Source organism: Notolepis coatsorum (assembly GCF_963971535.1).
Source record: "Notolepis coatsorum genome assembly, chromosome: 10".
NCBI lineage: Eukaryota > Metazoa > Chordata > Actinopteri > Aulopiformes > Paralepididae > Notolepis > Notolepis coatsorum.
This window is the reverse complement of record NC_140174.1, coordinates 58,823,262-59,056,823: the sequence shown is the minus strand read 5'-3', so window position 1 is coordinate 59,056,823 and position 233,562 is coordinate 58,823,262. Positions and strand designations below refer to the sequence as shown.

The 233,562-nt window shown below is 43.9% G+C and overlaps 3 protein-coding genes across 3 annotated transcripts; 2 read left to right on the top strand and 1 right to left on the bottom strand.

Annotated features, from left to right (window-relative positions):
• The first annotated feature begins 33,503 nt into the window (after nt 1–33,503).
• LOC311236143 (leucine zipper putative tumor suppressor 2 homolog) lies at nt 33,504–178,734 on the top strand. The gene is made up of 7 exons (XM_084323765.1): nt 33,504–33,757; nt 115,653–115,776; nt 155,513–156,067; nt 161,439–162,032; nt 162,747–162,869; nt 166,745–166,891; nt 175,021–178,734. Exons 3-7 carry the CDS (start codon nt 155,540–155,542, stop codon nt 175,726–175,728), a joined length of 2,100 nt encoding a protein of 699 aa, XP_084179891.1. The 5' UTR covers nt 33,504–33,757; nt 115,653–115,776; nt 155,513–155,539; the 3' UTR covers nt 175,729–178,734.
• Nucleotides 126,708–130,097, top strand: LOC311235237 (uncharacterized protein). The gene is made up of 6 exons (XM_084322648.1): nt 126,708–126,828; nt 127,282–127,308; nt 128,138–128,608; nt 128,732–128,791; nt 128,993–129,064; nt 129,773–130,097. The coding sequence occupies exons 3-6, from the start codon at nt 128,248–128,250 to the stop codon at nt 129,973–129,975; spliced, it is 696 nt and encodes a 231-aa protein (XP_084178774.1). The 5' UTR covers nt 126,708–126,828; nt 127,282–127,308; nt 128,138–128,247; the 3' UTR covers nt 129,976–130,097.
• A 696-nt stretch (nt 178,735–179,430) lies between the features above and the next one.
• Nucleotides 179,431–223,719, bottom strand: LOC311235155 (PDZ domain-containing protein 7-like). The gene is made up of 18 exons (XM_084322513.1): nt 223,643–223,719; nt 222,610–222,835; nt 219,733–219,870; nt 216,722–216,896; nt 210,526–210,702; nt 209,317–209,464; nt 207,810–207,870; nt 206,617–206,803; nt 196,051–196,274; nt 188,092–188,241; nt 187,230–187,342; nt 186,730–186,821; nt 185,206–185,297; nt 184,951–185,022; nt 184,066–184,551; nt 183,829–183,957; nt 182,623–182,723; nt 179,431–182,272 (listed from the first exon to the last, which is right to left on the bottom strand). The coding sequence occupies exons 2-18, from the start codon at nt 222,770–222,772 to the stop codon at nt 182,129–182,131; spliced, it is 2,652 nt and encodes an 883-aa protein (XP_084178639.1). The 5' UTR covers nt 222,773–222,835; nt 223,643–223,719; the 3' UTR covers nt 179,431–182,128.
• Between the last annotated feature and the right edge of the window lie 9,843 nt (nt 223,720–233,562).

Sequence of the window (233,562 nt, the reverse complement as noted above, 5' to 3'; positions counted from 1 at the left end):
GTTGATCACTGTGGAAGAGCAGAGACCCTGAAACGAATCACGAAAATGGGATTTTGGTCCCCAAAGCTTCAGGCACAAATTGACGTTACACTAGCCAGGTGTTTAACATGCTTACAGGGCAATGTGCGCAAAGGAGTACCGACAGTGGCGGCTTACACACCCCTCCCTGAGGGACCATTCAGACATCTGATTATGGACTATACAGACATGATAACGCCAGTGCAGGGCAAACGATACCTCCTGGTAGTAGAGGACTGTTTTAGTCGCTGGATTGAGGCCATTCCATCTAAACACAAGAACGCGGACACAGTGATCAAGTTCCTGTGTCGCGAGGTCATTCCGAGATTTGGAATTCCCACGATATTACAAAGCGATAATGGCCGCGAGTTCATCGACAAGGTGGTTAAAGGGCTGATGCAGAAATTAGGTATAAGACAGCGCCTTTCCTGTGTCTATAGTCCCGGGTCGCAGGGGAAGGTGGAAAGGGCCAATCTGGTCATTAAAAACAAACTGTTGAAAATCTGTATGCAAACTAAGCTTAACTGGATTGATGCTTTGCCACTTGCTCTGATGGCTATTAGAAGCAGCGTAAACCGCCAAACACAGCTAACACCGCATGAAATGCTTACAGGCCGCAGCATGCCAGCACCGCCATTTAGACACCTGGCTAGGGGCCCGGCATTAGATATTTTTGAGCAAGATCTGAAAAATATCTTCAGCAAGTGACTAAAATACATGAAGCTGTGTTTCGACAGGAGCAGAGAAAGTGGAAAGGGGGAGAAGGAGGCGGAGAAGGAAGCCACCAAACCGAGACTGATCCCTGGGGACTTGGTCTTCGTAAAGGTCCACAAGAGAAAGTGGTCATCACCCCGGAGAGAGGGCCCGTACGAGGTGATCCGATCGACTGGAACGGCAGTCCAAGTCAAAGGATCAGCGACCTGGTTCCACTTCAATCACTGCATAAAGGCCAGCGGCGATCTCTTGGGGGATACAATCGATCGCAGTTATGCAGAACCCGACATGGAGGGTTCGAGACGGCAACTGGAAGGTGCAGTGCCTGCTGATGCTCCCGCAGATGTTGGCAGCAGTGTGCGGACGGTCGGCCGGGCACAACGACGTCATTAAGAACCGTCACGGTCGACCCGTCCTTGAGGATGACGGGTTTGAGTGGGTAGGAGTCCCACGGGGTCCCGCTCAGGCTCAAGTACCAGCAGACTTTCATGACCAGGCTCAGAATCAGGCGCCCCCTTTTCCCTCCATCGAGGAAGGGGGGGAGAAGATAAGACTACAACCAAACGGGGTGTTTCCCGTAGGACCGCAAGGGCATGTTTTTGATTTTGACCATTCCCCCGTTACAGGCGGGGATACTTACCATTATACTAACGAGCATCGGGTTGTGGGGGTAGATAGGAGAGTTGAGCCTGTCCCGAACCAATCACAGGGGACAGGGGTGAGGGGAAAAAGGGAGGTCAAGGACACTGAGTCGGAAGAGGTGGGGGGACAGGATATGTTCCAGAGGACAGCCGGAACGTTGAGGGACTCAGTGGGCTCACTCTGGGCCAGGTTGAGGGGTTTGCTTCCTTCCGGGGAACAAGATGGGGGCGACTATGACTATGACGAGGAAGACCCGGAGGCTGACCCGATGTATAGGGCGGCTTTAGGGAATGAGTGGTTTAAGTGGGTCCAGTACACGAGCGCGCAGAATCAGATAGAGGATTGTTATGTCTGCTCCAAGGCACGTCCGGATAGGCTGCTGGTGAAGGGCACGAAGTTCAGTTGGGCTCAGTGTGACAGGGACGCAGAGGCATGGGAGGGGCCCCATAATAGTCGCCCTTGGTGCGAGGCAGAGTGTTTGGGGTTTCTCGGCTCTAGTCGTTTTAAGGCGGCAGGAAACGTCACGGATTTCAGGGATGTCACTATGCGGGAACGGTGTAGGAAATTGGATGTACGTGTGCAGGGGGTTAGGGAGGGGATTAGGCACCCCGAACCTCTAGCCTCTAACAGGCGGCAGTGGGCTCGCAAGAGTCTGGGCGCACGTTAAACACACACTATAGTGCTGGGGAGAAACTGAAGGCCCTCGTGCGTAACGAGGTATGAAATAACATACCACTGTGGTACCGTCTAGTCGGCCCAGGAAACGTCGCACGTAAGTTGGTGTGGGCACTGGGTGGTACGTGGGCGACAGTCCACACCTAGGAGCAGGGCGGTGCACCGGAAGGGGCACAGCTCCTGCCGTGAACAGGCAAGGCTGGCGAAAACGGTCAATATTTCCATGCCCAGAGCAAGCGGGGTGGGGACAAGACCGTCGGTTTCTAAACTGAGTGGCTGATAGGTACTACGGACAGTCAGCTGCTTGGGGTCCTGACTTGATGACGGACTATGAGGTCGCTATCGACTGGGTCGCCAGCCGGTCAGGAGAGCGTTATGACCCCTGCTTATAGTCACAGATAGCGGGACGGGGACCGTGAGTGACTGGACAGTATGGGCATAAATGCACTTGGCTCAATGTACAGTCAGGCCACGGTAACCTTACTAGCCGATACAGGGTTAGTAGGCGAGCTGTGCTTCTGTGATCAGTGTTTTTGAAAAGAAAATGCTGGGAAGCAGAGGGATGAGGGGTGTCAATTCAGAGGAATCTGAATTGTCTCTCCTAAGGTTGGAAAGGGACCCAGCCTTAAACTGCACCTGAAGGTAAGATAAGGGGACTTCTTCTGTTCATGTGAGGAGACCTTAGCCTGGAAGTGGAGGCCTGTATCCTTGGTTGGGTGAGAGGGGGTCCAGTGTAGGCGGCAATGCGGCCCTGAAAAAGCCGGTTTCCCCACACGTGGTATCTCCTGATCCTGGAGGGGAGAGGTGCATCTAAGTAGGGCAAGGAGTGCATCCGAACGGGAGGAGGGTACTCTTAACTGGAAGGAGGTTAGAAGGGTCAAAGCGAGCGACGGGGTTGCCAATACCCAGAGGTGTCAAACTATGGCTGACCAAGGATTTCGAGTGCTTGCAAAAGGAGGGGACCCGGGATGTAGGGGAGGTGGCAGAGGGGCGGTGCACTACTATTTGGAGCATCACGACTAACTGTACGAAAGAAGGAAAGTGTGGACACGGGGTCGTGTTAAAGGGAGTGGATACCAACCCACGGCCTGTAGCTTGCCCTTTTCATGTCCAGGATATGGCACTGGCGGACCAATACTGGCTCTGCGGCGGTAGGAGGTTGAGGAATACACTTCCTTTAGATTGGTCAGGTAGATGTGCCCGGGTTCAGGCGATCATGCCAATGGTGGTCCTACCATTATCAGTGACGGAAGGACCTTCTGAGTCTCCTATCTCTCGAACGAAGCGTAGCTACAAGGCAGACCCAAGGGTGTATCTGGACAGCATAGGACAGCCAAGGGGCATTCCAGCCGAGTTCATGGCTAAGAATGAGATTGCGGCAGGGTTTGAGTCTATTCTGCCATGGATATCGGTCAATAAGAACACCGGGTGGATCAACTATTTGTTTTACAATCAGCAGCGGTATCTCAATTACACCGAGGAGGCGTTGGATGCAATGGGGGACCAGATGCACGCGACCAGTACGGTGGCATGGCAGAATAGACAGGCTCTGAACTGGTTAATGGCGGAGAAGGGTGGAGTCTGTTCCATGTTTGGACAGTACTGCTGCACATTCATTCCGACGAATGTGGGGCCAGGGGGAAAGTTCTCCGAGGCCATGGCTAAGCTGAAGGATTTGAGGGAGGAGTTGAGGGGGAATTCTGGCCGGAATGAAGAATGGTGGGGGAGTGGGGTGTTGGAAAGATTGGGACAGTGGGGAAGCATAGTGATGCAGACGGGGATATCCATCGGGGTGGCAGGGTTGATATTGGTTCTCCTTTTCTGTTGTGGTATGCCTCTCTTGGGTAGGCTGGTAACTTCACACGTAACGAGCCAAATGCTGATGGTGGGACAGAAAGAGATTGAGCCACAAATCGGGCCATATCCTCAGCTTTATGCTGCCTTAGAGGGAGACGAGGGGATAGAGGATTAGGGGTATGGTGAGGTAGGGACATTTTCTTTTTGTTGGTTCTTTCCTTTAAGAGTGACGGGGGATGGTCTGAGTGCAGTTTTGTTGGTTTATTCCTTTAACTAGGAATTTTAGTCTGATTTTCTAATGATCCTTCGGCATAGAGATTGCAACCATTGAAAATCATTGCATTGTTTTTTATTTTTTTTATTATTTTTTGTTTATTTTACTTGTGGTCCTGGTCAAACCGGAATGGGAAGGGGCATCGGCAGAGTGTCGGTTCTGAGCCTGAGGAAGCATTGAGAAGAAGTGGTCGGGGGATCGGTTCTGGGGACTGGAGGGACAAAGGGGGGGGGCTAACGCAGTGGGCAAGATGGGCACCTCCCGTCGAAGATGGGGGGACACGTGGTGAGGTCGGTACCAGCGCCTCCCGTCCAGGCATGGGGACATGCTTCTACGAGGACTGGAGGTGTGGCGTGGTGGTTGCTGTATTGGCAAAATGTGACTTTTGGCAATACGGTGAGGAGACTATGGCGTGGGCATGGAAGGGGGGCTGAGCGATGGACACTGGGACTCAATGTTATGGAAGAGACAATGTCATTTTTTTTGGGAGGGATGTTCTATGTTTAGTTCTGACGGTCAACTTCTCCTTTCCCTGATGAGAGTCGCGGTTTCCGGCCGGAACTGTGGCTCATTTGGTAAGCGGTGGAGGTTGGGGGGATTTGTCTGTCAGGTTAGGATTATAAATTGGGGTATTTTTTTTTTTGATGTTTTATTATTACTCTTGTTTTGAGCGGTTTTGTGTTTATTGTGAGAACGGTAGTCAGCCTTTGTTGGTCCGTTAGGGGTCCAGTGAATGAAGTAAGGTTTCTTGTTTAGTTAGACGTTCACATTTTCTTGGTTATATGATTTGGGTGGGACTAGGGATAGCCCCAAATGGGGGAATGTTGGGGAAAATGTGTATACGAGGGTGGAGGTAGGAAAGGGGTTAGTCTTGACTAGTTTAATATAGGTCAACTAGCAGGGCTCAAAGACACTAGGGCGACAGTCTGGCTGATGTTCTTAAAACAGCCTCAAGATAGCAGATGGACATTTCAGTACATCATATCGTGTGTTCTAATCTTGTGTCTTTTCTCTCTTACACACATACACAGCACACACACAGACACAGCACACACACACAGACACACACAGTTACACAGCACACACACACAGACACACACAGTTACACAGCACACACACAGACACAGACACACACAGTCGCACAGACATACACACCGACACACACACACATTCCCTGTGTCACAATACACACATACAATACACACACGTCTGTACACAGACGCACACACACAGACACACACACACAATACACACATACAATACACACGTCTGTACACAGACGCACACACACACAGACACACACACACATACACACACACACACACAAACACACACATCTCACTCTCTCTTCGATGTTCTTAATGTTTTACATCATATCGTGTGTGGATATCATATCTTGCTTATCTCTCCTCATGTTCTCTCTCTCTCCGATGTTAAATCTACGTATCATCTTAATGTACGTCATGTCAGATCTGACATGATGTGATACGTCATCATATCTGTCATGGGGGCAGGACTGAGAGGGGATTTAGGGACAGGCAAAGGGTTCCAGGACAGAGTGTTTTTGTTCAAGCTGTGGCGATCATCTTTGACCCATAGCTCTTGCTGTTAAAGAACTTCTTTTCTTAAATAAATTACCTATTTGTTACAATTGGAAATATCGTCTCCTGCTGTGTCAAACAACCTTTCCACAACACAAGCCTCAGCAAATTGTGTGTGTGTGTGTGTGTGTGTGTCTGAGTGAGAGAGAGAGAGAGAGAGAGAGAGAGAGAGAGAGAGAGAGAGAGAGAGAGAGAGAGAGGGGGGGGGAGAGAGAGAGTGAGAGAGAGGGGGGAGAGAGAGAGGGAGAGAGAGAGAGAGAGAGAGAGAGAGAGAGAGAGAGAGAGAGAGAGAGATTTGTTGTTCTTATTGTTATTTCGCTCATTCCTGTTTCAGAAATAAATACGCCCTAGTCTTTGGCTAACTCTGAACTACCTGTCTGTGCCGTGCTGTTGGGGTCGGTTTCAAACCATAACAAACACTAACAGCCTGAGACCTAAACTGGCTGAAATCAGACAATTGTTTATGAATGGTAAGGCAAACATATTGTGTTTCACAGAAACTAAACTAGATTCATCTGTACAGGATCCAGAGATTGAAATCGAACACTATTCAATAGTCAGGAGGGATAGGAATCAGTATGGAGGTGGTGTCTGTGTGTATATTCATAAAGATACCAAATTCATCAACCGTACTGACCTTAACCATGATGAAATTGAAACTGTTTGGATTGAAATCTTATTTGAAAGGCGAAATCAGTACTAGTAGGCACAATCTATAGACCGCCAGAACAGAGTGGCTTCTATGACACACTTGATGGGTGTTTAGCTGGGGTGGAGGGTGTAGAAAAGATTCTTATTGGGGACTGGAACACGGATATGCTACGTAAAGCAGCACCCGTCTTCAAGGCTTTCAGTAGGTTTTGTGATCTGCACGGCTTCAGCCAGCTAACAAACACAAACCACCATTGACCTCATTCTGACCTCTGACAAGTCCATGATCTCCAACAAAGGGGTGATAGCATGCAGGTTAAGTGATCATTATATGATTTTCTGTACCCGCAAAAAGCTAAAACAAAAGGCCGGCTGTCACAAAACAGTCACATCTAGGGACCTCAAAACCTACTCTAGAGAGGCCTTTAACCAAGAACTGGAGAGCATGGACTGGTCAGATGAGCTCAGTGGTACACTGGTTGAAGAAACATGGCTTGGATTCAAAACCAAATTCACAACAATACAACATGGCACCCCTAAGAACCACCAGGGTTAAAAATCGCGCTGAGCCATGGATGCACACTGAAATACTGACCGCTATGAAAACCAGAGACAAAAAATGCTCTGAACTTCATAAAAGTCAGACAAAGCTTACCAAAAGCTCAAACAGTGAACTCCAAGCCCACATGGTTGAACAAAAAATTCAAAGAAACAGACTAAGAAATTATGTAAACACCATGATCAAAATCACAAAAAAAGATTTCATCAATGACAAAACTGAGGAAAACAAAAACGACAGGTTATGTATATAACCTAGTTATATGAGTACTGGCTAAGCGTCCCGCTCTTAAGCCATACCGATATATACCTCATCTCATGTACCTATTGTACTCCATCAACGAATAAAAACCAAAATACACCCACCACCTGCCAGGCCCCGCCCCTTTAGGGCGTACTATAAAGTACTAGGCGTGGTCACCACTCACTCTTCCTCGGAAAAAAACGTTTCCAAGAAAAGATTCCCCAAGGGAACTCAGGGCACGCTAAGAGCGGGTCGCTTAGCCAGTACTCATATAACTAGGTTATATACATAACCTGTCGTTATATTTCGTATTGGCATCGCGTCCCGCTCTTAAGCCATACCGAGATATGGGGTAGAGCGGACGCGAGGCCCGACAGATGCACCCCCTGAGGACCCGTAAGCCCACATCAAGGGGGAAGGGGAGTCCCGTCACCCCATCCTTCTTAATGAAGAGGGGGCGCAGTCAACTCCACCCGAGTGCGAACAAGAGGGAACTAGAACCCCTTGAACACACAGCACAGGCGGAACCACATGTGACACAACACACTGTGGCCCATACCCACACACCCCTGCTACCCCACCAAAGGACGGGAAGCAGGAGAGGCCACAGACCTCAGAACCGCCTGGGAGACAGAACCCCCGGTCATGTCCATGAGGTAAAACCTTACGAAGGGACCCGGGGAGGACCATGAAGCTGCAGCACAGATGTCCTCCACCGAGGCCCCACCCAGCAGAGCGGCAGAGGCTGCCACCCCACAAGTGGAGTGCGCCCTGACGCCCCCAGGGGGAGCCAGCCCGGCCAACGTGTAGCAAAGGGCAATGCCCTCGCACAGCCAATGGGACAGGCGCTGTTTCGATAGTGCCTTACCAGCACGAGAACCACCGTAACAGACAAAAAGCTGATCGGTAGCCCTGAGGCCCTGAGTACGGCTGAGGTAAATCCCCAAAGCCTGGACCGGACATGACAGGTGAAGGCCCGCCTCCAACTCACTAGCGTGAGGAGGTGGATGAAACGCCTGAACCACAATATCCCTGGAGCAGAAAGAACTCCGGATATTTTTAGGCACTCTTGGAACATACGCCATCTGCCCGCGTAAAGCGCGACAGTGGAGGGAGCATGCGCATTCCGGATGGTATCAACCACAGAAGGGTCCATCCTCTCCAGATTTACCCTCTCACCAGCCACACCATCAGATGTTGGCCCAACACCGGGCACTGAAACAGCGACCCGTGTGCTTGAGAGAGGGCCGTCGCCGACCAAGGAATAAGCCATGGCGGAGATACCAGTAGCTGGATCAGGACCGGGAACCACACTGCCGTGCCCCGGTCCAGCGCGACCAGGATCACCGTCCTGCGCTCCCTCCGTATCCGCTCCAACAGCTGACCAAACAGATGTAGAGGAGGAAAGGCGTACAGAAGGCCGGGCGGCCATGGAAACATCGAGAAGGCATCCACCCCCAAGGGGGGATGATCTGCCCGACTGACCGAGAACCACAAGGGACACTTGTGAGAGCGTCGGCTCGCAAACAGATCCACTGAAGCCTCCCCGAAGCGATCCCAGATCTGCCTGACTATATCGTGGCGCAGTTCCCACTCGTCGCAACGAGGACCGCCCCGAGACATCATATCCGCGCCCACATTCTCCATACCAGGGATGTGGAGCGCCCTCAGACTGTGCAGCCTGCGAGATGCCCATAGCCAGAGTTCGACCGCCGCCCGGTGCAGGCGGATGGATCGAGTCCCACCCTGCCTGTTGATATACGCCGCTGCCGTCATACTGTCCGTTCTGACCAGAACGTGCTCGCCCACCACCAGGTGGACAAACCGTTTGAGGACCAGGAGGACCGCCCTCAATTCCAACACATTGATGTGCAGGGTAGACCGGGCAGCATGGACCGTCCAGCTGCCCCCCACTGCGTTGGTCCGACACGTCCCTCCCCAACCCGTGAGAGAAGCGTCGGTGAAGACCGTGACGTGTGAGCGCCTGCTGCCCATGGGGACCCCAATGGTGAGGATACCAGGCCTCCTCCAATGGGCGAGATCTCCCCATATCGACAAAGGAACCGTCAACCGTTTCCATTTGTCCCTCACCGAGTCTATTCCCATACTGAAGAACCACCTCTGTATCCTCCTCATGAAGAGGAGGCCAAGAGGAACCACCGTGTGAGCAGATGCCATCATACCGAGCAGGCGCATCACTTGCAGCGCCGTGACCGTCTTTCCAAGACGGAAACCCCCGAGCGCGTGTAGGATAGACACCCTCCGCTGCTCCGAGAGGGTTACAATCATGGGCCTCGACCTCAACGTCAAGCCCAAGTACTCTACATGTTGACTGGGAAGAGGCGTACTCTTCTTCCAGTTCACAGCAAAACCCAGCCTGGTGAGGAATTCCACCACCAGCCTGGTATGAGACCTGGCAACCTCCTCTGACCGGCTGAGGAGTAGAATGTCGTCGAGATAGAATAGAATCCGTATTCCCGGAGGCTCCAGCGCAGTCGCTATGCACTTGGTGAATGTGCAGGGAGCCAGAGAATAGCCGAACGGCAACCTCTGGTACTCGTACGCTACGCCCTGAAACAGGAACCGTAGGAACTTCTTCTGAGGAGGGAAAATCGGGATGTGAAAATACGCATCCTTCAGGTCTATGGAGGTGAACCAGTCTCCCCTTCTGACAGCAAGCAGCAGGAGTTTGACGGTCAACATCCTGAATGGTCTCGCCACAATCAGACGATTGAACGCGGACAGATCCAGTATAGGTCTGACCCCTCCCGTTTTTTTGGGCACCAGAAAATAACGGGAGTAGACGCCTGACATCGCGTCCTCTCTCGGGACCACGACTATAGCCTGCTTCGCCAACAGAGATTGAATCTCGTCGGCCAGGGCTGTCACTGCTTCTGACCCTGACAATAGGGTCTGCACCAAACCTGAAAACGGAGGGTGGGGTTGTGCGAACTGCAAAACAAGCCCCTCCCTCAACGTTCTCTCTATCCACCCCTCCAAACGGCATTCTTGTCGCCATATGTGATGAAAATCCCACAGCGCACCCGCCGTCAACTGACGCTGGGCCGCAAGGAACAGTAGATAGGTGGCCCGATCCCTCCCGCTGTGCGTCGCACCCAAGGGGGGACCCCGACAGAAAGGGCCGGTTTGATACGGGAGAAGCTGCCGTCAAACTGGTTGACACACACTCCCCCCCTGAACACCCCTCTAGCGCATGCTGAGGAGTTGTTCTACAGCTAGACATGCAAGGCGTGAGGACCCCATGGGCTCCTACACGCCGTAGCCCTGCAGTGATATTGCTATCACCCAAATCACGCTCGCCTCTTCTTTGCAGACCACTGCCGCTCTCACGGGAGTGGGAGGCATCAGCGTGATACCCCGCCTGGCGAAGGCGAGGCCGGGGTAACCCTTGCTGAGCATTCAACCGAAGAGGCCTTGAGTCCCCCTGCTGACCACTGTAAATAGTGGCAGCCGTAACACCAGGCTCACCCATCACACAACGTGTGGTGCAGGAGCCACGCGACAGCACAACATTCTCACGGACAGACCCAGGCTCAGCCATCAACTGGGTGTCAGCCCCTGTCCCCATGAGAAGCGAAAAGTGGGGCCGCATGCGCTTCAAAGAAGGTTCGCGGCCCGCAGCCAAAGGAAAACGATCAGAGCCCCGCTTCCGTGGGTAACGGAGAGAGGAGTGAACGGGGAGCGGGCTGTTCGCGGCAGAATGACGACGGCTTGTATTTCCCAAGCCGAGTACACCCAAAATGGCCGATCCCTCGGCCGCCAAGGCTGTCGGCCTTGTGGGCCCCTGTTGACTCTCCGCCCAGGGTACCACTGGCGGGGGAAACATGGCCGCCTGTCGAGGGCCTCGCTACAGTCGCTGACGAGGCCGTGCTCCAACCTCTGGCTGCATAGCATGAGGCGGTGTGGGACCCAGATCAACAACTGCCTGCGCCTCCGCAGAACGACCAAAAAGTCCTTCTGTGGAAAAAGGAGCCGTGAGGAGATTGCTCCAACCAGATATGCCTATTAACAAACGTTGATAGCATCCTAATCCTCCCCGCAGTTATAGCTTGCGACTGAGTCAAGATCTCTATAACACCACAAACATGCAAAATGTTTTCAGCGTCGGCTGGTCCCGTAGCCCCACTACCCGACGCTAATGTGGACAGGAAAATAGTCAGCTGAGCCATAACACTGGCCGCCGCTAAATACCATCCTGCAGCAGTATAGCTCTCATCCGTCCATACTACCACCCGCCGAGCCGATTCGCTCTCAAGCATCGGCCGGGTGGGACACCGTTCAACCCCGCCGGGGCACAGGATCAAAGCTACCTGGCTACTTAGCCACGGTACACCCGGCCTGCACCCTGTTGTCAACCCATTTACCTGTAAAAAGGATAAATAGGACTCAGCAAAACCCCCCACATTAGCTACCGACTGACCTTCATTAATGAACCGGTTGAGAGGAGGGAAAAGCGGCAACATCCCACGGCAGGGAACATTAGAACAGTGACCCATTTCAGCATTAGCATTAGCAGTAGCATTAGTGTTAGCAGCATGCTCCAGGATCGCCCGGAACCCGTCCACTTCAGGGGAACGTTCACCAAGCCATCCCGCCCCCGGCGCCGACACACACTTCACAGCATTATTTTTTTTATTTTATAAACAAATTTTTTTATTCAAAGATTACATTTACATTCATATCTTGCATACAGATGTCATGTCCTTTGTTTTTTCCTTACTGAATATCCCTCTCTCCCGCCCCACCCAGAAAAATAAAAAGACAGTACAAAAGTAAATAAATACATACAAAATAAAATAAGACAAATACAAAATGTGAAATTAGGATCCACTTTAACAGCATATGGTACTCTTAAAGGATAAGTCTATTTGCTATGGATATAATGAAACATAAGTGCAACTCCAGGTCCGATACACAAGCCAGGTCGTATGACCCTAAATACGTGAGGTGGGAGATTAAATAAATACACACCCACTGTCCCCAACAACCCCAATCAACAGGTAAGCCTACTCAGTGAAAAGTGTCCCTCCCCTACATGGCACTCGACATAACTTCAGTCAGGAGGTAAACGGATCTATTCTATCTATTATGAAATTAGCGGTTGCCAATGTGTGTAGAATTTATCAGCTGATCCTCGAATTGTAAATCAAATTTTTTCCAGTTTTAGGAATGACATCACATCATTCAGCCATAATCTGGATGATGGGGGAGGTTCTGCTTTCCAATGCAAGAGTATCCTCCTGCGGGCAATCAGTGAGGCAAAGGACACTACATTGTATTGTTTTTTGGTAAAGATCACATCCTCCTCTGGGATCACAAAGATAGAAATTTGGGGGCAGGGCACTATAGTAATCTCCAGTACCTCCGAGATGGTATCAAAAAAGAACTTCCAGAATGTTATCAGTTTCGAGCAGGACCAGAACATGTGGGTTAGATCCCCTGGTGACTGTGCACATCTGTTACAGTTGTCTGTCACATTGGGATATATTTTTGCCAATCTGGCTTTACTATAATGGACTCTGTGAAGGACCTTAAACTGAATAAGGCCAAGTCTGGCACAGGAGGAAGAGGTATTAACTCCCTCTAGTGCGTCCCCCCACCATTCATCCGAGAAGGCTACCCCCAGTTCAGTCTCCCACCCCGCCCTAATCCTGTTTATGGCCGTGTCTTTTCTAGGTATGGTATCATAGAGATATGAAACATGGCCCCTATCCATACTAGCCGAGTGTCAAAAACGCTCCACACCTGATGGAGGGGGCAACTGTGGAAACGTAGGGGAATGGGTCCTCACAAAATGCAGAATCTGGAAATATCTAAACCGGTCAGAGTGAGGTAAGTTATATGTGTCACATAGGTCCCCAAATTCTGCAAATACACCATCTATGTATAAGTCACTCAAAGTGATTAGTCCCTCTTTCTTCCATCTAGCGAACCCAGAATCCAGTGTAGCAGGTAAGAAAAGGTGGTTATTACAGATGGGTGCTGACATAGAGAGCTTAGTCCACCCGCATATCTTTCTCATCTGGGCCCATATCTTTAATGTGGAAACAACAATTGGGTTCTATTTTGTTGGTGACAGTGGCATTTCACCACAAGCTAAAGCTTGAAGGGAAGATGTTGGGCAAGAACTGGCCTCAAGTTGACCCCAGCTGCTGTCCGGTTCACTCGTCCAATTTTGTGAAGATTGGCGGCCCAGTAATAAAACATGAAATTTGGTAGGCCCATTCCTCCCTGATTCCTATCCCTTTGCAGCAAGGATCATTTTATTCTTGGTGTTTTGCCCTCCCAGATAAATGAAGAGATCATCTTATTCAGATCAAGAAAAAATGCTTTGGGGAGAAATAAGGTATAAGTATAAATATCTGGGTAATACATTCATTTTAATGGAATGTACTCTGCCAGCTAAGGACAGGGGTAAGCCTGTTAATGTGGTAAAGTTTTGTTTTCGAAGAGAGCAAAGAGATTGGGAGCAGTAGCGGCGCCAGAGAATTGGCCTCGCGGGAGCTTTGGAGGGGCTGGATTGTTTATAGCAGGGGCTAATGAATTTTAATGCAACAAACAAAATACCGGCTAATATAGGCTAGGGGTCGGCTATTAGGTTTGGCCACGGGCCATATTTTCCACAAGCCGTTTCTTGGCGGGCCAGGATCAAAAACAATGGCTAATTTAATATACTGATATTGAAAAAAAAATAAAAACGTTTTTCTCTGGTCTGCATCCCCTTAACAATTGTGTGTATTGCGCCGTACTGTATTGTACCCGTTCTGCAATCTGTTTTTCATTCATTCATTCATTCATTCATGAACAGCAGATCAGCTGTTGCAGTCAGATCACCGCGGCGGGTGACGAACAGATCAGAATGCATGCAAACACGACTCACCCTACCTTGTTTGTTGTTAAGTCCTCCAAAATCCCTGCTAATGTTTGAAACATGTCACATATCCACTCGCCGCCCTCCAATTCCAGATTGGCGTTGAATGCAGCAGCTACTTTATCTGCCAACTTGCCTCGTTGTTGTTGTTGTTGTTGTCGCCACATATTATGCAGAGAGGACGTCGGCTCGGCACGCAAGAATCACCGACCTGTTGCGATAAACCCGTATTTTATGTATGGCTCCTGTTTATTAAAAGAAGCGTTATATTTCCCCGAATCGTTCTTATTTATATCCAAAGATGTTTGTTTTGTTTTTTGAACTCGCACGCATCTCGAACGCGGAAGTGAAAGTGCGTTAGGGACTATTGGTGTAGTCCCGGTGGGACTATTCCATTGGTTCTCCCAGTCCACGTGACCATTTCTAGCATTTCAATTGGCTATAGTGACAGACATGCTTTTGATGACGTCCGGTAGATAGATACAGCTTCACAATAAAAGAGGTGGAGATACTCATCACGCAAACCCACGATAATGTTGCCGTCTCTCTGCCAAATTTCTCAGTTCTTTGCTAAAATACATTCGTAATGTATTTTATATATAAATAAAATAAAAAACATAACTGGGAGGGGGGGCTTAGAGGGGGCTAAGCCTTTTTCAGAGGGGGCTTAAGACCCTGCTAGCTCCTCCCCCCCGCCGCCCCTGATTGGGAGATGTTAATGCCCAGGTACTTAATACCAGTATCCGCTATCTGGAAAGATGGAAGGCGATGGGAAATATTCCGGGCGAGATCATTAATTGGGAAGCATTCACTTTTCTGTACGTTTAATTTGTAGCCAGAAAAGCTTCCAAAAACCTTTAGAAGAGACAAAATATTTGGGATACCGGCCATTGGGTCTGATATGTAGAGCAATAGATCGTCTGCATAAAGAGATACTTTATGCTCGCTACCTCCCCTCCTAATGCCAGAGAACAAGGATTCAGCTCTAAGAGCTATGGACAGGGGTTCAATGGCCGCCGCAAAAATCAATGGCGACAGTGGGCACCCTTGGCGTGTCCCACGTGTGAGTGGGAAGGGCTTAGAACTGAAGCCATTAGTTGTGACACATGCCTGGGGGGCGGTGTACAGTAAGCGTATCCACGCCAACACTTCTTCCCCACATCCAAACTGTTTTAATGTAAAGAACAAATAGTCCCACTCCACTCTATCGAAGGCTTTTTCCGCGTCCAGAGAAACCACTACCTCCGGGACTATTTGAGAGCTTGGTAGTCCAATAATGCTCAACAATCTACGAATATTTGTAAAGGAATGGCGGTTCTTTATTTTTATTTTTTTTAAGATAATTGCTTTACTGTTTTAATGCATGGCCTCCATGTAATCACAATATTTTTATTTATTTTTTGTATTTTTTTTGTATTTTTCTTTTAAACAAACACATAAACAAACATGACAACACACGATAAGATATACAAGCATTAGTTGACAGTGCACATCCAATGAAATCACATTTTAGTTAATTGTCTTATATAGGATATACCCTTAATACCTGTTATCTAAAAACCTACACACATATGCTCTAGCTCGTACCCCCCCTCCCGGACCCCCCATTGGATAATCCATCTATTTTCCCTCGCTCCTAACCAGACATTACGATTATATGCTAGCTTTTATTTTCTCCACCACTTCTAACCACAATGTCATTTTGGATTCATTGAGACCCAAAATTCTTGCTGTAGATATTTCTTGATAGATCACATCGAGATATGTAATAATCCAGACCTTTCGGCAAATTTTTTCCGGTTGGAACCATCGTGATGCTATCAGCTTTTTAGCGACTGTGATACCCGATTAAACCAATCTCTTTAGCTGTGGATGTACTGCACACTCAAAAACATCATTCAGCAGTAATACAGAGGGGTGTACAGGTATATTCCAAGTTAAGAGATTTGATAATTGCTGGGTCACCTCTTTCCAGAATATCTTAACTGGTGGGCAGTCCCAGTACATGTGCATAAATGTCCCCTCGTCCCCATTTGTACATAAGGAGCATTTGGAGTCTTGTATAAGACCAATTTTTTTCAGTCTTATAGGAGTCAAGTATGTCCTGTGAATATAGTTAAGATTGATTTGTTGATGGTCCGGGTTCCTTGATGTGAGTTGAACATTTGCCCAGGCTTCTTGCCAATCAAAATCACTTTCCAGGTCTGGTATATCCCTCCTCCAGACGGAGTCTAGGTGGAGGGTTTCATATGAGGACGTTAGTAATTGATGATAAAAATCTGAAACAAAACCTCTTGATGTCTCTCTTTCATAGAAGAATTTGTGGTATCTGTGGTGTTCAATTGGTTTCTTTAATGGAACACCTTGAGTCTTCAAACATAACAATAACTGTATGTAAAAAAAGATGTGTGGACTTGGTGAGATTAAATTTTTTCCGTATTTCTTCATAACTACAAAAACCCTGTTTGTTAAAAACATCCCCTAATGAGTGTATGCCTTGCTTTTCCCATATAGGGAATCTTATAGGTCGTTTTCCAATCAAGAGTGCATTGTTATTGAATAAGGGAGTATGATTGTGCCATTTATGTGGGTTAGGATATTTATTTTGTGTTTCACGCCATATCCGGATCGCATGAGTAATTATGGGGCCAAATTTCCGTTCGCAATGCTTAATTGATAGTTTAGTGTATGCTATGTCCTTCAGTCTATGTGGGGCTACTATGTTTTCTTCTAATTTTCTCCAGGATACTAATGCTTGGGGATCAAACCATGTTGTCAATGGTCTAAATGTGTACGCCTTAAAATAGTGGAAAAAATCTGGAAATGCCATGCCACCGTCTGCTTTATTTCTCTGTGCGGTGGATCTTTTTATACGTGGTGGTTTGTTATTCCAAATAAATTTGTATGTGGAGGAGTGTAATTTTTTCCAGTAACCCTCTGGAGGGGGTAACGGTAGCATTGAGCTGAAGAAGTTGATTCTAGGTAGTACGTCCATCTTAACTATTGATATCCGTGCCTGTACTGAGTTTTTAAGTTTTGCCCACCTATCAAGGTCGTCTTTGATTTTGTTTTGGATTTTTGTGTAATTGTGCTTCACCGTTTGTCTTATGGTGGGGAATATTTCCACTCCCAAACATCTAAAATGTTTTACCATAGGTATCTCTCCTGGGAGGGTTATATCTTTTTTTGCAGGGGCGTTAAGTGGAAGGAAAGCCGACTTCTGCCAATTTATCTTGAATCCCGATAAATCTCCAAAGTTCTCAATCAACTTGAGCAGATGAGGCAGTGTGGTGTTGGGGTTTTGCATGAACAGTATTACGTCGTCCGCATATAAACTAATTTTATGTTGTGTGCCCTTGATTACGATTGGTTCTATGGATTGGGATTGTCTTATATATTGTGCTAAAGGTTCTAATGATAGATCGAATAGTCCGGGACTAAGAGGGCAACCCTGTCTAGTTGAGCGTGATACCGGAAAGATTCCGGAGGTGATTATACCTGTTGTAATCATGGCCGATGGGTCTTTGTATACTACTTTAATCATATCAATGAAACCTTTACCTAATCCCATCTTCTCTAATACTGCCCATAGATACGACCATTCCAGCCTGTCAAAAGCTTTCATTGCATCCAGGGACAGCATCGCCTTAGGTATGGTGTCGTTCTTGTCGGCATCTAGTACGTGCAGTAATCGTCTTATGTTATCAGTGATCAGGCGGCCTCTTATGAAGCCAGTTTGGTCCGGATGAACTAAAGACGTCATATGCTTTTGTAATCTGATGGCTAATACCTTAGAGTACAGTTTGATATCGGTTCCGAGGAGGCTTAAGGGTCTGTAACTACCGCACTCGGTGGGGTCTTTGTCTTTTTTGAGAAGGACTGTTATGAGTGCAATATTGTCGTTCTTATGGCGGTTCTTTATAAAGCCTGGAGATTTTCCGCTCTGCATCTTTTTAATAGCTGCAGCAACCTCACTTAGTTGTAGCGATCGGTCTAAGTCCTGACAATCTTCTGGAGAAATTTTGGGAATAATTTGGCCTGAAAAGAAATCTAGCATTACAGAGGTGTCTTTGGGTGCTTCAGATGTGTAGAGCTGTGAATAGAATGACACAAATGCGTCATTAATTTGTTTAGGATCCGTTGTTAGTGAATCTGAACTATCGCGAATCTGTGGTATTAGTTGTGAGGCTGATCTGCTCTTCAGCTGTTGGGCCAGAAGTCGACCCGCCTTGTCCCCACTCTCATATAGGGCACCCCTTGTTCTAAGCAAAAGTCGTTCTGCCTCTTTGGTGGATAAAAGATTATGTTCCGTCTGAAAGCCAAGCCGGTCCTTATAAAGTTCCGGAGTCGGAGCCACGGCATAGCGACGATCAAGATCTGTAATCAGAGTCTCTAATTGTTGTTGCCTTTCGAGACGCTGTTTGTTAGCATGTGCGGTGTATGAAATAATTGTGCCCCTAACATTTGCCTTTAGTGTCTCCCATAATAATGAGGGTGAGGTTTCGTCATTTTTATTTGTCTCGAGAAATAGGTCAATCGCTTGAGATACCACGTTACAGAATTCATCAGATGCTAGTAGGGTAGAGTCCAGTCTCCAGAAACGGGCCTCTTTGGGTTTAGATTTGAAAATAAGTTCAAAGGTTACGGGGGCGTGGTCTGAAATAGTTATAGCAGAATAGCTAGCTGAGGACAAAGACGGTAATAAGGCCTTATCAAAGAAAAAATAGTCTATGCGTGTGTAGGAGTGATGTACATGAGAAAAAAAAATTGCTTATCTGTAGGATACAGAAATCGCCACGGGTCAATGTAGCCATTGTTATTCATAAAAGTGGACAATGTTTGAGACATCTTTGAGGGCACAGCAGTCCTGGTACTCGGTCTATCAAGGTGGGGGTCCATTACACAGTTGATATCTCCTCCCAGTATTAAGTGATGTGTGTCCAAGTCGGGAAGTGAGGACAGCAGTTTCTTTATAAAGTTAACATCATCCCAGTTAGGTGCATACACACTCACAAGGACCACTGGGGTCTGATATAGTGAGCCAGTTACTATTATATAGCGACCATTGGAGTCTGAAATAGTCTTAACGGGAGTGAACTGTACTTTCTTGCCTATCAGTATGGCTGTCCCTCGTGTTTTAATTTCAAATTTAGAGTGGAAAATTTGACCGATCCATGGTCTAGCGAGTCTCCCTTGGTCAGTGGTACGTAAATGTGTTTCTTGAAGAAATATAATATCGCCTTTAAAAAAAATTATGTGGGAGAAGACCCTAGCCCTTTTAACCGGCCCATTTATTCCCCCCACATTCCATGAGAAGAATCTGACTGTGTTCCCCAGTCCCATCGAAACCTTTGTGTTAGTCATTGTCAGTTGTTAGTGGGTCAGACATCATACATAATAATAGTTGCAGAGTGTATAATAGTATCCCAACTAGGGAAGGGTACCAACCTAAACTGCCGTGCATCGGACCTAGAAGAGCACACGCTAAAATGTCAATCACAGCAAACAGACAGAGGGTATAAGAATAACAGAGTACCATAAAACAAAAACAAAAGCAAACACAAACCCTCCCACCCCCTCCCCCCGCACATCAAGTGTTCCATCCCCGAATGATGGGAACAACCGTGCTGACTCCAACAGGAGCCTTTCCCTTCAGTGATACTTACGGCTATAACCATGGCTAACAAAAACAAAAACAAAAGCTCAGCAGGGTTATATATAAATATTAGGCACCTAGAATACAGTGCAACCTGAGTCAAAATAAAGGATAATTTTATCTAATGTTTAATCTATGACTTTATGGTCCTTGGATGTAAATGCAAATTAAACATGGTCAACTTTCAAAAATAGAAAACAACTGGTTATTGACCGACACCAGACCTTATATGTAGTGGGTACACCCATTACAAAGAATATTCAGGCTCTGGAATATCCCCCCTCCCAATGTCAACCTCATTAAACATAGAATACAGTGCAACTTAGATCTAGTGCTTAACCTACAACATGTATGGTCATAGGGTATAAATGCAGATTGAACCTGCCAATTTTCAAAAATAGGAGAAAATTGGTAGATATTTAAATCAGGCGTGATTAGGTATAAAACAAATTATATATATTATATATATATGGTATATTGACCAACCTCAAACCATACGATTAGGGGCACAACTGTTACTAAGAGCAATGATAAGAGCACAGTGCAACTTAAATCCAGTATTTAACCTATGACTTTATGGCCATATGATATAAATGTAAATCAAACATGGTCAATTTTCAGGTATAGTGAGTAAATGGTGTATTGACCAACCTCTCGCCTATGTGTAGTGGGAACAACAGCTACAAAGAGTATAGACAGGGTCAATTTTCAGAAAATCATAACCCTGAAGGCATTTCGTGTTTATTTTTGGTACACAACATTTCTAGGGGTATTAAGGGGTGCTGAATCCAAATCTGCTGTATACCAAGCTCAAAAATGTCAAATAAGGCCTCAAAATTGAGAAATCCAACATGAATGAATGAATGAAAACTTTATTTAACAGATTGCAGAATGGGTACAATACAGTACGGCTCAATACATACAATTGTTAAGGGGATGCAGACCTGAGAAAGACGTTTGTCTTGTTTCCATCAGGGTCCCCCATTTTCAATTCATATAGACATATATGACATACATGACATACAGATAGTCAGTACTGCTACATCTATACATTTATGACATACCAGATTTGCAAATACAGTACTGTTTGTGATACAGAAGGAGTCAAGAAAAGGGAGTATATACATTTGACGTAGAAACTGTACATTGGAGGAGGTTGGGTGGGGGGGGTTGGGTACATTGGGATATTGACAACCATACTGGGTAATTTACATTGGAGGTGGTTGGGGGGGGGGGGGGGCACACTGTATAAACAAGTAACACTGTACATTGAGGGGGGGGGGAGGAGACACTGTACAAACAAACACAATTGTACATTGAACTATTGACAAAACCATACTAGGTAAATGACTGTACATTGGAGGGGGTTGGGTTAGGATATTTACAGGGGCCAGTGTTGAATTGCAGTCTCCCGTAGGTGTCCCTTGAGAGAGGTTTTGAAAGTGGGTAGTGATCCACATTCCTTTACAGCTTTGGGTAGGGCGTTCCACATTGATGTGGCATAATTGCGAAACGTGTTTAGTCCCTTATTTGAGCCGAATCTGGGTTTAACATGATTTGTGGAGCTCCCTCTGGTGTTGTGATCGTGGTATTCACTGACCTTTGGGAAGTATTTTGACATGTACATGGGTACCTTGGTCGTGTAGTGTATCTTGTAGACCAGGCCCATTGCAAGTTGTTGTACTCTGTCGTCTACTCTAAGCCATCCTAGGTTGTCAAAGTGGGCAGGGGTGAGGTGGGTTCTAGGAGTAAGGTCAAGCAGTAGTCTGACCAGTTTGTTTTGAGATGTTTGTAATTTTGTTTTTAGCGCCTTTGAGGTGCTTTGGTACCATGAGGTGCAAGCATAGTCGTAGTACCCCTGAATGAGTGCTCCTGCCAGAGTCTTCAGGGTGTTCTTGTTTACCAGAGAGGAGATCCGGTACAAGAATCGAGTTCGTTGGTTGACTTTTTTTATTACATTGGATGCCATTTTGTCACAGGAGAGATTAGCCTCTAGGATGGAACCCAGGTAGGTAATTTCATCTTTCCTTGTGACAATATTGTCACCCACTGTAACTGAGAAGCCGTCGGTCTTGCTGAGTTTGTTATTTGAACCGAAGAGAATGGACTCTGTTTTGCCCATGTGTAATGATAGTTTGTTATCAGCGAGCCATATGCATATGGCCGCCAGCGCCAGGCTGAAATCTATTTAAGTGCATATCTTTTTTACTAAACAAGGTAGAAACATGAATGAAATATGTTTTTATATGTTTGCATACATGAGGAATTTAAAATCATATCCTGATTTTAGATCAGTTGTGAAAATGTTGCTTGAAACTCATATTTATAGCAGAAACGGTGGTCGTTATTGATGCATAACTCATCAACCAAATAAGAAAGAAAAGCAGGATGATCCCAGGCCATGGATTTATTCATCAAACTCTTTTCTCTTGAATTTCTTTAATCAACATGCCATTTATGCAAATTAGATAGTCCTTAATATGCGTACAGTAGCTTAGGTACAGTAATTTATTGTCAGTCATCAATCGTATTCAGGCAGGTGTTGCAGGTGTCTTGCAGTTGCATGATTCATCCAATGCCACTTTTCCTGAATAGAATAGAATAGATTATAATATAATATAATAAAATAAAAATATTATTTTACCATATCAATATAAGTGAATGTTCAAGTTTCTTTATTAGTTGTCATACAGAATACAGAATACTTTGCATGAAATGTTTCTTTCTGTGTTGCTCCTGAGAGTGTGCTAGATAATAACAAGATAGTATAGAATAAGTATAATAAGTATAAAATAGAAAGTCAAGTACGTAAACAAGTGTAAACAACAAAATTGTTCAGTGTATCTATATATACAGTACAGCTGGTACAAGAATGGTGAAGTATATCTTAGCTTGTGGTGCCACCTTGTAGTGGTGAGGTGCAATAAGGAATGAGAATGATGTGCAATTTCCTTACCAATAATATAAATATAAAGTGTAAAGTGTGTCTAAAGTGGTAAAGTGGGTGCTACAGTGTGTTGTTTATTTAAGTGAGTGTATGTGCGCTGTGGGTGTGTTGATGGTTTGCTTATTGTTCATTGTTCATTCATTGAGCATCCTGATGGTCTGGGGATAGAAGCTCCTTCTGAGTCTCTCTGTGCTTGCCATGAGACTCCGGTATCGCTTGCCTGACCGCAGCAGATCAAAGAGGCAGTTGTTTGAGTTGCTGGAGTCTTTGATTATTCTCTTAGCCTTGCCCATGCACCGCTTGTTGTAAATGTCTTGGAGAGTGGGAAGCCCACCTTCAATTGTGCGTTCGGCTGAACGGGCCACTCTCTGTAGTCTGCTGCGGTCTTGTGCAGTGCCCAAGTTCCCAAACCAGGAGGTGATATTGCCAGTCAGGATGCTTTCTATTGTGCATGAGTGGAAGTTCTTGAGGATCTTCTGACTCACGTTGAACTTCCTTAAGCACCTAAGGAAGTAGAGGCGTTGTCGTGCCTTCTTGATAACACTGTCAATGTGTGTGGTCCATGTCAAGTCCTCGGATATGTGGACTCTGAGGTACTTAAAACTGTTCACTCTCTCAACCGGTGCCCCGTCGATGCTGAGGGGGCTGTAGTCCCTGACCCCGACCTCCTAAAGTCCACAATCATTTCCTTTGTTTTGCTGACGTTCAGGGAGAGGCCGTTCTCTTGACACCATCCCGCTAGAACCTTAACCTCTTCCAGGTAGGCCCTCTCGTCGTTTGCAGAGATCAGGCCCACCACTACTGTGTCGTCAGTCAGCAAATTTTATGATTGTGTTGTTGTTCCGCTGTGCCACACAGTCATGTGTGTACAGGGAGTGGAGGAGGGGACTCAGTCAGGACACAGCCCTGGGGGGCCCCTATGTTGAGAGTGATTGATGAGGAGGTGCAGTTGCCTGCTCTCACCACCTGGGGTCTGCCCGTCAGGAAGTCCAAGACCCACTGGCAGAGGTCATAGTTCAAGCCCGGGTCCCTGAGCTTGGCTATGAGTTTGGAGGGGACTATGGTATTGAATGCTGAGCTGTAGTCGATGAATAGCATTCTCACATAGTTCCCCTGCCTTTTGTCCAGGTGTGGATGTCCAGGTGTGGATGCCTCGGGGTCTTGGCCAAGCTTGTAGTGACTGCTCTACATGCACCTCCGAGGCATTGGATCAGTTATTCACCGCCGTCTGTCCGTGGTCCTGTCAACTGATTAACAGACTGTTAACAGATTAACAGTCAACGCGGTTTCATTGCTGGGTTAAGTACTTCTATTCTATTCACATAATACGCTTACTTCATATATCTACTCCATTCACATATATGCCTACCACTTGTATCTATTGCTATGTCCGCCTACTACAATCTCATGAGCTGTCTAACGCCTGTCCCGTCTCCCTGTCTTCCTATGACCTGCTGTCCTGGAGTGTTGACCGGAGTGTTGGACATCCCGTGACGAAGGCCGGGAGATTGCGACCCCCTCTGCGTGCCCCCCTGTCTTCGGAGGTCTCGTAGTGGTGACCGGAGTGCCGGATGTCCCGCGATGATGTCGGGGAGTTCGCGACCCTCTCTGCGCCACCCCCCTTCCCCCTGTCTCCGGCTGTCCCTGAGCAACGACCGGAGTGTTGAATGTCCCGTGACTAAGACGGGGAGGACGTGACCCTCTTGCGCTGCCCCTGTGCTTCAAATAGATCCGCTATCAACTCTATCTTTAATCTTTCAAAATGTTCAATTGCTATCGCTATTAGCTCTATCTTTAATTTTTCAAAATGTACAGTTGCTATTGCATGCACTCATCTGTGTTTCACCACACACATGAGTGCATGCTTACCAACTGTCCGTCTGCAACACTACTATCACCGACATCTAAGAAGGGAGATCCCCCCTTGAACGGCCCTTCTAAGGTTTCTCTCCTCCACATTGCCTGTGGAGCTTTTTTTTCCCCTATTGTTAGGTTTTAGTGAGTTTTTCCTTACCTTCGCGTGGGGTATGTCTGGGAGTGCTTGCATTCTTTCATTTATTTGCATTCATCTAAAAAATGTTTGGACCCTATGGTGTTCTTGTTCTGTTCTTGACTTATTGTTATGTTGTCTTCTTGACTTGTTTAAAGAAGACCTGTACGGCCCATGGGGACATTAACGTGTGTTGTCGGGCCCTATAAATAAATTTGATTTGATTTGATTTGATTTGTGTGATGCTGCTGTGTGCAGCACATGGGCTATGGCGTCCTCCGTGGACCTGTTGGGGCGGTATGCAAATTGCAGGGGGTCCAGGTTGATGGGGAGGGAGGAACAGATCTAGCATCCGAGGTTGGTGGCAGAGTCTCTTGTGGACGGCCTTTGCAGAATAACTCAGGCACACCATAGATCTTGCAGATGAATCTCTCTGTTGATGTCACAAGATCTTCTGTGAAAGGGCCCTTCCCAAGGCCAGCAAGATCAGTGTGATGGTGCTTGAACACCTGCCAGGCTGTTTTCTTTCCATGACCACTGAACTGGGACACACTGTCACATCCGGTGAGGGCATGGAAGGCAAGGATTGTGTCCAGTTTATCATCAGATAGTAGCTTTTTTTTTTTTTTTTTTTTTTATTGATCTTTTTCCCCCTCCATTTTCCTCCGATTTTCTCCCATCCCAATGTTTTAGTCGTATGCCAATTCCCAGTCCCACAGTCAGATCATCTGGGAGAGTGGAGGCTACCACGTGCTTCCTCCGACACACGTCCAGCCAATCACCGCTTCTTTTCACCTGGCAGCGCGGATTCTCATTGAGAGGGCGTAGCGTGTGGGAGGATCACACTATCCCCCTCAAGTCCTATCCGCGCTTAGCAGGCGCCCCGACCGAACTGTAGGAGTCGCTGTTTACAACGACCCGGACCCACCCCGCCAGCTTCTCCCACCCTCTAATACAGCCAATTGTATTAGTGCAGACGGCCAGCCAAGCTGGTGACAACCCCGGAGCTGTGAGCTGGATTCGAACAGGCGAATCCAGCTCACTCGAACAGGCGAATCCAGCTCACAGCTCCGGGGTTGGTGACGAACGCAATCTCCGCTCGGCCACCTAACCGCCTCAGATAGTAGCTTTCTAATGTCATGTACTGGAAAATATTTTGGATCCTTCGATGTCCCAGCTTTCATGTAGAGATGCGTACATCGGATTCTGTCATAGTGAGCCAAGAGTAGAAGCAGCACATCTGTGTCACGCGCTGACACAACGATTGTTTCCACTGGAGCCTGGATGAGAAAATCAGACGTGTATCAGCTTCCTCATGGTCAGCACTCAGAGAGGAGACTTCAAGATCTGGATCTGTTGACTTGACAGTTGTCCCTTCAGCAAACCTCTCTGATACTACAACTACAGGTTCATCATCCGGGCTGTGCTCTATCAGGTGGTTTGAGAGTAGTTGAGCGATATCTGATTTGTTGTCTTCAAGGGCCATGAAGCTCGACCAATCGGCAGGAAGTGGAACAGACTTGTTTTTGATTTGACGACGTACTGGCCTGTGGCGCTGTTTGCGTTTCACCCTTGTGCCTGTTTTGATGGATTGGTCATGGTATCTGTCAAAGACGACATCTACTCTCTGGTATTTTGCTCCCATCTTCAACACGGTGTCAGTGAACTTGTTGGCTTAGTCACCAAATGTTGTAGTGTCAGGTGGCTTTCCGAGTGCCATTACCAGAGCTTGGCCATCAATGACCAGGCAGCTGGGTCCCTGAAGGGTAAGATCTGCAGGGGTTTTAACTTGTTTCGTCAGTATATTTGCGAACACAGACTTGTTGGTGGAATGTAGACTCCCGTTAGTTGTGGCCAGAGATTGCGGGATGGGCATGAGCTCATGCTGGAGGATATTGTCAAGGTCTACCTTACGACCTGCTCTGTAAGCTGTGATGAGCATTTGTAGAATCTGCCTGCCCTGTCCACTTTGTTGGTGTTTTGCTTGTTCTTGGAAAGTTGCACAACTTCATACAAAGAGGCAAATGTCTTTGGCTTTGTTCTTTCGAATGGGTGATTTCAGGTTCAGGTGCTGGTCACTATCTGGAGGTTCACACAAACGTTTGTCCACAAACATGTTCAGTTGTGCCTGTCCAAGGTGTTCTGCGCCAAGTATGACTCCGGTGTGACTACGTCCTTGTTGATGTATGTAAGAAAACTTACAAAAGCACATTTAATTCAGGTTTGTACCTTGTGTAGTCACACTTAACTCATTAAGCGCCACCATTTATTTTTTGAAAATTTGCCTAAAACAGCATGCTTACATTAAAATGCTTATATATCCAGATTTATAAGAGCTACTTGCATAAACTTGGTACCTGAAGAAAGCTAAGACTTGGGGGATTCTAATGTTGGTGTCGAACACTGTACAGTTATTACCAAATTGCTGTAGTATTCCTGCAAACACTGAAGAAATGTCATTTTTTGTATCCTCACCTATACAAAGATTACAGTTAGACAGTCAAAAACACCCTTGTTACTCATGGTTGCACCCCAGCTATATTCCTACTTTCTTCCTCCATAGGTGCAGATGTTCTGTGCAAACTTTCATGTCAGTAGAATAAAAACGGTGGGTTTAGCACCTGTTTTTGTGGAGAGAGGGCCTGGTGCTGGCGGCCATGTTGGATTTCTCAATTTTGAGGCCTTATTTGAAATTTTTGAGCTTGGTATACAGCAGATTTGGATTCAGCACCCCTTAATACCCCTAGAAATGTTGTGTACCAAAAATAAACACGAAATGCCTTCAGCACTTTATACAAGCACATTTTCTGAAATTCTGCCTAGTCTAGTAATGATAAGATCTTATTACAACTTAATTCTATTGCTTAACCTACGGCTTTATGGCTATATGATATAAATGTAAATTAAACATGGTCAATTTTCAGATATAGAACGTGTTCCCTTCACAGTTATAGGGCATCTTAAATCTAGTGTTTACCCCTGACCCCCTTGGCCATGTGCTATAAATGTAAATTAAACGTGGTCAGTTCCCAGATACAGAAAACATCTGGCACTAACCGACATCACACCATGTGTGTCGTGGGGACGGCAGCTACAGAAAGTAATGATGAAAACACCCTACAACTTAAATAAACGGGGTACATTTTCAGATATAAGGGAATAAGTGGTATCTTGATCGCCCTCGAACCACATGTGTGTACACCGCCCCCCGCGCGCACCCCAACCACGGCCCCACACCGCCCGTGACGGACCGCGGCCAGAGCGCACACGGAGGACAGCGCACCCACACGGCCCGAGCAGCCATAGAATAATAATAAAAATAAAAAAATAAAAATACACACTGTACCACCCAACTCTAATGTTTAGAAAATGACTGTTGTATTGACCTACACCATACCTGGTCGCGGTGGCAGCAGCTACACAGTAATGATGAAAACACTGTACCACTCAAATCTAAAAATGTAACGTGGGGCATTTTCAAATCTAAAAAATAAATAGCAGTTGACTGACATCCTATTATGTGTAGCGGGCACAAGTTGAGGCTTTCATTTTTTTTATACAACTTAACTAATAGTTGGCCCGAATATGTCGTTGACTCACCAATCAGTCTGTGGAAACTAATCGAAAGCAGTCCCATCTTTAATTCAGTCTAGTCCCCGTTTCTGTACAACTATTTGACAAAAGTTGCAGCCTCTTCAGGTGTGTCGAACTGACTCTCTTTGCCGCGATAGGTAACGATGAGGCGGGCTGGATGGCGAATTCCAAAACGGAGCCCCTCCACCTCTCGGAGCTGGCTTCTCACCTCGTTAAACGCTGCACGCGCCCGTGCTATCTTGGCTGTGTGGTCTGGAAAAACGGAGATGGACACCCCCTCGTACATGATCCTCTTCGTCTCTCTTGCTTTCTTTAGGATGTCGACACAGTTTGAAAAGTAGTGTAGTCTGGCCACAATTGTGCGAGGTCGCTCCCCCGGTCAGAGTCGCTCCCTCGGTCGGGGTTTGGCCTGGAGTGTACGGTGCGCCCTGTCCAACACAGGTTCCTTCTCCATGTTGAAAGCCTCCTTAAGCAGCCTGGAGACGGCTGCAGTCGTGAGGGGGGAGCCTGTATCTTCAGGAACGCCAACAATCCGTATGTTGTTGCGACGAGACCTAGATTCGAGATCTTCACATTTATTTTCTGTTTTAATCAGTTCTTTGACAAGATGTTCAACTTTCTCCTTCAAAATGGCGACGTCGTCGGTGCATGTGGTTAGCGCGTCTTCCACTCCTGCCACTGTGCCTTTTATCAACGTTACCTCAGATTGTAAAGTTGTTATCTTGGCTGACCATTCAGTTTTCATGGCTTGTAGTTCGGATTTGATGGTTACTAGGTCATTTCCCAGAGCCGAGTGCAACTCAGCTTTAAAGATTTCAGCAATATCCTTGCGCACAGTTGCGAGAATGTCCAACCTGAGGGCCGCGGCTTCTGACTCCCTGGTATCCACTGGGAGAGAGTGGATCGAAGGCTCACGTGAGAGCGGGGCCGCACCACATTGCGTTATTTTCTGCTGCGACTGAGATGTACACGGTATTTTAGTAACTTTTGAAGGAATTTTGAAGCCCAAACAAAAACTGTCTAGTTCACGGGTGTATTATATTCAATACTAGTAAAAACATTTTCTTGAAAGGGTGCCTTTAGATTATATAATTAGGCAATTCTGCCGGAGCTCTTAAATCTGCGTGTCACTCCATAGTACGTTAAACCGGAAGTCCTTCACAGCATTATTAACACTAGCATCAATGCCTGATGACACAGGGCCTACCTGTGTGCAAGCCGGCTCGATAGCCAAACCTTGCACGCTGCCCCTCAATCTGCTGCCACAAGATGAGGAAACATCAGAATAGGCCCGACGTGTTGTTGAAACATGCCCCGAAGATTCCAGGGGTAAGCAACCCTCCGGTAAGCATTCAATATTACGCAATTTCTCTAATCTTTTCATAACAACTAGTTGCATAGGGCGTCTTGCATCCGCTATGATGGAAACGAAAATAGAGGAAGAGTGAGTGGTGATCACGCCTAGTACTTTATAGTACGCCCTAAAAGGGCAGGGCCTGGCAGGTGGTGGGTGTATTTTGGTTTTTATTCGTTGATGGAGTACAATAGGTACATGAGATGAGGTATATCTCGGTATGGCTTAAGAGCGGGACGCGATGCCAATACGAAATATAACAAACCCTGCGAACTTTGGAAATTACTCAACAACCAACTAGGCTGCAGCAAAAAACTAAAAACCAGATTTACAAACATAAACATAAAGACAGAAAACACTCTCATCACAGACAAACTGGATGTGGCCAAATACCTAAACATATTCTTTACAAACATAGCCACAACACTGGTTAATAAACTACCCTCCCACTCAGGGCTTTATGGGGTAGAACACATAGTAGCATACGATAAAAACCTAGGGGTCCGCAAAGACGACTTCAAACTGGAAATGGTAACAACAGATGAGGTACTCAAAAAACTGAGCGCCCTCCAACCTAACAAGGCCACTGGCCATGACAACATCCCCTCCAAATTCCTCAGAGACTCAGCAGCCGCCATCACCCCAGTCATCACACACATAATAAACCTCTCCATAAAACATGTCCCCAAGGACTTAAAAATTGCGAGAGTGACCCCCCTGCACAAAAAGGGCAGCAAATTAGGCCCTGTTTCTATTCTTACCTCCATCTCGAAAGTCATGAAAAAAATTGTCTACGAACAGGTCGAAAAGTCGAAAATCGAATCTACGAATTCCAATCTGGCTTCAGAACATCCCACTCCACTGACACATGCCTTCTCTATTTGAGCGACCACATCAAACAAGAGGTGGACGCGGGCAAATACTGCGGCATGGTCATGCTGGACCTAGAAAAGGCCTTCGACACTGTCAATCACTCCATTCTGATTGACAAGATAAAAGCAATTGGTTTTGATAGTCTATCAGTGAGCTGGATGCAATCCTACCTTGAGGGGAGAGAACAGATGGTGGAGGTAAACGGTACCCTACCCCCCCCCCCCTCACAGTGAGCTGTGTGTTCCACAAGGAAGCATACTAGGGCCGCTACTGTTCCTAATTTATGCAAATGACATGTCGTCAGCTTGTGACTGCAACTTGTTCTTGTTCGCGGACGACTCAGCCCTGCTGGTCTCTGACAAGAACAAGTTACAGGTTGAAAAAACCCTCAGCTCTGATTCATCAACATTTTGTTCATAGGACTTATTTGACCCCCAGGCGATTGAACCTAATGGGTCTCAGACCTGACTCTCGATGTACCTTGTGTCCAAACGGTGCCATTCGATATATATATATGCATATGTACTGGGAGTGCCCTCCTGTTGAGATCTTCTGGGAAAATGTTACCTCTCAGTTATCAGAGATTTTCTCTTTGACCATACCGACCTTGCCTTCTGTATTATTGTTAAATGATGTTTCTCAATTGCCGACCTCTGTACATGTAAAGAGACTCATTTTGGCTGGCCTGACGGCTGCCAAAAAGTTGATTGCCTCACGCTGGATACAACCAGATAAGTTATGTCCGAAGGTATGGATTCTCACCTATCTTGATGTTATTTATTTGGAGATTTCCACTGCACGTGTCATAGGTGTTAATGAAGCCAATATCGCGGTCTGGTTGGCTGTGGTGGAAAAGCTAAAAGAAAGCATATGACTTTGGAAATTGAGTACTGAATAAGGTATTATGTGAATGTCTCACGTTGGGGTCCTGGGGCGAGAGGGGGTGGGGGTGGGTGGGGGCTAGAACGAGCGAATATTCATGTATGTTGGTGTTTTTTTTGTTTTTGTTTTATTTATTATTTTTCATTCTTTGGTGTCCTATGTATATTTTCTGACCCCCTTCTGGTCTGGGTCTGGTGGTCGTGGGCTCGGACTGGGGGGGGGGGCGTGGTTCGGGGTCTCTGCGGGTCGAGGCACTAAAGAGGCGTGGTGCTTTGGCTCGCGGGGGGACCGGGCTGTGGGTCCTCCGGGGTTGTGGCTTGCGGCTGCCGGGCCTGGGGGTGGAGGGGGCTCGGGAAGCCTGTTTTATAGTAAATGTTTTATTTTCCTTATACTTTGTGACAACTTATTTTGACTGGTTATGTAGGTAAATGTATAATCTGTCTAATTTATTGTCTAATCATTGTTGTGTTAGTTTATGTTTTTGGATGTCGTTTATGTATTATTGTTATTATTGTGTTATTACTGCTCAGTAATCTCATTTCCCTGCGAATATGAAATAACATTAATGCGAGGAAATTAACTTTAGTATTATATTGGTGGTTGTTATTGTGATTATCAACTAGAGTTTATAGCTTACCCACATTTTATCTTAGGTATCTTTTATCTTATCTACCACAGCATCAGTGTCAAGTTGAATTTATTTGTACAGCCCAAATATCACAATTACATTATGTCAGACAGTGGGCTTCACCATGCCTTTGTACTGAGTGTAGTCTTGTTTTACTCCAGTGGTGCAGAAAGGCTCGTCTGATGAGAGGATTGGGGTTAGCCAGGAGCAACCTGGTGTTACATATTTAGAATACAGAGCAGAGAACCGGTTGTGCTGGAAGAGGCTGGGAATCTGGGTTACATTACAGAATCTATGGGACAGACCTACGTCTCTGTTATTCTCTGGTCAGCTTCAGTAGAGGCCTTGTACATGGAATGTTCTCTTTCTTCCAGCATGGCTGCCTGTGTTAGTAACCACTTTCAAAAGAAAATGCCTCATTTATGTGCAGTGGTAGAGTTCTACTGTGACTTCTTTACAAGATCCGGTAATAAGACACCAAATTATGTTTTTGTTGATATATTTCAACACAGCAACCTTTGTTTTGCACATAGCAACCATTGTCTCTTCCATTGTCATGTACAAAGAATTTGCTATGTTACCGGCAGCCATGCTGGATGGAGAACAACACAAACATTCTGAACAAGGTCTCTATTATTGGTTACTATTGTGTTTAGGCCCAACTTTTTGTGGGTCATTTTATGATGTTTATGGTTAAGTGTGTGCCCCATATGAGAGCTTGGTAGCTATATCCTAGCATACATACTTGCAACTTGCAATGGGCCTGGTCTACAAGATACACTACACGACCAAGGTACCCATGTACACTACACCCCCTCCAATGTACAGTAAATGACCAAGTATGGCTTTGTCAATATTCCAATGTACAGTGTCCCCCACCCACCCCACCCACCCAACCACCTCCAATGTACAGTACCCCCCCCCCCCCACCGAACCCCACCCCACCTACCCAACCTCCTCCAATGTACAGTTTCTACGTCAAATGTATACTCTCTTTTCTGGACTCTTTTTGTATCACAAACAGTACTGTATTTGCAAATCTGGTATGTCATAAATGTATAGATGTAGCAGTACTGTATGTCGTGTGTGTCATATATGTTATGATGAATTGAAAATGGGGGACCCTGATGTAAACAAGACGAAAGTCTTTCTCTGGTCTGCATCCCCTTAACAACTGTATGTATTGAGCTGTACTGTCTGTACTGTACCCATTCTGCAATCTGTTAATAAAGTTTTCAATCAATCAATCAATCAATCAATCAATCAATCAATCAATACATAGTGTATTAATTATTGTTGTATTTTATCAGCTAAACATTAGGATACTAGTTCAATTCGTTTTTTTTTATCAATATTAATTATGGCTATTTAACAACTGAGCATTTCATGGAGGGCCTTCATAGACAGGTCATCTTCTTGAGCATAACATCAGCCTAGGGGGGGGGGGGCAGGGCTGAGAGAGAGAGGAGGCAACGTTCCCTTCTCGGCCATCAGTCCCAAGCAGCAGCAGCAGCAGCAGCAGCAATAACATGCACTAGCGCTCCTTCGAGCTCTGCTCTCACAATAACAAACGCGCCGTTCGAGGCAGGAAGAGAAGAAGAAGCGAGGTGAAAGAACGCGTTGTATGCTCCTGGTCGTGGCATAGAACGCAGTCTTTATGAGAAGGGTCAGCAGAGGAACGTTCATCAACAGATTTCCACTATCCCGCATACGCCGTCCCGTCAACCTTAGTGGAGACGGGTGGTGGGGTCTGGTTAAACGTACATGGTAAGTAGACGCTACGATGTTGCACGTTAATGTGATGATAAGGTAGAAGGACAGGAGTTTTAACAAATGCATTTAATAATAAAAATATACTGTTGCCTGTCTGTCGCTGCTATCCCATTTGTTGATGATGGGCTAGTCAGTGGCTACAAACGTTGGACAAACTTTTTCGCCCTCGCGTCCTTCTACACAGTTGTGTCGATGTAACTTATTAGTTTTTCCTGTGTTTGCTCATATCCACTTCCATTAGGCTACATGCGTTTTCATTAAAAAGCTGGAATGCTGCTTTTCCCCACGTGACCTTTCCTTTCAGGCTAATCAATACACCACCTTCATGATAAAAATAGATCTATCTTACTTTTATCTATGCGTGAACCCAATATTCTTCCATTCAAATGTCCAACGGTTTTGATGAAATTGCTTTTACTTGAGTTTATCTACGGTATTTGAACGCCCATCTAGAGGCCCACTGGAGTCATTTCCATGCCCTCAGATGTGCCCCATTTGAATTTCCCTAAGACCACAATTTCCTTATCATTTGTCTGCAGCAGAGCAGACCTTACAGGTTGGGTGGGTGCAGACATAACAAAGTGTCCCTAGAGTGGCCTATAGGCCTCTATCCAAAGGTCTCACATCCTACAGTAACAAAAACTTCCTGCTGACAACTCCTTTATCACAGGCATCAGCATCCTAATGTTCCTGCTCTGTGTCCCACCAGTCCCACTCTACTTTATCAGAGATCTGAGCGGACTGCGGGCCTATATAATTCATGCGCACCGCTGTTTGCCAACCCTCTTGTTGTCGTGATGCATGTAAAGACCTCTCTCTCTCTCTCTGTAGAAAGCTGCTCTGATGACCCCATTGTCCCTATAGTGTTTGTGCTTGTATGTATGTGCATGCATGCTGGGAGAGAGGGGGGAGAGTCAGGGGGCTTTCACACTCAGCCTTTTGTATCGAATCACCGTCCCGGAGGCGTGTAACTGTTCCGCAACAGTAAGTGACTTCCGGGGTAGGCCTGATTGGCCCCGACAGGCACGTGACGCGGCAAACTCAGGACGCGCAACGAGGCTGCTGAGAGCTGTCGCGCGGAAATAGGCTGTCTATTGCCATTCTCTAACACAAACTCTAACCTTAACCAGCTCCTTAACAGCGCCTAAACTTAACCGTTCTAACCTTAACCAACTCCGAAACAATGCCTAACCTTAACCTTAACCTTAACCATGCCTAACCTTAACTATAGAAAGAATATTGCCATTCTCTAACACAAACTCTAACCTTAACCAGCTCCTTAACAGCGCCTAAACTTAACCGTTCTAACCTTAACCAACTCCGAAACAATGCCTAACCTTAACCTTAACCATGCCTAACCTTAACCGGCGAAAGAATACATGTTAAAAAAAAAATCACGTTAAAAAAAATAAATTTGATGGGATTCGAACTCATCAACAACGGACCGCAGGATCGCAGGACCGCTGCTCTGCGAGGTGAGCTGAAGCGCCGAATGAAAGTCATAGCGGATTTGGACGGTTACATCATTCCGCAAGCTCTGCCGCTCCGCTCCGCGGAGGCCTACCCCGGAAGTCACTTACTGTTGCGGATAAGCTATAAGCGTCCCGGAGCACGGGGGGCAGTGTTCTCACTCACCACTTTTGGGGTGCGAGTCGGCGCTGAATCGTTTCACCCCCCGCTGAACGGGACCAGCTGGCAGAGGTGGTCTCGGGGTCGGTCCCGGGAGAACGGGGGGTGTGGCTTTGCAAGCTTGTACCTTTTCACGGGCGTGGCGCCTGGTGCTGACATAACGTCATAAATGTTGTTTGCCATTGCTATGTCTATACATTTGTTCGAATGCATTTATTTCTATTAGACCAGTGGTGCCCAACAAGTCGGCCGTGGTCGACCAGTAGATCGCTCAAAACGCTCAAAAGCGGACTCTACAACACCATCCATTCGTGATAAAATATAACTTCATATTTATTGGCAATTTGTTCATTTTATATCAACATCCAGAGTCCGCAGTCGTGTTAAGACATTCCCGTTTACATTTTCGGTCGACCAGTAGATCAATGACATTCAATATAATCGATGCGAGCAATGTTACTAGTATGTTGCATGTGTAGTAACGTTAGCGTTAGCCGTTAGCTTAGCGATATTGTTAACCCTGCAAAACGATCAAAAGCGGGCTCTACAACAGAGTTCCATTCGTGAGAAAAGGGGGGTGGGTTATATTGACAAGGCTTGACAACAGAGGTTCAAATATAGCTTCATATTTATTAGTTATTTGTATCTTTATATCAACATCCATTCTCCAGTCTCCGTGTGAACACTTCCTGTGTTTACATTTCGAGCGTGACATCATCGACAATAGCCGGGGGGGTGTCGTGATTTGTAGCAGCAGCAGCAGCGCTCCTCTAGTGCAACAGCAATGAGCGAGTGCGAGAGGGATCTGTTTGGCAGTAGGCTGCTGTGTTATTAGCTGGCTTGCTAGGCTACTTATCCAAGCTACCGATATCCCTCCCTCCCTCCCATCCGTGCTTTTGCTCATCGACTACGGCAAGCTTACAAGCTCAAAACGCAAACCGTAAACAAAACCCAGAGCGCACCCAGAATGAAGTGTGTACACAAACTAGAGGGGGGAGAGGGGGGGGGGGGTTCGGATCAGATCTCGGCACGGGCGGAACGGAACGAAATAGAAACGAATAGAGTGAGTGAGAAAGGGCCCTCAGACACAGAGAGCGAGAGACTGTTATAGATGGACAATAGAGAGACGATATCTTCAGATTACTAGAAAGATGCAACCTTTTTTGTTACAAAGAGGTAACTTGAGGTTATACTGTGCTATAGTGATTTTCTTAGGTTATTGTGGTAGTGGCAGATCCTCGCTGGTGGAGTCAAATGGCAGGATAAAGGACTTGTATATTGTGCACAATGCAATTGTTGTATCAGTGTTTGGAGTCCATTTAGTTGTGGCCTTGTCCTGTATTTTAGTGGGGTTGCCAACACTGCTTTATTGCCCCTTAAGGAGGAGTTGCTGCTCTGACCTTTAGTATTTATCTCAGACCCTCCTCCGCTGTGTCTTTACGACACTTCCTGGTATGTCATAAACAATCTTCAGTGTTATTGGACAGCCGCTTGCCATCCGCGTCGTGAGATGATAACGACGCAGCACTTTGTTTTGTCAACAGACTTGACTCTATACTATAGTTTAGTCGGTGACGTGCTTCGAAAAGTGTGTGCATGTTCTCAAGTGAAATTGCTAGTCAGTGGGATTTGCAGTGATTTGCGTCCGTGTCTGTTGGCCTAAAGGAGAAGGAAGGTCTGGTTTCAGGCCTAACTTGGCAGGAACGGTGGTTTATGTAATTAGAATCATCTAGTCTACTTTTACAGTGTGGCTGCTATAAACAAAGACTGGTAACCCCTTTGGAAAATATGTTAAAGTTGTTGTTCGACCCCCGCCACCGACCCTGTGAACTCTCTAATTTCAAGTCATTAAACAGGGAAGGAAAACGCTTACATAAGCAAACTTGGGGGAGAATGGAGATCCTTGTTGGTGGGAGGCTATTTGCATTGGAGATTTCCTCACATGCGCTCCTCACACCCAAGTCCGTCGGGATCGCTGTGTCATCATCTCGGGCTGTTGGCACCTTCATAATTCATATCAGCACGTTTAGTATGAGTGCTTGGAGATGCTATGAATGTGCAATATCTCAGTGGTCTGAGACGGGCCCTCTCTCTCCATTTTTCATTTCACGTCAGCATGTTCTGACTTTGACACAACATCAATAATGTGTCTCAGAATGTTTTAAAAGTCTGATCAAACTCTCCTCCCTCCCTCCTTCTGCCTCACTTCCTTCTCCCTTATATTCTATACTCCTTCTCTGCCTCACTTCCTTCTATCTATATATTGTTCTATCTATCGTTCTCTGTCTCAGGTGCTGTAGTCATGTTAGTAGCTTGGTAGGGTTCTCTATGTCTCAGATGCTGTAGTCATGTTTTGTAGCTTGGTAGGGTTCTCATTCTCTCTGTCTCAGATGCTGTAGTCATGTTTTGTAGCTTGGTAGGGTTCTCATTCTCTATGTCTCAGATGCTGTAGTCATGTTATGTAGCTTGGTAGGGTTCTCATTCTCTATGTCTCAGATGCTGTAGTCATGTTTTGTAGCTTGGTAGGGTTCTCATTCTCTCTGTCTCAGATGCTGTAGTCATGTTATGTAGCTTGGTAGGGTTCTCATTCTCTCTGTCTCAGATGCTGTAGTTATGTTTTGTAGCTTGGTAGGGTTCTCATTCTCTCTGTCTCAGATGCTGTAGTCATGTTATGTAGCTTGGTAGGGTTCTCATTCTCTCTGTCTCAGATGCTGTAGTCATGTTATGTAGCTTGGTAGGGTTCTCATTCTCTCTGTCTCAGATCCTGTAGTCATGTTATGTAGCTTGGTAGGGTTCTCTCTCTGTCTCAGATGCTGTAGTCATGTTATGTAGCTTGGTAGGGTTCTCTCCATTTCTCAGGTTCTGTTGCATTCTTGTAACATTCTGAAATGTTTCAGCATTTACCGCAACACATTCTGCCGTTGCAAGATTTTCCTGTTGTCTATTATTAGTGAAATAATCATGATGTCCGTTTTGCCGTGCACAATGCAGCATCTCCATCTTCACCCCTGTGCTCTCTCTCTCTCCTCTCTCTCTCTGTATGTCCCCGCCCCCCCTCTCTCTGTATCTCTCTCTCTCTCTCTCTCTCTCTCTCTCTCTCTCTCTCTCTCTCTCTCTCTCTCTCTCTCTCTCGTGTTTATTCATCAGCATTATGAAACACTGCTGTTCCTGCACTTTCCTGCTTGTACATCAGACTGTTTGTTATTGCCCGAGAGGAGCTCATATTCTCAGGACCTCTCTCTCTCTCTCTCTCTCTCTATCCCCCTCTCCTCTCTCTATCCCCCTCTCCTCTCTCTTTCTGTCTCCCACTGCCCATCCATCTGTCTTTTCACTCACTCACTCACGGTCTCTCTCTAACATTGGCTGCGGTTACATGGTGACTTTTAATTCCGAATTATAAGTTTTCGAGTCATCGTAAGGTTTGGGGTTGGGAAGGCTTCTGATTGGGTAAACGTAAACAGGATGTTAACGTCATTACGTTTACCAGAAGTAAACAAACAGCTGCGACCGGTATTCTCAGCTACTGTGCTAGCGTACCAAACAACATTAACCAGACTCTCGGTGTGTCTATTCTGCTAACGTTAAAGGCCTCTAAATGCTACAGCAACTTCAAAGCAACTGCACCACAACATCGACAAAGCAAAGGTGTTGCAGGCCTTTATGCTTCTGCAACATGCAGGCCTTTATGCTTCTGCAACATCGACGCACAGCCTATGTAACATTGTACCCCGTATGTAGCAACCCATTGATAACAAGCAGACAAATAAGCATAATTTTTACTTCCGGGCGGGGGGTTTCAAAATAAAAGCGACGTCTAAAAGCACCGTAAATACGTTTATTCTTTACAATATCTAACGTTACACGAACCTAAACTAATCTAAAGTTAGTTTAGGTTCGTGTTAACGTTAGATAATGTACAAAATAAACCTATTTACGGTGCTTTTAGACGTCGCTCTTTTATTTTGAAATCCCCCGACGGAAGTATTATAGTGTCTGTTGCTAGCAGCTTGACTTTTGCCGGCCGGTTCTGTGCTTTTTCTAGCTAACGTTACGTATCATCATTAGTTTCCAAAGGAGAGGAGAGAAAGACCGCGGCTCACATGCAGCTCAAACTACCTGTTGGAATAAATTAATTGATTGATGTTTAACTTGTCCCTGTGTGTGTCCAGTCATTTCGACTAGCAAACGTTGTATCTAACGTTACCTCAGGATACCATTGTATTTAGTTGGTTAGCTATGTAGCTATTTTGTGGATAGCATTTTGTATAGCATCAATACTAGCTGGCTGGCTACAGCTTTATTTACTAAATTATGGAGGCTTTTTAATCGTCAAGGTAAGAGAGGATTTGTCATGATCAACTGAAGGCGTATGCTATGGAACAATATGTGCCCCTGTTCGCGATCATCTATGTGTACTGTAGCCTATGCGCGATCATGCGCAGAAAGACCGGGGGGAACTAATTCCGAAAAAGCGTTTACATGGACAGAAAAAGCTTTAATTCGGAATGATAAACGGAATAAACCGGCCACTTACATCGGAATGGATTTTATTTCGGAATGGCCATTTTCATTCGGAATTAAGTATTTTCAGATGTTTACATGATAACTTTAAATAGGATTTAACGTTAATTCCGAATGAAAAGGGGAATAAACTGTCCATGTAAACGCAGCCAGTGTCTGTCTCTGTTAACTCATTCTGCGCCATCGCTTAATGCGCCAGAGGGCGCTAGTATGCCATCGCTTTAATCAATGGGGGGACTGCGAGATTTGCTAGTGCTTAAAATATCTTATATTATAGCTATGAGTCTAATACACCTGTCGATTGTCAGTGAGTTGCTTCCAGTCAACATGTACAAAACAGATTGTTTTTTCATCCGTACATTTCCGTTTTGAATATGAATATAGTTTGGGTGATTCTTAGTAGGGCTGCACGATTTTGGGAAATAATCTAACTGCGATTTTTCTGACAGATATTGCGATTGCCATTAAATTTGCGATTATAATAATAATTTTTTTAAGCAGCCCGACAAATTGCGATTTTTTTTTGCGATTTGCTAATTGCATCATTCCAAATCTCGATTTAAAATCGATGAATCGTTCAGCCCTAATTCTTAGTAATCCCAGGAAAAGACGCGATAATAGCCCTTTAGTGGAATACACTAAACACGTAATTTTTTGCCTGATTATCTAATCATCCTGAAATCAACGCTAGACTATCGTTATTATCCTTCCTCATGCAAGAATGAAAAGGGCCCTGGATCGCGGCGCTCCCCCGCCACGTCCACCCACTCAACGGCACACAGCCACACACACACACAGACAGCCGTGATCGGGGTAGAAAGAAATATCAGATCAACGCAAGATTTTATATATAGAGTCCTTACCTGGTATCTGATGTAATGCAAAAGAAATAATCCAATTATCTGATCGCCATTCCAAATACTGTCTGTGGAGGTCCGTCCCACATTACAGAGCGTTACACATGAACGGGCCCGCACGGCTCAGATCGGCCCTGAAAAGAAACTACACCATTTCTAATAAAGTGCAATATCTGCCTTCTATCACCTCCGGAACATTGCTCGTCTTCGTCCCTCCCTATCACTCTCCGCTGCTGAAACACTGGTTCATGCATTCATATCATCAAGACTAGATTACTGCAACAGCATCCTCTACGGCTCACCAAACACTATTCTCAATAAACTCCAATATGTCCAAAACTCTGCTGCCCGCATGCTCACCTCCACCCGTCGCTCTGATCACATCACCCCTGTCCTCCACGACCTCCACTGGCTTCCAATCAAATACAGGATACATTTTAAAATACTACTCATCACATTTAAAGCCCTCAACAACCTTGCCCCTCCCTACCTGTCCGACCTCCTCCACCGTCACACGCCCACCCGTCGCCTTAGGTCTGCAGATGCCAACCTCCTAACACCTCCCACGACCAAGCTCCGGACCTGGGGCGACAGGGCATTTGCTGCTGCTGCCCCCTCCCTCTGGAATGCCCTCCCCAGCCATATCCGTGATGCAAACACCCTGACATCTTTTAAATCAGCCCTCAAAACCCACCTTTTCAATCTTGCTTTTGACCTCTAATTCTGTCGGTTTTATTTTATTTTGTCATGTATTATTTTTGTTCTGTTTTGTTCTGTTTTTTTTTGTTTTGCCATAGTTTGTCTCTCCTGCCCATGTGAAGCGTCTTTGAGCACCTGGAAAAGCGCTATATAAAATAGATGTATTATTATTATTATTATTATTATTATTATTATTATTATTATTATTATTATTATTATTATTATTATTATTACCTGCTGGAAGGCGTAGGTGGCGGTATTTGCCCTTTTGCGAGCTCAGACCCATTCCCAATGATAACATCAGGCTGGATGGATGAAAATGAATGGATATAGCTAATAAAAGAAATAACGATTAAAACCTTACTATACTCGTGATTGGCGCTGAGCGGTTGGGTAGTTAACCCGACTATACTCGTGACTGGCGTTGAATGAGTTAATCTCATTCTCTCCTATATGTCTCCTATATCTCCTCCGTTTCTCTTTCCCCCTATATGTCCAGGGAGCGAAATTAACTTTTTGACTCACCGGCCAGTGGCGGGTAGATGGGAAGAGTCTACCCGCCAAGCATATTTCTTACCTGCCAAAATTTTTTTGATTAAAAAAAAATATATATATTTATATAATTTTTTTTTAAAATAAAATATATATTATATAATCATACTTGTAGTTGTATTATCTGCGAGACATCGCCACCACGCAATAAGTCAAAATGCTTGCTATCTGCAAACAGCTCCACTGTCTGTGTGTATACTTGAGTAGCCTCCAGCTCCAGCAAGGATTCTCCGGCCCTGCAGCTAGACCCTATATTCAGCTAGACCCTACATTCAGCATGCAAGGATTCTCCGGCGATGCAGCTGGACCCTATTTTTTAACGTTACGGTTATTTTGTCAAATCACATTCAACATGCCCTCAGCTAGAATACGCATTCAATCAATGTTATAAGACATTGATATCAGGAGCTATCTGTAGCTACTGCTAGCCCGGTAGATAACGTTAAGACAATTTAGTTTACTGGGACAGATCGATCTAAGTGAGCTAGCTAACGCGAGCTAGCTAACGAGGGAACGGAGGTATTATGCAGCTCATGGAGGTCCGATCTAGACTAGAGCAGACTGCTACCATTCTGAGAGCTTAACGTTAGCACTAGAGCTGCGGGCGAGCTGCTACCATTCTGAGAGCTTAACGTTAGCACTAGATGCTGCGGGCGAGCTGCTACCATTCTGAGAGCTTAACGTTAGCAGTGGCACTAGAGCTGCGGGCCGCTCTGTGTTGATACGAGCAGAAGCCAATAGTATCCCGCTGCAGGGCTGGCCCGGCTGGGCGGATATGACTCGTTGCCACGTTTTTTTTCAAAATAAGAATATCATACGAACCGAATGCTGCTAACTGCCGGAGCCATCGATATTATGACTCTAGCTGCGCTTGGGCCGGAAATGAGACCCGCACAGATTTTCAAAATAAGAGTATCGTTATGAACTACACGTCCACACGCCACACGGCGGGCAGGGCTCTCAGTGGCAAGCGCCAAAGGTAAAAACTGAGCGCCCCTGGCGGGCGGCGGGCTTTAATTTCGCCCCCTGTATATGTCTCTCTGTCTTTGTATCTCTCCATGCATGTCCTGTAATTAATGGGTCCAGTATGTAATAATAATGTTGGCTGCTCTGGCCTGAAGCAACCAAAGGTGACGGGAGCCTTCCGAGGATGTATTGAACCAGAGAGCCGCACCTTTTTTTCATGTGTTAATTAGCTTTGTTTAAGTAAGCCTTGCTGCATGAGCCACAGGTGTTATTGCACGTGAGAATTTGACAGCCCTGTGTTGTGTGCTGGCACTTCAAATAGCAAGAAGAATAGACGCCACTGTTGGTAGTTGAAAAGAGTTGTGTGTAGGGATGCCCCGATCGATTGTTATCGGCCGTTAATCAGTATAAATATGCGATCGGTGATCGGTGATAATGCTTTATTTTCGCCCATTGTCAAAACCGATCGAAAAACATGATCCAATTCTTAGCGGAGATCTCACTCGCTGAGTTCTGTCTCAGACACACAGAACTGCGGCGTCTGCTCCTCCTCCTCCTCCTCCAGCCCCTCCCGCACCCATGTAAACACAGGTCTAGGACCTCCGTGAGCTAACGTTAGCTACCGTTACAAAATGACCCAGTCAACTATTCACTTTTAGTTTAATACATGAGGCATTGTTATAGGGCTGGGCGATATGACGATATTATATAAATATCGGGTACAGTTCATTAACGATACACTTTTTCAACGTATCGTGGATATCGTGATGTTTTGCCCAAGAGGATTGTGTCGCGTCAATCTGTCCACACGTTACTCGTTCATATCTCAGCCCGTGCTGAGATATGCCCATTCCGCGGTCTGTTAATAAAGTTTTCAATCAGACAGATGTATGGAAAGGCTTTTATTATAACATTCGTTGTAGTAAAATCATTATGCCTAATTTAGTCATCCTGTGGAGCACTGGTCTCCTACTCGACGGCCGCGGGGAGCTAACGTTAGTAGCTTTGTTGACGTTGTTCAGCACACAGGACATTCAGGAAGTCAAAAACTAGTAGCGCTTGCCGATTGGTGCTAAGAACAGCAGGGCGGGTGCAAGCGCTGTGACGTAATTGGCAGACTCGACTGTCAATCAAAATTATTATGTTTCCGTCAGAATGAATGAGTGAAGACTTTGTTAAAGGGTTGCAGAATGGGTACAATACAGTACAGGAGGATGAAGACCAGAAAAAGACTTTCGACTTTTTTACATAAGGGTCCTCCATTTTCAATTCATCAAAACATTTAGAGACATACATATATACAGTAGTTTCATAAAAATGCTAAAATGCTATTGATTGATTGATTTAAAACTTTATTAACATATTGCAGAATGGGTACAGTACAGCTCAATACATACAATTGTTAAGGGGATGCAGACCAGAGAAAGACTTTAGTCTTAATTCATCATATTTCATATCTAAATCATATAATATCTCATTGCTAAATATATGCAATATATAATCTAATAATCTAAATCTAATATATAATATAAAAATGCTAAATGCATGGGTATTTTATTTTGTCTTTAATGTTAGCTTGCAAAATCAAATACTGTCTTGGTAAGCCTCATAATGAATTGTTTGGGGTAAAAAAGAAAAACATCGTGATGTGTATCGTGTATCGCCGAAAGGTCAGAAAATACCGTGATATCATATTTAGGCCATATCGCCCAGCCCTACATTGTTAACTGTATCTAGCCGGCTAGCTAATGATAGCTCCTGATGTCAACAAATGCTCCAGCAAGTCTAGTAGTGCATGATAGCTCACGTTAGCTCACGTTAGCTCACGTTAGCTCACTGTTCAAAACGAAACGTCTAGGGATGCACCGATATGAAAATTGGCCACCGATACCGATACCGATTGTTCAATAACACAATCGGCCAATACCGATACCGATACTTGTGGCAAAAAATAAGTATTTGTAATTTTTTTTTAAATATTTTTTTTTTGTAATATATATTTTTTTAATGAAACTACTGTATATTTGTATGTATGTTTGTATTTGTAGGCCTCTTTACTTACTTAAAAAAAGGAAACATCAAGAAATATGTTTATGGTATTAATTCCACCATGCCATGTAGCACTATCCCTCTCCCAGTATTGTCTGGCGGCCTGCAGATGGATACTATTCTCTCAACCAGCGCTCTCAACCAATGCAATAGAACCATTTTGATTGACAGTCGATTTGGCCAATTACGTCACACCGCTAGCACCCACCTCCTGCTGTTCTTACCACCAATCGGCAAGCGTTTATTCATTTTCTACTTCCGGGCATGCCGCCATTGATCTGCTTGCGAGAACCACAACAAGCTAATACGTTAGCTGCCCGCCGACCAGTGCTCCACAAGATGACCAAACGAGACACAATGATTTTACTGCAACAAATGTTATAATAAAACAAAGCCTTTCTATACATTTGTCTGGTTGAAAACTTTATTAACAGATTGCAGAATGGGTAGTTGGGTACGGAATGAGCAACGGAATGGAACTGAGCTATGAACGGAGTAATGCCTTGCTTACTTGCTATCTTCGAGTAAATAATATGCTGATGTTATTGAACGTGTAACACTAACTATATAACGTTAATGCCACAAAACGAATGTTTGTGTCATTTTAACAGCAGATACTTTCTTAAATGCCATCTTCCCGAGAGAGGGGTGTTGACGGGGAGCTGTGATGGGTTCGCTTGGTTGTGTTATTAATAGCATTGAACAGCTAACCGAAAGCTAGCGTTAACTAACGTTAAAGGTTTAGCCATAACGTTACCTTGGCTAAAGTTGGGGCTATTCATAATCCAGCAATAATGGCTGCAGACCTGCAAGCAAAGTACAGCAAGTTGGCAAAGGAGTATTCCAACGTAAATCACATTTTCACCAGTAACGTTAGTCTTCCATCTCCCGGTAGCTCATGCTAGCTAACCTAGCTCATGTTAACGTAGTCACTGAGCGACCACCTCGCGTACACAATTAATGACATGCGGACAGCCATATCGGTGACAATGTTTAGCTTTTAGTGCCAAATGATAAGAGTCTGAAGCGGAGTCTCAAAAGAGAATGTTGAATATTTAGTAGTAACTTTGATGCAGTAGCTTGTGTGTGTGTGTGGGGGACTGGGGGCGGCTCCGTTGTGCAGGACGCGACTGAATTTATCGGCTACTGCCATCGGCACATTCGAGCTTATCGGCCGATAGGCCGATTGCAGTCAACAAGGCACTTATCGGCCGATACCGATACCTGACCGATACATCGGTGCACCCCTAGAAACGTCCCATTAAACTAAATAGTTCACTGAGGCGTTGTCTTAACGTTATCTAGCCGGCTAGCAGTAGCTACAGATAGCTCCTGATATCAATGTCTTATAACACTGATTCGATGCGTATTCGAGCTGAGGGCATGTTGAATGTGATCAATAGGGTCCAGCTGCAGCTCCGGAGAATCCTGGCCGTAGCTGGAGGCTACTTGAGTACACACAGACAGTGGAGCTGTTTGCAGATAGCGAGCATTTTGACTTGTTGCGTGGTGGCGATGTCTCGCAGATAATACAACTACAAGTATGATTATATAATATATATATTTTATAAAAAATTAAAAAAAAATTATATAAAATTATTATTATAAATTTTTTTTAATCAAAAACGATCGATATCGGATCGGTATCGGCCGATATGGCTCAAGACTATCGGTGATCGGTATCGGTGGCAAAAAACGTGATCGGGGCATCCCTAGTTGTGTGTGTGAGCATGTGGTGTGTGTTCATGTCTCATGTGTGTATGTGTATGGATCTACGCTAGGGCTGGGCAATTAATCGAGTTTCAATTGAATCTACGATGTTGGCTTCCCACGATCATGAAAACAAGATAATCGAGATAAAAAAACGATTGTGCCGCATGTCGCGTTGCTCTCATTTTGTCTTGTAATAATAATAATAATAATAACTTGGTTTTATATAGCGCCTTTCAAAAGACCCAAGGTCGCTTTACATAGTAAAAAAAAACTAAAGTAACAAACATAGTGAATAGACACAACATACAAAGTGGTAAATTAGGGGTTAAAGGCAGAGTTGAAGAGGTGGGTTTTGAGGATTTTTTTTTTTTTTTTAATGAGTCCAGATTTGGGGTGTTGCGGAGTTCTGCGGAGAGGGAGTTCCAGTGGGTGGGAGCTGCCACACTGAATGCTCTGTCCCCAAAGGTCCGCAGTCTGGTTTGGGGAATGGAGAGCTGACCAGTGTCTGTGGATCGCAGGGACCGTGACTGAGTGGAGGAGGTCAGTGAGGTTCTGAGGTGCCAGAGCGTGGAGGGATTTGTAAGTGAGCAGGAGGGTTTTGTAGGTGATATGGGATTTGATGGGGAGCCAGTGGAGGTGGATGAGGGTGGGGGTGATGTGCTGCCAGGGTTTGGTGCGGGTGAGAACCCTAGCAGCTGAGTTTTGAACATACTGGAGCCTGTCCAGGGTTTTGCTTGGAACCCCGGACAGGACCCCGTTGCAGTAGTCCAGTGTGTGTAAATGCAGTGCACCCTTCCTTCACAGTGATCTACTCCGCCCTTCTCACCCCTCCCCCAAACCCAAACAGTAGTTTCAGCTCGTGTTGAGAGGGAGGAGGGAGCCACGGCACGATGTTTGTGTGTGTATGTGTGATGTACGTGTGTGATGTTTGTGTGTGCTTGCAGCATGTTGTATTCGTACTGTATGTTCATGCTGCATTATGTGTATGGGTGATGTATGTGCGTGTGTGTGATGTTTGTGTGTGTATGTGATGTACGTGTGTGATGTATGTTTGTGTGCATGCATGTTGTATGTACTGTTATGTGTTCATGCTGCATTACAGTATGTGTATGTGTGATTAGGGCTGGGCGATATGACCAAAAACGTTATCGCGATAAAATTATACAATTATTTTCATATAATTCGATATCGATAATTATCGTCGATATAATGTCTGTCAAGTTTAATTAACTTCTTATGCTGCTGCGAATGTCTCAAGTCGAGTTGATGTCGTCAGCAGTCCGCGCACGTTAGCAGTTAGCCGACAAGCGGAGTATCTCATGACAATAAATATGACACTAAAATACTCTCTTCCGCCACAATATATTGAAACTAACTGTATACCCCACACTACTATAAACGTGGCCTCATAATTCAAAACACACACATACTCGGCACGTAAATATAGACAGATGTATGGAAAGGCTTTTATTATAACATTCGTTGTAGTAAAATCATTATGCCTAATTTAGTCATCCTGTGGAGCACTGGTCTCCTACTCGACGGCCGCGGGGAGCTAACGTTAGTAGCTTTGTTGACGTTGTTCAGCACACAGGACATTCAGGAAGTCAAAAACTAGTAGCGCTTGCCGATTGGTGCTAAGAACAGCAGGGCGGGTGCAAGCGCTGTGACGTAATTGGCAGACTCGACTGTCAATCAAAATTATTATGTTTCCGTCAGAATGAATGAGTGAAGACTTTGTTAAAGGGTTGCAGAATGGGTACAATACAGTACAGGAGGATGAAGACCAGAAAAAGACTTTCGACTTTTTTACATAAGGGTCCTCCATTTTCAATTCATCAAAACATTTAGAGACATACATATATACAGTAGTTTCATAAAAATGCTAAAATGCTATTGATTGATTGATTTAAAACTTTATTAACATATTGCAGAATGGGTACAGTACAGCTCAATACATACAATTGTTAAGGGGATGCAGACCAGAGAAAGACTTTAGTCTTAATTCATCATATTTCATATCTAAATCATATAATATCTCATTGCTAAATATATGCAATATATAATCTAATAATCTAAATCTAATATATAATATAAAAATGCTAAATGCATGGGTATTTTATTTTGTCTTTAATGTTAGCTTGCAAAATCAAATACTGTCTTGGTAAGCCTCATAATGAATTGTTTGGGGTAAAAAAGAAAAACATCGTGATGTGTATCGTGTATCGCCGAAAGGTCAGAAAATACCGTGATATCATATTTAGGCCATATCGCCCAGCCCTACATTGTTAACTGTATCTAGCCGGCTAGCTAATGATAGCTCCTGATGTCAACAAATGCTCCAGCAAGTCTAGTAGTGCATGATAGCTCACGTTAGCTCACGTTAGCTCACGTTAGCTCACTGTTCAAAACGAAACGTCTAGGGATGCACCGATATGAAAATTGGCCACCGATACCGATACCGATTGTTCAATAACACAATCGGCCAATACCGATACCGATACTTGTGGCAAAAAATAAGTATTTGTAATTTTTTTTTAAATATTTTTTTTTTGTAATATATATTTTTTTAATGAAACTACTGTATATTTGTATGTATGTTTGTATTTGTAGGCCTCTTTACTTACTTAAAAAAAGGAAACATCAAGAAATATGTTTATGGTATTAATTCCACCATGCCATGTAGCACTATCCCTCTCCCAGTATTGTCTGGCGGCCTGCAGATGGATACTATTCTCTCAACCAGCGCTCTCAACCAATGCAATAGAACCATTTTGATTGACAGTCGATTCGGCCAATTACGTCACACCGCTAGCACCCACCTCCTGCTGTTCTTACCACCAATCGGCAAGCGTTTATTCATTTTCTACTTCCGGGCATGCCGCCATTGATCTGCTTGCGAGAACCACAACAAGCTAATACGTTAGCTGCCCGCCGACCAGTGCTCCACAAGATGACCAAACGAGACACAATGATTTTACTGCAACAAATGTTATAATAAAACAAAGCCTTTCTATACATTTGTCTGGTTGAAAACTTTATTAACAGATTGCAGAATGGGTAGTTGGGTACGGAATGAGCAACGGAATGGAACTGAGCTATGAACGGAGTAATGCCTTGCTTACTTGCTATCTTCGAGTAAATAATATGCTGATGTTATTGAACGTGTAACACTAACTATATAACGTTAATGCCACAAAACGAATGTTTGTGTCATTTTAACAGCAGATACTTTCTTAAATGCCATCTTCCCGAGAGAGGGGTGTTGACGGGGAGCTGTGATGGGTTCGCTTGGTTGTGTTATTAATAGCATTGAACAGCTAACCGAAAGCTAGCGTTAACTAACGTTAAAGGTTTAGCCATAACGTTACCTTGGCTAAAGTTGGGGCTATTCATAATCCAGCAATAATGGCTGCAGACCTGCAAGCAAAGTACAGCAAGTTGGCAAAGGAGTATTCCAACGTAAATCACATTTTCACCAGTAACGTTAGTCTTCCATCTCCCGGTAGCTCATGCTAGCTAACCTAGCTCATGTTAACGTAGTCACTGAGCGACCACCTCGCGTACACAATTAATGACATGTTGCGGACAGCCATATCGGTGACAATGTTTAGCTTTTAGTGCCAAATGATAAGAGTCTGAAGCGGAGTCTCAAAAGAGAATGTTGAATATTTAGTAGTAACTTTGATGCAGTAGCTTGTGTGTGTGTGTGGGGGACTGGGGGCGGCGCCGTTGTGCAGGACGCGACTGAATTTATCGGCTACTGCCATCGGCACATTCGAGCTTATCGGCCGATAGGCCGATTGCAGTCAACAAGGCACTTATCGGCCGATACCGATACCTGACCGATACATCGGTGCACCCCTAGAAACGTCCCATTAAACTAAATAGTTCACTGAGGCGTTGTCTTAACGTTATCTAGCCGGCTAGCAGTAGCTACAGATAGCTCCTGATATCAATGTCTTATAACACTGATTCGATGCGTATTCGAGCTGAGGGCATGTTGAATGTGATCAATAGGGTCCAGCTGCAGCTCCGGAGAATCCTGGCCGTAGCTGGAGGCTACTTGAGTACACACAGACAGTGGAGCTGTTTGCAGATAGCGAGCATTTTGACTTGTTGCGTGGTGGCGATGTCTCGCAGATAATACAACTACAAGTATGATTATATAATATATATATTTTATAAAAAATTAAAAAAAAAATTATATAAAATTATTATTATAAATTTTTTTTAATCAAAAACGATCGATATCGGATCGGTATCGGCCGATATGGCTCAAGACTATCGGTGATCGGTATCGGTGGCAAAAAACGTGATCGGGGCATCCCTAGTTGTGTGTGTGAGCATGTGGTGTGTGTTCATGTCTCATGTGTGTATGTGTATGGATCTACGCTAGGGCTGGGCAATTAATCGAGTTTCAATTGAATCTACGATGTTGGCTTCCCACGATCATGAAAACAAGATAATCGAGATAAAAAAACGATTGTGCCGCATGTCGCGTTGCTCTCATTTTGTCTTGTAATAATAATAATAATAATAATAACTTGGTTTTATATAGCGCCTTTCAAAAGACCCAAGGTCGCTTTACATAGTAAAAAAAAACTAAAGTAACAAACATAGTGAATAGACACAACATACAAAGTGGTAAATTAGGGGTTAAAGGCAGAGTTGAAGAGGTGGGTTTTGAGGATTTTTTTTTTTTTTTTTTTTTTTTTAATGAGTCCAGATTTGGGGTGTTGCGGAGTTCTGCGGAGAGGGAGTTCCAGTGGGTGGGAGCTGCCACACTGAATGCTCTGTCCCCAAAGGTCCGCAGTCTGGTTTGGGGAATGGAGAGCTGACCAGTGTCTGTGGATCGCAGGGACCGTGACTGAGTGGAGGAGGTCAGTGAGGTTCTGAGGTGCCAGAGCGTGGAGGGATTTGTAAGTGAGCAGGAGGGTTTTGTAGGTGATATGGGATTTGATGGGGAGCCAGTGGAGGTGGATGAGGGTGGGGGTGATGTGCTGCCAGGGTTTGGTGCGGGTGAGAACCCTAGCAGCTGAGTTTTGAACATACTGGAGCCTGTCCAGGGTTTTGCTTGGAACCCCGGACAGGACCCCGTTGCAGTAGTCCAGTGTGTGTAAATGCAGTGCACCCTTCCTTCACAGTGATCTACTCCGCCCTTCTCACCCCTCCCCCAAACCCAAACAGTAGTTTCAGCTCGTGTTGAGAGGGAGGAGGGAGCCACGGCACGATGTTTGTGTGTGTATGTGTGATGTACGTGTGTGATGTTTGTGTGTGCTTGCAGCATGTTGTATTCGTACTGTATGTTCATGCTGCATTATGTGTATGGGTGATGTATGTGCGTGTGTGTGATGTTTGTGTGTGTATGTGATGTACGTGTGTGATGTATGTTTGTGTGCATGCATGTTGTATGTACTGTTATGTGTTCATGCTGCATTACAGTATGTGTATGTGTGATTAGGGCTGGGCGATATGACCAAAAACGTTATCGCGATAAAATTATACAATTATTTTCATATAATTCGATATCGATAATTATCGTCGATATAATGTCTGTCAAGTTTAATTAACTTCTTATGCTGCTGCGAATGTCTCAAGTCGAGTTGATGTCGTCAGCAGTCCGCGCACGTTAGCAGTTAGCCGACAAGCGGAGTATCTCATGACAATAAATATGACACTAAAATACTCTCTTCCGCCACAATATATTGAAACTAACTGTATACCCCACACTACTATAAACGTGGCCTCATAATTCAAAACACACACATACTCGGCACGTAAATATATAAAACTGTGCCGTGCAAGCTAGTTATCCTAGCCAGCCTGTTGTATCTAAGCGGTGTATTCCATGACAATGTGCTAAATATGACACTAAAATACTCTCTTCCGCCACAATATATTGAAACGACGTCCACTGTATACCCCCACTACTATAAACGTGGCCTCAGAATTCACGCCACACACATACTCGGCACGTAAATATATAAAACATCGCCGTGCAAGCTAATTAGCCTAGCAAGCCTTGTTGTTGAGTGAGTCCTACCTCCTTCCGGGTCTACTTCGCTCTCGGCCATCTCCTTCACTGATTGGTTGTTAGCTGTTGTGCGTAAGCACGTCATCACGTAACGTTGGTTGTTGTTAGTGAGTGTGCTGAGCCGAGGCTGAACGGAGCCAAGCTTGGAAAATCGACCACGTTTCATGTTTATTTCGAGGAAATAATTTATCGCGATAGTTATCGTTATCGTTATCGTTTTATCGCCCAGCCCTATGTGTGATGCATGTTCGCACGTTTGTGTGTGTGTGTGTGTGTGTATAGTAGTACAGCCCTGCCTTTGTCTTCGTCGTGTGGAGGAACAGGCTGGCATCCCCCCAGCCAGACTTCCTGGGAGTAGCGAATGTGAGGAGGAGGTTATGAGTGTATTTATTAGTTTAAGGCCAAGTCTCATAATGGATTCGTTGGATTGTGTTGTTCTGTAAGTGATCCTCCTCTGTCGTGCTGCGAGAGAGTATTTCTCTTGAGAGACACTGAAACCGAAGGTCAATTTCCTCAATTTCTTTCTGTACATGAGGGCAGACGAACTCTCCTCACAGAACAATGGAAGGAGGGAAACTTTCAGAGCAGAAGACGACAGCGGGAGAGGAGTGGGAGGTGTCTCGCTGACAGGAAGTCCGGGAAAACGGCGCTATTGTTTGTTATTATTTTTAGAGGGCCCATCTCGTGGAAACGAGAAGCCGATACAAGTTCTGTGTGTTGTCTTGTTTACATTATCGTTCCTTTGTGCTGAATCCCTCGCTCACGTTCCTCTTTAGCTGTAATTAGCGATGTCGCTCGGCTTCCCACGCACTTCTCATCATCGCTGCAGTACATAAAACAGTTTGGAACAACAACAGTACTATAGGGGTTCGTATCTATAACTGAGGGGCGGGAGCCACAGGACCCAAAACGAGACACGCAGACCTGCACAGCCGCGTAACGAAAGTAGCAACGTGATTTATTTTACCGTCTGGTTTACAGACTAAAACCGGGGTGGGAAATCAACACCAGCCACGAGCCAGATGCTGGTACGGTTTTGTCTCTGGTTTATAATTTTATTTTCTCTCCTAGACACTTTAGTAGCTTTTATTCATCCCAGGCAGATTTATTTCCACAGTCCCCCCGACCTCCCTCCCCTGCTGTCTGGGATAGTTTGTGTCCCCAGAAGTTGATAAAAAATCATAGATGGTTTATTGTCAACGGGAAGGAACAAGGAGTTTCAGGAGGCTCTTTCAGGAGGCTCTTCTACACTGAAGGAGACTCACAGCATATGCTGACTTCACAAAACCCGGAGAATTGTGTAGAGAGCTCTTTCTCCTGGGTTACAGTGGTGTTGTGACCCAGGTGGGACTTCCTGAAGCCAAGTAAGCCAAAAGTTCTATGCCCTTGGCTCAGCAGGGGGAAGATGTGTTGCTTCCTGTATCGGAGACCCTTATTACATAATATGTTTTGTCTATGTATGTAAAAATATATGCTGGCCTTCCGAAATGTGTTAATCAAGGAGGGTCCTGGCTGGAGGTATGGAGTGCACATGCGAAAATAGTTTTAGGTTTTTGTTTTCTTATTGTTGTGTGTGAAAAACAATAAAAACATGCATATTACTAATGATGAGCTAAAACATAAATCAATAGGTTACAGGTCTACACACAACTGTTGACCGTGAGTCTCCTATTTGCAGAGATCCTTTATAGCAGTGGTGCCCAACCAGTCGATCGCGATCGACAGGTAGATCGCGGGCTGATTTCAAGTAGATCTTGATTAATAAAATTTGATTATTAAATTATTTTTTTTTCTTTTTTTTTGCTAAATCAACTCTTCCTCTCCTTGTTAACTACAACAAGCAATGCTGTTTGTTATTTAAGATGAGGTCGGACTCGGCACTGACAGATTTGTGTTCATTATGCTGCTTTTATAAAGCCTCAAATGACGGCTTACAATATACAATTTTGGCTGGTAGCTCTCGGGCTAGGTGGTAAATAAAAAAGTAGATCTTGGTTCAAAAAAGGTTGGCCACCCCTGCTTTATAGTTGAAGTAGGCTACTGTACATGTACAGGGTGACATTAGCAATGACAAATACATAGGCTGTCACACTCTTTTCTTACAAAAACATTCATACATATGATATAGCCTACTATATAGTACATCTGTCTAACCTGTCTAAAATCCATGATTATATCCCCTATTCAGAGAATCTGTTTCACTTTGATGACAACCCTGACCTTCAGAACACCAACTCACCCCCAGGCTTTAGCTGATAATCTCAGCTCCATGGAGCTCTGAACAGCTGGGCCACACAGCTGTCTCTAGTTCCTGGGTTGTGGGGGCCGGGGTTACTGACACCCTGGATCCCAGAGCCTCGGTCTGTCCAAATCACTCTTCGCCCACATTCAAACACAGCCCATCCTAGCTTGGCAACGGTTGCCCCCCAACATTGTCCGAATTCTACTCCATAGACCCACAATGCAATTGATCCGATTTCCATTGGGTGAGTGGGAGCAGAACTCCTGGCCGATGACCGAGTTGGGAGGCGGGATTTGGATTGAAAGCACAAGCAGTTCAAACACACGCGCTCGCTCAGGTGCGCTACACTTGATGCACGAAAATGCATGGGAAGTTTTGAGCATACGACTGGATTTAAAGGAGACTTGGAAAACATCCGTTCTTTAGATTCTACGTTCACCATGGAGGCATGGAGGGGGAAATAAATATTTGAATTCAAGGCATCACATATTCACATTGTGAGTGATTGATATACAAATGATCATTTTTGGGCGAAGTGTTCCTTTTTAACACATTAATTGCCAATCACGAGTTTACTCGTTATTGGCTGCCATGCGTTGAGCGAGTAAACTCGTTTTTATGATCGTTATTTCTTTTATTCGCTATTGCTTGGCATTCATAATTCATCCAGGAAGCCTCCGGGAGCCAGCTGGACCCTGTCTGATATTGCAACGCCTCAATACCGCCGCCTGGTGGATTTCGGGCGAGTTACACTCCACTCTAAACCGGAAGTGGCGCTCTGTGCATCGGGGGAAAAGCTCCGCCAGAGATATCTTGTAACGTGGATCAATATACACACCTCGAGTGCATGGGATCGCTTTCGAGACGCAAGAAATAATTGGGAAAAAATTTCTCCAGACGCATCGGCCAGAGGTAAGAGGAATCTAACGTTATTTCCAGCTCGATTGGCCATTTATGTCATTGCAATCCATCTGATCAACGTATGGTGTCTTACTAAAGAAAGCCGTTACTGACAATCAAGGAATCATAAACGACCCTTTCCTTCACGCATGATGGAGCATAATGTATAGCGATCATATGCATTTGAAAATTTTAATATAGCGTGTATAGGGACGAAACGCCAATCGATAATGTATAATACGCGACACGGCCTATAACGCGCATTCTAGCAATTACTGCTATACACTAGGGCTGAACGATTAATTGATTTTAAATCGAAATCGCGATTTGAAATTATGCAATTAGCAAATCGCAAAAAAACAGGAAGTCCCATTGAGATACAAGATCTCCTTTGCAAGTTGTTGTTATTGTTGTAGGAACAGTTTGGGAGAGGGAGGTAAGGGGTTTTAGATTGTGTGTTGTGAAGTTTAGATTTCAGAGAGGGAGAGTAAAGTACAGAAAAAAGGTACCGGTATCGATTCCCAGGTAAAAAGAAAATTTTTCAGGCTCTGTGTCCCGAACAGACCCAGTGCGTAGGCCAGATGCAAGCCGCATTTTTCTCCCCGTCCCAATTAGTTGTTGTGCCAATTCCCCCCCCTCCCCTACCTGGCTGCTGTATGCATGTTCTCCTACGAGTCGGTACAAGGGTGTCCCGATTCGATCGCACGCTTCCTCCGAGACGTGCGCCGACAGCCAGTGACGTCTTTTCACTTGGCAGCGAGGACTCTCATTGGTGAAGTGTAACGCGTGGGAGGGCACGCTATCTCCACCAAGTCCTGCCCCGCTTAGCAAGCACCGAGACCTGACCTGTAGGCGTCGCTGTCCACAACGCCAGATTCCCACCCGCCAGCTTCCCCACCCCCTAATACTGCCAATTGTATTAGTGTGAACGGCCAGCCAAGCTGGTAGCAACGCAGAGAGCTGGGCTCGAACCCAGCGTCTCCTGCATTGGTGACGAGCGCAATCTCCGCTACGCCACCTGACCGCCCTTATAATCGCTAATTTAATCGCAATCGCAATATCTGTCAGAAAAATCGCAATTAGATTATTTCCCAAAAAATCGTGCAGCCCTACTATACACTCAAAAAACATACTTATATTCTCGACGGTACTAACACGACAATGTATGAATGGAAAAATATAACGTTCCCACATCCGGAACGATAGATACCCGATGTTGAATGGGCCATAGTAATGTCGATATAGCTATAATATTTAAAAAGTTATAGCCCTGCAAAGAAGGTGAGCCACTCCATAGGGTTACAGCACTGGCAGAGAGTGGTAAAGATGGGCATACTGCGTGGCACCCAATGTGTTAAGATGGAGCCTATCTGGGATTAGTAGCCTACATATAAACATACAAGGGCAGGAGTAACACTTGTGGCCATTAGAACTGGACTGCAGATCTTTAGAGATATTCCACCTTTTCAATTGACTCCCTGCTTGTGATTTTCTAAACCACAAAGTTAAAACTTCACCTTAACTCTTTGACTGCCACACTTTTTTTCCATCTGTACTCCCTGGCGCCAGCGTTTTTTGACCATTTTCACTAGGGATGCCTAGGGATGGGTACCTTTCACATTTGAACCGATACCGGTACCTGTGAATCGATACCGGTACCCAACGGTACCTTTTTTCGGTACTTTAGTCTCAAGAAATTTAATTTACCTACCTCAGTCGTAAAAAAAAAAATCCAAACTCCAAATAACTTCAATTTCGACAGTTTTCGGCTTGTCATTGCTCCGACTGCTTTGTTGTTGAATCAAGTCAAATCCTAGGTAAGCATATATTGTGCGTGTGAACGTTGACATAAAAAAAAAAATATCGGTTTCTCACTTGATTCGATACTCTGTAGTATCGAGCTAGCGTCAGCTAACGTGAGCTAGCGGAGGTATCATACACATCTCTACTAGACTTGCTGGAGCGTTTGTTGAAGTCAGGAGCTATCAGTAGCTGGCCGGCTAGATACCGTTCGGTTAGACAATGCCTCATCATGTATTGGACTGGAAGTGAATGGTTGACTGGGTCATTTTGTAACGGTAGCTAACGTTAGCTCAGGGAGACGCGTCCCGTCCCACTAGACTAGACTAGACCCGTGTTTACATGCGTGCGGGAGGTGCTGGAGGGAGGAGCAGACGCCGCAGCACTGTGTGCAGCTACCGGTGTCTGAGACAACTCAGCGAGTGAGATCGGTTTTGACGATCGGCGAAAATAAAGCATGATCACCGATCGCATATTTATACTGATTATCGGCCGATAACGATCGTTGGCCGATCGATCGGGGCATCCCTAATTTTCACGATGTTTGCAGGCCCATCGTATATTCTATATTATAGCTATGGAGACAATAGTATGGCTCATTTGAAAGGAAATATGTATAGTCCAACAGGGGAAAAAACATTTAGTTCTACATACCTTCGTTCTTGTGCTATCCCATGCTAAAAATCGTCCAATTCTATACTGCCATCATCCAAAGCATACTCGCCTCATCAATCATAGTCTGGTACGGTTCTGCACAAAAACACTCCATTCAAAAACTTCAGCGCATCATAAACAAGGCCTCCAAAATCATAGGGTGTGACCTTCCCTCCCTGGACTCCATCTTCACCTCCCGCACAACCACCCGCGCCAGAAAAATTGCAAAGGACCCCTCACACCCACCCAGCACACTCCCTGTTTCAGCCCCTGCCCTCAGGTAGGCACTTCAAGTCCATCCTCTCAAACCACCCGCTTCAAGGACGGCTTCTTCCCAACCGCCATTCGGACCCTGAACTCCCTTGGCCCCCCTCCCCCCCCCCCCCCCCCCCCCCTTACACTAACCAAGCTCCTGACCTGATGGACTAGACCAGGGGTGGCCAACCAGTCAGAGACTAAGAGCCACAAAAATTACTGTGGTACCACAAAGAGCCACACCATATACCAGCGTTTCTCAACCTTTTTTTTCAGTCACGGCACCCTTCATGTGTTTATAGGTCTCACCCTCTGGCCTCTGAAGTTGCTAATGTCTTTTTTATTTGGGCCTCACAGGGTTAAAAGTACCCTGTGAGACCCACTGTTGCAAAATTACAAAATCACTTTTAGCCATTTAAAAAAAGAATGTTTATTTAAAAAATGTTAAAGGGGAACTATTTTACTATTTCTTTCACTATTTGGGCACTTTTACACAATTCCTGTGAGTCTATGGAACACATAGGTTTTTTTCAAAAAAATAAAGTGCATTGTTTTGTATTTCTAATCAAGTACTCAAAAACCGCATTTTTCTACCTCAAGATCTTAAGCCGTTTTGAGGCTGGGCTCCAACCACTGTGTGGCCTGGTGCCAACTGCCACATTATTATGCAGCTGAGAAATTTCTGACATCACAGATATGCACATTTTCAGATGACTCAGTTCAGTGAGGGTGAATATTGTGAGAGGAGAATTGGAAGAATGCGCCAATGAGAATTAGAGACATAGATCCTATTAATATAAGTCCACATAGCTAAGAAACAATGGTAAACACTGAAAAAGGCCATTTATAAGATAGTTCCCCTTTAAGCACATGTATAGTCAATTGGTCCTGTTGTTCAGCCTCACAATGCTATTTGATAGTAAATGTGTTTATATGTCCCACCCTCTGGCCTCTGAAGTTGCTAATGTCTTTTTAATTTGGGCCTCACAGGGTTAACCTCTTAAGCCCGAGATATACAGTAAAAGTGTATATTTTCAGCATTACGTTTGTTTACCAATTATTTTAACTGTTATTAGTGAAATATAAGATTATAGAAATCTCAGGGCATTGAGTCGGAAACCGGCGCATATTGACAGGAGGAAGTGGCACATCCAAAAGTGAGTATAGTCTTTTGAAGGAAGAGACTCAGGGCTTTCAAATTTAGAAAAACTACCCTACCCAGCTCACACCAGCCCCTGTCAATCATCTGACTTCTGGATTTACTTTTTTATTTCTCTTATTTTTTGGGATTATCTCCCACAAACCTGAACGTTATTGCCATAAAACAGAACGCAGTTAGTTTCTCTACCTTTCTGTGAACGTCGCAAAAAACGGTGTTGCAATATGATGAAAAACGTTGGAGAAATTTACATTATAAAAAAGATGGCAGAATTCAGTACTGTATCTACAAAACCTTCTGTTTAATCATCTTCCCTTTATTCACTTGCTTAGATTTTTCAGGTCTGGTCAATTTTAGCATGGTGTTATTCACAGTCAAAGATAAATTTTTTTTTTAAATAGAATTGATATTCTCCTTTGGTTCATTACAATTTACTCAAGCCTAGTAACAGACACTATTTCTGACACTGATCCATTATGTCCCTAGATTCAGATACCAAGAACATGCAAATGGACCATTAAAACAAATTTGTATTCTAAGTCCTTATGGAATGAGTGACATAAAAAAAAAAAGAAAAAAAAATATTTTTTATTTATTTTTTTATTATGGATGGAAGAGCCGCACATTGACGGGCAAAGAGCCGCATGCGGCTCGGCCACCCCTGGACTAGACTCTTCTGTGTGTTATGTTGTGCTGTCTCGTGCTGTGCTGTATTTATTGTCATGTTGTGCTGTATTATGTATCCATTGCTGGGAAGGGGGGGTAAATGTATCTATGTTCCAGTTTTATGTACTGTAGAGCTTAATACACTCTGTACCGATTAGGGATGCACCGATATGAAAATTGGCCGCCGATACCGATACCGATTGTTCAACTAACACTATCGGCCGATACCGATACCGATACCGATATTTGTATATAAGTATTTGTAAAAAAAAAAAAAAAAAAAAAAAAAATGTTTAATTTTTTATTTTTTTTAATGAAACTACTGTATATTTGTATGTTTGTATTTGTAGGCCTCTTTACTTACTTAAAAAAAGGAAACGTCAAGAAATATGTTTATGGTATCACTATCTCTCTCCCAGTATCGTCTTGCGGCCTGCAGAGGGATACTATTTTCTCAACCAGAGCTTTCAACCAATGCAATGGAACCATTCTTGCGGCCTGCAGCGGGATACTATTCTCTCAACCAGAGCTTTCAACCAATGCAATGGAACCATTTTGATTGACAGTCGATTCGGCCAATTACGCCACACCGCTAGCACCCACCTCCTGCTGTCCACCAATCGGCAAGCGTTTATAAATTTTTCTACTTCCGGGCATGCCGCCATTGTTCTGTTTGCGAATGCGAGAGCACTGCAGAACACACTTAACGTAGCTCCCGGCCCGCCGACCGGCGCTCCACGCATGACCAAATGAGACATAATGATTTTACTGCAACAAATGTTATAATAAAACAAAGCCTTTCTATACATTTGTCTGGTTGAAAACAGATTGCAGAATGTGTAGTTGGGTACGGAATGAGCAACGGAATGGAACCGAGCTATGAACGGGCTAACGGAGTAATGCCTTGTTTACTGCTATCTTCGGGTAAATAATATGCTTGTTATTGAACGTGTAACACTTCATTTTAACAGCAGATACTTTCTTAAATGCCATCTTCCCGAGAGAGGGTGTTGACGGGGAGTTGTGTTATTAATAGCATTGAACAGCTAACCGAAAGCTAGCGTTAACTATTGTTAAAGGTTTAGCCATAACGTTACCTTGGCTAAAGTTGGGGCTATTCTTAATGCAGCAATAATGACTGCAGACATGCAAGCACAGTACAGCAAGTTGACAAAGGAGTATTCCAACGCAAATCACATTTTCACCAGTAACGTTAGTCTTGCATCTAATAGCTAATAACGTAGCTACGTTAGCTGCCCGGCCCGCCGACCGGCGCTCCACGCATGACCAAATGAGACATAATGATTTTACTGCAACAAATGTTATAATAAAACAAAGCCTTTCTATACATTTGTCTGGTTGAAAACTTTATTAACAGATTGCAGAATGTGTAGTTGGGTACGGAATGAGCAACGGAATGGAACCGAGCTAATGAACGGACTCGGAGTAATGCCTTGCTGCTATGGGTAATAATAATATGCTGATGTTATTGTCCGTGTAACACTAACTATATAACGCTAATGCCACAAAACGAATGCCTTGTTAATCATAAGTAGTTACTTTGATGCAGTAGATTGTGTGTGTGTGTGTGGGGGACGGCAGGCGTTGTGCAGGTAGGTCGCGAGTGAATTATTTTTTTTTGCCTTTTGACGCTACACAAATTGATGGGTATTTATCGGCGACTGCTATCGGCACATTTGAGCTTATCGGCCGATAGGCCGATAGCAGTCAACAAGGCACTTATCGGCCGATACCGATACCCGACCGATATATCGGTGCACCCCTAGTACCGATCACAAATACCACCAACCTGGTTGTGTGGCAAAGGAATCTTGTATCTTGTCCCATTTAAAAAGAATCCAGTTCCGTTTCCTGGAATATGACGTGTTATATGCTAGGGGTGTAACCGAACCGAACCGTTTCAATGTGTACCATACCGAACGGCTGTGTAGTGTACAGAACGAATACAACGGTATGTTAACACATCCACCGCCGGAAACGGCTTACGACGTGTTTCAAGGTCATGCGAATTCCGCCATTCCACGGCGTACAACGTTATTGAGATCATATTTAATTTTTTCGCCATGGTATTCATAATTCCCTCACCGAGCCTGGTCTGATACAGTGGGAGCCTGCACAACAGTGCAACCAGGGCACGAAATTAGAGCCCGCCACCCGCCAATGGCGGGCATATTTTAGGTTTGGCGACTAACAATGAGAGGTCTGCCCGCCACCTGGCGTGTAGTTCATATCGATACTCTTATTTTGAAAATCCTGTGCGGGTCTCATTTCCGCCCCAAGCGCAGCTCCAGTCATAATATCGATGGCTCCGGCAGTTGGCAACGTTCGGTTCATATGATACTCTTATTTTGAAAAAAACCCGTGGCAACGAGTCATAGTATACCCTGGGGCGGATATGACTAGTTTCTGCTCTGCTCTGCTCGCTTCTGCTCGTATAAAACTAAAATAGTCTGACTTGACTTGACTTCTAGTCTTTTGCGGACCTCCGTGAGCTAACGTTACTGTTTAAACAATGACCCAGTCAACTATTCACTTTTAGTTTTAATACATGAGGCATTGTCCAACGGTATCTAGCTGGCTAGCTACTGATAGCTGCTGATATCAACAAATGCTCCAGCAATTATAGTCGAGTGCATAATACCTCCGTTGAAGTCCGTTCGCTCGGTTGGCAACGTTAGCTCACGTTAGCTCTATATGTCCCAGTAAACTAAATAGTTCACTGAGGCGTTGTCTTAACGTTATATAGCCGGCTAGCAGTAGCTACAGATAGCTCCTGATATCAATGTCTTATAACAGGGGTCAGCAACCTTTTTGACATGGAGTGCCTGTTTAAAATATAGTTGTAACTAGTGTGCCTCAACAATATTCCATGCATCGTAATTTTTTTTTCTCATCAGGTCTTTTTAATGATAATTTTTACATTATTACATCATTATTGTTATTGTTGTTATTAACAATATTATTATGATTGTTGCATTAACCCTAAATCTGAGTTGAGGGGGGGGGGATGCAATGCAGACAAACAGCTGCATACAGTGCGACCATTTCACTCACATTTGCCCATTCATTTTTGGACACATCACACACCATCGGTGTGTGTACTGTACGTGTGCTGTCATAGCTCCAACTACAGGCCTAATGGAGAACACCAGGAGAGCACCAGGATGTGAATGGAGGGTGAATGTGAGGTATATCGTGTAAATAAGTTTTGATTGATCGCAAGACTACACTGTAAAAAAATAAATAATAATAAGTTACCAGAACTTAAAAATATTGAGTTCAGTTACTGTGCATTAAGGTTTTCAGTTTTCAATCTATAATAAAAAAAATTACAGAAAAATAAGTACACAACCACATTATTTCAACCTAATAAAACTATGTTTATTGTCATTGTTTTAAGAACACAAGTTGACTTGGTAATACTCACATTTTGAGTAAAAAAAATGGCTTTTAACATGTGCAATGTTCAATGAAATAGAAAAATAAATAATACAATTAGTTGATTAATCCCACTGGTCACAATGGTGACCGTAATAATGTTTTTGTTATAAGGCTCTGCAAATGTTACTGAATGATGTAGGTAGTAAAAAGAACCTGTGGGAGGATTTCAACAAGATAAATGCGACAACAGTGCAAAATATTTCACTAATATTTCAAAATTTATTTAAATTTTTTTTATGCTGCCCCCTGTGCCTATGAAAATGCCTATGCAGGCACGCGTGCCTAGGGTTGCCTACCCCTGTCTTATAACATAGATTTGATGCGTATTCTAGCTGAGGGCAAGGCATGCTGAATGTGATTTGACCAATAGGGTCCAGCTGCAGCGCCGGAGAATCCTGGCTGCATCTGGAGGCTACTAAGTATACACACAGACAGTGGAGCTGTTTGCAGATAGTGAGAAGTCACTTCAGAGAGAGAGAGAGAGTACAAATTAATTTAACTCTGGCCTCTTTAAGTGTCTATTCTTCAACGTAATAGCTTATCTACTTGAAATGTACTGAAAAAAATGTATATGTGACACAAAAATGCGTATTTTTTTTGGCCAGTAAGAAATATGCTTGGCGGGTAGAATTGTCCCATCTACCCGCCACTGGCCGGTGAGTCAAAAAGTTAATTTCCTGAGTGCAACGCTTCAATACCGCCGCCTGGTGGATGATCGGGCGAGTTACCAAACCGTAAATGGATAGTCAATCTCCATGCATCTGGGAAATGCGTCCGGCAGTCACATATTGTTGCGGGACTCTAGACACACATCCGTGTATATGGATCGCTGCCATAACTCAATAATCTATATGATTTGGGCGTTTATTTCGCCATACAAACCGGAAATGGATCGTCGATCCACGTCAAATAAGTGGGATCTTTTTCCTCCAGTCTCATCGGCGAACGGTAAGAGGACAGTAACGTTACTTTCTTTTTTTTTAAACTTAAATTTTTTATTAACAGTTATTTAGACAGACAGCACTTACAAAAAATAAATAATAAAAAATGAAGAGACTAGTATCACAATAAAAACAAAAAGAAAAAACAGTGCACATAAATATTTACATGGGTATCACATGGTTAGTTGTCTGGTTCCCCTACTGTTGTTTTCTAGGTATTTGATACAAAGGCTGATTGTGTATCTCCCTTAAACAGGCATAAACAGGTAATTCCTACTCAAAGACAATAAATGCTGATTAAGGTTTGTATGTGTGATCTGGGTCCAGAGACCCTCCTTGAGTTTCTTTCTTCCCTTCTCCTTCGTCCTTTCTTTTTTTTCTCTTGTTTATTAACTTTCACTTTGCCTTTTGTTTCACCCATACACAAACCACATCATCCCTGAATATTTAATATCACACCGTTAAACAGACATAAATAATAAGGTATAAAAGAGTAACGTTACTTTCAGCGTGATTGTTTATTATTATTAATGCAAACTGCTCTGATCAATATATCACCCATACTACATAACGCATTTACTGACGATCACGGAATTATAAACGACCCCCCCCCTCCCGTTCATCCGCGCATGATGAGTCATAGTGTTTAGGATCGTATTCAGTTGGATTTTTTAATATAGCGTGTATCACGAATAAACTGCAATCGATAATCTATATTATGCGTTTAGGCCTATAACTAGCGTTCTAGGAATTACTGCAGAAAACGATAAAAACATTTATATTCTAGACGGTATTTTCGTATGAATCTATGAATGAAAAAGTATAACGTTCCTACATCCTGAACGATAGATAATTGATGTTGAATGGGCCATAGTAATGTAAATTTAGCAATACAATTTAAAAAGTTATAGCCCTGCAAAGAAGGTGAACATCTCTCCATAGGCTTAGAGTGGTGGCAGAGAGTGGTATGAGAGGGCCAAACTGCGTGGCAGTTAATGTGTTAACCACTAACGAACTGCTTATTATTATTATTTTTTTTTAATGATCTTTTCCCCCCCTTTTCCATTTTCTCCCCTCCCAATGTTAGTCGTTATGCCAATTCCCAATCCCCTTCCTGGTCGTTGCGCACTCTACCCCCTACCGTCTGTCTGGGAGGGCGGAGACTATCCCATGCTTCCTCCGACACATGTGTACCCAGCCCACCACTTCTTTTCACCTGGCAGCGTGGACTCTCTGGTAGAGTGTAACGTGTGGAAGGTCACACTACCTCCCTCCAGATCCTTCCCTCGCTGTGCAGGCGCCCTGACCGAACTGTGCGGCTTCCCTCCTCTGCCAATCGAGCCAGTATGACGGCCGGCCAAGCCGGAGGCGACGCTGACAGCCGGATTCGATACCAGTGTCTCTCGCGTTGGTGACGAGCGCTTAGTCCGCTGCGCCACCCAGCCACCCGCTTATTATTATAAAAAAAAATAAGTACAAGTCGATTATTAATTTCAATATAGAATATTCGTTGACAGCCCTACAAGTACAATTAGTTACTGCACACTACATCACCCCTGAGTGGAACATGGAAAGCCAAACTTTCCCCCACTGTACCGAAAACCCGTACCGAACCTTGACTTCAAAACCGAGGTATGTACCGTACTGTGGTTTTTGTGTACCGTTACACCCCTATTATATGCGCATTTTGTGCGGGTTGCTCGCCTGACACCTATATTATTTCCAGGTCAAAGGTAACATGACCATAGTAGAATGATTCACAAACCATGGGGGGGCATGTTTGATGGGGTTCGGTAAAATACCATTGTGGACTTTACCATTGTCAGCAGGTCCACCAAAACCCGTCCACTCTTGCGCAGAAGTGTCTTGGGTCAGAACAGGAACAATAAATAACGTTAGTTGGCCCTGGCAGCGCCGTTAGCGTTACATCCAAACAGCCTGTTTAGTAGCTTGAAAATACTAGAATCCAACATAGTCTGGTGGAAACGCACCTTATCATCCATAAGTGTGATCGTTTTGTCCTCTTCATAATAATCTCCAATAGTTGCTGTTACCAGTTGCCTCTGGAGTGCTCTCCCGGTGGCGACTGCCGCGGAGCATTGAAAAGAATACGTTACCTCCTCGGCCGGTTTGACTATAGTATTTTTATGATTTACCAGACGTGCTGTGTCAATTGTAGTCTGGTGAAAACGCACCTTATCATCCATAAGTGTGATTGTTTTGTAGTAGTTTGCGATCGCCATTGAAAGTACCTCTATCCACTCCTGCTGCCTCTGGAGTGCTCTCAACTCCGGCGGCGACTAATCCTGCCAGCGTGAGTGAGCAAACCGCCCCCCACAGTAAACTAGCCCAGTTCAAAAGGTAGGCGATACTGCCACCTATCGGGATTCGATCATCATTTCAATTCCAATTCACTCAGAGCTACCAGGATCACACAAGAAGGTCCGGCTGACTGTTTAGTATAATAATAATACAAAAAATTTAAAAAATTATAAAAAAAAAGATTATTTAGGTTTTTGGCGGCCAAAGCATTGCTGGGGAAAACGAGTATACTCGTTTTTGGCACCCAATGAGTTAATTGCGCACGTTCCAAAAGCCTAGAGAAAATCAAATCAAATCAAATCAAATTTATTTATAAGGCCCGACAACACACGTTAATGTCCCCATGGGCCGTACAGGTCTTCTTTAAACAAGTCAAGAAGAAAACATAACAATAAGTCAAGAACAGAACAAGAACACCATAAGGTCCAAAAATGTTTAGATGAATGCAAATAAATGAAAGAATGCAAGCACTCCCAGACATACCCCACGCGAAGGTAAGGAAAAACTCACTAAAACCTAACAATAGGGGGAAAAAAAAGCGTGTCTTAACTCATCATCATGAGCTATTCATGTCAAATTGATTATATCTCTTGTGACTCAGTAGCCTGCCTGCCTGCCAGTCAGCCACATTAATAGTACTCTGAATAGTTCATGTTATCTTCATGCGAGTTGCTTTCCCTCCCGTCATTCCAACAGCAGCTTATCATTTCATGAAGGTAACAGCTATGCATCCTTTCTAGGTGCGTTTCCCCAACGTCACTGTGCCTGTCATTTACTTTGTATTTACTTAAATCTTTAAGCACCACAAGGGAGTTCAAATGAACCTAAAATCTACAAAGGAGTGAAAGCAGTTTCTTGCCACCCAACGAATTGGGGAGAGACGTAGTACAACGTTCTTGACAGCTGACAGCTGAGTAGGATGGCTGCGCCACTGTTTTCGGCTGTTTTCGACAACTACTCCTGGATATCCGTGACTGCTTTATGGACCTCCGTGGTGGGGATTTCATGGAGAGATCACCGGGAGAAAGGATTCTTCCCCACCCCTGGCTGGCCAAACTACCAGCCGAACTAATACGTCCGTGCCTCGCTGTCCCCCCTCGCAAAATACGTTCGAGGAAGCGGAGAAAACGAGGAGGCGCAGCGGGCAAATGGAAAAACACCTGTCGCTCCTACCTGGTGCCCGCTCCCTGCTACAGGTGCAGCCTCCCGGGAGCTCCCCTCCCGCCCCCCCGCGGCTGGCCCTATTCAACGCTTGCTCGCTGACAAACAAGGCCTTCAACTTGAACGCTCTCTTTACGGACCGCAAACTGGATTTTCTCCTGGTGGTTGAAACGTGGATACGGACTGGTGAGCAGCCTACTCCTCTCATTCAACTTTGTCCCCCGGACTGCGATTTTATTAACACCCCTCGTCTCACAGGAGGCGGCGGAGGCGGCATAGCTGCTGTTTTTAAAAAAACATTTTAATTGTCTCGCTCTAAAATCGGATCCTGTCAAGAGTTTTGAAGTGCAGCTAATCAAAGTCGGACTCCTGAATCCACTACTGATTATCCTGGTCTACCGTCCCCCCGGCAACTCACTAAGTGACTTTATCTCTGAACTGTCCGTTCTCCTATCACAGACAATGCCCAGCTATGATAAAGTTTTACTGCTCTGCGATTTTAATGTTCACGTATGCTGCCCAAATAAACCCCATGTGAAGGAATTCCTGCACTTAATTGAGTCTCTTAATTTTAGCCTACATGTTAATTCCCCAACACACAAACTCTGCCACATTTTAGTTTTAACAGCAGGTTTCTCCATCGACAACATGGAAATAGATGACCCAGTCCTCTCAGACCATTCACTGATCTCTTTTGATGCTCTGTGTTTTGTCCCCATTTCCAAAGCTATTGTCCCAGCGCGTTCCTATCGCCACATTAACCCCTCCACTGCCATTAAGTTCCGTGATGCCTATATAGCTGCCCCTAACACCTGCAGTATTGAGGCCTCTCCTGCCCAGCACAGCACTGAGATCCTTATCTCAATGTTCAATTCCTCATGCTCCTCCATACTCGACTCTGTCGCCCCCCTTAAACTCAAAAGGCCCAGACCTAGATCTCAGCCCTGGCTTGATGAGAACACCAGAGCTTTAAGGAGACAGTGCAGACAGGCCGAGCGCAGGTGGAAACACAATAAACTGCAGATCCACTATGAGATCCTTAAACATCACCTCAAACAGTATCAAGAGGCAGTTAAGGTGGCGAGAGAAAGGCACTTCTCAGAAATAATTGCCAAAAATGGTCACAATCCCAGAGTCCTTTTTTCTACCATTAACTCTTTCACCTCCCCTCCTCCCGCTCCCTGCCCTGATGCCTCCCCCTCCAAATGTGAAGAATTCCTAAACTTCTTCATTAGGAAGGTGGAAACCATTAGATTAGCCATCTCATCGTCCTCCTCCACCCCCCCTCCTACCCAGCCCCCCTGCCCGGCCCCCCCTCCTGCCCAGCCCCCCTGTCGGACCCCCCCTCCTGCCCAGCCCTCCTGCCCACTTCCCCCTCCCTCCCACCCCTCCTGCCCAGCTCTTTTGAACAACTTCCAACCCATCTCTCTAACCACTCTCAGAGAGCTGGTGGCAGGCATGCGGACTGTCACATCCCCCCTTGATGCCCTCCCTACCCATCTTCTAAAAGAGTCCATGGACATAGTAGGCCCCAGTATTTTGTCTATCATAAACAGCTCTCTGGAATCTGGCTCTGTTCCCTCCTCCCTTAAGTACGCCATGGTTGAGCCCCTCCTAAAAAAACCTAACCTAGACCCTGCTCTTTTCAATAATTACAGGCCCATATCCAAACTACCCTTCCTATCTAAGATTTTAGAAAAGGCTGTCCTGGCACAGCTCCTCCCCTTCCTACATCACAACAACCTCCTAGACAAATTCCAGTCAGGTTTCAGGGCAGGGCACAGCACTGAGACAGCGCTAGTCAAAATCTACAATGACCTGCTTCTCACCATCGACTCAGGTAGCTGTGCCATGCTCCTCCTCCTGGACCTCTCTGCCGCGTTCGACACGGTCGACCACTCCACCCTGGTCGATCGTCTCGAACACAGGCTAGGTATTGGGGGGTCTGCCCTAAACTGGTTCGCATCCTACTTGAGCAGCCGCTCCTTTTCGGTCAGTTTGGGTGGACACTCCTCCCCCACAGCTAGTCTACCGTATGGGGTCCCCCAAGGTTCCATCCTGGCCCCCATACTCTTCTCCATCTACATGCTCCCTCTGGCCGAAATCATCCAGAAACACAACATTTCATATCACTTTTATGCCGATGACTCCCAAATCTACCTTCCCCTCAACCCCTCTGACACAGCTAACCTAGACTCTTAAAAACTGTCTTAGGGACATAAAAAGCTGGATGGCCCTCAACTTCTTACAGCTAAATGAAAATAAAACGGAGATAATTTTGTTTGGCCCCCCCTCTTCCACCAAAACACTCTCCAACAGCCTAGGACAACTCTCCACCCACCTCAAACCCCACGTCAAGAGCCTGGGTGTAATCTTTGACCCAGAGCTCAAATTCGACCGGCAGGTAAATGCCGTAGTCAAATCATGCTTCTTCCAACTCCGCAACATCAGTAAAATAAAACCAATCCTTTCACCCGTCGACCTGGAAACGGTAGTCAATGCATTCATCACTTCACGCCTTGACTACTGCAATGCCCTCTACACCGGCATCAGTCAGGCAGTCATGTCCCGCCTCAAAATGGTCCAGCACTCTGCAGCTAGGTTCCTTACCAGCACCAGAAAGAGAGAGCACATCACACCAGTCCTAGCCTCCCTACACTGGCTCCCAGTCCCACTTAGAATAGACTTCAAAATCCTCCTCCTCACCTTTAAGGCACTATCGGGTGCAGCACCCCTATATATCACAGAGCTCATCACCCCCTACGCAGCACCCAGGTCACTAAGATCCTCCAACCAGGCTCGGCTGGTCCCCCCCCGCACCAGACTCAAAAAGAGAGGCGATCGCTCCTTCAAGGCCGTGGCCCCCAAGCTATGGAACCAGCTTCCCCTGGATATCCGATCTGCCCCCTTGCTGGAGACATTTAAGGCCCGTCTAAAAACCCACTTCTATTCCCTGGCCTTCAATAAACCCTGATTCTCCCACACCCTAACTCACACACTCATGTAATTTTATCCTGCCCCCTCCCTCTTGTATCTCTTCTTATGCTCCTCTGTCCCCTGTGTGCTACTGTACTTTGTGTTCCCCTATCCGTGTGTTGTCCTACTGTCCTATTCTCTGAATGTACTGTCTTGTCCTGCTGTGCCTTTTTGTATTTTTGTATTTGTGTATTTTATATTAGGACATTGATTTTAAGCTTTGATTGTACAGCACTTTGGTTGGCTCTTGTGCTTTTAAATGTGCTATATAAATAAATGACTTGACTTGACTTGACTTGACTTGGAATGTTTACAATTTGACGTCTTGGAATTATTTTGCACATAGCAAAGAATTAGAAGCTGATTGGCTCTCCTAACGCAGAAGGTAATTCTGTCTGGTTTTCTTGAGCCCTGAGTAATTTTCAGCATCTTAAGATCAATCAGACACACGCACACAATTGAATGAGGATTGGTCACAAATAATGACTGGGATTAAGATGATATACGCACACACACACAGACGGACAGACAGACGCATGCAATTGAATCATTTTTAATGTTTTTATTTATTGACCGTTTTTATTGAATGAGTAGTTTCTACTGGATTTTGTATGTATGTCTGTCATGAGGATCAGTATTTTATTTATTTGGGTCATTGACTGATACGACTTTTCAATAGGCCAATTTTAAAATACAAAAAATAAGGATATATTTGGCAATTTTTCAAACATTTGGAATGTAGTGTATACATGCATTTATGCAAAAAAAACATTAAGAGATTTTAGTGTTTTTAAAGTTAAATTAATAGGACATGACCTTAATAAAAGTAATTTGGGGCGACCGTAATTTATCTCAAAATTTATATATTTCCTTAACATTACTAATATTTTAACAGGTATCAGTAATTAAATATACATCTTAAGAAAGACAGGCTTGTGTGCCCTTGAATTTTTTGTAAACCATGATTTCACAAGTTTATTCTATAATGGCAGTGTCTCCCTCGTAATGCAGTTACAATACCCATATATGCTCTAAAACCCATAAAACTGATTTAAAATGTGTACAGATAGTATCCACTTAAGCATAGTATACCAGTGATTAATATTTGAGCCAAAACTGATGGATATTCTATTTTGAATTTAGTACAGTTATTGACAATCATTGGTTACCCCGCATGACAAATGGTCGCCCCAAATGATGAGAGTAGTTAAAAGTCTATTTAAAATGTTACACAATGCAGTTCAGACAAAAGAAAACGGAACAATGTTTTTATTACAATCTTTTCAAGTGGTCAACAAAAATATTCTTCAATTCATTCAAATATCACAAAAGTAAAACATGTTAACATGCGATTTTCCCACCTGCACTTTGGCGACCTCTACCGGCTCGGGTGTGCATATATCTTAATACATTATATATCGAATTAAAGCCCTATTTGTTGCCTGTCGATAGCCATTTCAGGTGACACAATCCGTTCAGCGGTTCTCGAGTTACATGCCGATATGTGAGGTGTGCGCCGAAGTACACAGTGTTGTACAAATACAACACCGACTCCCGGGGCTCTAGCTCCGTCAATCATTTGGCACGGTAGGTTACAAGCTTCGTCAGGAACATTCAAATATCACAAATGTTAAAAACATTAAACATTCAAAAAGTTAAAGTGCAATACACATTACATGCTTCAGGAACTTGAACATTTCACAAATGTCCATTTTCATGTCCTCATATCATCATTGGTTTTGTCAATGTATGAGAGCGAGAATGTGGGTTAAGTAGCATCACTTTTGTGATGGTAGTCACATTGGACAGGGATTAACAATTTAAGTCAATAATAAAAGGTAAACAGTTGTATGTATGGAATAAAAATTAAACACCAACACAGTTCTATAGTCAATAAACAATAACCACCAACATAGTTGCATGGATGAAATCAACGCTAAACAACTACAACACAGTTGTATCAGTTCCTTTTAGGGATGGCACGATACCACTTATTCATGTCCGATACTGATATCACAGCCTTGAGTATCTGCCAATACCGATACCCATCCGATACTCCCTTAAACAAAACCCTGTGTTTAACCTAGCCATCTATAAAACATCAAAAACTCTCCTAAAGGAAGAAATACATACCACACATGACTCAGTTATGCAATAGTGCTGCTGCTTTTTATTTTGTTAAAATTATTTAGTTAATACGTTAATAAGACTACAGCGATTTCATGACGGCTTCCTGTCCTCATGTCTAAAACGCCTGTTTACCGGTACAATGCGTGGAGAGTTTCCAATCATTGGTAAACAAACATAGTGCTGAAAATATACACTTTGACTGCTGTTTTGATAGGGTTAGGGCCTTTACTCTTGGCTACATTTGAAAAAGAAACACAACATTGTACTTATTTGAGATAGCCGTGTCAGAGATAATGACGGTTTGGCAACATGAAGTGAGGCTAAGCGTCGGAAACCTACATTTTCAACAACAGAAAGGGGCTGGTCGTCCAGCACAATAAATGTGGTTATTTTCTCGGTTTTCTTCAGCTTTGCCTTGTTACTGTCTGCAGGGAGTTTCTCTCGCTTCTGAATGGTCTCCAGCTATGTTAGCTGCTGCGACAAAACTTGGCATTCGTTGCACATATGAACTCGGCATACTCCTTTTTCATGATTAATCTGCAAGTGTTGTGTGGTGTTAAAGTTTCCAGTGTTGCTGCCACCCCTAGAAATACTTGCGTCGCCGATATTAAACTTGGCTGTGTCGTGTTATTCCACAAGTATACATGCGAGTCCTCTGTATTTGTTTGTGCGTGTCTTCATTCTGTTAGCTCCAACATACAGGTCCGTTATTATCCGCTCTTAGTCTACTCTGCCCTGCGTACCTGTCTGTGACCCCAGTACGGTGGCCTGTACTCTGTCGTATTAATGCACACACTGTGTCGTATTAATGCACACACATTAGCATAACACCACAGGCTGTTTTGCCTTTTTCTTCTTTGAGCTTAAAATAACTCCACACAGCTGACATGATCGCGGCGCGCTGCTAACAAATTGACTTACGTTTACCTAATGCTAACGTTGTTGTCACGCTACTACTGTTCACGTGATGGCATGCTTTACGGCCTGTATCGGATCGTTCCGATATCCAATCCTGTGAATTTGGCCAGTATCGGACCAATACCGATACTGAGTATCGGATTGGTGCCATCCCTAGTTCCTTTTATATTATCTCAGGGTAAACTGCAGGCATTTCAAATTGAGGTACATGTGCATGTTTTAACAAATCAGGCAACCTGAACACCTAGAATAAGAAGGCACACCAAAAAACAAAACACTGATATTCTTTACATTTAGTTAAATTATTAATGTTCGGTTATGACATCATACTGTGACATCAGTAAATGTTCTAGAACGTTTTGTCATGACATCATACTGTGACATCACAAATGTTGAACATTCGATCTTGACATCATACTGTGACATCACAAATGTTCTAGAACGTTCGGTCATGACATCATACTGGGACATCACAGATGTTCTAGAATGTTATATTTATGACAAATAAGACGGTTCAATGACTATCTAAATCCAATCAATATTCCTAATGCCGTTTCAATGTAAGGTTATAAAAATAAACATTCATACAATACAATATAGCTTTGGCTCATACAGTCAACATTCCCCAAAGATATATCAAACACGAAACAAACTTTGATCAGATTATAATGGAGATGTTGCACAGTGCAATCCACTGAACATTTATTGTTGAAATATGTCACTGTTGATCATGAGCTGGATATATAACCTATGGTTTCAAGGGATGTTAAACCTGCTGTAGAATCAAAGTAAATGTTACAGCGACAACCAGAACCTGCCGATTCCTCCTGAGCAACGTCAGAAGGATCCGCCCCTTCCTGACAAAAGAAGCCACCCAACTCCTCGTCCAACAGTCATCTCCCGCCTCGACTACTGCAACGCACTGCTCACTGGCCTCCCGGCCACTGCCACTAAGCCTCTTCAACTCATTCAGAACGCAGCGGCCCGCCTGATCTCAAACCTACCGAAGTCGGCCCATGTCACCCCACTTCTTAGGGACCTGCACTGGCTCCCCATTGCTGCACGAATCCGCTTCAAGGCCCTCGACCTAGCATACCGTGCGGCAAAGGGAACCGCTCCCGCCTACCTCCGGTCAATGGTCTCTAACTACACACCCTCAAGACCCCTACGTTCTGCATCTTCTGGCCGCCTCAGACCTACTCCTATCCAAGCTCCGGGAGGGTCATCAAAGAGAAGTCGCCTATTCTCAGTCCTTGCCCCACAATGGTGGAATGAACTACCCACCCCAGTTAGGACAGCCGAAACACGTCCAATCTTTCGCCGTCGACTAAAGACGCACTTCTTCAACCATTATCTGAAAAAAAAAAAAGAAGAAAAAAAAACGTACCTTACTGTCAAGCACTTGTCCTAATAAACTAACCTACACTGTAGCACTCAACACTTTGATGAACATTGTTGCTCAGCTGATAGAGTTGTGCCCTTCCTGATGGCTTGTCGTACAGAACATGTAAGTCGCTTTGGATAAAAGCTTCAGCTAAATGACTAAATGTAAATGTGATTCAAATCCTCATTTAGAGGTAGGGGATCCACCACAGCTTGCCCTGCTGCTCTTCTCTACTTCTACACCAGCCAGAACTGGTGGAGTGTTCTCCATGGATGGTGGTGTCAGGTCCAGCATCGCCTCTTCCATCTTTTTCCTTCTCCCTGTAACCTCTGGATGCAGCCTTCTCCTTCTCCGATAGCTCATCTGACTTCACATGGAATCTTGCCCTGTTGTTTTCTTCTCGCTGAAACAATAGTGTTACATACAAACTTAAGTTCAAGATATTACAGAAAAGGTCATTCCTAATCCTACTAACATGACAGTTTGAAATACACCAGAGAAAGATATACTGCATGTTACCTTAGGGCTGGGCGATATGGCCAAAAACGTTATCGCGATAAAATTATAAAATAATTTTCATATAATTCGATATCGATAATTATCGTCGATATAATTTCTGTCAAGTTTAATTAACTTCTTATGCCCGGCGCCGATGGACGGGCTATTAATAGACTTGTTTTGCTGCTGCGAATGTCTCGAGTTGATGTCGTCATCAGTCAGCGCACGTTAGCAGTTAGCCAGAGCAAGCGGTGTATCCCATGACAATGTACTAACTTTCACCCTAAAATACTCCGTTCCGCCCCAATACATTGCAACGACGTCCACCGCATACCCCACACTACTCTAACCGTGGCCTCAGAATTCACGCCACACTCCCACTCGGCACGTAAACTATAAAATAGCGGCGTGCAAGCTAATTATCCTAGCCAGCCTTGTTTACTACAACTAGAGTCCTACCTCTCTACCCAGAGGCAGAGGTAGCGGGTCTCCTTCGCTGTCGGCCATCTCCTTCACTGATTGGTTGTTAGTGCGTGTGCTCATATCCAAGCTTGGAAAATCAATATATCGAAACTTTGCGACCACGTTTCATGTTTATTTCGAGGAAATAATTTATCGCGATAGTTATCGTTATCGTTTTATCGCCCAGCCCATAGTTTTTTTTACCTCTCTCTTTTCCTGGCAAGATAGTCTGCATTGACCCGCTGTCTGTAGTGAGCAGTCTTCTGTTTGCTTGTTTGTGCCATCTAGAAAATAGGTTAAACTAGTTAAACATGACTAATACATGTACAATTAAATGTACAATTAAATTGAATGTCATGCTATACCGTTTTAAAAATGTTCTCATAAGATGGTGCAATACTCAAAAAGAAACGTTAATTCCTAAATACGAATGAAAAATGACAGAAATGTTGAAAAATATATGTTAAAGTATACAAAGAGTTATGCTAAAACAAAGAACTTTATGTATATAAAACATGAATAAAATATAAATATACAGAAACTACAAATACAGGACATATATCTATCATCTAAAACACTCAGCAGTGGTCGCCCCACATGATACTCGGTCGCCCAGATGATGTTTTTAAGGTCAGTCAAATATTACAGGCTAACCATTAGCTACAGAAACCAAACTAGCTAGCTCTTACCACATGTCACTATCAAATTCATCATCAAAATATAGATTTTCAGATAAAATGTATTATTCACAGTTTTGGGGCGGTCGTCCCACAAGACATCCAAAAGTGGCAAGTACCGTACTTTTCGCACTATAAGCCGCACCTGAATATAAGCCGCAGCAGCTAAATTGAACGATGTGTACATATATAAGCCGCACTGGACTATAAACTGCAGGTGTTTTAATGTTTTATTACCATATGTAATTAGCATTGGGACACAATACTGTCGGACAAATAACAAGAATGAACTCCTTTACAAGTTGTATTAAGTTTAGCAAATAAGGGAACAGATAAATAACATTTCAATGCAGTCAAAAAAGCAATATTTCGATTTTTACATTTTCGGGTTTGGTCACGTCGAGTCATATATAAGCCGCACCGTTATATAAGCCGCAGGGTCGAAAAATGGGGGGAAAAGGTGCGGCTTATAGTCCGAAAATTACGGTACATTACAGCAGTTAAAAAAGAGATTTATTTGCCAATATGAAAGAGACTTACTAACCTGCTAGTTGTTTCTCTGGATCCCTCACATGTGACTGGCTGATGCAACATCCTGTCCTTGAGGTGGTTTCAAAATAAAAGTCCCACAATTGTGTTTTCTGATGATATTTCATAAAATTAACATATGCGGACAACATTCGTTTGTATATTATGATGGAAGTATATGTGCAAATGCTTCATAATTTTGTCAATGACTGCAAAACATGTTTGAAATTATGCCAAATAGGACAAGGGAAATATTTAAATAGATTTAAAGTGATTTTAAGCCGGTTGTCCAAATAGAAGTCAATGCTGGACGGTCGCCCCACATGGACATTTGACACTTCAGATAGCAGAAAAATGACCAATAACTCAAATGTTTGGAGGAGTTAGAGTGGGTCTGTATATGGGGAAGGTATTAGAGATGCATGTAATCTTTTTATGAATTTTAATGTTTTTTTTAAGGTAAGAAATTCAGTGGGACAGAAAAAATAGACGTCACGTCATTGACCCATTTATTTAGTATATATCTAGCATGAAATGGCTGTAACTGAGACCTGAGTGCTGTATCTCGTGCTTCCATCCATGTCAATGGGAAAATGTCTGACAATAAACTTGACTTTGACTTTGACAGTCACACACACACATTCCTGGTCCGGTCCTCTGTGATGAGACTTACCCTACGACCTACGTGATGGTGGATTTTCTCTATAAAGCAGGCGGTCATTAATCTGTCGCAGGGGAAGATCTCTCACCACTCTGTCACCTCCACTCCTGCCTGCTTGACTAATAGCCTCATTTCAATGCAAATGGACAACAGTTACTCACAATATCCTCGATCCATATTTGATGCCATCCTCCACGGTGCCACTCTTATTAATCTGCCTCGTCCCAAACCACGCGATGGACTGGAGGATGAAGAGAAGGGGGAGTACTACTGATTCACATTAGATCAATCGGTGCCACATTTCGGCACCCAGGTAGAAAATAATCAGAATTCCAATGATCTGCAATTTAGGGCTGACCTTCAAAGCTTTTTTTGGCAATCGAAGCTTCGGGGCCGAGCTTCGATTTTAATTCGAAGCTTAAAAAAAATTAAAAAGAATTATTATAATATATATATAATTTTTTTTATCTTATGTTGTGGGACTTGTACAGCACTTTGGTAAACTTTGTTGTTTATAAATGTGCTCTATAAATAAAGTGGATTAATTAATTAAGTAACCCCTTTCGCTTTCGTGACTGACGCAGCCAACAAGGTTTCACTCGGCTGCGCTGCCTGGGTGCAGTGGGGCTGCTCTCACAGCCAACGACATGACATTACATAATTATGTTGCAACCTTCGTCTATCAAGCAAACAATTATATTATATTTAATTTATAATTATTAAGGCTGTCAAATATATCGCGTTAATATCGCGTTAACTCCCGATTCTATTAATGCCACAAATTTTTTTAACTCAAGATTAACTAAAAAAAAAAAAAAAAAAAAAGAAAAAAAATGTTTACTAGACTTCACTCAGGTGTATTATTGATGCTCTCATTGATACTATGTTTGTTTCTGAAGTGTGTGTGTGTGTGTGTGTGTGTGTGAGATATAGAGAGAGAGGGGGGTGAGAGAGATGAGGAAGGGGCAAAAGAGAAAAAGATCTGGGAGAGTGTGTGTGAGGGAGAGAGGGGGGTGTGTGATTAATCAGCCCTTGTGTGTGTGAATGTAACAAGTTCCTAACGTTTTCTTTCCCCTATTATTTCATGCACACTTTATTCATTGTTTTAAATTATTATTTTCTTTTAAGTTATTTTGTGCATCACTCTGTTTTGAATTTGATGCAAATTTGCAATGCATGAGGGTCATCCTTTTGTGTTAAATGGCTGCACAAAGCAAGCATTTGTTGACTCGCATGTTGATAAGAGTATTAAAACTTGGAACTTGAAAAAGATCTGTTTAAGGTAAAAAAGAAATTAAAAATAAAAATGCGATTAATTTGCGATTAATCGCGAGTTAACTATGGACAATCATGCGATTAATCGAGTTAAATATTTTAATCGTTTGACAGCACTAATAATTATATCAGACAATGCACCTACAAAAGCAGATTATTACAATTAAATTAGCCAACTTGGTAACACATTAGTCATAGCAGCATAGGCATAGCCTTATTAATGTTTTGTGTGGCGTTGCCGTCGTGTACAACTCCAAGGGATATTCCAAGGGATGCATTTGAGGCACACAAAAAATATATATTATTATTATTTTTTTAACACTTCGATTTATTTTTTTTATGTTCGAAGCTCATGCCATCGAACGAAGCTTCGAAGTATTTAAGACAGCCCTAGTGCAATTGTCATTTCACAATAGACGCAGACCTTCAATGATGACTAAAATTATTTTTTATTATAAAAACCATGGTACCACTTTTCTACTTAAATAATACCGTGGTGGGCACCCAAGTGGTCGTGAAGTCGTGAAGCGGCCGACCCGGGTTCGATTCCCGGACCCGGCGTCCTTTGCCGAATGTCTTCCCCCCGCTCTGTCTCCCGTTCTTCCTCTCTCTCTACCGGACTGCCCGGTAGTACAAACAAATAAGAAAATCTACCAAAAACATAATAATTTTTTTTCAAATAATACCATGGTATAATCTAATTTAAGCCATGATACCAATGGTAATATGGTATTTTGATAATTATTTCAGTCACTTACCATCATCGTATTGACTAGGGATGCACGATAATTATCGGGCCGATATCAGCACTTATGACGTCATCCCGATAAACCCGATAACATTATTGATGGCTCCGATAATATATAATACATTTTTTTATTAAAAAGAAATCCGGTGTGGGTGGATTGGGATGAAGGGTGTTTGTTTTTACTCTAGGCTCCTCCCGTTTTGCCAGTACTGTTGTACGACTGATGGCGTGTGGTTTAGGAAGAGGGAGTTTTTCACAAATCCAGCGCTCCCTTTGTCATGCCTGGCTGTGACGTAGCCACGTACGTTTCAGAAGCAGCACAGATGGTAAACAAACATGGCGTCGTCGGTAGTGTGGGACGTTTTCAATGTTTCCGAGGAAAACAGTTCGCTTGCTATTTGTAACAAATGCAGAAGTTCCACGAGGAGGGAAAGGGGCAACAAGCTATAACGCATCCAACCTAATAACCTGAAACATCACCACTGCTACGATGGTGTATTAAAATCCGACGACGTGCGAGCAGCTAAAGGCTAAGCTGCTGCGAATCCAAAGCCAGCTCCAAAGCCAGCTGCAAAGGAAGCGGCGCGGCTTGTACCTATTGACGAGCGTTTGCTAAATTAAAGGCGTTTGACAGAGATGATTTGTTTGGTTTATTTAATTCTTTTTGAGGCGTGCTGTCCTATAAATGCCAAGTAATAGTTGTTTCATGGACCAAGACCACAACAGTCTCCTCTCCTAATTCTATAGCGTCAAATGTTTTATCTACTGACAAAGCACAATACCTGTTGGTTTTTAGTTCACTCATTGTTCAGGGAAACACATTGTTAATGACATTGACGGATTGTGAATTTTGTGATTGACTCAAATTATATTTATTTGGACAAATAAATATACCGTAATTCCTCTAATAGTAACCCCGGCTTGTATTTGTTTCAACTGTAGCGGGTACCAGGCTTGTATTAGGAGGAGGCCTGTATAAGAGGGAGGCCTATATTTCAAATTTTCAAACGGATCATAATGAATAAATCAACATTTTGTGTCAGTTTGAACCCAGTCAAATGTACTGGGTTCATTTATTGAAACCAAGTACTGTATGAAATAGTAAACAGTCCAATTACAGGTGGTCACTGGTCATTTCAACGTTTTCAAAGTGAAATCAAGTAACTAGCTCAGTATGCAGCTCAGTATATTAGTAACCCGGCTTGTATTAGGAGGCCGGCTTATAATTGCTTAGCTCAAGAGCGCACCCGGCCATTAATAGAGACCCGGCTTGTATTTGAGACCCGGTTACTATTAGAGGAATTACGGTAGTCACTTTATTTGAAGAGTCAAAACTGTTCTCTTGGCTTTGTTTTGTTCATAGTAGTAACGCTCATGTCATGATAAATCTGGTTAGGTTAAAACTACAGGAATATACATTAAAAAAAATTATAGGTTATCGGTATCGATATCGGGGGGGAAAAAATCAATATCGTGCACCCCTAGTATTGACCAAAGATGATTGGAAATACCATGCTACCTTTTCATACAGGCCATTACATTTACTGTAACGGTATAGATTAATACCATTTGGTTTGGGGTCTTTTAATGAGATTTTGTACTTCTAAATAGGGCTGGGCCCAAAATATATCACAATATTCTTCGGACATTTGATGGTATAATATGTGATTTCTTGATCCTCCAATCACAACTTTTGCTTTACTCTAATAAGATGAAACATTGCACACAGGCTGACAGCAGGCCAGGGAATGACGTCCCTGGCCTGCTGTCAGCCTGTGTGCAATGTTCCATCCACCTCGGCCTTTCGTTGGCACACACATACACCAGGGTTTCCGTTAGAAAAGATTGTTGCCGGTCTCCGTGACCTGCAAGATTTCAATCTACCGGACAAATGAGATTAATTCCGGTCATAGTTTATTGAGCTTTAAAACAATTGATAGGCAGGCAATATAAAGAATGTCATCCTCAAGGCATGTAGATTTATAATATTATTACTTAAAACTAGGCTACTTTTGCGTATACAGTCATTAATTAATATATTCCAAATAAAATAATTCCCTCGATACTCCGTGCTGCTGCTGACTTGAACTAAAATAGACCGCGTATGTGGGCAGTCGGTCCGACACTAAACAGCAGTCTGTTATAATCACATTTTTATGAGATAACGAATTCCGTTATATTGGACATTTGTATTAATTATATCAAGCGAAGAACTGAGAAAGCAGAGAGACGGCAACATTATCGTGGTTTGCGTGACGACTCTCTCCACCTCGCAACGACTTATTTGCAAAGAGTATGGCGCTGCAGAGAAGCTGATTTAGCTGTTATTGGCTCTTTTCTGGGAACCGCACAACAGCGCCCCCCACCCAACATTGGCTGAAAATGGCCGAATTGGAGTACTGCTGGAATACTGCATTGTGCCGTTGCCTCTCTGGCTCTGCAGCTTCACACAAAAGTCCGCACACCAGCACTAAGCTCTCGCCGACAACGTCGTTGTCATTATTAGAAGCAACGAGGAAACAAATGTAATGATCGTTTCGTTCATCGCATAGGCTATTTAATTTTAGCCTATTTTAATACAATTCAAATAATCAAATTGTGCTTAGACTCAGGGAATTATTTTCACCGGACATTAAGACCGGAGATATTAAATAAGTCGGACTTCAACAGATTTTGCCGGTCAAAAACCGGTAATTACCGGCTAACGGAAACGCTGACATACACACACACTCACGCAACCGATCACATAATCCAACTACACAACAACTACACAAACATTCCGAAGGCTCATAATTGAAGTTGACTCTTTTCCCCTTGCGTGCACTTCCTGCCACAGTTCTTTCAAGATCCCTGAAGCATTGTCCTCATGCCTCGCATACAGATGACATTCACTGCCCCGCGGCGAAGAGCCCTCTGCCCTGTAAACCTCTAATATCTAAAGAGATGGGAGCTTTTCCCGATATCTCCTCCTTCCACTTAAATCAGTGTTCCGCCACAGTAATCCCATTACAATCCTTATCTTTGTGCTTAAACGTTTGCCCTCTTTTCTTTGAATTGACTTTGCCTCCTGGATCCTCTCTCGGAGTGGAACTGCAGGAACGGCTGCGGCTGCGATTAGAGTTACAGTTTGGTAAACAGTCCGGTGATAAGATGGCGGGGCGGTGGACCTGTGGAATTCGCTGGCTTTGCACCCGGCCTCCACAGGGCTCTACAGTGCGACCAAATTGCTCGCATATGCCCCTAAAAATATGTGTGTGCGAACCGTAAAACTCAATTACGCGCACGGTGTGCGAGTACAGATTACAGCCTCTCGTCTTTTTTTTCTCCGCGAGAAACGTTAAAAAACTACAAGTCCCACATTGCACTCAAGCCAACGGTCCAATCACAGTAGAGTGACGTGACTGGTTTCAAGAGAAAGAAAGCAAATGACCAATCGGAAGCTCTCATTTGGCTTGTTTACTTCCTGAAACGCCACCATTGCGATATGCGAGAGTTTCCCGAGACATGTAACTTCTAGTCTTACCAATAGCAATATATTTTAGAACACCTAGATTTAGCGATAACAATAGTAATATAACGTTAATGCAACAAAACGAATGCCTTCCTTTGTTAATCATAACGTTGATGCAGTAGCGTATGCCGTTGTGTTGACTGTAACGGACATGATAACAACATAACACTGTGTACACATTCAAATTGCGATAATCGATTCTAACATTTTCAAATCGATGCAGTTGAATTTCCCCCTTAGGATCGATGCATTGTTACACCCCTACACCAAAGTCACTGGCCCACTGTGTATCTGTGTGTACAGCTAACTTGGCTAGCGTTATGAACAGCAGAGGTGGGCAATAGGGTCCAGCTGCAGCGCCGGACGGCCGGAGTGCAAGCGGTGTGACGTAATTGGCAGACTCGACTGTCAATCAATGGTCTACCTGACACGCAAACTCATAAACAATGTTTCTGTACTGGAGGTGTACAGTATTTCAATAGGCAACCCTGAAAGGATTATTTCTCTAGAAGAGCAACACAGCCAAAACATAGGCATTGTATGCATAAAAGGGGCAAAAGCTAAAGTTAAGTGACTGTTACTTTTGTAGCAGTAGTTTGATAGTTTATTTGATAGGGACAGCACATGTTAATGAACATCAAGTACAAAATGTAAACATGCAGGGTTGTAGCAAGAGCTAATTTACACACATGCACGCACAGTACAAATATACATTTATTAAAAAAAAAAAAAACTCTTACTTGAAATATTTTCACTGTGCTCCTAAATATTTTTGGGTGCTCCTAAATTTCTTTGTGTGCTCCTAACTTTTTTCATTTAGGAGCACCTGTGCCCCTAGTGAAAAAGGTTAGCGTAGAGCCCTGCTCCATGTCACAAGGCCCGCCATCATCACTCTGGGAAAAAAGAAAGCTTCTTATCCGGGAAAACTTCAAAGCTGATTATGCGGGGAAAACAGAAGACACAGGACCACCCGTTGTGCATAAATTGGATATTTTTTCGGAGCACAACAGTCAGGCTGATGTTTTCACTAATGTGCCCCTTCAAAGTGAAAGAAAATGTCTATCTCCGGGAATGGCAAACACGGCACAGTTTAGCTGATCTTTGGTAGAGAGCTGGTGGGATTAGAAGAGCTCAGACCTAGGGGCTGGCTGGAGGGTTTGGGTAGACTTTTGTTATCTTTGGACTTGTGCCCCTAACTGCCTTAGAGTCCAGAGCCTTTCTTCTTGTCTCCCTAAACCACTGCAGGCACATGGGGCCTTTTCAGGAGGATGTGCCCCCCCCCCCCCCCCTGCACGGTCTAGTGCACTTCGCTTGTTGCATCACCCATTGTCCGCTCAGGATGATAAAGTACCCTGAATGGAGCACTCTTGTAGATGACAGAAAACAGCCTGTTGTGTTTCCCTCTGAGCCTCTGTGATTGGCACTGGTGGTTAATGTGATTATGATGGTCACAGCTGCTGTGGGACGGCCCAGGTGTGCTGATGGCCTGCACGCGTGAACACTTAAGGTAACCTACTTGCGTTCAGCGTTTCGTTTCGCGTTTCTCTGATTGGCCACGACGCCCACGTGACCACGCCCCCGCGGCAGATACGCTCTTTCAGAGCGCAAGCCGCCATCTTTAATGTGTCACATACTGTAGGTCGCATAGGTAATATTAATAGGTTGCCGCGGCATTATGCATTCGTAATCCCCCCTACATAATAACCATGCAGGTTAATCAAGCAACGCTCGCGCAATACCTAGCTTAATAATAAGTAGGCAATTGGCACAAGTGTAAATTATACATTCGTCACTCACTTTTAATATCGACGGATAGCTCAACTCGTTCGTCAGCTTGCTGTAGAGCCTATGGTCAGTCGGTGACAAGTTCGAATCACAGGAGAGCGCTCTGCCGCGGGGGCGTGCTAGGCGTGGTCACGTGGGCGTCGTGGCCAATCAGAGAAACGCGGAACGAAACGCTGAACGCAAGTAGGTTACCTTAAGTGTTCACGCGGCCTGCACAGGCAAGCAGGAAGCTTCTCCCTCTCTCCCCACTCTCACCCCTCTCTCCAACTCTCATTCCTCTCTCCTCTCTCCCACTCATCCCTCTCTCCCAATCTCATCCCTCTCTCCTCTCTCTCCAACTCTCATTCCTCTCTCCTCCACTCTCATCCCTCTCTCCTCTCTCTGCCACTCTCATCCTTCTCTCCCACTCTCGCTCCTCTCTTTCTCTCCCACTCTCACCCCACTCATTGCTCCTCCTTCTCCCTCTCACTCCAACAGCTCTATCTCCCCCGTCTGCACCCTGCCTCAGTGTTTCATGTTGCACCATCTGATCGTGCTGTAGCCTCCTAGTCATGCTGTCAAAGCTGAACCAGCCCAAACCTGAAACGCTGTTCTATTTTATACCCACATGCTCCGTTAACGCTGGGCTATATGGGAGAAATGAATGGGAGGATTTTTAGATGCAAAGCAATGTCAAACTCACTCAGTAGGGATGGGTACCGAATTCTGTACTTTTGAGGTACCGAACCGAAACACGTCGGTACTACCGAGTATCGAATCAAGTGAGAAACCGAAAAAAAAAAAAAAAAAAAAAAATCCTTTTTTTTTTTATTATTACTTTTTTCTTTTCATGTCAACATTCACACGCACAATATATGCTTACCTAGGATTTGACTTGATTCAACAACAAAGCAGTCGGAGCAATGACAAGCCGAAAACTGTCGAAATTGTAGTTTGGATTTTTTTTTATGACTGAGGTAGGTAAATTAAATTTCTTGAGACTAAAGTACCGAAAAAAGGTACCGTTGGGTACCGGTATCGATTCACAGGTACCGGTATCGGTTCAAATGTGAAAGGTACCCATCCCTATCACTCAGTCACTGTCATTCCCTCATGGTTAGCCACTCTGCCTGTAGTGGCGGCTCAGAGGCAGTGCTGTGTAAGAGCAGGTCGCTTCTGTACATCTGTTTTTCTATATATCATGATATATGTAATGTATTCAGCATCATATGTTTTTTTTTTATCAAATATTTTTTTTTATACACAAAACAAGACGAACACAATACAGTAATAATTAGGGATGCCCCGATCGATCGGCCACCGATCGTTATCGGCCGATAATCAGTATAAATATGCGATCGGTGATCGTGATAATGCTTTATTTTCGCCGATCGTCAAAACCGATCTCACTCGCTCGTCTCGCTGAGTTCTGTCTCAGACACCGGGAGCTGTGCGGCGTCTGCTCCTCCCTCCAGCTCCTCCCGCGCGCATGTAAACACGGGTCTAGTAGTCTAGTCTAGTGGGACGGGAGGACGGCGTCTCCCTGAGTTAACGTTAGCTACCGTTACAAAATGACCCAGTCAACCATTCACTTCCAGTCCAATACATGATGAGGCATTGTCTAACCGAACGGTATCTAACCGGCCAGCTACCGATAGCTCCTGACATCAACAAACACTCCAGCAAGTATAGTAGAGACGTGTATGATACCTCAGCTAGCTCATGTTAGCTGACGCCAGCTCACTGTTCAAAACGAAATGTCCCACTGAACTAAATAGTTCACAGAGGCGCTGTATCAACGTTATATAGCCGGCCAGCAGTAGCCACAGATAGCTCCTGATATCAATGTTTTATAACACTCATTCGATGCGTATTCGAGCTGAGGGCATGTTGTTGAATATGATCGGGTCTAGCTGCAGCTCCGGAGAATCCTGGCCGTAGCTGCAGGCTACTCGAGTATAGGGTCTAGCTGCAGCTCCGGAGAATCCTGGCCGTAGCTGGAGGCTACTAGAGTACACACAGACAGTGGAGCTTGTTGCGTGGTGGCGATGTCTCGCAGATAATACAAGTACAAGTCTAATTATATAATGTATATATTTTATATAAAAAAAAATTATATAAAATAATTAAAAAAAAAATTTAATCAAAAACGATCGGTATCTGATCAGTATCGGCCGATATGGCTCACGACGATCGGTGATCGGTATCGGTGGCAAAAAACGTGATCGGGGCATCCCTAGTAATAATAAGACCTCACAATAATAAGAATAATGACATTAGCAATAATAAATACAAAACATAAAAAATCAACTTATACTATTACAGACACCACAAAAGACATTTCCTCCCCCGGACCCCCCAGGACCAACACCCCGACCCCGCTCCGCTGCTAGATTGTGGCTTTAACATTCTCGGCCGCTGAGACCCAAAGTTCAATGCTGGCCTGTCCAACCCCAATCACACGTGCAGTAGAGATTTCCATATAAATGACATCCAGCAGTGTCGGAGACCAATTAATCATTGTGAGTTCACCATATGTTAAACAATCCAATTGATGCTCATTGCATTGAACTGCGTGATACTCTAAATGGCACTAGTGATATCCAACCACAACATTGCAAATTATGGTATTTTCTAGGGATGCACCGAATGGGAAATTCTTGGCCGAAACCGATACCGAAAATAGGAAACAGTTGGCCGAAAACCGAATGCCGAAAGGCCGAAAATGATTAATATAAATATATATATAATGTATTTCTTTTTTTCCCCCAGCTACCCGATTATGGCAAAAGACATGATTATGGCAAAACTTAACTTAAATAATACTAATAATCACTATTATGGGCCTATAAAACATTTATTCAGCACTTTTGAATGCATACATTAATTCCAGACTGACTGCTGAAAGATTGTACAATTTAAACATTTTCTCTTTGCATACAACAAAATGTGCATTAAAGTCAAGTGCATTTTCTATTCTCTGTAGGATAACTACAACAAAGTGCATTCAGAACAAAGCCAAGGTGCTTTAAAACTGCATAATGATCTGCATAAAGACACACACACAGGACTGTTGTATTTACTACATCTCCCATGACTCTTAGCGGGGGATGACGTAGCTTACGAGAGACGGGTCAATGAGGAATGGAAGCGTTAGCTAGCTTAACGCTAACGTTAGTTCAAAAGGTTTCTCCCACTGCTCCCCTCTCTCCCACTGCTCCCCTCTCTCCCCTCTCCTCTCTCCCACTGCTCCCTTCTCTCCTCTCCCCCTCCTCTCCCACTGCTCCCCTCTCTCCTCTCTCCCACTGCTCCCCTCTCCTCTCTCCCACTGCTCCCCTCTCTCCCTCTCCTCTCCCACTGTTCTCCTCTCTCCTCTCTCCCACTGCTCCCCTCTCCTCTCTCCCTCTCCTCTCCCACTGCTCTCCTCTCTCCCACTGCTCCCCTCTCTCCCTCTCCTCTCCCACTGCTCTCCTCTCTCCCACTGCTCTCCTCTCTCCCACTGCTCCCCTCTCTCCCTCTCCTCTCCTCTCCCACTGCTCTCCTCTCTCCCACTGCTCCCCTCTCCTCTCCCTCTCCTCTCCCACTGCTCTCCTTTCTCCCACTGCTCTCCTCTCTCCCACTGCTCTCCTTTCTCCCACTGTTCCCCTCTCTCCTCGCCTCTCTACCTCTCACCAGTTTCCTCCCCCTCTCACTCTCTTGCCCTCCTCTCGTCGCTACGTTTTCCTGCAGTGTGACGGAGGTCTTTAAGCAGAGCTTACATAAGTGGGGCGACCCTGCCGTTGTTCGTTTGGTTATTTTTAAATAACGTTTCTCGTCACTCTCTGTGTGATTTCTAACCTGATTAGCCTCCTGCTGGGTGCAAGCAAACACACACACCCACACACAACCACAGTCATGCATGTGGCCGTGTGTGCGTGCAACAGGGTGGGGGGTGGTTGCGATTGCAACTTCACCAGGGCCGTTGTGTTGTGGAGAGGGGGTAGGGGTCAAAGACCGAACCCTCCCCAGGTGTAAGGAGTGGCTACACATAAAATATCTACAGCATTAACATTATCAGCTGTCAGTCATAAAGGGGGGGGGGGGCAATACAAATTCCTCTTCCAGGGCCGTTGTGACCTACAGCTACGTCAATGGTACACGCCAATGCACACACATTACGTCCTTAGAATCATGCAGCATCTGCCTGCATGAGTGAGTGTGTGTGGAGGGGTGTGGGTGTGAAGGCTGGGGGGTAACTTGTAAGAGGCTTGAGTGGCAAACTGTAAAATGAGCAGCACTCGGTGCTAAGTGTTGATAAGTTCAATACCAGCCAGAGCTGGGAGTGTTTTGGGCTAAGGAGAGGGTGAGGGTGAGGCGGCACAGAGGAGGGTGGGGGGGAGGGGGCTTGGAAGGGTGGGGAACAGATGCCATGTGGGTGGCTGTCTGCTTGCGGGGGTGGCAGGCGTGTCGAGAGCGTTGCAAAAAGGGCTTTACGCTGGCAGAGGTGCTGGCTCTGAAGACGTGTCGTCTGGAGAGCTGTGGGCTCTGTCTGCACGGCTGCCTGCCTGTCTGTAGTCCCTGCCAGCAGCTGCTTCAGGCTTTGTGAAGGATAGCAGGGGCGAATAAATCAATACAAAATAATCGATTTAAAGGAAACATTTCATTCAGAAGCACTAAGATGCTCTAAAAATACCTTGTTAAAGTGCTTTTGCTCGATTTCAGTGTGTATTCGCGAGGGAAATGAGACTTAAGTCAACTTAAATAAGTGTTCAATTGTCTGGGTTTTTTGGATTAAAATTAATCGTTTAGATGCAACGATTACGTAATTGTTGAATTAATCGATTACATAAATAATTATTAGTAGCAGTAGCAGCAGGAAGCAGGGATTTTATATTTTCCTTCAGGATTTGAGTACAATTGTGCAATTCCCATTGTTCCATTCATCACATCAGTCACGCCTGAATAGAGTAGTTCACGTCTGTATTAGGGCTGACCTTCGAATTTTTTTTGGCAATCGAAGCTTCGGGGCCGAGCTTCGATTTTAATTCGAAGCTTCGAATTAAAAAAAATTATAATTAATTAATAATTTTTTTTTTTTTTTTTTATATCTTATGTTGTGGGACTTGTACAGCACTTTGGTAAACATTGTTGTTTTTAAATGTGCTCTATAAATAAAGTGGATTGGATTAATGAATTAAGTAGCCCCTTTCGTGACTGTGACGCAGCCAACACAGTGTGATTTAATTCAAGGTGGATCGCTGTTGTCGTTTGAACAACTTCAGATTTCATGGGAACTACCAATCCCCCAAATCAAGAATGTTTAAGATGAATGAAGTAAGATTTAGATTATTTGAAATATGGCCTGTGTAGACTAAACTATGCACAGAATTATGTCAGTCTACAAGGTCCGGATTCTACATGGTCCGGCAATGTAGACCTTGTAGACTCCACTACAGACCAATTATCAGTGAATGTTCATGCATTTTTAAGAAGGGCAACTTCCACAAAAAAACAAAGAACACACCAAAACATATCAGTAGCACCTTATCTAAATGTTCTATTTCATATATGGAGATTCATATTTATTTATGTATTGCATGCATTTCTACATTTTATTTCCTATTTTGTTTATTCATCTCAGTATCTTTCTTTCTTATGTGTGGAATTCTACAAGGCATTTACATTCACATTTACATTTAGTCATTTAGCTGAACGCTTTTATCCAAAGCGACTTACAAGTTCTGTACGACAGGTCATCAGGAAGGATACAACTCTATCAGCTGAGTAACAATATTCATCAAAGTGTTGCGTGTTACAGTGTAGGTTAGTTTATTAGGACAAGTGCATGACTGTAAGGTTAGTTAGGGTTAGATTTATTTTATTTTATTTTTTAAATTTTATTTCAGATAATGGTTGAAGAAGTGCGTCTTTAGTCGAAGGCGAAAGATTGGATGGGATTCGGCTATCCTAACTGGGGTGGGTAGTTCATTCTACCATTGTGGGGCAAGGACTGAGAATAGGCGTGTAGGTGGTGTATATGTGTTTGAGGATGATATCCTTCAAACAGGCAATAGTGATGATATAATTTGGGCAGTGCTGAGCTGGGTTACTTTCCTCCAGTGTATTTGTCCCCCGGCCCCACCCAATGGCCCCATGCACACACACACACACACACACACACACACACACACACACACACACACACACACACACACACACACACACACACACACACACACACACACACACACACACACACACACACACACACACACACACACACACACACACACACACACACACACACCAAAGTAAAAAAAAAATTAAAAATTTAGATTTTTTTTTGGACAAATATTTTTTTTTCTTTTTTTTTAAACTTCGATTTTTTTTTTATGTTCGAAGCTTGTGCCATCGAACGAAGCTTCGAAGTATTTAAGACAGCCCTAGTCTGTATAGAGTAGTTCAGTCAGTTTCGATGGATGTCTAAATTTCATAAAACTACACTACCCAGCTCACACCGAAGTAAATCTTCCATGTACTTTTTGGCGAATTTTCTGAAAATATGGCTAGGGCGTAACAGCATAATTCACGTTATATTAAATCGGGTGTGTATTATATATATAGAATTAAATCCCTATTTGTTGCCTGTTGATAGCCCTTTCAGGTAGGGGTGGACGGTATAAACGGTATACGGTATAAACGGTATTAATTTGCTCTACGGTATGGATTTTGACTATACCGTGTAACCGGTAGAGCAGCTCTAAAATAGCAATGACGTCATGTAACCACAGCGCGACTATTTCAATCGCATTTGCCCCTAAAAATAGATAGAATTAGTCATAGATAATAGATATGTGCAAACTGGAAAAAGTTATTTAGGAGGCTTCGCGCAGTGGGCGTGTCAACACGCAATTGTCATTTCATAATAAACACATATCACCGCGGCGCACAGCAAGTTTCAATTTCAGTTCCTGGCATTTTTAACCAGTGGAGAAAGGTAAGAGATGTCCCTATCGTTTTTCTTATATGAATTATTCTACGTTAATAAAACATACCTGGTGATTAACTACAGTTTGCTGTAAACATTACGATATGTGTGTAGTGTTATGATAACGACGGCAGCAGCGGGAGGATGGCTGCAGCAGTGGATTTGCGAATAGCATGCAGCTGCAGAGCCGCAGAGCCAGGGGCTCTTTCAGGTCTGGTCACAGGCCCGTCAAACCGCCCCCCCACCCAACGGCTGAATTGCCAATGGCTGAATTGGAGTATTGCACTGTGCAATACTCCAATTCAGCCATTGGCAATTCAGCCGTTGGGTGGGGGGGCGCTGTTGAGCGGGCCTGTGACCAGACCTGAAAGAGCCCCTGGCTCTGCGGCTATGCAGCTACATATGCTTCTAGCAAAATCCAGCATCCAGCCCCGCTGTTTGCAATGGGAGCAGGAGTCTCGACTCGGGACTTATTTTATTTGGAATATAATGACTTTATACGCAAAAGTAGCCTAGTTTTAAGTTAAAATATTATAAATCTACATGCCTTGAGGATGTCATTCTTTATATAGCCTGCCTATCAGGCAAAAAAAAATATTCTAACAGAAACACAGATACAGTGATATATACCGTTACCGTCTATGCTTCAAATTATACCGTGATATAAATTTTAGACCATACCGTCCACCCCTACTTTCAGGTGACAAAATCCGTTTAGCGGTTCTCGAGTTACATGCCGATATGTGAGGTGTGCGCCAAAGTACACAGCAGAGTCAGATTACCACTCCCGGGGCTCTAGCTCCGTCAATCATTTGACGATCTCGAAAGTTATTGGACATGGTTGTAGCCAATGAGGGTGGCCTTCCAATGATACCCCACCTGGGGATGTACGAATCGGGGATCTAGGTGAAAAGTCACGAGCGAAAATAGGAAGAGAAAGAAACCCGAATGAATTGAAGTCTATGAGGAAAAGGAAACCAGGAACGCTACACAGTTTACCAAAATCACTCATTTCTGAATGAATTTTTATGAAATTTCGACATGTACTACATACGCCTTTAGGCTATGGACCTAGTGTGTCTTTTCAGCCATACCAATTTTTGGGGAAACTTCTGGACTACTAACTACAGAAAAACGTGAGTAACAGGTTTTTTACAACTCAATTTCAGACCTATGTTACTATTAGCACTAAAAGTGCATTTTTTGTATCAGAAACTTCAGAATGTCATCTTTTAAAAGAGACCTGGCTCATGCATGTGCTATAAGTATAAAGTATAGTATTTTGGTTTGCAAAAAAAGTATGCAGTCCTCAAAAACTAAAACTAAAATGACCACTTTTGGGGGCAATTGTTAACTCCGCCATACCAGAGTTTTCTTTTGATCCTTTGATCCCCATTCTAAACACTTGCACGGACCTTCCTGTGTCTCTCTGGCACCGCTGCCTACGTTAAAATTGCAATGCCGATCGAATCCCACCAGGTGGCAGTATCGCTTAACTTTTGAACTGGGTATGGTCTCTGGGTCCTTCTCTCTCAGCTTTTTTTTTGCTGCAGGAACTCCTCCCTCTCAGAGGGAATCAGGACATAGCAATCGGTCAGAGATTTGATCACCTCAAACCTATTGTTTCCCGTATGATAGCCATGCCCAATATACACGAGTAATTGCGATGGGACGACTGGGGTTATTAATTTTGGAGTACCTTCTGACTAACATAAGGTCTATTTTAGGTATATTTGACTGAATCTAAAACATGCTTTTGTATCGATCAGTGTCGTGTTTTACCGAACCTAAAAGATGCTTTTGGTAACGATTGCAGCTTCGAGTTAAAACGACCCCCTTGATTCTTTTGTGAAGAAACATATATATATGGTATATACCTTTTTTATTTGGAGTTTCAGGTGAGCAACCCGAACGATTTGGGCATATGCATATAACACGCCATATCTCGCAATCTAGAAAAAAAGACTGGATTATTTTGGAAAGGGCCGAAGTTTAGCGTGGAATAACGCACAAACTGTAGTATGTAGAAATTAACTAGTTTGTCAGTGTTGGACTATAAACAATGCCTGTCAAATGAGCCATACTATTGTCTCCATAGCTATAATACAGAACTAGGGATGCACCGAATGGGAAATTCTTGGCCGAAACCGATACCGAAAATAGGAAACAGTTGGCCGAATGCCGAAAATGATTCATAGAATAGATTTTTTTTTACCAATGTTGTTCAGCTACCTGATTATGGAAAAATATATGATTATGGCAAAACTTTACTTAAATAATAAATAATCACTATTATGGGTCCATAAAACATTTATTCAGCACTTCTGAATGCAGTACATTAATTCCAAGTCAAGTGGCGGACATCTGTGCTCTACTGAGCGCACCTTTCTAGTCCGCAGATGAATGTGCTCTCTTGACTTTGGCACAGTAGACGCGCGACGTGTATTCTCGAGAATGATAATAATAATAATTAGGGATGTCCGATATTATTGGCCGACCGATATTATCGGCCGATATCGGCAGTAAAATGTGATATCGGAAAATATCGGTATCGGTAAAAAAAAAATAACAATTTTTTTTTTTTTTTTTTACATTTATTTAACTTTTATTTACCCAGGCAAGCAAGTAAGAACCAATTCTTATTTTATTTATTGTCAAAAGTATGCATGTTGGTTTAATTCAACAACAAGAGATATGTAATGTTAATTTTAACTTTTTTAATTATCATATTTTGCACAGATAATGCTTACATTTAGAAAGCCTTTTGAATGCATCCAGTGAAATTATTAGTTACCTGAAATTATTCAGTTTTTTTGGGGGGAAACCCTGCATATATCGGTATCGGTTGATATCGGTATCGGTATCGAAATTAAGAGTTGGACAATATCGGAATATCGGTATCGGTAAAAAAGCCAATATCGAGCATCCCTAATAATAATGCTCTTCAGATTATATTATCAACGACAGACAGCGTCAATGTGAGAAACACAATCCCCCCCCTCTTAAGTTAGCCGCGACGGGCATATAGTAAATAAGGATGTTAAAGACGCATTTATTGGACGCGTTGCGCGCTGAGTTTACATAGAAACAGCGCGACACATAGAAACAGCGCGCATGTAATGACTGAAGCCACGTTTTGATGACATCATCACAACAATATGCGTTAGGTTACAGGTTGTTTCTGTTTCTGTGATATATTTTCGGTGAAAAAACTCTTTCGGCCAAAAGCCGAAAGGCCATTTTTGGTCATTTTCGGCCGAAAACTTTCGGTGGCCGAAATTTCGGTGCATCCCTATACAGAACACACGATGGGTCCGCAAATATCGCGAAAATGGTCAATAATGCTGGTGCCATTGAGTAGAGATGGGAAAACAGCGTGGCGGTCAATGAGTTTAAGAGGTCAAGCGGGCAGAAAAGTGGCCATTTCTTTTACTTGAACTTGAGGACTGCATACCTTTTTTGAAAAGCTTAGTTTTATAGTTATAGCACATGCATAAGCCTGGTCTCTTTTGAAAGATAACATTCTGAAGTTACTAATGCAAAAAAGGAAAATCACTTTTAGTGCTAATGAAATAGAGTAACATAGGGCTGAACTTGAGTTGAACTTGTGTACTCACATTTTTCTGTAGCAGTTGCAAAAAAAGAATTATAATGGGTATAAGAAAACACAGCAGATCCATAGCCTGAAGTTTTATGTAGTACAGGTCCAAATTTGATAAAAATCCGTTCAGAAATGAGTCTTCTAGAGAGATCCGGGTAAACCGTGTGCCAAAAAAAAGCTCCAGTATTCCATTTCCTCAGCCATTCATTCGGAATGTTTTTCACTTCTGGTTTTTGCCCCTGTCTGACCACGTCTTCTCCCACGTCATCCTTCTCCTCCTCCCTACCCTCACTCCTTGATTACTTAAAGTAAAATGGAAATTAATGGAATTTTCTAGACAGCGGGGGGAAATGGCTGAGGTTTGGCCTGACTGATTCTAAATGAGGATGTCTGAGAAAATAAACTAAAGATTTTGCGGAGATTGTTTGTGATGGAAGGCAATGCCCTGGCAGTGCTGTCTAAACGGGGCAGGCGTGTCTGTGTTCTCTGGGTCCACCTCGCTCCCATTATGAATGGTGTTCTGTCAAATAAACAGGTCGCCTCTTGTGAAACTCAACTACTAAACGTTTTCATTGTTCCACACTTGGGACCAACGGCAATTACTACGAGACCTAAACTAAGTCATTATTTTTACTGAACAAAACACATTTGCATCATTACTTTCTGGGCATTGGACAAAAATAATTTAGATATATTCACATTCTCTCTGAGAGAGATCTAACATTCTCCTGTGGAAATATTCAGAAGATGAAGTTGCACACATGTTACACAGTCACCTTTTTATATTTTGGGAATTCTCCAATAGCCTACAGATACCCTGTTTTAGGAGCTGTCTGGCTGGTATCTGTATCAGTGAAACACAGTGAAACCCTGTTCAAACGGCCTTGTGTGTGTGCGCAGCGGAGTCTCGGACACCTACAGTTGGAGTAGTGTCAACATGTCTGTTTGCATGACGTTCGCCCACCACCAACCAACCGCCCGTCCATTACTTCCTCATCTCCTTGCTCAAGGTCTCTGGTGAGGGCGTGGTGTTCCTAGCGTCTCTGGCTGCTTGCTTGTCCGGGGCCCCTCTGGCCAAGCTGTGGAATAATAAACCTCGGAGCACTGCCTGTGGGATGGCAGTGTTTGTTTGGACATGGAGGAAGTGGGCACCCTCCCCAACCATCAGCAGACCTCAGCTGGTAGTTCAGCCTTGTGTTGTGTTTGTTGTGTAAGATGACTGTAAGATGAACACGTTCCAGACTACAAACCAGTTGAGTGGGCATTTTCTTTCTCCAGTTTGGGACAAAATTACTGTCCCCAGTTGGGGAAAGAAGCAGATTTTCTATCTAGGGTTTTAAGGCTGGGGATAGGTTAGGGTTTGGCATGAATTGAGTTTGTAGATCCATGGAAATGGTATTTAGGGCATCGCAAGCTAAAGCGGTTTGACGTATTTCCAAATGCAACAGACCTTTGTGGCAGAGCAGGAGGTCGACTTGATTGATGATGATACACTATCTGTCACTGTATCAATATCACATTGGCACACAAAATCTCACAATATATTGCTGTATAAATGTTTCCCCCCATCTCTAGTGTATGTGCATGAAGAGCCTGGCAAATTAGCATCCATTCATCTTCATGATCTCCCCTCAGTTAGACTGTCACACTGGGCCTTCCCACAGGTGTTTTCAAATGAAAACATAGAATTTATAACTAGGGATGGCAGGGTACCACTTTTTTATTACCACTACTGATACAGATACCACAACCTTGAGTATCTCCCGATACCCCCCCCCCCCCCCCCCCCTCTTAACTCATTCAGCGCCTAGAGGTCGCTGTTTACCGTGTGGTAAGAAGGCCAGCACTCTGTTCATTGGGCATAATGCCTGTGTTTGCGAGTGCTAAAACTATATTAAATATTATAGCTATGGATCTAATAAACACGTTGATTGTCAGTGAGTTTCTTCTGGTCAACATGCAAAAAAACAGATAATTTTTTCATACATACATTTCCGTTTTATACCGTGGTGAATATGAGTAATATAGTTTTTGAGTTATCCTGTCAAATCCCAATAAACTCCAGCAAACGGCGCTTCAATGCATTTCCTTAGAAATCGTGCCATTTGTCGCTTGATTTATCAGTATTATGTTTCATCATGCACACACAAAAGCGGGGGAGGAAAAGTCGCCCCTCCATGCTTTGGTCGGCGCCAACGGCACGCACACACAGACACGTTGTGATCGTTACGAAAAAAAACATCGGATTAACCCAAGATTGGTAACATAGAGTCCTTACCTCACATCTGATGTACTGCAAAAAGAATATTCCAATTCCTGATCGCCATTCCAAATATTGATCGCAGCCGTCTGTCCAACGTTTATCAACCAAAACGCATGAATCCACGGTGCTCCCAGTGTCCCCAATCCGTGTGTTATAACGTTAGTCATGCCCGAGAAGGAAAACCCGGACCGGACTTCTTAGATCGATGCACAGCCCAAACCAGAGGGATTCCAATGATGTGCAATACCGGCCGTGATTGGCGCTCAACCACCGGCGAGATAATGACTTTTTTCGTCATTGGCGCAGAATGAGTTAAAGTTAAACATTACTGAGCTGTTAACTCATTGACTGCCATGCTGTTTTCCCAAGTTTACTCCCTGGCGCCAGCGTTTCAGACCGCTTTGACGATGTTTGTAGACCCATAGTATATTCTATTATTATAGCTATGAAGACATACTCATTTGAAAGGCTCATTTGAAAGGCTTATCTTTATCAAAGTGCCCAGTTTCCAAAAAATCCCTGCTAATTTTCTAGGAAGAGGGATATTGCGTCTATTGTGAAGCATGCACAGTTTGTGCTTGTTGCTCATCTGACACATATACATTTCCAGGTCAAAGGGCTCATGTTGATGTAGGGCTGGGCGATATAACGATAACGATAAATATCGTGATATATTTTAATAATCGATATTGGGAAGAAAGAATAATCGAAAAAAAAATATCGATTTTTTTTTGTGACCTGCAACAGAGCAGTTTTAAAACCAGAGACCGTGGACAGACTTGTCTTTCTTGCCTGCAACTTAAAGTAATGGCTTTGCTTGTCCAAATGACAATACTGACGAAATTGAGATTTCTTTTTCTCTTGTCCATTTATTTTGTTTGCTTTCTAATTTAAAATACAGTTTGAAACCGTCTGTACACAGTAGGCTATGTGTGCTAGCCGAGCTAGACTCCAGTCACGAGTCACGGTGCACATGCACGGTGGTTTGTCCACCAAAAAAGCGCCAAAAGATAGAAAAGAAACTAGCAGAGCTAGAACTGTTCAACTCCCCTGGAGCCACAGCCAGCAGAGAAGCATGTTTACTTTAGCTTTCAAACCAGCTGCAGCCTGAGAACTGGAGTGTGAGGGGATGTAACACTAAAGATGGCGGCAACGACAAAGAATTGCTGCAAAATAAACATACATCTGTTGTTTAAAAAAATATATATATATATATATTTTTTTTAAACTTATAACAATTTCGATAATTATCGATATCGAGTGATATGATAACATTATCATATCGTTATCGCGATATGATTTTTTGCCATATCGCCCAGCCCTATGTTGATGCATATTATTGCTCTATTCACAAAACCACCATGGGGGGGGGGGGGGGGGGGGGGGGGGCTACATAACAACACATTTCTACTGCTATAGAATGAAAGACTGAGATGATATTCAATTCACCTTCTGGATAGTCTTCACTAGGGGTGGGAATCGCCAGAGACCTCGCGATATGATACTATCGCGATACTTGAGCCGCGATACGATAGTATCGCGATACTCTATATTAGGGCTGACCTTCGAAGCTTTTTTTGGCAATCGAAGCTTTGGGGCCGAGCTTCGATTTTAATTCGAAGCTTCGAGAAAAAAAAAATATATATATATATTAATTATAATATATATATATATATATTTTTTATCTTATGTTGTGGGACTTGTACAGCACTTTGGTAAACTTTGTTGTTTTTAAATGTGCTCTATAAATAAAGTGGATTGGATTAATGAATTAAGTAGCCCCTTTCGTGACTGTGACGCAGCCAACAAGGTTTCACTTGGCTGCGCTGCCTGGGTGCAGTGGGGCTGCTCTCACAGCCAACGACATGACATTACATAATTATGTTGCAACCTTCGTCTATCAAGCAAACAATTATATTATATTTAATTTATAATTTATAATTATATCAGACAATGCACCTACAAAAGCAGATGATTACAATTAAATTAGCCAACTTGGTAACACATTAGTCATAGCAGCATAGGCATAGCCTTATTAATGTTTTGTGTGGCGTCGCCGTCGTGTACAACGATACTTATGTTTTTTAGGTGATTTGACAAAGTTGTTGTAGAGTTGTGATATGCCATTTTCTTCTGGCATATCTGGCACTCGGCTTTTTGGGCATTGTCTTTGCATATTTTAAAGTGTAACCACACATCTGATGACTTCTTCGTCGACATGTCTGCTGCACATGTCCTTGTTGTTTTCAACACAGATAATCTCCACGTGCTTGTTGTAGAGAGGTGATCGAGGCGCCGCTTACATTCGTTTCATTGGAATGGAGGCGGGAAGGTGCCGCTTACTTTCCTTTCATTGGAATGGAGGCGCAAGATTTAAAAAAAATATATAATTTATTTTATTTTTATTTTAAACTTCGATTTTCTTTCATGTTCGAAGCTTGTGCCATCGAACGAAGCTTCGAAGTATTTAAGACAGCCCTACTCGATATATCGCGAATATTGCTACATATATATATTTTTTAACTGCAAAGTAAAACTGTCAACATGTTTTATCTAATAAAATAAAGTTCAGTCTGTTCATCTCACTTCAATAATTTTTATTGCAGAACATGGTATTTTCTCAAACAGACAGATGTAAACACTGTAATCTGTGTTGCATGTACCTGACAAACTGAACTGTTTGTATTACAGTCATATTCCAACTTAACTGAATGCACATGTGTGTGTGTGGACTACTGTACTATTACAGGTATTGAAATTAACAATGCAACTTCCTTATATAAATTTCTTTTATTTTTTTTAGTTTTTTATGCGTCCTTGTATCGATACAGTATCGCCACGCAAAGTATCGCGATACTACTACGTATACATTTTTCCCCCCATCCCTAGTCTTCACCTTGTTTTTCCTCTTCATGATGATCTACAATCGTTCGCTTCACACCGATCAATATTGCCACCTCTCACAGTTTGCTCAGCTGCTAAAGTTCATGCAGAGTTCATGGGGACAGGACCAACTGGCTTCTTTACACTTCCTAGCCCAGATGTAGTCAAAAGGTAGGCAAGACTGCCACCTATCGGGATTCGATCGTCATTTATTTCAGTTGTATTTATCCCAGGATTACCAAATCCATACTCAAGGTGCGCAAGAGTGTTTAGTATCATAATAAAATAAATAAAAACTAAAAACAAATATACTCGTTATTGGCAGTCAATGAGTTAATAAACCATGGATGCACTTTTCTATCCTGTGGTTCTATTGTGAGGAGGACATCTCATCATCTGACATAAAACGTGTCACATCTTCACCCGGAGGAGAGCAGACCTCTTGTTGACCTGAGAGCAGACCTCATGGTGACCTCAGACCTCTTGTTGACCTGAGAGCAGACCTCTTGTTGACCTGAGAGCAGACCTCTTGTTGACCTGAGAGCAGACCCCTTGTTGACCTGAGAGCAGACCTCTTGTTGACCTGAGAGCAGACCTCATGGTGACCTCAGACCTCTTGTTGACCTGAGAGCAGACCTCTTGTTGACCTGAGAGCAGACCTCTTGTTGACCTGAGAGCAGACCCCTTGTTGACCTGAGAGCAGACCTCTTGTTGACCTGAGAGCAGACCTCTTGTTGACCTGAGAGCAGACCTCTTGTTGACCTGAGAGCAGCCCTCTTGTTGACCTGAGAGCAGCCCTCTTGTTGACCTGAGAGCAGACCTCTTGTTGACCTGAGAGCAGACCTCTTGTTGACCTGAGAGCAGACCTCTTGTTGACCTGAGAGCAGCCCTCTTGTTGACCTGAGAGCAGACCTCTTGTTGACCTGAGAGCAGACCTCATGGTGACCTGAGAGCAGACCTCTTGTTGACCTGAGAGCAGACCTCTTGTTGACCTGAAAGCAGACCTCATGGTGACGACAGCAGACCTCATGGTGACCTGAGAGCAGACCTCATGTGACGATGTTTCTGACTATGTTCAACTTGTAGTACCTTAGACTTCAACTCAAGGAAAAGTTGAAGAAATAGTCTCACTCATAGGATCTCTACTGTGACTAAACAGCTTTTTTCTCTGTTGGCAGGGAGCTGCAAGTTTCATGAATGTAATTTTATGTAAGCTGTGTGTACAACAAAAGAGAAACGAGGGACCAGATCATTAACACTTTGAGTGCCACGGGTCCGGTGCCCCGGAACCCTGTTGCGTGCCACCACCCACTTCAATGATAGAGCTCTCATATTTGCGAACGCATAAACTATATCTTAAATTATGGCTATGTGTATAATATGGCCGTAGCTTATCAATGACTTGTTTGCAGTCAACATTGTCGAAACGGATTGTTTTTTAATCGGTTCATTTCCGTTTTATACCATTTTGAAAAACGCTCGTTTCTTGAAAGTTTCAGAAAACTTCAGAAGATTCTGTGATAATCGCCCTTTACTGGAATATACTGGAATACACAAAAAACGTTGTAATTTTTCTGCCTATTTATAAATCGTTTTCAAATAAACGCTAGATTATCGATAGTATATGTGTACTTATGCACGCTAGGGAAGCGGGCTGAAAAATCGATTATCTCATTTCCTGATCAGCACACATACACACATAGGGCCCACGTTGATATATCTGTGAAAAAAGCTCTGATTATCCCAAGACTGGTAAAATAGATTCCTTACCGCAGATCAGATGTTCTCCAAAAAGATTATTTCAATTCCTGATCGCCATTCCAAATATCGATCGTGTTTATTGATCCAACGCTCTTAGATCGTCTCTGGTTACTTGTCTGACAAGTAAAATGTGGAAGCAGGACTTTTTTTTTCATGCGGTTCATTCATTCAATCCAATCCAAAGGGGTGCAGTACCATCCGGAGAGACGATAGGGGGCGGTATTTTCCCAATGGAGCTCAGAGAGAGTTCCAGTGGTAACGTGAGGCTAGATTGATGAAATATGAATGGAAATTGCTAATAACTTAAAAAAAATCAAAAAAAAAATCAAAAACAAGATCTCTCATCTCTCTGGCACTCAATGGTTGGCATGAACTAACGAGAAATCTCGTCGTTGGCACTCAAAGTGTTAAGAGGCTGAGGAGAGAAAGAGAGAGAGCAACAGAGACGAGAGAGAGAGTGACTTTTTGAAACAAAGCTGCTTATTCAGGCTAGTTCAGTCCATTGCCTGATCATGCATAACCAATCGCTACAAATAGAAGAGCTTCCTTTCATTAGGGATGTCCCGATCACGTTTTTTTGCTCCCGATCCGATCCTGATCATGTGATTTTGAGTATCTACCGATACCAATATTTCCCGATCCGATCAAAAAAAATTACATTTTTTTTTATTACATTTTTTTAACTTTTATTTTTTTATTCAACAAACATGACCATGTTCACGTCTTAAACTCATACTGAGGCCTTAGTTTTGGTTTTAAATTGCATATCATCATTCATTTATTTATTGTCACAGAGCAGAAGAATTTTGCCAAAACAAACCAATAGTATCCAGCTGCAGAACGGCAGACCAGCCACACTCTCAGACCCAAAACGCATTTCTTTTGATTGAATTATACATCAAATGATTTATGTCAAGGATTGCAATGCCTCGCTTGAATGAAGTTAACTTTTCACCTGGATAACGTCAACATTCAGGGTGAATGTAATGTGAGAAATTGGGATTAACCTTTTTTTTTCTTTTTTTTTTTTTTTTGGTCTGAGAGTGTGGCTGGTCTGCCGTTCTGCAGCTGGATACTATTGGTTTGTTTTGGCAAAATTATTCTGCTCTGTGTGACAATAAACAGGCATTAAAGCGTTCCGTCTTGAGACGGATATCCATCCATTTGATTTGGAGATTCCGTCATTTGATTTGGAGTCGTGACGGATTTTAACCTGAGCGAATCAGAGGCGTCAAATATCATTTTTTTCTACCGCGGCCGCGCCAAGCAGTCATTTGCGAGCAATCGGCAAATTCTCAGGCAAATGCAACCAACCAGAAGGCGAGATTGTTCTGAGTTTGCTTTTTGAGTTTCTGAAAGTCCGCCATTGCTCTCTAGCTCTACTCGAGAGTAAACTTGATTTAACAACACTGACATGCGGCAACTTTTCAGAGACAGTAAGTTCATTTGACTTATTCTAGTCTAAAGAAACATATATATTACTATTGCTATTGATAAATCTAGGTAACGTGAATGCCACAAAACAAATGCCCTTTGTTAATCAGAACGTTATTTACGTGACAACATGTGTGTTGTTGTTGCGTGTGTGTGCTTGCACCGCTCGATTTCCGTGTATGATAAATGTACATATGAATGTTGATAAATCTAGGTAACGTTAATGCCACAAAACGAATGCCTTTGTTAATCAGAACATTATTTGCGTTATCAATTGTTTTTAAGCTCAATAAACTCTTGACCGGAATTTCTCCCATTTGTCCGGGAGATTGAAACAAGACGAATGTCTTTCTCTGGTCTGCATCCCCTTAACAATTGTGTGTATTGAGCCGTACTGTATTGTACCCATTCTGCAATCTGTTAAATATTGATTGATTGATTGTTATTAACAGATTGCAGAATGGGTACAATACAGTACAGCTCATCAATACACACAATTGTTAAGGGGATGCAGACCAGAGAAAGACTTTCGTCTGGTTTACATCAGGGTCCCCCATTTTCAATTCATCATAACATATGACACACATGACATACAGATAGACAATACTATACATTTATGACATACCAGATTTACAAATACAGTATTGTTTGTGATACAAAAATAGTCTAAAAAAGAGAGTATATACATTTGACGAAGAAACTGTACATTGGAGGAGGTGGGGGGGGGGGGGGGGGGTTGTAACTGTACATTGGATTATCGACGAAACCTTACTTGGTCCCAAGAAGAGGGTCTCGTGTATTAAATAAAGTTTTCATTCATTCATTCACTCTGGATCATCATCTGGTAAATCCACTAGCAATACACACAATTGTTAAGGGGATGCAGACCAGAGAATGGCGTTTGTCTTGTTTACATCATCAGGGTCCCCCATTTTCAATTCATAGTGACATTTATGACATACACAACATACATGACATCATGCCATTTGTGACATAGGGACATACATGACTTACAGGTATATAGTACTGTTACATTTGTCACATATACGATATGCAAATATACAGTACTGTTACCCAGAGATCCTAACAGTAAATATATACATGTGATGAGGAGGAGACTGTACATTAGGAGGGGGTGGGTGGTAAAAATATATACAAATGGTGGGGAGGAGACTGTCCATTGTTGTCGCCATTCGAAAAAATCGATAAATGTATTGATCCATCGTGTGTACAGTATAACCCATATTCGCCGTGGCTCAGAGGCTCCAGAATGAACTCTGGTAGACCCCGGCTGCATCAGTGAGAAGTAAAATGTGGAGTCAGAAATCCGTTCTCCCATTCACTTTCATTGAGTCCATTCCAAAAGGGTGATTTACCATCTGGGAGGTGCTTTTTTCACATCTGATCGCCGGCGGTCCCTGGATCTCCAACGGTAGGCTTGCGTGATGCAATATGATTTAAATTGTGGCATAATTTCGAAACGTGTTTAGTCCCTTGTTTGTATGATAACAAGCCGTTTAGTTCATGGTTCAAAGTAATGGGAAAAGGGTGCTAGCTCGCCATCAATCAGAAGCTAGCCACAAGACTTGCATTCACGCTCTCCAGCACACAGCCTCCCTGCCTGGCACAACAACCACAACAGTAGGGTCTATAGTCACAGTCAGGACAGTATGCTCTACAAGTAGGCTCCCTTAAAACGCTAACGCTATTATTATTACATCGGCCCCGATCACGTGATCGGATCGGGACATCCCTACCTTTCATCACATTATTATTATTTCTTTCTTTAATTTTTTTATCAACCTTCAAGGTTCTCTGCTCTGAGCAGCCATACAACCAGAGAGTTCATGGATCGTTTAATTACTTAATTTTTTCGGAATGCAGTTAACATATAAAGTCTGTTTTACCTATTATATTCCAATAGAATACATTTACAATACTTTATTATCCACACAAAATGGAAATCCATAAAACGCATAATGATGCAATAAAAACATTTAAGAATCATAAAAAAAAAAAACCAATAACACAATCTTGCCTACAGAAAATAATGCCAGTGCATGATGATGCACTGTACCAATATAGCGCATAAAATAGTGTGTTCTATATACTACAGCCATTTCATCTAGAAGTTTGAAAAGGCTTGATTGCACTTGAAATGAACTACTTCCTGTAGACATTCGGTAGCGTCACATTTTGCTGCTGTCGGGTGAAAACCTTGTATCCAAAAGGGTCAACTTCTCCGGAATTGAGGGAAATCAACCCCTGTGATCAGATTGACGACCCTATATATTTTTGAAGATATACAATCGAGTTTGAATGGGTTTCGTGGGACCGAGGGTCACGAAAACCCTGCTCACAACATGGAGAATTGAATAAGACTTTAAATGTCTATTCAAAGTAAAAAATGTAATAAAATAAAAACACAGTGATTTGCATTCTAATCTTCAGGAAGGATGATGTAACATTATTGATTGCGGATATTTGAGGATCAGCAGAGAGGTCACTGTGAGGTTTAGTCATATTGACAGCTGTCTTTGAGGCTGCCTGCTCAACGGACAAACAGTGTAATGAAATAGTAATGACATTGACAGCCGCTCGCCCCTTATCTCTTTCTCCTTGTTCTTCCTCATCTCATCATTCTTTCTTTCTTTCTTTCTTTCTTTCTTTCTTTCTTTCTTTCTTTCTTTCTTTCTTTCTTTCTTTCTTTCTTTCTTTCTTTCTTTCTTTCTTTCTTTCTTTCTTTCTTTCTTTCTTTCTTTCTTTCTTTCTTTCTTTCTTTCTTTCCCTTCTCTCTATCTCTCACTCTCATGATTAATCCCTCTCTCAAGGCAGCTGCTGGGGTAGTAATGAGGCTTACAGTCATCGATCCAACAGCGGAGGCCAAGAGGACTGGCGTTCCTAAGCACTTGTTTATGAGCTATGGCCAATTATCAGCCTTAAATTAAAAGACTCTCCAAACAACTGCTGAGCTCCATGATGGAACAGTATCCCCCTGTCTCCCGCTCCTTTGTGACGCGGCCGTGTAGGATGCAGGGCGGTTTGGCGCTGATGCCGCGTGGTGTTTATGAAAACGGGCTTATAAAACCCATCTGGATGGACAGTGTTTCCCTTTAACACTTTGTATGCCACGCCGGGTTTTCCTTTTTACCCCCTTGATGCCACCATCCACTCCCAATGTTAACGTTAATATTGCCTAATCTATGTTTTAAATTATGGCTATGTGTCTAATCTGCCCGTCGCTTATCAAAGACTCATTTTCCAGTCAACATTGGCAAGGCAGATTGTATTTTTATCGCTTCATTTCCGTTTGATAGCATTTTGAAAATCACCCGTTTTCCGGGGAAAAACAACCCATGCCTATTTTACTGGAATATTCCAGAACGTTGTCATTTGTCTGCCTATTTATGAATCGTTTATGTGTGCGCATGCACGTTCGTGCCGCGTGCTGATAATAGCTGCTCTCATTTCTTGATCGCTTTTACAGTCAAAACAGCTATATCACATAAACACTTATATCTCTGTGAAAACGAGTCTGATTATCCTAACACTGATAACATAGATTCCTTACCTGAGGTCAGATGGTATCCAAATGGTTTATTCCAATTTCCGATCGCCATTCGAAAAAATCGATAAATGTATTGATCCATCGTGTGTACAGTATAACCCATATTCGCCGTGGCTCAGAGGCTCCAGAATGAACTCTGGTAGACCCCGGCTGCATCAGTGAGAAGTAAAATGTGGAGTCAGAAATCCGTTCTCCCATTCACTTTCATTGAGTCCATTCCAAAAGGGTGATTTACCATCTGGGAGGTGCTTTTTTCACATCTGATCGCCGGCGGTCCCTGGATCTCCAACGGTAGGCTCGCGTGATTCAATATGATTTCAGATCGCTAAAAAAAAAAAACACACACACGAGAATAGCCGTGACGTGGCATTCAACGGTCTGGTCGTAAACCCGAATAAAGCTGTGAGTGGCGCTCAAAGTGTTAAGGAGTGGCCCGCCCTGCCAACGGGACCCCCCCGCCTCTCCTGAAAGCTTTTTCTTTGGAAAGCTTGCTTCAATCCCAGTAACGTTAGCAAGCTAGCTAAATTATACATACATCGGTTTTCATATAAATCAATCTTCACTACGACTTTAAAACGGTGGCGTGGCACGGTCTACGGCGACACGGAAGAAAGCTACCAAATCCATTCCGAGACAACGGAGCACAGTGCGCACTCCGCAAGTCACTGACTATCGCGCGTAACAAGTCTCAATCTCCGTGTCTCTCTCTCTCTCTCTCTCTCTCTCTCTCTCTCTCTCTCTCTCAATCTCTCAATCTCTCAATCTCTCAATCTCTCAATCTCTCAATCTCTCAATCTCTCTCTCTCTCTCTCTCTCTCTCTCTCTCTCTCTCTCTCTCAATCTCTCTCTGTGTGTGCATGCCCGTCCCAACTCTGGTCTTTGGAAAGACCAGACGAGTTCAGAGGAGTTTGATATTATTTAATTATACAGAGAGAAGCAAGTACAAAACGATGCTGACCGACAAAAGAGAATCCCTCACTGAAAAAAACACAAAGGCCTAACCATCATGTATCACAATGGTGATGTCAGCCAGAGATGTGGAGAAGCATGGACATTTAAAGGACATCTCTTTGAAATGACAGATTAGTGTTTTTTTCTGATTTCTTTTTTAAACAAATTATTATTTTGTATTATTTAGTTATTGCACTGCACTGCACTGGCAGTTGAACCGCATTGAACTGAATTGAAAAAAAAGAAACCTCATAATTGAACTGCACTGGCACTGTTTGCAGATGTACTGTTATTAACTCATTGGGCGCCAATGACGAAGAAAGTCGGGTTAATTCGCCATCGCTTGAGCGCCAATCACGAGAAAAGTCGGGTTTTAATCGTTATTTCTTTTATTCGCTATTGCCATTCATAATTCATCAGGGCAGGCTGTGCATACTGTTCTGAATGTGTCTGAGCTGGCAGATGGTCAATACCGCCCTCTAACGCTTTCGGCCGCTATTGCACTCCACTTGAAACAATGTTGTTTGTTTTCTGGGCTGAGCCGTGCGGGCGGGGTTTAAATACTCCGGCAGGACGAGCGTTTACAACGATGCATCAACTAGCCCCCCCCCCCCCCTCGTTCATATGCAATGCCGGACAACGTGGGAAGGACCTCCGCCACCAGTACTTGGAATGGCGATCAGATAATTGGATTTCTTTTTTGCATTACATCAGAGACGAGGTAAGAACACTACCGGTATATATCCAATCTTGCGTTGATCTGATATTTTTTCTCCCGCGAAAAGCCAGCACTAGATGACAAACCATTGCTCCATCCCCAGCAGTGATGTACCTGAACGTGTTCAATGAACGATCATTCATCAACTAGTTCATATTTTTGGCGAACGAGAACTGAACGTACTGTATTTCCCTAGATGAACGTAATTGTGAACGTGTTCATTCTCTGCGCTCTATCACAGTATAACTTCGTTCAAAAGTGTGCCAGATTTCTAAGAGCCTTCCAGGCGAAACCCCAGCTAAAACACACTGTAAACGGGCCTTAATATGATGCGGAAAACCACCCAATCTGGCAACAGTGACCACTAACAAATACGTCATCACAACAATTAGATGAAAGCTGCAGCTGCTACTAGTGTGGACTGAATGGCGGCAGCAAAGCGTTATGGAAATGCCAGTATTCTGATTGCAGTACTCTGTGGTTCTATATGGCAATCATTTTGACAAATAATAGCTCACAGCAACGTATTGAAAAAATAACTAAACTAGTTCATTTTTTAACGACATTGATCCTGCAGGTAACTCATTAGGAGTCGCATAAACCAGTTAGCTGCTTCCTTAACCCACTGTAATGTCGGTTTCAGTTCCCACAACAACTCACTGCCATCTAACCAGCCAGTCTAACCCACAGTTTAGCATAACGCTCACAGAGGAAGAGCCCACAATTTGATTAAGTTCTTCCTTTTTTGAATGAATCCCACGGAACAATGGATCCCACATGGATGGCTCCTAAAGAAACAACGAGGACATACGATTGGCTTGAGTTACAGTATGTACCAGGTGACTACAGTAAAAAAAAAAAAAAAAAAAGGCCTAGGTTATGCTTATCGCAAGCTGCCCATCAAGTCGACATTCATACCGTACCCGCCGTGTACATATATATGACCCGTGCAGATGGTGGGAATGTGATATCACAGCAGTGCTGCTGGCAATTGGGGTTACCGCACTTAAAAATCTGCAGATGTGTGTGTAATTGAGTTACACTGCGGAGAGCAGCAGAGATAGAATGTAGACTTAAATAATGGCTGTGGGCTGGGGAAAGTTGAGTAAGCATGAAGAATTGGAATTGGGAGTTTTTTTTTTGTGATACTGGTTTTAATTTTCATGGTAGGATTTTGATGCTTATGGCACGTGGTTCACAGGAGCATAAGAATGGAGCTCTTGAGGAGGAGGACGGCTATGAAACCGTCTAACACTTTCAATACATTTTTTACAGAAATAGCTGTTTACTTGCTGATGATAAATCCCTTCCTGAATTCATTTGAACTGAAAAGTGGATTCCCAACCCTTTTATTCATATACAGTATAGAGCACCCCTTTCGTCACAGTTGAGTAACGCAATAACGAAATGCACACTACCTAACTACCTAGCTTTTAAACTACCGAGCCTGTGAGTAGGGATGCCCCAATCACGTTTTTTGCCACCGATCGTCTATGAGCCATATCGGCCGATACACGATTTTGGTTTTGTTATAGCAGCTGGCAGTATTATACTGTAGGTCTAACACAGGCATTCTCAAAGTCCGGACTCCGTTCCAGATCTGGACCGAACCACAACTGATACTTTTCATATGTATTATCTGTATGTGCGAGACTGAGAGAGTACTGGTCCAGCCCTATGAATTTCATGACTTTTCTTGTGATCGCCTTAGCCTTCTGACAATCACGGTTATACGCACGGGTGCTCTCTAAAGTGGTTTGCGTCAGCAGGCGTTTTGGTTCTTTCTCTTTGTACTCTCTCCGCGGTAAGCTTAACGAACTCTCCATGCTCCTCTGGGTGATGGGACTTCAAGTGTCTTATAAAATTTGCTGTGTTGAAACTTTTTACATTGCTTCCCCCACAAGGTATTTTATCCTGGCATACATTGCAGATGGCATTTGTTGCATCTGTCTCAGACACTTTGTAATAGTTCCACACCGCCGACACCGCCGATGTCATGCGACAATGACACCAACTCCGCTGAGAACTGGCTCATGTTTTTCGCGTCATCGATCGGTTTTTGCAATCGGCGACTAGAAAGCATTATCGGAATTCCCCAATCTCATATTTATACTGAATATCGGCCGATACCGATCGCTGGCCCATCGATCAGGGCATCCCTACCTGTGAGGAAATGTGTTTTTGGAAGCCTCTTAACCTGTTCCACCCCAGGTGAAAATCTGCATAAAATGTATACCTAGGTAAATGGAATATTGCTCCACTTCTACAAGGGCTATTTGCATATTCTTGGTACCTAGGAACACCTATGGACCTCAATGAATGTATTCTCAGTGTCAGAAATATTGTGTCTATTACTAGGCTTGCTTAAATTGTGATGAAACAAAGGTAAATATGAATTATGATTTTTCTTTTCATCTTTGACAGTGAATAAAACCATGATAATAATGACCAAACTTAAAAAACTGCCACTGAGCTCATTCAGTACCCTCTTGAGATCATGTGTACAAAAGATCTAAGGAAATTAATAAAGGGAAGATGATCAAACTGAAGGTTCTGTATATACAGTACTGAATTCTCCCATCCGGACCAATGCAATTTGAAATATTATTATAGAATATAGAATATATGCTTATACATTACCTTATTATAGCCAATTCGCACATTTATATATATATACATATAGTATCTTTCAAATGGCCGAGTTCAATTTGGATATAGTATCACCAGGCGTGCATAATAACAGATACTGATATTTACTGTAATCGACTACTATTTTATTTCGCCCACAGTGTAACCATTTTGAAACAAATTTCAGATCTAATTCTTCCTACATGGTAACAATAGTGTGGGGAAACTGACTGCGTTTCAATATTTGTCAAAAACGTTACCTTTTGTAGCTTATTATCGCGAATCATAACAATTATTGACATAATTCATTCAGAACACTGAACTTTGAACCCCCATAGAACTTGCCAGGAAGTGTAGATCGGAGAAATTCCAACGCTGGCAGATAGCTAGCCAGCGATATAGATATCTATGGCCAGCGACCTCCTCTACATAATGGCCGCAAAAAAGCTTCAATTCCCATGGTTCAACATTTCCATTTCCGGTTCCGGGTCAAATTGGCGATCGCAAATAGAAAACTTAAAATGATATAAGTACACTTTTAACCTATTGCTAAACTATTGCCAACCTAACGTTTTACATTCTACATGTATTTGTGACATAGTAGTGATAATAATACTTGAAAACGGTTGATTTTAAAATCACAAATTATTTTGCATCTTCATAAAAATATGACTATAATTTAATAAGGTCAAAAGGGGTCGGTACCGACCCCGTCGAGTGGAACAAATAATTAGTTTTGATTTGAAAACTTTATTTCGAACATGCAATGAATACAAACAAACAAATAACTAAACAAAAGCAAAACACAACTCAATCTACATGTTTGAAAAGGAGTAGGAAGAAGTATACACTTATTTAATCCTACCCCTTTTCCACTACTCAAATGAGTGTACTATTTTAAAACATAAAAAAGAAAAAAACAATATATATATATGCAAAACAAAAAAACAAAAACTATATGTAAAACACGAAAGAAATAAAATAAAAATGTAAACACCAGTGAATATCAAGTCCCTTCCTCATCCCTGTACCTCGTGAACATAATTTCCTTATACATCAGTTTGAATTGTCTCATGTTTGGACATTGCTTTAGCACCACATTTAGTTGATCTGATATTTAGGGGGGGAAGTGATTCCTTACCCCTCCTCCCAACTCACCGATAGTCAAGTGAAATATCAGTTTAATGCTTCATAGCAGACAGTCAGTGATGATTTTATTGCAGTGGTTTTGTAAAAACGATTTAGGGGAGCCACGTTTTGTTTAAAGGGGAACTATTTTACTATTTCTTTCACTATTTGGGCACTTTTACACAATTCCTGTGGGTTTATGGAACACCTCTGTAATTCTTTCTTTTTTTTTTATTCATTGTTTTGTATTTCTAATCAAGTCCTCAAAAACAGCATTTTTCTACCTCAAGATCTTAAAGGGGAACTATTTTACTATTTCTTTCACTATTTGGGCACTTTTACACAATTCCTGTGAGTCTATGGAACACCTCTGTAATAATTTTTTTTCTATTTTTTATTCATTGTTTTGTATTTCTAATCAAGTCCTCAAAAACAGCATTTTTCTACCTCAAGATCTCGAGCCGTTTTGAGCCTGGGCTCCAACCACTGTGTGCAGCTCATCTTGTACCTCGCCATTATCATGCAGCGGTGTCTTTCTGACATCACAAATCAGCACATTTTCAGATGACTCAGTTCAGTGAGGGTGAATATTGTGAGAGGAGAATTGGAAGAATGTGCCAATATGAGAATTAGAGACATAGATCATATTAATATAAGTTCACATAGCTAGGAAACAATGCTAAACACTGAAAAAGGCCATTTATAAGATAGTTCCCCTTTAAACAACTTTTCAACACGTTTTAAAATGTTATTGAGAGGCCTTTATGATACTTCCAGAGAATAGTGTTTAGGGACCCATTTAATTCTTCCCAAGGCCCACATGTGGGTCCCGACCCAAAAACATCACTTTACAGTACACAGGTTTAGTGGAGTGATATGAAGATGCAGTGTGCCCATCTCTCCAGATGGTGGAGTGTGTGTCTCATCTCCTGTCTTTTTGATGACGAGGCACAAGTCTGGTCCAAAGACCTGTCGCTGGTTTTCTAGGAGTCAGATTCGCTTCATTAGTCACCATGGCAACATAGCCTCCTTTAAGTCCCTGGAAGCCCCCACCTCGTCTCTCTCTCTCTTTCTTTCTTTCTCTTCACCCTCGCATGACCTTGAATAGTCAAGACAATGGAGAGAAGGGGGCAGAAAACCAGTCTAGCAGTGATTCACAGAACATTGGAGATAGATCAAAGGTTAAGTATTGAATTTACATAGGTTTGTTAGAAAACTGTGAACAACGTTTTGGGTTCAGCACCATCGTGTTGATGTGGAAAATCCCCCCCCACACCACCCTCATCAACCTCCCTCCTCCTCGCAAAGTCTCGCTGTCATGACTCAGACTTTCCTCCCTCGCCCTGGTACTGCAAACACTCTTGTCTCACACTTCAGGTTTTTTCCAACTCTCTACAGCGGTAGTAGCGGTAGTAGTGCTAGTAGTAGTAGTATTAGTAATAGTGGTAGTTAGTTAGTAGTAATAGTAGTTAGTAGTAATAGTAGTGGTAGTTAGTAGTAATAGTAGTAGTAGTGGTGGTAGTAGTAGTAATAGTTAGTAGTAGTACTGGTGGTAGTAGTGGTAGTTAGTGGTAAGAGTAGTAGTAATAGTAGTGATAGTAGTAGTGGTGGTGGTAGTAATAGTAGTGATAGTAGTAGTAATAGTTAGTAGTAGTACTGGTGGTAGTAGTGGTAAGAGTAGTAAGAGTAGTAGTAATAGTAGTAATAGTTAGTAGTAGTGGTGGTGGTAGTAGTAGTAGTGATAGTAGTAGTGGAGTGGTGGTGGTAGTAGTAGTAGTTAGTAGTAATAGTAGTGGTGGTGGTACTTTCTCTCCTTTCTCCTGCCGAGTTAGCGGACATCATGTGCTTTTCTCCTGTTCTCTCTCCACAGCTCAGGAGGAGAAAGAGAGAGGAGCCCCGCCGATCGATGTGAGTCCCTGGGATGCTCAGCAGACCGATTCCCCTGTCTTCTCTCAGGCCACCAGAAGCTGAACACTGGGCACCGCCAGTGAGAGGTAAGCTCAGCACGGGCAGGCGGGTGGACTGAATGTGGTTCTGATTAGGAACAAACAAGAACTCTTGTTGTACTGTTCCCTGATACCTGACATGGAGAGGCTTGGGCTTTCTGGCGGTACCGTTCCATCTTTTCCCCCCCTTGACCTTGAACTTTTGATTCTTATATGGCAACATTCTCAGATTACCACGGGGATCCTCTGTCACAATGTCTTGACCTCAGCCTTCACAGCTGATTTGAATTGCATTTACTCTCCGATAACTGAAAACTAAAAACTTTTTCTTGGTGTGTTTTCTGTGCGTGTTGAAGTTAGGACTGGGCTGTGCAGCATAACGCAAACATAGCAATTCCACCCTGCTTGGTGAAGATGTTACACCTTCCTGCTCTGTGGTGTAAGGGTTGTGTAGGAGTTCACAGGATGGGGTTTTCTGCTGTAACGCTGAAGCTGCAGGCCTAATCTCTGGCACTTTATCCAGAGAGGGTGTGGCGAAGTCACATCCCTGCCAAGGGAATTACGACTGGACTTACTGGGACTAATTATTTCCATCCAAGAAAACCCTCTTCTCTTTTTCATCTTTCTGGGGCAGATGAGCGACCCCCAGAGCAGAGCATTAAACATCCACGTGGGTTGTTATTTAGGAGGTGCGCTCGGATTGCCCGCTGCCACGGCAGGATTATAGGGGGAAGAGGGCGGCAGACCGTAAATTCTGGCCCCACGGAGGCGGTTTTAGCTGCTGCGATACCTAAAGCGATGTCCCCACACTAAAGCATCCTAGACACTGATGGATGGCCTAGCTTTCTGTCCATTGGCGACTGGACAAGAACTCTTGTTATGAAAATATCAAGGGAAGCAGCCTGATGGTGGGCCGTGGTGAGATGGCAGGTCTGTCTGTGATGGATGACCGCTCAGCGTTTATATCCAGCACAGATACAGATGAACTAGAGGAAAGGTCCCTTCAGGAATACTACCTTTTCTCCTTGACCCCTCCTGACCCCCCCCTGAGACTTTTGTCCCTTCACCCCAGCCGAGGTTCTAACCACCTGGTCAGCCTCATTCTCAGGCAGTTGTCCTCACAGCCCTCAACTGAAAAGTAAGATGGATGTCAGCGTTTTCTTTAAAAGTTGACCCAACCTGTTTCATGCTTCTTGGCGATTGACACGGCATCAACGGTGATATTGCAAAATGGCATGTCCGTGCAGGGTCTGACCGCGTAGCTGCTGGAGGGGGGGGGGGGGGGGGGGGGCTCGGGGCTGCACAGGTCATGGTGTGTGCATATATATTGGCACTCCGAGGGGGTTTATTCAGAGCATCACCCTCTCGGAGCGTTCAGAGAGTGTCCAGTCCAAGCAGGAGGTGCAGTGGAATGTTGTAATTTTTACAACAGTAGTTGGCTCATGGCTAGTCAGATTCAAATGATCATCGCGGCTAATAGAAAAAGTTGCCTGTGGAGTGTCCCTTGAAAATATTGAGTTTAGGATAAATAAATATTGTAAAATATCTGTTTTCTTTATTCCTTCTCTCTTCCTTTTATTTCAATCCAGACTTTCTGTCATAACTGCAGCAGTTTTGGGAGGCTGCCTAACGGGGCTAATGATATCTAAAGTTATGGGAATATCAGGTATACCAATGAAACGTTTACAAACCTGTGATTATTTGTTGCACATGGGAAGGCTATAAACTAACCCTTAGCTATAAAAACCATCACCCAGATTAATAACCTGTTAAACTGAGAGGGGAGAGATGGAGTGGTCTGCCATTCACTACTAGCTAACTATATGAAGGAGTGGTCTGCTCATTCACTACTAGCTAACTGTATTAAGGAGTTGTCTGCCCAAAGTGCCCATTCACTACTAGCTAACTGTATTAAGGAGTTGTCTGCCCAAAGTGCCCATTCACTACTAGCTAACTGTATGAAGGAGTGGTCTGCCCATTCACTACTAGCTAACTGTATTAAGGAGTTGTCTGCCCATTCACTACTAGCTAACTGTATTAAGGAGTTGTCTGCCCATTCACTACTAGCTAACTGTATTAAGGAGTTGTCTGCCCATTCACTACTAGCTAACTGTATTAAGGAGTTGTCTGCCCATTCACTACTAGCTAACTGTATTAAGGAGTTGTCTGCCCATTCACTACTAGCTAACTGTATTAAGGAGTTGTCTGCCCATTCACTACTAGCTAACTGTATGAAGGAGTGGTCTGCCCATTCACTACTAGCTAACTGTATTAAGGAGTTGTCTGCCCATTCACTACTAGCTAACTGTATTAAGGAGTTGTCTGCCCATTCACTACTAGCTAACTGTATTAAGGAGTTGTCTGCCCATTCACTACTAGCTAACTGTATTAAGGAGTTGTCTGCCCATTCACTACTAGCTAACTGTATTAAGGAGTTGTCTGCCCATTCACTACTAGCTAACTGTATTAACTTATTAAGGAGTTGTCTGCCCATTCACTACTAGCTAACTGTATTAAGGAGTTGTCTGCCCATTCACTACTAGCTAACTGTATTAAGGAGTTGTCTGCCCATTCACTACTAGCTAACTGTATTAACTTATTAAGGAGTTGTCTGCCCATTCACTACTAGCTAGTAGCTAACTGTATTAACTTATTAAGGAGTTGTCTGCCCATTCACTACTAGCTAACTGTATTAAGGAGTTGTCTGCCCATTCACTACTAGCTAACTGTATTAACTTATTAAGGAGTTGTCTGCCCATTCACTACTTACTTACTTACTTACGCCTATCGCTCCTTTTGGGGGAGCATAGGCCGTCGACAACAGTTCGCCAGGGTCCTCTGTCCTGTGCTTTGCTTTCCAGCTGTTTCCATGTCAGTCCGCTCTGTGTGATGTCTGTCTCCAAGTCCCTGCGCCAGGTGTTCTTGGGCCGGCCTCTCTTCCTTTTGCCTTGGGGGTTCCATCTAAGGGCCTGTCTGGTGGTGCTGGTGTTTGGTTTGCGTAGTGTGTGGCCGATCCATCCCCACTTTCTTCTCTTGATTTGTTCTTCCACTGGTTGTTTGCCCGTTCTCTGCCAGAGATCATTGTTACTGATGGTATCTGGCCAGTGGATGTTCAGGATCCGCCTCAGGCATCTGTTGATGAATGACTGCACTCTAGTCATTGTGATCTTGGTTCACATTCACTACTAGCTAACTGTATTAAGGAGTTGTCTGCCCATTCACTACTAGCTAACTGTATTAACTTATTAAGGAGTTGTCTGCCCATTCACTACTAGCTAACTGTATTAAGGAGTTGTCTGCCCATTCACTACTAGCTAACTGTATTAAGGAGTTGTCTGCCCATTCACTACTAGCTAACTGTATTAACTTATTAAGGAGTTGTCTGCCCATTCACTACTAGCTAACTGTATTAACTTATTAAGGAGTTGTCTGCCCATTCACTACTAGCTAACTGTATTAAGGAGTTGTCTGCCCATTCACTACTAGCTAACTGTATTAAGGAGTTGTCTGCCCATTCACTACTAGCTAACTGTATTAACTTATTAAGGAGTTGTCTGCCCATTCACTACTAGCTAACTGTATTAAGGTTTACAATACAAACTGTATTGTTTGTGTTTGCATCGTGATCTGGACCAGACCTTCATTCATAATCCACAGTTGTGTTAGCTCTTCATTCATAATCCACAGTTGTGTTAGCTCTTCATTCATAATCCACAGTTGTGTTAGCTATGTTAGTATTTAACCCTGTAACAAAGAGGATCTTAACCCTGAGACAAAGAGGATTATAAAGTGTGAATTCATATCACTGATGGATATCATGGTTGGAATAGACTCGGAAGGCTGAACAGGTGAGTGGCTAACACACTCCTTCATGTTTGGAACCTGAGTTACATTGGACAGACAGACAGACAGACAGACAGACAGACAGACAGACAGACAGACAGACAGACAGACAGACAGACAGACAGACAGACAGACAGACAGACAGACAGACAGACAGACAGACAGACAGACAGACAGACAGACAGACAGACAGCTCTCCAATTACAGACAAACAAACATGCACACTGACCACTTTCCAATTATAGTAGTAGGATAATAGCTCCCAGAGAAACAACTTCCAGGACAAACATAGAAGAACAAGTTGTGTTTTTATCAGGAATTGTCTCATGAAGGGCAACTGTGTAATGTGTTGGTTCAGTCCAGGATAATAATGAGCGTTATATATGACCCAGTACAAACCAGAAACCACCAGACCATTGTAACCACCATTAAGGGAAAACCATGCCGCAGTTATTTTATTTAGCCAGCGTTTTACTTTGATTTCCCTCATGACTCTGCCCTTGGCCGCGCTGTAGAGAAGCAGAGAGAGAGGAAGAGAGAGACACACACATAGTGATGGAGAGAGGGCTGGGAGAGAGAGAGATTGAGAGAGAGAAAAGGAAGGAAGCCACAGATTGGTTACTTTGCTGCTGTGGCCTGTAAATCATCCGGTCCCCCTCTAAAGGGGCTGAGTCACGTTAGCCCCCCTGCCCCGCTTCTGGCCTATAAAGAGGTTGTGTTAACGGTACCCATCTTGAGGGGTGATTTGCAGCCTGTCTCTTTATCCCCGTGCTGGTGGCCTTGGCTGATTGATGGCGTTGGTCGTCCAGTCACGGACACACACTGAGAGCTTTTCTTCCTCTGTGGCTGCGGTGGTGGGGTGGGGGGGTGTATGAGACCCTGCTTTAGACAAGTTTCGTGTTCTCCATTGTTTTAATGCTTTAGACAAGTTGAGTGTTCTCCATTGCTTTAATGCTTTAGACACGTTTAGTGTTCTCCATTGCTTTAATGCTTTAGACACGTTGCGTGTTCTCCATTGCTTTAATGCTTTAGACACGTTGAGTGTTCTCCATTGCTTTAATGCTTTAGACACGTTGAGTGTTCTCCATTGCTTTAATGCTTTAGACACGTTGAGTGTTCTCCATTGCTTTAATGCTTTAGACACGTTGAGTGTTCTCCATTGCTTTAATGCTTTAGACACATTGAGTGTTCTCCATTTCTTTAATGCTTTAGACACGTTTAGTGTTCTCCATTGCTTTAATGCTTTAGACACGTTGAGTGTTCTCCATTGCTTTAATGCTTTAGACACGTTGAGTGTTCTCCATTGCTTTAATGCTTTAGACACGTTGAGTGTTCTCCATTGCTTTAATGCTTTAGACACGTTGAGTGTTCTCTCTCCAGGCCTGTATTATTGAAACAGACCCAAGTTGTGACCTTGAACTCTCACTTCTGGAAACCCCACCCCTCCTCCTTCTTCTCCACCACCAACACCTCTTTCTTTACCTTAGTGCCTGGAGGACAAACCATAACCAGTGTGACCCAATTGGAGAGAGAGAAAGAGAAAGATAAGAGAGACACAGAGGAAGAGATAAGAGAGAGTGTGTGTGTGTGTGTGTGTGTGTGTGTGTGTGTGTGTGTGTGTGTGTGTGTGTGTGTGTGTGTGTGTGTGTGTGTGTGTGTGTGTGTGTGTGTGTGTGTGTGTGTGTGTGTGTGTGTGTGTGTGTGTGTGTGTGTGTGTGTGTGTGTGTGTGTGTGTGTGTGAGAGAGAAAAAGAGAAAGCACGTGAATGTGATCGTGTGTGTACAGTAGCCTACTTCTCCTACCCTACTTTCCTCCTCTCTTCATTAGGCAGCTGTGGACCAGAGTCCTGATTGAAGCATCTCTCCCTTTCTCTTTGCAGCGATTGTGGGCAGATGGTGGATTAAGGGCGAAATACACTGCAGTCGACGGCCGCCCCTATTGAGAGAAAAAGCAGTTTTTATACTTCAATACAATGTTGGTCCAACTACATGTTATTTACTTGTTTGTTGCTTGCTTTTCACCGTGGTATATAACGTTAATAAATAAACTATTCTGCTCCAGTAGCAGCTCTTCTTCTTCTCCTCTGCTCCAGTAGCAGCTCTTCTTCTTCTTCTCTGCTCCAGTAGCTCTTCTTCTTCTTCTTCTTCTTCTTCTTCTTCTTCTTCTTCTTCTTCTTCTTCTTCTTCTTCTTCTTCTTCTTCTTCTTCTTCTTCTTCTTCTTCTTCTTCTTCTTCTTCTTCTTCTTCTTCTTCTTCTTCTTCTTCTTCTTCTTCTTCTTCTTCTTCTTCTTCTTCTTCTTCTTCTTCTTCTTCTTCTTCTTCTTCTTCTTCTTCTTCTTCTTCTTCTTTCTTCTTCTTCTTCTTCTTCTTCTTCTTCTTCTTCTCCTCTTCCTCCTCCTCCTCCTCCTCCTCCTCCTCCTCCTCCTCCTCCTCCTCCTCCTCCTCCTCCTCCTCCTCCTCCTCCTCCTCCTCCTCCTCCTCCTCCTCCTCCTCCTCCTCCTCCTCCTCCTCCTCCTCCTCCTCCTCCTCCTCCTCCTCCTCCTGCTCCTGTGTCAGCTTGACTTCCACTCATCCCTTCTTGCCGTCACTGTCTCTTGTGTGTGTAGAACAATGGATGAGAAGAGATTAGTTTCTTCCTGTTGACGTGCTGCAGAGTGGAACTTCTTATTGGTGCTCGGGAGCAGTACTTGACACGTCTCATGTGACCCGTCGTGGCGGCAGTGTGTCTTGTGTTCCACAGATCAGGGGCCTGGCTGCTGATACGGTCTCTAGAGAATACTGTATGCTCCTCTGCACCCAATTTCATGATGACCTGGAACGGGATTGGAAGGGAAAACGTGGGACAATTTCATAAACATAAACGGAGCACAGAACTCCGGGTATCAATGTGTTAGTTGTTGAAAATCCTTCTTGACCATCTTATTTCCCTCCGCCAGGGATAAAAATGCTGATCTTTTGGCAGTTCTGTGTCTTTATGTATTGCCCGTTATGGTTTATTTCTATAAGAAGGTACGACCACAACAATGCTATATTGAATTGCATCACAGTATTTATTTAGCACTCATCCATGCAGCAAGTTGTTACACACAGGCTATACTTAGTAGGCTATACAGTACTAATGCTAGGTTCTCTTGCTCGAGGGAGCCTCTGCAGTATTGGCCCCTGTCTGTATTGGGGAGCACGCTACATTTAGGTTTTGACCATTATACAGCCCCCTTTACCTGCCAACGTGCTATCCTAGGGCTGGGCGATATAACGATAACGATAATTATTGTGATATATTTTAATAATCAATATAGGAAAAAATATATATAGAAAAAATAATTTTTTATTTTTATTTTTATTTTTTTTATTATACCTGCAACAGGGCAGTTTTAAAACCAGAGACAGTGGACAGACTTGTCTTTCTTGCCTGCAACTTAAAGTAATGGCTTTGCTTGTCCAAATGACAATACTGACCAAATTGAGATTTATTTTTCTCTTTTATTTTGTTTGCTTTCTAATTTAAAATACAGTTTGAAACCGTCTGTACACAGTAGGCTATGTGTGGTAGCAGAGCTAGTCTCCAGTCATGAGTCACGGTGCACATGTCCGGTGGTTTGTCCACCAAAAAAGCACCGAAAGATAGAAAAGAAACTAGCAGAGCCAGAACTGTTCAACTCCCCTGGAGCCACAGCCAGCAGAGAAGCCGGTTTACTTTCGCTTTCAAACCAGCTGCAGCCTGAGAACTGGAGTGTGAGGGGATGTAACACTAAAGATGGCGGCAACAACAAAGAATTGCTGCAAAATAAAGATACATCTGCTGTTAAAAAAATAAAATAAAAAATTGTTTTTGTATATTCTATTTTTTTGTATAGATTTGTTTTATTGATATCGTTATCGCGATATCATTTTTGGCCATATCGCCCAGCCCTATGCTATCCCTTTAAATTATCATGAGGTTTGTGGCTGTGTTTGTCTTCATAAATTCATGCTGATCTGTACAATCTTCTGTTCTCTGTTATTCTGAACGAGATGGTGTGTGAAGGAGAGACTCCTTCATGGGGGTTCCTTCATACATCCACATGTTAAATCTTATTGTAAATAGTTTGAGCAAGTTTGTGGGTGGTGGTTTGTATTTCATTATTCATATATCACAATAGTTCAGCCCTACATTCATTTTAAAACAGTAACTGGACATGTCTTTGTTTGTTAGGAGTTAATTGATGCAAGTGCTCTTGATTAGTTGATCAACAAAGCCTTGATTTAAAATCAGGTGTGTTCATGGTGAGAGTGCTTTTTGTAGTAACGCTTCTCATTGTGTTTTAAAGCCTTTCAGTGCACAAGGTATGGATAGCCTTGTCACAGATGGTCATGGGCAGTCGGACAGTAATTCTAGATCAGTACTCCTATAGTGTAATGTATGCATGAACGTGCGTACACATGGCCATATTTCTTTCACAAGGTCCTCCACAGGGAATATGTGTGTGTGTGTTTGCGTGATTGTGTGTGCATGCACACGGTCTGTCTGAATGGATAGAGGAATCAGATCCAGGAGGACATGTCTGTCTGCGGAGGCTTCATGAAGTTGTTATAAAATGTTCTGCAGCCAATGAAAGATTTCTTTCAGCCCTAACATCCACTTAACTCCGGTCTGTAGATCCCAGTTTCCAGGAATTATTATCCAGCCTGCCGGACTCCCACTCCTACTTCTAAACTGCTGAAATGAAAGGGAGATTTGCCTAAGCTGAACCTAGAATTCCCCCTTCACTTTCCTATTATCTTCACTCTTGTATCTCTTTGCATCTTTTATGCGCTCTAGACACAGACTCAAACTGCTTCTGACGCCTGAGAACAAAATATTTTCACTGCAGATAACGATTCGAAGTATTGGCCAGTTAATTAAAGTGAAGAGTGCTATACCATGAGATTTTTTGACACTGCTGTGATGTGAATCTAATCTAATAAAAAAAACAAGTGACACTTATTTCTGCTGTTTTGCCGGTGTGGGACGGAAGTGTAGTGGTAAATGTAGGGCGTTGCTAGGTTACGCTGGCTTTATACAGTGACACTTTAATCACAACAATTTGTATCACTTTGTGTAACAGTTACTAGACTGTTAGCTAGCTATATTGGTTATATATAATTTACTGGATCCACCAGGGCCACGAGGAAAGGTGCCTGACTGGTTGATGTCTGAGTCAACAATTACATGGAATGAGCAGGTAATTTGGCTTTCCCATGTAAGAACTGCCCGAGAACCACCTCCTCTTCACAGTGAAAATTTGCCTGCAGCTAACTTTATGCTAGCAAGTCTTTCTGTCAATAACATTGCCTATGCATTATTATTATTATATTATATTATGGTTGACAAACAGTAAATATAATCTCACATTATGTTTGACAACAAGGCTGGCTTGCTTGCCAGAAATCTCAGTCCCCAAATGAATAATGTTTATGAACAAATTTGACACATGCTTTATTTTGGGAGAGCCGGTATTGTTTACCCAAGTGGCAACTTAGTGATTATGTCTAAATTAATACTGACACTGCCATGCTAGCTCAGTCTCGAAAGACTAGGATATTTGTCCAACATAATCGTTTTACATTCATAAATCAAATCACAGCAGTGAAAGCTATCTGTGCACTAATGCTTGTTGATATGCTTAGAGGAAGAAACACAACCTATGCATGTGGGTGAAAGACCCACAAAGGCTACTCGAGAGTTGATCAGTTGAAAAGATATCAACAGTCATTAGCTTGACATCATCACCTGGCACGTTATGGCCGTTTTGATTGGAAGTTCAGATGTTGCAGCTGAGTTTCAAAGAAGTTTCAAGTGTGTTGCAGAGGGCTTTACACTATGCAACTAAAGTCGCATTGGAAGTTTCACCATGTAAAGCCAGCCTTACGAGTGCATTATCAGGAGATTAGCACTCATTTAATACGGAGTACGGATCCAATCCATTACTTCTACTGAACAGTATTCGCCTCATGTTTCTAGGTACCAAGGACATTGCTAGCTTTGGTGCTCTTGTGATTCCACTTCCTGTGGCACAATAGTAGGTTATCTAGAAAGGGATATTAGCCTTTGACTCATCAATTTTGAATGAAAAACACCAAGCCATTTGTTCTTTTCACATTTTTCTATGTTGAGGAGAACGAGCTAGCTAAGCAGTTTTGTCTAGATGTATTATTGATTCAGTTTGCGAAGATCAACACTGGCTCTGGCATCAGCAGCTGGAAATTGTACTACCCCCACAAAAGTGGACTAGGACAAAATAAGGTGAATAGACAACATAAGACCAATACTTTGAGGTCATTGGACAAAAACGATTGACATTTAATCTATTTTCCTCCATTAGAGAGATCTAACATGTTTCCATGTGCCAAAAAGAAATGCATACAATTAAGTCACTTTGCTTTGTTTTTGTCTTGTGTTACACATGGCTCTTGGTGTGGTATATGATATTTTAGTGTTAAGGAGATTGTCTTATACCAGTACGACCCCCTTGTAGCCTGGGATCGGTCTGATCGGTATTTGTTGAGAACAGTATGCATCGGATGCTTCTGTCTATTGGTTGAAACCAGAGGTGGGACCCAAGTCCTAAGTCAAGACTGGCAATTCCCAAGTAAAGTCCCAAGTCAAGACGGGCATGTCTCAAGCAAGTCACAAGTCTGAGACTTTGGGTTTTGAGTACTAAATGACGCTTAACACTATCAGTGCCTACCTTGTTTACCTTTTTACCCCGTTGAATGCCATCATCCACTTCAATGTTAGCGTTAGAAACGCCTAATCTATGTTTTAAATTATGGCTATGTGTCTAATCTGCCCGTCGCTTATCAATGACCTGTTTGCAGTCAACATTGTCGAAACGGATTGTTTTTTTATCGGTTCATTTTTGTTTTATATCATTTTGAAAAGCCCTCGAAAATATAAAGATTCCGTGATAAAAGGCATTTACTGGAATATTCTAGAATACACAAAAACGTTGTAATTTTTCTGCCTATTTATGAATCGTTTTCAAATAAACGCTAGATTATCGATAGTATATGTGTACTTATGCACGCTATAGACGCGGGCTGAAATATCTATTCTCTTATTTCCTCATCAGCGATCACAGCCACACACAGCATAGGGCAAACGCTTAACGGAACGTAAACCAATCCCGGTCACCCTCTTTATCTGGGAACGCCCAAACCCAACTTCGGTCACGCCCCATCTTGCGCGGCATTCTGGATCTTTCCTCACAGCCCCACCAGATTTTCACGTCGAAAGGTAGGTGATATGAAATCATACTTATTTTAGAGTATATATATCAAATTTCATGAGTATTCATCTATATTTAGTCATCTAAAGACTACTAGATGTGAACGTTTGTACCACTGCAACGTTATAATTGTTCGAATGTGTTCGGGGCGACGCTGATTTCCAAGTAAAAGTAGCTTCCTGTTCCTTAAACACGAACTCCCACTCGCCCCAAGATGAAGTCAGATTGTTTGGTTATGTTGCTAGCATATATAGCCAGTGTTTTGTCCGACGAAATGTGTTGTACATTTGTAATCTTAATAAGAGATCTAAGTTTGTCTGAACGAGTGATGAACTGAGGTTGCGCGAAAATAATCGAAGGGAGAACAATAATTTTCGCGGGGAAAATAATGAACTGGTTTTCTCTCTCTCTCTCTCTCTCTCTCTCTCTCTCTCAATCTCTGTATAAAAAAACATCTGAAGCAGTGACAAAGTCAGACAGCAGACACGGTAGGTTTGTGTGTGCTTGTTTGTTTCTCTACAGGTGAATGGAGGTGTGTGTGTGTGTGTGTGTGTGTGAGGCTGCCATGCTGAACTGGGTGAAGGTAAGGTTGTGTGTGTGTTTGCATGTCTGGTAATATTTCAGCATAATCATTTTGGTTTCATGCTCATTCATATTCAAGTTCATTAACAAAAGGCAAGATGTTCTTGATACCTTCCATTGTTCTGCATCTTTTCATCAGAATTTCACTCATATCCAACAAACCATAGCAATAAACTAAATTCATCATTGAGGTCAACAACCTCCTTATCCATATTCAAAAAAACAATTCAAATCTAATTTAATTTCATCATAAATCACTCACATAAGTTCCCTCCTAGCACTGTTTTTTTTTAAATAATGTGCTAAATAAATCAAATAAAATAAACTCGTCAGTCGTACAATAATAATAAAGTTCATATTATTTTACTTTCTTGTTTAAAATATTTTTGTGTGTTTGCAGAGCATGCCTAATATCCGGCAAATGCGGAAGAGGGAGAGGAAGGTGCGTCTGTGGACCCAGGAGGCCATGGATCAGGCCATTGCAGAGGTCAGAGCAGGCAGGTGGAGTGCGAGGCGGGCAGCCACGTTGTTCGAGGTCCCTAAGTCCAGCCTGATCTAAGTCCAGCCCCCCACCCAGCCCCCGTGCTCCTAGCCCCCGACCCAGCCCCCGTGCTCCTAGCCCCCCACCCAGCCCCCGTGCTCCTAGCCCCCCTCCCAGCCCCCCACCCAGCCCCCGTGCTCTAGTCCAGGACTCACCCCCCAACCCCTACCTCAACCACCCCCTTGTAACAGCAGGGAGGATCACAGCGGACCTGGGACAACTCCTGGCCCAGATAGAGTTCACAAGAAGATCTGGAAAGGTCAGGAGGAACACCACCAAGGCCCGCCTGCTCACCGCCCAGGAGATGACGGATGCCATCGATGAGACAGAGGACCGCGCCGCCCGCGCCGAGGCAGGAGCTCTGGCCAGGGCAGACCGACAGCGGCAGCGGGCTGAAACTTTAAGGACTCCCACAACCTCCTCCCGTACCCCGCGTGGTGGCTCTCTCCCCAGCCGCAGAAGAGGAGTGTCCCCCGGGGCCGCTCCCACCACCAGCTCCGGTCTTTCCATCGCCGGTCCCTCAGCCTCAGCCTCCATGCCCCCCTCTTCTGCCTCCCACAGTCTGCTGCCCGCCTCTAGCCTCCACACCAGCACTCGCCTGCCTGCTTTGAGAGGGGAAGATCACCACCCCTCCACCTCTTCCTCCCCAACAGCCATAATGGATGGTATTTATTTATTTGTTTTCTTTTAACAGTTATTTGGGAGACAACATTCTCAGTTAGCAAAAAAGTATACATTTTTTTATGAATAAATAATCATGTTTTATTGTTTCTTAACCATTTTCTCAGAGCCGGCAGTCCCACCGCAGTCCCACCGGGTGTCCCAGCCAACTTCCTCTCCCTCCCACCGTAAGCTTTTTCAAACAACTGTGAAAAAAACACGATCTACAAATGTCCATGGCCAAAAGGAACAGGAAGAAAAACTCTTATTGTACCTGCCCCTACGGCCTACACACACACACAGTACACTGATAGACTGTTCATAGCGCAATATTTACCAAACCAAACAAAATAATTTTTTTGAGTGGTGCTCCCTTTTTGTGTCTGCAGCCTCCTGTATTCCTGGACCAACAGGAGCATCGACATCCTCCTCCTCCCACGCCAGACCCACGACACCCATCGGCATGTTACTTATGTTTTTTGAGTTTGTCAGGGCAAACTTATGAATTGTTATTTATTTTGTAAAAAATTTGCTGATTTTATACAAATTGCTGTGGGGCACTTTGAACTGTGGTCCATGTGTGAAAAGTACTATATAGATAGTTATTCATATTTATTACATGGCGTTTTCACATTCGCCGAAATGCTTGCTTGTGATTGGTCAATAGCCCGTGTCAGAGGTCCGTTATCACACAATAATGACCGCTGTGGGACAATAATGACCGCTGTGCGCAGCTGTTCGCAATCAAGCCCACTACAACACTGTATCAGTGCTGCTCAGCATATGCACAGCTGCACTCAGTCATGCAATCAGACCAGAGACCTGCCGGCTGCCGATAATAATAATCACTTTATTTGGGCTGACAGAGCCACAGAACAACTGCGTCTTCATTTGATCTAGTCTTGTCGATGAATTAGGTATATTGTTAGTAAGTTAGCCATGTAATAAGCGGGATAATGTATAGCTTTACTCGATCATTGTCGCAAAATAATTGACCTTCACTGACGTTTAAAACACCTCAGCGCTGCGCCTCGGTATTTTAAACTCCGTGTCGGTCAATTATTTTGCGACAATGACCTCGTAGCTATACATTATCCCTTACTTATTATTGGACCTTGGTATATTGTAATCAAGCAGCGTCATAATAATAAATTTCTTTTTAACTGCAGGTCACACCACCAAGAGGCAGAAGCTGGGGATCTGGCGGTGTGGCCGGTGTAAAAAGGCGAACCCCCCTGTGGACTCTGAGGGTTTGGTGTCGTGGGTCCAGTGTGACAACTGTCACAAATGGTTCCACACCATGTGTGTCCAGTGGGAGGAGGAGGAGGACGAAGATGCTAGTTTCTGGTGTTACTGGTGTTTGGATGAATGAGTGTATGAATGAGTGAGCGAATGAAAAAATTTATAAATATGTATGGTGTGCTGTAAATAGTTATTGTTCTAAGTTATGTTTATTGTATTTTTTATATAATGTTTATAAAATTTTATGAAGTGCTGGCTGTTGTGTTAAATTTGTCATATTTTTGTTGAAAACACATGTACTCACAAATGTTAATGTGACAAGTGATTGTGATTAATATTTTGTTTGTTAGACAAATAAAATGGGGATGTTGTTTGCTCCTGAGATGAGATGGTAGACAAACGACACTACCTTCCAGCTGACAGTAGATGGCAGCATTGATTTTAAAGGATGAAAACAGGTTCAAACTAAAGAACTCCATTTTCCAAGACCTTTTTTCACAGTTCACAGGTCAGCAGGACGGTAAAAGTTGATGAAAATGCGATCTGAACACAGGAGCGTTAAACTATGAATGCGCCCTCACGTCACCTCAGTACAGTGACCGTGAATGGCCACCTAATTATCATAATTAAAGTGCATCATTAGCATTATGTTTGTTGTCTAAAGGGAACTAAAATGGTAAAATTTAAGTTTTTAAATGATATCCGCATATATAGGACAAATAAAACAGCGTTGTTTTGTAAAAAACTCCAATGAAAACGGCGCAAGGTACGTAATATTCGCTATTGTTATGCAAATGTGATAGAATCCTATAAAAAGGTGGACGCACTTGGGCACTGTGACGTTATATCTCCGTGAAAACAGGTCTGATTATCCTAAGACTGGTAAAATAGATTCCTTACCTGAGATCAGATGTTATCCAAAAAGATTATTCCAATTCCTGATCGCCATTCCAAATATCGATCACGATTATTGATTGATTATTGGCTGCTGTAAATATATATTCCACGTTGTTTTCCGTCTCGCGATCAGATCCCTCTTGATCAGACAGCTCGCCAGCACAATGGAGCCAGTTGGCTCCACCTCTACAGATCTACAGATCCCAGGTCAGTCTAATCGACTTACCTGCATATACACAGGGATAGACGATTTTTTCCCATCTGAGCTCCTGGAGGGGCTGCTGTACCAACGGGAGACTCGGTTGATGAAATATGAATTCAGATCGCTATTAAAAAATAAAAACGACATTTTGCGTCGTCGGCACTCAAGGGGGGCATGATAAGACGACAATACACGTCGCTGGCACTCAAAGTGTTAATGCATTCTTTACAAAATGTAATGTTATTTCAAATTTTTTTATCCACTTTTTCTCCTATTTTTCTGTATTTTCCTCTCATCTCAATTTAGTCGTTATGCCAATTCCCCCCTCCCCTTCCTGGTCGTTGCGCGCATGTGCCCCCACTGGTCGGTCTAGGGAGCCCTGAAGTCTATCACATGCTTCCTCCGATACATAGGAGACAGCCAGCAGCCTCTTTTCACCTGTCAGTGAGTCATTGGTGAAGTGTAACGCGTGGGAGGTCACACTACCTTCACCATTTTTTACATTTTGGAGCTTGGTGGAGAGAATCAAGTCTCCCAGAGACTTGCATAAAACAGAGCTGCAAGGTTAGTCTTACATTGTTCCATGAGAACAAACACTATCACTATGCACCGGCAACTCTCATGGTTAACTCATTCAGAGCCACGCCCCTTTGACCATATTAGGGCTAGCGTGCCAATAAGGAAGTCAATGGGAGGACGGGGACATTTGCGAACGCTTAAAGTATATCTTAAATTATGGCTATGGGTCTAAAACACCCCTCGCTTATCAATGACTTGCTTGCAGTCAACATACGAAACGGATTGTTTTTTCATTGTTACATTTCTGTTTTATACCGTTTTGAATAAGAGTATAGTTTTTTGGAGATGTCTAGTAATTCCAGAGAAATTCTGCGATAATCGCCCTTTACTGGAATACACAAAACACGTCATAATTTTCCGGCTGATTTATGAATCGTTTTCAAATAAACGCTAGATTATCGATAGTATATGTGTATTTATGCACGCTAGAGAAGCAGGCTGAAAATCGATTATCCATGCCGTGGTCAGCGCTAACGTTACGCACACACACACATGCTGCGATGGCAGAGAAAAAAACATCTGATTAACCCAAGACTGGTAAAATAGAGTCCTTACCTCACATCAGATGTTCTGCAAAAGATTAATCCAATTCCTGATCGCCATTCCAAATATTGATTGCGTTTATTGATCCAACATTATAACACCTAATCGACCCTTCTCCCAGCCTCGCCAGTGAATGTGATAACACGATACTGCTTGCCCGAGATGGGAAACCCCGGGACCGGAATTTCTTTCTGATGCACAGTCCCACCCAATCCAATCCAATGATGTGCAATACCATCCGGGAGACGATAGGTGGCGGTATTTGCCCTTTTCGAGCTCAGACCCATTCCCAATGATAACGTCAGGCTGGATGGATGAAAAATGAATGGATATTGCTAATAAAAGAAATAACGATTAAAACCAGAGTTTTCTCGGGTCTTGGCACTCAACGCATGGCGAGTTAACCCGACTAATCTCGTGGTTGGCACTGAATGGGTTAACGGTAGAGAATAGGCTGGTTTTCAACACAGTTACATTTTTCAGGAACACTGTCTTTTCATCTCAACCTGTTTTCTTGACAAACAAATTGTCAGATGCAGTCAGGTTCATTCTTATTTTACTAGGTCAACCGATGATGGACAGATTATATTACCACGTCCAAAATAAATGCTTTAAAGAGGACTGTTGTTTATCGTGCCATCAATCATTGGAATAACTGCCCACTGAACATAAGTAAATTGAATAGCAAAGTGTCTTTCAAATACCACTTGAGAATGCACTACTTAAATATGTGAGCAAAATATTCTGATGTTGATGATGTCTACAATGTTTTACTGTTTTTACATTATCATTGTTAATTGTGATTGTCATATGTATCTCATGTTGTTATGTTTTGTGTTTTCTGCTGTCTTTCTGTGTGGACCCCAGGAAAACTAGCTCGCCACTTAGGTGGCAGCTAATGGGGATCCTTTTAAACAATAAACAACAATTCCAAGTCATAAGGCTCAAGTCTGAGTGAAGTCACGAGTCATTGGTGTTTAAGTCAAAGTCGAGTTGCAAGTCTCGTTGTCGAGTCTGAAGTCATCAAATTTGTGACTCAAGTCCACACCTCTGATTGAAACTAAGTAGCCTACGTCTTAAGCAGCAGGAGCCATAGACGTTGTAAAATGAGCCGATGTCTTCACACAAACCTATAGTATTTTTGTCACTTTCCATTTGTCTCTGCGTGGACTCTGTCCAGTTGCATAGCCTTTCACTCACTGCTAGCCCCCCCCCTCTCTACTCTCTCTCTCTCTACCTTTTCTCTCTCTCACACTCTATCTACTCTACTTTTTCAATGCTACTTTTTCTATGCTCGTCAAAGGCTATGAAGCACACTGCACGCAGAGTGAAGCCTATTTGCTCAAAGGAAACAGTCGAGGAGAAGGGGAGAGAAAGGAGAGTGGAGTTGGGAGAGAGGAGGTGTCAGTGAGAGGGAGGGCTGTGCTGATTGTGGTAGAGGAAGGGGAGGGGACTGGGCTCCCATTCACACTGGCGGAATTTGGTCTTGAGAATGAGCTGCGTTTTTGGTGGTGAAGTTTTCCTCAGGAGGGCCGGTCAGACGCAGCTAGACACACAGGAACGCTGCTCTGTGTCTTTAGTGGATCTCAGTGAATCTGTTGGACCTGAACATGGATGATTAATAGGAGGCATCCAGAGCAGAGACCACAGCCATGCGAGGCTCGTCCCGGGGTGCGTGAGTAACGAGGGCGCTGTGTTGGCAAGAAGCCCACAATATATAGATAATACAGGGGTTACTTTATAATGTAATATATTGTGATATTTTAAACTACAATATGTTGTAAAATTGTGTCAATGTAAAATAAATAAGAGAAAAAAGTCATAGTATATAAGGAAAACACCTTCATACATATAGTATGAGTATATAAACATTTACATAAGAGTAAATAGATATGCGTTTTAAGAATGTTTGAAGATCCACGCTGTAATGTTCTACATTCTTTCGGCGCGTGTATATGACCTTTCATTAAAGGCCTGGGAAATGTACTCTGAAGAAATACCACGATGCCGGTCATCAGGTACATGTTGTATCTATATGATATCGCATGGGAAAGTATCACGATACCGTCATGTTGTATCTGTGTATTTTGACTAACCCGGGGGTGGGAGTCTGGGATGGGAAGCAGGAGAACAGGGGGAAGTCGGCTGATTCAGTTCCTTTGCCGTGACTGACGAGATGGCGAAGTCCGATGCAAAATACAAAACATAGATTTTTAGGCATTTCGTTTTACTGTCTGTTTGTATGTTGGTATTTGGCAGAGTAGTTGATGAGATGCTTCTGTTTCATTCATTATTTGACTTAAAACTTCATGAAGTCTTAAATACGTTTTTTTTTTTTTTTTTTTTGTCAATAATACATGTGTGTTGGTGTGCATGTTAAGGACGTCATCACAGTGGTCTGTCTGTGAGGCAGAAAGGTCAAACATTTCAATAGGAAACAACATTTTCCAGTCCTCTTCTTCTCCTCTGTAGCGTGGGAGAGCTCTCTCTCTCTCTCTCCCTCTCTCTCTCCCTCTCTCCCTCTGTCTATCTGAAACAAAAACAAAGACAGTGACAGGCTGGGGAAAGTTCTCCAGGAATGTGAGTGTGTGAGAGAGATGGGAGGCCTCTTCTTTCACCCCTGCCGTAATCATTGTTTCTGTCCTTCAGTGCATCATTAGATCCAAGTGGAGAGCGATAAGCCTTTATGAGGGAAATGCCTATTTATTTAACGGCTTCTTTTGTAAGTGTGTGTGTCTGTGCCACAGTGCTGCCAGTTTTGTTAGTCCAATGGGAATGGCTATCGCACATAGTTCATACGGTCACGTGAAACCAGTATTGGAATTTGAAAGTTGTGTTTTCCAGGCCTGGAAAAGTTATGGATGAAAATGAAACATGTCCACAAGGTTTTGGAAATGTCTTGGAAAATGTGTTAAAAATATTTTCTTTAAGTCTTTAATGTCAGTTAATGTTTGTAGATCGGTTTAACTTTGATGAAATAACAACCCAACCCACGTACCAAATGTTGTGATTGCACAAGCCTACAGTGATAGTTGTACTAGCTCGTCAAAATGAGAGAGGCACAAACTGATAATGGTATTGGTCTGGTCTTATACCAGGCCAAAACTCTCTTATACCAGGCCAAAACAGTCATATACCAGGCCAAAACAGTCTTATACCAGGCCAAAACGGTATATCGGTATCCAAGAACTGATACCAAGAACTATGATTATAACATGTAACAAATTTATCAAATCAAAATCAAATTTATTTGTAAGACCCGACAACACACGTTAATGTCCCCATGGGCCGTACACGTCTTCTTTAAACAAGTCAAGAAGAAACATCACAATAAATCAAGAACAAAACAAAAACACCATGAAGTCCAAAACATTTAAAATAAATGAATGCAACAGTCCCAGACATGCCCCACGCGAAGGTAAGGAAGAACTCACTAAAACCTAGCAATAGGAAAAAATGCACCAAAGTGACTTGCTTTGGCACAATAAAATGATGTTTTCCCCTAGTCCAGAGACCAGAACTGAGACATTCAAAGCAGTCGCCAACAGCTCTTGGTGATGGAAGTTATATACAGTATGTCATGGAAAAGTTATATACATATCATGAAAAGGTTATATACAGTATATCATGGAAAAGTTGTGGAATCTGATTAGGACAAAATGTGTATGAATCCTCTACTTTATAGTAGGACAATCGATCAGCTTCTGTTGTGGGGTTTGGCAGAGTTAGAACTTGGCGTGGTACCTGTGTGTGTGTGCGCGCACGCTAGCTATCTGGCACAACAGGACTCTCTGCCCAAGACGAGCTAGGTTGTCTGAATAACCAAAATAGCTTTGTCACACTTTTGCCTCTGTGTTCTACTTTTCACAGGGTCCAGGGCAGGAGAAGTGGAGAGACAGGAAGACTGAGGAAGAAAATGGAGAGGGAGAGATGAAGAGAATGGAGAGAGAGGGGCAGAGAAGGAGGAAGAAAGAATGGAGGGAGAATGGAGGAGGTAGAGAGGAGCAAGTGGAGGAGGGAGAGAGTGGAGTAGGTAGAGATGAGCGAGTGGTGGAGGTAGATATGGAGAGTAGTGGAGGAGGTAGAGAGGGAGAAAATGAGAGGGGTGGAGGATGGAGAGTGGAGGAGGTAGAGGGGGAGAAAATGAGAGTAGAGTGGAGGAGGGAGAGGAGGAGGTAGAGAGGGAGGGAGAGTGGAGGAGTTAGAGAGAGAGGGAGGGGTAGAGGGAGAGTGGAGGAAGTAGAGAGGGAGGGAGAGTGGGGGGGGGGGTAGAGAGGGGGAGTGGAGGAGGTATAAAGGGAGGGAAAGTAGATGAGGTAGAGGGGGAGAGTGGAGGAGGTATAAAGGGAGGGGGAGAGAGGAGGTAGAGAGGGAGAGTGGCGGTATTTGTATTTTTGCATACATTTATTAATCCCCTCTGGGGGAAATTAGTCCTCTGCATTTGACTCATGATGAGCAGCAGCCACACAGTGCATCACCCAGGGACCAACTCCAGTTGTGATGCCAGTACCTTGGTCAAGGGCGATGGCAGGAGTGTGTACCTAGCTTGCAAGTCTTTTTATGGTGTGGGAGGAAACCGCTGTACCTGGAGGAACCCCACAGAAACACAGGGAGAACATGCAAACTCTACACAGAAAGCCCTGCTGTGAGGGAACAGTGCTGACCACCACCATGCCACCCTAGAGAGGGGGAGGGAGTAGAGGAAGAGAGAATGAGGGAGAGAGAGAGTGGAGGAGGCAGAAAAGGAGAGGGGGGTAGAGAAGGAGAGTGGAGGAGGGGAAGTTGAGGAGATAGAGAGTTAGAAAATGAGAGTGGAGGATGTAGAGAGGGAGTGGAGGAGGTATAGGGATGGGAATCGAGAACTGTCCTAATTGTCCGATTCCTGGAATGGCATGCCTCCGTGACATCGATTCCTCTTATCGATGCCATGTTTTTCCGACAGTTGCGCATTTTAAAACAATAACGTTAACGTTAGCGCCATGCATGCAGCATTTGATTCTTTGACTAGGAAAACCTAAATAATATCGATAAAATCTTATCAATTCCCATCCCTAAGGAGGTATAGAGAAAGGGAGAGAGTGGAGGAGGCAAATAATGAGAGGGATAGTGGAGGAGGCAAAGGAGGAGAGTGGAGGAGGTAAAATGAGAGAGGGTGGAGGAGGGATGCTCATCATCATCACTGCCTGTTGGAGAGTGAGGCACTGACATTCTTTTACCCATACTCTCTGTCCGTTGGTCTATCTCTCTCACCCTCTACTTCTCACTCTCTGTCCCCATCTCTCCCACACATTTTCTCGCTCTCACTCTCTCTCTCTCTCTGAATCAGAGGTGGTGTTGCTCATGGCACCTCAGCCTCCAGCGAGGGCCACAGGAAAACAGAACGTCTCTTTCTAGCAGTCCTGACACATCACCTCCTGTTGGGGGTGGGGGAGTATTTTTAGACTCCTACGCCTGTGTGTTTATGGCTGTGTGTTTATGGCTGGCGGTTTACAAAGAGGGATTTAGAGCACCTAGTCTGTACCTCTCAGTCTCGAAGCACATTTGTGTGGTGTTGCTTCCGTCCAGTAGGGCCGGCCAGTACAGTGCATGTACTGTGTGTGTGTGTGCGGCCATGTATTACTGCACTTGTTAGTTCTATACTTGATAGTTTGATATGAGAAATAAGGACTTTTTAGGGTTAGGGCCGGGGTTATGTTAAGGTTTAGACTGTTGAGGGTTTGGTTTAAGTTGAGGTTTGTGTAATGTAATCTTAATGTAATGGTGGTGATGGTTAAGATTAGGGTCAGAGCGGTATAGGGGGGGGGGGGGGGGGGGGGGGGGCGGAGCCAGGCGTTCATGGGGTGAGACGTGTTTCACGGGAGCTCCCTATTATCGTGCGGAAAACACTGTCACCCCACTAGTCTTTATTTTATTTTTATTTGTTATTGGTCTTTTTGTTGAGTGGTCGAGCATCTACTACTTTCATCAACCTTTTTTCAACTTTTCACGATGTCGAAGGGAACCAGAGCCATGAACGCTACAGCCGACAAAATGGCACCGAGCCCGTCCTCGCTTTCGCCTGAGATAAGTGAAATTCTCTCGGTCGTGACCAAACTCCATGCGGACTTTGAGGTACGCTTCGCTGATGCACAAATGAAAGCACAGGCGGAACTTTTTGATACCTTCCATCGGGCAATGTCGGAGGAAATCAGGCTGGCGGTAGGTCCGTTGAGAGAAAAGATGGAGTCGCTACACGCTGCCGCCGCAGCTAACGCTAACGAACTAGCTTCGCTAACTGTTGAGGCCTCTCGACAGGGCGAGAGGATGGAGGGTCTGGAGTGTTCCCTGCTGGCTAGGCAGGCTGACGTAGCCAAATTACAGTCTGTAATTGCGGAAATGCAGTCCAGGGAGAGACGATACAACATCAGGATTGTCGGTGTACCGGAGGGCAGTGAGGGAGGACGTCTCTCGGAGAACATGCCGGAGCTGCTGCAGAAAATACTGGGGAAAGATGTTCTTCCCGACCCGCCCTTATGTGAATCGGCCTACAGAGCGGGCAAGACCAGTCCTGATGTGAGCAAGGAGCCGAGGCTCATCATTGTCAAGCTAAACAGGCTACAGCAGAGAGAACTCATCATGCGGTCGGCCCGGGCCAGAAGGGGGGATCTGGGTCTCGACAATCACAAAGTGGCCATTTTCGAGGACTTCACACCGGAGGTTCAGGCACAGAGGGGCGAATACAAACTGGTCATGGCCAAGCTATGGAAACTGGGCTTGAGGCCTACGCTATTCGCCCCCGCAAGATTGTCTGTGCTATGTAAGGGCGATGATCGTCGCTCATTTTGGTCGTTGGCCAAAGCGGAGGAATATCTCGGGGGGTTGGTCGAGACGGTGGCTTGATAGCTTTGTCGGGTGAGTGGCTTGGCGTTGTGGACCTAAATACATTGTTAGGGCGGACTACTCACAATTGCTTGTTATCAGGCCCAGACAGGCTAACTACCAGCTGCCCATCCGAGCTCTATGGAGGCTAACGAGCTAACTGAACAATGTACATGACAGATTCTAGCGTGCTAGCCGGATTCATCACTAGCTTACACGCTGGCCTCGGGCTGGCTAGCGGGCTGCGTCTATCGTCTGCGCCGTGACATTCGAGACCCGTTAATGTTTACGTATTTTGGTTGCTGTTGCTGTTCAAAGTGACATTGGTTTGCACAATTCAATGGTGATCGGGTCCTTAACTAACTTCTTGTATGCTTTTATTTTTATATCCAGGATGTTTTGAGCTTTGGGCTCCAATAGTAGAAGGTCGGTTGAATATACATATACAATATATGATAACAGGTTGGGTCGGGTATAGCTTTGCTTGCACTCTGGCCATAACCCTCTTTTCCTTTTCTTCTTATTGTCGCTGTTTTTGTGTCATCTGTATGCGCGATTTAAATGCGATCCGAAATGACTATCTGCTGGTATGCTTTAATTTAATTTTGTTTTGAATTTTCCTTTATCCATTTATGCCATGACGTTGCGACATTGATACGCAGACTCTGAGGTAGATGGTTACAGGGTTGATGTTGAGTTATTATATAATGGCTATTTTTTCCATTATAGTTGTCTCATGTTAGGGCCAAGGCTCACGGTGGTTCTCGACCGAATATACATACAAAATATATGATAACAGGTTCGGTCAGGTTTAGCTTTGCTTGCACTTTAGCCATAACCCTCTTTCCTTTTCTTCTTATTGTCGCTGTTTTAATGACATCTGTATGCGCAATTTAACTGAGATCCGATCCTGCCTTAGACTATCTGCTGGTATGCTTTAATTTGATTTTGTTTTGAATTTTCCTTTATCCATTTATGCTATAACGTTGCGCCATTGATACGCAGACTCGGTAGTAGATGATCACAGGGTTGATGTTGAGTTATTATATAATAATGGCTATTTTTTCCATTATAGTTGTCTCGTGTTAGAGCCAAGGCTCACGGTGGTTTTCGACCGATATCTTTATTGAGATTAATTTTTATTTTTATTTGTGTTTATTGGACTAGTGGGGGTTTAATCAGGGGTTTATCTAGAGGGGGGTCGGAGTGGAGAGCGTCTTATTGGATCCATGACTCCAGTGGGTAATGAGAGGAAGATGACCATCCTCAGTGGATGGGGCATAGGGAGGGGATTGGAGAGTGGGTATAGGAGGGTTAATAATAGGACTGGTGGGTTAGGGTTTAGAGTAGAAGGAGGGTGGGTTGTAACTGGGGTGGTATTGTTCTGTGTTTTATGTACTGTTGTCTTATATGTGTGTGATTGTTCCTCCTCTGAACTCCTGAGATTGACCGTCTGGGCCCGCCTGGATCAGCGCCTCGAGCCTCAGCCTAGCTGCACTGGTATGTTCTCTATGCATTTAGACAAATTCGACCATGGCTAAATTGAATATTTTTATTTGGAACGCTGGGGGTCTTAACGCCCCTCACAAGCGTGCCAGTGTCCTTTGGTTATTGAAGAGAAGAAATATTGACATTGCTCTCCTTAGTGAGACGCATTTATTGGTAGGTGATGTGTCAAGGCTGGCAAATCGACAATATCATGTTATCTCCTCATCCTCAGCCGATGATAAGACGAGAGGAGTCGTCATAGTTACAAGACGTAACCTTGATATCAAAGTCCTGGACGTGTGGTCGGACACGGAGGGAAGGATTACTATAGCAAAAGTTGAGTTCTCTCATAGGAAGATGGCAATAATAGCATTGTATGCCCCTAACACATTTGATTCAGCGTTCTATAATACAATCACGAAGAATTAGTTGGAACTTACTGGATACGCTCTTATTGTGGGTGGCGATTTTAATGCGTGCTGGGATGCGGAGATGGATAGGTCCGGGTCCTCTGAAACAAGCGACCAACAACGGTCCTCTAAGGCCCTCAGGATGTGGGCCCAGGACACTGGGCTCACAGACCTATGGCGCATATCCAATCCCACCCTCAAGGATTACTCTCACCTGTCAGCCAGACACACAACCTTCTCTCGAATAGACTATGCATTCGCGTCCCCTAATATGTTTGATAGTTTCGACGTCTCATTGGTTCCCCTGGCTCTCTCGGACCACAAGGGGATTTTCCTTACGCAACCTTTGGCAGGCTCTCCATGAGAGCTCCCAGATGGCGTTTTAACTCAACCTTGTTAAAGAACGATGATTTCTGTTCTGAGTTCAGGAGTAAACTAGCTGAATTCTTGCAGATCAACGTTGGCACGGTCGAAGACCCTAGGGTCCTGTGGAACGCATTGAAAGGATTTATCAGGGGTCATGTCACACTTTTCGCCTCCAATTTGCAAAAATCCCAGTCAAAAAAACTAGAAGGACTGGAAACATTATATGCGGACCTATACGCATCCTTGCAAACTAACTATAGTGAACGACTAAACACACAACGTAAGATAGTCAAGAAAGAAATAAACTCCATACTTAAACAACAGTCTGAGTTCTTGATACATAGGACAAGACAAAATTACTACTTTCACGGCTCCAGGCCTAGCCATCTATTGGCAATGAAAATACGCTTGAATGATCATTTCTCGGATATCCCCTCGATCAAGACGAGACAGGGTACAGTCACTACTGATTCGAAAAAGATCAACGACACTTTTAAAGAGTTTTACTCAGTTATATAGCTCAGAGGTTAATCTCGACGACTCTAAATTTGAATCGTTCATTGGCGGGCTTGAGATACCCCACATTTCTGAGGAAGAGGCCAAGGAACTGGGGAAACCGATCACTCTTATGGAATTGAGGGAGACGATTGCTGAAATGCAGAGGGGTAAGGCACCAGGCTGGGATGGTATTCCACCCGAGGTGTATTTAGCTTTCTGGGACCAACTGGGTCCATTGATGCTCGATATGATCAATTATGCTATATAAAAAGGGGAGTTCTCAAGAGATGTCAACATGGCGTTGATTTCCTTACTTCTCAAGAAGGACAAAGATCCCAATGATTGTGGTAGCTATAGGCCCTTGAGTCTTCTCTGGGCCGATTTAAAAGTGTTTGCCAAGGTGCTGGCAGAGATTTATGACGGTATTGGTACACTGCGATCAAACTGGTTTTATCCCGGGGCGCCTGGCTGCAGATAATCTTAGGAGGCTGTTGCATGTAATCGATAACAGTAAAGACAATACAGCTCCGTCCACAGTTCTGTCTTTGGATGCCATGAAGGCGTTTGACAGACTTGAGTGGTCATACCTGTGGAAGGTACTTGAGGTTATGGGTCTTGGAAAGAGTTTTATTCATATGATTAAAGTCCTGTATGCCTCGCCGTCTGCGATGATACTGACAGGCAAAAACTGTTCCACACTCTTTCCAGTCTCCAGATCTTCTAGACAGGGTTGTCCTCTGAGCCCAGGACTGTTCGCGCTTTCCCTCGAACCATTGGCCCAATTTATTAGGCAATCGGAGGACATCGTCCCCATAATGGTCAATAATACTCCACACAAAATTGCTCTCTATGCGGATGACCTGCTGATTTTTATGGACGACCCCTCCCGGTCGGCCACAAAATTATTGGGAATAATCGACGACTTTGGTAAAATGTCAGGCTTTAATATTAACTGGAACAAATCAGCCTGCCTACCTCTTAATGAGCTGGCCAAGGCGGTACGACTACCAGCTGATATCCCCATAGTAGAACATTTTAAATACTTGGGCATAGAGATATTCCCCACGCTGAATCAAACTACTAAGTACAACTTCACGGGTACTTATGATAAAATACGCCAGGATCTAGACAGGTGGTCGTCCCTTCCTAACTCCTTACAAGCCAGGGCTTCCATAATCAAAATGAACGTCCTGCCTAGGATAAATTTTGTTAGCTCAATGCTCCCCCTGCCCCCCCCAATAGATCACTGGCGCAAGGTACAATCGATGGTATCTAAGTTTATCTGGAATAACAAACGCCCGAGAATCAAAAGGGCTACTACTCAACGTAGGAAACAAGATGGGGGCCTCGCAATCCCTGATTTTAAGCTTTATTTCTGGTCATTCTCACTGAGACCTCTGATGTGCTGGCTAGACCCTGTAGATACTGTATCTTGGCGCTCCTTAGAAGCGGCGGCGGTCTCACCGCTAAGATTGCAGGATGTGGTGTACTCCACTGTCTCTATTTCGAAATGCCGGCTGAGGTATGGACCGATCATAACTCACGTGATCCAAACGTGGCGTAATGTACAGAGGTCGTGTGGGGTTAAATGCCCATGGCACCTGGACTCTCCAATTTTTAATAACCAGCAATTACTTGTTGGGCACAAGCCGGTTAATATTCCTCAATGGCAAAGGAGGGGAGTTCATACTCTGGAGGATATTTATGATAAGAAACGGCCTCCGTGCGTTTCAGGACTTAAGAGAATTTTATGATCTACCCGGCGAGTCCTTCTTTCTTTACCTTCAACTAAGGTCAGCACTGAGGGCGCATGGCGTGCCGTGGGCTCAAGCTTTGCACCCACACCCCTTCCTCAGGCTCATAGTGGACAGGACGACATCCAGAGGGTTTGTCTCAGACTTTTATACGCTCTTAATTCAATCCACGTATAAAAATGTATCATTGGATACAATCTGGCGTGTGGATATCCCGGAGTTGGACCCCAAGTTTGACTGGGATGATGTTTGGGCAAATGTGGCATTATCTTCCCGCAACCCCAATCACCAGCAAATTAATTTTAATTATATTCATAGGACCTATCTTACACCTAGGAAGCTATTTGCTATGGGCCTGATAACCGACTCTCGGTGCACTTTGTGCTCTCAAAAGGCCACTGGCACTTATATGCATATGTATTGGGATTGCCCACCAGTGGCCCGCTTCTGGAGGTCAATAACGGACAAACTTTCAGATCTGTGTGGCTTAACTATCCCATTCACAGCTGTTACGCTACTCCTGAACGATATAACGACACTACCTGCGTCCGTTCAACTAAAAAGGGTTGTCCTAGCGGGTGTCACAGCAGCGAAGAAGCTAATAGCAATGAGATGGAAGGAGCCTGAGAAGCTTACAGTGATTAACTGGTCCCTAACACTATTGGATGTGATTTATCTTGAGATATCCACGGCGCGGGTGATTGGGGTGGGACAGGCAGGTATTGACCTGTGGTTTGCAGCAGCCGAAAAGGTCAGGACCGCCGTGTGCGGCTGAGCGGGGTTGTGGTGCGTGTTCGGGTGAGTCCGGGGGTCTCTTGGGAGGGGGAGGAGGAAATGTTTTGTCTGTCTTGTCTTTTGTCTTGTCCTCTTGAGTTTAGCTGGGGATTTTATGGGGGGGCAGCTATTTAACTATTTCTTCACTGTTTGGTCACTTTTACACGGTCTCTGTGAGTCTATGGAACATCTCTACAGGTTTTTGTTTTTTCATGAAGGTTCTGTTTTCGGGTCGTGTTCTCAAAAAGTGGTCCTTGTGGTGAATTGGAGATGTACGTTTTATTAATATAAGGTCACACAGCCGGGAATCGGGGCTGAACACTGGGAAAGACCATTTATTAGATAGTACCCCTTGGATTTAAAATGTAGAAGGTTGAACTCTGTTTTCTTTTCTCTTTGTCTGTATAAATTGTTATTCTGTATTATTATTGTTTTTGTTATTTTCTTGTGAAGTTCTATGTATTGTGATTGTGTTTAATGTGTTGTCTTGTTTCATGTGAATAATAATTTTAAAAAAAATGATAAAAAAAAAAAAAGATTAGGGTCAGAGCAAGCTAGGGAACGTGTATAGTCCAGTCCTCGCAAGTATTGTGTGTCTGTCTGTCTGTCTGTAGGGACATGTTATGAATAAATACAACAGCATCCATAAACGAGAGAGAGAGAGAGAGAATGAGGCTTTCATTCTATTTCATAGTGCAGTGGTTTTAGCTGTAAACTGACCATGCTTGTCAGTTTATTTGATAGCAGTTTGGCCATCCAGACGTGTGTGCGTGCGTGCGTGTGCGCGCGTGCGTGTGTGTGTACCTGATGAATATGTTCACGCCCATCTAGGATTCATTAGGACCAAAAAAAAGTTTACTTCCTAATGTGCTCTGATGAACTGAAAATTTTATTAAATACATGAATTTACCATAGATCTTCTCCACTGTGTTGGTTCACTTCTCATCATAGAACAAAATCTATGAGATATCCATCTCATTAAAACGGTAATTAAAAATAATTATTCTTTAGTGGTGCTGTTAAAGTTTTGTGCACTGTCGTTTTGTTAAAGTTACACTATGTAGTTTTGTTAGTCATCATGAATCAAAGCAACTTCTTTGAACAGTGGTGGTAAATCTGGTAATCAGTTGAAAAAACATAACTTCAGGTATCTTTCTATACTGTGGCTTCAAACAGTGTTGTAGCAGGGCCCACTGTTTCCTTCCCCAGGACAGTTTGTTTATTTAGTTGTGAAAATATACCATACCATAGAATTTTCCCACTTCTATGAGTTTCAGATTTATCTGAATGAATGAATGAATGAATGAATGAATGAATGAATAAATGAAAACTTTATTTAACAGATTGCAGAATGGGTACAATACAGTACGGCTCAATACATACAATTGTTAAGGGGATGCAGACCTGAGAAAGACGTTTGTCTTGTTTCCATCAGGGTCCCCCATTTTCAATTCATATAGACATTTATGACATACACAACATACATGACATTTATGGCATAGGGACATATAGGTATTTAGTACTGATACATTTGTGACATAAACGGTATTCAAATATACAGTACTGTTACCCCTAGATCCTGACAGAGTATATATGATGGGGAGGGGACTGTACATTAGGAGGGGGTGGGTGGGTGGGAGAGAAATATACATACGGCGGGGAGGGAATATATACATGCGGTGGGGAGGAGACTGTCTATTAGGAGTTGGTGGGGGTTTTGGGCATTTACGGTGGCCAGTTTCGAATTGCAGCCTCCCGTAGGTGCTCTTTAAGAGCGGTTTTGAATGTGGGTAGTGATTCACATTTCTTTACAGCTTTGGGTAGGGCGTTCCACATTGTTGTGGCATAATTGCGAAACGTGTTTAGTCCCTTGTTTGAGCCGAATCTGGGTTTTACATGATTTGTTGAGCTTCCTCTGGTGTAGTGGTTGTGGTATTCACTGACCTTTGGGAAGTATTTTGACATGTACATGGGTACCCGGTCGTATAGTGTATCTTGTAGACCAGGCCCATTGCAAGTTGCTGTACTCTCTCCCAACACAATCATCAAATTTTCTGACGACACAGTAGTGGTGGGCCTGATCTCTGCAAACGACGAGAGGGCCTACCTGGAAGAGGTAGAGGTTCTGGCGGGATGGTGCCAGGAGAACAGCCTCTCCCTGAACGTCAGCTAAACAAAAGAGATGATTGTGGACTTTAGGAGGTCGGGGGTCAGGGACTACAGCCCCCTCAGCATCGACGGGGCACCGGTCGAGAGAGTGAACAGTTTTAAGTACCTCGGAGTCCACATATCCGAGGACTTGACATGGACCACACACATTGACAGTGTAGTGAAGAAAGCACGACAACGCCTCTACTTCCTTAGGCGCCTAAGGAGGTTCAACGTGAGTCAGAAGATCCTTAAGAACTTGTACTCATGCACAATAGAAAGCATCCTGACAGGCAATATCACCTCCTGGTTTGGGAATAGCACCGCACAAGACCGCAGCAGACTACAGAGAGTGGCCCGCTCAGCCGAACGCACAATTGGAGGTGGGCTTCCCACTCTCCAAGACATTTACAACAAGCCTTGCATGGGTAAGGCTAAGAGAATAATCAAAGACTCTAGTCACCCAAACAACTGCCTCTTTGAACTGCTGCGGTCAGGCAAGCGATACCGGAGTCTCATGACCAGTACAGAGAGACTCAGAAGGAGCTTCTATCACCAGGCCATCAGGATGCTCAATTGCCCACCAGTGGCCCGCTTCTGGAGGTCAATAACGGACAAACTTTCAGATCTGTGTGGCTTAACTATCCCATTCACAGCTGTTACGCTACTCCTGAACGATATAACGACACTACCTGCGTCCGTTCAACTAAAAAGGGTTGTCCTAGCGGGTGTCACAGCAGCGAAGAAGCTAATAGCAATGAGATGGAAGGAGCCTGAGAAGCTTACAGTGATTAACTGGTCCCTAACACTATTGGATGTGATTTATCTTGAGATATCCACGGCGCGGGTGATTGGGGTGGGACAGGCAGGTATTGACCTGTGGTTTGCAGCAGCCGAAAAGGTCAGGACCGCCGTGTGCGGCTGAGCGGGGTTGTGGTGCGTGTTCGGGTGAGTCCGGGGGTCTCTTGGGAGGGGGAGGAGGAAATGTTTTGTCTGTCTTGTCTTTTGTCTTGTCCTCTTGAGTTTAGCTGGGGATTTTATGGGGGGGCAGCTATTTAACTATTTCTTCACTGTTTGGTCACTTTTACACGGTCTCTGTGAGTCTATGGAACATCTCTACAGGTTTTTGTTTTTTCATGAAGGTTCTGTTTTCGGGTCGTGTTCTCAAAAAGTGGTCCTTGTGGTGAATTGGAGATGTACGTTTTATTAATATAAGGTCACACAGCCGGGAATCGGGGCTGAACACTGGGAAAGACCATTTATTAGATAGTACCCCTTGGATTTAAAATGTAGAAGGTTGAACTCTGTTTTCTTTTCTCTTTGTCTGTATAAATTGTTATTCTGTATTATTATTGTTTTTGTTATTTTCTTGTGAAGTTCTATGTATTGTGATTGTGTTTAATGTGTTGTCTTGTTTCATGTGAATAATAATTTTAAAAAAAATGATAAAAAAAAAAAAAGATTAGGGTCAGAGCAAGCTAGGGAACGTGTATAGTTGGAGGTGGGCTTCCCACTCTCCAAGACATTTACAACAAGCCTTGCATGGGTAAGGCTAAGAGAATAATCAAAGACTCTAGTCACCCAAACAACTGCCTCTTTGAACTGCTGCGGTCAGGCAAGCGATACCGGAGTCTCATGACCAGTACAGAGAGACTCAGAAGGAGCTTCTATCACCAGGCCATCAGGATGCTCAATGACAATCAATGAAAATAACACTATGTAACAAACCATCAAATACACTCACACATTGTAAACAACTCACTGTAGCACCCGCTTGACCCACTTTAGACACTTAACACACTTTATATTTATTGGTATCTGTATATTTTACCTCATTGCACCTCACCACCACAAGGTGGCACCACAAGCTAAGCTAAGTTGTACCTCATCACATTGGGAACTCAGCTACCTTCTCTACTCTGCACTGTATATTGTTGTATTACTATTGAACATTTTTGTTTTGTTTACACTTGTTTACGTACTTGACTCCTTCATGCATAAGTGATATCGTCATATAGACTTAAATTACATATAGGAACACGCCAACATGTCTGACTTCTCTGACTCTGGAGAAGACCCTGTGTCCCTCTACCCACTCCTTGTCAGCTTACTACCATACTTAACCTTACATACGTCACTGTCTGAAAACCTTATATGTCTGAGTTTGGTAATTTTCATGTTTATACTTGAGTTGATGGTTTACATGGTCCTCTGTGTTGTGAGTATATTGCAGGACCCTAGAAATCACGAAACCCATTCAAAACCCAATGTAGATTTCCAAAAATACACATGTGTCAATATGACAATGAGGTTGTTTTCCCCTCATTCCTGAAAAGTTACCTTTTTGGAGATGCAAGGTTTTCACCTGACAGTGGCAGTGTGGCACATAATGTAGAAGAACCCCAAGAACCTGCGGGAAAGACTTGTATCGACCACTAAGTGTTCTGGACTGAACCCACTGAGATCATTAGAGTGTGACCACAACTCAAGGTTATAAAAGAATCTTCAACCGGGTCCACAGTCTGGATCTGTGCGGAAGGCTGTGATGAAATATGCCCATCTGTACAATTTCTACCCCTACTGCCCCAGAGTGAAAGATTGAGGGATAGCATCTGAGAGCACTGCTATCTTCTTAATTTAAACTTCTGAGACCACAGACATCCTGCTCTGTCACAATATCGGAAAAGTGCAACACTAAGCAGATCTCTCGAACTGAACACATTAATAGTTATATTTCTTGCACACGCAGACCTCTTCCCACCGCTTGCAGCCTGCCGGCACCACAGATGACGTTGGCCTTCAAGAGAATTCAAATCACTGGACTTGAACGGGTAGAATGGACAAATCTGATGTTTTTGTGGAAATAGGATTTTTTTTGGATCATGAGATTTAGAAAGGTGATAATCCGACTGGCCATTATGTCGAACATTCAACAGTTTTGCGTCTCATGCACTGTGCACCGTCCACACACACAACCACATGCCCTTCTATTCTATGACCGCATTATCAAAATGATACGGTAGCTAAGTTGCATTAGCTGTACCAGAGCAGATAATGCACCCGGAAAAGGCCCAATTTAAGACCGCAGTGGACCGGCCCCGTGTTTTCTATAGGTTATTTTGGTTTGTTTGTAGCAGAGGCAGACTGGAACGGGTTGAGTAGAGGACAGGACTGCGTGAAGAAGAGTTTCTAGCACTTGTGTCAGTGTGGGACGTCTACTTGTGGTGGCTCTGTTTTGATATAGTGGTAAATCTATGTCTGGGGGGAAACTGTGTTTGCTCAGTCAAGTGAGAAAAAGGTGTTCATCCACTACCAGCCTCTCCCTGGGTGCTCCGCCATTCACCGCCACCCGTTAGTGTTATGGAACAAATGGACCCGCTGACCACCACTACCCCCCCCCCCCCTCCTCCTCATGCCCTGCCCACATTAAAGTTAAACTCTAATTAGCCTTTGTGTGCTGCACATTCCTGCTGCCGGAGGGAGTGACTGCCTGGCTCGCTCAGTCTGCAGCTGGGCTAAGGAGGCATTAATAACTTCCAAGGACTTTCCCCAGACACAAAGAAAGAAAAACAACCTGCTCACACAGTGAATACCTTCACTAAAGACTAATAGCAGCAGTCAGCTGAGACTGTGGAGGTTATATGAGCTAATTCAACTTTTATATGAAAACTATTCACAGATTTTCTTTGCACCTGCAATGCGTTTAGTTTAAAAGCTGATGTGTTGTGAGGTTTTCCCTCTTCCTGATGATTGAATTTATTGTACATAACTCATAGGATTTATATTTCCCATTTCAGACATTATGTCTAAAATGTGAAATATAACTCTTATCATTTATATGTATTCCCTCTCATTATTCCCTCATTCATAGACCATTTTGACCAAAGGCTCTTTCCCTCAATTGATGCCCATTTATCTCATTCTGGAGCGTATGGGAGTTTGTCGGATCCATAGAGCTCACTCCTCATGTTCTCCTATAGGGACCAGAGGCTTTAAGATGCTAAGGAGGGGTCCTGCCCTCTCTGTCAGCCCTCTGACCCACCTCTCCCTTTTCTTCTCTTCTAATAGCCGAGCCCCCATCGCCGTGACAACCAAGGGAAACGGGTGGCCTCGCCTGCATCGAGGGGGCTTTAAAATAGTTTGAAGAAAACCCCTTCTCTGCTGTGGTTTGCCCTCCAGTTCAGTCTCTGCAAGTCTCTCCGCTGCCTCGAGTCCACTGGGATTAGAGCTTAAATACTTATCTGGAAGGAGGGTGAGGGGTAGAGGGTAAAGATCGGACTCCTCCTGACTGCACTCCGGAATGCACAGAAATGTCCAGAACTCCCAAACACACTTTTTTTTGTGAGGAGGTTCAGATGACCTTAAATCTTACAGCGACTGACAGTCCTTCCCACAGGTTCCTGTGTTGTTTGCGGTGGTCGGTACAGGGCTGGGTAGCGGTACGGCGGGTTACATCGGGGCATGGAGTCAGGCAGTGGAATGAACTGTATGCGTGCAGCACAAGGACTGTGAAAGTACTGTGGGAATGCACGCATGAATTAATATTTTGTGTGAGCTGTCAATGTTTGTGTGAGCTCTTAAACGCTGCTTCAGACCTATTAGCAATGCTAGAGAGTAGAAACCCTCATGTGTGTGAGAAGAACTCAACGTTTTATGATTCCAGAAAGTCAGAAAGAAAGTATGGAGACTAGGGATGCTCGATATTGGCTTTTTTACCTATACCGATTAGTGTTGTCACGATACTGGAATTTCGACTTCGATACGATACCTTGAAAAGTATCGATACTTCGATATTATTTCGATATCAAAAAAAAATATATATATATATATATATATATATATTTTTTTTTTTAAACAAATTTAGCTTCTCTCTGGTACTATAAGAGAAGATACATATAACAATTTTAAAACCCTTTGTTTATCTTTAGATCACACATTTAAAAATAACTGTTCATCTCACTTCAATCATTTTTATTGCAAATGCAGAACATGGTATTTTCTCAAGCAGACAGATGTAAACACTGTAATCTGTGTTGCATGTACCTGACAAACTGAACTGTTTGTATTACAGTTAGTAACCGTTTCGTTTTTATTTAAAGATAACGAGAGAGAGAGAGAGAGAGAGAGAGAGAGAGAGGCTATGCTCGGAGCATTTTAGTAACGTTACATTTTCAACAAGATTGCTGCTATTTAAACACTTGATGGAAACGGGGTAACGTTAACCTTATGTCGACTGTAGTATTGTATGACCTCGACATAACGTTTAAACGTTAACGTTACTCCGTTTCCATGCAGTTAAAGCTAACGGAGCTAGCAGTAGCTAACGGAGCTGGTAGCTGTAACGTTACAACGAATCAGCTGTTGATATTATGCGCCATCAGTAGACAACGTATCATGTATTAAACTAGAGTTAATGGTTTAATGCTTCAGTCACAGTGACGTTGAAAGAGCAGCTGTCACGAACCTCTTTCATTTCTCTATGGAGATCGGCGCTGGCACTGCTCTAACACCGCTTGCAAATAGCATTGGGGCATTTGTAGCTTGTCCTTCGTTGTTTACTTGAAACCCGAAGTACCTCCAAACAGCACTTCTGCTGTTTTCTTTATCGACGAGCACAAGTTGCGGAGGCTCTGCATTTACCATCTTCAGCTAAAATGTTTGTTTACTAACTGAAGAAGACGGCTCTCTGTGACTCTGTGAGGGGGAGGGCTGGACTCGGAGGAGCCGGGGGGCAAGCGCGCTGAGCGCTCTGAACAGCACGTCAACAACTTGCGGTAGAACACTCGCCAGCTGGTACCGATTCTGCAGGAATCGGTACTTCGGGAAATGAGTATCGAAGCCGTTTTAAATATTCAGTATCGATATGTATCGATACTTCGATATTTTTGACAACACTAATACCGATATACCGATATTGTCCAACTCTTAATTTCCGATACCGATATCAACCGATACCGATATATGCAGGGTCCCCCCCCCCCCCCCCCCCCAATTTTTTTTTATAATTTCAGGTAATTAACATTACATATCTCTTTATGTGAAATTAACACAACATTATGCATACTTTTGACAATAAATAAAATCAGAATTTGTTCTTACTTGCTTGCCTGGGTAAATAAAGTTATAGAAAAAAAATATATACAGATATTTTCCGATATCACATTTGAATGCCGATATCGGCCGATAATATCGGTAGGCCGATAATATCGGACATCCCTAATTGAGACAGATTTCACATCCACACATTTAAGGGTTCTCTCTCTGAGCTTGTGGTGCAGGTGCATATTCACCAACAATTTCACAAAGGAACAATGTGAAGTTGGAATTAACCTTTTAATATGTTTCTGTGACTGTCAGGGGAATCTGTTTATGGTGGGTCTCTGATATTGTGGTGAGCCACCACAAATAAATCTATGTATGGGAAACACTGATAACGGAGAGAACGAGGGCTTCTAATAGTATGTCTTGACAAAGCTGCTCTGTAGGACACGTCACAAGCTTCACTGGACATCGCTGTATGTTTCTATTTCTTATATGGGCTTGTAGTGAGGAAGACTGGAGGGCAGAGGACCTGGGTCTCATTCACATCTAATGATCAGACATTGATGGGGCGTTAAAAAGCTCACAGCATGTCACACAAATGACCCATCCTCACCAATGCACCAAACTGCAACAAGGTGCCGTATTGTCGGATTAAATGAGAATGAGTCTCTTCCAGGGTATTTTTAAACTATAAAACATAATAATAATTTGGGGACATACATTTATTTCCCATCTTCCCCAGAGTCAAGACAAAGATATTGATATCAGTTTCATCTCTTTGTGTCCAGTAGCCCCAGAGAGAGGTGCAGGTGCATGCTAACCTATTTTAGCACAAGGACTGGAAGCAGTATGGATCAGCTAGCCTAGCTTAGCAGAAGGACTGGAAGCAGTAGGGATCAGCTAGCCTAGTTTAGCAGAAGGCCTGGAAGCAGTATGGGTCTGCTAGCCTAGCTCATGCAACTTGACATAATTGACTGGAGAAGATGAGAAGTAAGTTTACTGTATTTCCCAAAATGTTGGGAGTGTTCCTTTTTAAGTGAATCAAACATGGCCATGGACTAATTAGCCTTGCTCTGCATGCATTGACTCTCCTCAGCATCAGCCCACAGGCTCAGTTCAGTTGGACCATGCTTAATCCTGCCTCCAAATAACCCGTTTATACACTGTTGACTTGAGCTGAGGTGATTTGTAGGTCAATTTGATTGTGGCGGTGAATACAGTGATTGAATTGTGCAGAAGTTAAGTGTGCTTTTTTCGTGTGGAAAATACATCATTACATTTCCTGATTACAGACTACACAGAATATCATTGTGTATGTGGTACAACATGCATGAATCTTTTGTTTGTGTTTTTTGTACACTATTGTACTCGACAAATATTAGGATGCCATATTGTATGGTCCGATTTTTCTCCCAAAGTCAGTTATTATGAATGCATTAGTAGTAGGGATCACACTGATTTTGAGCAGCACTACTAATTAAAGTCTGAGTAATAATCAGAGATAATCCCAATTAAACCTCAGTAGGCTGCCGGCCCTCTTGGCAGGGTGGTGCCAGGCTGGCAGGGGCTTGGCAGTGTTGAGGCCTGCTGGTTCCAGGCTGGCAGGGGTTTGGTAATAAGGGTTGGCTACCTGGCGGCACACTACCGGCCTTATATCCATCTTATTCACCACCTTGGCCAGTGATTTGTCGAGGTCGGGCGGCTCCTTTCCCCCGGGTATTTTATCTGGCCGGAAAAGCCGGAAAAACAAGAGAAGGAGGCAAAGTAGAGGAGGTTCAAGAGAGAACAGTTCTAGGATTCAATACAAGGGCATGAGTGGCGCGCTGGGGAAACTGCTAATATCCTTCAGTACTTGTACCGCACACAATACCAGTAGCTCATCCTGTCTTGGACGACCTTCTATAACTGTTAAAAGACTTCACAGCTTAAAGTGACCCATCGGAGGAGATGAGGCTCTTGGAAACGGGACACACCTGTCAGGTGGACATCCTCAGTGACTCATGAGGATGAGGATGATGTATTTAGCACACAGCTGGTTCTAGCGCTAATCTCCTGTCAGTGAGCGACACTCAGTGACACCCCTTCTGCGATTGTTCTCTACTCTGATACAGTGATACCAGATGGTTTGCCGTGGGACAAATCAATGATGTCACAGTCTATCTATGGCTCTCGTCTCTCAAGCACACTGTATTGTGTGTGTGTGTGTGTGCATTTGCTTGTGGCACTCTTATCTCTAAATAATGTGATTTATTTTCTATTTGCACCAGTAAAGACCAGCATTTTGTTGGTAATCTCAACAGCTACAGCATTACAAAATCATTACCAAATCATTAGGACTTTTGTTTGGTTCTTACAGTATTTGGCTGCTTGTTTCCCTTTTGAGGGACTTTTACCACAACACTTACCAGATGAGGCGGATGAAATGCGAGGAGACGTGGCCTTTGTTGCTGTCAGTAGGAAATAGCTGGCATGTCGGGAGCCATTTTGCATCTCGTAGACGTAGATGAAAAGAAGACCCTGTGCCTTCGCTGTCTCATGCATCACAGGCAGGACGCCTCAGGCCCACTTTGTGCTGCTTGAATGGACTGGATGAATGATCTGGCCTGTCCTTCTGTGCGTGTGTGGCCCCCGATGGCTCCTGTAGGATATCTGTACGCTTCGATCTATATCATCTCCCGTTTCGCCTCTGTGATAGAGTCGCTGTGTGGTCCTGTCCTGGAGTGATGAGACGTCTTTGAAAGCGCCCTCTGGTGGAGATTCATAACACCGCTTGTTTGTGCGCTTGGTCGAAATTCCAACACCGCATGAGCCATGATAACAAGAGCTGACATGGCCGAGCCAGAATCAGGATGTTTAACACTTGTGAAAATAGTACTTTTTCTTTATTTAGACAGTAGGAAGGCTGAGAGGGAGACTGAGTAGGGGACACACAGGAGAGATGGTTCAGGCAGGATTTTATCCCGGACCAGCAGTGGGTACATGTGGTTCCACAGGGCGGGATATGAACCACTACACGACTTCTCTGGGCACAATTATTTAGCTCTTTTAGTGTCTGATAAACCTGCTCTCTCTGAATGACACTAACCGCGTGTCTCCTGTCTCTTCCAGAGCGAGGGGGCCCACTGAGCTGCCTCCATGGCCCTTGTTCAGGCCCTTCCCGTATCTGCTGAGCACCACGCGCCGGGCCTCAGCGGAGGAGGAGCCCGCGGCCGTCACCCCTCCGCTCCCCACTCTCCCCCCAACGCTGCCGCCCCCTCCTCCTCCTCCTCTCTGGAGGCGATGGGCTCCGTCAGCAGCCTGATCGCCACCCGCCCGACCGCCTGCCACGACCGCCACTTGGGAGCGAGGATCCGGCGGCCCACGCCGGGCGCCACCACCTGCCTGGGCTCCAGTTCGCCCCAACAGGACTCCATGCTGCTGAGCCGCACCCCGCCGGCCAAGAGGAAGACCTCCACATCTTCCAGCAAGAGCGTGGATAAAGAGGGCGGGGTCGCGAACTACACCTATCTGAACGACGACTACGTGGGCGACTGGAACGACAACCACGTGACGCCGACCAGTCCTGGGAGCGAAGTGGACGAGGCTCGGGACGGGCCGGGGCTGAACGGGAACGTAGGAGGACCTCCCCCCAAACTCATCCCTGTGTCAGGGAAACTAGAGAAGGTGAGGTTTTAAGGCACTACTTCACGTTTCTTCACACACAGAATGTGAGATGTTTTCTGCCACAATGGAAAACGGATACATCCACCTAAGTCTGGGTGATAAGCCTAAAATAATATATCACAATATTTGTCTTAGTTTTGACGGTATAATGGTATTTGAGAGTATTGTTTTTCCAGTACAAATTACAATGTCATTTTTGTCTTTAGGCCTAACAAAATTAATAGTTGGTTTCAGGTTGCCGACCGACCCTGCCGATTTAGGTGCGACCCAATATATTTTATGAGTTTAAAAAAAAAAAAAAAAAAATTCTTTCTTTTTTTTTTAGAATATAGTTTCATAGAAATCTTAGTCAAACATTTAGTATTATGGATATTAAACATGCTGGCAGAGTACATGCATCCATGTTGTTGTGAACATTTTAATTAAATAAAGAAATTCCCTATCCATAGTCGCCGTGGGAAAGAATAAAATAAAAAAATTAAATAAAATAAATTCCCTACCTACCCATGGCCAAACTGACAACCAACCTGAAACCAACTATTAATTTTGTTAGGCCTTATCTTGTAATACAACTCTCTTTTGATTAACACTTTCAGTGCCATAAATGAGAATTCTTGTTTCTGGGTCGTTTTTCCTTTTTTTTCGATTTGAATACCCTATTCAATGTCAGGGAGCTGTATGTTGCCTGTAAAAGGCATACTGGGACTCCAAAGGTGCAGTACCGGCCAGATCCTCCCAGGCGGTGGTATCGAGCACCCTTTGAAACTTGTATCTTCGGCTGTGCGTCGATTATATGGGTCCGGGTCGCGTGTACCACTTCCGCAACGTATTTGATTTCCGGGGTTGGCCTGATTGGCCGCGACGGCCACGTGACGCGCGTGGCACGCCCCTGCGGCAGCCGCAGCGGCAAGCGCGCTGCCGTTGGCGAAAGCAGGATGAGAGAGCGTAGATTTCGCTGTGTATCATTTATCATTTAACATTTGAAAGGCATACATTGTTGTCATACAGAAGTACAGAATACTTTTATCCAAAATGCTTCTTACTGTTACACTGTTAGAGACTGTGCTAGACAAATGAATGACTAATTCGGTCTGAAATAGCGTAACTAATAACGTTAGTAAGCACTGCTTATATGCTTATTATGTCTGCAGGGTACAGTAAACGTTTCTCCCGGTACATTCTGAAGAGCACACCGCTGTATGTTGGAGAACCAGCGGTCTTCCGCTCCTCCTCACTCGAGTGAGAGCAAAGCCGTGAGAGGGGGGCGGCACCTCGGCACAGCTCAGCCCTGTGTGAGACGCGAGCAGGAAGGAGGAGATGGGAGTCCTTCCAATCGGAATATGTTGTTTCTTTACACATATGTTGGATTATGAATATGTCTTATAGCTACAAATTAATGACTAATTCGGTCAGAAAGCAGTAACACAACAGTTGCAATGTTGTGTTACTGCTTCTCGGCATAAGCCCCAATAAGACCGTCACCAGAGCTCAGCGATGCCGCTCGCGTGAGCATATTCTCCCCGCTGGTGATCGCAGCACGGAGGGTCGCGGACCAGCCTGGCAGCATAGCTATAAAGACATATTCATAATCCAACATATGTGTAAAGAAACAACATATTCCAGCCTGGCAGCATAGCTATAAAGACATATTCATAATCCAACATATGTGTAAAGAAACAACATATTCCGATTGGAAGGACTCCCATCTCCTCCTTCCTGCTCGCGTCTCACACAGGGCTGAGCTGTGCCGAGGTGCCGCCCCCCTCTCACGGCTTTGCTCTCACTCGAGTGAGGAGGAGCGGAAGACCGCTGGTTCTCCAACATACAGCGGTGTGCTCTTCAGAATGTACCGGGAGAAACGTTTACTGTACCCCGCAGACATAATAAGCATATAAGCAGTGCTTACTAACGTTATTAGTTACGTTATTTCAGACCGAATTAGTCATTCATTTGTCTAGCACAGTCTCTAACAGTGTAACAGTAAGAAGCATTTTGGATAAAAGTATTCTGTACTTCTGTATGACAACAATGTATGCCTTTCAAATATTAAATGATTAAATGATACACAGCTAAATCTACGCTCTCTCATCCTGCCGCGGGGGCGTGCCACGCGCGTCACGTGGCCGTCGCGGCCAATCAGGCCAACCCCGGAAATCAAATAAGTTGCGGAAGTGGTACACGCGTCCGGGTCGGCTATTTTTCTCCGGGCAAGACGAGCGGTTATTATAATGCTCGGATTGAGAATAATCAAATACTCCCGATTCATGATGTGTGGTGGATTATGTTGGCGACACGATGGACATCAATACTTGGAATGGCGATCAGATAATTGGAATATTCTTTTTGGGGTACATCCTAGTGAAGGTAAGGGCTATATGATATCAATCTTGCGTTGATCCAAGCATGTTTTCAATGCGATCTGACCGTGTGTGTGTAACGTTAGTCCACAACGTATGCCGTTGATGGCGATCAAAGCATCAAACCCCCCCCTTTCATGCATGCATGATGAAACATAATACCTATCATATGCATTTGATTTTTTAATTGTAGCGTGTGTAGGGACGAAACACCAATGGATTTAGTATAATACACGTTGCGGGTTATAACCAGCCTCCCAGGAATTAGCCCGGATCATTCAGAAAAAACACTCATATTCACCACGGTATAAAACGGGAACGTATGGATGAAAAAATGATTTCTTTTTTGCATCTTGAATGGAAGGTTCTTACTGTCAAATGACCATGGTATTGTATCCATAGCTATAATATAGAATATAGTTATAGCTCTACAAACAAGGTGACGGATCCCTATCTATCTACTGGTGGCGTTGCAACAGGCGGCTGCGGCTAATAGCTGGCACTCAAAGTGTTAACATGTGTATTAAATATACAGTATGTATATATATTTTCACTGTATGTATATATCATTGCCCGGCCAGCAAACCGCCTTTGCTAAAAACACCCTCTCAGTCCAGGGCTGTTTAATCTGGAATGATCTACCACTGACCATATGAGATTGTACATCATTTCCATCTTTTAAATTCAATCTAAAAAAAAATGGTTACTCGACAACCAAACCTGTGACCATGTATAGTCAAATAGTATTGTAGTGCACACTTTATACCTTGTATTTTTTTCTGTATGTATGTTTTTATGCCTTGTCTCACTGCCTGCATGTTTCGTTTTTTATGCTTTGTGTGGGGACTGCGAATGAAAATTAGCATCCTTGCTAAATCCGGTGTATTTACACTGCATTTATTTGTAGTGTCCAGTAATATGCTCTGAGAGGCCGTACATTCATACATTTTATTTGCTCCGTTTTCCTGTGATAACGACTAACGAGTTAATTTAATTTGTTTTCTCGTGATAACGCGATAATTTTCTCGATCTCGAGAAAACAAAACGATAGTCTATATTAAATCACTGCAGGAAACATCATTCAGTGATGTCAGAGGAGCAGGTAGCCCCGTTCGTGACTATGATGCACTCGGTGCATCACAGTCACGAAAGGGGCTAAACAGGAGGATATTGATCACCGCGTCACATATCTCTTCAATCAAGGCCTGACACAGGCTGAAATAGCTTTATGCCTTGCTGTTACAGATAATATATATACACATTAATGTGCCTCAAAGTGAGCTCTCAAAGAGCACCTGGCTATGGGAGGCTGCAACGCGAAACTGCCCCCTGTATGTCCAAACCCCTCCCACCCCCTCCTAATGTACAGTTTCCTCCCCATCGTATGTATATTTTCTGTTAAACAGTACTGTATATTTGCATATCTTGTATGTCGCAAATGTAACAGTACTGTGTATACCTGTATGTCATGTACCCCCCTGAAATAAATTAATCAGATTTAATTTGTTTTCTCGTGATAACACAATAATTATCTTGTTATCACGGGAAAACGAAGTCCAACGAAGTCCAAGTCGCTTTACAATTTGTTCTTCACATTTGACCCATTCACTCACACATTCACACACCGACGGCGGAGGCAACCATGCAAGGTGCCAACCTGCTCATCGGGAGCAATTAGGGGTTAAGTGTCTTGCTCAAGGACACTTCGACGCGCTGCACGGGAGGAGCAGGAATCAAACCAGGAACATCGGTTCCACCAGACGACTGCTCTACCTCCCGAGCCACTGTCACCCCCACTATGAATTGAAAATGGGGGACCCTGGGCGAGCTCCCGTAGCTCACCGCGTATCTCTGCGCTATTTCAGCGTCGGGGACAACCGTGCTCGTCACGGATCTGGGGTACACGAGTTCGACTCCCGGACTCGCCGTATTTTCTCAGAGTGTCTTCCCCTGATCTATATCCCATTCAACCTGTTTCTGTCGGTCATGCTTGACCAGAAAAAGCGATAAACGCTAAAAAATGAAGTTTAAAAAAAAAAAAAAATGGGGGACCCTGATGTAAACAAGACAAACGTCTTTCTCTGGTCTGCATCCCCTTAACAATTGTGTGTATTGAGCCGTACTGTATTGTACCAATTCTGCAATCTGTTAAATAAAGTTTTCATTCATTCATTCAATCACCCAGTGGGTATAGGGGAGGGGTTGCTACTGCTGGCCAAACGTCAAGCTCTGCCAAGGGAGGTCTGTTACTAGACTCCTGAAGTAAACAAAGTGCAATACCAAGCCTTTGCCTAGAGGTCGCTGTTTGATGGCATTACAGATTATACATTTAAGGTGTGCTTCCAATCAACCTATGATCTTCATGTACACATCAGTTGTTGAGATTTTCTTAATGTTACTTAATAACAAATTAATTGACATAAACCACCTCAAACAACTGCAGGAATTGACGAGCTGCTTTGGGGTTATTTGGAGCTTTTTGTCCGGGGCTCCATTGACCGCTGTTGTCATGTTGTGATGACAGCCGTCTGCAGTTTGTTTACATCTCATGAAATTATGTATGCACTTTCCTATTTATTTTTTAATCCAATTAACAGGGACGGTATACATCAATCAAATGGCCTTAATGTAGCCAAGCCTAGTTTGCATCAATAATCTCTAGAGAGACTGATTTAAGACAGCTCTGCTCTCTTTTGAGTGAATCAGCTTTTTTTTTTCTCCTGCTGGGCACAATTAGCCAGATGCAGTGTGTGAGACACAGTAAATCTATCATTTTTTAAAAGACATCAGTTCTCTGCCTGACATATTAATAATGTTTCGCATGAACATGAATCAAAGTGTCCGTCACACCTACTTTTCGAATATGCACGACTCGCCTACCATTAATATCCCCAGTTCCCCACTTAATATTCCTCCCATGTATTCACCCCCCACTCACACTCAGCATTGTGGGGGGTGGTGCAAGATGGAGGAGAAGGGGGAGCGTTGATTGATCTCTCTTTCTCTGCTCTCAGAACATGGAGAAAATGGTGCTGCGGCCCACCGCCTTCAAACCCGTCATCCCCAAGAGCCGCAACGCCATGCAGTACCTGTCCCCCCGCCACGGCGCCAGCCTATCGGAGAGCCAGAACAACCTGAACCTGCTCAGCCCCGCCCACAGGGAGGGCTCTCCCTCCTGCTCTGAGAAGCGCAGCTCCTACAGCGGGGGGCGTAACGGCAGCAGCAGCCAGTCCTGCTCGCTGTCCGACTCCGGGCGGAACTCTCTGTCCAGCCTGCCCCCTTACGGCGGCGCCGGCTACGGCCTGGCGTCCGCCGAGAACCCCGGCGGCCACCTGGAGCCCGTGAAGAGCGTGCCGCCGGTCAACGGACACCACGGACACACCAACTCGGACAGCGGGCGCTCGTCCTCCAGCAAGAGCACGGGCTCCGGGTCGCTGAGTGGGCGGGGGCAGCCCCTGTCGGACAGCGGTTCCACCGGGCGCTCCCCCGCCCCCATAGAGGGCTACGAGGGGATCATGAGGGACCTGGAGGACAAGCTGAGGGAGAGGGACCTGGAGCTGCAGCAGCTCCGAGAGAACCTGGACGAGAACGAGGCCGCCATCTGCCAGGTGAGTGGGTTGGGCTAATCGGTACAGATGTATTCTTATAAGTCGACCACATGATGGGCACTGTGTTTCAGTAGCTCAACCTCAAACCTCATCACACCACCATCTCCCCTGTCTAACCTCAAACCTCATCACACCACCTTCTCCCCCTGTAACCTCAAACCTCATCACACCACCTTCTCCCCCTGTGACCTCTAACCTCATCACACCACCTTCTCCCCCTGTGACCTCTAACCTCATCACACCACCTTCTCCCCCTGTAACCTCTAACCTCATCACACCACCTTCTCCCCCTGTAACCTCTAACCTCATCACACCACCTTCTCCCCCTGTGACCTCTAACCTCATCACACCACCTTCTCCCCCTGTAACCTCTAACCTCATCACACCACCTTCTCCCCCTGTAACCTCTAACCTCATCACACCACCTTCTCCCCCTGTGACCTCTAACCTCATCACACCACCTTCTCCCCCTGTGACCTCTAACCTCATCACACCACCTTCTCCCCTGCATTTGTGTGAGAGGGAACTAGAAAATGCTTGTTAACATAAAAATAACTTCAAAACGTAGCCTACGTTTAGCCTTTGCATACTGTTTGATATTCTATCAATGGGTCTGTCTGTGAGGTCAATAAAAACACTATCTGTGTGTGTGTGTGTGTGTGTGTGTGTGTGTGTGTGTGTGTGTGTGTCTGTGTCTCTCCTCTCCCCTGGCAGGTGTACGAGGAGAAGCAGAAGCGGTGTGAACTGGAGCTGGAGGAGCTGAGACAGAGCTGTGCGACCAGGATGCAGGCCACCTCCCAGAAGGCCCAGCGCGCCCAGCAGGTGCTGCAGTTGCAGGTCAGAGCCACTCACAGCCGATACATGTCGACTGTCCCTATGAATAGTAATAATAACCTACATAGGAAACAAGGAGAAGATCCAGCACTCTGCTTTGAGCTTAATTTTGTATTTGTGGAACAGACAACATTTTTATCCTGAAGGACATGAAGGACTAGTAAAAGAGCTGTATTGAAATTAAAGTTGTTATAGATAACATTTTATGTAGAGTAATCATTAAAAAAACCTTAAATAATAATGATAAAGAAAAAAGAATGCATCCACAGAGCTTTTAGAACGCTGCGGCATAAACATATTTCTTTTTTGGATTAATTAATTTATTATTTTGCGGGATACATGTTGCATGCATGTATCCCGCCCTCCCTACTTCCCATTTCTCCGTGTAGAATGCACCTGATAGGATAAACAACATGCTCTAGTGTTATCTATAGCAGCGGTTCTCAAACTACGGGTCGCAACCCAAAGTAGGGTCGTGGGTAGGTGACAGTGGGGTTGCACATTGGCATGTAAATTTTTTTTTAATCTAAATATATATATATATAAATAAATATATATATATATATATATATATATATATATATATATATATATATATATTAGGGCTGTCTTAAATACTTTGAAGCTTCAAAGCTTCGTTCGATGGCATGAGTTTCAAAAAAAATTAAAAATCGAAGTGTAAAATTTTTTTTGCCTCAAATGCATCTCCAAGGGAATATCCCTTGGAGTTGTACACGACGGCGATGCCACACAAAACATTAATAAGGCTATGCCTATGCTGCTATGACTAATGTGTTACCAAGTTGGCTAATTTAATTGTAATCATCTGCTTTTGTAGGTGCATTGTCTGATATAATTATAAATTAAATATAATATAATTGTTTGCTTGATAGACGAAGGTTGCAACATAATTATGTAATGTCATGTCGTTGGCTGTGAGAGCAGCCCTACTGCACCCAGGCAGCGCAGCCGAGTGAAACCTTGTTGGCTGCGTCACAGTCACGAAAGGGGCTACTTAATTAATTAATCCAATCCACTTTATTTATAGAGCACATTTAAAAACAACAAAGTTTACCAAGTGCTGTACAAGTCCCACAACATAAGATTAAAAAAAAATATATATATATATATTATAATTAATATATATATATTTTTTCTTTTCTTTTTTTTTAAGCTTCGAATTAAAATCGAAGCTCGGCCCCGAAGCTTCGATTGCCAAAAAAAGCTTTGAAGGTCAGCCCTAATATATATATATATATATATATATATATATATATATATATATATATATATATATATATAGGGCAGTGGCTAGTTCTAGCGGAAGCTGAACTAGAATGGAGAAGTAAGACAACTCCTTCCCTCCACTAGTCTAAGGGTAACACTGAGGGAAGTGTTAGTACCCTCTCTAGCCTCCCTACCTAAGGATACAGGGTGCCGCACTGCCTTGTGTGTGTGCGTAGGGATACACAAAGGCTAAGGGAGAATACCCTGAAAGAAAACCGGACTGCCTTGTGTGTGTGTGTGTGTAGGAATATGCAAAGGCTAGGTCCTCACCGACAGGGTTACCTGTAAGGAAGGGCATCCGAGGTATAAAACTAGCTACAAACCAAAAATGATGACTTTAGTGGCGTGGAGTCATCGCCTGTCCAACCTCACTGTAGTGGGAAAATAGGGACGTAAAACGAAGATGATGATGATATATATATATTTTTGTAATGTTCTGGCAAAATATGCCTCGTTTTAACACTTTGGACGCTAACGAGTACCGCCGCCTGGTGGATTTCGTGCGAGTTACACTCCACACCAAACCGGAAGTGGCGCTCTGTGCATCAGGGAAATTCCTCCGCCAGAGATATATTGTAACGTGGGTCTAGATACACAATCGAGTGCATTGGGATCGCTTTCGAAACGCAATAATCAATATGATTTCGGCGTTTATTGCGTCATACAAACTGGAAATGGATCTAGCAGATCGACGTCAAATAATTGGAATATTTTTCCTCCAGTCTCATCGGCGAACGGTAAGAGGAATCTAACGTTATTTTCAGCTTGATTGTCCATTTCTTTGTTTGCAATCAGTCTGATCAACGTATCAACCCATACTAAATAAAGCCGTCACTGACGATCAAGGAATTATAAACGACCCCCCCCCCCCCCTTTCCTTCACGCATGATGAAGCATAATGTATACCGATCATAATCATTTGAATTTTTTAACACTATGATCGCCGGGGACGAGTGTACACGTCATTCCTAGCCATGCTCATTCTGCCGAAGACGCCGTAACTCGTCTTTGATGTCAATATTTCAAATATCTGTCATCGAAATCATATTTCCTTTCCGGAGCCCTGAGACACACTGCTGATCTCCTCTCAACTCTCTAGCGGTTCAAGAGCGCCATCTGGTGGCCGATCGGCAGATCGCCAACCGGAAATGAACCTTTGAAACGGAAGTGCTCATCCATATGTGGTCCGGGCACTCGCTGTCGTTAGAGAGACTCCGTCTTGATACAGTGAACATCGATCGGTGCAAATAACTCGAAAAAACAACATGATTTGGACGTATATACTATTATACAACCTGGAAATGGATCGGGCATTTCTCCATCCCATAATAGAAAAAATTCTGTTCCACGCTCATCTGCCAGCGGCGCGACGAAGCCACGGTGAGTTTCAACGTTATTTTCTAACGTCTTCTATACTAACTGATCTGATGAACATATGACCCACTCTGGATGAATCATCTAACGCTGCCCACGGAATTATAAACGATCCCCCGCCCATCCGGTCATCATCAGATGATACGTAGAAACTTCTAGAATCACGTCCAGTTGAAATTTTTTATCTCGCGCCGATTGCTATCAAACTGTATTTCATCATCAATATAATGCATTTGGAGCTATAAATCAAGTTCTGGAGAAAGCTGCAGAAAACGATAAAAACATACTTATACTTTAGACCATATTTTAGTATGAATATGTGAATGAAAAAGTTTAACGTTGCTACACCCTGAACAATACATATAGGACATTGAATGGGCCATAATAATGGCAATTTAGCAATAGAATTTAAAAAGTTATAGCCCTGCAAAGAAGGGGAACTTCTCCATAGACAAATAGAGCTGGCGAGGGATGGTAAATTATGAATTTAACCCATGGCGATTAAAGTGTTAATATAGCGTGTATAGGAAAGAAACGCCAATCGATAATCAATCAAATGCGTTGGGCCTATAACTCGCGTTTTAGGAATTATTGCAGAAAACCTTAAAAACATACTTATATTCACGACGGTATTAACACAACAATGTATGAATGAAAAAATAGAATGTTCCCACATCCAGAACGATAGATACCCGATGTTGAATGGGCCATAGTAATGTCGATATAGCTATAATATTTAAAAAGTTATAGCCCTGCAAAGAAGGTAAACATCTCCATAGGCTTACAGCGCTGGCAGACTGGGCCCAAAGATGGGTACAATGCATGGCGGCCAATGTGTTAATGTGTATTGATAACATAGTGCTGTAATAAAATGTTCTAATAAATATGAATGATCAAGTTCAACAACATCCCAATTCCACGTTGAAATTACGCGATACATTAAGTGTGGGGTCACCAAAAAAATCCTAAATAAAATGGGGTCATGACTCATGGTATAAAAAAGTTTGAGAACTCCTGATCTATAGCACCTTTAAATTCGTGAATTGCCATATCTCATTCACAACCTTTCTAGTGAAACAGGGCCGTTCTATAATCGTCTGGTATAAAATACAGTCACTAAGGTATTTTATCCACTTACAGTATGTATCACAGAATTGTGGAGCTAACATAGCATCTGCCAGTGAAGTGAAGGACTAAACACCGTCTGTCTGCCACAGGTCTACCAGCTCCAACAGGAGAAGAAGAAGCTGCAGGAGGACTTCTCCCAGCTGCTGCAGGAGAGGGAGCAGCTGGAGGAGCGCTGCACCTCCTACGAGCACGAGAAGATCCAGATCGGACCCCGCCTGGAGGAGAGCAAGTGGGAGGTGACTTGAGGAGCACTGCTCTAATGAAACCAGGACAAGACATTATTGACCATATTCACACGGTGGCCATTTTGCTCTTATGGCAAAATGGCTGCCGTGTGAATATGGTCCATGGGGAGTGTTATATTTAAAACTGACCGTGGCGCTCATTAAAAGGTCTATATATAACATTTTACTCCGATTTTACCAAGGGGATTATAAGCAGGTGAGTGTTGATATAGGGCTTTTTATTGATCTCGATAACTACAGGAAATGCTCAATGGACGCCATACCCGAATAAAGTCGGGTTAACTCGCCGACGCTTGAGCGCCAAACCCGAGAAAAGTCGGGTTTTCATCATTATTTCTTTTATTCGATATTTCCATTCATTATCCATCCAGGGAGCCTGGTGTTATCATAGGGAATGAGTCTGAGATCACAAAAGTGCAATACCGGCCGCATCCTACCAGGCGGCGGTATCGAGCACCCTTTGAAACCTTGTGTCTTGGGCTGTGCGTCGATTATATGGGTCCGGTTCGGCTATTTTTCTCCGGGCAGGCCGAGCGGTTATAGCGCTCGGATTGAGAAGAATCTAGGACTCCCGATCAGTGTTTTGTGGAGGATTATGTTGGCGACACGATGGACATCAATACTTGGAATGGCGATCAGATAATTGGAATATTCTTTTGGGGTACATCCTAGTCAAGGTAAGGGCTATATGATATCAATATTGCGTTGATCAAAGAATGTCTTCATTGTGATCCGAGCGTATGTGTGTAACGCTAGTCCATAACGTATTCCGTTGGTGACGATCAAAGCATAAAAAAACGACCCCCCCATGCATTAATTTTTTTTATCCACTTTTTCTCCTTATTTTCTATTTTTCTCCCATCCCAATTTCGTGTATCCAATTCTCCCCTCCCCTGTCTTGAACGTTGCTCGACTATGCCCCCCACTGGTCGGTTGTAGAGAGGATAGAAGCCTTGCATCACGTGTTCCCTCCGGCACACGAGGAGGCAGCCTGTCATATCTTTTCACCTGCCAGCGCGGACTCTCATTGGCGAGGTGTAACGCATGGAAGGCTCTACCCTCACCACTTCCTGTCTCTGCTGTGCAGGCGTCTCCCAATCGACCTGTAGGGGTCGCTGTCCACAACGTCCAATCCTCACCCATCGACTTCCACCCGCTGACTCTGCCAAATGAGCCAGTACGACGGCCGGCCCAAGCCGAAGGCAATGCTGAGACTGGGATTCGATACCGGAGTCTCTTGCATTGGTGACGAGCGCAATCTCCGCTACGCCACCCAGCCGCCACCCTTTCATGCATTCATGATGGAACATAATACCTATCATATGCATTTGATTTTTTTATTGTAGCGTGTGTAGGGACGGAACGCCAATGCATTTAGTATAATGCACGTTGCGGGCTATTATCAGCCTCCCAGGAATTACCCTAGACCGCTCTAAAACCATACTTATATTCACCACGGTATAAAACGGGAATGTATGGATGAAAAAATTATTTATTTTTCACATTGAACGATAGATACTCGATGTCAAATGGGCCATAGTATTGTATCCATAGCTATAATATAGAATATAGTTATAGCTCTGCAAACACCGCCACGTATTCCTATACTTTAGAATGCTGGACTTTTAACCACACATTACACATATCCCTCTGGCGCTGATTGAGTTGAGGCAACGTCACCCATTTTAAGAATTCACATATGTTCTTCCTGTGCCCCAAGACAGTTCAGTCGGTATTTGTGAACACGCACCACTCTCTCCTAAAGCTAGAAATCAGAGAGAGAACCCCCCAATTGGTGATGTAATTGGAGTGTACAATCTGGGGCTGCTCCATAGATAATGAATAGAGCTCTGGCTTTATGAGGCCATAAAATGTTTTTGTGAGCTCTTACACCCAATTTCATTCTGGTTCTGACCCTCTCGAAATGCTAGAATATAAACCTCATTGGCGTAAGAGCTCACACAAACATGTTATGGCCCCATTCATTGTCTATAGAGCAGCCTCAGATTTGACATCACCAATTGGACGGTTCTGTCTTATTGGAGGGTGGTGCGTGTACACAAATACTGACTGAACTGTTCTGGGGCACAGGAAGACCACAAAATAATTCTTTAAATGGGTGGCATACCATTTCTCATCACATACAACATTCTATTATATATTACTAAGAGAATCATCAAGGAAAGGTATGATTTGGGAAAAGCAGTCAAAGAAATTTATTTTTATTTTTACATGTCTAGCAAAGTTAGACTCAAATCCTCTCAAATGACAACAACACCGTGATCAACTCATGATGTAGTTTTAGTCTGGCCAGAGGCATTGTGGGTTATGTACACATTGTGTCTTTCATTCATTGTGGACTGGTTTAATGGGTTCTCGCTGAACTATGTGGCCCTCACCGTACTCCGACAGGCGATTTAAAGTGTGGTTTGTTTGTACAACGGCAGGGATGATGAGAGGCAGAGCGGACAGACCCAGGGTGAGATGCTGCCGCAGGCGGGCACATGCAGGTTAAAGTCAAGCGCAGGGCGGCACTGCCATCAATCACATGGAACAATGGAATGGCCTGGCTGGCTGGCTGCCGTTAAGTCTTTTGTAATGTCCACACTGCAATCAATACCAAAAAAATAAAGAATCTCTCTCACTCTTAAAACGATTTTAATGCTGGCCTCGGGGAGGGACTCATTTTGTTCTAGGAGGTCAGACATCTTAAAGCGTGTTTGCACAATAAAAGAAGTTGTCGTAAAACTGACTTTGTCTAAATGGGCACTTTGAAATGCCCTAAACAGTTTTCATTTAGTTTGACAGTTATTGAGAGTATATGGCCACCAGTGATGTCATCGGGGACATTGGATCCTTGTGTTGTGTTAATTAAAGGCTCAATTAAATGATACGGTAGCAGTCCGTATAAAACAAGGTATTGTAGGGCGGCTACGTGGCGTAGTGGGCAAGGCGCTCGCCACGAAATGCTGGAGACGCTGGGCTCATCAGTTCGAGCCCAGCGCTCCACATTTGCTTTCAGTTTAGCTGGTCGTCCGTACTAATACACATTGGCCGTATTAGGGGGTGGGAAACTGATGGGTGGGGATCGGGCGTTGTGGACAGCGACTCCTACAGGTCGGTTGGTGCGCCTGCGCAGTAGAATCAGGAAGTGTCGGGGGCAGCGTGAGCCTCCCACCAGCGTTTCCGTTAGCCGGTAATTACCGGTATTTGACCGGCAAAATCTGTTGAAGTCCGACATATTTAATCTCTCCGGTCTTAATGTCCGGTGAAAATAATTCCCTGAGTCTAAGCACAATTTGATTATTTGAATTGTATTAAAATAGGCTAAAATTAAATAGCCTATGCGATGAACGAAACAATCATTACATTTGTTTCATCGTTGCTTCACCAAGCAGGTATAATAATGTTGTCAGCGAGAGCTTAGTGCTGGGTTTTGCGAGTGCATGTGTAGCTGCAGAGCCGGAGCAGCAGCGGCCATTACAGCGGCCATTGCAGTACTCCAATTCAGCCATTGGCAATTCAATGTTGGGTGGAGGGCGCTGCTGTGCGGTCCCCAGATAGAGCCAGAAAAGAGCCAATAACCGCTGAATCTGCTGCTCTGCATCGACATACTCTCGCAAATAAGTCATTGGGAGGTGGAGAGAGAGAGAGTCGTCACGCAAACCCACGATAATGTTGCCGTCTCTCTCTGCCAAATTTCTCAGTTCTTCGCTTGATATAATTAATACAAATGTCCAATATAACGGAATTCGTTAGCTCATAAAAATGTGATTATAACAGACTGCTGTTTATTATTGTCGGGCGACTGCCCACAGACACCTATTTGATTTAAAGTCGGCAGCAGCACGAGTCTCGGGACTTATTTTATTTGGAATATAATGGCTTTATACGCAAAAGTAGCCTAGTTTTAAGTAAAAATATTATAAATCTACATGCCTTGATGATGTCATTATTTTGTTTTGTTGTCATTATTTTGCCTATCAATTGTTTTTAAGCTCAATAAACTCTGACCGGAATTTCTCTCATTTGACCGGTAGATTGAAATTGAAATCTACCGGACACTGAGGCCGGCAACAATTTTTTCTAACGGAAACCCTGCCTCCCACGCGTTACTCCTCGCCACTGAGAGATCGAGCTGCGCAGGTGAAAAGATGCGACTGCTGTTACCTCAAGTACCGGAGGGGACTTGTGCTATGTATGACTTAGTCCACATTGCAGCCGGCTTGTGGGAGGCAAGAAACAGCGTCCGTGACAGGGGAGGGTTGAATTGGATGATACGAAAATTGGGATGGGAGGAAAATGTAGAAAATGGGAGAAAAAGTGGATAAAAAAAAAAAACGTATTGTAGTTTTTTCATCTACATCATTTCACGGAGCTGTAATTAGATTTATCTTTTTTTTTATTCGAAGAATTAGTACATATTTATACATTTCAGTTATCAAAATTATACAACTTCCATTTCCTTCCCCATTCCTATCCCCTAATCCCACCCATCCCACCCAGTGAGGGCGACGACAAACATACATGTATTAAAAAGAAAATAAAAAAAAGAAAAGAAAAGAGATAAAAAGAAAAAGAAAAAATTAAATTAAATTAAATAATTAAACAAAAGTACGGATGTGGCAGACAAAGCTACGCAAAAGAAAAATGAAGTAAAATTAAAATAAAACAAAGAGATTTTTATATATATATATATGTATATATATATACACCGTAATAATAATATATAATATAAGTGATACTCTCCATTTTAGTAGCGTAATTTCCAGATGGTAAAACAAATAAAATGGAAAGTAAATTTAACACCCTTAGCAGACCACCACAATGCCATCTCCCCAGCCATGCGTGGGCTAGCAGTGTCATGATGATAGATAAATAGGGGGAGGAGGGGGGTCATGGGGTCCCAAGTTTGGATGGAGTCATATGGGTTTTGAAATGAGATAGGAAGGGCTGCCATGTTTTGTGGAAGATATCCGTGTGGCCTTGTGTAGTAAATCTGATTTTCTCTATATGTATAAGAGACATGACATCCCTCATCCAGTGTAAGTGTGAAGGGGGAGTGGCTGCCTTCCAGTTGAATAGGATGAGGCGTCTGGCAATGAGTGAGGCAAAGGCCATGGCATTGGATTGCCCAATAGATATTGCAGCGTTTTCCGGTGTCAAGCCAAATAGTGCAATAAGAGGGCATGGGTCAATGTTCATAAAAAATATGTCTGAATAAGATTTAAAAATGGAAGTCCAGAAAGGGGCCAGTACTGGACAATGCCAAAACATATGAATAAGTGAGCCAGGGGCTTGGTGACACCGGTCGCATGTGGGATCCATGCCAGGATTTATCTTCGCCAGTCTAGTCTTTGACCAATATAGACGGTGGAGGAGCTTGAACAGTGAATGGCGGGCACATATTGAAGAAGAGTGTATTCGGGCAAGAGCATTTTCCCATTCTTTGTCTGTAAATTGATGATAAGATAAGATAAGATATTCCTTTATTGATCCCCTTGGGGAAATTCAGGCATCATAGCAGCATGGGGGGGAGGGGGGGAGGGGTACAGGTAGTAAAACAACACAGTATACAGGTAGTAAAAAACAACACAGGCAGTGTAAACAATTTGATCAATATGGTCAATATAATTTACTATCTGACTAGCTGAGGAATATTCACATTATTCACAGTGTCACATAAGGTGCAGTATGCATGAGGTAGTGTTATAATTTACTATCTACTGAGTATACATTATTCACAGTATCACGGTATCCACTGAAATATACATTATTCACAGTATCACAGTATCCACATAGGGTGCAGTAAGCCTAAGGTAGTGTAGGTTGTCCTCCTTGGGTTCCTATAAGTCCCAGGTCAATGTCTGGTAGCAGTCGCTGTCGCTGCCCCCTGTTGTGGAGCCTGGAGGCTGCTAGTCGCTGCCCACTGTTGTGGAGCCTGATGGCCGCTGGTATGAAGGACTGTCCGAGGCGGTTAGTTGAGTGTCGGGGGGGAATGAGTCTGTGGCTGAACGAGCTTCTCATCTTGACTAGCTCGTCGTAGAGGGGGTGGTAGGGGTTCTCCATGATGGCATCCAGCTTCCTTATCATCCCCCTCTCTACCATCACCTCAAGTCTAGGTAGCTCGACTCCCACCACGGAGCTAGCCTTCCTCACCAGCTTGTTGAGCTTGTTGGTGTCCCTTGAGTTGATGTAGCCTCCCCAGCATGCCACAGCATAGATTTAGATCGGACTCCCAGTTTTGTCTTATAGCCAATACTGAGGAGTGTAGGGATAGGGATATGATGTTATATAGTTTAGTTATTGAGCCTTTGATTACAACCTTCACCTCCAGGATGCGATCGATCAAAGTTTTTGGGGGTGTATGGGGGAACTGGTCAAATTTGCTCTTAACAAAATCACGTATCTGTAGATATCTGAAAAAAAAAATTTGGTAAGTTAAACTTTAGGGACAGTTGTGTGAAAGACATAAATGAACTGTCTTGGTACAAATCATAAATGTTCAGAATGCCCTTCTTAAACCAGTTGCTGAAGGTTTCATCCACCATAGAGGGAGGGAAAAGGGCGTTTTGTGTCACGGAGCTGTAATTAACATAAGGATTTAATGTCCCCGATGACATCACTGATGGCCATCTTCAAACTAATTTACTCTCAATAGCTCTCAAACTAAATTAATGTGTGCAAAATTCTTTAGAGTTTTTGTATGTGTGTGAGATCATGTGCAAAATAAATCAGCATTGTTTTTTTTGGTGAAGTGCCACTTTAACACATTGACCGCCAGCACCAGGGGGCGCTGATACCCCATTCATCGCCAGGTCTTTATTCAATGGATATAGTTTTAGACTGTGACATTTGCGAGTGCTTAAAATATATCTTATATTATATCTATGGGTCTAATAACGCCGTCGGGTCTCAGTGAGTTGCTTCTAGTCAACATGCCCGAGACGGATTGTTTTTTCATCTGTACATTTCCGTTTTATACCGTTTTGAATAGAGTATGGTTTGGGTGTTTTTCAGTAATTCCAGGAAAAAGGCGTTTTACTGTAATCCAGTCATCACGTTGTAATTTTTCGGCTGATTATCGAATCATCCTAAAAAATCAACGCTAGATTATCATTAGTATGTCTCCTCGTCCATACATGAAATGACTGTCGTACCGGGGCGATCCCACCCCCACCGCAGCCAACCGTAAACAGCCATACACGGTCCACACATATAGCTGTGATCGCGGTAGAAATAAATGTCAGATCAACTATAAAATTTATATATAATCTTCTTACCTTGTATCTGATGTAATGCAAAAGAGATGCAAAGAGATGTAATGCAAAACCCGCCCGGCTCAGATCGCCTCCTAAAACACACCAACCCATTTTCAATGAGATTCAATAGCTCCGCCTGGCAGTAGAGGGCGGTGTTGACCGTCTGCCAGCTCAGACAGGCTCTGAAGAGGATACCGGAGGCTGCAGCTATGAATTATGAATAGATATAGTGAATAAATGAAATAACAATCCCAAAAATGAGTTAACTCGTTTCTGGCGCTCAACGCATGGCGGCCAATAACGAGTTAACTCGTTTATGGCGCAGAATGTGTTAACTCATTCAGCGCTAGGGGTCGTTTACCTTCTGGGTAGAATGCCAGCACTTTGTTCAATGGGGAGAAAGCCAAACTTGCGAGTGCTTAAAATATATGAAATATTATAGCTATGGATCTAATAACACTGTCGATTGTCAGTGAGTTGCCTGACCGTCTGCCAGCTCAGACACATTCAGAACAGTATGCACAGGCTGCCCCGATTTAATTATGAATGGCAATAGCGAATAAAAGAAATAGCGATTAAAACCCGACTTTTCTCGTGATTGGCGCTCAAGCGATGGCGAGTTAACCCGACTACTTCCGTGATTGGCGCTGAAGGAGTTAAGACAAATGTTATTTTTATTTTTTTATTTTTTTTATTAAGAATTATACAGCTGCTTCTAACTTGAATCATATGGCTTCTTTTATAAGGTCCCATTGGCTGATTGTAGACCAAAGCAACAAAAGACAATGCATTCCTCCTGCTATAATGATACTGCTGAATAGTTGTCCTGAGTGTGCCTCTGCTTCTCCCTCCCACCAGGTGTGTCAGAAGTCTGGGGAGATCTCCCTGCTGAAGCAGCAGCTGAAGGAGGTGCAGGGGGAGCTGTCCCAGCGCGTCGGGGAGATCGTCTCCCTGCGTGGCCAGCTGAGGGAGAGCCGCGGCGAGCTGACCAACACCCAGGCCCTGCTCCAGGACGCCCACGGCACCGGCCGCACACGCACCCTGGAGCTGGAGGTTTGCGAGAATGAGCTGCAGCGGCGGAAGAGCGAGGCGGAGCTCCTCCGGGAGAAGGTGGGCCGGCTGGAGGAGGAGTCCACCCGCCTCAGAGATGCTCTGGCCAATCAGGGCCCGGGGAACCGCCAGTGTCAGGTGTTCCGGGAGGCGGAGGAGCACCTCCTGGCCTACGAGAGCGACGAGGCCAAAGCCCAGCGGCAGGCGGGCGGGGAGGCTCTGCAGAGCACCAGGGCGCAGATGGACCGGATGAGAGCCGAGCTGGCCTTCGAGCGGCAGCGGGCCGAGGAGCAGGGGGGCGGCTTTGAGGATGAGCGCCGGGTCTGGCAGGAGGAGAAGGACAAGGTGATCCAGTACCAGAAGCAGCTCCAGCAGAACTACGTGCAGATGTACCGCAGGAACCGAGAGCTGGAGCGGGTTCTGAGGGAGCTCAGTCAGGAACTGGAGAACAGAGAGGAAGACGAGGGCAGTGGGAACGAGATCAACTTCGACGAGATCGCCGCCACTGAGATCTGATCCTCCAGTGTCCCGCTGCTTCTCTGGACTTACACTGTCAGCTCCACGTGGTCCGATCTCCACTAACTACTGTCTAAACAGGTAAAAAGTGAAATCCACTGTGGGGCTATTTTCATGTTTAGACGGCAATGAAAAGAACATCAGGGCCATTATTCACAAAGTTTGCCAGAGTAAGAGTGCTGATCTGGTGTCAGTGACCAGGACGATGTGTCTTTTAGACCTGATTTGGTCTTACCGTAGATCAGTACTCCCACTTTGTGAATACAGGCCCAGATCAGCCTCACGGACTGGGAGGAGGAGGGGGTTGTGTGGCAGACCTGAGACTGCAGTGTAAGCCATAGTTTCTGCTACACTAGTCTCTGAGGAGTTCTTATGGGATGCCAACAGCCTCTTTTAGTAGTTAGTAGGTCATCCCTGCCTTCAAACCTTCCACTAATATGTCTGTTGATGTTTGTTCCTTTGAGAAGGGCCTAGAGATTATAGCTAGGAATCAGAAACCATAGTGAGGAAATTGCATTACAACAGATCAGCGTCTATGGGCAATTTTACCCAGTTCCCTGGTTTCTTGGAAGTATCGTTTGGGATCCAAAGTGGGTCACAACCTACTTTGTCCCCCAACATGACAAGAGCACCCATGTGTTTTTAAGAGTCCAACTCTTGAGAGAGTGATATTTAAGACTATTGACTATATTTCTTAAATGTAGTTCCAAAGCTGCAGAAGTAAAACATTTACAAACATATATATGTCCATTGTAGCCTTTACGAACCCCTACCCTATTCAGCCTCTCTTTTCCCCCCTGTGACCTCTCTGTAGTAATGCATACGTGTAGGTCTATGGTGTGTTTATCTAAAGAGAGATGATGCTAAAAGATACAATTCAATTACCCAGTGAACCATGGTCAATAAAGTATGACTGAGTTTACACCCAGTCATAAGGCCTTATTGGGTTTTGGTTTGCAAATTACAGGTATATCAGCAGAGCAATACTCTGCAAACATTTTCACCCTGTTCCCCCTCCCATAACCCTGCCCCAAACAAAATATTAATTAACTTCAAAAACAGGTTCACAAAGGTAAAATAAAATAAATAATAAATTAATAATACAATCAAAATGTTTTACACATTGAATAAAGGGTGTTTCTTGTTGTTTCTACACAATAATAAGAGTTGTCCCACCCAACATTTGTATTATGTTTTAAGAAGTACACAAACGGTCCCCAGGCATTATCAGAAATGTTTTGTTTACGTCTATACACTATCTTTTCCATTGACATTTCCAATAAATGTCTTTTAACTGCAGGAGTGTGTGTGCGGTCTTCACATCTTCAGCATTGTTCTTCCACCGTCTCTGTCCAAACAGTGCTCATTAGTCTGACTGTTAATATCCATCTACAGTCAACATGCTTCTTCAACACACACAGGTGTCATATTAAATATGGACAGCGGGCCGTGAAATATGGATCACTTCTGGATATATAAAACGTATGTTTATTGTTCACATTATCAAACAACCAGAATATGGAGGAATCACATACAGTACAACCAAATTAAAACATATCCTGGAGTTGATCTTGATGGATAAACCATTCAAACTGAAACAAATAACACTAAAATGGGGTAGGCTGTAATGTTAAAGCTTTTCTTAGCTAGCAGGGTAACATGGCTAATATTGTGTTAGTAAGCTAGATTAACCAGTAATATTTATTTTGTTGGATTTCCTGTTGTTTACAATGGTGGCCAGTGTGTTAGCTTGGCAACCATCCACATGTCACGCTGATCCATATTTGATACGACACAAGGATTTACTCAAGCTTTTCTTGAAATAACTGTGAATGGCATGTAAACGAGAGTTCCACAAGGAATGTGTACTTCCTTGTTCCCTAACTAAATAATGGCGAGGAGTTGTGTGGCATGTCATTCTCTACGATACAGACTGGGTATTTCAAAGAGCGCTATTGACCCACCTCAAACCCCGCCCTCTTTTCGGGATCCTTCAGAAGCAGCAGTTGTGATTGGAGGATCAAGAAAAGAGGGCAGGGTTTAGAGATAGGTCAATTACTCCTCTACAAAACTCAATAACTTAAGTGTCGTTTTATAATGAGAGAAGAATTACTTTGTGAAGAGTTATTATCTGGCTAATTGAATCATTTTGCTTTGAATGCCCCTGAGGTTCATTTGCCAAGAAGGAATTTCTTTGATGTTACCAGAAGTCCCCTGGGCATTTTATACAAGTGCATTATACAGTAACTACGTTTTCTCTCACAAAAAAGTACTATACTTTTGCCTGCAAAACATATATTGTATATTGAAGGAAATGGTAAAATATCACTAAAGCACACCCCATATAAAGGCTTTTCCATCTATTATTGTAAAGAGAATATACTTTTCTATTATTAGAATAAGCGACTACGACATGGAATGCTCTGTATGGGTTTTGTTTACTCTTGATCAATGTTTGTATTCCACACTAATAACCGCTTGTGGAAGTGCTTTTTGTAAAAGACAAAAGACAAGTCGAATTAGTTTGACCATGACATGACTGTTATCTTTCCATTAACTCCTATAGTCCTATAGTAGAGTATCTGTCTCTCATATGTATTTACTTCTCTATACAGTACAAAGACATACCCCTTTGCAAAAAAAGAAAGAAAAAGCAAGACACTTTATATCCCTCTGTTGCTGTTTATTCGTTAATCCTTCATTGTATATGATCCCTAATAACTGAAACATCATATATGGTGAGGTATAAGATATTTCTTACAGAGATGTTATCTATTTCAAAACATAGCCACTGTGAATAGACCAAAGCAACACGTCCTCTTCTGCTCCTTCAGTACAACACCTGTATATTAGTTATTGTGTGTGAACGCTTTCCCTGGTTCTTCAGTATATTATAATTTTTTAATCCACAGTATTTGTATGAAGACATTAAATGTATATTTTTCATGTTGTAGATTTCTTGTACCTACTTACTATGTTTTTAATAAAAAAGAATGAGGAAATGAACAGTTGCGTTTCAGGAGCTTTTTCGATTTCCTACCTGATGGGACTCTCTTCATGCCGGCTTTAAAGCTGCAGTAGGCGACTTCGGAGAAATTGGTAAGAGTGAGTTTACCTGCCCAGCTCTGCTTAACTTTTTGAGCCCATGCACGCCCCACAAAGGTTTTCCACAGACCCCGGGAACGCCACTTGGCAGGCCAAAAACATCTTGGTTATTGATGCAGGGAGCTGTTGTTTTTGGCCAATCAGATGTTTTTGGCAGTGGTGTTCCCGAGGTCGCATCGTAAAACTACCTGCCGATCAGAGGCTGGGAAATGTTTATTATTCGTCTTTATTATTTCAGCTTAAAGCTGCTGGTGCCTCTGGGAGTCTGTGGAAAACCTTTTGTTTTCAATGCATGGGCTTGAAAAGTGATGGAGAGCGTGCTCTATTTTTGCTGGGTAAACTCACTCTTGCTAATTTCTCAGAAGTTTGCCTACTGCTGCTTTAATTCCCAACTCAACAGGCTTCAAACTAATGGACCTTGAAACTCATCAATGAGACTACTACACAAACATTTTACACTTAAATTTAATTTAATCTTTTAGACTTTGAACATTGAGCATTGCAGTAAAAATAATCAGTTACACTTTATCAGATACATAGTTCTTGCAACTAAACACAATTTAAAACAATCTGATCTGGCTTGGTCTTTTATTCAGATGGCAACTTGTATAGTTTGATCTACAGTACGTACAACATGCACAGTAGCTGATATTGTCCGTTTTATAATCGGATATAACATACACACGGCTTAAGGGTAGTAGGTTAATACCCCCATATTACTTGTTGAGAGAATGTATCATTAACTGGATTTACAGATGTAAACCAAATCAAATTTTTCTGACAGTGTTTGGTACAGATGATCTCTTTAATGCTGTTTAAAGGCACAGTCTGCGATTTCAGTTTGAAAACACTTGTTGCCCCACTCCTAGATTTATTGGATTGAAGATGTATTTTTGGATTGAATATACATTTATTTGTCAGACCTTTTGATGCAAGGACTGACAATGGAGTAAAACAGCCCTGAATTTTGAGTTACCATGGGCCAAGAAAGTAAAGGAATAAAGTGAAATAAAAAATTAAGTAAATCTACAAGTCAAACTCTTCATATGTGAAATTATATGAATATACACAAAGTAGAGAGTCAAATTAAATAAATAAGTATTGTTAAGATAAGATATTAATGTTACAGCAAGGTACTGGGCAGGTTATTGAACCTATGCAGTATCATATTCTCAAAATATGATAAGGAATTTAATTTAGTTTATCTGGCCAAATAATTTCTTCTTCCGATCCATTTTATTTCTTAAAAGGGAAATGTGGGGCCAAAGATACTGGCCTGCAGACTGAGCTGTTGTTACAGAGACAGACATTTATAGACCAATATTATAAAACAAATGCAAATAAAAGATCACATTTAGCCACGTGGCCTGCGCGTCTAAAATGCATCCGTAGGGCAGTGAAACACCAGGGAATGTCTCCTGACTGACGGGCAACAGTGTCTAAGGAGCTGCCAGAAGATTTAATCTTAGAAAAACAATTTGTTGCCAGGAAACATTTCAGATTTCTGAGGTACCGTTACATGGTTTTTGTCTCACTTTGTTGCCTGAATCTACTGTACACTGCCCAACGCCCTCAAGTGTATAACCAGAGACAGTCTGGTATAACTACCCTAACAATTACAATTATCCCCTTACAGTTGATTTACTACACCCAATTTAATAATCCCCATGGTCTAAGACAGTCCAGAAATATTGGTAAACACAAACGGCTCTCTCCCAAATCCACAAACTAGAGTGCTAAAACTCAAATGTGTGATGTCATCAGGTATATTAAAGCATGAAGCTGCTCCATAGACAATCCATTGGTGAAGATGGTGTAAGGTAGCCTAGATTACTCTGAGAGAACCCAGGGGAATGTTAATAGTACACAGGTACATGTTCTGTTTCAGGACTGAGAGAACACTACTATTAGAATAAAACTCATTTGGATGTAAAAATAAAACAAACATTCTGTGGCTCCACACAATCAGTCTCCCCGTTCATTGTCAAAAGAGCAGCTTATACCTGATGATATCACACAGTTCTGAGTCTTACTTCCCTGGGATTCTGGCTTTGGGAGTAGCTCCCGTACACAAATATTGACTGAACCTTCCTAGGCCGTGGAGCGCGTCACGGTGAAGAACCGGCCTCTTCTCCTCGTCTCCAGGCCAACTCCCCTCATGGCGTCAGACTCTACATGTTCAGTCCGCAGGGTTTCTGGAAGGCACTCGGGTTACACTTTGCACTTATTAGCCTGCCCTGCACATTTAATAATTCAACAACAGCGGGATGCACTGCAGCTCCATAAAATGTCTATATACTAGTATAAAATATCTTTTTGTACTATGTGATCATATTTACTGAATGATTTCACTGTTACAGTATTGTTTCGTTTAGGTGGTCTCCAGCGGGAGGGTCTGCACATTGAGCTACACAAGACCAAAGTCATAAATATTATGTTTGACATAAAAGGAAGTACGAAGATAAGCATTCGTTGGCTCTTGAACCTCATATGGTGAAGCAACAAACACATTGATCGTCTGGCTCCAGTAGTATTAGGTACAGTAGTACCAGGTATGTGATTTTCTTTATTCAGAATATTAGGCTTTTTTCTTTTTACCTACAACTCCTGTTTATTTGTAATTCAGGTCCCAGTTTTCCTGCGTTTCCCCAATAATGTCCCACTTTTGCCCTGTAGTAAATCCATGTCATCACCTGACCGATCTCTGATCAACACAGACAATCGCAAATAAACTCACTCCTCTGTGTGCAGCCCATTGTAAGGGGGAGAGAGACATGTTCTCTGACAGCAGGCCAGGGTACCGACTCTTTGCAGCCCACGAAAACCATCTTCTCTGGCCTGTTGTCCCAGCCCCTCTTCATCAGTGTAGACCAGGTCAATGACTTGTATGGCGGTCTACCTGGGTGCGATCCAGACCTTTTTGTAATTGTCACGTGTAATGTCAATGTAATTTTCACAAGACATATTTAATCCAAAGCACTTTACAGTATCATTAGTATAGACATTTATAATATGGGTGGCTCTGATGGGTATAAAACCCCACAACCCTGGCAGTGTGAGTGCCAAGCTCTCCCTGTTGAGCTACAGAGGACCTTCTTAGTGCCTTCTCCCTTTCCAGACATTCACCATTAGTAGCGAAACTGTTCCCCGATCAGATCTGTGGTCAGAGCCCCGCTCCCCTGTCGCCTCTGTGCCGTCATCCTCGGAGCGAAGAAGCACCGGGCCTCAGACAGTTTGCACCGAAATACCCAAGACTTCCATCCAAGGTTCTTTTCGGGTCGGGTCAGCGTCCTGGTCACGGGTGTTTGGGGACTTTGACCATGAACACCATGGGGTCTTTGGCCTTGTTGCTGAAGGCTTTGCGGATGATGTCGACGGCGTGCTGGTGGGTGACGCTCTGCAGGGACATCCCGTCCACCGACACCAGCTCGAACCCAGCCTGGAGAGGAGGCGGGAGAGGAGGGTTAACCTACTCAACAGTTAGGTCACATACACACACACACATTGTTATCCAGTGTCCACAAGACCAGTGAATTCGTGTGAAACAGGCTGCTATCTCTCCTACTCATACGAACACATAATATGGATAAGACGGACACACACAGACGTCTAAATTATTAAAGAGAGATTTAATTTTAGGATTAACAGAATCCTATGGCTCTTACTCACACAGACACAGTTGTCTAAATTATTAAGAAGAGCGATTTAATCTTAGAATGAACAGAATCCTATGGCTCTTACACACACACACACACAGTCTGGTGAGGGTGTGTGGTTGTCATGGTATACCTTCAGGACTTCAGAGGTGGAGGCGGCTCCTCCAGGAAATATCTTTTCTATTTTCACCACCGGCTGCACTTTAGACTCCATCCCACCAGATATGCTGATGCCTGGAGCAGAGCAGCACAATATTCTCATGTTAAACTACAGGACTCACAACCTGCAGCTAAAATATGATAGTATGGTACTGTATCTGATAGTATAGTACAGTATATAGCAGGGGTTCCTAACGTGGGGTCCGGGGAGGGGTCCTTGAGGGGTTTCCAGGGGATCCCCAGCAAAATGGGGATAGTTTAATGTCAATATTTTATTCAATCTCAGGGAATGTATTCCCAGTGTCAGAAATACTGTGGGCTAGATCCACAAAGAATGGATTGCACGGTGCAAATTGTACCCTTACTTACAATTCATTATGAATTGAAAATGGGGGACCCTGATGTAAACAAGACGAAAGTATTTCTCTGGTCTGCATCCCCTTAACAATTGTGTGTATTGAGCCGTACTGTATTGTACCCATTCTGCAATCTGTTAATAACATTTTCATTCAATCAATCTGCGTGGTGATTGATTGAATGAAAATTTTATTTTGAGTAAATTGTAATGAACCAAATGAGAATATCAATAAAAAAAAAATTTAAATCTTTGACTGTGAATAACACCATGCTCAAATTGACCAGATCTGAAAAATCTAAGCAAATTAGTAGATGGAAGATGATTAAACAGAAGGTTTTGTAGATACAGTACTGAATTCTGCCATCCAGACACATGCAATTTGAAATATGATTATAGAATATAGAATATCAGGCATAAAATGGTTATGTGATTAAAATGCGATTAATTAGATTAATTCATTACAAATCCTGTAATTAATTAGATTACTTTTTTTAATCGCCTGACAGCACTAATATATAGTAATGAATGTATGGAACTATATACATAATATAATACTGAATGTATGGAACTATATACATAATATAGTACTGAATGTATGAAACTATATACATATACAGTAATACTGAATGTATGGAATACATATAGTCTGCTGTCTGTTGTTCGTGTGTGAGTGGCCATGTTGTCACTGTAACACTAATCATTCTGTGAAGTTGCTGAAATTGTTTGATTTCTCCACACCATCGTCATCAAGAAAGATTCCTGTATATTCATATACATTTGATATAATTATAATATATTATTATATTATAATATCTTTTTTACCTAATGACTGTTTGGTCTTGGAGATGCTGACTGTTTTGAGCTCGTACTCCTGGACTGGGGCGGATCCATTGAGTCCGTTCTCAGAGGGACCCTGGTGTCCGTTCACCCGTGTGTCGGTGTCCAGACCACCTGACCGGAACACCTGTGTGTCAGCGTCCAGACCACCTGACCGGAACACCTGTGTGTCAGCGTCCAGACCACCTGACCGGAACACCGTTGTGTCAGCGTCCAGACCACCTGACCGGAACACCTGTGCCAGTGGCGGTCTGCCCCTACGATTAGCACTCTGCAGTGTGAATATAGTGTCTTTATTCCTCTCTGCGCTTTTCTCCTTTTTCCCCTTGGAATGCCCGTTTTTAAACGGGGACCTCCCCCTCTTCGAGATGGTATCTCCCTTGTCCGAAGCAGAGTGCAATGAGACGTTGTCAAAGTGGACGGAGCGGATCGTACCAATGTCTGATCTGGGAGGGGCGTGCAAGTCGGAGTGGTGGGCCAGCAGCCAGTTGGGGACCATGGGGCTCGCGGAGGGGGGTCTGGGGTCTCTGGAATCTGTGTTGTACCCGTCCACCGGGACGTCCAGCAGAGGGGTGAAGGCTCTGGAGGTGTGGGGCCTCTCCCTGGTGGAGCGTGGCCCGGACAGACGCAGCTTCTCCAGTTCCTCCAGCAGGTGGCACTCCCTCTCCACCTCTGCGGCGCTGTGCAGCTGAAAGCCTCCTTGGTAGTCTGTAGGAGACAGTGTCCCAATGTTAGCTTAGTTTCTGATGCACCGTATGAACTCTTTTTGAGAGTTGTATGTCTTCATGTTGTTTCAAGTCTTAAAAACCTGCCAATGGAATGAGACCATTCAATGTGTTTCAAGATATTGTCGCTTCTTTTGTGAAAATCCTTGACATTTTACCATGTTTGCAGATTCTTTTCAATTGTTTCAAGACAAATATGATTTCTTAAGAGAATATAAGATAATAAAAAAAATCACATTGCTGCCTTGATTTGGAAGGTTATTGGAGTTGGATATACTTATTGGATATGTTTGAACTCCACAGAGAGCAGTTTATATTGTGCACCAAAAAATTAAATACTAAAATGTAATCCTCTAATTCAGATGGAAGCTACCATTCTGACCTGGGATGGGGGTGATGAGATGCCGTTTGGGTGCTCGTCCGGATGTAGGGGAGCGCAGAGGAGGAGTTCTGACTAAAACACACAGAGAACTGTAAAATAGCTTCCAGAACATGGTTTCCAAAAAATTTAAAATGTTTCCAATTTCTGATCTGAGGATCAGAAAATATGTACAGAACAGCTGGTGTACAGAACACAAAACGAATGTAGAGCGCAAGCATCAGCGTTTTCAGGAATGTGTAGAAATATCATACTCACGTGAGCGGTACTTGAGGATCTCATATGCCTCCACTTCGAAAGGGGCGACCATGTTGTTGAAGGTCCCCAGGTCAGACGGGGCTATCAGCATCCTGAGGAACATGGAGGTATTTACTCTGCAATCCTGTATTAGATTACAGCCGTTTTTAACCGTAAAAGGGCCACTTCACCAAAAAACAATGCTGATTTATTTTGCACATAATCATCTCATGCACATCCAAAAACTCTCAACCGTTTTGCGCACATTCTTTTAGTTTGACAGTAGAGTAAATTCGTTTCAATATGGCCACCAGTGATGTCATTGGGGACATTGAATGCTTGTGTTGTGTTAATTACAGCTCCATGAAATGATGTAGATGAAAAATAACAATACCTTGTCTTATAGGGATGGCTACCTTATCCTTTCATTGAGCTGTAATTAAAACAATACAAGGATTCAATGTCCCCGATGACATCACTGGTGGTCATATTCAAACTCAATTACTCTCAAACTAAATGAATGTGTGCAAAACGGTTTAGAGTTTTTGGGATTTGAGATTATGTGCAAAATAGATCTACATTGTATTTTTGGTGAAGTGTCCCTTTAAATGTCTTGTCATCAAGTATTTGGATTTGAGGGACTAATCCTAGTGAATCCACAATCCCTCAACTAGCTGCTTATCTTTGAATATTCTATACTTCTTACTGCCCCCATTCACAGCCCCTCCCCTCTTTCTCCCTATACCCTAGAACAGTAGTTCTGAAGGTGGGGTCCGGGGGCCCCCAGAGGTCTGTGAAGAGGTTCCAGGGGGTCCCTATAGCTAAATTAATTTCACTATAATTGAATCTATAAGGAACACAATTTCAGAATTATGGTCATAGGTTTCACTCTCTCCTCTAATGATCTCCTCATCTACAGTACAGACATAGAATTCTATATAAAACATAATCTAAAAAGCTAAATATCTCGTCAAATGGGGATCTGTGGTGTGTAATCAGTCAGTTTAGGGGTCTTGCCCTAGAAGAAAAGAGGAAGAGGAGTTTGACAACGGGGTATGAAGACTGGGCTGTGGCTTTACTTATTATATAACTGAACATCCCTCAAAATTATATTATCTGATTTGTATCTTTTTGTTTCTTGTTGCCTACTGTACATAATTTATAATGTACTTATCATCTGAGCTACTGTATAACCCTATATATAGGTCAGTGTGGTATAACCTAGTTTCAAATAACTGTATTCTGATATCAGTCTTGTATTACAGACTTGGTTGGCGGGAGCAGGGTCCTGGCTCTGGCCTGGGAAAGCCCCATCTTACCCGAATGATCACCTGCTGCTCTGGAGGAGTGGCTAATGATCACCTCCCTCTTTGGAGGAGTGGCTAATGATCACCTCCCTCTCTGGAGGAGTGGCTAATGATCACCTCCCGCTCTGGAGGAGTGGCTAATGATCACCTCCCTCTCTGGAGGAGTGGCTAATGATCACCTCCCGCTCTGGAGGAGTGGCCAATGATCACCTCCTGCTGTTTTCCTCCTGGTCCTTACCTGACCTCCCTCAGCAGCAGCAGCTTCTCAGGTCTGTCCAACACGGCCAGCAGGTGGTGCACCAGGTACTCCACTGAATGCTCCATCACATACTGCAAGAGCAAGGACAGCTTGGATGGTAATATTTGATGAAAGAACGAGTTTGGCTTTTGTAGACCTGACAGAACACAACTTCTCATATTGGGGGAGTAATACTTGGAATATGGCACAGAACTTAAAATACACTGATGGGTGTTTTGACACAGCAACACAATGACGGTAAGCATTGTAAAGAGCACATCAATTACAACATAATACAAACAAATGGTCAATAAACCAGAATAAAGTCATCAATAAAGTGCAGATTCTGGGCCAGCCTACTGTATTTACCCTCATGCCAATGAACATTTTATTTTGACCTAAACCTGTGTCATCAGTGGTTCTGGGTATTTACCATCATACCAATGAAACGTATATGACATAAACTCTTGTCTATCAGTGGTTCAGGGTATTTAATTTACCCTCCTGCAGGTCTTCATGACAACATCCACTTCCTCGTCGGTCAGCAGCCTGCGAGCCATATCCTCCACCACGCCCAGCAGCTCTGGGTTCGGCCGCTGTCCACGATCCCCATCTAGACATTTAAATGTGAACGCATCCATAATAATGTATAGTAATGACTCTGTTAGGGCTGGTAAACTATATATTGGGGGGGGGGGGGGGGGCAGACATGTTTCAGTATCCACAAATATAGACTGTTCCTGCAGAAATGTTACCAGTGTCCACACATATATTGCACCTGCCAAACAGTATCCACAAATATAGACTGTCGAAATGTTACAGTATCCACAAATATAGACCGTCCCTGCTGAAATGTTAGTGTGTCCACAAATATAGACTGTTCCTGCAGAAATATTACAGTATCCACAAATATACTGTGCCTGCAGAAATGTTACAGTATCTATAAATATAGACTGCACTTGCTGAAATGTTATAGTAACCACAAATATAGACTGTCCCTGTTGAAATGGTACAGTATCCACCAATATAGACTGCACCTGCTTAAATATTACAGTATCCACTATCCACATATATAGACTGTCCCTGCTGAAATGTTAGTGTCCACAAATATAGACTGTACCTGCCCAAATGTTAACAGTATCCACAAATATAGACTGCGCCTGCTGACATTTTACAGTATCCACAAATATAGACTACACCTGCTGACTACAAATGCAAATGAATACAGGTTGCATTCACTTGCCCCGTTCTGTGTGCCCAAATTAAAATCAGTTACAAGTTTAATAGGAGGGACACAAAATGATGCGTGCAGGAATACAAGAGCTGTGACATCAACTGAGAGCACAGAATAATGTGTTCTACCTCTGGAGGAGGACTTGGAGCGCCCCCTGGAGGCATCTCTCTTGCGCCCTCTGAACAGCAGATTGACGAAGGTCTTGGAGCGCTGCAGGGTGCTCTTCTCCTCCGGGTCCTTTCCTTTCTGCTGCTTTTTATCCTTCTTCTGCTTGACCTCTGTGGCGGGACAGGAAACAAGATATTAACATTAATTCTTGTATAGCAATAGATGGATATAGCAAGATAGCATAAGGATATATAGTATAGTATTGTATAGTAGTGTACATAAGACCCAGTGCCTCATCTGTAGCTTAACACTGTATTGCAGGACCTTAGCATGTCTTTATGTATTTTAAACTTTATGTACATTATACATGTCTTATTCTTATTACTTGTATTATTGCACAATCGCTGCGGGCATGACCACCCGCATTTCACTGTATGCCCTGTATGCCGTGACAAATAAAACTCTTGACTTGACTTAATAATAGAACGCATTGACACAGTGCATGATAACAGATATGTGTTGCTGGGTTTGCATTAGGCTTGTGATAATAACTGTAAGCAGTGGCCTAATCTAATACAGTGACTTGCAGTTAACAGATATCTGTAATGTAAAAATGGCCTTCAGTGAAGAGTGTGACAGAAGGTGGGAGATGGGAGCGCATGTGTAACACATAACAGAGTTATATTAAAAACCTTTATCCATCGAGGGAAGATGTTTCAGAGCATGTACAGTATGTGCTTTTTCACATACACATTTCACAGTTTGAGTTGTTAGGAACCGGTTACAGGTAGGCTCAAATGCACGACACGAGAAACAGAGGAAAATTCAATGGGCATTTAATAATATGTTGCAAAAAGTTAACGCACTCCAGTGCAGTGTGTGTGTGTCTTGAGCCTGGCGGGTGGGTATCCGTGACCGGGGGGAAGCAGGCCATCAATAAATGAAGATCTGGCGCTGATGAATGGAGATCCTGGTCCTCTTGTAGGTGGTGTGGTGATTAGACGGCAGGTGTGGAATCAGCGTGATGATTATCAGCTGTGCCTTTTGCGTGCCCATAGAGTGTGTGCCGAAGTGCAGGGAGTGAATGGGACAGACATAGGGTTAGAGACAGACAGGGGTGTGTGAGGGAGACAGAGAGGATTGTGCAGGTGAAACCGTAACAGGACCCACCCGTCCCCCCCCCCCCCCCCCCTGGAGACATGATCTGGGAATCCAACTCCGTTCCTCTGGTCCATAACCCTCCCAAACCACCAGGTATTGGAAGCCCTGGCGACGAACCTTTAGGAGCCTCCGGACCTGTTGGCCGACCTGGTACTCCGGGGCCGGAGATCCACGCCGGTTGGCGCTCTGGGTGGTCCGTGCAGTGGCGTGGAGCAGTGCAGAGCACACCGAGTTCCAGATCTGACGACAGCGGTGGAGGTGGGCCTGAACTGATGGTACTGACGCCTCAGTCTCCTGGAAGGGGAGTAGAGGTGGCTGGTATCCTAGGGAGCACTCAAATGGCGACCGGCCGGTGGAGTCGTTGACCATTGCATTCAGCGAGTACTCAACCCTGGGCAGGTCCTTGCTCCAGGACGAGGGGTGGAGAGAAGACATGCAGCGAAGAGCTGACTCCATGCTTTGATTAGCCCTCTCAGCCTGTCCATTGGACTGGGGATGGTAGCTGGACGTGAGACTGACCGTGGCCCCAATCCCCACACAAAAAGCTTGCCAAACCTTGGACGTGAACTGGGGGCCACGGTCAGACACCACATCCTGAAGAAAGCCGTACAGACGGAAGACGTGGGTGGTTAGTAGTTCCGCTGTCTCTGTGGCGGTCGGGAGCTTTGCCAGGGCTATCAGTCGAACTGACTTCGAGAAACGGAAAACTGGGCACGGGGAGAGGCTGCAGCAGGCCTGATGGAGGGCGATGGGACGTCTTGTTCCGTGTGCAGGTAGGGCAGGCAGAGACGAGCTCTCTGACGTCTGCGGCCATAGTAGGCCACCAGAACCGTCGGTGTAGAAAATATAACGTTCTACGTGCCCCAGGATGGCAAGCGAACCGGCTAGCATGGCCCCACTGCATGACCTCGATCCTGACAGCTTCCGGAACGAACAAACGCCCTGAGGGGCCAGTCCGGGGATCAGGCTGAGTGCGCTGGGCCCTCCAAACCACTGCCTCGAGGGAAGGATGGTGTCCGGAGTGGTTGTATCCTCCTCCACGGCATGAAGTCGAGACAGTGAGTCGGCCTTGACGTTTTGAGATCCTGGGTGGAAGGTGATGGTACAATTGAAACGTCCCAGGAAGAGCGCCCAGCGAGCCTGGCGTGAGGTCAACCGTCTGGCCGATCTGATGTACGTCAGGTTCTTGTGATCCGACCAGACGGTGATGGGGTGTTTGGCGGCCTCCAGCCAGTGCCGCCACTCCTGGAACGCCTCCACGACAGCTAGCAGCTCACGGTTCCCAATGTCGTAATTGGCCTCGGCGGGGGGTGTAGCAACGGGAGTAGAATGCGCAGGGGTGCATCTTCTGGTCAGTAGATGCCTGAGAGAGTACACCCCCGATTCCTGTGTCGGAGGCATCAACCTCCACGATGAAGGGTCTCGAGGGATCAGGGTTGACTAGGACCGGCGCCAACGTGAATCGAGCTTTAAGGTCCGTGAAGGCGGCACTGGCTGCAGGTGTCCAGACGAAGGTAAGCAGGGAGGAGGTGAGTGCCGTGAGAGGAGCGGCCACCAGACTATAGTCCCGAATGAATCGCAGTTGGCGGAGCCGAGGAAGGACTGTAACTGTTTCCGGGTGGTAGGTTGGTTCCACTCAATGACAGCCTGGATCTTCTTGGGGTCATGCCGAGTCTGTCCGCCCTCCATGATAAACCCCAGGAACTCCACGGAAGGGGCATGGACTCTGATAGAAAAGTAGCATAGTCGTTGAGTAGGTCGGGGCAGGCGCTAAGGGTAGACTGAGCCCAACTTAAAGCGTAACCAGTGGTGAGGTTAGTTAGGTAGGCCACAGGGGATGCGGGAGAAAAAAACGTATTGGGTTGATGAACAAAAATTAACTCACATTGGAGAAGGAAACCACGGAATTTAGTGAATTTACCGTCAAAGGTGCGGGGGGCTGGCGAGACTTGGTTCATGGGACTGACCGGTTGGATGAGTGTGAGACGGGGCAGCGGAGGGTGGTGACACTGGGGACTGAGCAGAAGCGGTGGGAGGAGTAGGTGACAGCGTGAGTGTGGCCACCTGCCCCGACAGTACCTGGATAGCTGACAGGAGATCCCTCATCTGAATGGTGCCCCCCTTCTGGAGAGTCTCCTGGGCCTGTAGTCGATCGTTCAAGGCTTGGATGGCAGTGGAGGCATCACGAAGCAAGCGCCCATGGTCAGCAAGGAATCCTGCCTGAGCCTGTAGAGACGCCTGTGTCGTCGAGTCCCCCGTGTTGGCTGAGCCTGTTTCCATGATCAGATCTTCTGTTAGGAACCGGTTACAGGTAGGCTCAAATGCACAACACGAGAAACAGAGGAAAGTTCAACCCTGAAGGGCATTTAATAATATGTTGCAAAAAGTGAACGCACTCCAGTGCAGTGTGTGTGTGTCTTGAGCCTGGCGGGTGGGTATCCGTGACCGGGGGGAAGCAGGGGGTTGAAGCAGGCCGTCAATAAATGAAGATCTGACGCTGATGCATGGAGATCCTGGTCCTCTTGTAGGTGGTGTGGTGATTAGAAGGCAGGTGTGGAGTCTCCATCCATCAGCGTGATGATTATCAGCTGTGCCTTTTGTAGAGCGTGCGCCGAAGTGCAGGGAGTGAATGGGACAGACACAGGGTTAAAGACAGACACGGGGTGTGTGAGGGAAACAGAGAGGATTGTGAAGGTAAAACCGTAACACACAGTTACACACATTAACACCTAGCAGTTACACACATTAACACCTAGCAGTTACTAGGGTTGGGTACCGTTCACCTGTGAATCGATACCGGTACCCAACGGTACCTTTTTTCTGTACAAAATGTGTCCAAACTTCAAATAATTTATTATCATTATTATTTTTTTAGAACAATTTGTTAATATATACATAATATTGAAGCAAGCGTCTGCATCTAGCTTTGTAAAGTGTAACCACACTTGCGACAGTTTTCGGCTTGCCATTGCCCCGACTGCTTTGTTGTTGAATCAAGTCAAATCCTAGGTAAGCGTGTATTGTGCGCGTGAACGTTGACATGAACGTGCAGCAGACTTCAGTGTTTCCCCTGAAAAGAAATTCAACGGCAGTGCTGTGCTGCGCGCATGCTTCCGGAATCCATATTTGTGCGTGCGCACGTGCCACCGGAATACATATTAGCGCACGCTGCCGGAGAAATTACTTGAAACTACCTTAGAATTGTTCGAGATTATTCATGTTCATGGAGTCATGTGTGTGTGAATTTGCTAGGGTGTTTTTGGTGTGTCCGCTGACACTAGAAGTGCTCTGGAGGCCCAGGTAGCTGCATATTTGTACACTGAAAAAAATGAAATCTTATCAAGTGAAAATATCTTGTATTTGATACAATAAGTCCAATATTGAGTAGAATTATCTTTAATTATCTTATTCCACTGGCAGATAATTTTGCTTATTTTTTCTTGGTTTTGGTCCATTTAATCTTTTTTAAGAAAATGTTAATCTTGTTATCTTAAAACAAGATTAAATTGACCAAAATCAGGGGGGAAAAAGCTAAATGATCTGCCAGTGGGATAAGATCATTCAAGATAATTCTACTCAATATTGGATTCATTGTACCAAATACAAGATATTTTCACTTGATAAGATTACATTTTTTGCAGTGTAGTTGTAATCAGGGTAAATGTCAAGATTAATGACATGCCTCAACACTTTTACATTAACACTTTTCCCGCCAATCACGTTGTACGGCGGGTTTCAAGTTCATGCGAATTCTGCCAATAACGGCGTACGGCGTGTTTCAAGTTCATATTTCATATTTTCGTCATGGTATTCATATTTCACTCACGGAGCCTTGTCATATGCTGCGGGAGCCATCACAACTCTGCAACGCTTCAATACTGCCACCTGGTGGCTGATCTGCGAGTTGCAACCGGAAGTGGATCTCTTGTGATACCGGTGCGTCTCCCTATTCCGTCCGGCCACTCGTTTATCGTCCCTGGACTCAAGACACACACCGTGGATATGAATCTTTGCCATAACTCAATAATCCACATGATTTGGGCGTATATTCGTATTATACAAACCGGAACTGGATCGCATTGATCCACATCACATAACTGGGATCTGTTTGCTCCACTCTCATCGTTCAACGCTACGAGGAAGCTGCCGTGAGTTTCAGCGTTTTTCTTTATCATTTTCTATACAAACTGCTCTGATCTATATATCACCCATACTATATAAATCATTTAACGTCGGTCACGGAATTATAAACGATCCCCCCCCGTTTTTAATATAACGTTGATCGGTATCAAACGGCATTTGATAATCTAATATATGCATTTATGTCTATATCTCACGTTCTAGGAAATACTGCAGAAAACGATAAAAACATATTTATACTCTAGACGGTATTTTCGTATGAATGTGTGAATGAAAAAGTAAAACGTTCCTACATCCTGAACGATAGCTAATCGATGTTGAATGGGCCATAGTAATGTCAATTTAGCAATACAATTTAAAAAGTTATAGCCCTGCAAAGAAGGTAGACTTACAGTACTGGCAGAGAATGGTTTAGGATGATCAAAATGGTGGCAGAGAATGTGTTAAGGGCGGCTGGGTGGCGCAGCGGACATTGCGCTCGTCACCAACGCAAGAGACACCGGTCTCGAATCCGGCTGTCAGCGTTGCCTCCGGCTTGGGCCGGCCGTCATACTGGCTCAATTGGCAGAGTCAGCGGGAGGGGAGTCGATGGGTGGTAGTCTGGTCGACTCCTACAGGTCGGTCAGGCCTGCACAGCAAAGACAGGAAATGGCGGGGGCAGTGTGAGCCTCGCCAATGAGAGTCCGCGCTGGCAAGTGAAAAGAAGTGACTGGCTGCCTCCACATGTATCGGAGGGGACATGTGATGGGCTTCTATCCTCCCTACGACCGGCCAGTGGGGGGCACATGCGAGCAACGATCAGGACAGGGGAGGGTGAATTGACACGAGAGGAAATTGGGATGGGAGAAAAATCATAGAAAAAGGAGGAGAAAAAGTAGGAAAAAAATAAAATAAAGTACACTATTTGTATTGAACATAGATATAGATGATTTAATAGATAATATAAATAGAAAACATAGACATACAGTAGATACATAGAACATACTAACTGTCTAACATACACAAATCATAACACTACAACAGCACGTTACACCTGAGAAGCAGGGGTGCAGTGCTCATGCCACGCGGTACCACGCCGTTCCACCACTTTTCTGAGCAGAAGCACGCACACGCACATGCACGCACTTGCACACAAAAATGCGTTCACAACTTTCACTCGACTCGTCGTGCCGTGCGCCAAGTACCGGTACTCAGCTGGCTACTTGTATTTGCATAACAATAGCATACAATAGCATAACAAAGAACGAGAAGAGCAAAACCAAAATACAAGCCCTGTACCAATTGGTGGGGGTTTGCTTGAGCTCTGGAACCTCTCACTAGGTGACAAATGGTCCCGACTGGAAGGATGAGACATTTCTTAAGTTGTGCTTCAGAAGGAAACTGTCCTTCTGTAAACTGTAAGTTACATTGTTAATTTATGTTGTATTTACTTTTCTAGTTTAAGTTAATTCAATTAAAGAAATTGTAACTACAATAGTGTATCTACAATTAAATTTAAAACATTGTTTGTTTTTCGACCATATCTGTTGACAATATAATTTCTTTATATTGAATGCTACATCCTGCTACCTTTTTCAGCTTCTCTATTTCAAGGCAATATTTACAAAAACTAAACTAAAACTAGTAATTTCCTATACATGTTTCCTACTATTTATGCATAATAATCATTCACGCGAGGGACGCGAGGGAACATTTATACAGAGATGCATACAAGCGGCCAGATGGTCTCCCTGCAGCCTGTTCCTCAGGTCAGTCTTCACCTGTAAATACGGAATCAATCACTAGACAATAAGTGGGGTGAGATTTGTGGCAAGTCAAATAACAAATATGATTACAAATTACTAGGGCTGACCACGACTAGTCGAATAGTCGACTAATCAATCGAAATAAGCCGTAGTCGACTGCCAACCTCTTATATTGGCATACATAATTTTTTTTGTCACTCTTTCCAAAAGCAAAGAGGCCTATAAGCGTGGCTAACGCTAATGGCACGCATACCAGCGAGGCTAACTGCCTAAGAAAACGGGCACAGAAAGAGGATTTTCACCTGTCTAATGAACACACTAGACAAATATCAAGATGTATCCATCTGGTGGACCAATTGCATGCTTTCACAGAGGACAAGAAGCCTTCAGTCGACTCCTTCAGACTTTAAGCACCCCCACAGCTCAAATGGAATGAAAAAATATATAATCATAATAATAATAATAAATATTATTATTCGCGGGGTAGTCTAGTTCATAGCAGCGGTGGTCCTGATTCAGCAGCGGCGCAGCGCCGTTGACGTCATCGGACTTACTTTTTTTTTTGCATGACCGAAATGTGGCACCGGTGGATCTCACGTGAATCGGTACTCGGTAGTACCGATGTGATTCGGTCGATACCCTTAAAAGTACCGGATTCGGTACCCATCTCGAGCAGTTACACACATTAACACCCACACAGTTACACACATTAACACCTAGCAGTTGCCCTGCAGCAAAACCACATTCCTGACAGTGTTGGCCACTGGGCAGCTTCAATGTAGCAGTTGGTGGCAGTAATTGTTGAGGGCATAACACCCCCCCGCCCCCATCCAGATTTCCACGCTCAATTTTGAGGAGTCGAACCTGCAACATTCCCGTCACAAGCCTACTTGCCGTCACAAGTACTTTTAGGCTTCATTGTGTTCCCCTCACCTGCTACAGTGACCTGGCTCTGTGATCTGCTTATGGGCCGGCTGGGTTTGCTGAGGGCCAGGAGGACGGCTGTCTTATGGGACTCTCTGCTCTCCCTGCCCCCCTCTGCCCTGATGACGGTGTCCTGGAAGAAGGTGGTGGGACCCAGGCTGCGGCTGAAGTCTGTGCCCATCTGGCCAGCCTGGTCGGTCTGCATGGCAGTCTCTGTTCGTTCGGACCCAAACCTGGGATAAAAGGATCAAAATCGGTTTGAAAATGTTTTGGGACTACTGTATTTTTCACACATCCCAATTTTAGTCATTATACCAATTCCCTTCCTGGTCGTTGTGCGCATTGCCCCACTGTCAGCCTGGGGAGGGTGTAGAACTACCACATGCCTCCTCTGATACATGTGGAGTTGCCAGCCGCTTCTTTTCACCTGACAGCGAGGAGTTTCCCTGGGGGTACGTAACGCGTGCATAGGTTCACGCTATTTCCCCCAGATCCCCTCCCTGCTGAACAGGCGCCCTGACCGACCAGTAGGAGTCGCGGTTTGCAACCACCGGCTTCCCACCCGCTAACACTGCCAATTGTGTTAGTAGGGACGACTGACCAAGCCGGAGGTACCGCTGACTCCCAATGCCTGAGTGATAACAAGGTCCCTTTTTGATGACCCAAGTGTGGCCAACTGGCAGTCCACTGGGAGCCACTTGTCTCAGCAACTAGCTGCCTCTGCCAGTTGATGAGACAAGCTCTCTATTGGCTATGTGATGTGGGGCAGGGTCAACTCACACTCCTACTTGGATGACGTTCCACTGTCAAACAGGAAGTAAACTAACCGGTGCTACCTTTACTCATATTGTTGTGAAAGGCCAGATTAAACCGAATATATATATTTATTTATATATATATATTTAATTGTATTTGTATATTCTCTAATATTCCCTGATATCCCTTGTATATTCCTTGTACAATATGCATTGAATATCCATTCTAGCCTACTGAACATCCCATAATAGTCTCCATTCTACTATTGGTCGAGACCTTGGTGCCAGGCTGCCATACCCCTCAGACCCAGTTCAAACGTACCGCTCCACATGTACGAACAAGTCCTAGTTCCGCGTAGGAATCTGGCTACCGCACCACTAATGGGACTATTTGTTCATAGTGCGTATATATACTGCGCTACTAAAGTAGGACTTTCTTTTCAGTCCAGTTTCTTACCCTCCAATAGAGTCACAGACGTAAAGCCTCCCCGTGACGCCACGTGTGGGAGTAAGGCCAAGTTCGCCTACCATCGGTATTGAGACATCGTGTATATTAATATTTGAATAGTCATATTTGGCACTATATCGTCGAGTTGGACGTAGTCTATTAAGCTAATAATAGTCTGTTAATATATAGTGCTTCGTGCGGTGAGAATACTACCGTAGTCAGTACCCCATCGTTTCGGGCAGAGAACTGGCTGCTTACCCAGGGTGGTTGACCCCATGTGAAGCTGCACCCGAGGAGCCCCAGAGCCGACGAGCGAGTGGACCTGTATACCGGATTATTCTACCGACGACAGCCCGCCTTCCCAGGCACGGATTATGCTTTGTATACTTTGATTATTCCATGGATAAAGACCCCCGACACTGCCGTGTGTTGGAACCCCCCCCCCTGGAGAGGACGCAAGGTGAGGAGACGCTCTGCAAGACGAGGTCGCTTCACGTCTCTCCTCCGTGGACCGGATGACGCCGGCCCACAAAGAGTCCACCTGCTTTCATCTGTGGTCCAAGGATCGCCGGCGCATTGAACGGCACTACAGTGGGTTCACCTGGGATACCCTTGGCCGGACGAGGCAGCCGGATTCTACCCCCCCCCCCCTTCCTACTCCTGTCGGCTTACAAGCGACCGGATTAACCCCCTCTAGTGTATCTAGTATATAATCATTAAAGTATCATTGCTGTTATTCCTTAACTATTCCAGGTCGTATATTTACCACCTGCGCCTTCAGAGATTGGACATTCTCTATTGATATACCGACGAATACTCTTTGCCATAAAAGTGCATACTATTTCAATTCATAAATGTAATTAAGTGATTAAGTGCTTGTTCTACACACCATCGCTGTGTAGAAATAAAGACCTGTTTCGACTTCGTACATTTGTGTTGGATCCGTTTCATCTACGTGAGAGTGTTCATGATAATATATTTATGCCGTGTACTGGGTGGCCGAATATTAAGTACAAAGGTAGTGGTAGTAAGTATCATATCTAGTAATACAGTCAGGGAATTGTACCCCTCAGTTACAATTGGTCCTTCGAGCCGGAGGTAATTAGTGTAATATTAATATAGTGTTATTAATATTGAAATGGCCTATGATGAACACTCCACGAAACGATCCTCCTAACCAACACCCGCAGCGCGAACGACGGCTCCCTCAGTACTTAGAGGCTTACGCTGTCAGTCAACAACCTAGTCTTCTACTAACAGTAAACGCGGTAAAACTAGAAAGTAAAAGTATGTCTAACCCCAACGCCCAGACTACCCCGACCATAGAGGCCCCTACGGGCTCTAATGTAACTGACCAAGTTCACGGTGGGGACCAGTGGGAACCAGACATGACTTCACACCCCGCCAGTACTGAAGAAGTAGTCCCCGATGAGTCCCGGGAGGAATACAACGCTACCGAGAGAGAACTCGGCACGGAAGAAGACGGGGAGAGCACCGTGGAGATAGAGCTCCAAGGCTCCGCAAGGAGTACCCCGAGGGAAGGCTCCCCTATACAACCGCCTTCTCCCAGCGAGGCAGAGAGGACCCTACAGCAGGCCTTCCTCATCAGCCTGAACGCCGCTGCTGAACGCGACCGACTGCAGATCCAGCAGCGAAGCGAACACGAGCAGATACGTCTAGAAATAAGACGCATTCAGATGGAAGAGAATGTGGCCCGAGAACGAGCCGGTGCTCAACGGGACGCAGCGCGCGACAGACAGCAGTCGCAACTAATAGAACAGCTGATCAGACGGACAACACCCTCTCCCTCCGCCAGAGGCTCCAGGAACTCGTCTAGACACACCTCCAGGGCGGCATCCCCTAGCCGAGTAAACAACCCTGAACTTGACCAACAGACGAGGTCTATACCCCCCACAGACCACCTCCCCCCACCGGTCCAAGCGAGACCTAGCAACCGGGAAGGAGCAGCATATCCTGTGGAGAGGCTAAACCAGAGACTACAAGCACTGGATGACCTAACTGAAGACGAAGAGGAAGAGGAGGAGAACCACGCCCGAAGACAGCACAGTACTCTACCGGACCAGGAGGCCCGGTACAGCCCAGGCTATACTCCCGCGGAGCTGCGCTACAGACCCCCGACTCTATACCCGGGTGAGCACGACGCACGACCCGCACCGAGGAACAGCACCTGGACAAGCGGGCCATGGTACACTGCCGGTACCAGCCCATACCAAGGAGCGGGAGGAGACTCGCCTAGGAGGCCTCTCCCCCAACGCTCGCCGATGTATCCACAGTCAGCGTCATACATTGGCACGCCTATGGTACCCGACTTCACCCAAGAAAACCGGGCCCAGTATACAGAACTCCGCATGTGTCTGGAGACCATGTTGGTGGATGTATTGGATGAACGCCACAAATACGCCATCCTACTGAAGCACTTAAAGGTACCCCGCGCACATAATATAGCGCTCGCCTACGCGACTTCCACCACCCCATACACAGCAGCGCTGGTAGCATTGGACCAGAGGTATGGGCGCATATGGGATTACGTGATCCAGGAGATCCGACACATCGACCGCTTACCCCCAGCAATAGACAATCGAGCACTGGACGACCTGTCCATCAGAGTGCAGTCCCTGGTAGGGATGTTGGGAGCGCAAAGAGAGAAGGGGAGGCATGAACTTTACGCCAACTCAAATGTGGAAAGGATCCTGGAGAAGCTGCCGCCCGCTCGTCAGGAGCGCTTTAGGCGGCAGAGGGACCACAGAGACCCGAATGGCCCCGAACCGAACCTCCTCGATCTAGCAGACTTCCTGGCGAGAGAAGTCAGCAGCCTACGGCTAGATACATTCGGACGGAGCACCCATGGCTCCAGAGAAGGAACCAGACGACTAAATGATGGAAGAAGATCGGTGACTGTGATGCACCAATCGGAGTCAGTACCGAGCAGCAGGAGCCACAGTACCCCCTCCAGAACGGAGAAGTGGAAGATAGTGTGCCCCTACTGTGAGAAAGAACACTGGCTAGCGCAATGTGACTCCTTCCCCAAGCTGAACGCGGAGGAAGCAGGTCAATGGATCAAGTCCAACAAGCGCTGTTTTCGCTGTGCGCGCTCACACATGGCAGCCGAATGCCGCTTAAAGAAAAGGTGCACCAAGTGCGATGGAGCCCATCTGGACATACTTCACGACAGTAACAGACGGCGCCCTTCACCTGCACCATCCAGCCGCAAAGCGAGCGTCATGTACATCGATCCCGCCAGCAGCAGTGGAGCCCGAGTACTCCTAAAAGTAGTGCGTGGGACACTAAGCTACCAGAATAAAGTCCTGGACACTTACGCCGTCCTCGATGACGGGTCAGAGAAGACCCTGCTGCTCGCCTCCGCTGCGGCCCAGCTAGGGCTGCGGGGAAGCGAAACCCAAATGACAATTCGGACAATAAGACGAGATTTGAAGACGATAAAGGGCGAGAATGTCTCATTCTCTATCGCAGCAAGCGGCCAGCCTGAGCGACGGTACCAGATTGCAGACGCTTTCACCAGCCAAGAAATAGGACTGTCGCGGTACACATACCCCGTCGCCAAGCTGATGGAGAAATATGCACATCTGCGCAAGTTACCGATCCCGCTCATAGACAATGCTATGCCGACCCTGTTGATAGGCTCCGACCATGCAGACCTCATTGTCCCGATAGACCGGGTTCATACCGGACCCCGAGGCTGTCCTGCAGCAGTCGAGACCCGTTTGGGATGGACTCTCCAAGGCCCGCTCGCCAAATCTCTCAACCGAAGTACAGCCACTAGATGTCTCCACTCCCGAGTCACAGAGGGAGAAACCGCACTCCTGCAACACGTAGAGCGGCTATGGACCTTGGAACAAATGCCCTTTAAGAACGGAAAGAAAGACATTCGCTCTAAAGATGACATTTACGCCATTCACCTCCTCGAGACAGGGACCAAGAGAGTCCCGGTCAACGGCGTGTTGAGATACGCCACGCCACTCCTGCGGCGAGAAGGAATGCCTACTTTCCACGCCAAGACAGACGCCACAGAACGGTACCTGCTGAACACGGAGCGGCGCTTAGCCAAGAACCCCGCCCAAGAGAGTGTATACCGCGCTGAGATTGAGAAGCTCATCACAGCGGGACACGTCACAAAGATGGACATTAAAGAGGCTGACCAGACAACTGAATCGTGGTACGTGCCCCACCACAAGGTCCATCACAACGGTAAAGACCGCATAGTATTTAACTGCAGCTACCAGATCGGATCCCAAAATCTGAATAAAGAGTTACTGCCCGGTCCCACACTCGGCCCCTCCCTACTCGGCGTTCTACTCCGCTTCCGCCAGGAAAAGGTGGCCATCAGCGGGGACATTAAAGGAATGTTCCTGCAGGTGAGATTAGTAGAGGCGGACAAGCCCCTGTTACGGTTCCTATGGAGAGAGAAGCCAGGAGATGAGCACCCCGCCATCTACCAATGGGAAGTCCTCCCCTTCGGAACGACGTGCAGCCCCTGCTGTGCGACATTTGCACTACAGAAACATGTAGCAGAGGACCCAGCAGCGGACGAAGAGGTCCGACACAGCGTAAAGAACAGCTTCTACATAGACAACTGTCTACAAAGCCTTTCAACCCAGGAAGAAGCCGAGGCTCTCCTGATTAAACTCCGCGCCTCATTGATCAAAGGCGGCTTTGATCTCAGGCAGTGGGCCAGCAGCGATCCGCAAGTACTGCGCAGCCTCTCCTCCGAGGACAAGGCAGCCAGCAGCGAGACCTGGATGGCTACAATCCCGGGAGAAGCCCAGGAGATGACCCTGGGATTGGTGTGGCGATTCAAAACAGATTCGCTTCACTACAGACACAAGCCCCTGACTACGGAGCAGGGAAGGCCGGCGGCGGCGCCGACCACCAGACGGAGTGTGTACACAACACTCGCCCGACAATATGACCCGCTAGGATGTATTCTACCGTACACCACCAGGGCAAAAATTATTGTACGAGCATTGTGGGACAAGGACCAGGGCTGGGACGACCCCATTCCCGCACACCTTGCATCCACCTGGAGAGAGTGGGAGATGGAGCTCCACTCACTCCCAGGCGTTAATATGCGCCGAAGCTACTTCCCACCCACGGTGAGGCCAGAGACATGTAAAATGGACTTACACGTCTTCAGTGACGCCTCAGAGGTCGCATACGGATCAGTAGCCTACTTGCGGCCCCAAGACCAGGGGGGAGAGATCTACACAGCATTTGTCCTTGCCCGCTCGAGAATAGCCCCACGCAAGCAACAATCTATCCCACGTCTAGAGCTCTGCGCAGCCCTAGCCGGAGCGCACCTAGCCACGCTCATCCAACGTGAGCTCACCATACCGGTGTCTAGAACAATCCTGTGGTCAGATTCCACGACGGTACTCGCCTGGATCAAATCGGACTCATGCAAGTACAAAGTCTTCGTGGGAGTCAGAGTCACCGAGATTCAAGACTTAACCGAAGAGTTAACCGGAGAAACAGAGTGGCGCTACGTTGATACAAAACAGAACCCAGCTGACGTCATCACCCGGGGGATGCCCCTGGATGACCTCAATGTCTACAGTGACGGCCCCGCATTCCTAAGACTCCCGGAAGGACAGTGGCCCATGCCTATCCCGAGGGAAGCAAGTCCAGAGGAGGTGGAAAATAAGAAGTCTGTGTTCTGTGGATTGAGCACCGTAGCCTCCACCGACCCTAACATAGACGATTGCACGTCCATAGAGAGTGCACAACAAAGAACATTCCTGCGGTACCACCCGGAGTGCAAGTCCCCCGCTGATATGTCAGCAGCTAACTACGAGGAAGCAGAATTGCTTCTACTGCAGCGAGCCCAGAGAGACTCGTTCCCAGATGAATTGGCCTGTCTACAGGGAGGAAAGCCCGTCCCATCCGACAGCAGATTAATTCACCTGGCCCCCGAGAGCGACGCTCATACCCTCATCAGAGTGGGTGGTCGCCTACGCAGAGCCCCCAATCTACCGGATGACATTAAATACCCGATCGTATTGAACAGCCGACACAAGGTCACAGAGCTGATTATAAAGAAATACGATGAGGATGTACATCACGCAGGAGCAGAAAGAGTCTTCGCGGAAATCAGACGTCGTTACTGGATCCTACAAGGAAGAGAGGCGGTACGACGCTTCCAGCGAACATGTCTAGACTGCCGCAAGTGGCGCGCGCAGCCCAGCATACCAAGGATGGCTGACCTTCCTCCATGTCGCCTCCGAATCGGTGACAAGCCATTCCACTCAACGGGTATGGACTGCTTTGGCCCGCTGCACATAAAGAAAGGAAGAGGAACCGAGAAGCGGTGGGGTATTGTATTCAAATGCATGACCACCAGAGCGATACACATCGAGCTTCTCCCGACCATGAGCACAGACTCATTCCTTATGGCCTTCCGAAGATTCACATCACGGAAAGGAAGACCGTCTACCCTATTGTCCGATCATGGGACAAACTTCAAAGGCGGCGAAAGAGAGCTGAGAGAGAGCTTCCAAGCTATGGGCCCAGAACTTAAGACCCACCTCGCTCCAGCACAGGTTGATTTCCAATTCAACCCCCCAAACGCACCCCACTTCGGTGGCACTTGGGAACGAGAAGTGCGCTCCATAAAGACAGCCCTGTACGCAGTACTTGGGGCCCAGACTGTGGCGGAAGAAGTCCTAATGACAGTCCTCACGGAGATTGAGGGAGTACTTAACTCGAAGCCCCTCGGATATGTCTCCAGTGATGTGGCGGATATCGACCCAGTTACCCCCAACACACTCCTGATGGGGCGGCTAGATCCTGCATTACCCCAGACAATGTACCGGCCTGAAGAAGCGAACGGCCGACGAATGTGGAGGTACAGCCAAGTATTAGCCGACAAGTTTTGGAACAGTTTCCTACTGCACTACCTACCGTCTCTACAGACCCGCCAGAAGTGGGTAAAGGAGAGAGACAATTTGACAGAAGGAACAGTCGTCATGATTATTGATCAATCACTGCCCAGAGCTATGTGGCCGGCCGGCCGCGTAAGCAAAGTGATCACCGGTGCCGACGGCAAGGTCCGAGCAGCTGAAGTGCTCGTCCAGGGTCGCACTTACACCCGTCCCGTGGCGAGGCTCATAGAACTGCCTCGACTCCCAGACACAATCGATGATGACCATGACCCTACAACCCTATGACTTTGTGAAGTTGACTGACCCCTACAGCAAACCCTTATGTGTAAATAGACAACGCGATTAATCTGTCTCTGTTTAACTGATTAGGTCTGGGACCTATTCAGGGGGTGGCTGTTGTGAAGGGCCAGATTAAACCGAATATATATATTTATTTATATATATATATTTAATTGTATTTGTATATTCTCTAATATTCCCTGATATCCCTTGTATATTCCTTGTACAATATGCATTGAATATCCATTCTAGCCTACTGAACATCCCATAATAGTCTCCATTCTACTATTGGTCGAGACCTTGGTGCCAGGCTGCCATACCCCTCAGACCCAGTTCAAACGTACCGCTCCACATGTACGAACAAGTCCTAGTTCCGCGTAGGAATCTGGCTACCGCACCACTAATGGGACTATTTGTTCATAGTGCGTATATATACTGCGCTACTAAAGTAGGACTTTCTTTTCAGTCCAGTTTCTTACCCTCCAATAGAGTCACAGACGTAAAGCCTCCCCGCGACGCCACGTGTGGGAGTAAGGCCAAGTTCGCCTACCATCGGTATTGAGACATCGTGTATATTAATATTTGAATAGTCATATTTGGCACTATATCGTCGAGTTGGACGTAGTCTATTAAGCTAATAATAGTCTGTTAATATATAGTGCTTCGTGCGGTGAGAATACTACCGTAGTCAGTACCCCATCGTTTCGGGCAGAGAACTGGCTGCTTACCCAGGGTGGTTGACCCCATGTGAAGCTGCACCCGAGGAGCCCCAGAGCCGACGAGCGAGTGGACCTGTATACCGGATTATTCTACCGACGACAGCCCGCCTTCCCAGGCACGGATTATGCTTTGTATACTTTGATTATTCCATGGATAAAGACCCCCGACACTGCCGTGTGTTGGAACCCCCCCCCCTGGAGAGGACGCAAGGTGAGGAGACGCTCTGCAAGACGAGGTCGCTTCACGTCTCTCCTCCGTGGACCGGATGACGCCGGCCCACAAAGAGTCCACCTGCTTTCATCTGTGGTCCAAGGATCGCCGGCGCATTGAACGGCACTACAGTGGGTTCACCTGGGATACCCTTGGCCGGACGCGGCAGCCGGATTCTACCCCCCCCCCCTTCCTACTCCTGTCGGCTTACAAGCGACCGGATTAACCCCCTCTAGTGTATCTAGTATATAATCATTAAAGTATCATTGCTGTTATTCCTTAACTATTCCAGGTCGTATATTTACCACCTGCGCCTTCAGAGATTGGACATTCTCTATTGATATACCGACGAATACTCTTTGCCATAAAAGTGCATACTATTTCAATTCATAAATGTAATTAAGTGATTAAGTGCTTGTTCTACACACCATCGCTGTGTAGAAATAAAGACCTGTTTCGACTTCGTACATTTGTGTTGGATCCGTTTCATCTACGTGAGAGTGTTCATGATAATATATTTATGCCGTGTACTGGGTGGCCGAATATTAAGTACAAAGGTAGTGGTAGTAAGTATCATATCTAGTAATACAGTCAGGGAATTGTACCCCTCAGTTACACATATTATTTACCTAATATGTTGAATAAATAATATTGTATTACTGTTCCCCCCATATTTTTTGTTTCTTTTATAAATGAGAACTGAAAATTTGTTGAAAAAAGTTTAATAATTTATTTTCACGGCATCTGTGAGGCCTTGTTTATTCACTGTGTCCATGGAAACGACGATGAACACAGCCTTAAAGGTATGGTTTCCTTATGCAGAAAAGACATAGCACTATATAGTCTGTTTACTTTTCTGATAACTTCAGCACAACTTAAGCTTAATTTTTACTTAATAGTGATACTCTGTATACACACAATTCAATCTGAATCCACATTTTCTTTCAAACTAATGTCCCGATTTTAGTAAAAAATCTTTGCCCTCTTGGGCAGAGGTGTTTAGCAGGCTGTGACGTACAAGCGTAGAGACATCTCTGCATAGGAGTGTGGGGTCCCCTGCCACATATATGATTTAGTCCAGAATGCCACAGCTGTCTATACTGTAGTGTGGAGATAACAGAGTAGTAATTTTTATATATTCTCTCATCGGGCAAACTTCTATGGCAAAATGTAACTATTCCCCATATCCCCCATACCCCCCTCCCCCAAGGACCCCACGTTGAGAACCCCTGCGGTACAATATTACTTAGACCTCTGGTCTTCAGTGGAGATGCAGACGTCCACCATGTCTGAGCCGAAGAGAGCGGTAGGGGGGAACATGACTTGGGACAGGCCACTAAGAGAGCTGACGGGCGTCCCAGAGGACATGGAGGACGAGGCTGATGAGTTGGACTCTGATCCCTGGGAGGAGGATTTCTGAGTCCCGTTGGCCACTGGGAGGGAGGAGACACACCAGATCAGAGACATGTATACATATTATGTTACTGTATATAATACTGGAGTAGTGTACAAAAAAGGCAGAAAACACACATACGTGACCCATCGAATATTGTAGATCACCTTAGTGTACACGCATGCACATACACACACACATCATTGTACTCACTTAGAAAGTAGATACATGTATATACAGTATATGCACAATTAAGTTGCATGTATTTTATAAACATTTACATACACACACACACACATAGTATTCACACTAAGAAGAACTAAGAAGAACACACTGGCGACAAACATACATCATTAAGTTGCATGTATTTCATAAACATATAAAATACACACACATACTTACACAATTCACCATTGATTCACATGCAAACACACACACACAAACAAACATGGACAAAGGATTTCAGCTCTCTAAGTAACAACCCATATGAAAATGAACTATAGTGAAAACCTATAGCGTTCATGTGTTTCTTTTCATACACACTATAGATTTACCACAGAAATACTGTAGTTTGTGCATAATACAGATGGGTCTGATTGATATTATTATTGTTTTTTTGTTTTTCTTTTCCATTAGCATCTATGCTGTATGTTTGGATGTTTTGCAGATGTGTTTTCAACAACTTCGGTGTGGGGGGGATGGGGTGGGTATGAGGGAGGGGAAGGGGAAATGGAAGGGGAAGAAAAGAAAAAAAGATGGTAGATGTATGATGTTGACAATTGTAAGTGTACAAACTACTTTTCCTGTAATAAAGAAATGTATAAAAAAAAAAAAATACTGTAGTGATTCACCCTAGTATTTCTATGGTGGGATATTATAGATTATAGATGATATAATTGTTTCTATAGTGATTCTTTATTGTATTCCTATAGTAATATGTGCAACAACACAGGAATACTATAGTTTCACTATAGCTCATTCTCATATGGGTCGGTAATAGAACACTAGTGTAAACACACACGATAAAAATCAGATACTGTACATACGCTTGTTGAGCCACCTGTACTCTGCCACCATCTCCTTATAGGCCGGGTAGCGGCCCGCCTCCTAAACACATAGGCACACACATATGCAAATGAGATACAGAATAGACCTTGAAACTTTTATGGGATCGCTATATTTGATAGAGAGAAACTCTAGAACCACGGAGAGACCTACACAGCCGGGCCGGGCCGGGCCAGGCCACACACACACACACACACACACACACACACGCACACACACACACACACACACACACACACACACACACACACACACACACACACACACACACACACACACACACACACACACACACACACACACCCACACACACACACACACACACACACACACACACACACACACACACACACACACACACACACACACAGACAGACAGACACTTCATTCCCCCTCCCTTGATGAGAAATGGAATTGACTTCTTGGCCGTGTAACATTCTACCATGTAACAGTTGATGTCCTACAACAGCTCTCTCTCTCCCTCTCTCTCCCTATCTCTCCCTCCCTCCCTGTCTCTCTCTCTCTATCTCTCTCTCCCTCTCTATCTATCTCACTCGCTCTCTCACCCTCTCTATCTCTCTCACTCTATCTCTCTTTCTATCTCTCTCTCTCTCTCTCTCTCTCTCTACAGTGCTGTGTTTCCCTTTCTGCAGGGGGGAGGGTGTGGATGGTAAGGGGGGGTCAACGTGAAGGATCGAAGAACAAAACTTACAAAACACGGCTCTATGCTTTGATCACAACCTGATCCCGGCTGCCTGGTGAATAATGCACAGCCTGGCTATTCCTCACAGCGAAATACAAGCTGCGTCTAGTAAAGTGAGTGAGGAATATTACGACTGCATGCCAGCTGTCTGCCCTGCCCTGCCATACAGCCGCCACTCTCTCTGCTGTTCAGCGGCGTGGCAACGGTGTGTGTGTGCGCGTGTGACTGAGTGTGCGAGAGAGAGAGAGAGAGAGAGAGATAGAATGACTCTTTTGTATATCATATTAGAACAAACAAAGGATTAACCCTTTCAGGTAAACGTTGTTATTGTTGTTGTTGTTGTTGTTGTTTTAGAACCGTCAGCATTCTATTTAGGAATTATAACCATTACTAGCCAACATCATTAAAATGTTAAATTCTCAAAATTCTAATCTCTGAATATCCCTATTCTGAAATAGATTCAAGGCAAGTATTGTAATTGTTATGGCACTGTGAGCTCTCTGCTGATTCAAGTGGAAAGACACCGGTGGAATTCACCCAGAGTCCATGAGCAACACAATGAGCAGTGGAAACCAGGGTTAGACAGTCAAACAGTATTACAGGCCAGTATCAGCCTTTTACCATGTATTTGTATCTGCAAAAGTGAAACCAATAAAGCACTGATGTACTGAGGCGAGGCCAGCAGTAGCAACCCCTCCCCACTATCCCCTCTCAACTCCAACCCACACATAAAATGTAAACAAAGTGCAATACCAAGTGGGGTTGATGTCATGAGTCCCCCTCACCTTGATGGTCAGCATGACGTGCGTGTGACTCTTCAGGACCTCCACGGCATTGCTGTGGCTGATGTCATCAAAGCTGATTCCATTGGCAAACAGGATCTGGTCTCCCATCTTGATCCCATTCAGCTCCGCCAAGCCCCCCGGGTCCAGCCTGACAGCAGGGAGGAGACACACAGTGGCGTTAGCAGGAGGGGATAATGACTGAGAGCTCATTAAGAGGCATTTCTTATGTTGGTTCCCATTATAGAGAAGCTTTGTGAATTTCACCTGCAAAAAAAATTAGATAGTAATAAATAAATGATAAATAAGTTAATAAATCCTGTTTTCATTAGTCACCACATGCGTTTCTCGTGTATTTTCGGAACAAGTCACATCATCTATGTAACTCTGTGTACCGTATTTACATGATATCACCTGTGTCTACAGCACATGAAACTCTGCTTTCTCATGTTACAATCACCTGAAGCTCATTCAAAGGTATCCCGATGACATCATGTGATAAATAACATGTGACAGCAAATTCTTACCATGTGATACCATCAAAATGACGAAGGAGAAATCACATACGCTACACATGGAATCATGTGAATCCAATCATGTGAAAGTGTTCCAAAGCCGCGCTGGAAATGGATGCGATCATGTGATTTTTCCATGTGTGAAATGTAGGACAGAGTAGCATTTAAAACATCTTGGAGTACGCAATAAAAAGTGTGCCAGAATGCGTTCATTTTAAAGGTGCACTATGTAGTTTTGTGAGAGTCAGAGAAGTGAATAATTTCTAATTTCTCATTTCTATATTTTCATAACTGAATAAACAAACTATCCTCCCTATCCCTGAAACACTGTTTGAAGCTAGAAGGTTTCACTACTGTCGTTTACAAAGGCAGGGCCCACAATTATTAACACACTTCTCGGCTTATGTTTGGTTCACAGTGCTTAAAGATAGTCTATGATAACATAAGTTAGAATAATTATAATAATTACAGTATATGTCTTTTGCAGGCTCTGCAAACAAATCCTCGTCCTCCGAAACTGCATAGTGCACCTTTAATATAAGTTAGTGATATTATCTAAATAATATTATTTAAATGCACTCTTTTCATTCTGTTTTGCAAGACACATGTTGTTTACACAAGTATGTTTATTTTCAACGGACATCCCTTTTATTAATAAGTTATAATGCACACCTCTCTCCCCGGCAGAGGTACCTACTTGGAGACGTAGATGCCCAGGCCGAACTCCTTGCCCCCGCGGATGTTGAAGCCCAGGCAGTAGTCGTCAGAGGTGGTGTAGAGGTGGATGATCCTTCTGAGAGCGCTGCCTGAGCTGGTCTCTGACGGCGTCTGCCCGCTCTCCTCCACCACCATGCGTCTGTGGATTAGGTCCACCCTGCAGGGAAATGCACCAAAGTCACAGGTTCATGCAAAGCGAGGGAATGATTGCAGGATCGTGAACCTTTTCATTACTGGTGCAAATAGACTAATGTTTCAGTGTTGATTGTGTCTCATTACAGTAATGGACAGAGATAAACATTTACATGCATGCAAAGGTGTTGGGAAAACATGTAATACTGATACAGTGTGTGCTATTCCTAACATCTGGAAGGCAATGTTTCATTTCTTGTGGTATTTATTTGAGAATGATATCAGAGCTCATCCTGAAAATCTGTTAGACACACTAACAGTAGCAAATGGGATGCGGGACTAAGGGAAGCAGACATTTTGAAAAATAGAGAACTAACGGCTGGAGAAGTTGAGAACTGTTTGAACTGTTTGACTCTGAACCCTGCATGAACTCTGGCACACCTTGCACAAGAACTCACACATCACTTATTAATTTACTAGCACCTTAGATCTTATTTGTATATGCATATTTTATATTTATTGATAATCCTCTTCATCTGTTTACTTATACCAGAGTAGACTAAGACGCAGTATTGAGTATTGCACATTGTACAGAGTAGACTTAGTTAGATACAGTATATTACTACATGGGGTTGATTTAGGATATAATCTGTATACCAGAATTGTGTTATTATTATTAGTATTATTATTATTATTATTATTATTATTATTATTATACATTAGTATACATACAGTATGTCTCACATGTCCAGCTGACCAGATTAATCCTTTATTCTTTATTCATATCTTGTTCTCACCATTTATTCTTGTATTTTTATTATCATGTATTTTTATTGTAATTTCTATTACACTGCCTGTACCTCCCCTCCCCCTCCTCTGTGCTGCTATGACCCCTGCATTTCCCAAAGTGGGTTAATAAAGGAACATCTTATCTTAAAGAAGAATAGGCAAAAAAAGATCAGAGACACACCATATTGGCCTGACTTATAAGACTATCCCCCTTTTTCAAGACTCTTTTTTTGAAAAAAGAAATTGGAATTACTCTCCTCCCTGACTTGGAAAATTATGGTGGAGCATCTTTCATAATTTTTTTTTTATTTTTACCTTTATTTTACCAGGTAGTCACTTGAGATCAAAGATCTCTTTTTCGAGCAAGACCTGGCCAAAATGGCAGGACATTACTGGCCACAGCAGACTCAGTTTCTAAGCTAGAGCGAAGCCGGTTGTATCAAACATATGATTTCAGACCATTGTGTGACTACTACAACATGGACGGCTTCAACATGGACGGTCGCATTTTACGTAGCTCCCGTAACCAACGCAACAGAGCAACAACAACAAAGTACTTTGCGCATTTTCTACTTTCCCTCCTGTGGATTATGGATTTGTACCTGAATTCACAACTCAAGCAGCAACTCCAGACAGAAGTGGAGGATAGCGAAAACGTAAAACAGCAGTCCCATTGCGACTTCTATTTGTTAACGGGCTCGGAGAGGAAACATCCTGCCTTCGGAGCCACGACCATCCACACAGTACTTACTGCAAATCCGGAACGAAAGAAATTACCCCCGGCAGGCAAGTGTAATAAGAGATCAATGTTTTTATTATACCTGCTCATGTCGGGTGACATTCATCAGAACCCTGGTCCCGTAATGACACGGAACCAGAGACTACAGTCAAATCTGCTGATCCAAGAAGCAGCAGCCAGCACAACAGATCAACGGCTACCCACACATACTGCGGCTAACGACATGATCAACGGCAACATTCCTCCTCTGCCACCCCTGCAAAAGAACCCACGAGAGGCCACAGCGAGAGGGAAGGAACCGGGGTTCACAACCGAGGCGCCCAGCACGTCGCGGGGACAAAACAGCGAGGCATCGCTCCTCACACCGGCGCCGGAGATCAACAGCATCCACGCAATTGACGCTTCAGCCAGCAGTTGCACCAGCCGACCAGCAAGCGGCGACATACCCTCACAGAAGCCCCAGCGGACTCGGCGAGTGGCTAAAGGAAGAGCGGCGCGGGACATCGAGACCACCAAGGACCCGACGGTTAGCTTGGCTGGCCCCGCCAAGGCCGCCATGCCAGCAAGTCTACCCGGGCCGAGGCCAGGACAAAAGGCACCCCCCCTCCCCCACAATGGAGTACAATCAGACATATCTGTAATCAACCAGCCCCCCCCCCCACATCGCGGGCTTTCACACAAAGGAATACAGACACCAGCAAAGGACAAAGCATCACCCCTCCCCCCCCTCCCCACCCACGGCACAAACAGCAACAACGCCCCCCCTCCCCCCACCACAGGACAGGACACAATGGAACAGAGTTACCTCAACTGTGACGACATCAAACTTATTACAAGCAAAAATGGACTTCACATATTTCATCTGAATACAAATAGCCTGAGACCGAAACTGGCTGAAATCAAACAGTTGTTTTTAAACGGTAAGGCTAACATATTGTGTTTCACAGAAACAAAATTAGACTCATCTGTACAGGATCCAGAGATTGAAATTGAAAACTACTCAATAGTCAGGAGGGATAGGAACCAGTATGGAGGTGGCGTCTGTGTGTATATACACAAGGATACCAAATACATCAACCGTACTGACCTTAACCATGATGAAATTGAAACTGTTTGGATTGAAATCTTATTAGACAGGGCGAAACCGGTACTAGTAGGCACAATCTATAGACCACCAGAACAGAGTGGGTTTTATGACACACTTGATGGGTGTTTAGCTGGGGTGGAGGGGGTAGAAAAAATTCTTATTGGGGACTGGAACACGGATATGCTGCGTAAATCAGCACCCGTCTTCAAGGCCTTCAGTAGATTTTCTGACCTGCACGGTTTCAGCCAGCTAATCACACAACCCACAAGGGTATGCGATTCGACACAAACCACCATTGACCTCATTTTGACCTCTGACAAGTCCATGATCTCCAGTAAAGGGGTGATAGCATGCGGGTTAAGTGATCATTATATGATTTTCTGTACCCGCAAAAAGCTAAAACAGAAGGCCGGCTGTCACAAAACAGTCACATCTAGAGACCTCAAAACTTACTCTAGAGAGGCCTTTAACCTAGAACTGGGGAGCTTGGACTGGTCAGATGAGCTCAGTGGTACACAGGTTGAAGAAACATGGCTTGGATTCAAAACCAAATTCACAGCAATACTCAACAACATGGCACCGATAAGAACCACCAGGGTTAAAAATCGCGCTGAGGCATGGATGCACACTGAAATACTGGCCGCTATGAAAACCAGAGACAAAAAATGCTCTGAACTTCATAAAAGTCAGACAAAGCTTTCCAAAAGCTCAAACAGTGAACTCCAAGCCCACGTGGTTGAACTAAAAATCCAAAGAAACAGACTAAGAAATGACGTAAACACCATGATCAGAACCGCAAAAAGAAATTTCATCAACGACAAAACTGAGGAAAACAAAAACAAACCCCGCGAACTTTGGAAATTACTCAATAATCAACTAGGCTGCAGTAAAAAACTTAAAACCAGATTCTCAAACATAAACATAAAGACGGACAACACGCTCATCACAGACAAGCTGGATGTAGCCAATTACTTAAACATCTTCTTCACAAACATAGCCACAACACTGGTAAACAAACTACCCTCCCACTCAGGGCATTATGGGGTAGAACACATAGTAGCATACTACAAAAACCTAGGGGTCCACAAAGACGACTTCAAACCTGAAATGGTAACAACCGATGAGGTACTAAAAAAATTGAGCGCCCTCCAACCTAACAAGGCCACTGGCCATGACAACATCCCCTCCAAATTCCTCAGAGACGCAGCAGCCGCCATCACCCCAGTCATCACACACATAATAAACCTCTCTATAAAACAGGGGCACGTCCCCAAGGACTTCAAAATTGCGAGAGTGACCCCTCTACACAAAAAGGGCAGCAAATTAGACCCAGGCAACTACCGCCCTGTTTCTATTCTTACCTCCATCTCGAAAGTCATGGAGAAAATAGTCTACGAACAGGTCGAAAAGTACCTGGCGGAAAAAAACCTAATCTACGAATTCCAATCTGGCTTCAGAACGTCCCACTCCACTGACACATGCCTCCTCTATTTGAACGACCACATCAAACAAGAGGTGGACGCTGGCAAATACTGCGGCATGGTCATGCTGGACCTACAAAAGGCCTTCGACACTGTCAATCACTCCATTCTAATGGACAAGCTAAAAGCAATTGGTTTTGATAGCCTATCAGTGAGCTGGATGCAATCCTACCTGGAGGGGAGAGAACAGATGGTAGAGGTAAACGGTACTCTATCCCCCCCCCTCACAGTGAGCTGTGGTGTTCCACAAGGAAGCATACTAGGACCGCTACTCTTCCTAATTTATGCAAATGACATGTCGTCAGCCTGTGACTGCAACTTGTTCCTGTTTGCGGACGACTCAGCCCTGCTGGTCTCTGACAAGAACAAATTGCAGGTTGAAAAAACCCTCAGCACGGAACTAGGCAAAATCTGCATATGGCTCGCTGATAACAAACTATCATTACACATGGGCAAAACAGAGTCCATTCTCTTCGGTTCAAATAACAAACTCAGCAAGACCGACGGCTTCTCAGTTACAGTGGGTGACAATATTGTCACAAGGAAAGACGAAATTACCTACCTGGGTTCCATCCTAGAGGCAAATCTTTCCTGTGACAAAATGGCATCCAATGTAATAAAAAAAGTCAACCAACGAACTAGATTCTTGTACCGGATCTCCTCTCTGGTAAACAAGAATACCCTGAGGACTCTGGCAGGAGCACTCATTCAAGGGTACTATGACTATGCGTGCACCTCATGGTACCAAAGCACCTCAAAGGCGCTTAAAACAAAATTACAAACATCACAAAACAAACTGGTCAGACTACTACTTGACCTGAACCCCAGAACCCACCTCACCCCTGCCCACTTTGCCAACCTAGGATGGCTTAGAGTAGACGACAGAGTACAGCAACTTGCAATGGGCCTGGTCTACAAGATACACTATACGACCGGGGTGCCCATGTACATGTCAAAATACTTCCCAAAGGTCAGTGAATACCACAACCACTACACCAGAGGAAGCTCAACAAATCATGTTAAACCCAGATTCGGCTCAAACAAGGGACTAAACACGTTTCGCAATTATGCCACAACAATGTGGAACGCCCTACCCAAAGCTGTAAAGGAATGTGAATCCCTGCCCACATTCAAAACCGCCCTTAAAGAGCACCTACGGGAGGCTGCAATTCGAAACTGGCCACCGTAAATGCCCAAAACCCCCACCACCTCCTAATAGACAGTCTCCTCCCCACCGCATGTATATATTCCCTCCCCGCCGTATGTATATTCCCCTCCCACCCACCCACCCCCTCCTAATGTACAGTCCCCTCCCCATCATATGTATATACTCTGTCAGGATCTAGGGGTAACAGTACTGTATATTTGAATACCGCCTATGTCACAAATGTATCAGTACTAAATACCTATATGTCCCTATGCCATAAATGTCATGTATGTTATGTATGTCATAAATGTCTATATGAATTGAAAATGGGGGACCCTGATGGAAACAAGACAAACGTCTTTCTCAGGTCTGCATCCCCTTAACAATTGTATGTATTGAGCCGTACTGTATTGTACCCATTCTGCAATCTGTTAAATAAAGTTTTCATTCATTCATTCATACTGACTACCTGTATTATGTACTGTTTACATTTTGTACAATCATCGTTTCTGTAAATGAGGGAAACCTCAGAAGCTTACGATTTTAAATAAAGGTTGAAACGAAATATCAGACATCAAGATTCCATAAATGCCAAACATTTCATACCAGCTATACCATACCATGCCATACATTTCATACCATGATAAAGTTTTCAATCAGCTTACTGGGAAAGGGGATAAATCAAGATTCCATAGATGCCAAACATTTCATACTAGCTTACTAGGAAGTTCTATACCACAACACCTACCCTTTTCAGGTATAATGTAGGTAAATAATTGTTTCCACAAGGTGCTTCCTCACCAGGTGGTCTTCTCCTTGGAGTAGCGGATTCCGGGCACCTTGCCCACCCGTCTCACCACCATCCTCAGCCTGTTGTTGCCGGTCAGCACCTTCACAGCACTGCTCATGGTGATGCTCTCCAGACTGATCCCATTCACCTCCACCAGCTTATCACCGACACACAGACCTGCCAGCTCTGGAGGCACAGAGGGGAACACACAGAATATGGCTGTAACGATCTAGATTTGTAATCAAAGGTTCGATTTTACATTCGGTAGATTTTGACGATCCTCCTCCTCTCGGTATCTTCCCTAGGTCTTTCTCTCAGTTTAACTGGTTGTTGGTATGGCTACTGCTATTAGCATAATGTTTAAGGCTCATTTTCATAGTTAGCTACTTTGAAAAAAATATATAAATCTGAGCCAGTACAGTATATATAGTAGAATCTATAATTAGAGCTCTGTAGTATGAATAGATTTTAATGCAGAAAATAAATCAAATCAAATCGTGACCTTAACACATTGAGTGCCACGCCCCTTCCGGGAAGTGACCTGCCCTTGCCGTCCATTAACCCCATGTAAACGTAGTTGTAGTTTGTAGAGCTAAACCTATATTTTATAGTATAGCTATGGGTCTAATAACGCCGTCGAGTGTCAGTGAGTTGCTTCCAGTCAACGTGCAAAAAACAGATTCTTTTTTCATCCGTACATTTCCGTTTTATACCGTTTTCAATATGAATATAGTTTGGGTGCTTCTGATTAATTCCAGGGAAAAGACGTGAAAACAGCGTTTTTGTGTAATTCAATAAACACGTTGTCATTTTCCAGCCACACACATAAAACACAGATAGCTTCAATCGCGGTAGAAATAAATATCAGATCAACGATCACATTTATATATAGTGTCCTTACCTTGTATCTGATGTAATGCAAAAAAAACAATCCAATTATCTGATCGCCATTCCACTTATCCACAGCGATCCTGTCTCTGACGTTGTTGGGCATTGCACATCAACGGGCGGGTGGGGTCAGTTGTCCAAACCATCCCTACAAGCGTGTGTTTTGCCCGCCCTTACGCCGCAGCTCGGTAGAGAAAAGAAACTAACCCGTTTCTAATGGGGTGCAATAATGGCCGAAGGCATTAGAGGGCGGTATAAGACCGTCTGCCAGCTCAGACACACTCAGAACAGTATGCACAAGGTGCCCCGCTGAATTATGAATGGCAATAGCGATTAAAAGAAATACCGTGAGAAAAACTTAGATCTACGTTTCCGGCACTCAACGGTTGGGGCGACAGAAACGTAGTTCTACGTTAACCCATTCAGTGCCAACCACAAGATTAGTCGGGTTAACTCGCCATGCGTTGAGTGCCAAAACCCGAGGAAACTCTGGTTTTAATCGTTATTTCTTTTATTAGCAATATCCATTCATTTTTCATCCATCCAGCCTGACGTTGTCATTGGGAATGGGTCTGAGCTCGAAAAGGGCAAATACCGCCGCCTATCGTCTCCCGGATGGTATTGCACATCATTGGATTGGATGGGACTGTGCATCAGAGAAAAACTCCGTCGGGGGTTTTCCCATCTCTGTTACCACATTCACTGGGGAGGCTCGGAGCAGCTTTCGATTATGTGTTTTGGTGCTATAATGTTGGATCAATAAACGCGATCAATATTTGGAATGACGATCAGGAATTGGATTAATCCTTTTGCAGAACATCTGATCTGAGGTAAGGACTCTATGTTACCAGTCTTGGGGTAATCAGATGTTCCTATCACCGCCATCGCAGCGTGTGTGTGCGTGTGTGTGTGTGTGCGCGCGCGCGTGTGTGTGTGTGTGCGCGCGTAACATAAGCCGTATCCACGGCATGGATAATCGATTTTTCAGCCAGCTTCTCTAGCGTGCATAAGTACACATATCGATAATCTAGCGTTTATTTGAAAACGATTCATAAATCAGCCGAAAAATGACAACGTGTTTTGTGTATTCCAGTAAAGGGCTATTATCGCAGATTTCTCTGGAATTCTCCAAAATCTCCAAAACTATACTCGTATTCAAAACGGTATAACACGGAAATGTACCAATGAAAAAACAATCAGTTTCGTACATGTTGACTGCAAGCAAGTCATTGATAAGCGAGGGGTGTTTTAGTCCCATAATTTAAGATATAGTTTAGGCGTTCGCAAATTTCTCCCATTGACTTCCTTACTGGCACGCTAGCCCTAATATGGTCAAAGGGGCGTGGCTCTGAATGAGTTAACGGCACCCAACGTGTTAAAATAGAGATTTGTATCGCATCTGAAAATGTGTGTATCGTTACACCCCTAATACAGAAACACACACATGAGAGTGTGCATATGTATGAGTATGGAAACACACACACAGATACATGCAGACATCTATACTGTATTGTAACAGTACGTTTGAATGAACGGGTATGGTATGCATTCATTATAATCCAATAGCCCCAATAAGGCTAAAAGAGATCCAAATAAAATAAGTTGAGATCAAATCAAATCATATATCCATACCATATGTATCTATATGCATCACATCTGTATCCATATGTATCAATAAAACTAATACACACAAACACAAACACAAACAAACAAACACACACGTGGACGTACTGTATTATTCATTGTTGGTTAACCACACAGAATGTGTCTTGTAGCCTATAGTATATGCAGTTCAGCACTAATCGAAGTGAGACGTTGCTCCCCAGTGGGGAGTCCCCACACACACACACACACACACACACACACACACACACACACACACACACACACACACACACACACACACACACACACACACACACACACACACACACACACACACACACACACACACACACACACACACACACACACAGACAGACACAGACATACATGCATACATGTACATACTGTATTATTCATTGTTAGTTAACCACAAAGCATGTGTCTTGTAACATATATGCAGCTCATAATTCTATAAATAATTTAAATTATATGAACTGAAGGAGAGGGGGGGGGGGGGGGGGTTGTTTACCTGCTGTGCTGTCATCCTCCACCTTGCTGACAAATATACTGAGGCCGTGTTCTGAGCCTCCACGCACACTGAAGCCCAGTCTGCCGTCCACACTCTTATCCACTGTGATGGTATGGATGTCCTCGCAGTCATCCCCGCCTGACAAGCACAACGTAGGAAGGTGTTCCAACATGGAGTTTTAAATGTGTCATGAGTTGGATTGGTACATTCATTTAAATGAGAATAACTGATCTGAACTTAACTGAACCCTCCTTACCTCGCTGACTTTAAAACGGTTAATTGAGATACTTAGCCAACTCACTGAGAACAATACAGCAGAGATTTATTTTGTTTTGTTTTGTAACTGTTGCCCATCAGTAGCAGCCATGTTACACCTGTTATAATCTTGTTACCAAGAGACTTGGGGGTTACGGTAAGAGAATATTGTTCCATTGTGACATTGGGTTATACAAACACATTTTACTTGACTTGGGATTCTATGCTAGCCAATATTTAAAAGACTGTAAATCTGTTATATTCATCGCTGTATGTTGCTAGTCGACAACATAGTGATGTTATGGGGGACATCATTCGCTGACAACAATGCGTTCTAGAAAAGGGGCGTTAACACTTTGAGCGCCACGCCTGGTTTTCCTTTTTACCGGCTGAATGCCACCATCGGCGCCAATGTTAACGTTAATATCGCCTAATCTATGTTTTAAATTATGGCTATGTGTCTAATCTGCCCATCGCATTATCAAAGACTATTTTCCAGTCAGTGCTGTCAAGGCAGATTGTTTTTTTATCGCATCGTTTCCGTTTCAGAGCAGTTAGAAAAGCCCCCGTTTTGATATAAAAAACAGCTAATTCTGCAGCATTCTATGAAAATCATCTTTTAGTGGAATATTCCACAACGTTGATATTCGTCGGCCTTTTTATGAATCGTTTTCAAATAAACGCTAGATGATTAATATTATACGTGCACGCAAGCACATTACGGCCGCGCGCGGATAATCGCCTCGTTGATTTCCTCTCTGACTTTTACAGTGAAACCGAAAGAAGACATTTCTTACAAATAAAATACAAAAAAAGAAGACATTTCACAAAACAGCCTATATCTTCATCAAACTTACTCTGATTATCCTAACACTGATAACATAGAGTCCTTACCTGACATCAGATGGTATCCAACTGGTATATTCCAATTCCTGATCACCATTCGAAAAAATCGATACGTGTATGGATCATAGCTGTCAACATTGGCAGGAGAAAAAACATGCACATTTTAGCCCCGCCCCCTCCCGGCCCCGCCCCCTTCCAATGGAGCTGCCTCGTCGCTGTCATCTGCTGCTGGTCAAAACCTGTGTTAAGGAAATTCACTGTATTATTTTACAGATTACTTTTGTTTTCCTACTTTAAGTGTAAATGCTATAAAAATACAGTAAATTACCTTGTATCAAAATATTAACCATTAAATAAAGGTTGTAATCTGTAAATGTATTTGATTTTACTGTAATTTGACAGTATTTGGAAACCATTGATGCCAGACATTTAGTTTTCTTGCAGCTTTTTTTCTTACAGTGTACAGTCAGTGAATCCTAAATCTCCACTAGGCAACCACTTAGAACATGAAGAACATATTTAGTATAACAGCGAACAGATATAATAACTAATTGTAAGAATTCTGTGTTTAAAACTGTTTTGAAACAGTTTGTACTCTCCACAGAGGAGAGGTGGGGGGGGGGTATTTTTGCATCTGAATAGAGCTGCGCGTTGGGATTCAGATTAACTGAGCCAGGTAAAGGCATTCACACAGAGAGAGTCATTAACGTTAACAATGGACGCATTCAGGTGAGGGTAGTTGTCCACGCCCCCCCCCCCCCAAACTAGCTGAAGTGTGAAAATCAGAGGCATTTCCTCCCCTTGAGCGTTCTAGACAACAGACTGAGTTACAAGATTTAAATGAATACATGATATTCAAAACATTCTCAGATTTCAAAGTATGACACATCATTTGAAAGCTTACATTCTGTACTTTCACAACCTGGAAAAATCTGGAAAATGAAAATGGAGACATGTCAGCACAAACGCTGGACTTGATCACATATATTTTATTAGTTAAAAAAAAAATTATATATAAAAAAAAATTATTTTTTTTTTTCATTTTTTTTTCAAAAAACGTGCCAATCCGTGAACCGTGAAAAGGGCGTGCAGAGGGTAAAAAAAAACAGGAGAATCCCGGGAAAAACGGTAGGGTTGACAGCTATGGTATGGATCCAACGCGATACTGTAGAACTCCATGATCAGCGGGGATCTGAGGTTCCAGAATGAACTGTGGTAACCCCGGCTGGATCAGTGAACTGGAAAATGTGGAGTACCGGATTTTTTTCCCCATTCATTTTCATTGAGTCCATTCCAAAATCACTTATGTCATCTGGGAGACGACAGGGGCCGCTTTTTTCCACAGTGATCGCCGGCGCCGCTCGGCTATACTCGGGTAGGCTCGGGTGATGCAATAATTTTTCAGATCGCTAAAAAAAAAAAAATAAAAAAAAATACGAGAAATGGCATTCAACGTCACTATTAAAAACCCGAGATATCTTGTGAGTGGCACTCAAAGTGTTAACATGGTGCCAATAATACAATCTGGCAGAGCAGCTTGAGAAGGCTGGGTAAACTCTATTTCACAAAGAAAATGGTGGATAACAAAAAAGCGGGTCACCTGACTTTCGGTGGGTTTGCTCTGCTCTACATCCCTGGTTGTAAACAAACAAAAAGGCGGGTAACCTGACTTTAGGTGGGTTTGCTCTGCTCTACATCCCTGGTTGTAAACAAACAAAAAGGCGGGTCACCTGACTTTCGGTGGGTTTGCCCTCCACTACATCCCTGGCTCCTTACCATCCACAGGGGAGTTGATGAGGATGACCCGTCCCATAGGTGAGCAGGATCGGATTCCACGCCGGCGTTGCTCCTTCTTCTTGAGGAGGTTACGCGTAGCCGCGTGTGACCCCTGGGTACCGGGGGTCGCCTCCCTGCGGGACGGGTCTGACGAGTGAGCCATGGCCACTGGCGGGGTCCCCTTTCACACACACTCCTCCAGGGGCTCAGAGCTGGACAGAGGAGCCTACGGTGGCGGGGGGAGTGAAAGAAGGGGGTTGCCTGAGAAGTTATTTAGGAACCCTAAATGTTGAAATGTTTATACATGAAGTTGACAGTGGGATAAATGTGAAATGATAGCAACACCTGTTAGGTGGGTTATCGATAGATAGATAGATAGATAGATAGATAGATAGATAGATAGATAGAAAGATAGATAGATAGATAGATAGATAGATAGATAGATAGATAGATAGATAGATAGATAGATAGATAGATAGATAGATAGATAGATAGATAGATAGATAGATAGATAGATAGATAGATAGATAGATAGATAGATAGATAGATAGATCTATGATGAATTGAAAATGGGGGACCCTGATGTAAACAAGACGAAAGTCTTTCTCTGGTCTGCATCCCCTTAACAATTGTGTGTATTGAGCTGTACTGTATTGTACCCATTCTGCAATCTGTTAATAAAGTTTTCAATCAATCAATCAATAGATAGATAGATATAGATAGATAGATAGATAGATAGATAGATAGATAGATAGATAGATAGATAGATAGATAGATAGATAGATAGATAGATAGATAGATAGATAGATAGATAGATAGATAGATAGATAGATAGATACCGTAGATAGATACCATAGATAGATAGATAGATAGATAGATAGATAGATAGATAGATAGATAGATAGATAGATAGATAGATAGATAGATAGATAGATAGATAGATAGATAGATAGATAGATAGATAGATAGATAGATAGATAGATAGATAGATAGATACCGTAGTAGACAGACAGACAGACAGACTAGATCTCACCAGTGCAGATGATGTTGTGACATGATGATAGACTCTTTGTCTCCTTGGAGTCACACTTTGGTCCATTCCTGTCCATGTTGCATTTCACTCACCTGTCTTGGTCTGAAAGCAAAATCAAATGGAAGCCCATGCCCATGTAAAAAGCATGTAGCAATGCTGGATATAATACTTTCTATAATAGTCTACTAGCAGGTATAATGGCAGTTACCGGCCGCTATATTTAGTATAGTTACTCTAAATTAGTCTCATTCACATACATTATTAACAAGGTTACAAAACGTGATGTCAAAGTTTCTTGGGTTTTCCTTGGAGCGGGCTTTCCGCTGCCTGACCCACTTACAGCCAGGATGTCACGTGGCTCCGATGCCATGGATACCTGGCACTAAACTTAACCCGACGCTGATAACAGTGAGCCCTCGTGGCGTCATTCGTCACGGCGGATTTCCCCCCACGCGCGTCTACACATTATGGCTTTTTCAGGACCTCGGACAGCGACGCTGAAAGCTCGCAATAAAATGGAAGAGACGGACAAATTCACCATTGTAAAAATGCAATCAATCCTTACGAGGACTCTTTGGTTTCCAACAATGTCCGAGTTGTTGGGTGTTAAAAAATAGCTGCTGCATGCAATCCCATTACTCTGTCTCTGTACGCGCAGACATTTCGCGTTTGGCAATGGCAATGGCAACAGGTGTCGCCTCCAACGGCTTGAGTCAGTATTAATCAAATATTAGTGGATATGATAGAAAGACCTAGTACGGCATTTAAAGACAAATTAAAGTATAGACTAAATAGGGCAACTCTTTCAACACCTCTTGTGTAATGCTGTCAATCAACATGTTTATAAAGGAGCCTCAAAATGACTGTTAGGCTACACAAAATAGCCTTGGCCTTCGACAATACATAATATTGTAGTATGGCAGAAGAAAAACGATGAATAAGTCCGTAAAATGTGCTTACCTGTGTCCATGTTGTGCAAAGTGACCCGTCTCATCTGGGACCTCTCTGTCACTGCAAAGCCCCACCTTCGCAGCGTGCTGATTGGATAGCTTAATCTACTTTAACAGGATTTAATTGGTTGCTAACTACAGTATGGTAATCAGAGTGATTATACGTTATTGTAGAAAACGAAATATTTCCGTAATTCTAAAGATAGATAAACTAAAGTAAATATCACAACAATATGAACTAAATGTTATATAATTTTAGAGTGAGGCAAAATAATGCCAGCAATCAAACGTACAACACCACCTAAGACAACATTCTGGTTCTACAATAAATTGAATTACTCATGTTCAAAGTATCACACTTTACAGACAATTATTTATTTCGTCATTAATGCTCTGATGAAAGCGGGTGTTAAGCATCAAGTCAGCCTCTCTTCATCAGTTTATACTATCATGAACACACCAACACTACAGCCCATTACAACAACACCAATGGCAAGCAACCAACATTATAATCACAATCTGGACACATTTAACTTAAGCCAAACAATACATATATAGGCCTACATTATCATAAGAATGTTTGGTTAATTGATTCAGGACATTCATAATGCATTGATGAATCATCTATTCATGTCTTTATGAAAGTGTATCACAGTGTCACAGTCAGTAGTGCAGTCTAAGGTAGGCCTATACACAAGCATAGAGTAGTAATACAGTCAGTAGTCCAGTGTAAGGTAGGCCTATACACAAGCATAGAGTAGTAACAGTGGTTCTCACCTGGGAGTCATGAAAAGACACAAACATACTCATGTTATAATCTTTGGTACCAATGTTTTTTTTTCTTGTGAAATAAGTATTTGAGGTCTGAAGCCTCTCCTCCAGTGATTAATGAAGCGAAACAGCCTGAACAGACTAATAATACAATTAATAATCATTCTTTCTTCAAAATCCGTGAATCTGTTTGTGATTGACCATGTTGGGTACTGTGAAAAGGCATTTCCTGTTTTTAGGAGTCACGCCTACATATCATTATAGTTATCATTAAAGGGATGAAGTTATACTTGCCTATCATCGTAGTTATCATTAAAGAGATCAAAGTATACCCACCTATCATCACCATAGTTTTATACCCACCTATCATCATAGTGTTCATTAAAGAGATCAAAATATACCCACCTATCATCATAGTTTTCATTAAAGAGATCAAAGTATACCCACCTATCACCATAGTTATCATTAAAGAGATCAAAGTATACCCACCTATCATCATAGTTATCATTAAAGGGATAAAAGTATACCCATCTCCTTAACCTCTTCCACCCGTGGAATATTTTCTGAAAATCCGCCTAAAATATATACAAGTCAAGTCAAGAGTCAAGTCAAGAGTTTTATTAGTCACGGCATACAAGTATACAGTGAAATGCGGGGGGTCATGCCCGCAGCGATTGTGCAATAATGCAAGTAATAAGAATAGGAATGAGAATAAGACATTTGTGCAATAATACAAGTAATAAGAATAAGACATATAATGTACATAAAGTTTACAAAAAGCATGGTAAGACATGCTAAGGTCCTGCGATAGTGCAATACAATGTTAGCTACGGATGAGGCACTGGGTCTTATGTACACTACTATACAATGCTATACTATACAATCTACATTTATACTATGTGCCCTTATGCTAACTTGCTATATCCATCTATTTACTATACAAGAACCACTCCCGTTCTCTTATTTTTAAAGCAACCTTTTCATTGTGTAAAGTGACCGCTGAGTGTGAGCGTGTGCAGCATGTGTGTGTGTGTGTTCATGCTAAAGTGACTGTTAGTGTGTGAGCGTATACAGTGTGTGTGTTATATGTGTGCTCATGTGTGCTTGTGTGTGGAGAGTTCAGTGTTCAAGACTCTGATGGCCTGCAGGTGAAGAAGCTGAGCCGGAGTCTCTCTGTCCTAGTTGCTGGTGTTCGCAGGCGTTTGCCCAGTGGCGGCCCGTCAATGGGGGCGCTAGAGCGCTGCCCTCCCTGTTAAAAGAGAGAAGAAGAAGAATTTTTTTTATTTAATTTTTTTTATTTTTTATAGCCCTATAAATAATATAAACATGTTTAAAATGAATAATATTTACTCATTTTAAGTATGTTTGTGTTTCCAATGCACAATATAACGTTAATATATCAAATATAAATAATTGTTTTCTTGAACAGGAAGTGACTGTCTGATAGAGAATACGTTCCGTAGCCGCATTTCTCTCGGGCAACCCGTAGCCGCATTTCTCTCGGGCTAGACGCAATAGCGCTTACAGTGGGCCTGCACGCCGTGCACTGGTTTCATCGCTGTATCCGTCGCAGCCAATCAGTGCGTAACACGCTGTGCATTGAAATATGATGTATTATGATGGAAGCCGGGCGCGTTTTAAAGCGATCAAAGCAAGCAGCGTCTATAATTTTCGTAGCCGCATTTCTCGGAGACGCTCTCTGATTGGCCGATGCCAGTTTTTTCCGTAGCCGCATTTCGCGGTCTGATTGGCCGACGGCAGTTTCTGGTTAGTAGATAGTTACTCGATGCTAGCTGTTGTGTTGTTGTGATGCAGTCACACTTTGTCTTAGAGCGTGACGGCAAGTTCTTTCGACGGTTAAGCTTAGGCACTCTTTCAAAGTTGGTTAAGGTTAGAGTTTGTCTTAGAGCAGGGCGATAGGAACGCCAGGTAGTTTGCAGGCTGTTCGACGCGGAAATGGGCAAAGACACTCACACAGTACTTGTTGCCTAAGGCTAACAAGAAGCTATATATGGATGCAGTGTGGACATGGATGGACATCAACAAAGGCTAACAAGAAGCTATATATGGATGCAGTGTGGACATGGATGGACATCAACACAGTCTGGACAGTGGACAAGCCCTTCTGCCTGCTGGACCACTGTGCGTTTCAACTTAACAAGTGAGAGTTGCGATATCTCTCTCTCTCTCTCTCTCTCTCTCTCTCTCTCTCTCTCTCTCTCTCTCGCACTCTCTCTCTGATTGTGTAGGGCATATTGGAAGCGTGGCTGCATTTGACTGACTGTGATCATATATTGATTGATGGCAATGGTGATAGTTGTACCTAATTAAATATTTGCCAATGTGTGGTACATGTTTGCAAAATGTTTGGTATAGCGTCCCTCATGGAGAAGAATGTACCGGCCGCTACTGCGTTTGCCTGATCGCAGCAGCTTGAACAAGCTGTTGTTGGGGTGGTGAGGGTCTTTCATTATTCTGCAGGCTCTGGATTTGCACCTCTTGTTATATAAGACCTGCAGGGGTGGTAGTGCAATACCCGTAGTACGCTCAGCTGAGCGCACCACTCTCTGTAGGGCCTTCTTGTCCTGTGCCTTGCTGTTTCCATACCAGGCAGTGATGTTTCCAGTCAAGATGCTCTCTACAGCTCCGGAGTAGAAGGACTGGAGTATCTTCCCCGATACTCTGAACTTCCTTAACTGTCTCAGGTGGTAGAGGCGCTGCTTCGCCTTCTTTACGACTGAGTCTATGTGTGTTGTCCATGTCAGGTCTTCTGAGATGTGGACCCCCAGGTACTTGAAGCTGCTCATACCTAGGTAAATGGAATATTGCTCCACTTCTACAAGGTCCATTTGCATATTATTGGTATCTAGGGACATCTATGGACCTCCGGGAATGTATTCACAGTGTCAGAAATATTGTGTCTATTATAGGCTTTCTTAAATTGTGATGAAACAAAGGAGAATATGAATTATGATTTTTCTTTGCATCTTTGACAGTGAATAACACCATGCTAATAATGACCAAACATAAAGAACTGCCACTGATCTCGTTCAGTACCTTCTTGAGATCATGTGTACAAAAAATCGAAGGAAATGAATAAAGGGAAGATGATTAAACAGAAGGTTCTGTAGATGATGTTTATACTTGAATACGTTTGAAATAAAAATCGCTACTTTTATACAACAGTCTGAAAAATATTGATTTATGACCAGATGTAATTTCGGGACCGGTACCGGTCCCGTCGGGTGGAAGAGGTAGCACATCGTTCAATTATGTGTTGTGAATTTGATTTGACACTGTTATGTCACAAGTACAATACATTAATAGATGTTTAATGGATGTGTTATGAACGTCCAGCTAATGTAATTGGTTACGGGTTATTCATAATTAATCACGATAACACAGACATGTGGTAACTACATAATCTCTCTTGCCAGACACTCTGGAGACCCTTCCCATTGGTCATTATTTAGGCAACATAGAAATAAATGTACATCTGAGGTAAGGAATGCCAAATCAAACCATTATTTGAATGTAATCACTAGTTCCCGCATTCAGATCCTTCGGTAAATTAAAACAAGAGTAAGACTACTACTTCTTTCCCTACGCATTTGGAATTTAATGGTTTAATATCTGATCAGAAAGAGATTTATCTCAATTGGCAGTATTAGGGGGTGGGAAGCTGGTGGGTGGGGATCGGACGTTGTGGACAGCGACTCCTACAGGTCGGTTGGTGCGCCTGCGCAGTAGAATCAGGAAGCGACGGGGGCGGCGTGTCCCTCCCACGCAGACCCTCGCCGCTGAGAGATCGCGCTGTGCAGGTGAAAAGATGCGACGGCTGCCTCCTCGAGTACCGGAGGGGACGCGTGAACATTTAAGGCAACCAACTTGTGTTCAGCTTTTCTCTGATTGGCCACGACCCCCCGCCCCCTTTTGCCGCGAGCGCGGCAGAGGTCCCTGCGAGCGGCAGAGGTCCCAAATGAAATGAATGAAATGCGGAGCTGTAATCTTTGTCCGAATCGAATCACGCGAATACACAACGCATTTATCAAAACAACTACGCTATTCACTCGTCACTGTACATCAGTGGAGGCTGCTGACTGATTAACTAGAAACTGTACATTGTTTGTAACGTTATATAATGTATAATGTTATTTTGCGTTTGTAACGTCATAAAACAACTACCAGATTCACGCGTCACTGTACATCAGTGGAGGCTGCTGACTGATTAACTAGAAACTGTACGCTGTAACATTATATGTTATTTCACGTTTTTAACGTCATAAACCAACTACCAGATTCACTCGTCACTGTACATCAGTGGAGGCTGCTGACTGATTAACTAGAAACTCCATCCCCAACGCTGCAACACCCCCATTCCTCCCAGGTGTCAGGCGTCAGGCTCCTCATTCGCTTCCATTCATTTTGGGGACCATGTTCAAATATCGCACTTCTGAAGTATAAACAAACTATACTGCTGTGACGATTTTGAATATCTTAACATGTATTTACGCCCTTCCTCTACGCGAGGCCACAGATGGGTTTTATGTAACACAAGGACAATGAATGAATTTTCTTCTATTTACAAATAATTGTTGATTATTACTGTTACTGTATTGTTTGTCTTGTTTCATGGGCTGCCAAAATGTTATATTTTGCACCAGGGAACTTGAAGGTTCATGCACAACGCACATGTGTGTAACCTCAACCCTGTATTGCAAAATTAAGTGATATACAATTTTTTTTCAGGACAACTTGGCCTATCAATCTATATGCTACAGTTATGTCATATATATAAATGTATAAATGTAATATCTCAGATATTGTTAAACACAGAACAATAATGAACAATCAATTTGGCTTACTGTTACTGTATTGTTTGTCTTGTTTCATGGGCTGCCAAAATGTTATATTTTGCACCAGGGAACTTGAAGGTTCATGCACAACATTCTCGAAGACACTCTGATGTCACGAGACCGCCGCCATCTTGGTATAGGGGGACCATACGGATTTCTACCATCAAATCCATGCATTGAGCTCCGTTTTTATTACATGTTTTATCACATTCTTGTTCATTTCATAACATTTTCATACGATTTGTTTTGAAAATATTGAGGCCAACATGGCATTTCACTATTTCGAAAGCCTTTCTGGTGATTCTAAGGCGAGATATGAGTCAAAGATCTCCCCCTGATTGACTTGACATAATGTCCATACAAAACACCTGCAGACATGGCCATCTCTCGAATACCCAAATTGAAGCTGCTGTGTTACGTTTTGTACTAATAACGAACACAGAAATCCAAATCGCAAGTTTTATATAATACCAGCTGATGCATCACGGAGGAAAAAGTGGCTGGTGGCTAACGTTCGGCTAACTCGCTCTGTGTTGTGGTCGTGGTAGCTACATGCTAAGCTAACTAAGCTAGCTAACTAACACTGGGATATTGACAACCATACTGGGTAATCTACATTGGAGGTGGTTGGGGGGGGGGGGGCACACTGTATAAACAAGCAAAACTGTACATTATGGAGGGGGGGGGGGGGGGAGACACTGTACAAACAAACAAAATTGTACATTGGACTATTGACAAAACCATACTAGGTAAATGACTGTACATTGGCAAAACTGTACATTGAGGGGGGGGGGGAGACACTGTACAAACAAACAAAATTGTACATTGGACTATTGACAAAACCATACTAGGTAAATGACTGTACATTGGAGGGGGTTGGGTTAGGATATTTACAGGGGCCAGTGTTGAATTGCAGTCTCCCGTAGGTGTCCCTTGAGAGAGGTTTTGAAAGTGGGTAGTGATCCACATTCCTTTACAGCTTTGGGTAGGGCGTTCCACATTGATGTGGCATAATTGCGAAACGTGTTTAGTCCCTTATTTGAGCCGAATCTGGGTTTAACATGATTTGTGGAGCTCCCTCTGGTGTTGTGATCGTGGTATTCACTGACCTTTGGGAAGTATTTTGACATGTACATGGGTACCTTGGTCGTGTAGTGTATCTTGTAGACCTATCATCTATCATACAAGCTCTTCTTGCTCTCTATTTGTGTGAATGTGCGCATGGAAAGCTGGCGCGCAGCACAGACGCTTGATTCAATATCATAAGCAGGTAGACCCCCATCACGAATTCCGAGCCACATTAGTATTCACCTCCACTGCCTGTGTCACACAGAATGAAGGGGGAGATGCATTCAGATAGCCAACACCCAGACACTTAGTCTACCTGCGCTTTTTGTTATGTAAAACGGTGGCCGGGTACTAGTCACAACGAATGGATACAGCGCATTTTTGTGTGTGCGTACACGCGAGTACACATCCGTGCGCGATCGCGCGTACTTCTGCCTCAGTGATCTGGTAACACGGCGTGTAACCGGGTGTGACCACGACTGCACCACTGGACAGGGGAGGGTAGAATTGGACAATACGAAATTGGGGAAGGGAGAAAAATTTAAAATGGGGAGAAAAAGTAGATAAAATAAAAATAAAATTTGATTTATCTGGCCTTTAATAGGCACTTTGTTGAAGCTGGTAATTTGTTTGATGATAATTACACGGAGCCCCCTATTGGCGGTCATGAGCTGGTGCACACTGTAAGGCATCCTTCAGTTTTCCCTGCAGCCTTTCTCTTCCAGTGTTGTTTTTGAAGCACTACAGACCATTAATACAAGTAAATCAACTGGAGAGGATAAGCTGGATAATTCTTTACAGAACAGGTTAGCTGCTCCATTAATTACAGAACAAATAATTGTATTTAATACAATATACAATTCATATCTTTAATCTTTCATTGTCATCATGTATAGTTCCTAGTATCTTGATAATAGCTCATGTTCTTCCATTGCATAAAGGTGGAGATAGAAGTAATTTCTATCGACCAATATCCAAGCTATCCTGTCTAGCAAAAATCATGGAATCACTGGTAAATGAGCAACTCAAAACCTTTCTTTCGGATCACTCTGTATTGAGCCCACATCAATCAGGGTTTAGAGCAACGCATAGCACTATCACAGCCACTATTCTAGTTGTAAATTATATAGTATCTGACCTTGACCTTGAAAATAAAACATTGTGTTGCCATTTTTGTAAACCTGTCAATAGCATTTGACACAGTTGACCACTCTCTTCTATTGCAAAGGTTAATGAATGTTGGCTTTGACACATCTGCCTGCAAATGGTTCCAGAGCCAAAGGTACTGTTTGTGATGATTTGCGTATACACTGTGAATGGGTCTATTATTGAGAGAGTTAAAGAATATAAATATCTTGGCATCTGGCTTGATTTACATTTAAATGCTCCCGATTGGCACCTTGCATGGTTGCCTCCACCGTTGGTGTGTGAATGTGTGAGTGAATGGGTGAATGTGAGGTATAAGTTGTAAAGCGCTTTGGATAAAAGCGCTATATAAATGCAGTTCATTACTGTTACAAGAGCTTTTTTTTCCTACTTTTTCTCCTCCTTTTTCTGTATTTTTCTCCCATCCCAATTTAGTCGTTATGCCAATTCCCCCCTCCCCTTCCTGGTCGTTGCACACATTTGCCCCCCACTTGCCGGTCTAGGGAGGGTTGATAGATACTATCACATGTCCCCTCCGATACATGCGGAGTCAGCCAGTCGCTTCTTTTCACCTGACAGCGAGGACTCTCACTGGGGGAGCGTAACGTGTGGGAGGCTCACACTATTTCCCCCAGTTCCCTCCCTCGCTGAGCAGGCACCCCGACCGACCTGTAGGAGTCGCTGTTTACAATGACCAGGAATGCGTGAACACTTAAGGTAACTAACTTGCGTTCAGCGTTTCTCTGATTGGCCACGACGCCCACGTGACCGCGCGACGCCTGCCGCTCTGTGTGTTGCAGCGCGCGGCAGAGCGGCAGAGGCACTCGTGGAAATAGGCTGCTGCTCTAATGTTATGTTCGAATCGCTAGAATACACAACGCATTTATCAAAACAACTACCAGATTCACTCATAACGTTATTTCGCGTGACAACACAGCCCAGCTGTCAGAAACTGTACATTGTAAGTTTGTAACGTTATATAACGCAACGTTATATAATGTTATTTCGCGTTTTTATTCATAACGTTATTTCGCGTGACAACACAGCACAGCTGTCAGAAACTGCACATTGAGGGGGTTTGAATCACTGTACATCAGTGAAGGCTGCTGACTGATTAACTAGAAACTGT

Coding starts and splice junctions, on each gene's coding strand:
- LOC311235237 (XM_084322648.1), top strand. CDS start 128,248: ATGACGGATGCCATCGATGAGACAGAGGACCGCGCCGCCCGCGCCGAG. Junction 128,792..128,992: donor AACTTCCTCTCCCTCCCACC/GTAAGCTTTTTC, acceptor TTGTGTCTGCAG/CCTCCTGTATTCCTGGACCA. Junction 129,065..129,772: donor CAGACCCACGACACCCATCG/GCATGTTACTTA, acceptor TTTTAACTGCAG/GTCACACCACCAAGAGGCAG.
- LOC311236143 (XM_084323765.1), top strand. CDS start 155,540: ATGGCCCTTGTTCAGGCCCTTCCCGTATCTGCTGAGCACCACGCGCCG. Junction 162,033..162,746: donor ACGAGGCCGCCATCTGCCAG/GTGAGTGGGTTG, acceptor CTCCCCTGGCAG/GTGTACGAGGAGAAGCAGAA. Junction 166,892..175,020: donor TGGAGGAGAGCAAGTGGGAG/GTGACTTGAGGA, acceptor CCCTCCCACCAG/GTGTGTCAGAAGTCTGGGGA.
- LOC311235155 (XM_084322513.1), bottom strand. CDS start 222,772: ATGGCTCACTCGTCAGACCCGTCCCGCAGGGAGGCGACCCCCGGTACC. Junction 206,804..207,809: donor GTACAGGTGGCTCAACAAGC/GTATGTACAGTA, acceptor CCTCCCTCCCAG/TGGCCAACGGGACTCAGAAA. Junction 184,552..184,950: donor TCTCATCACCCCCATCCCAG/GTCAGAATGGTA, acceptor TGTCTCCTACAG/ACTACCAAGGAGGCTTTCAG.